The sequence below is a fragment of the Diadema setosum genome, chromosome 16 (genome assembly GCF_964275005.1).
Source record: "Diadema setosum chromosome 16, eeDiaSeto1, whole genome shotgun sequence".
NCBI classification, from domain to species: domain Eukaryota; kingdom Metazoa; phylum Echinodermata; class Echinoidea; order Diadematoida; family Diadematidae; genus Diadema; species Diadema setosum.
In genome coordinates, this window is record NC_092700.1 from 2,028,874 (window position 1) to 2,317,231 (window position 288,358).

Genomic DNA, 288,358 nt, shown 5'->3' on the forward strand with positions numbered 1-288,358 from the left:
ATTGATTGACAGGAGAAGCGGGAACGCTTTGAAAGTATGGTGGAGAGAGGGGGTGGGAAGCGTGAAGAAGCTCAAAGGAGTTTTGTTGATAAACCTGAAAAATGGTAATAATAACGATAATAATGACAATAACAATTATGATAATAATGTGAATTAAATCAATTCATCGTTTATTGTCCATATGGGAATTTGTTCTCTTTACATGTAACTCAATGGAAATTACATATTCAGAAGATACAGAGACATGTAGACATAAAAATAAAACATGCAAATATATGAAAGTGACATTAACAGGAAACAAGGAAAAGGAAATGTCAGATTTGATTATTTCATATCTATCTTAACTATTTCCGTCATTCTGTTTAGTATTATTATTATCATTATCATTATTATCATTATTATTATTATCATCATAATCATTTTTATTATAATTATTATTATTATTATCAATCATTATCGTTGTTATTATTGTATTGTATTGTGTTCGTAGTGATCTCATCTGAAATTTCATTAACTTTACTACTCTTTTTTCACGGTACAGAAGTGTGATTTCGTCACCAAAATTCACTATAAGCCTATAACATAATTCCATCACCTAAGCTATCAGCCGAATATGAGTCTGTTTGGGCACTTCGCTTGCCGTCCGTAACCATTCTGCGACAAGAAACTTTATTTTCTTTAAAATGTAGATTCGTCATCAAAATACAATAATTGATTTTTATTAAGTACATCTTCATGCCGCATCCGAGGATAGTTACCCAAATATTATGATATTCCGGCATCACGCTACTGGAAACCATCTTGTTCCTAGATTTTACGAGCGATAAAAAATTGGAATTTTGTATACTGAGAACAGGGGGGCATTTCATGAAGGAACTTGTCGGATAAAATATCTGACAAGTCAATTTTTATATCCGAACAAGTTTTGAGAAATTCTTAAGTCTGATTGGCTGATTTCTCTGAACTTGTCGGATATAATTGACTTGTCGGACATTTTATCCGACAAGTTCCTTCATGAAAGGCCCCCCCCCCAGGTTCTAGTGTATTGTTTCTCCATTCTCATGATGGTGTATATTTTATCGGCATCTTCCGTTCTCATAGTGGGTATGATAGGAATAGGCTATTGGTCACAGACCATTATCCACTCAAATTCATCTATTTTAGGTCAACCTCCGCCCGATTGCTTGCAGTCATATCATATATACTGTATATACTAAAATTCTTTATAAGTAAAAGAATAATATGACATTAGATGGAGACACAAGATACAAACCAATTCGCTTTTATAAGAATAGTAATTATTAATATAGGCCCTAACCTGCATTGCTTAAGATACTTAAAATGCCAGTGAGCGAAGGGAGCGAACGCTTCCGGGTATTTCTCTTCCACTTTCTTTTTGTTTGCTCTTCTTTCCTTTCTCTTTCATTTTCTTTTCCCTTCTTTTCCTTTCCTACTTTCGTAAATGTTTTGTTGGGTTTTTTGACCAGCCAATTTGAGGGGACATGTGACCCCCATGCACCTTCCCGTAGTGATGTCAATGCGACTCATGGGCAATATGAACTAAAAGGGCCGTCGAAGGCGGCAAACCCACGCCTCTACAGTACCAGAGCCCTGTTGTTATGAAGGAAATTTATCTTGATTCTTTTTCTTACGAGTTACATTGAATTTTGCTTTAACTTATAGGTGTAATGAAGTATCCCAGAAAGTCACTGGGTTAAACATGCAGAGGCGTCACCAGCTTTTTTCAAGGGGGTGCGTTTTGACAGTAAATGTAAACTGTGAGATTTTTTTTTTTTTTTAATTTGGTTTATTGGCTCCTGTGTCATCATGAACATTTACACAATCATGCTCTATTATTATGTACATATCATACATGTAATTGTATACGTATACACGAATCTTTCGCTATGAAGGACTATACGGGGATACATTATGTGACGGTGTGAGATCCTCGGCGATGATCCATTCCACTCCTTCAGTGCGGAGGGTGTGGGAGGGGGATACCCCCTCCCACGGTAGGAACTTTTTGTAAAGAAAAGAGTGTAAAAGTCGCGTTTATAATATAGAACATAGTGAAAATAAAAATACTATGAAGGACTATTACGGGGGTACATTATGTGGCGGTGTGAGATCCTCGGCGAGGGAACGAAGCAACCGAGCGGGAGAGGGTGTTTTAGGAGGGACTTTTTGTAAAAAGAAAAACAAGAAAAGAGAATTGCATAACAATATTACTCCGTTCCATACTGAATTCTAAAATCTCCATAGACTTAGTACACAGGTCGCCAGGTTCCCGTTATGGAATGGGTTAAATACGAGCGAGCGGAGCGAGCGAGCTTGAAAATTTTGATATTTTACAATCTCCAAAACTGCTGTTTGTAGCTATATTTTTTCGCTTTGGAAATGAAGGGGGCGCACCGGGCGCAACTGCTGGCAATTCCTGGCAGCAACCTGAGGATAATGGCATAACGATTAAATGCGAGCGAACGGAGCGAGCGAGCTTGAAAATTTTGACATTTTACAGTCCAATAACTGCCATTTTTAGCTCTATCTTTTCGCTTTGGAGATAAAAGAGGGGGGGGGGGGTGGCACACCGGGCACAACTGCTGGCAATTACTGGCAGCAATGTCAGGAGAATGGCACAACGATTAAATGCAAGCGAGCGCAGCGAGCGAGCTCGATATTTTTGGCATTTCACAGTTTTAAAAAATGCCGTTTTTAGCTACATCTTTTCGCTTTGAAAATTAAGGGGGAGTGGGCACCTGGCGCAACTGCTGGCAATTACTGGCAGTAACATCAGGAGAATGGCAAAGCGATGAAATGCGAGCGAGCTTGAAAATGTTGACATTTTACAGTCAAAAAATTACCGTTTGTAGCTATATTTTTTTCGATTTGGAAATTAAGCAGGGCGCACCGGGCGCAACTGCTGGCAATTACTGGCAACAACATCAGAAGAATGGGATAACAATTAAATGCGAGCGAGCGGAGCGAGCGAGGTTGAAAATTTGACATTTTACAATCCCAAACTGCGGTTTGTAGCTATATTTTTTCGCTTTGGAAATGAAGGGGGCGCATCGGGCGCAACTGCTGGCAATTCCTGGCAGCAACATTAGGATAATGGCATAACGATTAAATGCGAGCGACCGGAGCGAGCGAGCTTGAAAATTTTGACATTTTACAGTCCAACAACTGCCGTTTTTAGCTCTATCTTTTCGCTTTGGACGTTGGAGATAAAAGGGGGTTGGCGCATCGGGCGCAACTGCTGGCAATTACTGGCAGCAATGTCAGGAGAATGGCACAACGATTAAATACAAGCGAGCGAAGCGAGCGAGCTCGATAATTTTGGCATTTCACAGTTTAAAAAATGCCGTCTTTAGCTACATCTTTTCGCTTTGAAAATTAAGGGGGAGGGGGCACCGGGCGCAACTGCTGGCAATTACTGGCAGTAACATCAGGAGAATGGCAAAGCGATTAAATGCGAGCGAGCTTGAAAATGTTGACATTTTACAGTCAAACAATTACCGTTTGTAGCTATATTTTTTCGATTTGGAAATCAAGCAGGGCGCACCGGGCGCAACTGCTGGCAATTACTGGCAACAACATCAGGAGAACAATTGAATGCGAGCGAGCGGAGCGAGCGACCTTGAAATATTTGACATTTTACAGTCAAAAAAACTTCCGTTTGTAGCTATATTTCTTGCAGTAACATCAGGAGAATGGCATAACAATTAAATGCGAGCGAGCGGAACGAGTGAGCTTGAAAATTTTGACAGTCAAAAAACTGCCGTTTGTAGCTATATTGTTTCGTTTTCAAAATGAAGGGGGGGGGGGGCGCACCGAGCACAACTGCTGGCAATTACTGGCAGCAACATCAGGAGGATGGCATAACGATTATATCGTCTGTATCACTTCAGTCAATCAATACTCTTTACAACGTTTTTGTTACCCCAAGGTTCCACAATATGATTTCTCAATTTACTTTGTTTTGATTATGCAACCTTAGGCCTATTGTATGTTACCAAAGAAAGTGAAATGTTTGTGTCCTTTTCGAAAAATGAAATAAAGTTTGAATTGAATTGATTAAAATGCGAGCGAGCGGAGCGAGCGAGCTTGAAATTTTTGACATTACAGTCTAAAAACTGCCGTTTGTAGCTATCCTTTTCGCTTTGGAAATTAAGGAAGGGGGGCGCACCGGGTGCTACTGCTGGCAATTAAACTGGCAGCAACATCAGGAGAATGGCATAGCGATTAAATACGAACGAGCGGAGCGAGTGAGAGTGAAAATTTTGACGTTTTACAGTCCAAAAACTGCCGTTTGTATACCTATTTTTTTTTTTTTCGCTTAGGAAATTAAGGGGGGCGGTGCGCCACTGGTAGTCAAGGATGTCGGTTTATGTTCATGATTGGGGGAGGTATGACCAGCGTGGGGGAGTCGAAGTGACCAAGCGGGGGAAGGATGGGCAGAATCTCACTTTAGAGCATCTCCTAATTGTATATGTGTTTGTGTGTGTGTGTTCTATACATGGAAAAGTTAGGAAATAGCCCAGGTCAAGGCTTATTATTGGCAATGCAAGGCCTTTTAATAAGTATTACAGACTAGTATGTAAAGTAACACTCAGTGATCTATATAGCTTTGATATAACGAAGTGTAAGGTACAGAGGTGTACATTCTACATCACATTGCGCAACATTGCAGCGACTATTTGCCGTTCGGATGTTCTGAGTACACTGCTCCATCCTGATTATCATTCAGAATGCCAACCAGGAATCACGTTGAATCACAATCTTTTGTCGGCTCCGGGCTTTTTGAACAATGTTTCACACTATTGATGCCGCTTTAATTATGGTTAAAAGAAATCTTAGAGAAAAAAATAACTTCTTGCTCACCCTTTCATGTCAATTTCAAAAGCAGTTTACTAACCCTTGAATTACAATTTTGATATTTTTTTTTTTTACCAGCGAATGGGGGGGGGGGGGAAGTGGGCACCGCCCCCACCCCCCCCCCCTCCCAGTTACGCCACTGATTGGAGACCTATAACGGGGGAGAGTGTGGGCGGGGTATCTCCCTCCCATGCGACGGAGCTTTTGCATTTTCTGAATTGACAAATCGTTGCACAATGAATGATACCGTTATACCTAATATATTATATACAGTACGATCGATAGACTGGATGTATAGCATCAGTGCTGCCAGATCCGGGGTGCGATTGTTGTTGTTTTGTTTTGTTTTGTTTTGTTTTGTTTTTTTTTCCTGGTGCAAAATATAAAAAAGAAGAAGAAGAATTAAAAAAAAAGAACAATGATTTAATGATTTAAGGTTCAGAAGGGGGGTGCGTCCCCCCCCCCCCCCTCCCCCCTGGTGACGCCCATGATTGAGTAGCAAGTAACTTGCTACTCCCAGACTCATTACAAAACAATATGGATTAGCTTGTGCCTAACTGCTAGAGCAGCCGCTGCACGTTGTGCGGCGCGCGCGGTCCCCGGGCTCCCCTCCCCTATGCGAATTAAGTTGAAAACCATCGTATATAAACAAATTTGACCTCTAGTAAGTTAGCTTACCCTGAGATTCTGTGAAAACGGGAAAACGTGCTTGAGCTGCTTCCAGTAGGCTACTAAACTGACTGTACAACTATTGGTAGTTGATACTACTAACTTAGCATGCAATTGCATTGTGCCTACTGTATATCAGGCTGCAGCGCTGCATGCATTGCGTACAAACTTCATTATGCATCATACACAAATTACGGTACCGCGTACGGTATAACACTGGTAAACGGTGAACATTATGCGCAATGTATCTTCGCGATTCGGCCAGAAAGCAAAGCAGGGAAGAGAGAGAGAGAGGGAGAAAATGAACACTAAAGAAAGGAAAGGCGGCTTTCAAAACGGAAATAAAAGCGGTAAAGACAGCTTTTGTTTCATTTTTCAACATTTAAACATTGTTGAAGAGGGGTGTTGAACAGCTCAAACACCTCCCTTTTGCCCAAGGGAGGTGTTTGAACACCTCAAACACCCCCATTTTGGCAAAGGGGGGTGTTTGAACACCCAAAACACCCCCCCCCCCCTCGCTACGCCCTTGTTCGGGACAGCTGCTGTAAGTAGTTCAAGCGCCAGGTGGATGACATTCTTGCTACAAAAATGCGTGACCTTTTCTAAAAACAACATGTGAGGTAAGCTTTCACAACAGAGCGCTCAAACGCTCCAAAACTGGCACAGTTCGGTACGGTACGCTTTGGTTCACTTCGCTTTGGTTCGCTTTAGAGCGCTCGAACGCACCCAATATCTTTGCTCCGGTTGGATACCAACACATCACAATATTGCTTATTGGCGCGCTGTCAGCGGCCGCTGACAAAATAAATATGACATTTACAGCTTATCATCAAAATGGAGGGGATAATTGAAACAAATACCAGGGAAATGATTTATTAGCCATCAGCAATGTACGTGGCAAGATGGATGTTATCCCTTTGACTCTTTCGGTGACTGTTCTATTTACTACTCGTCATTATGTCTATACAGTCTTCCATGTGCAGTAATCTACTATTCCACTGATTTCTCATTTGTATTAAGCTGTAGTCATTGCAATAATGTTATTACAGCCATTCAAAAATGATGCAGCATTATCATCATTTCGTGTTCTTATTCACTATGATGACCAATATTACAATATAACGACTCCTGTCATTATCAGGCTTATTTAGATTGTCAGCATATAGTATTTCAGCTTATGTATTTACATGTTTACAACTGATTTCTTGTCTGTTTCCCATCTTTCATATTCCATACCCCAACATAACTTTACGTGCAAGCTACCTTGAATAAGAACAACAATAACTACAAAAAAGGGAAAACAAATAGGGATACAATTAGGCTGCATATGAACTTTGGATTCCTTTTAGAATTGTAGGCTTTTTCATATTTTAAAACAGGTTTGTCATTATCTCACATAAAAACTGGAAACCTTTGTTTGTTTGTTTGTTTCTTTGTTCATTTTCCATTTGAAGAGATGGCTGGATAGCCCATATTCAGCTATGTTAAGCTGGTCTTCCATGGGGTCCAGTTGGATTTGAGGTGGGACCACTTCACCGGGTTAAACACCCTGCTCTTTACGATGAATGAATGAAGCGGGATCTTTTACGTGCATGAGTTGTTACTCTCTCATACACCTGAAGCCACATCTCAATAATGAAAAAAAAAAAGAAATATATATATATATATATATATATATATATATATATATATATATAATATACCATTCCTTTAGTGTCTCGTGTTATGATTGATGTTTGTGTGTTTGAAGAGATAACATAATGTCAACAAGAGGTCAACTCACGGAACAAGATTAATTCTGTTCCAGGCCTATATTTCATTATCTTCTTTAGCTCATATTATATGCATAAAATGTATGTTTTGTGATGCGAAAGAGTGATGCACGAGTCTTTATATGCATGTCTGCTTATGTATACTCCCCTTTATAAGTTGATGGGTAGTATGTTGTTATGATGCACAAGCTATAATTATTTTAACATGCCTTTCCAGCGCAGCGCCGCCATGACACACATGATATGCCTCAAGGCTTGAGCATGTAGATCCGGACAGATGCTATCGCCAGAGCATAAGGTATAGACCGCAGCAAAGGCAAAGAAGTGTTGTAGGAAAATGGTTCTTCATCATTCATGCCTCGTGTAATTTCCTGCATTGAAATTGCATTACGCACAGAGTGGAAGATATAGGTGTTGAAAATAAATCGTATACTGCTATTACAGTGCACTCCCTTTATAACAGACACGATTATAATGAAATTCCGGTTTAATACAACGAAATTAAATTCAGGAGTCAAAATCAGCCGCTCCATATTCTTTTAGTGTTTATTAATTTTGTTCGGTTACAACGAAATGTCGATACAACGAAAGAAAAACCGCCGGTCCCGAGGACTTCGTTTCAACGGGAGTCCACCGTAATATTAACCCCCATTACTGCAATATTTGATAAACAACAACAACAGCAACAACAACAAAAGACAAAATGCTTGTTCTGTACTGATTATACCTCAGTAACTATTCCTCCATAGTGACGAAATCACCTCTTACTAAACTTTGATGGAAGGTGCCAGGGCCTACGATGGACTTACGTTATAACGAAGTCCTCGGGACCGGCAGTTTTTTTCCGTTGTATCGAAATTTCGTTATAACCAAACAAGATTGATAAACAATGCAAAACACAGAGCGGATAACTGCGGCCTGTTTGTTTGTTTTTTTTTTTACTTCGTTGTAACCAGAATTTCGTTAAAATCATATTTGTTATAACGGGAGTGCAAAGTAATTTTAAAACTGCGGTTCCACTCTGACTCAGACCGGTAAACCGATGACATCATCATCATCTTATGATGATGATGATTATGATTATGATGAAATCTGTATTGATTTCTCCTTTGTTAATAGATACAGTATGCCTTAATATGTTATTTTGATTCATAATTATGCCACTTCAGACTGAATGTTGTTACGCAAATGATTTTTCTTTGTATTGATTTGTATGTATCTGTATCATTTTGTTTTCATTTGCAATTGTATTCGGAGAAAGAAAATGCAGAAATAAACCAAACAAACAAACAAACAAACACAAATCTCATTTAATTTGCAAATCACGTGATTATGACTTCAGACATGTGCAACTTTAAAGTTTCACTGGAATGTTGTGTTGGATTTTGAGGAAACTTCTAGTGTTCTCTATGAGGTTCTGCTAAATCTTTCAACTAACCCGAAAGCATTCTTGTGAAATCAGAACACCAGTCATACTAACAACTACACTCTTATTTCTGCCGAGTCAAAATTTCAACTCTGAATCCGAGTCAAAAATTTTTAACTCCGATCCGTGTAAATTTAACACCAACCGTGTACTTCTGACTCATATCCGAGTTATGATTTTGGTTATCGGACTTTTTACACCTGCGCAGAGTAACATCAGAAATACCCAGCGCGGTGTACATGACATACGCGCGCTACAATTGGACAAAACATGTCATGTGTCCTATGTGACGTAGTACCCCCGCGAAAAAAAAAAAGCGTCACTTCTCGACGATCCGCCGTGGCCGCGAGATGTCTTGCAACTTTTTGTCTTCAAGATTTACAATTTCATGTGCACTTTTCTGGAGGAGTGCGGAATGGAGGAGTGCATGGGAGTTTTCATCGGTGAGTACCCACCTCATTCACAGCGCTCATGTTGATGATGGCCTGAAGCATGGTCTGGGCAGTCGGTTTTATTCCGGGCGAGGTTAACTTTCGACGCGGACACATTGACTGGTAGTGGCGTAGCCGTAGGAGGCCGTACCACGGTAGCTCGTACCTATTGTACGTAACCCTTGGCTATAATATTATGCTATACGTTAGAACCAATATACAATAGATGTGAACCTACCTAGCTACACCTCCACTGTACATGCATAAAATACACATACGATCTTGATTGCCAATTCGAGCTACCGTACGGCCGCCTACGGCTACGCCATTGCCGGTCCATGTGTCCGTGTCGAGGGTTCATTTTGCCCTTGATAGGGCTGACTGTTTGGACCCTGTTTCGGGCAATTATTTGTATGAGTGTTGTGATTGAGTTGCGAGCTAGTACTCACCGATGAAAACGCTTATGTGCTCCTCCATTCCGCATTCATCTGGAAAAGTGTACACCAAATCCGAGTCATTACTACACCAAAATGAGTTACTTACAATGCGGGAAACGACACCGTATCAGAGTGATTTTGTGATCTTTTGAATCAGAAATCCGTGTCATTTTGCTGGAATAGATTGCACCTAACTGACCCCATTTCCGAGTCAAATTTGACACTTTCCGAGTTAATTTGACGCCACAGAAATGACTCGGAAAATGACTCGGAATCAGAGTGAAATCATTTGACTCGAAAGTCCGAGTAGCTTTCACTCGGAAGGAGTTGACTCCCAGCTGGCGCCATTTCCGAGTCACATTTCACACTTTCCGAGTTATTTTTGACGCCGCAGAAATAAGAGTGTATACTGTCACTATAATCACTATTGATAGTACTTGAAATAAAAAAGAGCGAAAAAGAATTGAAAGAAAGAAGAAGAAGAAGCAGAGGCAGAAGAAGACGAAGAGGAACAAAAAGAGAAACAGACACTCCTTTGCCATGTCTAACCTCGTCTTAAATAGCTGACATATTCTCGACGTGCCTGTAGCAGAATCAATAAAATTAAAGTAACTCAGTGTTCATTTTTGGGAAGACAACACTGACATGGCAACAATCAAGTTTCCAAAACAAAAAAGTAGTATACTGACAAAGATGTACTGGTAATAAACTCAGAAAATGAGACTCTCTATATAACTTTTTTTTTTTTAATGATCAAAAGTGAGAATGTTTTAGTTTCAGAAACAACATTGGTCGAGTGTGAACAAAGTAATTCGATTCATCTACTGATTCATCTGCTAATGTTATGAGTTTCTTCTCCTTCCACGACAGAGTGCTGTCAGTAAGATCGCAAAGATGCGTCCACCTATCGACCAGGCAGCTTCCGTCTATATTGTTTATTGTTTTTGTTTAATAGATACTTTATTTTCTGCAAATCAACAAATCAATCAGCAAATCATTATACATAAGGCACATGATCATGAACATGTGGGAAATATACAAAATAAATTCAAAAACAGAGTCGTTTGACTTGCGTAAACAAAGATATAAAAGGTAATTAATGATACAATATACAGTATGCTTGTCTATGCAGCGGGGATTACAACAATTATAATTATGGAGCGATAATGCAGAGGGCCGCCATTGTAAGCATAGCTTGAAAAGATGGCCGGCCAGAGGAAAAGGTAGGGACGTATACTGGTTTCGTAATAATACAATACAATACAAATTCTGCTGCGAAGATAGCAGTGGAAAATAAACGTGATGGTGGTGGATGTGCGTGCAAGTGCTAGAAAGTGCAGAAGGGCAGATATGCTGGAATGTAGAAAAATCGAATTGGTTTGCTGGAAGAGGGAACGATATGCGATGTTGCTATTTGGGAGACCAACATTAATCATATGAATTATTTGTTTTTAATTTGTATTTGAAGTATACTGTAGTAAAATGTGCTTATTTAAGTTTGCTTTAAATGAAAACAAGGAGGCACACTGTTTCAACTCATCAGGAAGAGTGTTCCATGTATCCGGACCGTGATGTCTAATCGATTTTTGAGCAAGTAGAAGCTTTGGATTACTTAAATGAAAATCATGGGAACGACGGGTTGGGTATGAATGAATATGGTCATTAGTTACTAAGGCATTATGAAAAAATGGTAATAAATTTCCAGTGTGTTTATACATAAATATAGCAGTTAGATATATATGTATGTCATGGGCTTTTAAAGTTTTTAGGCGATGAAATATAGGATCGGTGTGAGCCAAGAAATTTGAGTGTGTGCATATACGAAGAGCCTTTTTCTGAAGAATAAAAATTGTATTTAATTTAGTTTTGCTACAGTTGCCCCATACAATATTGCAATACATTACATAATAATGGTAAAAATAAAGTCTTATATAACATTATTAAAGTTTGATCATTAATCAAATACTTTATTCTCCTTAAAACACCAGTTGTTTTAGATATTGCTGTAGTAATATTCTGCACATTAGTATTCCAAGTTAAATTGCTATCTAGGGTCACTCCTAGAAACTTGGTTGAATGTTTCTCAGCAATGTTTATACCATCAATATAAATACTTTTAGGACGGGTGGGTTGGGATTGAAGAGTATGGAAATGTATAAAACGTGTTTTATCAATATTCAATGAAAACTTGTTACTTCTAAACAATTTCGAAATATTACCTAATTCCATATTAAGTGTATCAATCAGTGATGCAATATCATTATGAGAGTAAAAAACGTTAGTGTCGTCTGCAAATAAGATGAAGTTCAAACGAGGGGAGCAATTGGTGATGTCATTAATGTAAATAAAAAACAAAGTAATGTAAATCCAAAAAAAAAAGAAAAGAAAAAAAAAGTATGAGTTGACAGTTCCTCGTAGCTCGCAGGAGTGTTGCTTTCTCGGCTGTCAGATCCTCTACTATCGACTTTCTTTGACTTGCAAGTTTCCTGCGATGGTTAAGGATCGATCAACTGGCTGTACCGCTATGACTTCGAACTTTGATATAATTGGACATGGTGGATGGTCTGACGACTTGTTAGATCTTGATGATTTCGTTTGGTGTGCCGGTTTGTTTTTCGGTCTGATGTGATGGCTGCGTTCGATGTCATCCTTGTAGATGGGAACATTCAGAACGACACTGGCTAGACGAAATATGGTGTCATCTGTATCCTTGGTGGGATCTTCATTCAGGGAAAAAATACGACGAAAGTACTGTTCTCGATTATTTGAGTGTCGCCTCAGCTTCTGGATCTAATCATTTTGCCAAGATTTTTGATACGTGAGCTTCTCAATTTCTTTATTTTTTGCTTTTGTCATTAGTGACCCCCAGATCGAATATTTTGCTTTCTTCCTTCTCTATTTCAGTATTTATTTCTTGCACTCGCTTGCAGACTTTTTGTTTGACCATGGCGAGGAATGATTTGTCACAAAGTATGTCTGATCACAGAAGACACGATGTTTTGATGTAAATGTCCATTGAACGCATTTTAAATGCAGGATCTGTTGTTTGTTATTGATGTTGTGTCGGGAAAATCATACCCTCTTCGCCCTGAAATTAAAAGGCGATTTACTTTCTAAAATTCTTTGCTTCTTAGACGATTAGTTTGTCTTCTTTCAAGGTCACTTCCGTGTAATTTTCACATGACAATGAAAACACTGTATATCATCATAACACATTTGTTACTGTAAGTTAAAATGGGTACTATGCATGTATGTATGCATTATTATGTCGTGTGCCGTATATGTGTTTATTCTTGACGAGTCCATCTGACAAGACTAGTACAGGAAAGTTTTGTTTGTTTGTTTGTTTCATTTCCTTCTTAGAAGATGGCTGGATAGCCCATATTCAGCTGCAGTAGCTGGTCTTCCATGAAGTCCAAGTGGACGAAAGGCGCGGTTACTATACCGGGTTAGATACTCTGCTCTTTGCGATGAATAAAGGAAGCGAGATCTTTTACGTGCAAGAGGTAAGATTTTCTCATACATGGGGCCTCCATTCTCGTCCTATCCGAGGGACAGAGTGTTTTGCCTCTTAATAGAGGAGACGGCTTGTTCCCTTGCACACAACATTGCTCAGTGGGCCCAGGGAATCGAACCGGGGTCCTTAGGATCGTGAGGCAGACGCGCAACCGACTGAGCTAATTAACCTCTACTCTCATCTCTCTTTCGATGTTTGTTTGTTTGTTTCTTTATTTGTTTGTTTCTTTCTTTCTTTCTCTCTTTCCTTCGTTTTTCCTGTCTTTGTTCTTTCGTTCTTTCTCTTTCTTTCTGTCCCTCTCACCCAGTAATTGATATTCTGGGGAATTTAACAGATTTACCATCCATGACAGAATCACGTACAATGCCCTTATTAAATGAAACATGTAGCTACATTTCTAGTACTGTATGCATGCACCAAGGTTGAATGAACAGCTTGAATTTGGCAAGCTCCAGACTGTCAAGATTTTACCCTCAAAACAGAAATATCTTGGGTCTCAACATGGCGTCCCATGAAAAAGGATACGTGATCATGTGTTATGTCTTCTTTTCAGTCCAGTACAGCTTTACTGGTAAGTAGAAATTATATGAAGTTATATACTGCCTTACTTTGGCAAAAGGAAGCAAATGACAAAAGTGACATTTCTCGTAAAAGAGCAAAATGTGTCTGTCATTTACACTGATGTCAATGGACTATCATGATGTCTTATGTAACACATCTCTTAGTAGGATGAGTGTTTCTGCATGAAATTTGGCCTTTAAGAAGAAGTCATTATGTGAATTATGAAAACATCAATAACTCAAATTCGGATGGTATGTCACTTGCTTCCTTTTGCCAAAGTAGGGCAGTATACCGACTGCACCTATCAGAGTGGTGAAGTCAGATCACCTACTGTTACTGACTTTAAAACCTGGCGCAGAGTCAATTCACATCGATGACTCGATCCTAGAAGGGAATTGTACCAGGTTGTATTTTTTGTGATATAAACTACATTTTTTTTTTTCGTAATGGATGTTATTTTGAATTGATTCAATAATCACAATAGTGCAAAGTAACACAAAATTACATAGGGATAATTTTGAACACTCGCACAATTACAGGGTTTGCATTTTCTTTTCCCCATCTCTGTCTTGATTGCCAATATTTTGTCCAGTCCTAAACTGATGATTTTAATGATTTTCTCTCTCTGATCAACATATATATATGTATATATATATATATATATGTACATATATCACAACACCTTCACCATCACAAAACCAACAAACAGTCGCAAGACACGGATTTTTTGTTAAAGAGCAGATTCTAAGCTTTACAATGATGTATAGCTCAATTGAAATTGACTCTCTTAACCTATCTAAATATTGGAAAGAAAACACACACACTGGAAAGTTGTGAACCGAGAAAAGGGGCTCTGACGTACAGGGTCTATCTGTCTATTCAAGAGTTTAATCTTTACCAAACCGTGCTGGCTATGTGGTGAATGGGACAAAAATCAGGATGTAAACCACTGGAGAAACAGCAATGAAGGCATTATCAAATTAAGTTGAAATTAAATATGCTCTATTAACACATTCTGTCCACAATTAATGCCAACTTTCAAAGTAGTAGCGTTATCCCTTCAAAAGTTATCAGACTTGAAAGTGAAGAGTGTGCAAAGGATTATGAAGGAATGAAAAAGGGCCTCTAAGATATACCTGATCTCACTATTCTACAAAAAAAGGGGTTCAAAAAAACTGCTGAAAATGCACTTTCACATCCCTTTTACTCTTGTGTGAAAACAAAAGACGAACCCCTCCCCCCCCCCAAAAAAAAAAAAAAAAAACCCAACAACGAAAAACAAAACAAAATAAAACCAAAAAGCAATTTAAGAGAAATATCAAAGAGGTAGGTGTCTTCAAGTGTTGGCATTCAAACTGTTTGCATCACACCTGTTTAAAACATAAACAAACTTTTTGTGATTTCGGTTGTACGTCAGTGTATTTTATTCAGAAGGTTCGTTAATCCGAAAATGAAATAAGGTTTCTCATTCCGATGGTTCATATATTTAAACTTAGATCAGGTTCGTAATTCCGAATTTTCATTAGTCCGAAAAAGAAAAACAGAAAGGTTCATGATTTTGAATGTTCGTTAATACTCACTGTTTAACGAATCTTATTTCATTTTTGGATTAACGAACCTTCGGAATCACTGACATCACTTGTAGTTGCTGTTTGCTCCTACTTAAAACAAAGAAATCATCAAGGAATCTTAGGAAATCTTGGAAGATAGGTTTTAACCCTTTATACATGACATGTGTTAATAAAACACTACAATAAGGATGAGACGAATGGTACCATTCATGGCTGCGTCATTCACATATTGGCATCTGCATAAGATGCAGATGTTATCATAAATTTTGGATAAGATAGTTAATCTTTCCGTCAGTTTTGCTAACATGTCATGTGGTGATTAAGGAGACTGTACAGCAATGGTTGAGGTGAGGATTCAGCTTATAACGTTTTGCGAGATATTAAGAAACAACTCTATGAAATGTTAAAGAGCATTCAATTCTAAGGGAATCAAAAGTTTATTTGATGAAAATCGGTTTTGAAATTCCTGAGACATCTAAAAACAAGGTAAAACAAAGAAATTATAATGAAAGTAGTGGCATGTCAATTTCATGAGGACCGCTTTTTTGAAATCTCAGCCACTTCTTGAAAGTAGATGCTTTTTCATATTTCATAAGAGGTTTCCATTATCTCACCAAAAAAGTTATAAACCTGAATCCTCACTTCAACCAGTACTGTACAGTCTATCTAAAGTACACCTCAGACTCACATTTTACCCCGGCAAGAGATATTATGAAAAAACAAGACCGCCTGTAAACAACTGAGTACCACATGTGTTTTGGAGTGTGCGTTATGAAGCGCCATACACTAGAAACTATTTGGTTTGCGAATATAGTTCATCACATAGTTTCGAGGCATCCACCCTTGTGCGTAAATAATACATTTTTTTGAAGAAATGAGTGGGTGCATTCTAAACAGTAGAGCTGTGACAACAACCCAAAAGAGTTTGATGGGCATTGACAATGTATCCAATATGCAAGAGACATTCCCCGATCATATTGGTAAGAGGGGAGGCGTGAAGATTGAAACAATCACACAAAGAATAGTTCCCTCATTGGAAGTTGTTTATGGGCGTCGACAAGTTGAGGTTCATTGCTCGCTTATTTCTTGTCTCGTATATTGAGAGAGAGAGAGAGAGAGAGAGACAGAGAGATGGAGGGGGGTGCAGAGCTAAACAAACATCATAGACAAATAATGTAATTCATTTCATTAAATTTGTTGACGCTGACGAAAGGGAACAAGGAAGTAGGAGAAATAAATCATAAACATATCTTTCTACGTCAACTGTTTATTCTGCAGATCGTGAAAATAACGAGTCATGTTAAAGCTTAATGAAACAAACCCTCGCAGTTAAAGGGACACACTATGTTTATTTCATCAAAGAAAGGACACATGAAGGCATCTCTACGTACGATATTTTGAAATCCATGTTGACTGTTAAACAATAACCGACAGGTTCATTTTATCAATTCGCTATATGGAATAACCTAAATTCTTAGCATGTGTCTTATAGTAAAAAAAGTAGGCCTATTTTTTCTCATATTTTCAAAGCCCTCTTCTTTTCGTGTTATCTGTCTCCAGGCATTTCTCACCTAACGACACAATACGAGGGAAAAAAGAAGTTACCCAATCATCAAATAGTTAGGAATTCATATAAAGCAAGCCAAACTTTCTCAAAGTCCAATGCCGGCATGGAGCTATCGAATCATATAGTACATTGACTTCGAAATGGAACCATGGTGTCGGAGCAGATGTAATGAAGATATAATGATTGGTGTCATGACTTCTGCTCCAGTGACAATTGCTCCCATGAAATATCTCTACACTTAGCCAAGAATAAACTCTACCCACAAAAAACCCTAATCCTGATCCTCGCATAAAACTAAATCTAAAACCCTATCACAAGCCAAAATGAGCGAAAATGGCAGATGAATGGGGGTGGTATTCTGAAATCCTTCCTGCGAAGAAATGTCTTCCTAAGTCAGGACTTTTTTCCTAAGTGGCATTCTGAATATCTTCCTAATTGTCTTTCTAAGATTCGAAAATATTATAAATCACAAAACTGGAATGGTAACTATATCGTCGTACGACTTTTCTCCCGGATCGCCCAGAGAGATTCCGAACCATCTCTCACGTACTGAAAGCGCATCAGTGCGTGAAATTACTGCACGAAATCACACATACAATGTCCATTCTTCCACTGGAAGGACGCCAGAAGTAGTCGCACGACGTAAGTCACCATTCCAGTTTGGTAATTTATAATGTTTTTGGAGTTTACACTTCGACTGCATGCATGCATCATAATCTTCATCAGTCCTTCTAAGTTTCTACCCAACCTTTTTACCCTAAACTAGGGATGATTATGCAAACGAGGATGAATCGTAGGAAGATATGCAAATTTCTGACTTAGGAAGAAGTTGGTATTCTAGAATGCACCTAGCAAAGAAAATTAATTTAGGAAGGTTATTAGGAGAGCCCCACCCCTGTCCTAAGGTACGCTGTTAAGCTACAGCAAGCTGCAAAGCATCGTATATGCATGTCATTCAGTGCGCGCAATATGTAATCTATCGATGCGCGAAATGGGCATGAAAAGTGGGACGTTGTGAGTGTGGGCATGCACAACACGTGTACTTTGTCATTGGTTGGTTCCTTATGATAAGACGTATCGCACTGGCTTAAGAAAAACGATGGGAGGGGATATGGCTTGGTTTAAGAAGTGCCTATGAGAAATTTTAGAATACCAATTCTGTCTTTCCTAGGCACTTTGTAACTTTCTGATTTAGGAAGAAACTTAGGAAGAACCTTGAGAGAGATTTTCAGAATAACACCGAAGGTGAAGAAGGGGGAGGGGGTCCCCCATATGAGAGGACCTTTAACATATTTATATTCACCGATTTCATGCACACTTTAAGAAGAATCTCTCTAAATTTATCCATTAAAGAAGTTAGAGGGGAAGAAATCCGGTCTAACTAAGAACATGACTTAATCTTGTAATTTTGCCATGATGTCCAATTTAGTATTAAAACTACTTTATAATTTAATATCTATTGACCACCAATGGGAGGGGGGGGGCTGGGATGTTGCAGGGTGTACCACTTCTCTCACGAGACCTGTCGTACATTAAAAATCAAAGTTTGAACAGCTATTAAAGTTTGAGTAGCTGTGAATGTGGTGGGTGAACTCTGGGAGCTAAACAATGGTACGTCTCATCTCTGTTACTCGTGTGCATCTTCAGTGCGTTCTTAGTTTTTATACTGCAGTGTGTACATGAAAAATCGCTCAGCTCATGATAATTTCATAATGTAGTCTCACACTACATAATGGCATGACAAGAAATGTAAATATTAATGAAAGGAATAAGCAAACCATGCATTCAATTCTTCAATCGTTGGGTGATTTTTTTTCATTCATTTGTCATATTGCTTGAAAATGTAACATCAAAATCTAAAGAAATAAAGGGCGGGGTGTGAAAATTTCACAGGGAGTGCAAATGCAATCAAGATGTTTACCAAAACGACAGATATTTTAAGATACAGTATTATTGCTACTGTGCATGATAAACCCATGTTTATTCATGGTCAACTGAATTATGGTACAGGAAATATACACAAAAACTGGGGTGCTTTTCCATAGAAAAGGCGATGTCATAAATTGCAATCAATCGTAGATCATATTATGGAACGCAACATCCCATCGCATGTAAGTTGAATGTGATATGCTATTGGTCCGAGTTATAAAATCAAATGAAACTTTACAAAGAGCACCGGTGGACCATAGCGTTAACCAACAGGCCACAGTCAGGTGGTAAATAAACCCTGTGTAATTCAACTTGGAGAAAAACCAGGAATTATCGCTTTCTTTTGCATAGATGGTTTAACAACAACACCCACTGTCCAGAACAACGTCCGCCTTGTTGGAGGAAACTCGATGTACGAGGGTCGGGTTGAGGTTTACTACGATGGTGTCTGGGGCACGGTGTGTGATGATGGCTGGGATGACTTAGATGCGCGGGTCGTCTGCAGACAACTCGGATATTCGGTCAACAATGCGAAGGCTATGGCTGGAGGAACTTATGGAGGAGGATCGGGACCGATTCTTCTTAACAACGTTAATTGTTTCGGCTGGGAGTCGAGTTTAGCTTCCTGTTCTCACAACGGGTGGTACAGCCACGACTGTACGCACTTCGAAGATGCAGGCGTCCGATGTGGTAAAACTATACGAGTTGTCAACACGCTTACCGTAATCCTAAAAATGAGCTGGCATTAACGAGGAGAAATTTGCATACATTTTGTGTTTTTGTTTGTTTGTTTGTTTTTATTATAAAACTCAAGATGGCAGATAACTTGATGATATGAATTCAATTTCAATTTCAAACGTGAGGCGTGTTATTATGATATTTTAAGTACATGTTGTTTACATTGAGTGAACTAGTCTATTGCAGGCCTGTCTTCATTCTAATCCAAAAGTTTCTAACCGGTTTTATTGGTGGCCAAGAAAAAAAATCAGACCTACAATCAGACTGAATGTTTTAATCAAAGATCAAATTAATATATATATATATATATATATATATATACATGTATATATATATATATAATTATATATATGTATATATAAATATATGTATATATATATACATGCATATAACTGTACATATATATGTATATATTAATACATATATAAAATATTATAATATATATATATATATATATATAATGTACATATGTATTATATATTATTCATTAAAATTGACAAGCATTTTTTACAACGGGTTCAGATGCCACGTACAGTAATTGGGTTCACTAGGGATGATAATCTAAAATATTTGACGTCAATTTGAAGTATTAACCTCATTTTTCCATGATTTCTGGAATTGTTATATTCAAAAAATTATATAACATAACTTCATGTGAGATAAGGTAAATAAAATTTTGGTCGCTGCAGTTCATTTTAAGTGCATGCTGTTTTGAAGTGCATAATAAATAATGGCTCACTGAGCCGTTTACTGCCTTATATTTTCTAAATTGGAAAAGCACACAGACACATTTTGAGTGTTATTTCTTTAAAAAAAGTGTATGATATATAAACATGTAGACATATATATATATATATATATATATATATATATATATTGTATTTATTCGATAACTTTGGAGGTGACAATATGGGGGAATATAATTATTTTACTCTAGTGCACAAAGCAATATTGACGAATCATTAATCAGATTACCTAGAAGGAATGCCTACATTTTCTGTTTGGCTATAAAGCCAAACTTAAACTTAATTAACTTACTTTTGATCTGTTAAATGATTAAATTTTCTGTTAAGGAGGTTAATGTAGATTAACCTCAGCCAATCCTTTTCGCTTCCGGTGGGTTTATGTCCGCTAAATTTATTTCGTGTGAATTGTCACACTACCTTTCCAGAAGTCAACATTCGCCTTGTCGGAGGAAGCTCGTTGTATGAGGGTCGGGTGGAGGTTTATCACAATGGAGCCTGGGGCACGGTGTGTGATGACAGCTGGGATGATAACGATGCTAAGGTCGTATGCAGAGAACTCGGATATCCCACCACCAATGCGGAAGCTATGTCTAGAGGAACCTATGGGCAGGGATTGGGACCCATTCTCCTTGACAACGTTGGCTGCATTGGTTGGGAACCAGGTCTTAGTAATTGTTCTTCCAACGGGTGGTACAACCATGATTGCCAGCATGACGAAGATGCTGGTGTGCGATGTGGTAAGACTTCGCTGTATATTATATACATTTGTTGTTGAAACTGCAGACAGTACAGGCTCGAACATTCAACGTAATCGTGTGCTGGTTCAGATTAAAAAGAATTAAAGACTGCCATTATACGAAACGGAAGTTTTCAAAATCCCTGAGCTTATCGTCGCTTTGTTTTTCCATTGGTATTAATTGATTTTGTTGGCGATGCGTGGTTTGAGTGAGCTAAAGTATTTGACAACAAGTGTTTTTGTTTATTGCTCTATGAAGTCGATTTCCCCCCAAAAGATTGTGCTCACGTGAAGATCTATTTTGAATAATCTTAACTGAAATACCTATGCTAGATTTTTTGAATCATCCCACTCCTCCCTTACCCATTATAGTATACCTCCGCCTTGTCGGTGGAAGCTCTTTATACGAGGGTCGGGTTGAGCTCTATTACGGTGGGGCGTGGGGCACGGTGTGCCACGACAGCTGGGATGAAAACGATGCGCAGGTCGTATGCAGACAACTGGGATTTTCCACCACCAACGCCGAGGCTTTAGGTAGTGCGACATACGGGGAAGGATCGGGATCAATCCTCCTTGACAACGTTGGCTGCTATGGCTGGGAGTCGAGCCTTGCGAACTGTTCTTCCATTGGATGGTACAACCATAATTGTGGACACGACAATGATGCCTCTGTTCGATGTGGTAAGACTATGCTGTTTATAGTAATTGTAAACCATTTGTCAGAGGGGTATCGTTTTAAGAATTTCGCGCCGATATACAGTGGAGCATGGATGACGGTGTTTGACTATGTTTTTTTCCCCTTTTTTCCTTTTTTTTTAAACATTTACGGCCCCTGTTAAGAACCGACAACCCCCTCCCCATCCATCAAAAGAGAATAAACATATCATTATATTCGGGATTCGAAAAAGAAAGAGAAATAGTCCCGTAAACCCCTGACCCGTACTCAAGAGCTTTTTCATCGCTTTTTTTTACATGATGAGACGTAAATTCTTAATCGATATCCGAATGCGGGTTTCTGCACGAAGATGGCGTGTACAGTAGTCGGGGTAAGTTGATACTACTTTGTTCACACGGTAAAGTTAGTCGAAAAATTTTCGAAATTCACGAACAATGAGAAAACGTATTCTTTTCTCGAACTTCCATAAAGCTTTCCTCTTTAAAAAACTGATGCTATTTATTCTTTTTTAATCCAATGAATTCACCCAAGCCTTATTCGTAACTTATCATTTCGTTTGAATCATGATACCACTCTCTTACCAGGAGTTAACATCCGTCTTGTCGGAGGAAGTTGGTTGTACGAGGGTCGGGTGGAGGTTTATTACGCTGGAGTCTGGGGCACGATATGCGACAATGGCTGGGATGAAAACGATGCGGCGATCGTCTGCAGGCAACTCGGATATCCTACCACCAGCGCCGAGGCTTTTGGTGGTGCGACATACGGAGAAGGATCTGGTTCCATTTTCCTTGAAAACCTTGGTTGTAATGGATGGGAGTCGAGCCTTACCCACTGTTCTTCCAACGGGTGGCAGAGCAGTAACTGTGGGCACCATGAAGATGCAGGTGTGCGATGTGGTAAGAATCCGCTGTTTATATTTGTTAAGCTTTACCACGCTCAATGAGATAGATAGTCACAGAGACTTCGTGCTCGATGTTTATAAACATATTCTTTTGAATGGAAAGAAAACACTTCGCGACGAGATCAAGCTACACCCAACTGCTGAGAAAAAAGATTGTAGATCCATTTTTTTATTTTCGAAATTTGAGTATATCTCGACAACTCTAGTTCCATCCCCTAGCATTTCTTCCTTTATTTGGAATAAGTCAAGAAATCATGATGAAATGCATAGGACTTTTCTTAAGTTAATGACAAGGTTAACAGGATTATCTTTATTTTACTTCGTGTGAATTGCACATTGCTCCCATACCAGAATCTAGCATTCGCCTTGCCGAGGGAAGCTCGTTGTATGAGGGTCGCGTTGAGGTTTATTACGATGGAGCCTGGGGCACGGTGTGTGATGACAACTGGGATAACAACGATGCACAGGTCGTATGCAGACAACTTGGACATCCCACCACCAACGCCGAGGCTTTTATTAGCGCAACATATGGTGAAGGATCGGGATCCATTCTCCTTGACAACGTTGCTTGCTATGGCTGGGAGTTGAACCTAACTAGCTGTTTTTCTAGTGGGTGGTACAACCACAATTGTGGTCATCATGAAGACGCAGGTGTTCGGTGTGGTAAGACCAAACGTTTTGCATTTATGATCTTCTGCTACGTTTCTGTGATAAAGTTGCAATGTTTTCAATCTCTAAATTCACAAAAATACAGGATTAGATTATGGAAATAAAGACTTACATCTACCAGGTCATTCTGTAACTAAGGTGTTGGAAAAGCTTCATGTTTTACCTAATGTAAAAATCTTTATTTCCCATTGATAAGGGATGACAGTACTCTGTGACGTCACTCTCACACATTAACTTTATCTTTTTTTGTCGCTTCTTTCAGGTGTGTTTGATGTCACCACTCCTTCATTAACAGTCAGCATCCGCCTTGTTGGAGGAAGTTCGTTGTACGAGGGACGGGTTGAGGTTTATTACGGTGGAGCCTGGGGCACGGTGTGCGACGATGGCTGGGATGACAACGATGCACAAGTCGTGTGTAGACAACTCGGATATCCCACCACCAACGCAAACGCTGTTGGTGAAGGGACATTCGGGGAAGGTTCGGGATTCATTCTCCTTGATGAAGTTGAATGCTACGGCCGAGAGTCGAGTCTTGGCAGTTGCCATTCAAAAGGGTGGTACAACAATGACTGTAAGCACAACGAAGATGCAGGAGTTCGATGTGGCAAGACTGCAATTACAATCAACTGTTAACAATATTGGCAATTCGATTATTTGCAGTAATTTAATTTTGCTATCATGTTTCGCATTATGAAGGCATATTTTTTTTTTTCCTTTTAAAGAACTAGTATTGAAAGCATCAATTCAGTATGAATGTTATTCTCCACTCTTTGGGTGGAACACAGGTTAAAATTACAAGCATTATGAGGTAACGCACATAGATAACACTGGAAAGATGACGAATATAATTATCATTAACCAGGGTTCTCACTTAGCCGAGCTGAATTTGCAAGTAATGGCGAGGTATGACGAGTTTCCTAGATAACGCACTCACGAACGTTCCCACTTCAAAGTTTTTCTTCCCACGCTTCCATGATCGAGGAAGGCGAGACAGCTTTCACCTCTTGGCAATGAAAGGTTCGCTCCCAGCAACCTCTGCAATGTTCATTCAAGCTTATAGCACCAGTAGTCCATGCACGACCAATCAGTAACAAGGATTCCACGCTCTGACCAATATGATCACTCCCTGGTTGCTAAGGTCGGAGTTCAGCTATGGCATTAAATCCAAATCTTCGGACACGCTGTTCCGACGAAAGTCAGAAAATGATAACCAAGAAAAACGCCAATTTCTTGCCTTTCATCTGATCGTTTAGCTTTGAAATTATGGCAAATGATAAGCAATAAATTAGACTACAAAATTATGCAAAAAACAACAATCCGGTGGTTTTGACCGATGTTGATGATTTGACTTTAAACTCGATTTTCTCGGCTAAGCCATCAGCGACTTTAGTATTTCTCTTTTCTTTTTCTTTTTCTTTTCCTGTCGCGGGTCACATTTAACAAATTTCAGCAAACAGCATAAAAGTATATACCAAGTTATATGTTTACATGCAGCCCCCGCCAAAAAAAGAAAGAAAAAGAAAAGGAAAAACCAGACAGACAAACAGAGTATGCAGAATGCAAAAAAAAAATAATAATAAAAGAGAGATTAAGAATTACAAAGGAGTCCTATGAACATCTTACTCGTAATCCAAGCAGACAGACAAACAGAGATTGCAGAATGAAAAAAAAGACATTTAGAATAAAAAAAAGGTTCTATGAACATTTTACTGGTAATCAAAACAAACTGAGAATGCAGAATGCCCAAAATATTAGTAACAACAAAAAAGGGGTTCTATGTACAATTTACTCGTAATTAGGACCTTTGTCAAAAAAGGGGGATGCCAACCCTAGTTTTTGCCCCCATGTAACAAGCTGCAATGGTCATGCAATGGTAACAACCAGGTACATAAAGATATATGCTTGAGTAAATGAGGACATTTATCGCAGCCGTATCGTCAATTGATCGTCGATCATGTAGTGAAGCGAAAGAATCGTGCTTGAATCTTTACCATTCACGCTCTAGTTAAGTGACCATTTAAAAAGGGCGCATAAACATGAGGGTGTTCTTTCATTCCAGAGACTACAAAGAAGTTTACTCTCATTCTCTTCAAACTGGAACATTACCTTTTAAATGAAACCATTTGCGAATGGTATGTATTTTCTGTCAGATCTGTGAATGACATTACTCTGTCACGTTATTGTCTGTTTTACCTTTCAAATAGACGTGTTTGATATCACCACTCCATCGTCGATAGTTAACATCCGCCTTGTAGGAGGAAGCTTGTTGTACGAGGGTCGGGTGGAGGTCTATTACAATGGAGCCTGGGGCACGGTGTGCGACAATGGTTGGGATGACTATGATGCCGAAGTCGTTTGCAGACAACTCGGATATCCTACCACCAATGCAGAGGCTGTTGGTGAAGGAACATACGGGGAAGGATCGGGACCAATTCTCCTTGACAACGTCGGTTGTCATGGCTGGGAATCCAGTCTTTCGAACTGTTCTTCTAACGGGTGGTACAACCATGACTGTGAACACTATGACGATGCCGGCGTTCGATGTGGTAAGAAAATATATTTTTACATTTTAGACTTTCGAAGTTCCGTAGGAAATGAGGGTTGGGTAAAGAAAGATAAAAAAAAAAAACGCACGTGGGAAGACATGTGGGAAGACAATGACTTTAAAAATTTTTTTTACAGAAGTAGACGTACACGCGTCATGCCTTACAAGATAAAGCGAAACAATTTTGCTAATTCCTTTATTGTTATCAGTTTTTTTTTTAATTTATGCTCATCTTTGTTAAAAACTTTTCTAATTTATGTAATTTTTCATTCATTTGAATTTCATTTTACCCTAATCGTACGTGCCTTGACATAAATTGAAGAGCTTGGCGCTAAATGGGCGCTAAATCCATCATTTTGTCAGTGGGTTTAGCGCCTTTTGGAAGCAAGCTCTTCAATTGTTATGTTATTGTCCGATCAAACACTCTTGTCAACACGCTGCAGATTCCATTTTGAGTCTTGCCATCAGGCTCTCCGAATTCACCATTAGCAATTCCACATTCTACTTCGTTTCCCTCTCTTCCTCCTTCCCTCTACCTCTCTCTCACTTTCTATCCAGAGCTTGACGGCAGGCACCAAATGGCTTAAAGGACAAGTTCACCTTCATAAACATAAGGATTGAGAAAATGCAGCAATATTAGTAGAACCATGGACCTAGCAAAAAATGCTAGGTCCATGGTAGAACACATCACTGAATGCTTGAGGAAAATTGGACAATCGATGCAAAAGTTATGAATTTTTTAAATCTTTGTGTCGGAACTGCTGGACGAGGAGACTACTACAGCTTGTGATGTCATATGAGTACAACAGTATAAAGAAAATGTAAAGAAAATTCAACATATTTTCATTTTTTTTCGCATGATAAAAGAGCATTTGACTTGCCTCTTTCTAAAGGTAGGGGGAATAATATTACCCATGACATATGTCGGTAACGAGTCAAGGGGATGTGTACTTTTTTCAAAAGATGACATTTTGTGGAATTCTCTTTATATTTTCCTTATATTGTTGTACGCATGTGACATCGTACACTGCAGTAGTCTTCTCATCCAGCGGTTACTGCACAAAAACTTAAAAAATTCATAACTTTTTAACGGATTGTCCGATTTTCCTCAAACTTTCAATGATGTGTTCTACTAATATTGCTATATTTTCTCAATCCTTATGTTTATGAAGGTGAACTTGTCCTTTAATAACTGTACATGTTACTTTTTGTATCTTACTGATCATATCCTTGCGATAGTTAATGCAACAGCAGTTTTTAGTGTATATACCAAAATAAGCTTTATATGCAAATCATGTTCTACTCCGGAAACCAATGATAGCTCGATCACAGTAATGGTTCACTTTTCAGTATATTTTTTTTTCTTCTTCTTATTCTTCTTTTTTTTAATCACATAGGCATACCCCGCTTTTCTCATTTGGCACCATTGAATCACCTGGTCTTATCTTCTATCCGTTCTCCGTTTCTTTTTCACAAACACTGTTTACTCGGTGCTTACAGCCAAACAAGCTAGCTTTCATGTAGGTCCCGTCATACTTCTCTTTGATCAACCCCATTTCGATTTTGACCAGTTATCATTACATGTAATTACTGTGTTATCACTATTTATATTATTTGTTTTCTGCACATTGTTTCCCAGGTAAAAGAACTTGTATTATTATTTCTGTTGTAATGTTCATAAATGAGAAGTATGAAAATAAATGAATTGAATTAATTTGAATTGAATCGTACGTTCTCCACAACCCCTAAATAATATAATCCTTTCCTTTGTCTTTTCACTTAAAAACTTCAAAATATCTGTGCATAATATATCTACAAAAAATAAGAAGAAAATGTTTACCATTCTAGATTATTGTTCAGAAGGGTGAAAACTAGAGCTAAACTTTTGCTTTTTGAAAAAATTGTATTCTGTGTTCGTACTGTGGTTCACAAAGTGAGCAATTTGAAGTGTGTATTTTCGAATCAATACCTCAATGTGAAGTGTTATTATGGAATCGTTCTAGTTTCCTGCTTATAATTATGTGCAAAACTAAATTCTTGGTATTGTTCGTTTCAGGGAAGGGGCAGACGATCTCCCTCGGGGTGATTGTCGGCGTGCCAATCACAACTATTGTTCTGGTCATCGTACTGGTCTGTGTTCTAGTATATCGACGACTTTCCCTCAACAAGCCAGACACCTCACACATCGAAATGTCGCGCTGCCCTCCGCAAAACCCAAACTATCCTGATCCTGAAATGCCGCGCTGCCCTCCGCAAAACCCAAACTATCCTGATCCTGAAATGCCGCGCTGCCCTCCGCAAAACCCAAACTATCCTGATCCTGAAATGCCGCGTTGCCCTCCGCAAAACCCAAACTATCCTGATCCTGAAATGCCGCGTTGCCCTCCGCAAAACCCAAACTATCCTGATCCTGAAATGCCGCGTTGCCCTCCGCAAAACCCAAACTATCCTGATCCTGAAATGCCGCGTTGCCCTCCGCAAAACCCAAACTATCCTGATCCTGAAATGCCGCGTTGCCCTCCGCAAAACCCAAACTATCCTGATCCTGAAATGCCGCGTTGCCCTCCGCAAAACCCAAACTATCCTGATCCTGAAATGCCGCGTTGCCCTCCGCAAAACCCAAACTATCCTGATCCTGAAATGCCGCGTTGCCCTCCGCAAAACCCAAACTATCCTGATCCTGAAATGCCGCGTTGCCCTCCGCAAAACCCAAACTATCCTGATCCTGAAATGCCGCGTTGCCCTCCGCAAAACCCAAACTATCCTGATCCTGAAATGCCGCGTTGCCCTCCGCAAAACCCAAACTATCCTGATCCTGAAATGCCGCGTTGCCCTCCGCAAAACCCAAACTATCCCGATCCTGAAATGTCGCGTTTCCCTCCGCAAAACCCAAACGATCCTGATCCTTGTTCCACCAACCCCACATCTCACAGTCCAGCTCAATCGACAAGGCTAACGCCGACTGCACCACTTGTCGGGACTTAATTCCTCGTAGTTGATCCCTAAGTGGTTTGATATTGCTGCAGATTTTATCTGAAAGACGTGCCTTAAAGAATAAATTCCAAACAAATATTACGCTGCATAAGTAAGAATTCATGGATTAAGCATAATATACGTATTATTCTTTCGCAGAATACAATTATTGGCTCTTTCATTCGCAATGGCTTTGTTTAAGACATTACAAAATCCTTGACAATACATATTAGAGGTTTAAACGCTTAATACGGTTTCTGTAGCAAGCATACATGGAATGTCATTTAAAGTGATGCCTGTTCACTTTCATTAGAATTTTTGGTAGGTTTAATAAAATTAGAATGCTGTTACGAGGATCGCATAATCAATGTAAATCCTGACAAATATTGATCTTAATTCAAAAGTCACCCATTAAAAGGAATTATTCCGATTCGGTTTTTCTTTTTTTAATCTTTAAGGATATTTAAATTGGTGGGGAAATATTTAACTAATAATGAGTTTTCCCGATTACACACATTAAATGCATTGAATACAGCAATACTAGTATACATCAGCGAAGTTTGAGGAAGATCAGACCATCCATAAGATAGCTATGAGGTATCTATATTTCTTTTCAAGGTCTTTAACACACACACACACATATACACACACAAACAAATCCCCATCTCCACTTTACGAATCTCTTTCGTGCGCATGGTTTCATTTTAGAGCAGCCACCGGCGGAAACAATGGATTTTGGAAATCAAAATTCAAGTTGAAAACGGGGTATAAAAATGATGTTTAGCTTAGATGTTTAGATGCAACGATAATCACATAGGGTGATTTCAAGTTCGGTGCTAGTGCTAGTGCTATCTCAGCACTAGCAACGGCGATAAAACCGAACTTGAAATCACGTTTGTGTTGGGAGTTGACCTCAAAACTATGACGTATTTCCGGTTGCTAGTGCTGGCCTCGGTGTTGAATGTCGTCTGCTGAACCGAGCTCCGCCGATTGTGTTAGCGATTTACGTGCTTTTTCGCCATTGACTAACATCTGCCCCTAGGGATTAACATTAACTTATTTTTTGTCATTGCACGATCGGTGCTGGTGTTAGCGTTGTCGTGCGAGACTTATATTCATGTCCATAATAGATGCACGTTTTACGTGCAAAGTCTATGCTAATGCAGTGGTCGCCCACGTAACGTAAATGAACACTCTCGACATGGCTTTATAAATCTAAGCCTTGGAGCAAAATTAAAATAGCTGTATTTTGGGGAGTAGATGAACTTTGTGGTATTTTAATCTGTCTTCCTCACTATGCCTCTAAAACTAAACAATTTTGGCTACATTTTTTTTTATAGATATTTGACTGTAATCACGCGCAATAACTTTTTTTCGTCGCTCAATTCCCACGGAGCTCGCGGTGCTGTGATTCCAACACTTAGTGCTGGTGATCGATAATTTTGATCGGTATCGCCTCGTTAATCTGACCATCAGTGATGGAGATCGATTTAACGCTGTTATTCAGGGGCTAGCACTAGCACTATCACCGAACTTGAAATCACCTAATGTAATCGTTCTTGCATGCTCATTATGAATGACACTATTACAACAAAATGCTCTTAAAAAAGAAGCAAAAAGAAAACGAAGATCTGATTTCAAGATTATTTTCTATTTCATCTCTTTATACATTTACTCTTCAGCTATAAGAAAATTTCGATATGATGAAAGAAAACTGCCAGTCCCAATATGTTCGTTTCAGCGGGAGTGGCCTGATGCAAGCAGCTTAATCTGCCATTTCTATTACCATCGTCACATATAATCCGAATCACCACGAATCAAGCAGAACTGACCCAACTAAAAGATATTCAAAATTTGCGGGAGGGAAATCGCCAAAAAATCCTACAGCTTTGTTGAGAATTCCGTTCAAATACTCCGGAATACGTACGTTTCGAACCCGTCTCGAATCATTTTCCCCACATTCTGTGCGTTTCAGCTCTCGAATGCTGCTTGAATGTAGTTCGAGGTGTCTCGGATGCAGTCACAAGGCTCCCGGAAGGGCTGTCATTGGTTTGAATGGTCAAAAGAATTCAAACAGAATGTAGCGCGAATACTTAGAATATACCTGAAATTTACTTAGAATGTATTAACACGAATATCTTGTGTGTATCAAGAATGCAACCGGAAAGGTCTCCGATAAGGTATTAAAATGCTGGTGAATTGAGCATATTAAATTTTGTCAGTCTCAACCCAACCATAACAGACAACGGATCCCATGGACAATGTTGCTTTGCCAAGGATTGTTGTCTTCCAGCACGACCAATCAACTTGAAAGAGATGTGTAGAAGGCCAGATGAAGAAACAGGTGAAGCCGATCCTGAAGATATCAGACACAGCAATGTCTGGCAAAGGAGACTGGTAAGAGTAGGAGGATGTATAGACTTTATTCCATGAGGAGGAGTTTAGATTTAGAGATCCTCAGTCCTTTTTAACTACATCAGGATTGAGCGTGATACTATGGGTGTTCCATGAGTGAGTCAGTCAAACTCATCACGCCTATGGTCTGCCAAGCCATATGGAGGAATATACAGGTATGAGGTCATCACCTGTCTTACCACTCAAAAGAAGGAACACCCGTTTGGGAGATCTTCAGAAACAGACTATGATATTCAAATTCATGAAATGCTTCCATAGAGATGCTTTCATTGAAGTGATTGACAAATTGCCCTGCGACGTCGATGCAGGGCAATTCGTGGGATCGACAATAGCTGTACAAGATATTTGCCGATGGTGGCGACATTTTCTTTTTTAGCCTTTTGGTTGTGATGCCTACTTCCGGTATTGGTGCGCGCGAGCGTACAGCTGTTTGTATAAGCTAGTTCGGAGTTGGCTCATGGGCGCATTGGTACGAATGACCTTTCTCTTTTCTCAGTCGGTTAGGGGCACTTAACTCGTTTTAGAGCGACATAATGCATAAGCTTTACGTAACGATTTATGGGATTCACAATCCTGTTCAAACAAAGAATAGAATTGCGTAGACCAGATGAGCAGAACGATCCGTCAATTTACACTTGGGAAAGCATCCATTTCATTATTTTGCATTGAATGTATTGGCAATCTCTTTCTATTGATATTGCCAAATACCACTTTTGCTGTCAGGTGGATGTGCTGGCAAGCAGCATTTATAAGTATCTCATGAATAATCATTACATTACAGATGCTTATCCCAGTGAATTTAAAAACCATTATGCCTGTTGGTCCGAATGACCTTGTTTCTGCTCATGCGCAAAGTGGAACTACGAACTGGCTTATTGTCTGCAGTGGTGATCACTATGTACTAGTGTTTATGTTGTGAGAAAGCGATATCATTGTGCAAACGGGTCACGCTGTTTAAAAGTAAGTAAAAATAGATTTCAAATTTGTTCATAAAAAAGTGGTTTTGTAGTACCAATTGTGTGACGATGGGCTTCCGTTGTGAAGCAGCGATGTGTTGGTCTATCCACGGCCTTACCGTCGAAGTCACGCTCGGAGCCATCCGCTGCGGTCACCCTACGATGCTTGCGCAGGAATTCTTCACGATCACAGGGCTGTATCACATCGTACGTGGACGATGCAAGACTGAGGAGCTCGTCTCTCCGTTTACCATTGCATGGTACGCCTCTGTCAGTCAAAAACTTACGAAGTTGGGGGACATTCCGACAGTTATCCTGTGCAAATATCTGTCCGCAGAACCGTCCATAATGATGGATGAAACGACAAAACAAACTGATAAAATTCGATGAATTATCCATGTAGCAATTCGCAAGCCGAGTATACTCGTATATACCGGAAGTACACAGCACAACCGGAAACTCGATCCGTGATATCCAGAACGCACGGCGACCAATCAAAAATGAGCATTTGATACAGCCCTGATAGCGGCTAAATACTTATATCCATTGTCGATCCAGCTAATTTGTCATTCAGTTGCAAAGATTATGATAATGTTCCTCTTACTTTGGGAGCTCTAAATGCAAGCATGTGGTTATCAAGAAACCTTCCAATAGCGGTCCTCTGTGCCGCAACTAGGACTTTTTATGATTCACAGTGCCCTTGTGGATGGAAAATGCAAGTTCCTGCGGGAGACCCTGGGCATCAGTGCACGTGAAAGTGGTCCGATGCTTTGATCTACAATGACTCGGGACTCAAGAACTTCCTTGAAGGATTATTATGTAGGCTTATATGTGTGGGTTTCTTCAGAAGAAACAGGTGCAATATTTTAAAGTCATGGATTTCAGTAGTGAGATAGATTCCAGCAGCTGTCATGAGATGTCTTCGAGATGTATTCCGGCTTATTTGAGGATCATTTGAAATATTCTGGCAGGATTTGAAGCAGCATGCCCTAGACCTCCAGTTTTCCTTCAAATGAGGTCAGACTGTTTCGAATGCTGTCGGAATGCAGCATGAATATTTAGAATGCAGTCAGAGTACAATTAGATTTCTCTTCAAATAGCGTTCGATATTTCTCCGCTTCGAAAGAAACGTCGAGATTTTTATTACGCATAAGCAAAACGTTCGGGCTGGCCACCAAAATGGCCCAAATGTTTGGACCGGAATAAGATTAAAGTCGGAATTTTCAGAAAGAACCTCGAATATCCAGGAATGCAGCAAGAAATTTAATTCATCCGGCATTCTGGATTATTCCGCCTCTGGTGCGATGGGTTTGTGGTTGATCATCTTGACGGAAAGCAGTAACCTTCAAGCAACACATAACAGTAGTAACATTGATTTATTATTTGAAGACCTGAATATAAGAACGACCCAAGTCCAATTTTTGGCCAAATTCAGTTTGACATGGGAATTTGTAGCTTATGCATGGACTCATCTTGTGTATAAATGATAAATCGTAATTACCCCCGGAAGTGCCTGAAATGAATGAGTTAAATCTTATATCAATGTTAGAATGAAGGACTTGGGTCATTCTTACATTCATATTATAGCGCCCTCTATCATCCTTCTCTTATCTCTATAGCAGAATATCATGTATATGAATCAAAGAACGACCCAAGTCCATATGATTCAAAGAACGACCCAAGTCCATCACACCAAATGGCCTCTCCACAATTAATGTAAATGTTAATTGTCATAATGTATGTTCTAATTTTTATATACAATGTTGCCTTCCCATCACAGTTAAATAGAACATTTTTGGAAAAATAAAAAAAAAATATGAAGTTTTTTTTAAGTTTACTCGAAATGGTCTCCCATGGACTTGGGTCGTTCTTATATTCAAATGCTCATTTGTCGGCAATAAACACAATGACATACACATACAGAGAAAAAAGATGCTTGATTAAAAGTAAATATCTGTAAGGATTATTGTTTATCGATTTTATCATATTAATCGAATGAGGTCAGTTGATATCCATTGACTGTAAGGTGGAGAAATTCATTGTGTTGTCTTCCTGTCATGTTAGTCTTGTCTAAATCTGTATGGCCTCTTCCTCTTACTTTATTACTTTCGTTGTTGTTTGTTTGTTTGTTTGGTTTATTTCTGCATTTTCTTTCTCCGAATACAATTGCAAATGAAAACAAAATGATACAGATACATACAAATCAATACAAAGAAAAATCATTTGCGTAACAACATTCAGTTTGAAGTGACATAATTATGAATCAAAATAACATATTAAGCATACTGTATCTATTTACAAAGGAGAAATCAATACAGGGGACCGTCATCATAAGCAGAGCTTGACGTGGATGAGGCCCTATCTGAATATGTGATACCTGTACAACACCAATTTATGTACTCATAAAACTCTTAATCTTAATACACGAAACACATTTTGCTACAGAAAAAAAGAAAGGTATCGTTTCATGTCCATTCGCTTGGATGTATGTCTGTCTGTCTGTTATCTTGTCTCTTCTTGTCTTGTCGTCTTCTAGACGCCTTTTTCCTACACAAAAAAAAAAAGGAAAAAAAATCCGGGTCACAACTGACCCGGAAATGGGTCCGTTGTGGTCACGCTGACACCGTTCCGGGTCAGAATTGACAAGGAATGGGGTCATATCTTCAGAGTCATGAATTGGGTCAAGGTGACCCCTTTCAGGGTCTTCATGACCAAATTCCAAGTCATTTTTGCCGCGGAGCGGTATGTGACCCCACGGACCCAGTTCCGGGTCACTTCTGACCCAGATTTTTTTAGAGTGTAGAACTTTATTTTTCTCTGTTTCTTTATTTCTATTGAGGTTCAATACGTAAGGGGCTATCATTTTACAAGTTGTGTCGTTTTAGTGGGTCCCCCTATTTTACCCCAAGTTTATATGTTGCTCTTTCATTTTCACCACTTCATTTTTATGACAATGTATGATTACTTTAACTTCCTAGTTATTGTATACTCCTCTCTGTTTCCTATGCTTGCTTACGAAACCTATTCTCTGTTATCCAAGAAAGTGAAATGCCTTTTGCTCTTGTCGAAAATTAAATAAATTCGAATTGAAATTAATTTGAATTGATTCAGAAGTTTTATTAACTCTTTTGGGTCTTTGGAGTGCTGATTAAGGTACAGAATTGAGAAGGAGAAGGGCGTTAAGTTGTCTCGAACAGTATGGGCTTATAGTGTCAATTTAATGCCTTTCTTATTTTCACTTGATTTGTACATTCTATATTGAAATAGGTCTTCGTTAAAATTCTAGGGAAAGTTGATCCAAGAAGGCAGTCAATGGAGTTTGAATTAGTGTTTTATCTTTTCCTTCTATTTTTGAAACTCTTCAAATTGATCTTAAAATAAAAAAATGCAAGTCGATATGTTTCGTAATGTGGTAAGTATGTGTATGTTATACATATCCTCTGATTTCACTACTTGTTAAAAGAAGGATACATTCAAAACTGTAATCATCAAAATGGCGTTAAACTCATCAAGTCAAACAATGTCAAGCCTGTCATACTGGCCACCAGTCTACAGCGGTCATGTGCCGCACATACTGGCACTTAAAGAAAAAAATCTTCGGAGAGAAAGACTCGTTAAAGACAACATCTACAGCAAACTCTTTCGATCAAAGCCATTTTTTACTGTCTTCTTTGGGTGGCTATTGTCTCTAAGAAATGATTAGTGCCGTATAACACTTTACTTCACTGAGGAAGTCTGAATTCACTGAGAACTGTTTTATTCCATTGTGATTTCCTTTGCTCTAGCTACATACCAACGCACACTCATCTACTTACTGTCATACTGTCACCGACCGCTGACCAAAATGCTATTAAACCAAAACATTTTACAGCTCATAGAATTTGAGGGCATACTTGAAACAAATACCAGGAAATCTAGTAGTAATCAACAATACAATGCACGTAGCAGTTGCATGTCAAGATTAATGCTATGTTTTTGTTTGTTTGTTTGTTTGTTTTTGTCTGGCGACTTCTGCATAGAAAAAAAAATCACTCCTGATTATGTTTACGGCTTTTCATCAGAACTAAGTTACTTTTCCAATGACTTCACACTTCGATGTTTAGTTGTATTCATCTTAAAATTAGTACAATTATTTCTATCATAATGATATCATTCTCATTCTTTGTGCTCGGATTGATCGTGACATAATCAGCACTAAAATGTAATAACACCGGTCATTATCTACTAAACTGTCATCATGCAATTTAGTCTAACATATGTAATCACATAATAAATTTTAATTGTCTGTTTTCCCTATTGATATTTCAAATCCCAAAGTGATTTTCAGTGCGGCCTAAACTTGAATAAGAGCAACGACCCGACCCGATATGAATAGCTAACACTAAAGGGTATATAATTGCCAATTTTAGTCTAATGATTACAAACATGCCAAATGAATTCAGAATCTTAAACGAAGGTTTGATCCAGGAAAATGATATATTATTGTGTCCTTCAGGTAATTTTGATGTTCAGCAGCTCGCATGGATTTTTTCTCTGGTCAATTTGCCACTCTAAGCTAAGAAATTTAGACTGATAATAAGTAATTACCATGTTCAACATTGTATTCACTGATGAGTGGAAAGTGCTATGATGGTTGTTTGTAAGATCATTTTAAAGATTGGTCACCTCTCAAAATACACATACACACACACACACTGTCACACGCCCATACACACACACACACATGCTAAAAAAAAGACCAAAAAATACTTTTGATAAATTTATTCAGTTTTTAACGCGTACTGGTAGTATGTCTTCCTGTGGCCCAAGGCAATTTCTTCAGTGTAGTTACAGACATTTCAGAGGCCCTGCCTTAATGTTTGTATTTTTTTTTTATCGTTTGATATCTTTCCACAAAAATATGTCAAAAAGAAAGAAACGAACACACAAAAGACATTGAAAGGAAGGACTGCTGTTTCAGCAGTTATTTCAGTTGTTTGTGTGTGCATGTGTGTAGCTCATGTGATAGGTATTTTTTTTTTTTTTTGTAGTACGCTAACATGCGATTTGAGTGTTTATGTGTTTGTGATTGCTTATCTCCCCCACCCCCTTTTTAGGAGAGTTTTACTGTACAGTACGCAGGTTCATTATTTTAACATGATTGTATTCCGTGCACAGCACCGCGATGACATACACAATCTTATGTGTCCAAGGCCTTAACTACTATAGATCCAAGCAGATATCGCCAGAACAAATTAATGATAGAACGAGTTTCCTTGGCCCCTATACTAGAAAACCGTAATCTGTGGTTGCTAATGTACAACATTGTTTAAACACACTATATTCATGATGAACCGCTTTTGTGATAATACAATGATCTTCTCCAACTTGACGAAAATGATGTAAATTTTCAAACGGCCAGCAACGAGTTGAGACATACAGGATGTGATGCTGCATGCACTCGTTCTGTTCAGAAGGAGCCCGCCTACGTTCCACCTTACCGCGGGCTGTCTACAATAGACAAGGAATATTTGTGTTTGTCAGCTATTATGAGAGGTGTGGTTGTGACATATCGTTTGGTGTCCATTAACTCTTTATGTGCCACGTTCGCACGTCCGACTCAGTCGACGGCGTGCCAACTTCGCATATTCTGCTCAACACATAAAGCCGCTTTTTAAAAACCGATCGATAAATCGCTAACCGTGCAGAAACAGTGGACTTCTCTTTTGTAGGTGCTTTAAAAAATGTTTGGATCAGATGTGTCGGACATCAAAATCATTGCAAGCTTCATGACTTGATGAGGCCACCCAGCTCTCCCTTCCCTTTTCTTTCAAGGGACCGGTGCTGTGGAAGGAGCTTTCTCACGATTAACATCAAAATGTCTGCATTTCGTCTTAAAAAAAAATTGAGGTATACATTCTTAAATAACAACCCCCTTTCCGAGAGTTAATGATCAAAATTGCCTTTTTACATCATTTCAGTTATGGCTTGCTATCACAAGGTCACTAGACATGTTAGCATTTATGAGAGTTATAAGGTTTTGTCCAAGATTGAAAAAAAAAAAAATCTTTGCCATGTGACATTCAGTCCAATTTAAATTCTTTACAGGCTCCAAGAGGAAGCGACCTCATTTTTGTGAAATCAATATTTTTCCATTCACTTAAAAATGACAACCAAGAGAGCTGGCTAAAATATGCTCTTTGAAAGAGATCAGGGACTGTTTTTTTTTTCTTCACCTGAAAGGAATACGACACCAAACACATCAGAAATACACGTGTAGAAAACTTTTGCTACCTAAAACATTCATAATTAAATTTTACCTGTAAGGGTGGGGTGGGTTTACTCTCTATGCGACCAGCTATTTCTAAACACACAGCGCGTTGACGTTGACACCACAAACATGAATCTTTTTTTTTTTCTGTCACAGTTCAAGGATCATGTTTCAAAGTATACCCAGGCTTTCAAAATTCAGAGAATTAAATTCACTGGAGCAATAATAAAGAAGGTTGAGCAGAGTGGTATTGATTGGTTATTTTTAAACTGTCTTGTGAAAGATCGTTCGATTTGAAATGCATTGATATAGGTTATTGTATGTGCCACCATAGTGAAATACGCCACGTAGGGAATAAGTAATTAAGATCCTGGTAACGCCAGAGAGTTCCGACGAATTTTGCAGGTGTGACACCATTCACGGAGTACTGATTGGATGCCCCATCGTACGCCAGTCAAGACGCCTTTTAGGATCTATCAACATTTCAAAGTGTTTGGACGATGATGGCGTATCACATTTGCCAAAGACTAAGTGAGAATCTCGTTGGTCGGAAGACTAGGTTACGACCAGGTGGTAATTCTAGTCTCTGCAACCATGGCAACGTCTCTACGCTACGATGCGTCGTCTCCTGAAGACAAGCAATATGGAGTGGAAGGAGAGTAGAACATTTTTTTTTTTTTTCAGAGACCATTTCCGGCTTCCAGCAGGTCTCGGAGATATCTCTGAGACGTCGCGACGGCTCCATCGCTGTGGCCATGCCGTGGGGACTAAAGTCCAGTTTAAACCGAATACGGTTCGGGCAACGAGCCGGGTTTTTGCTATGGTGCGCCAAAAGGAACCATATTTGGTTCTGTTACATTACCACTTCCCTGATAATAATTTTGAGTTTTCTGCTCTTGATTTTGACATGATAATAACATTTTTGGTGATTTTTTTACTGAATTGATTATTCTTTTTCAACAGACCAGACATGGCTGCTTTTTTTTTGCGCACCATAGCAAAATCTGGGGGATGTTTCATCAACGTTTGTCAGCGCTGATAATTTCAGCAAAATCCTTGGTTTTGATTGGCTGAGATGCTCTGGTAACTGACAGTTACTATGGTAATTGTCAGCGATGACAACTTGTCAGCGCTGGCAAACGTTGATGAAACACCCCCCCCCCCCCGGACTGTTGTACATGTGTCTGCAACGTCCGGCAACTTTGCCGAGTCCAATGACAACCTAATGGCGACGATATGAAGATGTCGCGGAGGGTTCCATGACATTTGCTCCGGCGACATATGCTCCGACGACAATTGCTCCGAAAAATGCGACAAATGCTCCGCGACATTTGCTCCGCGACAATTGCTCCGCCGAAATTTGCTCCGCCGACAAATGCTCCGGCGACATTTGCTCCGCCGACAAATGTTCCGGCGATATTTGCTCCAGCGACATTTGCTCCGACGACATCTGCTCCTACGACAAATGCTCCTAAGGTGCGACAATTGCTCCGGTGACATTTGCTCCGGCGATATTTGCTCCTACGACATTTGCTCCGACGTCATATGATGCAACGGTCTGAAAGTACACACAGGTACGACATTTGCTCTGGCGACAATTGCTCCGGTGACAATTGCTCCTACGACATTTGCTCCGACGTCGTATGATGCAAAGGTCTGAAGATACTCACAGGTACGACCTTTGCTCTTCCGACATTTGCTTCTACGACAAATGTTCCGGCGACATTTGCTCCAGCGACGTTTGCTCCGGCGACATATGTTCCGATGACAATTGCTCGAAGGACATTTGATGCAAAGAACTGAAGGTACAGACAGGTACGACATTTGCTCCTCCGACATTTGCTCCGTCAATATGAAAAAAACCCAGTGAATTTGCAGGCGGTATAAAATATGTTGACCGGGTTACTCTAAGAATTACCGTATGCTGACGTTTCTGTGCTAAAATAACCCAACCGCATGACATTGTATAACCAGACATTATTTCACACCAGCTATGTTTTAAAGGGGAAGGCTAGTAACTGATCAGTGGGAATCAGTGGAAATGCTGGGAGATGATTGTTCCAATCCTTATGGGATTCATTCAAGAGTTCATTGTATATCTATTGTTGTGTGAAAATGATTTGCTTCATAATGGTCTCATATTCAAGTAATGTGCAGTTTAATGCTTCCAGGTTAGCGTCCCTGGTCAGTGACGGAGCATTAATCTGCACATTACTTGAATATGAGACCGTTCTGAAGCAAATCATTTTCACACAACAATAGATATACAATGAACTCTTGAATGAATCCCATAAGGATTGGAACAATCATCTCCCAGCATTTCCACTGATTCCCACTGATCAGTTACTAGCCTTCCCCTTTAAACATTTTGTATTCATTATCAGTATTCAGCAGGAAATGATGTCGTATGCAAAAGTGCAATAGAAACGGAATTATAACATGACCCCTTAGAAAATATGTAAAAGATAATTCATAAGTGTCACAAGTTCTTTACCTCATCGTCAACAGTTTCGTATGAAGTTGTTGCAAACTTTCTAGCTACCTGTTCAAAAATGAATAAACAAGAAACTTGAGAAATTCATATTCACCCATACCAGAATGTCTTCAGTATGGGATAGAAATATTGGACCCAGAAACGCGTTGGATTTGTGATACATTATGGAATTTACTGGAAAAATATTCCAGTGATGATTTTGTAGAACTTGCAATCAATGACAACTCTATATCAATGACAAGAACAGTGAAATCTTGGTGTTTTGATTAGCTATGAAACATTTTCTCAACAAGAGTACCAAATACACGTATAACAAGTTTGACTGGCTATGAAACATTGTCTATATGGTTGTTATCTAAGGTTTTTGCAATGTATATGTTTTTTTGGAATTTTATTATATGGAGAACGACAATGTTTAATTCTAGGAGAAAAGTTTTGTCACAAATAACGGATTAAAAAAACAACAGCTATGTAAAAGGGATGATTTTCAAGGCTGCGTAGTTTCACAATTATCATTTCGATTCGAAACTGGAGTTTTGGTATAGTTAAGCAAAATGATACTTAATGGCGTACCATCTTTGATACAGAATCAATTTATTTCCTTATTTGTATATTATCATTTTTTTTTGTACCATCCGTTTGGTGTACTGAACAAAATAATATTCTAACTTTTATGGTTAGCATTGACATTTTTCCTTCTCATCAGAAGCTGTATTGATTAGGGTTAAGGAAAGTAACAAAAATCTTTGTTTTTTAACGGGTAATTTGAAATGTAATTGTTGAAGCTTTCTTTTGTAGTAGTTATTTGTTTCACAAACTCGCAAGGTTAACTTAAAGAAATGAAAGAACTTAAACTTGCTGGCATGCAAGAAACTTATGTTCAATGGAAAAACTCGTGTCAAAGCATTATTTTTGCCACTTTTTCCATTTTGTGCATTCTATTATAAGAGAAATGTCAACAAAATTTGTCAAGGTTTATTTGTATATGAGAAAGCGATAGAAAGAACAATATTTTAATTTGACTGTGTCGTTTCCCTACGGTCGATTGACGTGCTTTCTCTTTTCGGACACAAGATCAGACGGAAGAGATTGAGTGAAACTCTTTTTTATACGATATTTATACTATGTGGACCTTTGAAATTTCGGTATTCCATGCAGCTTAATGCCACGATGTTACGTTGTTACAAAAGACAATACTTTGGGGAGTGCCAACTTTTCTGATTCCTCGAGAGCTTGTATATTTTGTGCAAGTTTTGTAGAAAGTTTTGCAAAGATAGTTTGTTTGTTTGTTTTGAATCTTTTGCAAGATTCACCATTATTTTTTGTAAGAAGTGCACATACCATTCGACGTGGTTTAAAAAGTCTTCTGTTTCCTCTATTCGTATTATAGTTCTGTGTTACCCAAAAATGTTATCGCTTTGATTCTGTAATTGCTCTCCTGATTCTGATCAATAATAAAAAAAAATATATTTCATCACAACTTTTTACTCCGCTTCAGATTCGGAAGTATAAATCCAGCATGCTTTCTCTCTAGAAATCACTACAAAATAACTACAAAAGTGTACATACCTAACAGACTTGGGCCGTATGCAGTATTTTACCCTGGGTATGTGTTTTATCTATTTTATTCATCTATTTCACATCTTTAAAAAGGGTAGCCCGAGTCGGCATTAGCTGGTTTTCATCGGGGCCCTTTCTTCTTCTCTCGTGTCGCTACACTTTTCCCAGCCACTGCAGAACACAGGCTCTGGCACATGGGGTGTAATCGTGGAGATCATGTGATGTAACATGTGACCTTTCAGCTTTCTGTTTTTCTGTATTTTTATTTAGTGACATATATTTAATTGGATATTTTGTTTTGTTTGTTTTAATCGGTTTCCCCAGATATAGTTGGTCTTAAAAAACATCCGTACTTTAAACTTCCCCTAATCTGATTACTCACGGGACCTGCGGCTGTACAAGCTAATGCTTTTACACAGGCCCCATATTTTTTTTTTTTCGCATTATGACCACAGTGTAATTCGCATGCATACAGACCTCGTGTTTATACCAAATCAAACTTCTGTACATTCTGATGAAGTCTCATCTGAATTATGTTTTGTATGATTTTCGTATTTATATACTTTATTGTGATATATGTGAGAAATATGAAAATAAATTGAAATGAAATGAAATGAAATGTACAGGGTTGTGGTAGCAGGGTGCACTTTAGTAGGTGTTCCATTGTCTGGGGAGCCTCCCCGCAGTCGCATTCTGTGTATCCATCATGGTTGTATCCCCATTTCTGCATCAGGGCTTTGCATCTCCCAACTCCAGTTCTAAAGCGATTCAGGCAGCGCCAATTTTGCCATGGCTCACTGGCACCTGTTGGGAGGGATTCCTTTGGCTCAATTTAAGAGATGTTATGGGGTTTCTCCTGTAGATGTTTTGACCAGGCTTTAAAACACAATGCATAAAAACAGTGACATTTCAAAACATTTAATTACAAATCGAAGGAAAAAGCATGATGATACTAGTATGGTAGTTAAAAAAATGAAATACTAAAACGATTCCTAAGTTAAAAGAAGAGGAAAAAACATACATCAAAATTACATTTAAATTGGTACCCCGAATAAATTCAGTTGATACAATGAGAATAGTTTTTAAGAATTGAAAGACATATGCTTACAACAATCCAGTGTACAATGGTAATTTCAGATATTGCATATAAAATCACATATGATAATATACATACTCATATTTTATAATAAACCGTTTTATAAAAATGGCATAAGTACATGGGTTAAACAAATCATAATTGATAGAAACAGAATTGGATAAAATGGACTTTGCAACAGGTGACTTTGATGTCAATATAACAACTTCAAGTAGTATCATTGTTTTCTTGTAAAGGAAAAAAAGGAATTCTTGCATTTGGTCATGTATTACTGGGAAGATTTTTTTTTTAAAGTTGAATTGTGAAATTGATTGGGGAAAATGAACAATAACATTTATTACACAAATTAAACCTCTGGTATAATTTATCCTGTGTGGGTATTGACTATTGAGAAGGGATCCTCCTGGTATGAAAAACATATATGTATATCAAAATTTACTAAATTAGATGAACAGCGTGTCTCTATGGGCAGATTATTCTAATCGGATATTGCTGAGCGTATAAATGATCGCTTGTAAAATTCAGTATTACATCTAGGAGGCTCAAGTTTGAGTTGATGTGAATTACGTGTTATGCGTTGCGCTACGTCAATTCAATTCAATTCATGCTTTATTTCATTTTTTCGAAAAGAACATAAACATTTCACTTTCTTTGGTAACAGAGAATAAGGTTGCATAGTCAAAACAAAGTAAATTGAGAAAAATATAATCGAGGAACCTTGGAATAAGAAATACGTTGTAATGAAAATTGACTGAAGTGATAAAGACGATATAATACGTAAGACATCGAAAAATGGAGGGACCCACTAAAAAGACAATGCTTGTAGAATGTGGGCCCCTCAAGTACAGAATGTCAATAGAAATTGAACTGATGCAAAAAGGGAAGAAAGACTGGGAATAAAGTAAACAAGAAAAAAGTCTGGAAGCCCACTATTTACATAGGAAGATAGAGTATCAAACAGACATACATACTCAGGCGAGTAAACATAAAACGAAACTGGGACGACGAAACTAATAAAGGGGGACACATAGACAAGATAGAACGAGACAAGACTAATATAACAGGAAGACAATACAACGGACAGAAAGACAAAACAGATCCAGTGATCCTCGACAGAATTCATTGAAAAAAAAATGATGGGATGCGTGAAAAGGATACGATTATATAGAAAAGTATAAAGAAATAGATGCAGAAATAATATAAATTAAATCAAACCTACTCTGTAGGTGTCTCAGGACAAGAGAGACGAGAAAGTACGTGACAGTATATCACTTGTAAGCCAAGTTCTTCGAAAAGGAATTGAAATAAGCTAACAGGCTAATTCAATTCTGTGGGATCATAAGATTGCAATAAAGAAAACTTTAATCTTCTTTTGTATGAATATATAGAGGGGGCATTTTTTATATCATTATTCAGGGAATTCCAGTAAGTTGGGCCAGTGTAAATAAATGTGTTCTTAGCATCGTGCAAAACAAATTTGTTTTGTTTGTGTGTGTGTGTATGGGGGGGGGGGGTGCGGGTGTGTGGGGGTGTGGGTGTGTGTCAAGGAGGGGATCATCTGCAATAATTCGATATACGTGCGCTATATATCGTATAGTCTTTTCCAAACCGTTACGAATAATGTCCTGAAACAAAAGCTTGACAAGTACACAGTTTGAATATCCAACGACGAACAATAATGGGGGAAATGTGACAAGATTGAATTATCACGTTACGCAGCTTATAACAATGCAATATACATAATTATGAGTAAAGGATTATACAAAATACGAAGATTACATCCCTGCAATACCAATTATTAATTTCAAGAAAATACTATCTAACATTTTTCTTGAAATATTGACCTTCAATCTATTGTGTCACTTTCAGGAAAGTTCCAGAGACTTGGATCAGTATGTGAAAGCGTAATTTGAGTTAATGATATTGTGAGAAGAAGAAAATATGGGTTTCCTTGTTTAATTGTGTATTTTTGTTATTTCGTTTCATTCGTTCGTTATCTTTATTAAGGATTCTATATGTGATCTTTCAAAAGTAATTTAAAAAGAGCCAATATGCAATAACTATGAATAAAACAAACAAAGAAACAAAAACATGTATAATTCTTAGGAGAAGTCCAGGAAGATTTTTTTTCTTCCGCCGGAGAAATTGTGAGGAGGGCATTTTCACCCTTGAAATTGTCTTCTAAACAAATTCCGTCTGATATAATTTCTTCAGAACAATTATCGAACCTTTGGAACGAATTGCCGTCGGAGGACCGTCCGATCAAATGTCTCTGGAGCATTCGTCGCCGGAGCAAATGTCTTACCTTTGTATAGCAAAGGTGGTACAAGAAGTTTTCGTAGGAGCACTTGTCGCTGGAGTAAATGTCGCCAGAGCAAATGTCGTACCTGTCTTTACCTTCAGACTTTTGCATCATATGACGTCGGAGCAAATGTCGTAGGAGCAATTGTCGCCGGAGCAAATGTCGTACCTGTCTGAAGGTACAGACGTACCTTCAGACTTTTGCATTACACCTATATGACGTCGGAGCATTTGCGGTAGGAGCAATTGTCGCCGGAGTAAATGACCCCGGAGCAATTGTCGCAGGAGCAATTGTCACCGGAGCAAATGTCGTACCTGTCTGAAGGTACAGACGTACCTTCAGACTTTTGCATTAGGCCTATATGACGTCGGAGCATTTGCGGTAGAAGCAATTGTCGCCGAAGTAAATGTCCCCGGAGCAATTGTCGTAGGAGCAATTATCGCCGGAGCAAATGTCGCCGGAGCATTTGATGCCAGAGCAATTGTCGCCGGAGCAAATGTCCCCGGAGCAATTGTCGCACATTAGGAGCAACTGTCGTAGGAGCAATTATCGCAGGAGCAAATGTCGCCGGAGCATTTGACGCCAGAGTTATTGCCGTAGGAGCAATTGTCACAGGAGCAATTGTCGCCAGAGCAAATATCGCCGAAGCATTTGTCGGCGGAGCAAATGTCGCCGGAGCATTTGTCGCCGGAGCATTTGTCGCGGAGCAAATGTCGTGTCACCGTCGCGGAGATGTCTCCAAAACTGAGAAGGCGTTTCTGATATGTTCATGCGACTGCAACAGCCGCGCATACTCCACCCCAGTCCCCATGACTTCGAAGGAAATAATTTGTTCTTCTTTCTTGTTTTTTAGACGTCTCGGACGTCACTCTGGAATCACCTTCTTTGTAAGCATGCACGCAAGCCATTTTCTTTCTTTGAGAAAGAGTACACTCAAGGGACCAGTGGGCCAAATTTGGTGCAATTGAAGGAATCTAAACCAAATATCCCATTAATCATACGCTTTTAGGCCCTCTACGCCCTGAAAAGGCGAGCTACTTTATAAAATTCTATGCTTCTTAGATGGTTAAAGAGAAAATAAGTTTGTCTTCTTTCAATGTGACTTCAATATACCTTTCACATGAGAATGGAAAGACGGTACAATGATCATCATACATGTACTTTTACGTATATCCATTACTGTAAGCTTAAATAGGTTGTATGTATAGGCCTACATAATATGTCTGTATGTACTTACTATTACGTCATGTGTGTGTTTATGTTTGACGAGTCGTTCTGGCAAGACTTGGATCAGGAGGCATCTATCCCCCTCCCCCCCCCTTCTCCATCTCTCCCTATCACTCGAAAATAGATCTTTTCTTTTTTTTTTGGGGGGGGGGGGGATTTGACAGTCTCACCATCCGTGACAGTATGACTTTACATGCCCTTACAAAGTGATCTGTGCCCTGTGGTTGGATGGTTGAATGAACAGCGTAAATAAGGCAGGCTTTAGACTATGAATATTTTACTCGCAAAACAAAATTATCTTAGGTCCTAACATGGCGTCCCATGGAAAAGGATGCGTGTTCATATGCTGCTTCTTCTTTTCAGTCCAGTACAGCTTTTCTGGTAAGTAGAAAATACATGAAGTTATTCTCCGATTGCTATCAGAGTCATGAAATCAGATGAGATATCATTATTGGTTAAGCTGGTGCTGAGTTAATCCACATTGATGGAACATTGAAGGGAATATCGTAGTCAGTAACTGTTGTACATTGAGATGATATCAGCGACAATTTGCCTTCGTGAGATATGTTAAGTTGTACTGATTTGATGAATCACATAACACTCCAAAATAACACACACACACATTCACACACAAACATAATACAAGTATATATATATATATATATATATATATATATATATATATATATATATTGTATGTGTGTGTTTCCGCGTGTGCGTGTCATTTCCTAGAGTGGTCGGCCTATCCTTATTCAGAGCCATATCTTAGGTAAACAAAAAAGAAATACCCCCGAAAATATGAGAATGGGATTATGTCGAATTTTTTCTTTTCAAAGCCTTCAGAATGGCTTAGACAATAAAAATAATGAAAACTTTGGTTTACCTGGTACAAAATAACAAATAAATTTGAGGATTTCATTTATTCACATATTTTTATTTATTATGTATGTATCTTTTTTTCGGGGGGGGGGGAAAGCGGGGATGGTATTTTGCTTAAGGTCTACAAAATTGTGTAAGTAGTTCCTGATATGAAGACGACATATGAAAATACAAGGACAAAAAGGTAGACATTTTCAAATACGTAAAAGATGTACAACCAAAATAGTAACTAACAAAGTACTGACAAATACCAATGTTCGCCTTTAGGAAAAAGAGTGGTGAATTTTGGATGCTTCCTGATTGTTATTATTAAAGCCATCTGTCACTGTCTGTCTCGCTTTACCAGGGATGGTGTTTCAAATATGTGACCCTGCACCACAAAACAAACAAAAAGTCGCCAGATGCCAGACATGAATTATTAGTTAAGACCTTATTCTGAAAGAGCAGACTTTAAGCTTTAAAATGATGTATAACTCAAATCAAATGGACTCTCCTAACCTATCGAAAGATTTGAAAGAAAGCACAGACTCTGAGAAAAGAGGCTCTGAAGTACAGTGTCTATTCAAGCGCTTAATCTTTACCAAACCATGCTGGCTCTGTGATGAATGGGACAAAGAAAAAAAAAACAGGAAGTAAACCACCAGAGTAACAACAATGAAGGGATTATTAGATTAAACTGAAATGAAAAAGTGAAGATCGGCTAGGTTGGCCCATTTCACTTATTTTCAGTCCTCATGCAATATCAGTGTGTGCGACTTTATGTTCGTTTTGGGATGCACGGTCACATATACATGTAATGGTGGTGAAACGATTATACCATGATGGAATCAAAGAAAGAAAACTGATGACGTGATGAAGTGTATAAACAAATCAAAAGTAAAACAAACAAACAAACAAACAAACAAACAAAAAACAAATTAAACAAAAAAATCAAGGAGAAATATAAAAGAGGTGAGTGTCGCAAGCATTGACATTACACCTGTTTGCATTACACGTAGTATAGCACACTTTGCATAACCCCCCTTACAGTTTGTTATCCCGAAGATATTATATTCCGAAGGTTACTTGAGGCGAAAATAAAATAAGGTTCGTTATTTCGAGGGTTGATAATTATTTATCTGAAAAAAGGGGAAAAGATTCATTATTTTGAATGTTTCCTTTCTAGGCACCTTCTTTCAGTTTTCGATCCAAAGGACCCTGGTTCGATTCCCAAGTCCTACTGAGCAAAGTTACGTGTGATTGCTATACCGTCCCCTCTAGTAAAAGACAAACACACACACACACACACACACACACACACACACACACACACACTCAGTCCCTCGGATCGGATAGAACATAATAAAATGGAAGTCTCGAGGGTTTGTAAGAGAGTCACAACTCGTGCACGTAAAGACCAGTGTGTGTAACCCGGTGACATGGTCATGCCCAGCATCTAATTGGGCCCCATGGAAGACCAACTATTGCAGCTGAATATGGGCCATCTACCTCCTTTCTCAGATGAATCAATGAATCAAACAAGTTTGAGACGTGTATTACCAATCACCATTAAGTTATTAACATGTTTATAGCATCTGCATATGCTATGTTGTACATTTTGAATGATATAGGTTGTCTCTCCGTCAGCGTTGCTAACACGTTAAGCGCTGATATTGAACATGTAGAGTTATTTATATGTAGAGTTATTTACAATTAACCCCATCCTATAACTGTATGAAATGACAACACTGTCTGCAAACAACTGAATACCAAATGTGTTCTAATAACTATGTTTTTGTCATTCGACAGAAGGTTTCGAGATATCCACAGTTGTACGTGGAGCAATAGTATATTTAGAGAGATGAGAGGGTGTATTCTGAACATCAGGCCTAGAGCAGTGACGATCAACAATCGGATGGGGCTTGATGCGCATTGACAATGTACATGTATTCAATTTGCAAGAGACATTCCTCCAATCATAGTGATAAGAGGGGGACATAAAGTTGAAAGAACCAGGCCAAAAATAGATCCCTTTGACACTCAAAATTCGTGAGACGTGGATTGTTGTAGTGTACCAGTCGTTTCCACATTGTTGGCACTTAAATAATTGTGTCTATACAATTCACCCATAAGAGGGTTCATCGGTGCGGACAGGTTGCGGTTCATTGTTTTTTTCCGTCTCATTATATTCAGAGAGAGAGAGAGAGAGACAGACAGAGACAGACAGACAGACAGACAGTCAGTGGCAATAATGGCAATCCTCTCATTGAATTTGTTGACGTTGTCGGAAGGGAATAAGGAAGTAGAGGGAAATAAATAAAGTTTGTAACTGTTTGTTCTGTAGACCAATGACCCAAAAAGAAAAACCTGAGCTTATTGTGGTATTCATGACTAAGCCATAAGGCTTTGGATATTCATTTATTATAATCATCTCATTAATATGCATGTCTCAGATTCTATGTTATTTGTTGTAATATTATTCATTGAGTTATCCATATGCAATACCACTCTTTGTTCTCCATCACCATATCTGGTACCCTACCATCCCAATAAGCCCCCGTTCCACTATCACGATTTGGACCCCGATCTGTCCCGATCTAGCATATCGGGAGAGAGCGGCCAAAGCGTACGGGGATCGGAAGCATCGTAGCAGCAGCGTGTGGAAGTCGGGGTTGGAGCGGGCATTTTTTCAGATCGGGAAGAAATTTTGAACCGGTCCAAAATTTCTTCCCGATCTCCCCGATCAAAATTAACATATTTTTAACCGTACGGCAAGCGGGGAGAGCGCAGTGACAGCGTAAACACAGCGGGGAGAGCGTAGTGACGGCGTAAACGCAGCGGGATGAGCGTAACAAGGTCTTTCTGAGCGTAGTAACATCGGCAAAAGGACGGGAAGTAATTTTGGCTGTAATTTGCGAAGAAGAAGAAGAGATGAAGAAAAAGAAGAGAAGAAAGCAGCAAAGCAGCTACCCAAAAGGCGAAGAAAGAGAGACTGCACGTGATGCTGAAAGAGGAGGAAGAGGACATAGCAGAAATTTGAAGAACATGAAATCATCTACAACTGGAGGAAGACGGATTATAAAAGCAAGGACATCAAGAAAAAGCCTTGGAAAAATCAGCACGTCTTTGTTTATAACAATGCATTGCTGCAAAAGAACCGTGAGAAGAGGAGCCTCTTCGAGGTCTACAGTATATTTCTTCGTCGGTTCTGCATGCTAATAAGTAGACTGACTGCAGATCGACAGTCGAATCGGGGTACATCTGGGCACATCGGGCACTTTTCAGCTCTCTGAGCGGGGTGAAAGCGTGATAAGATCGTATAGATCTTTCAGAGCGTAGATACAGCTTGCAGCGATCAGATAACATCGGCAACATCGCATTGACAGCGTAGCTACATCGTTCTAAAGCGTAGCTGCAGCGGCAGAGATCGTAATGACTCATTCCCGATCATCGTAGTAAGAGCGTAGCAAGCACGTGATAGTCGTAACAGCAGCGTACTTAGAGCGTTCTAACATCGTACTGTGTCCAGATCGGCTCAGGTATTACCCGATCCTTCCCGACCTGAGAAAATTGTCAAATCGTAGCGAGAACGGCATAGTGGAACGGTGGCTATAGTGAAAGGTATCTTGGAAATGAGTGAGTACTTAGGAATGTCCACTGACCACAAAGCTTGCCCCGTGCAGGGTGAATAAACCTCACTTGAATTTTTGGCTTTCAACCTCTCAAGTCATGTGTGCTGTGTCTCCTTTCTTGTGAATGTGAGAGTGAGTGTAAAACTGGACCATGTGACTATTTGAAAGTTTCTCCAGTACATTAAAGGGACTGGATAGGAGTGTTTGAAACAGGCAAAAACAAGGACCAATGCCTATGAAAGGACTAGGCAATGAAAAGGAATTGATGAAAAAAAAAAAAACACGTCATTATGAAGATATCTATGATTTTGTTGAAGAGCGTTACTGTAACGCTTGTCGCGAAAAGCAAGCCCAAGATATCGCCGCGTTCGCGAGGCGAAACCCGGGTGCCTGTTCACTGGCTAGCGAGCGTTATCGGCGCATTTCCTGGGATCCGCCCGGCAGGTAGCTAGCACGGGTCCGCTCAAACTCTGCTGGCTACGTATAGGCCTACTTACCGTACCACTCCATCCACACAACAATGGAGCCGCAGGAGGAGAGCGAGAGATCTGTCTCCAAGAAGAGGAAGACCATGAAAACCAGTGACACAGTATGGAGATGGCGACAGAAAAATAAAATGAAGTCAGTCCCAATTCCCCTCAAGACACTAGAAGATATCAGGGGCTGAACGACAGAGATGTCATTTCACTTCTTCTGGATCGGTAATAAATTTGTGAAACTCGGAAGACTTCATTCAGTTCAGTGTGAGTAGGACCTACTGTACTGTTAGTGTAACATTGCTGATAGAGATGTCACTTAGAGGATCTACACACACTATACTATTATTAGTAGGCCTAGATTAGTACAGTTTTGTTAGGTGTCCTGTGCCACACCCTAACATTTTTCTATTAAACTAAAAGATATATCACAATTTGCCTGAGATTTTACTCACATGTGAAGAAAGGCTACATGCAGATTCACAAAGGTGTATTCAGAATGCGATTGAGGTATATATGGTAGGTATCCTAGACCCATAGTATGTTCTACCACTCCTAGGCCAGGGCCCTTTTTCTCTGCCAATATTGGATAACTTGAAAAATTTTTGCCTAATGACATCCCAAATTTGGCTCAACATTTCTCCTTTTTGAAATGTGCTTCTGCAATTGCACATAAATCGCCGTTCACATTAAGAAATGGCACGCTAAAGTGTTTTGCATGTAAATACGCGAATTCCTATTTTACCATTTTCTGGATTATGTTGCCCTATTCTGCCTTCATGTCAAATTATGGGTCTCAAAATGTCGAAATAAGAAAGTTACGACACTCATCAGAACTGACGTTTGCTATACAAATCGGCGATAGGCGAGAAATCCAATTTTACGAAACGACACTGAATGAGTGAAAGTATCAGCGAAGAGTGATCATCTGGTCACTCTCGGTTTTTACAAAGAGTTTGTGGAGAGTCAACCGTGTATAATATGTTATTATGTTGTCACCGCAGCTATGATCGGACCAAATACGTGAATTCACATGTTTGGTAAGGTATGGTCTCCGGTACACATGGCACTGCAATATTAAAATGTTGATTGAAGTTTATCTATTGTGCGTATACATACATAAGTGGCTAATGGCGTATGCATTGTAGCACAGTTCACTCAGTCCCGAGTGTAGTGATTAATGGTGTATGCTTTGTAGCACAGTAGGTGCTAGTTGTTGAGAAAGGTCTGTCAAATATTATTGTGGGTATCTTTTGTAGGGCAACAGCCAGCATCGCATTCAAGGATCATCCTCACTAGGCAGCTCAGTGAAGCCAGTGACATCCCCTCTCATCAATTGAGACCAGCCCTCCCAGCTAACCAGCTTGATGAAGCCAGTGAAATTCCCTCTCGTCAGTTTCGACCAGCTACCCCCAGCTTGATGTTGATGAAGCCAGTGATGTCCCCTCTCATCAGTCGAGACCAGCCCTCCCAGCTACCCAGCTTGATGAAGCCAGTGACATCCCCTCTTGCCCATTGAGACTAGCCCTTGCACTGGTACAAAAGATTTGTACAAACTACCGGTAACCTTAATCACCTGGTACCATATTTGTTTTAATACACCTAGATCCAACAACTGTTTTGAACCTGCAAATGAAAATTAATGTTGATATTTAGTAAACAAAACAACAATAAATTGTTCGATTTAACTCTGTGTTCTCAAACGACGCTGTTATTATTCCTTTTTTTTTTTAACCCATAGCTGTGGTAGTGGTTAATAAGATTATGGTTGTCTTGATCATTACTTTTAGGGTTACAAGTTACATAGTTTGTACATTGCAGCCACACATAGGCCTACTATATGATTGCATGGAATTACAGACCCCCAAATCCCATGCATGTGGCTGGATTTAGAGACATAGGCCCTATGTGAGGTTGTATACACAAATAAATAGGGCCTACTTTGTAGATGCACAATGAGAGGCTGAGGTCATCCCCACGTCGTGTGCAGTGTCAACTCATCAAAAATTTGGCTAGGGTCTGTAGGTCTTATTTTCCTTTTTGCTATTTAACTTCTACAGTAGACAGTCTATTTCTAACATATTTCATGGAGTTTTCTCTGTTGCATAGATGTGAGCACTACAAGATATAGCTACCTGGTAGACTCTACACTGAAATAAATGGGATAGCAAGTTCTGTGACTAAATTTACAGATTGGTGAAGAACTAATGGGACTATCCTAATTGTAAGTCAGTGTTAATGCCTTTCATTGTGTCTGATATACAGATGAACGCCAGTCCAGATGCCCCTGTGAAATGGAAAAAGGACAAGTTCGTGAATGCCGTTGCCTTCTCCAATTAGTTGTGGAGGAAAATGCTACTCAGAGGAAAGGACTTGGGTCAAATTGAAGTGGATCAAAACCTGGTGAGAGTGCTGACAGATATTGATTTTATCAGAGCCTGGGCAGATGTTAGAAGATAACAGGTTAGATGATGAAGACGTCCCTTTGGCATGCATATTTGGGAATTTTTATGTAAATATCATAAATAAAGTGGGCTATTTTCATTGGACTTTCAGCATCTAACATACTTACTTTCATCAGTACTAAACTTGTCATTGCTTGAATGATAGTCTTTAAAGAGAATATTTACTATGTGTAATACTGAATAGTTAATTTAGTCTATATGAGTAGTAAAATAATTTTTCATAGTAAATGTGTAGTAGTTACTATATTACCAACATCCAGTCATTAGATGAGAGATCAATATAATGTGCTTGTTGGCCTCTATTGCAGTGGAACAGCTAGCATCACATTAAAGTGCCATCCCAGATGTCCAGGTTGTTGAAGCCAGTGACAAATAAGACTGCCAAATAAGACTGCCTCTTCTAGGCTACGCAGCTCGGTGAGACCTGTGACATCCATCTCGCCAGTGGAGACCAGCCCTCTCTGCCACCAACCTCAGTGAATCCAGTGACATCCCCTCTCATCAATCAGAACCAGCCCTGCCAGCTACTTAGCTCCATGAAGCCAGTGACATCCCCTCTCATGGCAAATGTTTGAAAACTGAACTTGGATGACTTCAATATCATAATTATGTTGAGTGCATCCAAGTGATGGCAATGATAATAGCTCTGACACCAGCTCTTCCTGTAGGCCTACTGTCAATTTATGCCTTCATTGTGTATAATGGCAAAAGACATGTTAGTAATGAAAAAGCTGCACCTTTGTACCAGGATTGTTGGGGATTCTGATAAATGCACATTGAACATCAATAACGTCAATTCCAATCATAGACTACATTCATGTGATGGCAATGATGACTGATATGACACTACATTTATATCTCTGAACTGTCTATTTCTGTCTTTTCTGTGAGGTAACAACAAAAATGTTACTACTCAAATGTGTGAATCAGAATGAAACAGTGAATTTATTGCCTAGAAAATTTGTTCTTGCCCCGTGTGGCAAGTAGGGAATATAAATCCTGTAAACTCCTAAACTGCGTGTGCTTAAACTGTTACTGGAAACTGAAAGGGCTACAATATCCAGGCACAAAGTGTTTTGTCCTTTTTTTTTCATTTGGTCTTTTTCCCCCTGTGTTTCCCAGGTGTTTCAGTGGTGCAAAGCTACAATTACTCCGTTACGATAAAATATTGCATCAGTGTTTTAAAGTGAACTTAAGCAGGGCTGTCATGCACAGCAGTGTACATCACTGAAAGGGCTTTTCACACATTTCATTATTGCTCTAATTGTTATTATTGTTATTATTATTATCACTACTACTACTACTACTATTGTTGTTGCTAATGTTTTTATTGCTATCATCATCTTCATAATGATTATTATCCTCATCATCATTTATGTGATCACTGATATCATGCAATGTGTTACATTCAAGTGGCACAGCAGGTCCTATACAGTAGCATTGTCCATCAGCATTTTGGAAGACACTTTTTCAGCACATAATTTTGTGATAACTCTATCAAATCACATTATTATGAGGACAATATTTTTGTGGTAAATGGAGTTTGTGCCCTTGTAATATTCATTGCATCTATATTTTATAGCCAAAATTTGTTTTGATAAACAAATGTGTTGGAAGTACTTCAAACAAGATGTTCAGTTTTCATTCACATAGATATAAAAATACATTGTAAGATACATTTTGGTAGGTCCCTACATGATGTTCTGCTTATATAATTGTATACGCTAAAACCCTAAACCGAATGTGTTTTGACAATGTAATATGTAGAAGGTCTCCACACTGAAATAGTATATTGTTCTTTGTACTTGAAGTCATTAACTATGTGACATTGATTCTTGGACTTTCACTTCAATATTTTTTCCTTGCAAATGTGCAAGTTATTTGAAAGTGGTTGCATTTGTTAGGTTTTTTTTTTTCATTTACATGTCATAGTATTGTTATCATAATTGTTCATTATGATAGGAGTATAATGTGTAGATGCCAAAATTGACTAATGACAGAATGCTGAGCAGTTCCTTTCTTTCTTTCTTTTTCCAAATGATTACCTTACCTGTGTAAATTGGCAATCTTTGATATACAACTATTTCTATTATGACATTTCATATTTAAAAGATCTAGGCCTACATGCAAGTCGTCAGCACAGATTTGTTAACTCGACATTGTATATCACATCACATTACTGTGAGAGCAGTTTCTAAATACATGTAGCACATTTGCAATTAGAACCTGTGCTCATGATGCAACACAAAATGCAAATATACATGCAAACATAAAAGAAAATGTAAGGTCAATGTACCCTGGTACACACAACTTTTAATGTAGATCTCATGTACGCATGCAATCTATATGTACACATGAAATTTGTATGTAGACATGGTAGTATAACGTAAACGTAGGGATTTATTTTGAACCATTTATTATTTAAATGTATCCCCCTTCTGTTATAACAGGTACCACCCCTCTTCACATAAATACGTCAACCCACACATACAGTAGTATTCACATCCACATGCATCCACGCACCCCACCTATCACAGACACACCACATATCACATTACATTTTCCACTCTTTCACTTCTCACACATTGTTCCCTGTAATACTGAAATCATGCCTAAATCACCCAAGCCTACACATCATGTACGTATTATGAATATTAAGCATTTAGTTTTAACCTTTGTGTCCTTATTCGCATGTTTTATGTTGATTTTGTGTATGAATATTTATGTCACAACCCACATTTACATGTAAACCCATGCCAAATTATGTGAAGACTAAACTGGCTACAAGTTAGTTAGCCAGGGGACTCCTTCCAAGTAACACATGTGTGCTGCCCTAGTTTACTTTTAGTGTGATGAGTGCTAGAGAGCTAAGCGAACCCGAGCCCTACATAAGTAATGTGTTAGAATTTTATTCACTGAAATATCAGAACAAGATATTACCTGTGTAGGCCTAATTGTTAAGCATCAATTTCCCACTGAGAGAAAAATGTGTTCTGATGCTAAGAACCTAATCAGGGTTCTAATAACATATTATTATTTCTTGTGTCTTTTCTCCTTGTAGGTGAACAAGACATTGCATCATGCATGGTTGCATTGTATATGATAAATAAGAAAATGCATAAGATAGCCTCAGAAATTGTTGGATTAGTTATTAGACTATTACAGGGTCCCATTTCATAAAAAAGTTCATATGATAGCAACTCTTCCTCGAACGTCAATTGTCATAGCAACAAAAAGAATGCTGCTTTCTGATTGGGAAGTTGCCATTCCAGCAAGAGTTGACATCCTAACATCATTTATGAAACGGGGCCCTGGTGTCACATTATTCAGTCTAGAAGACTTAAAATGATCTGATTCCCAACATTTTTGTGTGTATCTGTGAAATAATTCCAATTAACCCGATTCATACAGAAAATAGGTAGGCCTAAGCCATACCAATGACCTAACTTTCTAACCTATTCAGTGCATGTGTCAGTTGTGAATAAAATCATCCACAATGAATGTTACAACTAAGTCACATTTGAAATTACAAATACATGACAAATTGTACCGGTAATAAAAATGAACTAGCGTCTATTGGTTAGATCCAATGCAAGTTTAGATATAACATGGTACTTCTCTATCGTTAGTCTACTTGTGTTTCAAATCTTTGAAGAACTGAAAAAAAATGGGTTTGCCATGAAAATTGCATTTCTTGACAATGTGCATGAAAAGTTAAGATATGTATTAAATTACATGTACATGTAATAACACAACCCGTTTGTGTTTCATGTAATTGTAATCAATAATTGAGATTTCGTTTATTTTATTTTTTTCTACGTAAGCCCGACCAGACGCCGTGCGAAGCACGGCAGCTACTGCGTACTGGGCTGTGTCCTTACCCGGAAAAGTTTCTACGTACACGCACAGCCCAGTCGCTGTATAAATAGCCCGGAGTCTGGTCGGGCTACGTATAGTAGTGTACTGCGTTCACCTATCCCGATTTCGGTACTTCTGAATGAAGAATCTTGTAATGGAGTTTAATGGCTTTTTAAATAGGATACGTAGCCTACCGAGTCTTCCGACGATAGAACTAGCTCTCATGGTATTTTGGAAGAAGGACATGTAAATCAGAATCGGAGGAGTCCTTTGATTTTAGGTTCGCGCTCTCATCCAATGAAAACACAACGGGTCAACGCGAACTCTATACACTAACGTGAGACTGTAGGTCCTATACATTTGTATATATACATAGTTACAGCATGCAAGATCGTACAGCTCGAGCTTAGAAGCACTGCACACTGTGTATGATGCGAGTTATGGCAAGTGAAGTGCGGCCAGCGCTCGGCGCGCCCATAAGCACAGCCAGCCGTAGAGCTAGCCTGCTCTACGTATAACTACTAGTAGTTCCGCAGCTCACTCGGCATGTTGGCTTGATTTCGCTGTAAGTTGGCTTGATGTTCGCAGTCAACAAGCAGTATTCCGCAATTCAAATACGTATCACCATCGTATTGAAGGATCTTTTTTCCGAAAAAGAATATTTTGTTTTTCGCTTTTCAAAATATTTGAGAAGATTCCGATTTCCAAGATATTTTGACACATGTTAAGTTACATATCTACCTTTCATTTTATACCCAAAACACCTTTCTCTTTCGCATGTTTTGCACAACCGAACACTCCTCATCAGTACCTTTAAATTGGCGACGAGGACTTAAAAGTTCCCACTAATCATGGCAGTCTACGGAAACATTGGCAGTTTTGATGAAACTGTGGAATTGTTTGAAGACTATGCGGATCGTTTGGATGCATTCATCACGGCGAACAATACCGGGTGTCCCCAAAAAAGCGGAACGGTGGATTTTCGGTATCTTGCGTTCTAAAAGTGATATATTTTTTGACATCATTAGAAAGAACATCTTCCGCAGAAGACCATGACACCAAAATCATTAAATTTGGATCAGTACTTTTTATTCTACGCCAATTTCTGTAAATGCAATCATTTTCAATTTTTTGCGACTTATGAGATAATAATTTGGATGCAACACGCGTTCCATACTGCGAATTGTGTAAGCTCGTTGATCCATGTCAACAAAAGATAACGCTTTCATATTGGGAGCGCGCACACACACACACTGTTTTTTCCTGGCCGTGCCCAATGTGAAAGCTGTATCTTTTGTTGACATGGATCACCGAGCTTACACAATATTTACCGTATGGATCGCGTGTCGCACTCAAATTATTATCTCATAAGTCGCAAAAATCCGGCGAAATTTGACAATGACTGCATTTTCAGAAATTGGCGTAGAATAAAAAGTACTAAACCAAATTTAATGATTTTGGTATCATAGTCTTCTGCGGAAGATGCTCTTTCTAATGATGTCAAAAGATATATAACCTTAAGACCGCAAGGTACTGAAAATCCACCGTTCCGCTTTTTTGGGGACACCCGGTATAAGTGCTGACAAACAAGCCAGTTTTTTTCTCGCCTGTGTTGTTCCAAGTGCCTACAAACTTCTGAAAAACTTGTGCAGTCCAGTGCAGCCACGTACAAAGAACTATGCTCAGTTGAAGCAACTTCTTGCTGAACACTATAAGCCTGCTCCTATCATCATTGCCGAGAGACATAAGTTTTGGACGGCGCAGCAAACTCAGCGTGAATCAGTGGCAGACTTCGTGGTGCGGGACTTCATCCAAAAATGTCCCGCATTCAGAGACAACTCCTCTCCATACGTGAACTGACATCGAGGATGCCAGGGCAAAATGCATCGCTGAGGAGATGGCCAGTGCTGCCAACAAACAGCACATGGAAGCAGACTGGATGCCCACCGAGTGGATCATCGTGCCAGACAGCACCGGAATAAGAAGCAGCATTACCATCGTGACCACGCCGGGAAATCATCGCCGGGAAAACCGTTCCTGACCAAGTGCAAGTGCTTTGGAGGAGATCATCCCAAAGAGGATTGTAAATTCAAGGACGCTACGTGCCATTTTTGTAAGAAGAAAGGTCATATCAAACCAGTGTGTAGATCGATGAAGCGATCAAATCAGCATTATGTTGACTCTGACAATGAAGACTCTCAGACCGTAGTGTCTAATGTTGTTGAGAATACCACCATGTACGAGGTAGTAGGTGCAGGTGAGTGCAACCATACTTCTACTCCTTACGTAGTTGAAGTTAAGGTAGGCAGTGCTCTAATTGATATGAAAATTGATACTGGTGCATCTAGGTCTACTGTATCTGAGAAGGTTTACTCTGTGAAGTTGGCTAGGTACCCCATTTCAGAAGCAAATGTTCTTCGCAGTTACTGTGGGGAGGAGGTGCCCGTTTTGGGAAGCGTGAAAGTACCCGTCAAAGTCGGGGAAGGACCCACATTCCACCTGGATCTTTTGGTGGTAAAGCGGAAGCGCCCATGTCTTCTTGGAAGAGATTGGCTTGGCAATATCAAACTAAATTGGGACACCATTTTGGCCGTCAGACATGCAAACAAAACAAAAACAGCACCTCACCATCCTAAATCCGACTTGAATTCCCTCCTCAAACAACATGAACGTCTGTTCACAAACACAGGGTCTGGTATCAAAGGGTTCAAAGCCTCTCTCAAACTAAAACAAGGTGCCACACAGACCTTTCAAAAGTCTCCACCCGTACCGTATGCCACGCTAGAAAAGATCGAGCAGGAGTATGAGCGGCTCGCGTTTTTTTTTTTCCGTAACTCTAATGCGTCGAAATTGCCGATTGTGTCACTTGAGCAAAAACTATCAGTGTACACGTTGGTTTTTGTACGCATGTGCGTGGACTCGACGTGCGTGGACTTCACGCATACTGCATAGACTTGGGCAGTTGTGAGGCATGAGCTATTACATTTAGATCTACTGCTGTATAATACACAGTACATTGGCAAGGTCGTCTGCTACCTACAGAATGTGAGAATGGCACGCGGCCTTTCAAACATAAACATAACGGGTTTATGTGTATGTGTCAAGGGCGTAAATCCCGGGGGGGGGGGGATTGGGTATATCCCCCCCCCGATCCCCCTGATGTGGAGGAGGGGGAGATGGCCTGTACAATCATCCCCCCCCCTGAATTTTGAAAAAAAAAATGGAGGAAGCAGAAATGTGATTGTATCAATTTTTGGCATATTGCATGACGTTTGTACGCCGGCCTTCAGACAGGTAACAGAGCTGAACAGTATTCTATCTTGTAGGAAAATGTATACATAATTTTCTCAAGTGCTCGCTCGCCTCGCTCGCTCGCGAAGAAAGTAACATCGACATACACTGTAAGGTATGGCTCAGACGTTGACAACGTCAAATAGTATAGGCCTACATGTAAACATGTTATGACGCGAGTAACTGGGGACCATCTGCAAAAGCCATGTACGAAAACAAACAAACAAACAAACAAACAGTAACAAAAACTATATCGCCATAATTGAACCCCATCCATTTTCTTAATCATTCCTGAGAAACGACAATGACTGATGACTCAATCAGGATACATCTATGGGCATACCCAGGGAGGATCAGTGGCGTCGAATCTATCTCGAGGGGGGGGGGGGGGGGCAAAAGGGCATTTGCCCCGCCCCTACGGAAGTGTTTAGGCAGACAAATCATTTATCCCCCAAGCAATTCCCGAGATGAGGAAAAATCTCGAAGTTTCTTAATGGAAAATTGTCCAAATACCCCAAGAACTATGCACCAGATCGTTGAATTGCAATCATAAACATGCAAAAGCTCCGCTATACTGGACCCCTTTCGATAGACTTTGTACACTTTTGAGATTGACGTATAATTATTTCCCTAATTTATCAAAGAGTGTGCAGCAGATCTTTCACTTAACAAAAGCTCCCTTATATGCAGAGGCGTCGATGGGGAGGGGGGGGGGGTGGTTCCCCCATAAAAGTGGGACAAACAAAAGCGAAAAATACAGCTACAATTTTTGGAGTGTAAAATGTCAAAATTTTAAAGCTCGCTCGCTCCGCTCGCTCGCATTTGTTAATCGCTATGCCATTCTCATGATGTTGCTGCCAGTGACTGACAGCAGTTGCGCCTGGTGCGCCCCCCTTAATTTCCAAAGCGAAAAATATAGCTACAAACGGCAGTTTTTGGACTGTAAAATGTCAAAATTTTGAAGCTCGCTCGCTTCGCTCGCTCGCATTTAATCGCTATGCCATTCTGATGTTGCTGCCAGTGACTGACAGCAGTTGCGCCCGGTGCGCTCCCTTAATTTCCAAAGCGAAAAATATAGCTACAAACGGCAGTTTTGGGACTGTAAAATGTCAAAATTTTGAAGCTCGCTCGCTTCGCTCGCTCGCATTTAATCGCTATGCCATTCTGATGTTGCTGCCAGTGACTGACAGCAGTTGCGCCCGGTGCGCTCCCTTAATTTCCAAAGCGAAAAATATAGCTACAAACGGCAGTTTTGGGACTGTAAAATGTCAACATTTTGAAGCTCGCTCGCTTCGCTCGCTCGCATTTAATCGCTATACCATTCTCCTGATGTTGCTGCCAGTGACTGACAGCAGTTGCTCCCGGTGCGCTCCCTTAATTTCCAAAGCGAAAAATATAGCTACAAACGGCAGTTTTTGGACTGTAAAATGTCAAAATTTTGAAGCTCGCTAGGCTCGATTCGCTCGCTCGCATTTAATCATGCCATTCTCCTGATGTTGCAGCCAGTATTATTGCCAGCAGTTTTCGCCCGATTCGTCCCCCTTAATTTCCAAAGCGAAAAAATACAGCCACAAACGACAGTTTTTGGGACTGTAAAATGTCAAAATTTTGAAGCTCGCTCGCTTCGCTCGCTCGCATTTAATTGTTATGCCATTCTTCTGATGCTGCTGCCAGTAATTGCCAGCAGTTGCACAGGGTGCGCCCCCCTTAATTTTCAAAGCGAAAAAAAAAAGCCACAAACGGCAGTTTTGGGACTGTAAAATGTCAAAATTTTCAAGCTCGCTCGCATTTAATCGCTATGCCATTCTCCTGATGTTGCTGCCAGTGATTGACAGCAGTTGCGCCCGGTGTGCCCCCTTCTTAATTTCCAAAGCGAAGAATATAGCTACAAACGGCATTTTTGGACTGTAAAATGTCAAAATTTTCAATGCAAAAAGATTTCACCGTGGGAGGGGGAAACCCCCCTACCATACCCCCCGCTTGCTTCGCTCTCTCACATAAACCGCTCCCCTTAAGATCAAATCCGGTCTACGCCGGTGATAGGCCCCACTATTTAGTAGGCCTTCACAGTGATGTCGCACAGGCGGAGCAAGAGCTGAAGTACCACGATTTAGTCATTCAATAATATATAGTGAATATTTCATTTCCTTATTGTTTTTTTTAAAGAAAAAAAAATTCACCAAAAGTGTGCACCAGATCGCTGAGATTCAGGTCTGAAAATGCAAAATCTTCCTCGTGTGGGAGAGGGATACCCCCCCTCCCATACACACCCTCCCCCCGTTCGGTCGCTCCGCTCCCTCTCACAGATATTTCAAAAACAAAAAAATGTCTTCATACTTTTAAGGTCTGATTTTCCCCCGAAAGTCATCTGATAAGCAAAAAAAAAAAAAAAAGCAACAAGAACAAAAAGTCTTCATATTTATGCTGCGACTTTCCTCCCACTTTATATTTCATGCAAAAGAGTGGGACATCCGATCCCTGAAAAGTGTGTGTGTGTGGGGGGGGGCACCAATCATTCCCCCCCCCCCCCCCCCCAAGGCTGCGCCGGTCCGGTTATGGGCTTGTAATCGTGGTGATGGTGACCATCCCCCCCCCCCCCCCCTCCTCAGTACAGATTTACGCCGTTGGTATGTGTATGTGTATGTGTATGCGTGTGTATGTGTGTGCGTGTGTGTGTGTGTTTGTGTGTGTGTGTGTGTGTGTGCGTGTTTCCACTTCACATAATAGGCCCTTAATCAGTGCCATCGGCATCGCGTTCGGCTTTGGGGTATTTCTGTGGTTTTCAAGATTCAAGATTCAAGATTCAAGATAATTTATTGTCATGTATAAAATATACATACAATTTGTTTTCGGACATACATAAAGATAAATATAAAGGTGCATAAATGAAGAATATAAATAATGGAAATAACTTAACATGAGTTTTATACCTTACATACATAAAATACATATATTTAATGCACAAAATTTAAAATATTGCATTGAAATTACAAAGAAGAGGGAAGAGAAAGGCGAGGAGGACAGGAGAAGAATAAGCGTATAAAGAGTATGCATTTTTTTTCTCCTTCTTCCCATCGCCCCACCCAGGCACTTCCATATGCCGGAGCACTCCTCCATTTGAGACTTTAACACATGTTCTACACACCACCACTACCCCCCCCCCCCCCACTCTCACAGAGTACACTTTCACACACACACACACACACACACACACACACGCACACACACATACCCCACACCCGCGAGTTACACCCATATAAACTTACACATACACACACACATACACCAAAAGTATCACCTAATCAACGTGAAAGAGCGCTCCAGCACACAAAAAGCCTGGGCAAGTATAGGAGACAGTTAATTATCTCAAAGAGAATTTGCTGCGCGACAAAGGCTTTAAAAAGACAGAGACATTCGTACAACATACTAAGATATAGCAGGCAGTGTAACATGTTACAAATGCTCAATAATGTTATCATATTTGCATTTTTTTAAAAAGTTCTCTTAATTCTTTTTTCTTCTTTCCTTTTCTGCATATGTTCCACTAACAAATACAATATATGATAAATGAAGAATATTTCATCACAAAATCTAAAACATTCAATTCAGTCATAAGTCATAGGGTTGGCAAGACATGCGGCTCAAAACTTCCCAGGTCTACTGTTATCTCATCCACAATTACACTGCTGCTGTTTACAAATTTATGTGCCATTACTTTGCAATGAGTCAAAAATATGCAACAATTCAACATAACTAACGAACAATACAATTATCATCAAGTGCACACATACTGGACTTTCACACCACAAATACATTGCACAAGGGGTAGTTAAGCTCAACACATACAGTACATGTAGGTAGGTCAAAGCCCTGCTTGGGCCGAGTCATCTGGCACTTGTCTTAACATACGACTCATGAATCATGATTCATTAAAACAGTTCACATGTTTTAAACATATACCATGTACTATAAATGAACAAAAAACATAACCTCATCTATTAAATCTGCTATTGAAAGCTTTACATGCTGCGATCAGAAATGACCGTCTGAACCTCTCCGTCTTTACTTTTGGAAGTCTAATTCTACCATATCTGTTTACAGTCACCTCATCATGAAGCGGATGTGATTCATCTTTCATTACAATATCAAGATTAGACAAAAAAAAAAAAAGAAGCTGATTGTACAATGTCCTCTAAATGTTGCACAGGCATTCCTATAATTTTACTGGCTCGTGATACAACCCTTATCAATTTTGTTCCGCCGTCTGCTGACACTTCTATGTCTCTCCTCAAGACTTGCGTTGCTATGATGCAACTCGACGTCTTCATCAATGTCTTGCAAAAAGGACATTGGAAAATTAATTGAAGCATGGAATAAATTATAATCAAAGTATTATTTAGGCCCACAGCTGCAGCCATTGCCATTGTTAACATTGATCATCCTTAAGCCCACAAAATCAGATTCGAAGTGGGCATTGGGTCTTGGATAACATGGATGTACTGCTGGGTTAATTTGGGTTTATCCTCCAACTTCACGATGATCGTGCTTAAAAAAAAATGATTCAAAAAGGCGTAGTACTAGGCTCCTCTTTAGTTCAGGCTTATGTATATCAAGATATATATGATTATATTCTCATGCAATAACATCAAAGATGAAGATGGGGGAGGGAAGAGAAACTGGGGGAGAGTAATAATCGATTCTTGATCGACAAAATCTCTTTATTGATAGTTTAGTTTAATCAGCTTTAAAAAGGCATTTGAATCGGCATTTGAAAAAAATAAAATCAAAAGATGTGCTACATGTATTTCCAATAAACAGCAATTCATTTTCCCAGTCCATGCATGTATGAAAATTGCTCTAGTTCACGGTTTGAATTGATCTATCAGTAGTTTTTTTTTATGTTCACTTTATCATTGCCAACCCTATAGTCCTCCTCATCACATATCATCGTCACGTCCACCACGACCATCATTGAAGGAAACCAAAACCCAAAGAGAAATGTGGATTGAGTGAAAGCAGCAACATTAGTAGAACACATCAGTGAACGTTTAAGGAAAATCGGTCAATCGATGCAAAAGTTATGAATTTTTAACATTTTGATGTTTTAATCTATTCATTTATTTTTTTTATTTATTGATTACTGTTGATTGCACACCACTGGCTAAAATACAGTTGACAATCAAATGGCCTGTATTTAAAACCAACACTATATACATTTGGCAATATGAAACGACTATTTTATATTCATTCTAAAAAGCAAATAAATAATAATAGGCCGTAAGTCTGCTAGATCGCCGTAAAGGGAGAGAAAGGTGGAGAATGATATGATTTTTATCGATAAAATCTCTATATTAAATTGATTTGATTAGCTTTATAAAGGCATTTTGAATCGGTAGAAAAAAAAATCAAATGATGTGCTATTTCAAACAAACGGAAATCCATTCTCCCAGTCAATGCATGTACAAAATTGCTTTAGTATTGTTTGAATTCACTTCTTTTTTTTTTTCAAACATGATGTTCACTTTATCATTGCCAGCCCATGTCTTCCTCATCACGAACCACCACCACCACACCACCACTACCACTGCCACTATAACATCTAATATCAACCACAATCATCACGACCCTCGTTACTTTTGTTAGATTACCACGCACAATCATAATTATACATCATTACTCTCATTTCAATTGTCATCTTATCATCATCATCATCGTAATTGTCATTCATATCATCATCTGATATCAAGACATCTGACAAATAATTGGGAACAAAAGGGGGAAAAGATAGAAAAAGAACAAAGAAAGAAGAAAAAAGGGGAAAAAACTACAGCACGTTCCATTGTGGACGCAAGCAAGCTGGATTCCATGATGATAATACAACCTACATTTAATATAATGCAAAATTTTAATACATAATTATATCGTTAAGAATGCAGGAGAAAGAGAGAATCAATGATCCTGTGATAGCAAACGACCACGCCAATTGCGACGATACATTGTACATTGAATTGTGTAGAGTGTAGAGTGTAGAGTGGAAACGCTTTCCATTCACATTCGAATCGATCCTGTGTCAGAAGTAGTTCCGTGGCATAGAGATGTATACGCGCTTAGTTATTATTATCTCTATGTTCGGTGGTACCATACCACCGGTAGAAAGAAGTCCTCGCGCATGCGTACAAAACCCATCTGGTACATTGATAGTCTTTGCTCAAGTGACACAATTGGCAATTTCGACGCATTAGGGTTACGGAAAAAAAAAAATCAGATAACACAATCCTTTTGCGCCGCCAGTATGACATTCACTAGATGAAGGAAAAAGTGAAAACCGTTGGCATCAAGTCGACTTTAAAACACATTAAACCTGAACATTGACGGTGGAAAATAATCACAAAAAGAAGGAATTTCCAAGAATTAAAGAAGTATATGCATATAACTCTTGATTGATAGCAATTCTTTCTTCTTTTTTTTTTTTTTTTTTTTTTTGGTGATTTTCCAACGTCATTCTTTGACTGCCAGCTCTCAAACAAGACGGAAGCATATAACTGCATCTGGCACACGAATACGAACTTTTCAAATGCCATAACTCGTCCGATCACGTCCGAGTTTGATGAAACTTCTACCAATGCGATCGATTCCTCTCAATTTGGCCAATTCAACCCAAACATCGAATTGGATCGCACTTGGAAACACTAGGTAATACTTTCTGCAGATTAGGAGGGAGTTATAGAAATTGGATGTTGTTTTTTTCCCCCTACCAACGTACAGGTAGCGGTTCGATAGTCAGCCCTGCGTTTAATTAAAATAATCATGGTAATGTTGACGAAAACGATGTTGCCATAAAGCTTTAATATTGATGACTATACATTAAACACACTTTTCACTCAAAAGGATACCTTGAGTTGTAAGCGTGAATTTCACTTGATATATTCTTGTGAATGGATCGTCATGCATAGATAGATGAATAAATTACCAGTTGTACATAATACGTATACATATCAACGTATTCATAAACATCAATTACATGTAAACCTTACCATTGACTTGATCGTTTTTCATTATATTCGTATGAACGAGACTCGCAATATATGAAAACCGTAGGACAATGTACTGAGATATATTATTATAAGATGGCTAAGTAATTTCCAGCTTGCTGATTGGTCAAAGCGTACCACGTGATCATTCGCGAAAAATGTCTATCCCTGCATGCCCGCGGGATTTTCGCGCACCCAAATTGTCTAATGCACGGTTATTAGTATTCAGCACAAGCTGGGATAATCTCGGAGAAAGCCTACTCTGGACCATTTTCCAACGGTAAGTACAATTTCAAAATCTTTGATATTTGATTTATTTCATTATTTCTTTCTCATACATGGTATATTCACCTCGCGTTTGAAATTACTTAGCCATCTTATAAAAGGAATAAAGCATTTTCCCGTCGTTGTTCAGCGATATGCAGTGCACTCGAGGTTTCTTCTTCGCATGCACACTCCACACTCGCCTCTGGCTCGTTTAGAGTGCGCATGCTCAGAAGAAACCTCTCGTGCACTGCATACTCGCTAAACAACTCCGCGGAATGCGTTATTCCTATATCATAAAATGGGTTCAAGAATGTAGCCAATTGGAAGCGCTGAAATGAGTCACGTGTGCGTGCATTATTTTTTTACGATCATGTACGGCCTGACGTTACAATGTTTACACGAGCAGTGCGCACTCAATCAGTTGTTGCAAGTGCGTCACGCGCTACTATACGAGCTGTCAATCCTGTAAACAACTTCTAGTTCGGGCTGCCAGCCGGCCTTTCTTTGTGCATAACATGTGGCGTACGTATACTCTTATATGTACAGTTCTTATGTGCGGGATTTCCGAGTGCGACGTGCGTAAATGTTTTGGACGAACATCTTCGGACATCTTGACTTTTGAGCGAGTGCTACATGTAGCTGACTGGTATTGACCCACAAAGGTACGTGAAAAATGCTGTTAGTTTTCGACCCATTAATTTTTATAAAACAAATGATGCACAGGATTATTTCGTGGCGTTAGTGAAGGTGCGGCGCACTCTCGAGTATTGACAATCGTGCAACATGCACTCGGCTGCACCTCGTGAATGTTGCACCATTGTCAATACTCTCGAGTGCGCCGCACCTTCACTAACGCACTCTATCCTGTGCATCATTTGTATACTAACACTGATAACGGCGAAGAAAACAAACAATAACACACAAAATGTAAATGCAAGTAAAAATGGAACATGACAACACAAAATATAAGAGCAGGTATGTTGTCCACGATTTTCATATAATATACGTACATATATTTCCAACTCTCTCCCCCTTCTCCCTCTTTCACTCTTATTTTCGCTTTCTTTCTATCTCCCGTCTCTCTCCTCCTCCCCGTCTCTCTTTATCTCTCGCATGTCGTCCAATGGCATTTCGCCCCTAAAACTGCAATTACTCTTGACCTAGATCTGTCCAGGCCCACTTTTTCTTGGGTTCATCTTACATCTTTATCTCAACTCGGAAAGTTTTAAGGTTACGATACTCGTATCTTTTACTTGTCCATCATCTCCTTACCGTCATTTAAATGCCATGCTCTGTGTTAAGTCTCCATCACTCTATTACTCTTTCTCTCTCTCTCTCTCTTTCCCTCTCTCTATGTCTCCCGCTTTCTTTCTTATTTCATGTAATTATACAATGATATTTTGTCCAAAATTTCTTGACATATATACCTAATATCAATATTGTTAATATATGCTGGAGAACAGTATTTCTGTCTGTTTAATACTGTTCTTGTTAGGTATTTTTTATTTATTCGTTTGTTTGTTTGTTTGTTTTTGGAAGAAAACATCTAAACAGAACAAATATCTAGATCTGGGGGGTGTTTCATCAACGTTTGTCGGCGCTGACAACTTGAATCACCATAGTAACAGTCAGTGACCAGAGCATCTCAGCCAATCAAAACCAAGGATTTTGCTGAAATTGGTCAGCGGCGACAGTTGTCGGCGCTGACAAGCGTTGATGAAACACCCCCTGGGCAAGAAATGATTGAATTGAATTCATACCATGCTAGGTATAGTCCAAGAGCATTAGGTCAAAAAAGGCTTAAACCTGGACATTTTTGGTAACAAGCTGATTTTTTCAGGATAGATCCAGAAAAATGTCTAGAATAACATACTAAAAGTCCTCATGAATCCTCTTTGAGCGTTTTCCGCAATCCAAGATGGCGTCCAAAATGGCCGCCATTTCCAGAAATTCTTATAACTTTTCAACCAGAGAACCAAAATACGAAATTTAAATGTCTAAATATATGTTTTGAAGCATGAAGAACTCAATAAAACACATACCAAGAGATTTTGATGCACGCAAGTACGGTAATCCAAAATGGCGTCCAAAATGGCCGCCATATTTTGAAATTCTTATAACTTTCCAGCCAGGTAACCTTAATACAAAATTTAAATGTGTAAATATATGTTTTGAAGGATGAAGAACTCAATAAAATACATATTAAGAGATGTTGACGGACATAAGTACTGTAATCCAAGATGGCATCCAAAATGGCCGCCATATTTTGAAATTCTGATAACTTTCCAGCCAGGTAACCCAATTACAAAATTTAAATGTCTAAATATATGTTTTGAAGGATGAAGAACTCAATAAGATATATATTAAGAGATGTTGACGGACATAAGTACCGTGATCCAAGATGGCATCCAAAATTGCCGCCATTTTCTGAAATATTTCAAATAGGCAACCAAATACAGAATTTAAGTGTTTATGTTTCGAAACATTTATAAAGAACTCAATGAAATACATATTAAGAGATGTTGACGCACGCATGTCCAGATTAAACCGCTCGAGCTCTTCCTAAAATGCAAAATGGTGTGCAAAATGGCTGGCAGTCACAATTTTATCTCACAATAACATGAATAAATGTCAGTATAGTATATAAAAAGCTTTTTATTTACAAATAGTTCTTTTGAGTAAAGTATACAAATAAAACATTTGGATGTTAAACTCAAGGAGTATGTCCTTGTTTCGATAGAAACATTCACCATCAGATATGTTGCTAAGCAGAGAGCCTACTAGATCTTTTTACCACATGCTCTATTTTCGTCACCTCAAGCACATGAAATGAAAATTTAGTGCTAGCCCTTTTTTATTACTAACGCATTTGGTGTTTACCATGAGGTGAGTTACATTTGAAACTGTCAGTTATCACTCAAGAAGTAAAAACAACTCTTTCTGATGTCTGTGCTACATAACTGTTGAAAATTAGTGTCTTCATGTGCGACAAAATAATGTGTAATTCATCAAATGACAGTGAATCTCTTTGCTGCAGTGTATTGCTCCACCTTGAAACAAAGTGTCTAAATTGTCTTAGGGTGGCCTATTCATTTCGTGCAGATTAGGTAAAATTATATTACAGATAGAAATCAGAGAATGTGGCACTCATAGTTATTGGTACATGGAGGAGGAATACTCCTCTCCCACACGAGGGATCTTCTTTTTTTTTTTTTACTCGAAAGTGAAACATATAGTGCAAACGTTTGGTAAGATATTGAATTGTTTCCATCAAAGAGTAGGAAATATATAAAGAAGTTTTCAGGGAAATGGGCAATATATGGGAGGGGGTGGAAGGGGATCCCCTCCCCCCAACATGAGGGAGATTTTGCATTTTCAGACTTGATATTCAGACATTGATGCACCATATTGGTGAAATATTAATTTTTTGTTTCCATAAAAAGGAACAAAAAGTTATGTAATCATGGAATTGCGCAGTCATAGGGATGCCCGCTTCCACACGAGGGCATAATTTCGTATTTTCAGATTTGAAATTTACAGATCTGTTGCACCTATTTGATGAAATATTTGATATTTGTTTTCTATTTAAAGCTGGAAAAACGAATTCAGGAAAGTGTCGGGGAGGGGGAAGTGTGTGGGGAGAATACTCCTTCCCATACGATGGAGATTTTGGCATTTTCCCATTTGAAATTCAGAGATTTAGCACACTCTTTTGGTGAAATATCTGAGATTTGTTTTTGTCCTAAAAGTAAGAAAATATATATTACTAATGGAAATATGCAGGGGAGGTGTATGGGGTGATGCACCCTCCCACAAAATGGAGTTTTTTTGTTTTTTTTTTTTCTTTCAAGATATATGGGTTTTATGATGCACAATGTTGATGATATACCAGATTGTTGTTTCTATTAAAAAATGTAAGTATAGAATAAAGAATAAAGACTAGTGTATCCAAGGCAATGAACTAGTAGAGGATGGGGGGGGGGGGGATCCCTTTCGACTGGAGGGAGTTTGGCATTTCTATGATCATTAACCGGCCTAGTGCACCTTTGGTGTTATATTGATTGTCCATCCTTAAAGAGTAGATAATTCATTGCCTCAGTATCCCCATCCCCTCCAACTCCAGGGAGCTATTACACTTGAATTGAAATGAAAATAATTATATCAGTTACATACATTCGATGCAATATTTGGGAATTGTTAATCAAAGGGGTATTTAATTTATATTGGGGAAGTGAGCGGTGGAAGGATTTTGTAGGAAGGGCAAATTACCCTTACTTTTGCATTTTGTAAGTGAAAGATCTAGTGCACACTTTTCGATGACAAATTCGGAAATTTGTTAATCTCAAAAGTGTACAAAGTCTATGGAAAGGGGCCGAGCGAGGGACGTTTGCATTTTTATGATTGCAATTCAATGACTTCAGGATGAATATTTGGAAAATAATGATTGTACAGGTCACACCTTTCCCCAAGGGGGGAGGGGGGATGCATCCAAGCGAACCTTTACCACCAGACCATCTGAGTTGTTGGATCTCGAACATTATGTTGAATATCTTTGTCTTGTGATAAACAAACGGCGGCCATTTTGGGCAACATTTGGTTTTCGCGAAGAACTCACGTGGTTTTATTTGTACTTACGTGCTTCAAGATCACTGAATAAGTACTTTGTTGGGTTCCTTATGTCTCAATAAGTGCGCATCGCGGTTACGTAGTTGCAGGGTTATGAGAAAAACAGGAAATGGCAGCCATTTTGGACACCATTTTGGATTTCTGAAGTGCTTAAATGCTTTGTGTTTCAAAATCTCCGAATAAGTATTATATTTGGTTCTCTGTGACTCAAAACGTATATTTCGACATTACAAGTGTGTACAGTTGAAATCTACTTGCAAAATTATGAGAAAAAAAAATCAGGAAATGGCGGTCATTTTGGATGCCATCTTGGATTACGGTACTTATGTCCGTCAACATCTCTTAATATGTATTTTATTGAGTTCTTCATCCTTCAAAACATATATTTAGACATTTAAATTTTGTATTTGGGTTACCTGGTTGAAAAGTTATAAGAATTTCAAAATATGGCGGCCATTTTGGACGCCACCTTGGATTACGGTTCTTGCGTGCATCAACATCTCTTAATATGTGTTTTATTGAGTTCTTCATGCTTCAAAACATATATTTAGGCATTTAGATTTTGTATTTGGGTTCTCTGGTTGAAAAGTTATAAGAATTTCTGGATATGGCTGCCATTTTGGACGCCATCTTGGATTGCGGAAAACGCTCAAAGAGGATTTACGAGGACTTTTAGTATGTTATTCTAGACATTTTTCTGGACCTATCCTGAAAAAATCAGCTTGTTACCGAAAATGTCCAGGTTAAAACTAATGCTCTTGGACTAGTAGACGAATAAAGAAGACTTTTGATTACATGGATCGCTATTGTGGAATAACATGCCAGATTTTGACAAAGTTGTCTATACAGATTCTCAATATTTAAAAGAAGCTAAAAAAAAAAAAATCTTTTTTTTAATATATCATAATTTTTTTTTAGCTTCATTCAGTGTGCAAGTTGCCCGCTTTGATGACTCTTACCTTCTTATATATATATATATATATATATATATATATATATATATATGTATTGTCGTTTGTGTAATATTTCATTTTTTATTGCGTTATTGTGACCACTTTTAGTTGTAAATCTTTGGATCGTCCCTAAAAAGACCAACGGTCTATGCTGATCCCAAACATAGTGAAATACCCGTTTTCATGATGTGTTTTGTCTCTTGTCAAAACTTTATAAAATGTAGTACTATTTTTCCTGTATTGTCCCTATGTTCTATGTATAATTCTTATATTTTGTGTGTATGCTGTTCATCAGATATGGAAAATTTTAAAAAATAAAATATATAAAACCTCTCACTCCCCCTCTCTCTATCTCATATCTTTTTAAGCCCTCTCTGTCTTTCACATTTTGTTGTGATGTGTTTAACTAAAACTCTTGTCACTCCAATTACTGGCGGCTTACGGCTTGGACAATGCCATAAAGATAATGATATCATGAGGACACTTTCCGACACACTAGATTTACAATATTGTCATTTAGTTTAGATACACAACCAACCAATATACATGGTAGTTGACAATGTTTTTTAACTTAAAGTTAGTTGACTGGTAGGTTCAACGAGTATAACAAGAGCAAAATGACAAATTTACATGTTACCTATACATGCCACATTTTTGTAACATTTTTCTAGCTGATGATAGTGTTATCCACCTTTCTCCCGGTATTACTCTTGATCGCTTTGCTTCCACAATAATGACGGCCTCATGTAAAGTCTTCGTCCCCCAAAGTTACTTCTTAACCGGCCTGTATGCCAGGTATAGTAATTTGTACGATGTGCAGGCTGAAAAGTGTTTTACTATTCATGCGAAGCTGAATGACTGTTTGCGCTTCTCGATTACTCCTTGCCTGATACGTAATGATTGATATTAAAAACATGATGAAAATGATACTGACATTGATAATACATGTAATATAACAAGTAATATAAAAACATGTCCATGTCATAGATCCAATCTCATCGAATTAACCTATGATAAAGATACAAACAACCAATAAAAAACATCCAGACACATGGTGATACTTTATCTTAATTGACTGGGCCACAAAAACACAGCAAACACTGCTAACAAAGCAGCCTTTATTCATGTTCGTTGTTACATTGGTAGATTTAATTAAGATAACAATAAATCTGAGTAGGGCGATAGCTTTCATGTTAGAAAAATGAAAATCATTATGAAAAACATTAACACAAACACATCACAGCACACCCCATCACACGCAAACATCACTACTTACAGTTATAACAGTATTCAAACATCATTATACCAACAAGATTGCTTTTAAGTAGGTTCCATCATACTTCTTTAGCATTTATTCTCAGATTCCAACTTTCGTTGATTGATCACTATGTTCTACATGTTTGCAATGTTTTATTATGCTTCATATATAGCTGGATATCATGTATTATTTAGTTTTGTTGTATGAGATGTATACTTTTCACCGAGAAATGTGACAATTATTGAAACTGACATAACGTTTATGTATGCTATTATTAGTCTGGTTGCTATACAGTGCGCCATAGCGAAACCATTGTCTCTGAATATCTAAACGAATGGCTTTTCTTGTGTTTGATCTCAAAAACTTATAGGAAGGCAAATCTCCCATTAGTGCAGAGATGCATATACATTTCCATATCTTAGCTAAGAAGTATATCCCTGAACTTTTCTCTATCGAAATTCACGTGTAATTGTTTTATAATGAATAATTTGAATTTAGACTTAGCGAAAATAGGTTTGAATTCTAAGATTGATTTATTTATGGATATTTCATTTTGAATTTGTCTCGAACATTTCATTAAACAGTCCCACTCGGATAACGGCAACCACTGCCCCCCCCCCCCCCCCAATTTTTTTGAACAAAAAATATATACATGCGCTCACTCAGGAATGATTAGTGACGTAAGTAATCTCCTGCCATTTTTTATGTATATCCTCATCCACTGCCATTGTAAAAGCAAGCCATCTCCAACTCCGTAAAGTGTAATATTATGCAATCAAATACAACTCTTTTCTCAGCATGTTGAATGAAAAAAAAATATATCGATAAAGAAAGTATTACTTTTAAATGCCAATCTTACCTGGAACGAACATGTAAACAATATAAGCAATATTACATCGAGAAATATACGTATATGGTTCAAACTGAAAAATCTTTTGATAGAATTGTTTTCAATTTTATATAATGTACTGATTTTGCCATACATCACATACAGCAATATGGTATGGGCATATTCTAACGAGAAAAAATTCAATCAATTTACGTTCTCCCAAAAAGAACACTTCGCATTTACACCAACTCACATTATCTTGAAAACTCTGGACAATTATTCTCTAAATTGAAAACTTTGAAAAAAACAAACAAACTCGATACTCATACATTACAATGCGAAATATTAATGTACAACACACATCCAACACCCTCCCTACCTTGTTCCACAACCTACTCACTGTGAACTCCAGCGTCCATGCTTACCCAAATCGACATTCCAAAGATTATCACCTTCACAATCCCAAGCTAAGTATGATAGCTCACAAATGAATTAGACACCATGGACCAGACGTTTGAAATAATCTCCCTGAGCAAATAGAGGCAACCACTATAAAATGACATTCTTTTAAGGCACTTAGGAAAAATATCTTTTATCGAAATATAATTATGTATGAGTGGTAAGAAATGTTGGAATTTTTATGTTAACTCATAACCAGCTTATACCGTTTATTAGGATTTTAATAATTTGCTGCATGAGTTGTCGTTGTTGTTTTTAGGATTATATTCATGATTATACCTGAATTAATATTGTAAACAGAAATATTATGTATTACAGATATACATATGACACATAAATACACTATAAACAAACCTGAACTAGAGAGGGGCCGTCAAAGGCGGCAGACCCACGCCTAAGTACAAAGTCGGGGTAAACATAATGTGCATTCGGTCATCTACCAGAATTCGGCCACTTAATTGCCAGTGTGCTTTATCACCAGCCAGTGAGTTCTACCAAAGATCGTACACTGAAGTGTACGATCTTTGGTTCTACAGTCACATCACACGCAAATCACATCATTACACATACGGTATTAACACTCATTCACGTACAGGAAAGTCCTTAAGTCTCCTCCAAAAATCCATCGAAAATCCCAAATTCCACCGTCAAAAGTGCAGAATCGGAACTTTTCCAAGCGCGCGCGAATTAAGTCCAGTTTATGAGTATTGTCTACGCGACGGGTCGCGGAAAAAGCGCTAAAAATCGAGAAATACGCCGTTTTCTTGCGGGATATTTTGATTATAGCAAGCCGAGAGTGTGATGATATCAAAGGTCGTATGAGTGTACGATCTTTGATTGTATCCACAAAAGCGCAAAAGAAAAACAAAATTTACGTACCCCCTAGGCAATTACCCCTATGATTAGTGTCTACGGGAATTATTCAATGCAAGGGTTGAATGCAAATGTCTACTGCACCAGTATTCGGCCACCAACGAGCGCCCCAACGTCCCCGGTGCAATTTTGCACCAACAGTGTAGAGCGCGATGCATTTTCAGCGGCCTTGCACACGCATTGACATTGAGCATGCATATTGTGCAGTGTGACTGCGACCGAGCAAAATGCTCCTCCAACGAAAAAAACAATCAATGTTAATTTGAAAAATCATCAAAATACGGGCCAGTTTGTGATGACGGAGAACGAACTTTCATAAATCCAGAAGGACATAGTCCCTCGAATAGGCCTAAACGTAAATTTCGGAATTCTTACGAACATTTGAGCAGCGAAGTCGGATCGTTGGGGAGTTTATGTTTTCGTATGGTAGCGGAAAATCGCAAAGTGAGAAACGGGAAATTTTCGGAATGGTCAATATACCATGGGGTCAAAACTTCAAGGTCACACAGAATTTGCAAGGGTCAACCGATTATCACCAAAATCTAATCGATTCTTTCCTGCCATTATCCAAACATCCCCATAACATTTCGTGCAAATCCGTTTACCCGTTGCAAGGGTTGAATGCAAGGGTTGAATGCAAATATCTACTGCACCAGTATTCGGTCACCAACGAGCGCCGCAACGTCCGCGATGCAATTTTGCGCCAACAGGGTAGAGCGCGATGCATTTTCACCGGCCTTGAACACGCATTGACAATGAGTGCGCATATCGTGCAGTGTGACTGGGACCGAGCAAAATTATTTCATGATTGAGGAATGCTCCTCCAACAAACAAAAAAAAAAAAAAAGAATCAATGAAAAATCACCAAATACGGGACAGTTTGTGACGACGGAGAGCGAACCCCGAACTTTCATAAATCAAGAAGGACATAGTTCCTCAAATAAACGTAAATTTCGAAATTCTTACGAATGGTGTTGAGCAGCGAAGTTGGATCGTCTTACGAACAGAGTTGCATGCAGCAAAGTGGGATCGTTTGGGAGATACGCTTTTGTATATGGCGCGCCGATCGACCAACAACACTGTTTATCGGCGATAAACACTGTTTATCGAGCGATAAACTCTGTTTATCGACCGATAAACTCTGTTTAAAAAATCAAGATGAAGCTCTGTTTATCACACCTTTATCAACTGATAAACAGAATTTTTCTCGATAAACACGTTTATCGGCAGTCGATAAACAGTGTTTATCACAAAAAAACTCTGTTTATCGGTCGATCGATGAACATAGTTTTTCCTCGATAAACACTGTTTATTACTTGGTCGATAAACATAGTTTTTCTCGATAAACACTGTTTATCACTTGATAAACAGTGTTTTTCGTTCGATAAACACTGTTTATCGCCGATAAACAGTGTTTTTTCAGTGTTTATCGCCGATAAACAGTGTTTTTCGGCGATGAACAGTTAATCGACATTATTGGTCAAATGGCGCGCCATATTTGTATGGTAGCGGAAAATCGCAAAGAAACGGAAAATGTTCGGAGTGGTCACTATACCATGGGGTCAAAACTTCAAGGTCACACAGAATTTGCAAGGGTCAACCGATTATCACCAAAATCTAATCGATTCTTTCCTGTCATTATCCAAACATTCCCTGAACATTTCGTGCAAATCCGTTTACCCGTTCTCTTGTTATCTTGTACACAAACAAACAAACAAACAAACAAACAAACATACAAACAAACAAACAAACAAACAAAAAAAAAACAAAAAAAACAAACAAACAAACATACGGAATCCTTTACATAACCCCCTGCCGATTACATCGGCGTGGGTAACAAACAAACAAACAAACATACGGAACCCTTTACATAACCCCCTGCCGATTACATCGGCGTGGGTAATAAGTATTACATGCCCAAAACGTCAAATTAAGAAAATTGTATTTCATGTCATGCACAGCACAGCACAGCACAGCACAGCAAAGCACAGCACAGGACAGCACATCACTCACCTCAGCACAGTCTTATAGTAAAGAATGCCTATTGAAAATTAATAAACGATAACTAGATTGAATTCCCCCTATTCTTTTTGACCTCACAAATTACCGCGATATTTTGGATTTGATTATTGATTCTAATTTGTAGACACGTCCGCCAGACAGTTATGTTGAACGATTTCAAGTCTCGAATTTTACCCCGAGGCCTTGATCCTTGTCAAGCTGCTGCTTATGATCGCGGTCTCCTGCTTTTCTGTTATTATAATGTCTAAGAATGCTCAATTGTAAAATCAATTCACTTTGGTCAACGTTAGTCTAGTAATATGGAAATTTTCATTTTTATCATTATTTTTATTTATTAATTTGGAATTTCTTTCAATGAATTGTTTTATTGTTATCATTTCTTCCAGCTCGAACTTTGCCAGGAGCATAAAAGGAAAGACTACGGGTTTTATAATTGAGAACTTTACCATTTTTTTTCAAAATCTTCGCTCGATGAGAAGCAGTTGCTCATAGTTTCCAGTTTAAGCTTCCATGTAAGGTCGTGCTGTCAAGGAATTCAGCTTATCCTCCCATCATTTTTTTTTTAAACTGCAGTTGATTGTCTTCTTTATCAACTTCCTCCCCCGAATCTCCATGATAAAGCTCAAAATGGTCCATTTCATTTAGACATGTGAGACTTGAATTGTTGCAGAGCCTTGAGTCTGAGGTTGGACAAAGGCCGTGTTGTCGATCCCGCGCTGGGGGGCCAGTGGTTGCTGCTGGACGCTGTTGTTGCCTCTTACAGCCCGACACGAGACGACAGCTATAGCAATCAACACGATAGATAGCGCAGCGGCCACGGCTGTCATGGTTCCAATTACTTTATTCACTAAAAACAAAGATACACACACAAAAAACCATAATAGAAAACAAACCAAAAAAAAAAAAAAAAACCCCGAAAACACACTGAAACTATTTTAGTTATTCTTTTCACATGATAGACAGAAATACAAGCAAAAGGTGAAATTGTAACGTGTTAATTCTTTTACATTGCTTAGACTACAGTTTTCTTTTGTTATATCGAAACTTTGTTATAGCCGAACTGATGTGTTAGGACCCCTTATAATAAAGATGTATGGGTAAGGAATTTTTGAACCTGAATTTTTACTTCGTTGTAATGCGATTTTGTTATTACCGTGTTCGTATAAGTCATTATGGCTCAGTTTAAGTCAGATGAATTCCAATGACTAATTATAATACGAACACCTACCGACATGTCGAAAACCATAACCGGGCCGGTCTGTGGCGAAGGAATAGTCATCTAAAAGAAAGAAGGAACAAAGGTAACGGGATAAGTTAAATTCATCCTTTGGACTGACAAAAAACTAGAAAACCAAAAGAATACGTAAATGGTCGAAAATAATTCGAGTGAATCAATCAAGAGGAGAATGGGACAAACTCGAGCGAGGAATATATTACATTTGTTTTGTTATGAAACCCTTCAAATTATACTCGGTAGCTTTAGAGTTTCAGAATCTAAGCAACATCCGCAATGCCTGTGGCCTTTTATGTTTTATGTGTGGCGGCTCAGGTTTCTTCTTGGTAAAGAAATGACAAATTATTCTTCCTTTCAGGAACAATAAAAGTAGCAGAACCCTTTTGCAAAATATCATGTTCGACATAGGTTCGACATCGAAATTCACTCCAATTTCACTCTAAATTCACTCTTTTTTGTATTCCGCCCTTCAAGAGTGAATATTTTCACTCGATTTTTTTAAAGAGAGTACATTTTTACTATATGTGTTTCCACCTGCATGTCTGTATAATTTGTTTTGTAGGTGTCCATAAATATTGTACTCATTGTATGTGGACCCCATGGAAGAACAGCGTTGCCATGTTGGCAACGCTGAATATGGGCAATCCACCCGTTTTTTATTTTTATACGAAAATAAATACCATACCATACCATACCATACCATCGTTCAAAAATCGGGGAAAGTGATATCACCCTTTTGCACACATAATGGCAGCAGCAGTCGATAAATGTATTCAATTCAATAAAACACTATGTGGAATTCTGTCTGTATTTCACTGACATCTCTCATTATATTTTTCAACTGTGTGATGCTACGAACTTGATAGCCTCCATATCCAGCGATGACGGCACATGGACTTAGCCACAACGCAACGTTGAAAATTGCTAACTTCTGAACGCGAAATTGATTATTGTCAATATTTCATTAGTTTGCACGGACGTGATTTGTTTGTTTGCTTTTTGCTTTACTACCACCATGGAAGTCATATAAAAGTTTGCAATAAATCACTTCCCCAAAGAAATGTAAAACAAACTGCCTTACCACAATTCACACCGGCACCGTAGTAGAAGTCACAATCATAGCTGCCGTACCAAGTGTATACTTCAAAAAAATCTACCGAAAAGAAAGAAAGAAAAGAAAAAACAAACAAACAAGGAAACATGTTAAAGTTAATACATTCAAAGACTCGACGACCCTTCCTCTTGTTCAGTGTACAGGGCGCGACCTGCAAGAATGGGACAAAAAAAAAAAATGATAAGGTCCAGCCACCAGATGACAAAGAAGGGTATCTTCTGATGGTCCGATTTGCCAGTTAAATTTTAAGATGAAATTCTATATTTCGTTTTATTTCGGGCCACCAAGTTGTAAATTTCAAAGATTTTAGTGGCCTGAACGGGCCACTAGAGACTGAACCTAGCAGCAGTATGTCACTTGTGGGTTGCAATGAGAAAGGAAATTAGACAAAATTTATTTCGGATTCACAAATTGATCTTAAGCTTGTAGTCTTAGGCCTACCACATCGCACACCGGCATCTTCATGGTGTCCACAATCATGGCTGTACCACCCGTTGTGAGAACAGTCAGCTAGATTCGACTCCCAGCCATAGCAAGTAACGTTGTCAAGGAGAATGGGCCCGGATCCTTCCCCGTATATTCCTCCAGACACAGCCTCTGCGAAGGATGTAGAATATCCAAGTTGTCTGCACACAACTCGAGCATCATCATCATCCCAGTTATCATGGCACACCGTGCCCCAAGTTCCATTGTGATTGATCTCCACTCGACCCTCGTACACTGAACTCCCTCCGACAAGACGGATGTTGGCTATTGTTCAAGGAAACGGTATGAAAATGCACGTGAAATTGAATGAAATGAAACGAAATGAAAGCACACATTTCAGGGAAGCCACTCTATTACCCTGGTTTAAATGACCTTTAAACGTCAACGTCAGGACAACGTCCGGGCAATAAACGCGTTTAGTCGGCGAAAAAAAAAAAGAATTGATAAAAAGGGTCCAGAACTAGACTACGGCTACTGGGACGTTGTTGACTCTAGTTTGAAAGGCTCTGTTAAAACGGGGCTGCAATATACTAATACTCGACTTAAGGTATAAAAAGACAATTCCACCTGTTAGTAGCCGAATGGTGGTATAGTTGGTAGTTTAAGGCAGAATAGACATTTATTTGAGAAGGCCGAAATCTTTAACTTTACTGTCTCAAAAATGACAGAGCACACAATAATATGTTTGTCGTCAGCATGTCACTGAACATCCCTAGTCTGTGGTAGTCGGACATAACGTGCGGGGTCGGATTATAGCAATACCCGATGAGATTATCTATTAAAACGGGCCAGCCAGATATGCATGCACGTTGCATTATCGCAAAACGATACTTACCTCCATTAATCAATAAAACTCCATTGATTATTCAAACTTTCACTAAGATGCACGCGTGATAGTGGGCCTGTTATTCACACACACACACACACACACACACACACATACAGAATCCTGACATTTCTTCAGTGAAAAAGAAAAATCATCCATACACATTATCTCACCCCCAGCATGCCCAGTCTATCTAGGCGTGAGGCGAAGGTGGTACAAATGAAACATTGGTTTAAACCATGGACAAAAACCATGTCGCATGGAATATTTCGTTTTGAAATCAGTCATTTCGCCGATGAAATGATTATTTTGTAACGAAATGACTACATTTTATAACTAAATAAACATTTCGTCCACACATTCATAATTTTGTTAACGAAACGGTCTTTTTGTCGACGAAATGACTGATTTCGTAACGAAATATTCCATGCGTCACTCGGCGGTCCATGATATTTGTCCATGGTTTAAACCATGGTTTCATTTCTGCCCCCCTCCCCCCAAGGAAAAACGCAGTATCTGACATTTTTGTCGATTTTCACTTTTTTGCATAAATATAGTCAGTGGGCAATCCTTGTTCATATGATATATTCAGATTTTTGAAAAAAATGTTTGGAAAGCTACTCTTCCGTAACTGCCAAACGCAGTATCTACACTTAACTTGCACTGTCCCCAAGGAAAAACGCAGTATCTACAAAGCTAGTCTTAATTACCAGACACTGTTATTTGTATATGTGAATACTTTGCCGGTTGTTCTGTAATGTGAACGTAAATTACTTTCTTTAGATATACTTGCTCAATAATAAAACATAATGTTCAAAATATCTTAGCGAAACAATAATGATTAGTAAATAGAGGATTATATCATTAATCAGTGCAACTGTCCTTCTCTTTCAACCTGCAGATACCGTGTTCACTGTTGGCTATAGCACCTGAAGGTACGCAGCTTTGAAACAAAGAGACAGAGTTCTTATTTATGAACACGGTATTGTGAACTTAATTCGATCAACTCGCCAACATGCCTGCGGTTAGCTGCCCCTTACCTAACTGTGACTACACCACACCAGACCTTGACGCCGCCATCGTAGCTGCCCTCCTCACCGCCCACACTGCCATTCACACCTCTGGACAAGTTGCCAAGGTAGAGAAGGTTAAGAGGCCAACGGTTGCTGCTGCTGGTTACAGCGAGGAATGGAACTACTTCACGTCACGGTGGTCCGACTATGTGGATGCCACAAAGATCACAGGGAAAGACAGGGTCGTACAGCTCCTTGAATGCTGCGATGAACCCTTCCAGAAGGACCTCACAAGAGCCGCTGGTGGCAGCCTCACCAACAAAACTGAGGACGAGGTGCTGGCAGCCATCAAGAAGCTTGCGGTTCGTGAGGAGAACACCATGGTCGCCCGTGTAACGCTCCACAACATGCGTCAAGATAGAGACGAGACAGTTCGCAGCTTCGGAGCTCGCCTACGAGGTCAAGCAGACATTTGCAAATTCATCATAGCCTGCCCCTCCTGTGGTGCAGGTGTTAATTACACTGCCGCAATTATGCGGGATGTGCTAACCAGGGGAATCACCGACTCTGAAATCCAACTCGATCTCCTAGGCGACAAAAAAACAAGATATGGGCCTAGAAGAAGTCTTCCAGTTCATTGAGGCGAAAGAGGCCGGTAAACGCTCTGCCTCCTCACTCCTTGACTCGCACACGGTGGAAGCAGCCAGCAGTTCCTATAGGAAAGCAAAGCAGGCACATCCCAAGGAACGGCAAGAACTATGCGCCTACTGTGGAAAGAAGGGGCACGGACGGAGCGCTCCCACTCGAGTCCGCAAGTCGCAGTGCCCAGCGTACAGACATAAATGCGGACACTGCGACAAGTTTAATCATGTTGAGGATGTCTGTCGCAGCAAAGGCAAGCCAAAGGTCCCACAGTCACCCCCACTGGGTGAGCAGGAAGGGGCCATCTTTGACGCCCTCTGCACCATTCGCGATGTTGGACACCCACCCGGCCTCCCCATTGACCACCATGTATATGATGACATTTCCAAAGCATGGCACAGGGAGAGATCGAAACCTCAACCTTACCTAAACGTGACCGTACAGGCTGTCCCAGGGGACTACCAAGCTCTCGGATTTAACCTCTCATCCCCCTCGCAAATCAGTCCATTCCCAGCCATGGCGGACACTGGGTGTCAGAGCTGCCTCGCCGGTCTGAAGGTCCTCCACCGCCTCGGGCTACGCCAGCAAGATCTCATCCCAGTTACCATGGAGATGCACACTGCAACTAATGGTGGCATTACGATCCTTGGTGCTGTTCCTCTACGCCTATCGGGCAGGAATCCCCTTGGCCATGTCGTCGAGTCTTGGCAACTGACTTACATCACAGACAGTTCTCATAAGCTCTTCCTCAGCAAAGAGGCATGCATTGATTTGGGGATCATCCCTGACAGCTTCCCCACTCTTGGCATGGCACCAGGTGCACCCCAATTGGACACGGCCGCCACCCTCAAGGAGGCCCCCGAACAGATCGCCTGTACCTGCCCTCGACGCCAGCTGCCCCCACCGCCTCCTACCGAACTGCCATTCCCTGCATTTACCAGTCCAGCACATTCAACACATGCGAGCATCAACCCCTGCCGCTCATGGACAGCCCCCCTATGAAATTGATGGTGGACCCAGATGCGGAGCCAGTCGCCCATCACACGCCTGTGCCAGTCCCGCTCCATTGGCGCGATGCCGTCAAGGCTGGCTTAGATCACGATGTACAGTTGGGTGTACTGGAACCCGTCCCCATTGGAGAGCCCATTACCTGGTGCCACAGGATGGTGGTGAGTGCTGAGAAGGATGGTAAACCACGTCGAACAGTTGACCTCCAGGCTCTCAACGCACACGCTACCCGTGAAACACATCACACACCATCGCCCTTCATCCAAGTACGATCCGTTCCTCACGGCAAGAAAAAGACCGTACTTGATGCATGGAACAGTTATCACAGCGTCCACTTATGTCCCGAGGACCGACACCTCACCATCTTCATTAATCCCTGGGGCTGGTACCGCTACAAGATAGCCCCTCAAGGGTATATTGCCTCTGGAGATGGATACACCAGGCGGTATGATGAGATTGTCTCCAGCATCTAAAACAGGACAAAATGTGTTGACGACGTCGTCCTGTGGGCTGACACGCTGCGGGACAGTTTTTTCCAGGCTGTCGAATGGCTGGATATCTGCGGCCGCAATGGGATCACCCTCAATCCCAAGAAGTTCACGTTTGGTGCAGATGTCGTGGAATTCGTTGGATTTGAGATTACTGCAGACAGTGTTCGCCCATGCCTTCAGTATGACTGAGAAGATGCTACCATTCCGTGAACTGTTGAAGCCTAAAACACCCTTCGTGTGGACTGCAGCCCTCTAGAGAGCATTTGACGAGTCCAAGGTTGCTATTGCCAGTGAGATTGAAGAAGGTGTGCGCATTTTTGACCCAAGCAAACCCACTTGTCTTGCCACGGACTGGTCCAAGGATGGCATCGACTTCTGGCTCCTGCAAAAACACTGCAGCTGCAACGACGTTGAACCCTTCTGCTGCAATTCGGGCTGGAAGATCACCCTCGTCGGCAGCAGGTTCACTCATGCCGCTGAGACACGCTATGCTCCAGTGGAAGGCGAAGCCCTTGCTGTCGCTGACGCCCTGGACAAGGCGAGATATTTTGTCTTGGGCTGTGAGGACCTCATCATAGCGGTTGATCATAAACCCCTCCTCAAGATCTTCGCAGACCGTGCCCTTCAGGACATCCCCAATCCCCGCCTGAGGAATTTGAAGGGGAAAAACCCTGCGGTACAGGTTCCACATGGTTCATATTCCCGGTGTCAGGCACCGTGCCACAGACTGTCTTTCTCGCCACCCAACTGGTAAACCTGAAAAACTGCACCTGCCTGATGACATTGCCGCGATCGCATTGACCCCCGCCACGTTCCTGCATTCCGCAACCCTCATGACGGGTCTCCGCACCATGACCCCCCACGACAACTCTGTCGAGGTTTGCATGCTCTCCTCTGTCACATGTGCCCTGGAATCCCTCCACTTGAAGTTAGTCACGTGGGACAGGGTCCCTACTGCTACAGCCAGTGATGACAACATGCAGGCGCTCCTCAATGCTATCGAAGCTGGCATGCCGGAATTTCATGAGCTTCCCACAACTATCTGGGATTACTTCCCATTCCATAATGCACTTTCTGCAGTGGATGGTATCATCCTCTACAAGGATCGCATTGTCATTCCACCATCTCTCCGGGAGGAAGTCCTGGCTCATCTGCATGCTGCACACCAAGGAGTCACCTCTATGACTGCCAGAGCGGAGTCCTCCGTCTTTTGGCCCGGGATCACTCCAGCCATCGCAGCCCTCCGTGCACAGTGTCACCAATGCAACAGGATTGCACCCTCCAACCCGAGCGCACCACCAACTCATCTGCTGTCTCCAGCCTACCCCTTCCAATGTGTTTGTGCAGATTACTTCCACTACAAAGGCTGCAACTACTTGGTCATTGTAGACCGCTACTCCAATTGGCCGATCGTTGAGTGATCCACTCAGGGAGCACCTGGACTCATTAGCTGCCTGCGACGGACATTCGCCACCTTTGGGATTCCAGACGAACTTGCATCAGATGGTGGACCTGAATTCACGGCAGTTACCACACGCTGCTTCCTCAAAGACAGGGGTGTTCATCACAGACTTTCTTCTGTCGCATATCCACATAGTAATGTCGGGCTGAGGTAGCCGTCAAATCTGTGAAGCGCCTTATCATGTCCAACACCAGCCCTACAGGTGCCCTGGACACTGACGCCTTCCAACGTGCCATGCTACAGTACCGAAACACCCCCGATAGGGACACCAAGCTGTCTCCGGCTATGTGTGTCTTTGGCCATGTCATCCAAGACTTCATCCCCGTTCCTCCTGGCAAATACTTACCGCACAAGGCATGGCGTGAAACCCTGGTAGCTCAGGAAGAGGCACTTCGCACCCGCCACATGAGAGATGCGGAACGTTGGGCTGAGCATACCAAACGACTCCTCCCCCTTGCTGTTGGAGACCATGTCCGGATTCAGAATCAGACAGGACCACATCCACTTAAGTGGGACAGGACCGGGACTGTAGTTGAAGTCCGGCAGTATGACCAATACGTCATTCGGGTTGACGGTTCTGGGAGGGTCACCCTCCGTGACAGAAAATTTCTTCGGAAGTATGTCCCTGTTCAACAGCGCCCACCCCCACTGACTATGGAGGTCGACATCTCTGCTCCTCGCCGGCCAGCACCCATACCAATCTCCAGCTCTGCGAGATGCGTACCACCCTCACCACACCCCACCGGTGCTGCTGATGTTCCCCACTGCAACCCTGAACCAGTTCCCAGTGCTCCTCCACCTCAGATGACGGCCAGTGATGCTTCTCCTAGACGGCGTCCTCTCCATACGGCCATCCCCCCTACTGCGGACTACCCAGGGACGCCACGCGAGACACCTCCAGCGCCTCCTGACCCGGTTCCAGCTCCTGCACTCGTCGCTTGCCCCTTGCCTGGCACCCCTGCTGCACCCCAACGCTCTGCCCGTCGCACCAGACAGCCTGCTTGGCACTCGGATTATTCCATGTGATATCAGCCATGCAGTTCCCTTGAAACTATTGTTGTGTTCCTGCGTTATAGTTGTGCTTACCTGCAGTTTTGGATTTTGAACATTGTTTTAACTTTGGTTTGTTTTCGCGTTCCTACGTTCAGCGTTGTTATCATGGATTTTACTCTTTTGCCTACGGAACCTTATGGACCTGTTCCCAGCGTTATTAATACCACACTGCTGTATTTTACTGGATCAGTCTTTGTCACGTTTTGGATTCTTGACACTTTCTTCGTGCCAAAGACTTTGGGGGAGATAGAGGATTATATTATTAATCAGTGCAACTGTCCTTTTCTTTCAACCTGCAGATGCCGTGTTCATTGTTGGCTATAGTACCTGAAGGTACGCAGCTTTGAAACAAAGAGACAGAGTTCTTATTTAGTAAATATCTTGATGAGATCGTGATCCTTATATAAAACACAGTGTGTGATTAAGACTAACCGAGTGCACATTAAAACAATACAGCACAGACAGCTTGTAGCTAGCTTTTAGCTGCACTGAGCATGCAGTCAGCACAGGGCCCAGCTAGTCAGCATACAGTGTGTACTTGGATTGAAACAAAATGTTGTCGCGGGGAAAATTACTCGTGAGCCTAGCCCTCAAGAAAAAATTATCTGCAGATAATGAGTAAGTTATTCAAAACTATTTCAATATTGAAAGAATAAAACTGATCGTTTGTCACACGAAGCGAGGTAAACACAAATGTGTTTGTCACACGAAGCAAGGTAAACACAAATGCATACATTTGTGTCTACCTCGTTTCGTGTGACAAACGATCAGCTTTATTCTTTCATATTTTACCACAATGGTGAACATCTTCCGTATTATTTCAATACTAACTTGTCGTGAAGTAACTTTGTTAGGTCTAGACCCTAGTCAAAATTTCTCAGGCTCCGAATCCTAAAGTTTCGGTGAAAGGCAATAGATCTATTTGTGTTGTCTTGGATAAACGTCAGGTTATGTAACATGTTAGACCATAGATCTAGAAGTCTAAGTCTAAGACTTGTCTAGACAGTAACTTTTGAGTCTTTTCTAACGTTAGACTTAACGTTAGTCAGAACTTTCAGGGTCCGTATTCCGAAAGTCTATAAAAAGATCTAGTGTAGGACTAGAATAGGCCTAATGATAGGGCAGGCCTGTTTATAAAACTAAGTAAGAAGTCTAAAACTAAAACTTAACCACTTAGAATCCCATTCCTAAGTCTAGTGAAGTGTCAATGTTCAATTAATTATCTACTCCATACCATACTGTCTTAAAATAAAATAGCTGACAATAGATTATGTGAAAAATAGGCAAATGGACAAAATAGAGACAGTTAAGAATAAGTTGTATTTTAATTCTTATCTAGATCCTAGTGAGACTGGGTTGCGTAAAATGCATGCATGATCCCATGCTGCATGCTACAACTTACAAGTAAAAAAAGTTACATTACAAATTTGCATGACATAAAAAACTTTGGTTCGATCCAGAAGGAATAGGCCTAGAGAGCGGATGTAACTTCGATCTAGACCTAGATCTATTTTTTTTCTAATTAAAGAGTCCTGTCTCGTGTAGGGCTTAGACTAAACCTTCTAGGCTATTTTTTTTTTTCTGTCAGTATCGTGCTTATATAGCCTGAGGCTGTAGACTAGTGTAGCATGCTACGTAGCCAGCCTAGAATAAACGATATATAAAAACTAGTCTAGATCGATCTAGGTCCAGACATCCGATTTAAATTTATTTTGGTCTAGATTGACTCTAGCCTAGACTGTACAGATCTAGATCTAGATGGTAGTTAGCGGCTTGGCCATGTAGCATCACATTACAGCCCTGGCAAGCTTCATATTAAACACGTAACGTTGCAGCTAGATCGGTCTGGGAATGTTTTACTTTTTAGGTTTGAGCTGCAATCTGAAAAAGCAAAATGTTCCAAGAACGATCTGTTATTTGCTAATGTTATGATTAACAAATGTAATCAGGGCATAAATGGGGGGATGGAGGATGCATCCCCAAGGGCCCAAAATTTAGGATGGTGCATCATGAATACTTTTACAATGATGTATACATGCATATATAATTATGGCAGAAGATTAACGGTTAATCTTAGTCATTCCGCTGTAGATACTGCGTTTTTCCTTGGGGAAATTCGTTCCATTCATGGGGTTCTCCCAAAGTATCTACATTTTCATCAATAATTTAAAAACAAAACAAAAACAAAAAATGATATTTTCCAGGAAAATTGGTAGCCAGATAGACTAAAATTTCACAATGAAGGAATTTTTCAAAAGAGTATATTTTCCAGGGGCTTTGGTAAAAATATGAAATGGTGAAAATCTCGGTTGTTGAGAAATAGAGCTGGATGTAGATACTGCGTTTTTCCTTGGGGGTGGGGGGGGGCAGATTTGTACCATCTTCGTGAATTCGGGAATGTCAAACTCGTGGTCTTACCACATCGTACACCGGCATCTTCATGGTGTCCACAATCATGGTTGTACCACCCTCCGTGCCAGCAACTAGTGAGTTTCGACTCCCAGCCATAGCAAGCAACGTTGTCAAGGAGAATTGATCCTGATCCTTCCCCGAATGTCGCTTCACGAACAGCCTCGGCGTTGGTGGTGGGATACCCTAGTTGTCTGCAGACAACCCGTGCATCGTACGTACCCCAGCCATCATCGCACACCGTGCCCCAGGCTCCATCGTGATAAACCTCAACCCGACCCTCGAACGGCGAATTACCGCCGACAAGGCGAATGCTGCTCGGAGCAATTGCTGCTGTTGTTGTTTGATAACCATCTGTGCACAAGTATGATTGCATAGCCGTGATGCGTGCTAATCTATAACTTTATTCAGATTATTGTCCAATTATCTAATTGACCATTACGTTGTCTGTTCGCCTATACTTTAATTGATAGGAGCTGAATACTTCTGGCACTACTAAAGATGGAGATGCAGATGCAAGAGGTGAAGTTACCAATAATCATATTGATGAGAGAAAAATCAATAACACGCTGAAATGAATATTAGACGGATTAGGAGAGATGCAGGAGAGTTGAGCCATAAGGAGAGTTGAACTACTCTCTAGAACTTGTATTTAGAGTTCACAGGTGCAAATATTTGGGCACCCTTTTGGTAGTGCTTAACATCACTGTCACTGTAGCACAAGCAAGCAGAAGTGGTACAGCATAACAAAGACACTACATTATCACACACACACACACACACACACACAAATCAAAAGACAGCAAAGTGATTTTCTGAGTTTCAGGTAATACCCTTTCTATTATTTACATGATAAGGGTTATATCTGTTAGTGAGTGATTTATGTGTAATCTAGTTCCCATTGTAGTCTTTGTTTTGGCAAATTTTGATCGATGTTTCATTTGCTGATTTTGATCCATATAGGGAAATTTGGAAATTTGGAAATTGCAACCTTAGGGAGAGTTGAGCCGTGCAGTCATGGGGAGTTGAGAGGCTAAACTAGCCTTCAACTGCACGACCCTAATTTCTTCGTCTGATGGTATTAAGATAACTTTGTGTGTGTGTGTGTGTGTGTGTGTGTGTGTGTGTGTACATGTATTGGTATTCTAACTGGTGACCTCTAACAAAGAGAAAAAACCGTCACCACTTGGAATTCAATAGGCCATCAGTTGTCAACAGTCGATGTGGTTTATTCAGTCAATGGAAGTTGTGAGGTAATTTAATAGATTTTTTTCCTGAGTCATCGGTTTGAATGCCAATAAAAGTTTGTGTGTGTGTGTGTGTGTGTGTGTGATTTTATACTTATTTCATTTCATAGCACCATGCAACAAAACTATGAACGAAAAACATAAAGACGAAGCCTAACGGATGTACTCCATGGTTTTGTTTGGAAGAAAAAGAAAAGAAATGAAAATAAAATCACATTTTTTTTTGTAAACTTCTATTTAACGTATTGGTAATTGTAATCTTCAGAGATTTCAAATTTTGGGTCATGTAGAGTTTGAGTTGCTCTACCCATGTGCCAAATATGACGGTGATGCATCATAATGATAGAGAAGTTACATAGGGGGGCACAGTGTGCCCCCCTCCCCCACGCCCTTAAAGGGTGAAAATAGCTTGGTTTTATAGGGTTAACAGGAAGGCAGGAAGAAAGAAATACCCAAACGTTGTCGCTATATTCTAGTTTGGAAGGCTCTGTTCAAACGGGGCTTATGGCTCGACTCACCGTATGAAAAGACAAATCCACCTGTCAGGTGTCAAATGGTGGTAGTGGTAGTTTAAGTTAAAGACATTTACTTGAGCAGGCCGAAATCTTTAATTTTACTATCTCAGAATTGACATAACACAGACAGAATATTAATCGTCACTGGAACAGCCCTAGTCTGTGGTGGTCGGACGTACGGTGCGGGGGTCGGATTATAGCAATACCCGATGATATGCATGTGTCTATTAAAACGGGCCAGCAAGGTATGTGTGGGCGTTGTATTATCGTAAAACAATACTTACCTTCACAAATTAAAAAAAAAACCCAATTAATTATTCAAACTTTGATCAATATGCACATGTGTTAGCAGGCCTATTACTTTGCAATATTTTGTGGTTAAAACATAAAACATAGGAAGTAAGAAAGTAGAACATGGGAATGGTATACAAAGAAAATGACTTTTGTGTATCAAGGACAGCTATTTCTGACATCCTAAACCAAATTCCAGGCCACTGATGGAAACGTCAAACAGGACACATTATGAGATATTGCAAAATAAGCCTTTTCAAGAAAATTCAATATTGCATAAGAAATTGACGATGAGAAGCCAATGAAATACACACACACACACACACACATCTACACATTTTACCCCCAGTCTATCTAGAGGTGAGTCCTGCGACTTTATGAGTCTGATGGTTTGTAATGTCAAACTCGTAGTCTTACCACATCGCACACCGGCATCTTTATGGTGTCCACAACTATGGTTGTACCACCCTGTGTGAGAGCAATTGGCAAGGTTCGACTCCCAGCCATAGCAAGCAACATTGTCAAGCAGAATGGATCCCGATCCTTCACCGTATGTCGCTCCACGAAAAGCCTCTGCGTTGGTGGTGGAATACTCTAGTTGTCTGCAGACGACCTGTGCATCATTGTCATCCCAGCCATCATCGCACACTGTGCCCCAGATTCCATCGTAATAAACCTCAACCCGACCCTCGTTCAATGAGCTTCCTCCGACAAGGCGGATGCTGCTCGGAGCAGTTGTTGTTGTTTGGTAACCATCTGTGTACAAGTGTGATTGCATAGCCGTGATTTTACGTGCCACTCTAACTTAATTCAGTTGATTGGCCAAGAAGCTAATTGACCATGGTGTTGTCTGTTCGCCTTAGGGGATGGCTAGTAACTGATCAGTGGGGATCAGTGGGAATGCTGGGGGGGGGGGGGTGATTGTTCCAATCCTTGTGCGATTCATTTAAGAGTACATTATATAGTACTCTATTGTTGTGTGAAAATTATTTACTTCAGATTGGTCTTATGTTCAAGTAATGTGCAGTTCAGTGTTTCCACGTTAGCATGACTGTACAGTGTTTGGGCGATCGTTAACAGCTCAACACTGTACAGTCATGCCAACCTGGAAACATTGAACTGCACATTACTTTTGAATATGAGACCAATCTGAAGCAAATAATTTTCACACAACAATAGATATATAATGTACTCTTAAATGAATCCCACAAGGATTGGAGCAATCATCCCCCAGCATTCCCACTGATTCCCACTGATCAGTTACTAGCCATCCACTTTGATAGGGGATGAATACTTCTGGTACTACTAGATACAGATGCTTACCAAGAGCTGAAAATAAATTACCAATAATCATATTGATGAGAGAAATATCAATGACACGGTGAAATGAATATTAGACGGATTAGGAGAGATGCAGGAGAGTTGAGCCATAAGGAGAGTTGAACTACTCTCTAGAACTTGTATTTAGAGTTCACAGGTGCAAATATTTGGGTCCCCTTTTGGTAGTGCTTTACATCACTGTCACTCCAAGGAGGATACCTCCTTGGTCACTCTAGCACAAGCAAGCAGAGGTGGTACAGAAAAAAGAAAGACACAGGTCACACAAAAAAATCACATCAAAAGACAGCAAAAGTGAATTTCTGAGTTTAAAGTATTACCCTTTCTATTACTCACATGACAGCAATTGGTTAGTCAGTAGTTTATGTGCAATCTATCTCCATTGCAGTCTTTTATTTTGATGGAACAAAATTTTGATGAGTGTATAGGGAATTTTAAAACTGGCCAACTTTTGGAGTTGAGCCATGGCTCAACTCTCCTTTCATTGCACGGATCTAATCTCTTGGTCTGTTGGCAATGATATTTAGGTAACTATTTTTGTGATTTTATACTTATTTCACTTCAGAGCACAATGTGATTTTCTGAGTTTCAGGTACAATGTATTACCCTTTCAATAAAAAAAAAATACCCGGACGCTACCTAAACGTTGACGCTATAATTCTAGTTTGAAAGGCTCTGTCCAAACGGGGCGTATAATTATACGACTCGACTCAACGTATAAAAAGACAATTTCACTTGTGAGTTGTCGAATGTTGGTAGTGGTAGTTTAAAGGAAGATAGAAATTTACTTGAGCAGTAGTTGGAGGCTGATCTTAACTTTACCAGGGAGGTGAGATCTGACTTTACTGTCTCAGAAATGACAAAACACACAACAGAATGTTTATCGTCACTGGAACAGCCCTTGTCTGTGGTGGTCGGACATACCCTACCGGGGTCGGATTATTGCGATACCCGATGATACAATGTATACCTATCAAAACGGGCCTGCAATTAGGTATGTGTGAGCGTTGCCTTATCGCATGACAATACTTACCGTCATAAACCACAAAAATCCATTGATTATCTAAACTTTCACCAAGATGCTCGCGTGATAATCATGGGGCCTATTACGTTGAAATATTTTGTAGTTAAAACATAAAACATAGGAAGTAAGAAAGTACTACATGAGAATAAATTGTAAGTAAAGAAAATGACTTTTATCTATTAATGACATCTTTTTTTTTGATATTCAAACCAAATTCCAAGCCACTAATGGAATGTCAAAAAGAGACACACAATGAGATATTTCAAAATGCGCCTTATCAAGAAAATTCAATATTTCGTAAGAAATTGATAATTAGAAGTCAATGAAATACCCCCCCCCCACACACACACACACGCACAGAATCCTGACATTTCTCCTGTAAAAAAAAAAAAAAAAAAATCATCCATATACATTATCTCACCCCCTGACTGCCAAGTCTATCTTGGGGTGAAGCCCCCGACTATGAGTCTGATGGTTGATAAAATAATGTCAAACTCGTGGTCTTACCACATCGCACACCGGCATCTTCATGGTGTCCACAACTATGGTTGTACCACCCTGTATGAGAGCAATTGGCAAGGTTCGACTCCCAGCCATAGCAAGCAACATTGTCAAGCAGAATGGATCCCGATCCTTCACCGTATGTCGCTCCACGAAAAGCCTCGGCGTTGGTGGTGGGATACTCTAGTTGTCTGCAGACGACCTGTGCATCTAAGTCATCCCAGCCATCATCGCACACTGTGCCCCAGATTCCATCGTAATAAACCTCCACCCGACCCTCGTACAGCAAGCTTCCTCCGACAAGGCGGATGCTGCTCGGAGCAGTTGTTGTTGTTTGGTAACCATCTGTGTACAAGTGTGATTGCATAGCCGTGACTTTACGTGCCACTCTAACTTAATTCAGTTGATTGGCCAAGTAGCTAATTGACCATGGTGTTGTCGTCTGTTCGCCTACCTTAATTATTGATAGGGGATGAATACTTCTGGTACTAATAGATGCAAATGCTAACCAAGAGCTAATGTTACCAGTAATCACATCAACAAGAGAAAAATCAAAGACACGGTGAAATTACTAATTAGAGGTATTAGGGGAAACGCAGGAGAGTTAAGCCGTAAGGAGAGTTGGGTCACTCCTCTCTTTGCTCAAACTTGTATTTAGAGCTTATAGGTGCGACCACTTATGCCCTCTGTTGATAGTGTTTACCATCACTGTAACATTAGCATGTTTGTACAAGCAACAGAGGTGGTAAAGCTCAACAGAGACACAGGTAAAAAACAAAACAAAACCAAACGACTGCGAAAGTGAATTTATATGAGTTTTAGGTATCAGTGGCTGATCCAGATGGGGCGCACCGAGCCCATGCCCCCTCTTTATTAATTTATTTTTTATCAAAACAAAAGAAACAAATGGGAGGGGGCGTGTGCCCCCTTTAATTGTGTGAAGATGCCTCCCCTTCTGTTTACGGAATTGTTGGATCAGTATTACCGTTTCTATTACTCACATGGCAGCAATTGCTTAGTCAGTGATATATGTGTAATCTAGTTCCCATTGTAGCCTTTCAGTATGGTAAATTTGATGGATGTTTGATTATGCTGATTTTTTTTCTTTATGTGTTTTATTGATTTTCAAAAACAAATCATACATAAAATTAAAACAAACAAAACATAACAAAACAAACAAAGCAGCCATACCAAGTATTTCACAGATAGGAGTTGTCATCCATTTTCACAAATCATCATCAAATCATCAAACAAAATAATGTAGGATTACGAGAGATGTCCCAAGCAAACCGCCGACAAACCCCCGAACAAGCCCGCCGGACCGCCGCTCTATCCACCAGCACCAATCCGGGCCTCTGGAAGACTCCATTCTATATTAGAGTGTTACATTTCAAATCATCCACTCTTTACTAAACCCTTCTTTCTTCATACACTTACGCAAACATGCACACACACACACACATACACACACACACACACATACACATACACACACACTCACACACACACACACAGTAATCAGTATACAAAATGGAATCTGCCCATACAGCCGATCGGGTTAGGCCGGAATAGAGAGAGCAGCAAACCCACCCAGCAGGCACACAAGGCCACCAACGGAAAGCCGCAATCATTCCCGAAACCTGCTGGCAGTAGTCTATAAACTGTATGTGACTCGCTGGAATGGATGGCAACCTACAAACAGTACATGTAAGCAAATTTTGCATAATACTCATTCAAAACCAAAATAAGTTCATGTATGCACTATTGTACATAACATTCTTTCAGGTTTAACAAATAGTAAAATATCTCAACATACATGTACCTATTTCATCCTGGTACAGTATAAGGGAAAAATTAAGGCAGTCCTTCTGTCTCATGAGAATTTGTACCCCATCCACATCAAGTGTCACTAACATGACACATACTGAACATGTACTAAGAATATGAAAAATTGTGTTACTTAAAAAAATATATATAGTTACTTATAAAGGATAAGGGATTTTTCAATTTATGAATAAAAATGCATAATACATGGATACATATATTTGACAATAACACTTTTAGGTTTCCTCTTTAACTAATCAGTACCATGTCCCATGAAATATCATCCACAGACCTGTATGGGCTATGTAGCCTTACAAACCAAAAAAGCTTTTGAATCACCCAATTCCACAGTACAGATAAAATAACAAACTTCTTGAATTATACATAATACAAAATTATGGCTGATTCTGCAGAAACATGTTAAATACATACGCATTGTATACCATCAAAACATATCAAGGTTAAAACTGCTCATACAGGCCCATGAGAGATGTCATCTGGAAAACTAAAAATACTATTTACAGTTCAAATCTCCATTTCCTGAAGTGAATCGAAAGTTTGTTATTTCTTTTAGCAATATTATACTCAAGATCCTTGTTGGCTATGACATACGATTTGTAACCTTTAAAACTTGGTGGTTTATTTTGAAATTTACAAATATAAACATAATATTTAAGTAAAAGAAAAAGATATGTCAAAAATTTATCAGAGTCAAAACCAAACATTTGTTCAAATAATGAAACATTTAATAGCTTATTGATTTTCTGAGAAATAGCTTTAAGAGTATCCTCCCAAATGGGCTGAACTGAAGGACATTGATCTAGAATGAAATTTCATAGATACAAGACAACTTTATAGTTATATTTCAAATTGGTAACAAACACTTATAAGCAAGCATTATAAGATATATTCCCAAAATAGAAAAGTGGCGAAACTTTCCCGCATCTCTCCTGAGTGGTACACTGTATGTACAGGTTCGTTTATTAATTCGCGATCGGGGTATGTTTTATTCTGCAATCAAATTAAAGGACAAGTTCACCTTCATAGACATATGGGTTGAGTGAATGCAGCAATATTAGTAGAACACATCAATGAGAGTTTGAGGAAAATCGGACAATCCGTTCAAAAGTTATGAATTTTTGAAGTTTCTGCTCAGTCACGGCTGGATGAGAAGACTACAATAGCTTTTGATGTCATATGAGTACAAAAGTCTAAAGAAAGTATAAAGAAAATTCAACATATTCTCACTTTTCTCACATAATAAAAGAATACTCGACTTCTCTCTTTCAGAAGTCAGGGGAAATAATATTACCCCAAATATATGTAGTAACACGTCGAAGAAATGAGCACTTTATTCAAAAAGTCAAGTTTTGTGAAATTCTGTTTTTATTTTCCTTATATCGTTGTACGCATGTTACATCATACACTGTAGTAGTCTTCTCCTCCAGCAGTGATTGCACAGATACTTTAAAATTCAAAACTTTTGAACGGATTGTCGGATTTTCCCGAAACTTTCACTGATTTGTTCTACTAATATTGTTGCCTTCACTCAATCCACATGTATATGAAGGTGAACTTGTCCTTTAAGTACCCATCTACGGACTTGCCTCCAAAGCAAAATTATTAGTGGCTTCCACTGTATATCAGTCATGTCAGTATCACATGGAATGCACCTTGCCTTAGACAATTACAAAAGTTCTGCCACTTACTTTGTGACTTAGGTACGTTATTGATTTATGTGTTTTGTATCTTTAATTTTCTTTGAATATTTTGCATCTACGTGTCACTGTAAAGAAGTCAAACAAAACGAAACCGAAATCTCCTGTATCGAATTCTCAATGATTTTCTCTTATAATCTTCATATTTCCAAAGATCACATTCTAAAGTATTCTTCAGGCTTTTTTTTTAAAGCAAGCACTTTCATATTCTTAAACTCTAACATGATATCCCATGGAACATTCAACAATCCTCGGACACATCAAAGTCAGAATCAAAATTAACCAACTATGTTGTTCCCCCATTGTATACCGCAACGTTTTCTTTCTTGTGCAAAGAGCAGTGGCGTATTGTCATAGGGTACATGATGAAGATAACATTTTTTTTTTTGGGGGGGGGGCGGAAACAAAACTTCAAGAACATTCCTTTCAACAGACCTATATACAATACCTCTCCTTTCATGTTTATCAACGAATACAAATTCTTTGAAGGAATAATGAGAACAAACATTTAGATATCATATGGGCATGATTCTTTTTTTTTTCCAATCATCAACATGCGTTCTCATGCTCTTTTTCATGTTAAGACTCCTACATATGTTCGATCCTCATTGGAGTTTGACGATTCCTAGTAAAACTCTAAAATTCAAACGTAAGAACGATGCAAACTTATGACAGATGATTTACAAATTATTATTTTTCTTTTTTTGAAGATGTCCTCCCACGCGTGTATTTTTGCGCTCCCAGTTCACCAGTCGCAGACATCACACTACATGCAAGACGACGCAAAGATAAGTGCAGAGGGACCTTACTCTCATGTTGTTCAGTAAGAATGAATTAAACTTTTAACAGGATTGAAAAATTCTTGAAACGAAAAAGAAAGAAACAAACAAAAAGAATGAATATGAAATTCGAAACCAAACTACCATATTGATACATTTTATTACTGCCGAGCTGGTTTGGTATACATGTATTTGACTTTTGGGTGCGGTATGGTTTTACGGTTCAGTTCTTTTCATTGCGATCATACAGATATCATCCTTTATTTTTAACACATGGGTCGTACGGGAAAACCCCTTCTCCTTGTTAGTGTCATGTTTCATTAATTTTGATCAGAAGAAAATCTAAGCAGAATGGCAGTAACTTCCTCCTGGAATGTCCTGACTTGTACTCGTTTTATAGAGTGAACATTTTACTACACGAGCAACTCATTGTCGCACTGCAAGTGTTGCTATGCAACTTACATGACTTAAAGAGAAAAATCAAAACAGAACTTCCATTTCCACAACGAACTTGACTCTTCTTTGTAGAACAAATGATTCTCCGCATCATAGAGTACTTTCAGAGGGTGCTGTTCGTTATTCCGAAAGTTCGCTATTCCGAAGGTTCGTTATTCCGAAGGGTCGTTAATCTGAAACACGCAAATTCTCTATACTTACAGATTCGTTAATCCGCAAATGACAAAGGGTTCGTTAATCCGAAAATTTGTGGCGTTATTCCGAAGGTTCGTTATTCCGAAGATTGGTTAATCCGAAATGAAATTCGGAACAATGAACCTTCGGAATAACGAATCTTAGGAATAAAGAGCCTTCGGAATAAAGAACCTTCGGAATAACGAGCTGTAACCCTTTCAGAAGAGCAATTTGTTTGGGAGTTTGCAGCAAGATTATTTTTTTTCCGGTAAAAACCTAGTCTGGCTAAACAGAATTTTGAAAAGCCCTCCTGGCTCAACTGCATCTTTACCATTATGACCTGCGTCTAGACTCTAAGGCTGATATACTTTCAATGTCATTGCAGTGCATAAATGATGTACTAAGTGTTACAGAAAACATTTCCTACTTTTGATCCTTAAGATGTTTCCAGGTTAGCATGCCTGTACAGTGTCGGGGCGATCGTTAATGGCCCGTTAACGATCGCCCCGACACTGTACAGGCATGCTAACCTGGAAACATTAAATTGCACATTACTTAGATATGAGACCATTCTGAAGCAAATGATTTTCACATAACAATAGATATATAATGTTCTCTTAAATGAATCCCGCAAGGATTGGAACAATCATTCCCAAGCATTCTCATTGATTCCCACTGATCAGTTCCTAGCCATCCCCTTTAACTTTGCACAGAAGTCATTTGGTGTGTATGGGAGTTTGTGGTTGATATCCAGACAATGATCCTGGACTATGACAAGGATTTTGATTTTCCAATTTTTATTCATAAGCGATTTCACTTTCACAGCTAGTCTTTATTCATTCTGAAATGTGGTGTATGCAAGCACATGGAAACATGTGCTTACTTTTTTTTTTTTTTCATATCCGTGCATTTCACCCATTGCAATGAATTCAGACTAGCAGTGCTCAGGGCAATCCACATGAATAACTAATAAACCATTCATGAGGCTTGGAGCAGAGCAATGAACAGGTGGTATTCATGTCCATTGTTCGGGGTTATTGTCAGTACACAATGACACACACACCACTGGTTATCAATTATAATTTATAAATTATTATTTATATTATATTTCATTGCCAGAAAGGTCTGCTTTACAAGGGAGCCCTGCTTTGATATACATTACATTACAAGCGCACAAAATAAAAAACGAGAACAAAACAAGCATACATATACTACAGCAGAAAAAAGAACAATCGGTTCGTAAGAGCATTAGACACACAAGAAACTAAGAATCTAAAACAAGCGGAGAAAATAGATATCTTAAAGGTATTAGCCCACATTTGCAAACCCACGAAAATCAAAACTGCATAAAACAGGTCCAATATGACTTCAAGTACAAGTTATAACAGTAACATACCTCACCTGTTGCTCTTTGTCTATACCATTCGATAAAAGAGAGAAAATCATCGTTTTAAAATCAATTTTCAAACCGGGTCAACCCGACCCCAAATCGAATTACGAGCGCGGGCTAGCTACGTACATGTAACTTACACATGTATCGCATGCATGTAGTACGTACGTGGACCGGAGCTAGCGAGCGTTATACGCATGCATACGGTGCATTTTCATTTATTATTATGAAAGTAATGGACTAATTGGAACGAAATTTTGCACAGGTGTTACTGCAATCATACCCAAACTCCATGCTAACTATGAGACCAATTGCTGCAGGTTTACAAATGTGGGCTAATACCTTTAATAATGTATAGCTAGTGCAAAAGGTTCATGTCAAATGAGATACTGATGTTGGTGTACACGATTCTTTAATGTTTGCAATGTAGAGGCTGTTTGAATAAAAATAGGTAATTCATTAAATGATTTGCTTGCAACACTTATGATATGTGTTAAGAATTTGAGGAGAAAGAGAAAAGCCTATAAAGTTTGTTATTTTCAAAATCAATAGTTCGGTAGACCCTACTACACAATAAACACGAATAGAGAGGAATGAGGAGGACGTGTGTAGAAGAAAACAACGTGCAAAAGTTATCTTTGCGCCATGAAGCAAATATGTTAAAACGTTACGAAGATTATTTAATGATACCTTGAACTATGTAATTTATCAGGTCAGTTGAAATGGAAGTCCATCAAAACATTACAATGATGTCTGCCATCAAAACTGCAACTTAGTACAGCTCTTCCTATAGGATCGATTTATCTTCGAGATATTATAACAAAAAAACATATTAAGTAATTAAAGTAAGTTCATATGATTTCATATCTTATTACAATCGATATACTATAATTGCGTATTCCCCACTTACCAGTAAAGCCGTACTGGATTAAAAGAAAGAAGCAGTACGTGAACACGCCTGTTATCCTGTGAGTCGCCATGTTAACACCCATGAATAATGTGTTTCTATGTATGAACCTGACGGTCTAAGGCTTTGTTATAATGCTTATTCAAGCTGTTTCTTCACCCATACCAACACTCATTATCATGGCAGAGCGACACCGTTGGATGCGGTGGTGGATGGAGAGGGGGGGGGGGGGGGGTGGTGGAGCACCGGACGCGCGCTCCCTTGATTTTTTAAACAAAAGAAATAAGGATAATTCATCTTTCTTAGCTGGTTGTAGTGGCACAAGAAAGCCTGAAGCCTTTTTCTTTGAACTTGTCAGCCGATAAAGATTTTTTTTTCTTTTTGGCCCCACCCCCTATACGGATTCCATGACCAGCCCCTGGGATGTACTTTATAATCCACGATTCGCCCCAGTCGAAGTGCATTCAACAAGATCTGAATAATAACCATTGATAGCAAAGAAGAAGAAGAAGCAGAAAAAAGAAAAGCTAATGGAATTTTATATAACGGGCATTCACACATACCGAGCTTAATTGATTTTGTAATGAAGCCAACGATAATCAATTTTCTAATTAAGCAAATTTGCCATGTGAATGGAAACTAGAATCTCATGTGGCGATTTGAAACTTGGGTCATAGTTACAAACAAGTTTCTAATTAAGTTTGTAATTGAGTAACGCGGTAAGTGTGAAAAAGGCCCCGAGTAATGCCAACAAACAAGATATGGCATTAACAAAATAATCATTGTTATCATATCATTCTGACCGTTGAAATGTCTCTATTGACTATATCTGCAAGAAAAACGCACGAGACCGATGCCCACGAATCGTACGGCCCACGAAACCGACATTGAAAGTAGGTCCATAAATCATACAGCCCACGAGTAATACACCCCTTAATTTCGACACTAACACAAAATTAAAGGCTCACGAGACCGGTACAATTATGTGTAATCAGCATGATAATGATATAGATAAAGAAGGACCACGAGACCGACAGGATGAACGGCGCCATCTACATGTCAACCACAACTATGTATCTATTCATGTTGTTTCATTGATGACATAGATTATCTTCTAACCTACACAGCTGCCTTTCAGTAGTCCCTGACACAAGTTTAACATTTGATTAAGCTTCAGACAACATAATGCATCCAAAGCAACTGAACATGATTGATTGGTTCAGTATGAAGGCCTCATTTTATTTTGTGACTTCATTAGATTTCGTGAGAGTTTGTCTGTTTGTTTGTTTGTTTTTGTCGTACGCAATCTGAATCGTCAAGCCAATGAAGAATGAGGATATCATAGCAGTATTTCGTAAAATGTCTAAATTAGCGAAGTAGATTAATCACTTATCTCTCCATTTGATCCACATTTGCGTATGGATTACAGTAAACGTACTACTTCTTAATTCGTTGACTGGTCTTCCTGAAACAATTACTATGAACACGCCATTTAACTTATCAGTGTTCCCTTTGACTCCAAAAATAACAAAAACATTGACAATAATCATGCTATTGTGCTGTATGCATGACAACTCATAATTTGCATATTTTGCTACTGATCTACATGATAATGTATTACTGGACTGTACAGTGCTGGTTGAGGTGAATATTCAACTCGTAACGTTTTGCAAGATATTTAGAAACCAGTCTATGGTTCCTAGGGGAATCAAGAGATTTTTTTTTTGATGAAAATCGGTCTTGAAATGACTGAGATATCTAAAAACGAGTAAAACAAAGAGATCCTAATAACAGTCGTGGCGTGTAAATATTATCATGATCGCTTTTTTCTTTTGGATATCTCAACCATTTTAAGGCCAATTTTCATCAAATGAATATTGAACCCTTCTTGAAATTGCATGCTCTTTCATTTTTCATGAGGGTTTCTCATTATCTCAACAACAACAACAAATGTGATAAACCTAAAACCTCATCTGAACCATTACTGTACTGTCCCTTTAAAGTTTTGTCTGCAGCCTTACCTTCTCATTATTGAAGCAACGTTAACTTGACACTTCTGTAGGACATTTCTGAGAAGTGTTAGCCTACAACAATAGTAATGATAATAGATAAGATAATGATATTTCTTTTTAATGCAAGTTAGGTGATGTTGCGCTACATGTATTTTGAATTTTTCTTGAATTTTTTTCTTCTTTAATCAACTCAGCACATTCTAATTATGCCAGTAGAAAAAGTGCGGTATCTAACTTCCACGCTTATCTTAAATTCCTTTATCAGTCACATTTTTTTTTTCTCGAAGATCCCACTAGACTATGATAACCATGGCTGCACGCAGATTCCCCCCTTTTTTTTTGGGGGGGGGGGGGCACGAATACCTATAACACGTACAGAGGTCGAGGAGTTACGCAAGCCAGGACGCTTTGGCCTTTTTGAAATTAAGTAAGTGGAAAGATCTGGTGTGCACTTTCAACAAATTTTATTACTTTTTGCACAAAAACACTGCACACACTTTAATACACACACACACACACGCACACACACACACACACACACACACACGCACACACACAAATAAATGTATTGGAAATTCCAGGAGTGAAGGCGGGTAACCCCCGCGATAGCACCCTAGCAACTCCCTTTCACATCATTCATTTCTTCTTTATGTCACTATTGGGGCACCTTATCAAATGATTACATGCTCTGAATATATTGGTTTCAATATAGAGAACGCTGTTAACCCTGTCTTTCTCATGGACCTTCTTTGCCCAGGATGGGTTTCGTGAGCCTGTCTTGTATAATGTCGTAAGGTCTCGTAGGCTTTGTTTAGTGTCGGTCTTGTGAGCCTTTTTTTTAAGTTGTGTCAAACTCATGGGCTGTATAACTCGTTCACCAACAGTACTTAACGTCGAACTATTGGGCTGTACAACTACTGAGCTGCATGACTCGTGAGCTGTATGAGGATGTCTGTCTTGTGGCATGCACACCTCTATGTAGGATTTTATAGGTAGAAAGTCATTTTTTAAGCCTCTTTGAGTAAAATTTTAAGATATTCGATATTCTCTTCTTTCATCAAAACCATTCATCTCCAGTTTATGATGGGCATGTGGATGAAGGAAGTGTGTCTTGACTGTCTTTTGCATTATGAGAGTATCACCGTCTGATGTTTGAATATTATCAAACTGTTTAGCTGGTTTGAATTCATGTGAAAGACGTTACAATGATGCGGCGTAATTATTGTACTTCAAGCAGACAGTGTAGGATGATTTCTTCATAGTTTTTCATAATCATTTCTATTCTTTTTTGTTAAACATTTCCTGCAGAGTAAATGTGACGTTAAAAGATCACTTCTGTGAATTTATTAATCAGTGAATTCAAACTGAAAACAAACGTGGGTCCATCGTTAAGGTATATCATCCTACAATGAATTGTTCTGATTCTACTTGTACATGACATAAAGGGGAACTGATTTGTGTGACACCCTCTACAACGTGACAGTGAACATTCATGAATAATCCTCTGATACACACCCGTATACAGCAATATTAACAATGTTTGTTCGTACTGTGTATGTGTGTGTGCGCGTATGCGTGTGGTGCAGTATTTGTGTGTAATACTTTAATTTCTATCACTCATTAAAATAATGATACAATCCAACCATACCTTAGTGGCCCCTGTCTATATCGGCCACCTGCCTTACTGCCGCTACCAAAAAATACAAAATAAAAGAGAGAAAAACCACATTAAACATGTTAAAGACCTCATATTCAGCGGCATCCTGTCCATCACTTCCACTATTTTTTTTCTTCCCCTTTGGCATGTTTGGGTGACCGGTTTGGCTGCATTATGTCCCAATCGTCGAGGACTCATGATTGTGTAAAAAGATGGCGATACTGTTGCCCGCATGAGGGCTCTGTCTCCTTAAAATGACTACATTGTTAATGACTGAGCGCCACTCTTGCAAGGCTGCAGTCGTGGTATGCGAACGTGTTTTGCTCCGACGTCTTGTTCTGGTTGAATACCAACTCATCACAGTGTTCCTTATTGGCGCGCTGTCATCAGCCGCTGACCAAATGAATTTGAAATTTACAGCCGATCATCAAACTGAAGGGGATAATTGATACAAACACCAAGAAAATGATTTAGTAGGAATCAGGAATACATGACAAGATGGATGTTATCCCTTTGACTCTTCCCGCGACTCTTCTTCTACTCCTTTTAATGATGTGCTTTTGAAGAGATAACATAATGTCAAAAAGAAATCAGCTCACGGAACAAGATTAATTATCTTCCAGCCCTTTAGCTCATAATCTTTTTTAGCTTATTTTGTATGAAATGTATATCTCAAATGCAAAAGAGTGATGACAGAGTATTCATAAATGCGTGTGTGCTTGTGAATACTTCCCTTTATTAGTTGATGGGGTAGTATTTTGCTATAATGCACAGGCTATCATTTTTTAAATGCTTTTCCAGCGCAGCACCGCGATGACATATATGATACCCTAAGGCTTGAACATGTAGATCCGGACGGTTGCTATCGCCAGAGCATACGATATAGACCGCAGCAAAGGCGAAGAAGTGTTGTAGGAAAATGGTTCTTCATCATTCATGCCTCATGTAATTTCCTGCATTAAAATATTGCATTACGCACAGAGTGGAAGATATTGAGAATAAATCGTATACTGTTATTACAGTGCATTCCCGTTATAACGATCACGGTTATAACGAAATTCCGGTTACAACGGAGTAAAAATTCAGGAGTGAAAATCATCCGCTCTATATTTTTTATTGTTTATTAATTTTGTTCGGTTACAACGAAATTTCAATGCAACGAAAGTAAACCGCCGGTCCCGAGGACTTCGTTATAGCGGGAGTCCACTGTAATATGAATCCCCTTTACTGCAACGTTTGATTATCAACAACAACAGCAGCAACAACAACAGCAGCAACAACAACAACAGACAAAATGCTTGTTCTGTACTGATTATACTCGTATTCCGCTATAGTGACGAAATCACCTCTTACTAAACTTTGATGGAAGGTACGTGCCAGGTCCTACAATGGACTAACGTTATAATGAAGTTCTCGGGACCGGCAGTTTTCTTTCGTTATATCGAGTTTTTGTTATAACAGAACAAAATTAATAAACAATGAAAAGCATAGAGCGGATAATTGCGGCATGAATTTTTACTTCGTTGCTGTAACCGGAATTTCGTTATAATCATGTTTGTAATAACGGGAGTGTAAAGTATTTTCAAAACTGCGGTTCCACTCTGACTCAGACTGGTTAACCGATGACATCATCATCATCTCATTTAATTTGCATATCTCGTGATAATGACTTCAACCATGTGCAACTTTACAGTTTCACTGAAATGTTGTGTTGGATTTGATGAAACTTCTAGTGTTCTCTATGAGGTTCTGCTAAACCTTTCAACTTACCCGAAAGCAGCAGAAGCAGAAGCAGAAGCAAAAGCAGAAGCAGAAGCAAAAGGAGAAGCATGCAGAAGCAGAAGCAGAAGAAGAAGAAGAAGAAGAAGAAAAGAAGGAGAAGAAGAAGAAAAAGAGAAACAGACACCCCTTTACCATGTCTAACCTGGCCTTAAATAGCTGACATATTCTCGACGTGCCAGAATCAAATAAATTGAGGTAACTCAATGCTCATTTGTGGGAAGACAACACTGACATGGCAACAATCAAGTACAAACAAAAAAGTGGTACTATCAAAGATTTACTGGTAATAAACTCAGAAAATGAGACTCTGTATATAACATTTGAAAATGATCAAAAGGGAGCATTTTTAGTTTCAGAAACAATGGTCGAGTGTGAACGAAGTAATTCGATTCATCTACTGATTCATCTACAGTTCGACCTCGATTATCCGGCCTCCTTTTATCCGGAAATCTCTATTATCCGGACGCGTTCACGCAGTGAAGGACTTTTTTTCATCCAAAAATTGAGAAAAAACAGTGACTTTTAACATTTTTTCATGGATCTATTTCACTTATTTCATAAGATGTGCATGATAGGTTTCTCAATATCTAATGAGGTAAAACGTGTATGATTTTCACATAAAGATATACTTTATTTTTGTGAAGAAGGGGCTACAATTTTGCGCAGGCTAGCATAGATTACACCGCCGTTGCGGGGTACACTACCTGCCTAGCTGCCAGTGCTGGGACGGCAGCTATATACTAGTACATGTACATTTACAATGTGTCTCCCATATCCGGCCAATTCGCTTATCCGGATCTGGATCTTGAAGAGATCGTTTGGTGTGCCGGTTTTTTTTTTTCGGTCTGATGTGATGGCTGCGTTCGATATCATCCTTGTAGATGGGAACATTCAGGACGACACTAGCTAGACGAACGATGGTGTCATTTGTATCCTCGTTGGGCTCTTCATTTAGGCCAGAAGCGTAGGACATTACGACGAGAGTACTGTTCCTGATGATTTGAGTGGCATTTCAGCTCCTGGATCTTATCATTTTGCTGGGAAATTGGTTCGTGAGCTTCTCAATTTCTTTCTTTTTTCTTCTGTCATTAGTGACTCCCGGATCCAATATTCTGCTTTCTTGCTTTGCTATTTCAGTATTCATTTTTTGCAGTCACTTGCAGACTTGTTGTTTGACCATGGCGAGGAAGGATTTGTGGCAAAGTATGTCTGATGACAGAAGACACGATGTTTTGATGTGAATGTCCATTGAACGCATTTTAAATGCAGGATCTGTTGTTTGTTATTGATGTTGTGTCGGGAAAATCATACCCTCTACGCCCTGAAATTAAAAGGTGATTTACTTTCTAAAATTCCTTGCTTCTTAGACGATTAGTTTGTCTTCTTTCAAGGTCACTTCCGTGTAAATTTCACATGACAATGAAAACACTGTATATCATCATAACATATTTGTTACTGTAAGTTAAAATGGATACTATGCATGTATGTATGCATTATTCGTGTACCGTATATGTGTTTATTCTTGACGAGTCGATCTAACAAGACTAGTACAGGGAAGTTTTGTTTGTTTGTTTTATTTCCTTCTGAGAAAATGGCTGGATAGCCCATATTCAGCTGCAGTAGCTGGTCTTCCATGAAGTCCAAGTGGACGAAAGGCGGGATCACTTCACCGGGTTAGATACTCTGCTCCTTGCGATGAATAAAAGAAGCGAGACCTTTTACGTGCATGAGGTGTGATTTTCTCATACATGGGGCCTCCATTCTCGTCTTATCCGAGGGAAAGAGTGTTTTGCCTCTTAATAGAGGAGACGGTTTGTTCCCTTGCACACAACATTGCTCAGTGGGCCCAGGGAATCGAACCGGGGTCCTTACGATCGTGAGGCAGACGCGCAACCGACTGAGCTAATTAACCCCTACTCTCATCTCTCTTTCGATGTTTGTCTGTTTGTTTGTTTGTTTCTTTCTTTCTTTCCTTCGTTTTTCCTATCTTTGTTCTTTCGTTCTTTCTCTTTCTTTCTGTCCCTCTCACTCAGTAATTGATATTCTGGGGAATTTCACAGATTTACCATCCATGACAGAATCACGTACAATGCCCTTATCAAATGAACCATGTATCTACATTTCCAGTACTGTATGCATGCACCAAGGTTGAATGGACAGCTTGAATTAGGCAAGCTCCAGACTGTCAACATTTTACCCGCAAAACAGAAATATCTTGGGTCTCAACATGGCGTCCCATGAAAAAGGATACGTGATCATGTATTGTGTCTTCTTTTCAGTCCAGTACAGCTTTACTGGTAAGTAGAAATTATATGAAGTTATATACCGACTGCAGCTATCAGAGTGGTGAAGTCAGATGACCTACTGTTACTGACTTTAAAAACTGGCGCAGAGTCAATTCACATTGATGATGCGATCCTGTTGCGACACGGATTGTCGCCCCTACACGGATTGTCGCCTCCTGCTCGGGGCGACAATCCGTGACGGGCGCTGGCGGCACGGATTGTCGCCCCCTACACCGATTGTCGCCTGGCGACAATCCGTGACGCTTGTGCAGTTCTCAGTTTTTGACCTCGAAGGCGACAATCCGTGTTGGCAAAACAATTGTTGCGACACAGATTGTCGCCCCGTCACAGATTGTCGCCCCGGGCTCGGGGTGGTTCCTCCGGTGTTAAGCTTTGGTGGGATGGGTATGACTGGTAAGTTACGCGTATGTGTGTGTGTGTGTGTGTGGGTGTGTGTGTGTGTGAGTGTGCGTGTGTGTGTGTGTGTGTGTGTGTATTGTGAGCTGCATGATATGTGATGTGTATGATTTGTTGTGTGTGTGTGTGGGTGTGTGTATGTGTGTGTGTTTTGAGTATAATAATACAATATGTAGAAACTGTGCATGTGTGGTGGTCATACTGGTCGTGGTTTGTTTGTCTGTGTGTATACGTGTGCCTGTATGCTTACGTGTGTATGTGGAATATAGCGGCGCTACTGTGGCAATACAAACGCCTTCAGAGTGTATGAGCACGTGTTAAAAAAATTCACACCAGCGTTGATCTAAAAATAGTATGGGTGTGTGAACCAATATCAGCGGTGAGGCAGGCTAGGCGAGAGAGAGACCGAGAGAAAATACATACGAGGGAGGTACCCTCCCCAAATGTTATTTGTCTTTGTTCATTTTTCACTGCAGTCATTTTCTTCCATCAGTCTTACAAACTAGAACGTCCATACCACTATTCTTTGTCCCAGAATAGGTTTGGCATGCTTTATGCATGAGCGAATAATTTCCACACGCCGTAAAAAAATTGTCAATCGTTAGTTGATTTTAGCACAAACGAACTGCCATTGCACACCGCTAATACATACGTAATACAAACAAACACCAACAAACACTCAAACAAATCCTCATAATGCAAATAAACCAACTCAACACTTTTTTCTAGATATTCATTGATTTCATTCAAATCATTCATAAATCGACTCATTCTGGGTGTAACATGAAAAAAAAAGTTACAAATGGCAATTCGAAACAGAAACAAATCCATTTGTCAATTTATACCACAAATAATCTCACTTCAACATAGATAACTCGATTATAGACCAACCCTACTAACAAACTGTTCTTCACGAGAAAGTTTTAACATGTAGGGCCCTACCAAACCTATATTCCTTGAATACATTGGTTTGGATCATGTAACACCTTCTTTCTTACAAGGGCATATACATTAAAAAAAACACACAAATACATTACACGAATCTAGAATGAAATCAGTCATAAAAAACCCGACCACCCCCTCCCCTCCCCATCCGAAACAAATCTAGGGCCTACATCTATCCTAAATATTAAATCCTACCAACATCTGTCATACCATTTATAACTATCCTTCTTCAAATCCAATCCCCAACCCACCAACCCCTGATTAAACAAAACCTAAATCATCCCACACCCACATTCACCAACCCAAATACATACACACACACACACACACACACACACACACACACACGAAGGTTCCGTTATTCCGAAGTTTCGTTTTTTTTCCGAGGCTTCATTTTAATATCCGAAACACACAATTCCCTATACCTAGAGGTTCGTTGATCCAAAAATGAAATTCGGAATAACGAACCTTCGGAATAATGAGCCTTCGGACGAATGAGCCTTCGGACGAATGAGCCTTCAGAGTAACAAACTTTTGCAATAACGAAATGTAACCCCCTTCCCACATACCGACGCACACCCGAACCGATACCACATTCCTTCCTGATGAAACGATTTCCCAATGTTAATAAATAAGACATAATGGACCGTATGCAGAAAAGCAGCATCTGCCCGCACGCAAGCTCCACTCCGAATTCATAATTATACAAATCTGCCAAACAAACTCATCAAATTCAAAGCTGCTGATAAAATCAATATCAACGTTTATGCCAGCAACAGCTTACTAGTTATCCCTCCCCACGCGCAGCTAAAAAAACACATACGCAAAAAAAAAAAAATGACATTATAAACACATTCTTCCATATCACACACACACAGACACACACACACACACACACACGCGCGCGCGCACAAACGGACACTAAATTATCATGTGCACGCGCACATACATGTACACACTTCCTTGAAACCTCACCATGACTTTTTACATGGCATGTTTGCATGGATGTAGCCATGTAAGTTATGTGTTAGTATTTCAATGATTATGTCCAGAACGATATTACCCAGCAAAATGTGCTTCGAGGGCGGGCGACAATCTGTGCCGCCAGCCCCCTACACGGATTGTCGCCAGGCGACAATCCGTGCCGCCAACGCCCGTCACGGATTATCGCCCTGAGCAGGAGGCGACAATCCGTGTAGGGGCGACAATCCGTGTCGCAACAGATCCTAGAATGGAATTGTACCAAGTTGTATTTTTTTTGTGATATAAACTACATTTTTTTTTCGTAATGGATGTTATTTTGAATTGATTCAATAATCACAATAGTGCAAAGTAACGCAAAATTACATAGGGATAATTTTGAACACTCGCACAATTACAGGGTTTGCATTTTCTTTTCCCCATCTTTGTCTTGATTGCCAATATTTTGTCCAGTCCTTAACTGATGATTTTAATGATTTCCTCTCTCTTATATATATATACGTAAGTAGAGTGTGAACTGCAATATGGCTGACAGTGCTCAACTTTATAGGAGCCCATGTAGTACAATATATAGTAGGATGGAAGGCGTTGCTTTATTAGTGACTGTCCAGCTAAGTCACTAATAAAGCAACGCCTTCCATCCTACTATATATTGTACTATATATATATATATATATGTATATATATATATATATATATATATATATATATATATATATATATGTACATATATCACAAGACCTTCACCATCACAAAACCAACAAACAGTCGCAAGACACGGATTTTTCGTTAAGGGCAGGTTCTGAAAGAGCAGATTCTAAGCTTTACTATGATGTATAGCTCAATTGAAATTGACTCTCTTAACCTATCTAAATATTGGAAAGAAAACACACACACTGGAAAGTTGTGAACCGAGAAAAGTGGCTCTGACGTACAGGGTCTATCTGTCTATTCAAGAGTTTAATCTTTACCAAACCGTGCTGGCTATGTGGTGAATGGGACAAAAATCAGGATGTAAACCACTGGAGAAACAGCAATGAAGGCATTATCAAATTAAGTTGAAATTGAATATGCTCTATTAACACATTCTGTCCACAATTAATGCCAACTTTCAAAGTAGTAGCGTTATCCCTTCAAAAGCTATCAGACTTGAAAGTGAAGAGTGTGCAAAGGATTATCACGGAATAAAAAAAGGGGCCTCTAAGATATACCTGATCTCACTATTCTACAAAAAAAAAAGGGTTCAAAAAAACTACTGAAAATGCACTTTCACATCCCTTTTACTCTTGTGTGAAAACAAAAGACGAACCCCCCCCCCCCCCCAAAAAAAAAAAAAAACAACAACAACAACAACAACAACAACAACAACGAAAAACAAAACAAAATAAAACCGAAAAGCAATTTAAGAGAAATATCAAAGAGGCAGGTGTCTTCAAGTGTTGGCATTAAAACTGTTTTCATCACACCTGTTTAAAATATAAACAAACTTTTTGTGATTCCGGTTGTACGTCAGTGTATTTTATTCAGAAGGTTCGTTAATCCGAAAATGAAATAAGGTTTCTCATTCCGATGGTTCATATATTTAAACTGAGATCAGGTTCGTAATTCCTAATTTTCATTAGTCCGAAAAAGAAAAACAGAAAGGTTCATGATTTTGAATGTTCGTTAATACTCACTGTTTAACGAATCTTATTTCATTTTTGGATTAACGAACCTTCGGAATCACTGACATCACTTGTAGTTGTTGTTTGCTCCTACTTAAAACAAAGAAATCATCAAGGAATCTTAGGAAATCTTGGAAGATAGGTTTTAACCCTTTATGCATGACATGTGTTAATAAAACACTACAATAAGGATGAGACGAATAGTACCATTCATGGCTGCGTCATTTACACATTGGCATCCGCATAAAAAGATGATATCATACATTTTGGATAAGATAGTTAATCTTTCCGTCAGTTTTGCTAACATGTCATGTGGTAATTAAGGAGACTGTACAGTAATGGTTGAGGCGAGGATTCAGCTTGTAACGTTTTGCGAGATATTAAGAAACAACGCTATGAAATGTTAAAGAGCATTCAATTCTAAGGGAATCCAAAGTTTATTTGATGAAAATCGGTTTTGAAATTCCTGAGACATCTAAAAACAACGTAAAACAAAGAAATTATAATAAAAGTAGTGACATGTCAATTTCATGAGGACCGCTTTTTTGAAATCTCAGCCACTTCTTCAAAGTAGATGCTTTTTCATATTTCATAAGAGGTTTCCATTATCTCACCAAAAAAGTTATAAACCTGAATCCTCACTTCAACCAGTACTGTACAGTCTATCTAAAGTACACCTCAGACTCACATTTTACCCCGGCAAGAGATATTATAAAAAAACAAGACCGCCTGTAAACAACTGAGTACCACATGTGTTTTGGAGTGTGCGTTATGAAGCGCCATATACTAGAAACTATTTGGTTTGCGAATATAGTTCATCACATAACGGTTTCGAGGCATCCACCCTTGTACGTAAATAATACATTTTTTTTTTTGAAGAAATGAGTGGGTGCATTCTAAACAGTAGAGCTGTGACAACAACCGAAAAGAGTTTGATGGGCATTGACAATGTATCCAATGTGCAAGAGACATTCCCCGATCATATTGGTAAGAGGGGAGGCGTCTACGGTGAAGATTGAAACAATCACACAAAGAATAGTTCCCTTATTGGAAGTTGTTTATGGGCGTCGACAAGTTGAGGTTCATTGCTCGCTTATTTCTTGTCTCGTATATTGAGATAGAGAGAGAGAGAGAGAGAGAGAGAGAGAGAGAGAGAGAGATGGAGGGGGGGGGGGTGCAGAGCTAAACAAACATCATAGACAAATAATGTAAATCCTTTCATTAAATTTGTTGACGCTGACGAAAGGGAATAAGGAAGTAAGAGGAACACATAATAAATATAGCTTTCAACGTCAACTGTTTATTCTGCAGACCGTGAAAATGTCGAGTCATGTTAAAGCTTAATGAAACAAACCCTCGCAGTTAAAGGGACACACTATGTTTATTCCATCAAAGAAAGGACACATGAAGGCGTCTCTATGTACGATATTTTGAAATCCATGTTGACTTTTAAACAATAACCGACAGGTTCATTTTATCAATTCGCTATATGGAATAATCTAGATTCTTAACATGTGTCTTATATTTAAAAAAGTAGGCCTGTTTTTGGCTCTTATTTTCAAAGCCCTCTTCATTTCGTGTTATCTGTCTCCAGGCATTTCTCACCTAACGACACAATACGAGGGAAAAAAGAAGTTACCCAATCATCAAATAGTTAGGGATTCATATAAAGCAAGCCAAACTTTCTCAAAGTCCAATGCCGGCATGGAGCTATCGAATCATATAGTACATTGACTTCGAAATGGAACCATGGTGTCGGAGCAGATATAATGAAGATATAATGATTGGTATCATGACTTCTGTTCCAGTGACAATTGCTCCCATGAAATATCTTTACACTTAGCCAAGAATAAACTCTACCCACAAAAAAACCCTAATCCTGATCCTCGCATAAAATTAAATCTAAAACCCTATCACAAGCCAAAATGAGCGAAAATGGCGGATGAATGGGGGTGGTATTGTGAAATTCTTCCTGCGAAGAAATGTCTTCCTAAGTCAGGACTTTTTTCCTAAGTGGCATTCTGAATATCTTCCTAATTGTCTTTCTAAGATTCGAAAATATTATAAATCACAAGACTGGAATGGTAACTATATCGTCGTACGACTTTTCTCACGGATCGCCCAGAGAGATTCCGAACCATCTCTCACGTACTGAAAGCGCATCAGTGCGTGAAATTACAGCACGAAATCACACATACAATGGCCATTCTTCCACTGGAAGGACGCCAGAAGTAGTCGCACGACGTAAGTCACCATTCCAGTTTGGTAATTTATAATGTTTTTGGAGTTTACACTTCGACTGCATGCATCATAATCTTCATCAGTCCTTCCAAGTTTCTACCCAACCTTTTTACCCTAAACTAGGGATGATATGCAAACGAGGATGAATCGTAGGAAGATATGCAAATTTCTGACTTAGGAAGAAGTTGGTATTCTAGAATGCACCTAGCAAAGAAAATTAATTTAGGAAGGTTATTAGGAGAGCCCCACCCCTGTCCTAAGGTACGCAGCGGCTGTTAAGCTATAGCAAGCTGCAAAGCATCGTTTATGCATGTCATTCAGTGCGCGCAATATGTAATCTATCGATGCGCGAAATGGGCATGAAAAGTGGGACATTGTGAGTGTGGGCATGCACAACACGTGTACATAACACTATGTCATAATAATGCGATTGTCATTGGTTGGTTCCTTATGATAACACGTATAGCATTGGCTTAAGAAAAAAACCGATGGGCGGGGATATGGATGACCAAATTTGCTTTAAGAAGTGCCTATACTGAGAAATTTAAGAATACCAATTCTGTCTTTCCTAGCACTTTGTAGCTTTCTGGCTTTGGAAGAAACTTAGGAAGAACCTTTAGAGAGATTTTCAGAATACCACCGAAAGTGAAAAAAAAAAAAGGGGGGGGGGGTCCCCCATATGAGAGGACCTTTACAATTCATATTCGCCGATTTCATGCACACTTTGAGAAGAATACTCTCTATAAAGTTTGTCGATTAAAGAAGTTAGAGGGGAAGAAATCCGGTCTAAGTAAGAACGTGACTTAATCTTGTAATTTTACCATGATGTCCAATTTAGTATTAAAACTACTTTATAATCTAATATCTATTAACCATCAATGGGGGGGGGGGGGGACTGGGATGTTGCAGGGTGTACCACTTCTCCCACGAGACCTGTCGAACGTTAAAAATCAAAGTTTGAATAGCTAAAGTTTGAGTAGCTATGAATGTGTTGGGTGAACGCTGGGAGCTAAACAATGGTACGTCTTATCTTTGTTACGCATGTGCATCCTCAGTGCGTTCTTAGTGTGTACATGAAAAATCGCTCAGCTCATGATACTGTAATTTCATAATGTGGTCTCACACTATATGTTACCGTGCACCACAAAAAAAAAAAAAAAAAAAATCGCACCCCTTGATTTTAAGTGAAGACTCAAATAAGGTGAAATGGTTCAACCAAGTCAATCTTGAGTTTTTCATATTTTCTGAAAGAGCTATCCTTCTTCTACATTATTCTTTCCCATTCATAAGGTGAATGGGAAAGTGTGTTTTTTAGCAGTTTTTCTACAACGCTTTTTTGGGGAAGAGTAGAATGATCAGGCTTGTCTTAGAAGCCGCTTTTCATGTCTTGAAATCCTTTGTACACTCTTCACTTTCAAGTCTAATAACTTTTAAAAGGATGACGCTACTGATTTGAAAGTTAGCATTAATCATGGACAGAATGTGTTAATAAAACATGTTCAATTTCAGCTTAATCTGATAATTTCTTCATTGTTATTTCTCCGGTGTTTCTGTAACGAGGTTTTCAACATTCTTGGATGTTGGCGTACCTTTCACGCATCATTCACCTGCACACACACACCGGCAGTCATTGAAAATCAAAGTCCCATTCCACACAAGTCGTATGTGAACCTTGGTGTCCGCTGGACTTTTATTCAGCCGAAAAATGATGTGTACAGTTGGAGTGAAATGATTCTTCACTCAATGAGCTACTTGAAGATGTCGAGTTGTAACTAACTATTTTGGGGTCTTGCACCCTGGTTTTGTTTCAGGCTCTCAAGCTTCATGCATATGATTATTTTACTGAGTCCGCCCCTCTTGGAAACCAAATTAAAATGTAACATCAAATATGGCACATAGATGTCCCTCCCCTTGCCGACACAATTAACCAATCATATAGATGACCATTGGTCATCTGATGAATGATTATGAAGTGGACACTCCACAAGGCACTGTCAGCAAAATAAAGACTAGTGTCAGCACAATAAAGACTAGTGTCAGCACCTAGGGACTAATGTCAGCACATTACCCCCTTGTCAACTTAAAGCTAGTACTCATGGGGCAGACAACTGTCACTTCTCATCTTGTTTTGACCAGTGTCAGACTTCCACCAGTTATACCTTTTCTTTACAACGGGTATTCCCTTGTCTCGATTCCAGGTGCCTACAGCTGACCATTAAAACAAGTGTGATCCCTCTCATCGAATTCAGGATACCTTATGTAACGTACAAAGAAGGGTCATATCAGCACTTTGAGACACTTTCTTATTCTGTACATTGTCTACCTGGAACACTTTGTTATTATGTACATTGTCTCCCAGAAAAAATTTGTTATTATATACATTGTCTCCCAAAATGAAGCTTCTCAGCAATTTCACTCCCAAAATGAAGCTTCTCAGCAATTTCAGCATTTCTCATTTTCGAGAAAGACACTCATCAGCAGTTTGGCTTCTCTTCTAATTTGGATGGTCTGCCTGGACCGATCTGCAGCTCGATGTCCAAGCACAATAATGTGCAATGAATATGTTATTAGTCATATTCATTATAGGCCCTATATTCCTTTAATATGCTTCGTCACAGACATCCCCCTTCCCAAGACAATGAAAAGGGGATGGAATGCTGTTGAAAGTTTTCACTTCATTAAGACCCTTTTCATATCCAAATTAGAATAGTTGGATGGATACTTGCGAGTCACTGTTCTGTATGAAATGAAACAATCATTATTAAATCATAAATCACGAAATCACATAAACATTATTGCTCATGCATTTGTACATAACACCAGAAGCATAATCGATCATATTTCTTGAGTCAGTGCATATTTTGGCACATTTAATGACGACACACTTCCAGTTTTCAAAGTGTCCATGCTAGTTCAATATGCATGTGTGTTCGGGTTCATTGCTGATTATTCGAATCTCTTGACTTCTAGTTACCCAGTCTCTTGATGCACGGTTTCCTTTGGATAGCAATGTTCAACATGTCATGTCTAGGGTACAATTGTGAGCTCTCTTTCACTATTGGCAAGGCAGAGTTGACACACATAATTATTTCATTCAAAAGGTAGGTATTGCATGCTTACCGGGTCTAGTCTGGCTTTATAACATGTATATATTTCCCATGATCGGTTGCTTTAGGAGTTGAAATTAGCCAGTTACACGAATACCTAACTTTGCCCTTTTTTTTTTTTTGTCAACATACAATTAGCATACATGAACACTTACAGTTATATCTTAACTGAAAATATGACATACAAGTACTACCTCATCCGCCATCTTAGTCATGTCATGCCATTTCAGATATATTACATTCTAGACAAACCGTCTGCATTCCAATTTTTGCTACCGCTCCTGCGCTCAAGTTTCATTGAGTGTGTCTGTAGTGCCAGACTCCATCTCATCAGTCTTGGGTTTTGATTTTTCATCGTGTGGAGGCATTTCAAAGGATTGTGGTCGGTCTGTACGAGGAACTGTCGTCCAAACAAGTATGGCTGGAATTTTTGGATGCTCCACACGATTGCCATACACTCTTTCTCGATAGTGGCATACTTATGCTCTCTTGGCAGTAACTTTCTGCTTATGTATGCCACTGGGTGATCATCACCTTCATCATCCCTTTGACTCAAAACTGCTCCAATTCCCCTTTCTGAGGCATCTACCTGTACGATGAATTCTTTGGAGAAGTCAGGATTTTTGAGCACAGGTGAGCACGCAAGGGACTTCTTCAGGGACTCAAATGCCTGGCCGCGTATTTTTTATTTACACGCAAGCCTGTGGCTTTTCGCAATCTAATTCAATGAAACCGCTCGAGAATGCGTCTATGCTTACTCCACTAGGGTTGTTGGTTGCGAAGAGTGAGCACCGAGCACTGAACCCTCCGCTCGCGATTCGTACACGTTCATCATGAGTGAGTGTGTGTACGCGCTGTGAAAGTTTTGCTCGCCGTGGTAGACCTGCATCCAAGTACATGTACGTATGTAAACGAGTGAGAGTGCGAAAAAGAAAACAGTACAAAACAAAAAATCTGACCAGGAGGAGAGGGGGAGAGAGAGAGAATCATAAGGAAAGAGATAAAAAAAGCAATGAATATTCTGTGATACAATGTATCTCATCAAATGAGGGTACATTCCATGGAAGACCAATTATTGGTGTATGATGGGGGTGTCAATGGGCTACACTGACCGAATATTATATATATATATATATGTATATATATATATATATATATATATATATATATATATATATACATATATATATACAGGTTGGAGTGATTTTTAAAGGGATGGTAGGGGCGCTGAGCATACTCCCAAAGAATTACATTTAGATGGTCATTTTTCGCCTTTGTAAATTGTAGGCCTATACACGTTTGCGTTTACTGATATGTGGGGGGGGGGGGGGACTGAAGGTGAAGCCAATCCACCCCCCCCCCCCCCCATATTGAAACGCATAACGACACAATAGGCCTACACATGACGAGTAATCTAACAGAATGTAAGTATATAATGTAACACTTTTCCATCTCCGTTGATTGATAATTTAGATATTGACAGGAAAGATTGAAGGGAAGAGGAGTGGAGAAGAAGAGCATGGATGGAAAGCTTGAAGGGAGAGTACTAGTAAGTTATGGAATAGGCTACAGCTGGTACATATGCATGTACATGTATCAGAGAGTTGTGAAATAACATGATCGCTTAAATCTAATGACACCTGAATGGAACAAACATCATACATTGGAAAATGTTTGCCTTTTTTCACATTTTACAATCAATACATTGTATCAAAAGTACTGTATTTGTCTTTCAGACCCTCCTCACTCTCTTCTTTCCAAAACGTCTCTCTTCTCCCGTCTCTCCATACATCATAGTATTTGTTCCAAATTCAAGCTCTCTCTATCTCTCTTGACTCCCTCTCATATCACATGATTTCTGTTTCTAAGACCCCCTCTATTTATACATTGTATGTACATGTACATTTGTATTAACTTTATTTCTCAGACCCCAACCCCCTGTTATATCTGTTGCTATTAAAGGCCCCCAAATCTATCTTCATACTGATGGTATATTATTTTGTTTCTCAAACCTGTCCCTCTTTCCTTCATACTAGTTTCAAAGACTCACTCTGCATATTCATTTTCCGACCTCTCTCGGACCCCCTCCTTTTTCAAATTCATGACTCGTGTATTCCTTCCTCGATCACTGCTTGAATTAGCATTATCATACAATTCATTTTTCATACTCTCTCTGTCTCTCCCATTCTCTCTTTCTGATTCTTAAACTTTACAATGTTTGTTTACAAGACCACTTATTACTCTCTACATTGATCAGTTTGTCTAGAAACATGTACAGTCACATGTTATCTAGGAAAATTACACCACTGTTGCATGAAGTCATTATACACTTTATTCACTTCTTATGTTCAAGCACTTTTTTTCATGAAGGTATACTACAGAATGTAATCGGATCCTCCAATATCCAAGAAGTATTGTGATACAAACTAGAACTATCACTCAATGTGATTAATATCCCCAAAACTAAACACTGAGGCATGCAGTTAGCGCAACACAGGCAATGATCACTTTGTATATATGCGTTTCTTAAAAAAGAAATACTATGACAGTGTATTGTTCAACATTGAATAAAATTAACAAAAATGCATTACTATGCTCACTGATAGTCACATGTTCCATATCTCAAGTCAAGTGCTCAAAACTTGAGTGAGTAAAGTCAGTAAATCAGCAATTTCTATGATTTTCATTAAGAATACTGTTACCATGTCAACACAATGTTTGACATTAAGAAAAAATGAAGTTTGCACAACTATATGTCATAGCTGTCACGTGGTCATGTGCCAAATTTCAAGTCAAATGCTCAAAATCCGAGGGAGTTAGGTGAATTCACAGTATCATTGCATAAAATTTTCATCCAAAATGTGCTGTCACCATGTGTAGAGCCCACTAATGTCAACAATAATCGACCAGTAGAGTCATAACAACCACTAATGTGACTGCCGCATCTTCAAGCTATATGCTTACTTGACGACAGTCTTCTGCATTTATACACTCCGTTAATTCAGTCAGTGATTTTCTTTATTCCGAGTGGTTCTCTATCGACGCGTTCTCTCATACTCTTTTCTTTAATCTGTCGATACACGTATATCTCAATTTTATATTCATTTCATTTCATTTTCATTTCATTTCATTTATTCAATTCCTTCTTTCTTTTTCGTCAAACATAACACGAAATGAATCAGAAGATATAACATAGGCATGTATTCGACTTTACATGGTAGATAATGGTTAACAAATAGGAAAGTATACATGCACACCGGCAGAATACAAAGTTATGTTTGAAGGGGAAAAAAAGAGAGAACTGAGAGGTTCACTGAAAAGCATGCTTGTAAATTATGAACCACTCAAAGGATTCTTGTGAATACATTAAACTTTTTTTTTTATTTTTTTTTTTTTTACAAAGACAGGAGAGAACAAGACAGGACAATAGACAAGACAATAGAAACACAACGACATTACATGACTTTACAGTAGGGTATACCATGACAGTGATAAAACACAAAAGAATAATGGAAAGGAAGGAGAGAAAGAAAAAGGAAATGAAAGGAAAAGCCAACACGCTAAACATCGGGATCCTAAGAGGGAATTGAGGTGTTTCAGCTCAGTCAGCCGAGCAAAGTGTATACAAATAAGATAATGTAAAAAATACACAATGATGAAATCAATGATTGACGATGAATCCTTAGGCTGTAAAGACCAGCTAAGTAATGAATCGTATATATTAAAAAAATATATATATATTTTAACTTACGCTGAAACGAATTCAAAGATAAAGAATTTTTTATATCACAACTTAAAGAATTCTAAAATCTAGGGCCAGTGTATATAAATGTATTTTGAGCCAATAATGTTCTCAGAAGGGGTAAATGAAACTCATTTGATCGCCTGGTGGGATAATTATGAAAATATTGATTTCGGGGAAACATTAAATCAAAAATGCTGGAAAGTGCATTTGTGTTATAATTAAAAGTAAACTGACCCAGCTGTAAGAAAAACAAATCTTTGATTTTTTAAATGTATCTAACAAATAATGGATCTGCATGGGAACGTGGAGAAACGCCACAAATAGTACGAAGTGCCTTTTTTTGTAATAACAATAATCTATCTAATAAAGTTTGATGGGCACTATACCCCATGCTAAGATTCCATAATTTAAATAAGGTAATATTAATGAAAAAGACAACGTCAGCAAAGAAGACAACGGGATATGAGATTTAAGTCTATTAATAATACCAATATTACGCGAAATTATTTTACTAATATTAGAGGCTTCCACGAAAGTTTATCGTCCACTGTAATACCGAGAAACTTTATATGAGATACACGCTCTAAGTGAACGTCATCAAAGATGATATCTGTTGGTAAAACTTCTATAGACTTACTGAATAACATATAGTTAGTTTTCTGAAGATTCAGTAATAATTTGTTGGCTCTTATCCATTGAGTCACTTTTTTTTTTAATTCGGAATTAACAGTAGAGTAATTGGATTTTAGTGGGAGAAGAAAATATTTGAATCATCGGCAAAACGTATAAAAGAAAGTATGTCGGATGATCTACAAAAATCATTTATGTAATATGATGAAAAGTAAAGGTCCTAATATACTACCCTGAGGGACGCCACATTTAATAACTTCAAGACTAGATTCGGATGTACACACTGCATGTTTCATTCTCTTGTAAACAAAAAGAAATGACTGTATTTCATTTTTGTAATATCATGATCGATGCAGAAAATTCTTAATAAATTCATTTGAATCTGGATCGTGTAATGTCATAACAACCACTATAATATCATCATGATACGTCGACGACAAATGTCATAATGGCCATAACACTAATGTCATAACACGTCGACGACAAAATTTAAAATCGAATTAATCACAAAATGTCATAACTCGTCGACCACAAATGTCAAATTTTTCAAATTTACTGCAAATGTCATAACGCGTCATAGGGGAGGATCCAGGAATTCCGTAAAGGCGGCGTGCCGCCTTTACAAAATCAAAGACTGGCGTGAACCCCCCCCCCCCCTTTTCTTTGTATTTCTGTTGTTTTAAGAAATATAGAGAGGGGGCACAAGAGAGGGAAGCGCCCCCTCTCGATCCGCGATTGCGTTAACCACAAATGTCAAAATCGGATTAACCACAATGTCATAACACCTCGACCAGAAATATCAAAATTTCCAAATTTACTGCAAATGTCATAACGTGTCACAGGGGAAGATCCAGGAATTCCATAAAGGGGAGGCGCCTTATACAAAATCAAAAGCTGGCGCAACCAGCTTCATTTTATTTCTTTTTGTTATAACAAAAATATAAGAGACGGAGGGGGGCGCCGCGCCGCCCCTCTACAAAAGTACAAGCTGGCGCACCCCCCCCCTCCCCCGCCCCCATTTTTTTTTTGTTTTTACTTCTGTTGTTTTAACAAGAATATAAGGGGCACCAGAGGGGGATGCGCTCCCTCTCGATTCGCGATTGCATCATCCACAATTGTCAAAACTCATTGCTTGCATTTCAGGGGCGGATTCAGGAATTCCGTAAAGGGGAGACACCTTTCAAAATAAAAGGCTGGCGCAACCCCATCCCCCTTTTTTTTCGTTTTATTTCTTTTGTTTAAAAGAAAAAAAGAGAAAGAAAATGAAGGAGGGGTTACTTTTGTAAAGGCGCCTCCCCTTTACGGAATTCCTGGATTCTCCCCTGCGTCACATTTGTGGTCGACGTGTTGTGACATTTGCAGCAAAAATGGGAATTTTGACATCAGTCGTCGACGTGTTATGACATTTGTTGTTAATCCGATTTTGACATTTGTCGTCGACATGTTATGACATTAGTGGTCATTACGACATTTTGTTGTCGACGTGTTATGACATTAGAGGTTGTTATGATATTGCACGATCCAAATTCAAATGAATTTATGAAGAATGTTCTGCATCGATCATGATATTATAAAAATGAAGTACAGTCATTTCTTTTTGTTTACGAGACAATGGAACATGCAGTGTGTACATCCGAATATAAAACTGAGATATACGTGTACAGATCAAAGAATAGGCTAAGAGAACACATCGATTGGGAACCACTCGGAATAAAGAAAATCAAATGATCTGACCGAATTATGGCACATGTATTGGGAGTGTAAATTCAGAAGACTGTCGTCAAATAAGCATAATATAGCTTGAAGATGCGACAACCACATTAGTGGTTGTTATGACATTAGCGGTCGATTATTGTTGACATTAGTGAGCTCTAACATGGTGACAGCATATTTTGAAAGAAAATCATATAATGATATTGTGAATTCACCTAACTCCCTCAGCTTTTGAGCATCTGACTTGAAATTTGGCACATGTGACAGCTATAGTTTTGCAAACTTCATTTTTTCTTAATGTCAAACATTGTGTTGCCATGGTAACATTATTTTCATGAAAATCATAGAAATTGCTGATTTATTTACTTTACTCACTCAGGTTTTGAGCACATGACTTGAGATATGGCACATTGTTGTGAGTGAGCAAAATAACACATTACTGTACTGTTAATTTTATTCAATAATACATTGTCATGGCATTTTTTTCCAGGAAAAGCATACAAAGTAATCATTGCTAGTTGAGCTAACTGCCTCAGTGTCTAGTTGGGGGTATATATTAATCACATTAGGTGATACTTCTAGTTTGTATTACAGTACTTCTTGGATATTGGAGGATCAGATTACATCTGTACCTTCATGAAAAAAAAGTGCTTGAATATAAAGAAGTGAATAAAGTGCATAATGACTTCATGCAATAGTGGTGTAATTTTCCTTCATGCATGTGACTGTACATGTTTCTAGACAAACTGATCAATGTATATAGAGAGTAGAAAGTGGTCTTGTAAACAAACATTGTAAAGTTTAAGAATCAGAAAGAGAGAAGGGGGAGGGACAGAGAGAGAGTATGAGAAACGAATAAATTGTATGATATATATAGGCTAATTCAAGCAGTGATCGAGCAAGAAATACACGAGTCATGAATTTGAAAAAGGAAGGGGTCGAGAGAGGTCGGAAAAATGAATATGCAGAGTGAGTCTTTGAAACTAGTATGAAGAAAAGAGCGGGGCAGGTTTGAGAAACAAAATAATATACCATCAGTATGAAGATAGATGTAGGGCCTTTATTATAGCAACAGATAAGGGTCTGAGAAATAACATACAATGTATATTTATATAATTATAGAAGGGGTCTTAGAAACAGAAATCATGTGATATGAGAGGGAGTCAGGAGAGATAGGAGAGAGCGTAAAAGTAATCTCATTCATCAACCCTTTGCAAGAACTCAAACTGCCCAAAATTCATTTGTATATGTTTGTATTAGAGAGTGGAATAATTTGCCATTGAGAATTAGGTCAGCCTCATCACTATCCAACTTTAAACGTACATGTCGCATCTATCTTGATAAGGGAAATTTGTAAAACAAGAATTGATTAGGGAAGCTGAATTTAAAAGTATAGTAAAATAGAAAGTATCTTTCTGCAATTTCATGTGAATTATATGTATGTGCATGAGCGTTTTTGTGACACGTGTTTGTGTGATTGAATGTGTGTGTGTGCGTGTGTGTGTGTGTGTGTGTGCTTGTGTTGCATCTGTCCTATGTAAATATGTTACTATAGTAGAGCAGGTAAGCCGAAGAATTGTGCAAAATTTGACTAAAGCATGAAACTTTCACCGTTGTTAGTACATGCTATAAGATTAATTTTAAGATCGGGAGGTAAGTCTGAATTGACCTCTGATGACCTCTACAGGTCAATGACCTCAAAATCTAAGAAAATTGGATATTTTGCGTCATTGGTTAATGATAAACACAGTAATGATGTACTAAAACTTAATATTTGTCACAGTGAAATTGTCTTTATGTTCCACAGAGCCCTGACAGGTTTCTACCTTTGACCTCTGATGACCTCCAGAGGTCAATGACCTCAAAATGTCAGAAAATTGATATTTTGCATCATTGGTTAATGATAAAACACAGTAATGATGTACTAAAACTTAATTTTTGTCACAGTGAAATTGTCTTTATATTGCACAGAGCCCTGACAGGTTTCTATCTTTGACCTCTGATGACCTTCAGAGGTCAATGACCTCAAAATGTCAGAAAATTGATATTTTCATGCGTCACTCATAACTGAAACACGATAATTATGTACTAAAAACTAATTTTTGTAAGAGGAATTGCCTCAATGTTCCATTGAGCCTTTCGAGTCAGATTTCTACCTTTGACCTCTGATGACCTCAGATGACCTATGATGAGGCCAATGACCTCAAAATGTCAGAACATTGATATTTGGTGCAATTGGTTGATGACAAACATGATTTAGATGTTACATTCATTTGTATTACAATTGAATTGTTTTCCTATTCCACAGAGCAAGAGAAATTACTCACGTGTCTCTACCTTTGACCTCTGGGGAAGGTGACAGGTCAATGACCTCAAAATATCAGAATATTGATATTCTATGTATAGTCAATGGTCAACTTTGTAATACCCGATGTACAATCATTTATGCTGTAATAGAAGAATCTTGTCATTCCATGGAACATTGGTCATTAACCTGTGCATTATATCCAACTTTGACCTCTCAGGACAATGAGAGGTCACTGAGGTGACATGTGTAAGCTTACCTGTATTGGTGTTTGGCTTCATTGGTGTAATCGTAAATGCTTAATCATGTACAAATCACGCACTGATGTTTTGATCAAAGTGTGTATGCATATTCCACAGAGCATTGGTTTATAGTAACAGGTCTCTGAAATATGAGAGGTCAATTACTTCAGAAATAAGCTTAAGTTTCTTGAGTGATGGCAGTGACCTCAAATACAACTGTTATGTTTGGGTTAGTTATGTAGACTAGCAAATATAGGCAAATATGGCCATTATCTCGACGCTCGATGAAAACAAGGCCCACGAGACTGATATACAGAGTGTTTAATCTATTCAGTGTAAGTCTCATAGATCTTTTCCCCCATTTGTCGGACTCATTATGGGACTGGTTTGCCTAAGTGTCAAGCTCATGGGCAATATTTGCATAGTTTCCAGCTGGTGGGCCTGTATTGGCCAGTGTAAAGCTGGTGGGTTGTTACAGTATGACTGCGATGAATGATTCATGGTCCTGGAGTATACAGTCCACACCTGCGACATCATGGACCATCTTGAAAACTTCGACATACTGTGAGGCCCAACATGCATTCCACATGAAGCAATCCTGTGTATTGCAACTAGCTATTGCCATCCGAGACCTACCCAGGGAATAGATAAGCATTCATGGCAAACCATAGAGAAAGCGGATTGTGCAAAATATTTTGGAGTTCCAATAGGAGGCTCAGCTGGAATCAAATCGCCACAGCAGCTTAAAAAGGTTATACTTCAACCAAAGACTCTCTCCAGACGAAGATACGAGTATCATAAAGTTCAGGTGTTTTGCTACTCCATGCCGCTCAGGACTGTCCTGGAATATGCAAAACAAAACAAAACAAAGCAAAACAAAACAAAACTACAATGGCAATCCCTGTAAGAAAGTACAGCTCAGGCAAATTCAGCGATGATGTTCTGCAATCAAGAACCCCACAATATTCACTCCGCAGGAAGTTGTGGCTCTATTGCTGCATTCTTCAAAAAGGGCAAATGACCAAAAATGTCAGGCACCATTTGCAAGAACACAAAGTAGGCCTACTCCCAAAAAAGGTGGCGGCTACTCTCGGCCACTGTCTCTTGTATCTCTTTGAAACACTTCAGGAGAGAGATACTCAATATTCAGCTCTGTTATTAAAGATACATATGTCTCTCTTTTTGTTTTTTGCATTTGTTTGTTGTTTTTTGCTTCATATAGCTCTTTGGATACCTTCTTTAACCAATTAAGAAAAGGCTCCATGGCAGAATATTACAAGATTACACAGTATAATGAAGAAGAAGAAGAAGAAGAAGAAGAAGAAGAAGAAGGAGAATAGGAAACGAGATCTGCTGTCAATGATGCAGAGCCAATACCAATCAGTTCCATGGCAGATCTTAGTCGGTACTGCAAAGGTTTGGATGTCTCTCTCTGTTGACAAAGGATATTCTAAAGCTCCAAGTAAGTCCATGGGGTGGTTCACATTGTCTGGGCATAGAGGGTTGGGTTGGGTATATGAGGATATGATGCTTTGTTATAACAATTAGGCCTGAGATATCTCAGGAATGATAATGTGTTAGACCCAGCCGCCACCGTGTTTTTTCAATAGATTTTGATATTACAGTGTAGTTGAGAAAAAAGTAACCGCTCATTGTCCTAGATGGAAGTCAAAATTGAACTGTGTGTGGAATACTCTGCATACAATTTTGGACATACACACACACACACACACACAAAATGCATTTTTTTAAATATAATTATTATTTCATAAGCAGCTGGCCATTACAAACCAATGAGATCAGACATCAATATTCTTACATTTTTGATGCATATCTTTCAATATACTCCAGGGGTCAGCGGACCATCGCTAATGTTCATGTGAAATGAGTACACGCCTTTTAAATGCTCACTTTTATTGCTATAGAAATACACAATATGTGCATCATGTCAATCATGAGATATTGTATCAGTTACATTTTCAGTCTTGGATTATTTTTTCTATGTACAAATAAAATCGTGGCAAAGTAAACAACTTTCACATCAAAATATAAACGAGAATACTAAAAAAGAAATAGATGCAATAACGTGCAAGGCAAATACCAGGCCTACATCATCTTAAGGTATACAGGTGAAGGAAATCACCTTATTGATAAACGATTAGCTTGACTGGGATAGCGACCACTGAACAATATTGTTTCTTAAAACTCTCTCTTCTTTTCAACAAGTGGAATAAAACACATGCACATACCGGGGCATCAGTTTGGAGGAGGGGTGGGGTGGTGTCAGGGATAGTTGACCCCCACCCCATTAAATTCTGAGGTGTGGACTATGTTTTGTTGTTGTTAGTTTTTGTGTTGTTGTTTTTTTTTTTGCTTTTTAGACAGAAAACTGCCCAAGTTTTTCACTTTAAGTGTGCATCGGATTGTTAAAATTTAATTCTGAAATGCAAAATCTCCCTTCTGTGAGAGGGGATATCTCCTTTCGATAGACTCCTTCCCCCTGCTTGGTTCCTTCCACAGATATAACATACTTTGGGGAATGATAATTTTGCTTATTCTATGAAAAATGTTTTTAAGAGATATTTTTATTTGAATTCCAAAGATGAAAAGGCTTTCCTATATATGCACGATTGTTCATTTTGGAGGGCAAGAGGCATTTGCCCCGTCTCCCGAGAAAATATGGGAGGGGGAATGGTGGGGACATAAAACTTTGCCTCCAAGTATTTCCTGAGATTGAGATTTTTTTTCTTCACATTTTTGACAGAAAATGAATTGTCACTGAACATTTCAGCTATAGTATGCACCAGATTAAAAGGCAGAATCTCCTTTGCATACCCCTCCCCCACACTATCTTTCGTTATGTCCCCTTCCATATACGCTCAGTGCTTTTGTCCCATTTTTTGTTCTATATCATCACAAAGTATGTACTAGATCTTTAATTTCAGTTCCGACATATTAAAGAAAATCCCTCTTGTTGGAGGGGGTAGTGTATCTTTCAATTAACAATCCCTCCTCGGTTTCTACCCTTAGATTTGGTACACTCCTTTTACTGATAATTTCCCAAATATTCCATCATAAATGTGTATACTTATAGATTTTTTTTTTTTTTTTACATTTCTATTCTTACTGCAAAGGCTCCCTCGCATGGGAAGGGTTGGGGGACAGCCCCTTTCATACCCTCCTCTCGCTGTATCAACCTCTCCTCCATGCATTGATTATGGCTACACATTTGGGTATGGACTTTTTTTTCAAAATGGTAGTTCAACCAAGAGTGGCACGAGATCATTGAATTGCAAACAAAAGAATGCAAAAGCTCCATAATGTGGGAGGGGGATACCTCCACCTACATCCTTCTGTCGATCGGTCTTCCTCCGTAGATGGCTGACTTACTACACCTTTTTGATACAATTTCGAGGTATTCCTTCAAAAGTGCCTGTGTGCCAGGTCGTTGAATCTCATTTCTCAAAATACAAGAGCTCTGTCGAATGGGAGTGGAATACCCTACCCTCGCCAACGCTGCGCTTGCTGGGTTCCCATCCATATAGACTTGGTACACCTTGGTGATCCATAATTTTCCAAATATTCCCCAAAACGTATGCATCAGATTCTTAAAAAAAAGAAAAACCTTCGTCTTTGGGAGGAGGGTAGGTGAGATGCGCCCACACCCCATCAACTTCCGTATAAGTGATGACGCACACATTAAACAAGAGCTACACTGAATCACTGATTTCAGGTCTAAACCTGCAAAAATCCAATCCCCCACCCACATCCTCCCCCTCCCCCTCCGCTTCATTCCTTTGCACCATGAACTTATGCTTTTACATATTTTCCAAGTTCCCCCTCCCACGTGAAAACAGATCGACACCCATTGCTCTGTGCACATACCCGACTTAGATAATTACATGTACCTGAAAAGTTCTGCGGAATGAGTAGCCACTTTTTTGGTAACAGAAGTGCATGGTTTGTAAGCCCTACATTATAAACAATTATTAAGTATTAACTATCGCAATATCAATATTAACATCCTCACATTTCATTCGAGGTATTTGACCTTGTGTGATTTTCATAGGTGAACGGTAATGGCTCGTTAATAAACAGGGCCTACGAGTGCTCTCTAAAACATCATCATGTTTACCATTGATGATGCCAAACTAATCTGATACTTTGAGGTCATTGACCTCTCGAGATCATCAGAGGTCAAAGGCAGAAACTCGTCTGTGTGCCTTGGAATATGAAGACGATGTCATTGTACACAGATATGCTTGTTTTGTACATCTTTACCATGTTTGACCTTTCACCAATGATGTCATACTTCAATATTCTGATATTCTGAGGTCATTGACCTCTCAAGGTCATCAGAGGTCAAAGGTAGAAACCTGTCTGCTCTTTAGAATATGAAGACAATTTCATTGTAAGACAGATATGCTTGTTTTGTACATCTTAACAATGGTTACCATTAACCAATGACATCACAGATCAATATAATATTTTGAGGTCATTGACCTCCAAAGGTCATCAGAGGTCAAAGGTTAAAACCTGTCAATGCTCTGTGGAATCAGAAAATGGTTTCCCTGAAGTATAGATGCCTGTTTAGTGAATCATAACCACATATATCATTCACAAATGTCTAAAAACATCGATATTTTGATATCTAAAGTTCATTGACCTCTGGAGGTCATCAGAGGTCAAAGGTAAAAACCTGTCAGTGCTCTGCTGAATCTGGAAATGATTTCTCTGTGGTATAAATGCATGTTTAGTGCAACATAACCACATAATCATTTCCAAATGTCTAAAAACATTGATTTTCTGATATCTAAAGTACATTGACCTCTGGAGGTCATCAGAGGTCAAATCAGACTTACCTCCCGATCTTAAAATAAATCTTATGGTATGTACTAACACTGGTGAAAGTTTCATGCTTTAGTCAAATTTTGCACAATTCACGTGATTTTGAGGGCTTATCTGCTCTACTACTATTATACTTCTTGTTAATATGTTTAAAACTTTAGTATGTTTTGCTTTAGTATGTTTTCCTATGTAAATATGTTACTATTATACTTCTTGTTAATATGTTTAAAACTTTAGTATGTTATGCTTTGTTTTATATGTTTATCCGGGACCCCTTTTTTACAAGCTTCTTTTGGGGTCCCAAACCATTCATTATTCTTATTGCTGTATCCTTTTGTAAAATGTCAAATGTTTAATGAATATTGGTTAAATAAACTTGAAACTTGAAACTTGAAGCTTGTATTTGGAACAAATACTATGATGTATGGAGAGACGGGAGAAGAGAGACGTTTTGGAAATAAGAGAGTGAGGGGGGTCTGAAAGACAAATACATTACTTTTGATACAATGTATTAATTTTTAAATGAGAAAAATGGCAAGCATGATTTTCCAATGTATTTCATTCCATTCAGGTGTCATTAGATTATGCGATCATGTTATTTCAGAACTCTCTGATACATGTACATGCACATGTACCAGCCTATTCCATAACTTTCAAATTTTTTGTTTTGTATTGTCTTGTTTTTCGCACTCTCACTCGTTTACATAGTACAATGTACGTACATGGACTTGATGGATGCAGGTCTACCACGGCAAGCAAAACTTTCATACACTCACTGATGCACGTGTACGAATCGAATCGGCGAGAGCGGAGGCACTGTACAAGTACTACTGAGTATTCAGTAACCCACAGAACTCTTCGCAACCTGAGCGGAGTAAGCATATAGACGCATCACAAGCGGTTTCATTGAATTAAATTGCGAAAAGCCACAGGCTTGCGTGTAAATAAAAAATACGCTGCCTGGCCACATTCGTTGTTCCACCTAACTAGTCTAGGTTCACTTTTACGAGTGAGGTCCGAGAGTGGGGCTGCCACTTTGCTATAGTTTGGAATGAACTTCCTGTAATAGCCTGTTAGGCCCAAGAAGGCTCTGACATCCGTCTTTGTTGCAGGCTGCGGGTAATTCATTACTGCCTCCACTTTAGCTGGTTCGGGTTTCACACAACCCCCTCCCAAAACAAACCCCAGATAGAGTACCTCCCTCCTGGCGACTTTACACTTACTGGGTTTTGCTGTTAGGCCTGCTGCTCTCAACCTTTCTAGCACTTCCCGGACATGGACCAGATGCTGCTCCCAAGATTCACTGTAGATGATAATGTCATCTATGTACGCAGTCGCAAACTTGCTTAATCCACGTAGCACCTGATCTACAAGCCGCTGAAAGGTGGCTGGCGCGCCCTGCATCCCAAAAGGCATCACATTGAATTGAAAGAGGCCAAAGGGTGTAATAAATGCAGACTTTCTCTTTGCATCGTCGGTTAGGGGAACTTGCCAGTACCCTTTTGTCAGGTCGATCGCGGTCATAAACTTGGCCTTTCCTAGCTCGTCTATGATGGCTTCTATATTGGGCATTGGGTATGCGTCAAATTCAGTCACTTGGTTAAGTTTGCGATAATCGACGCAAAGTCGAAGGGTGTCATCTTTCTTTCTAACAATCACAAGGGGGCTAGCATATGGGGAATCGGAAGGGGAGATGATTCCCGCATCCAACATCTCATCTAGTTCTTTCTTTACTGTATCTTTTAACGCATGTGGGAGTCGGTATGCCCTCTGTCTGATTGGACGGTCATTTGTAGTGATTAAGTCATGTCTCACTACATCCGTCCGTCCAGGTTTGTCACTAAGGATGTCGCTATACTCCCCCACTATGTCAGTCACTTGTTTCGTCTGTGCATCTGAGAGGTAGTCTGGTATCTTGATCTCAGATGGGGACGCTTCACAGGTCATTGACTCGATGTCCTCATCTAATTCCTCACACTCTGCACTTTCAACATCTATGTAAAATGTGCTCTCCCGCTCTCGCCACTCACGTAGCATGTTTGTATGAAACACGCGGTGTTTCTTTCTTTTGTCCCCCATCTCAATCACATAGTTAACGTCACTCAGCTTTTGTACCACTGGATAGGGGCCCTGCCATTTAGCCATTAGCTTATTAGTGCTGCATGGGAGTAGCACCAGCACTTTTTGGCCTACATTCAGGTCTTTTGCTCTGGCTTTCCTATCATACCACACTTGTTGTTTCTTCTGGGCCATGGCTAGGTTTGTCTGGGCTGCTTTCGTGATTGCGGCCAGATTTTCTCTGCTCCTTAGCACATACGTCACTATGCTCTCTTGTGAGGGAATTTCACCTGTCCAGGTCTCCCGAATGATATCTAGGGGTCCCCTTACTCTGTGCCCATACAAAAGTTCAAATGGGGAGAATCCCGTTGATTCTTGGGGAACATCTCGGTATGCAAACAACACATAGGGGATGAGTTCATCCCAGGTCACATCCCCTTCTGTAGTGTACGGTTTCAGCATCCCCTTCAAAGTCCCATTAAATCTCTCTACCAGTCCGTTGGCTTGGGGGTGATAAGGGCTGGTCCTTAGCTGCTTGATACCCAGACTACTACACAGCTGTTTCATTAGGAGGGACATAAAGTTTGACCCCTGATCTGTTAAGAGCTCGTCTGGAATCCCTACTCGGCTGAAGATCTTTATCAGTTCGTCTGCCACCTTTTCAGCCTCTACTGAGGGGAGGGGTACTGCCTCGGGATAACGTGTTGCGTAATCACAGAGGACAAGGATGTATTTATTGCCCTTTTTGCTTCTTGGTAAGGGGCCCACAATATCCATAGCAACCTTCCTGAATGGCCTGCCGATCACTGGGACTGACACTAGTTTTGCCTTCCCTCCCCGGTACTGACTTGCACACTTTTGGCATGGACCACATGTTTTGCAAAATTCTGCTACATCCCGGAATATCCCTGGCCAGTAGAAATTTTGCATCAGTCTCTGTTGTGTTTTACCAACCCCCAAATGCCCTGCCGTCAGATTGTCATGTGCAATATGTAGCAGCTTTCCTCTGTACTGCTTAGGGACTACTATTTGTCTGTATCCCTCCCCTTGGGCTTGATTTGCACCAGACCATTTACGCATGAGCACCCCCTTGTCCACATAAAAGTAGCATTTCGTGTTTCCATCCTCCTCCTCTACTTTCTCCCAAATTGACTTTAGGCCTATGTCCTCTTGCTGGGCTTGAATTAATTCTGTTACCCCTATGTCTAATTGGCTGTGCCCTCTACTTCTCGAGTCTAAGGATTCTTTCTTCCCCATCTGTTCTCCTGCTTTGTGGCTACTTTCTTCCCCCTCGTGAGATTCCCCATCCATGCGAGCTTTGTCAGCATCAACTACTTCATCATTTCCCTCATTCATGCTGAACAAGTCTCTCACACGAACTTGGGAGTTCTCCCTCTCTGTTCTCTCGTTTTCTACCTTTTCTTTCTCCACGCGAGCCTGGCTCCGTGTCACTACCAAGCCCTCTTCCTTTCCACTCACTACGGGCATTTTCAACTCGGGGTCTTCTTCATGGACAAGTTCATTGCCCAGTATCATGTCTACTTCAATATCATCGACCACTCCCACACGAATCCACTTCTGAATACCATAGGCATCACTCGTCAGATGTACTCTGGCCACTGGTAGCTCTTTCTTAATGAATAAACCCCTAACATGGATTGTCTCTCCTGGGATAATGAGGTCCGGGTCTACTACATCTACTCTAGCAAGGGAATGGGTGCAGCCTGAATCACGTAATAGGCTCACCTTTCTTCCTCCTAGCATAGCCTGGCTAGTGTATGCCTCTAAGAATTTGTGGGGTCTAGATCTACAGAAGTATGCAGGGTCTTGTTTTGCATCCCTTTCCTCCTTTGGGGTAGATTTTTGAGCGCTCTGACAGTTTACTGCTATGTGCCCTAGTTTGCCACACTTATAGCACTGTATCTTCCCCCGACTGCCTTTCTGTTCTTGGTTGTGTACCGGTTTCTGGGGTATGTTTTCCCCTTTCCCGCTCCCAAAACTGGGCTTTCCTCCAGATTTAGGGAATGATCTGAGGTCCTGTCTGCCTCCTGTGTAACCCTGGGGCTTTCCCATTTCTTTTCTACTCTGCACATATTGGTCTGCGAGCCTCGCCATGGCCTGAAGTGTTGGCGGCTCATGATCCCGGAGCCATACTCTTAAGTCATAGGGGACTTGCTTCAACATTTGCTCCATAAGGATTTGCTCCTTCAATTTGTCAACATCTGTGTCTGCTCCCGCCCCCTCTAGCCAAAGCCCTAACAGGTCGGAGAGCTTCACAGAGAATTCTGTGTACGTCTCTTCTTTGTCAACTCTCAACTCTCTAAACTTGACCCGGTACGCATCTGGGGTCAGGTCATATCTACGCAGTATGGCTGCTTTCACCGCGTCGTAGTCCCTACTACTCTCTAATGACAGTCTGGCATATGCTTCTCTGGCCTTTCCTGACAACAGTGGGGCCAGTTGTAGTGCCCATACATCCCTAGGCCAGTTATTCAAATGGGCCATCTTTTCAAAAGTACGCAGGAATACATCTACATCCTCCCCTTCTTTGTAAAAGGGAAGTTGCCGCCTAATACCTCCCTCCACCACGCTTGCATTTCCAGGTGCTGCGCCAGGCATGTTTTCACGCTTTTCTTTTTCTAGCTCTGCTAGCCGCACTTGCATTCTCAACTTTTGTAATTCAAAGCGCATGCGCGTTTCTTCTAAAGACTCTTTGCGTGCAGCAGCATTTTGGGCCTCATCCCCATCTGTGCTAACAACAGTCGCCTCTGGCTGAGATGAAACTTGCCCTTTATTTGCCTCTTCTATGCTCTGAACCAACTGATTTCTATTCAGTCCTTCATGTGGCAGCCCCAACTCTTCACACTTTTGCCTCAACTCTTGCATTCTTAACTGACTTAAGTTGCTTTCCCCCTCCATGTTAATACAGTCTTAACTAACAACCTGTCACAACACTTAACTTAAGATATAACAATTATTATTGTAGTACTGTTTACCCCCTCTGCCTTGCCGTGAAACTGACCAAGAGAAGCTCACTTACCCCCTATGACAAGACTTTTGCTCTCCCTGTCAATCGTCCCTGGCGATGTGTTGTGGTCACCCTGCTCAGCTGTCTGCTGCTCCGTGTAGTCTCGTCCCTCCTGGGTCCCAGACTCCGTCCTGACGGCACCGTCCACGTCCTCGTCTCAGCCCGTCCCTGGACCGGCGTCTGTCTGCAACCTGGTCAGCCCATGCAATGTCGGAAGCGTTGAAGACATCACAACTGCGTTGCAGACGACTGACTTCATGCAGCTCAGCTTAGCTTTTCAAATTGTTCTCTCAATGTTGGGGCTCGCCAAACTTCTGAGTCTCAAGACACTGTTCTATAACAGCAACATCACAACCAGCATGGTTGCTACTCGGCTACTCAGGTGATATTTCTGGATCACACAGAAACAGTCTCAACTGATGGTTGCTTGCTTGCAATTTCATGGGAGTTCATCCCACCGCTGCCACCAAGTGTAACGAGGTTTTCAACATTCATGGATGTTGGCGTACCTTTCACGCATCATTCACCTGCACACACACACCGGCAGTCATTGAAAATCAAAGTCCCATTCCACACAAGTCGTATGTGAACCTTGGTGTCCGCTGGACTTTTATTCAGCCGAAAAATGATGTGTACAGTTGGAGTGAAATGTGACCCTGCACCTCAAAACAAACAAAAAGTCGCCATACATGAATTTTTAGTTAAGACCATATTCTGAAAGAGCAGACTTTAAGCTTTAAAATTATGTATAACTCAAATCAAATGGACTCTCCTAACCTATCTAAATATTGGAAAGAAAGCACAAACTCAGGAAAAGTGTGAACTGAGAAAAGAGGCTCTGAAGTACAGCTTCTATTCAAGCGCTTAATCTTTACCAAACCGTGCTGGCTGTGCGATGAATGGGGCAAAAAAAAAAAAAACAGGAAGTAAACCACCAGAGTAACAACAATGAAGGGATTATCAGATTAAATTGAAATTAAGCATGCCTCATTAACACATTCTGTCCATAAGTAATGTCAACTTTCAAAGCAGTAGCATTATCCTTTCAAAAGTTATTAGAGTTGAAAGTGAAGAGTGTGGACAAGGTTTTTCAGAAATGAAAAAGGGATTCTACAGACACGCCTAATCACACTATTCTACCAAAAATGTTCGTGATAAATTGCTAAAAAACACACTTTCCTGCCCGTTTTATGACACCAAATTTTAGCATAATGTAAAAGAAGACCCGCTCTTTCAGAAAATATGAAAAAGTCAAGTTCGGCTAGGTTGACCCATTTCACTTATTTTCAGTCCCCACGCAAAATCAGTGTGTGCGACTTTATGTTCGTTTTGAGGTGCACGGTCACAAATGATTCTTCACTCAATGAGCTACTTAAAGATGTCGAGTTGTAACTAACTATTTTGGGGTCTTGCACCCTGGTTTTGTTTCAGGCTCTCAAGCTTCATGCATATGATTATTTTACTGAGTCCGCCCCTCTTGGAAACCAAATTAAAATGTAACATCAAATATGGCACATAGATGTCCCTCCCCTTGCCGACACAATTAACCAATCATATAGATGACCATTGGTCATCTGATGAATAATTATGAAGTGGACACTCCACAAGGCACTGTCAGCAAAATAAAGACTAGTGTCAGCACAATAAAGGCTAGTGTCAGCACAATAAAGACTAGTGTCAGCACCTAGGGACTAATGTCAGCACATTACCCCCTTGTCAACTTAAAGCTAGTACTCATGGGGCAGATAAAACTGTCACTCCTCATCTTGTTTTGACCAGTGTCAGACTTCCACCAGTTATACCTTTTCTTTACAACGGGTATTCCCTTGTCTCGATTCCAGGTGCCTACAGCTGACCATTAAAACAAGTGTGATCCCTCTCATCGAATTCAGGATACCTTATGTAACGTACAAAGAAGGGTCATATCAGCACTTTGAGACACTTTCTTATTCTGTACATTGTCTACCAGGCACACTTTGTTATTATGTACATTGTCTCCCAGAAAAAATTTGTTATTATATACATTGTCTCCCAAAATGAAGCTTCTCAGCAATTTCACTCCCAAAATGAAGCTTCTCAGCAATTTCAGCATTTCTCATTTTCGAGAAAGACACTCATCAGCAGTTTGGCTTCTCTTCTACTTTGGATGGTCTGCCTGGACCGATCTGCAGCTCGATGTCCAAGCACAATAATGTGCAATGAATATGTTATTAGTCATATTCATTATAGGCCCTATATTCCTTTAATATGCTTCGTCACAGTTTCTCCGGCGCTTGAATAGGTCGTGTACTTCAGGGCCTCTTTTCTCAGTTCACACGTTTCGAGAGTGTTTGCTTTCTTTCCAGTATTTAGGTAGGTTAGGTCAATTTGTATTGAGTTATACATCATTTAAAGCTTAGAGTCAGCTCTCTCAGAATCTGCCCTGAAAATCTATGTCTGGTGACTTTTTGTTGGTTTTGTGGTGCAGGGTCACATATGGCATGACGAGATATGTAAATATTAATGAAAGGAATAAACAAACCATGCACTAAATTCTTCAATCGCTGGGTTTTTTTTTTCATTTTTTTCATTTGTCATATTACTTGAAAATATAACATCAAAATTTAAAGAAATAAAAGGACGGGGTGTGAAAATTTCAAAGGGAGTGCAAATGCAATCAAGATGTTCACCAAAACGACAGATATTTTAAGATACAATAATATTGCTACTGTGCATGATAAAAAAAAAAAAAAATGTATATGCATGGTCAACAAAATTGTGGTACAGGAAATATACACAGAAACTGGGGTGCTTTTCCACAGAAAACGTGATATCATAAATTGCAATCAATCATAAATTATATTATTTAACGCAACATCCCATCGCATGTAAGTTGAATGTGATATGCTTTTGGTCCGAGTTACAAAATTAAATGAAACTTCACAAAGAGCACCGGTGGACCATGGCGTTAACCAACATATACAGGCCACAGTCAGGTGGTAAATAAACCGTGCAGTTTAACTTGGAGAAGAAAAAAAAAACAGGGATTGTCGCTTTCTTTTGCATAGATGGTTTAACAACAACACCCACTGTCCAGAAGAACATCCGCCTTGTCGGAGGAAACTCGATGTACGAGGGTCGGATCGAGGTTTACTACAATGGAGCCTGGGGCACAGTGTGCGATGATGGCTGGGATGACAACGATGCCGAGGTAGTCTGCAGACAACTCGAATATTCGGTCAACAATGCGAAGGCTATGACTGGAGGAACGTATGGAAGAGGATCGGGACCGATTCTTCTTAACAACGTTAATTGTTTCGGCTGGGAGTCGAGATTAGCGTCCTGTCCTCACAACGGGTGGTACAACCACGACTGTACGCATTTCGAAGATGCAGGCGTCCGATGTGGTAAAACTATACGAGTTGTCAACACGCATACCGTAATCCTAAAAATGAGCTGGCATTAACGAGGAGAAATTTGTATAAATATTGTGTGTGCGTTTTTTTTTATATATTTTGAAACTCAAGATGGCAGATAACTTCATGATATGAATTTAATTTCAATTTCAAACGTGAGGCGTGTTATGATATTTTGAGTACATGTAGTTAACATTGAGTGAACGCCTAATAGTCTATTGCAAGCCTGTCTTCATTTTAATCCAAACGTTTTTCACCGGTTTTACTGGAGGCCGGGAAAAAAAAAATGAGACCGACAATTATTATATTAAATGTTTAAATCAAGGATCAAATTCATATATATATATATATATATGAAGAGTTTGTTCGCAAAAACCGATAAGTCCATTTTTGAAGATTTTGAAGGACGATCTTTGTCATAAAGTACAAAATAATACCTTTTAATGATATATTGGTCACTACATATAAAGGTACATTTTTGAAGTTATGGTCAAAAGAAGCAAAAGTTTTCTTATTATTCTCTTTATTTTTCTTGACCTTTAATCGCAAATATCTCCATTTGTCAAATGTGGACTTATCGGTTTTTGCAAATAAACTCTTCATATATATATATATATATATATATATATATATATATAACATACATTCATTCATTCATTCATTCTTTATTGGTCTATGTCAGACATAGAAATTTGGCTCCATTGACATTACATTGTACCAAAATGATCATGACCATACACACACATTTTGCATCACAATTACATAATTACGTCTATGATATATATATATATATATATATATATATATATTCATTATGCATTGAAAATTGGCAGGTTTTTCTTAAAAGGTTTCAGATGTCACGTACAGTAATTGGGTTCACTTGAGATGATAAGTCAAAATATTTGACGTCGATTTGAGGTATTTACTTCGTTTCTCCATGATTTCTGGAATCGTTACATTAACAAAAAAAAAAAAAATACCTAGCATAACTTTATATGAAATAAGGTAGATAAAACTCTGGTCGCGGCAGTTCATTTTAAGTGCATGCAGCTTTGAAGTGCATATAAAAAAACGGCTCACTGAGCCGTCTACTGCTTTATCCTTTCTAAATTGGAAGAGCACACAGACACAATATTTTGAGTTTGTCTTTTCTTGAACAGTGTATGATTATTCGAGATCTCTTTCAGGTGGTGGTCTTAGACCATCAGGCTACCGTTTATGTGGAGCCTTGTCAATATAATGTATTGTATTTATTCGATAACTTTTGAGGTGATAATATGGAGGAATATAATCATTTAGCTCTAGTACACACAGGATTATTGACGAACCATTAATCAGATTACCTTGAAAAAATGCCCACATTTTCCGTTTGGCTTGAAATCCAAAATAAAACCTATCAAAACTTCAAGCCTGACTGATTTGTTTTAGCTCTCCTCACTGATTATATTTTTTGTTTATGAGGTTAATGTCGATTAACCTCAGTCAATCCTTTTACGTTTCCGGTGTGTTTATTTCCGCTTATTTCATTTTATGTGAATTGTCACACTACCTTTCCAGAAGTCAACATTCGCCTTGTCGGAGGAAGCTCGTTGTATGAGGGTCGGGTGGAGGTTTATCACAATGGAGCCTGGGGCACGGTGTGTGATGACAGTTGGGATGATAACGATGCTAAGGTCGTATGCAGAGAACTCGGATATCCCACCCCTAACGCGGAAGCTATGTCTAGAGGGACTTATGGGCAGGGATCGGGACCCATTCTTCTTGACAACGTTGGCTGCATTGGTTTGGAACCAAGTCTCAGTAATTGTTCTTCCAACGGGTGGTACAACCATGATTGCCAGCATGACGAAGATGCTGGTGTGCGATGTGGTAAGACTTCGCTGTATAGTATGCACATTTGTTGTTGAAACTGCAGATAGTTCAGGCTCTAACATTCAAAATATACGCTGGTTCAGATTAACAAGTGATAAAGACGTGGACATTTTATGAAACGGAAGCTTTCACAATTCCTGAGCTTATCATCGCTTTGTATTTCCATTGGTATTAGTTGATTTTGTTTGCGATGCGTGGTTTGAGTAAGCGAAAGTATTTGACAACAAGTGTCTTTGTTTATTCCTCTATGAAGTCGATTTCCCCCAAAGATTGTGAGTAAACATTATTTTGTTCCCCGTGCTCACGTAAAGATCAATTTTGATTAATCCTATCTTAAATACATGTGCTAGAGTTTGCTAACACGCGAAACATGTGTATGTTTATTTCATTTCGTGTGAATTGTCACACTCCTCCCTCACCCATAGTCTACATCCGCCTTGTTGGAGGAAGGTCTTTATACGAGGGTCGGGTTGAGGTCTATTACGGTGGGGCGTGGGGCACTGTGTGTGATGATGGCTGGGATGACAACGATGCGCAGGTCGTGTGCAGACAACTGGAATTTTCCACCATCAACGCCGAGGCTTTAGGTAGTGCGACATACGGGGAAGGATCGGGATCAATCCTCCTTGACAACGTTGGTTGCTATGGATGGGAGTCGAACCTTGCGAATTGTTCTTCCATCGGGTGGTACATCCATAATTGTGGACACGACGAAGATGCCTCTGTTCGATGTGGTAAGACAATGCTGTTTGAAACACCCCTTTCCCGCTGCCCCTCTTGCTGAACCACCGTTGGATTCCCCGGTGAATTCACTGGGGAACCTCTCGCTGAAATTTTCACTGCCGTCGTTTCACACCTACGACAATGCTCTCGGAGAATTTTGTTATGCAACTTTCCCCTGTATAGATGTGTTTTCTGCTCGCACCGCGGCCGATCCCAGCTGAAGTGTGTAATAATGGCGCGATTCGCGCGCTAATTTCAACATGGTCTGGTGGATACTGTACTACAGTGCGTAGTGGTTCGTACTCGTAACTTCTCATTATTGTATATAAAAAAAAATAAAGAAATAAAATGGAATTTGCTATCATTGTGTGACTGATGCTTCTGAATCAACTCGGGACTGTTCAGAAACCGAGTGATGTTGCAATCGCAGCAGTATAGTCGAGTACGAAGACGGATAAGACTCATCAGCGTACCAGATAGACTGGAAGATTAATCAACGAAGAAGAAGACACGGCAACTCGAGTACACTCTAACTAATCAGCTCAGTTTATTTGTATACGGCATGCGTAGACAATACAACACCAAGATGCAATACTGTACAACAATGCCGTCGCGGCTGTGAAAGTTACACGAACGACATACTACTATACTGTAGTAGGTAGTCGTGTGTGTATTTACATGGATATACACGAATTAACGTGTGGATTAATTTGGGAGAGCGCGGTAGCTAGCGAAAAACGTGTGCATGACCAGAAACAAAACATGACTTTGACATAATTTGCGTATTTTCCCCGATGTTTCACCGAGACAACCTTTCACGCTGGGCGTTCCTCGGTGAACCACCGCTGGTTTCCCCGTGAACTATCGGTGTTTAGGCCTACCCAGGACGCTTCTAGGGTAAAAATTGCCCAAACTTTAATCGGTGTTTCACCTAGGCTTCCCCTAGGTTTCAACCGAGCGTCCTTTCACACTGCGGGGTTTCCCGGGTGTTCCCGGGGAAGATTTTCTTCAGCGGGAAAGGGGTAGTGAGCCCTTTGTCAGAGGGATCTCGTTATCAGAATTTCTCGTTGGTGGACAGTCACCCACTGTGGAGCATCGGTGACGGTGTGTGACGATGCTCGTTTTTTTTTTTTTTTTTTTTTTTTTACATTTACAGCCCCCTCCGATTAATAAACGACAACCCCCTCCTCATCCATCAAGAGAGAATAAAAATATAATATTCGGGATTCGAAAGAGACATAATTCCGGGAACCCTTGACCCGTATTCAAGAGCTTTTTCATCGTTTTAGATTTGTTTAAATGGTGAGACGTAAAATCATAATGGATATCCAAATGCGGGATTTTTCACAAAGTTGGTATGTGCACTAGTCGGGGTCGGTTGAAATTACTTTGTTCAGACGGTACAATCAGTTTAATATTTTGCGAAGTTCACAAACAATGCGGAAAAAGAAATCTTCTCTTCTCGAACTTCCATGTAGCTTTCCTCTTTAAAGACTGAAGTTATTTTTTTTCATGCAAGTAATTCACCTAAGCCATATTCGTAACTTATATATCATTTCGTTGGAATCATGATACTGCTCTCTTACCAGGAGTCAATATCCGTCTTGTTGGAGGAAGTTGGTTGTACGAGGGTCGTGTGGAGGTTTATTACGGCGGAGCCTGGGGCACGATATGCGACAATGGCTGGGATGAAAACGATGCGCAAGTCGTCTGCAGACAACTAGGATATTCTACCACCAACGCCGAGGCTTTTCTTGGAGCGACATACGGAGAAGGATCTGGTTCCATTTCCCTTGAAAACCTTGGTTGTAATGGCTGGGAGTCGAGTCTTACCCACTGTACATCCAACGGTTGGCAGAGCAGTCCGAATTGTGGACACCATGAAAATGCCGGTGTGCGATGTGGTAAGACTACGCTGTTTATACAAATGTATTTGTGAGCCCTTTACTACGCTAAATGATATAGTCGCAGAGACTTCGTGCTCATTAAGTGAAAACATATTCTCTCTTGAATGAAAAGAAAGACTTCGCGACGAGTTCAGGCCGGAGACCTTTTTTTTTTAACTCCTAAGAAAAAGGATTGTAATTCCAATTTTTTCTTCAAAAGTTGAGTACATCTCGATAACTCTCGTTCCGTGTCCCTATCATGTCTTCTTTTATTTAGAATATGTCTAGAAATCATTTCAAAATTACCAGGACTTTAAAAGAATTGGGACAAAATTTTTAACCCTTAACCTGTAATCAGAAGCTTATTGTTTGCAGTTTTCCTCGTTCAGATGATGAAATGTATAAAATACTTTCCATAATTAAAACCCGGAAATCCTTACGTAGGACTTTTCTTACGTTAGTGCCAGGGTTAACATAATTTTTATTTCACTTCGTGTGAATTATACATTACTCCCATACCAGAAGCTAGCATTCGTCTTGCCGGAGGAAGCTCGTTGTACGAGGGTCGGGTGGAGGTTTATCACAATGGAGCCTGGGGTACGGTGTGTGACGACAACTGGGATAACAACGACGCGCAGGTCGTATGCAGACAACTTGGACATCCCACCACAAACGCCGAAGCTTTTATTAGAGCGACATATGGTGAAGGATCGGGATCCATTCTCCTTGACAACGTTGGTTGCTATGGCTGGGAGTCGAAGCTATCTAGCTGTTTTTCCAGCGGGTGGTACAACCATAATTGTGGACACCATGAAGACGCAGGTGTTCGGTGTGGTAAGACTAAGATGTTTGCATTTATTAGCCCCTGCTACGTTTCTGTGATAAAGTTGCAATGATTTCAGCCTCTAAAATAAAAAAAAATAAAAAATAAATTATGAAAATAAAGACTCCGACATTGATATCTACCAAGCCATTCTCAAACTAAGGTGTTGGAAAAACTAATGTCTAATGTCAAAATCTTTATTTCCCATTGAATAGGGGTGACACTACTCGATGACGTTATTCTCACCCATTCGCTATTTCTTTTTTGTCGCTTCTTTTAGATGTGTTTGATGTCACCACTCCTTCACTAACAGTCATCATCCGCCTTGTCGGAGGAACGTCGTTGTACGAGGGTCGGGTGGAGGTTTATTACGATGGAGCCTGGGGCACGGTGTGTGACGATGGCTGGGATGACAACGATGCCGAGGTAGTCTGCAGACAACTGGGATATCCCACCACCAGTGTGGAGGCTGTTGGTGGAGGAACATTCGGGGAAGGTTCGGGATTCATTCTCCTTGATGAAGTTGAATGCTACGGCTGGGAGACGAGTCTTGATAGTTGCCATTCCAAGGAGTGGCTCATCAATGACTGTAAGCACAACGAAGATGCGGGAGTGCGATGTGGTAAGACTGTAACCATTACAATCATCTGCTAACAATATTGACAATTTGATTGCTCTCTTCAATTTAGTTTTGCTGTAATGTTTCGCAATATGAAAGCACCTTTCTTCTTATGGAAGAGCAAGTATTTATAGCATCAATTCAATTTAATTGCTATTTTCCACTCTTCACCACGTAGATATAACACATGCATTTTTGCATACAGTATTAGATGATAGTACATTAAGACACTGGAAAGAAGACGCATATAATTACTACTAAGCAGGGTTCCCACTTAGCCGAGTTGAAGTGGAGAGTTATCAAAGGTTATGACGAGTTATGACGAGTTGCTTATGTCACAAATGTACACACTAGTAGTTATGTACATACATAATACTGTATGATGTACTGTATGCATGGCTGTTTTAATGTGTATGTACACAGGTTGACCAAATTAATGGAGAACATTCTATGTGGTATAGATATAGTACATACAGGCTGACCAGATCAGTGGAGAATTTTCTAGGTGGTATACAATGTAGCTATACAGTACATGCATGTAACAGCCCAGGTCGAAATTCCCATAGAAACCGGTAGAAACCAGTAGAGACCTTCTACTGGTTTTTAATGGTTTCCGAATTTGAGTGGTTTCTATGGGAATTTCCAGAGGGTTCCAGTAGGATTCCCATAGAGACCAATAGATTCAACTGGTCAAAAGACCAGAACAAACCAATAAAAACCAGTAGAGTCTACTGGTTTTCAAATGGAGTGTTAAATCTAAAGTTAGACCAGTAGAATCCAGAAGAAATCAGTACTGTTTAATGGTTTCAAGTGGAGAGGGAAACCTGTAGAGAACAGTACAAACCAGAAGAGTCGACTGGTTTCAAAACTGGGTTGAAAAAAGACAAGTCATACCAGTAGAAACCAATACAAACCAGCATTTTTTTTAATACATGTTAAGACATTACTTGTCAACCAGTAAAAACCAACAGGTACCCGTGCAGGCTACTGGTTTGAAGATGGCTTTAAAAGAAGGGAAAACCAGTATGAACCAGTACAAACCAGTCACTTTTCTGCATGTATAAACAAGAATTAAGTCAAACCAGTAGAAACCAACAGGTACCAGTAGTAATGGCTTGAAGAGGGTCATACAATTGTGATGAAGTAATGACCAGCATAAACCAATAGGAACCAGAATATTCTACTGGCTTAAAATGGGGGTGTCGAAATATCAAGTCAAACCAGCGGAAACCAGTACAAACCAGTCAATCTCCTATACATGTAGAAACAAATAAGTCAAACCAGTAGAAACCAACAGGTACCTGTAGAAGTCTACTGGTTTGAAGAGGGTTGTAGAAGTGTGAAGTTATACCAGTAGAAACCGGCAGAAACCAGCAGAATCCACTGGCTTTAAAATGGGGTGTCAAAATATAAAGTCAAACCAGCGGAAACCAGTACAAACCAGTCAATCTCCTATACATGTAAAACAAATAAGTCAAACCAGTAGAAACCAACAGGTACATGTAGATAGTCTACTGGTTTGAAGAGGGTTGTAGAAGTGTGAAGTTATACCAGTAGAAACCGACAGAAACCAGCAGAATCCACTGGCTTTAAAATGGGGTGTCAAAATATAAAGTCAAACCAGCGGAAACCAGTACAAACCAGTCAATCTCCTATACATGTAAAACAAATAAGTCAAACCAGTAGAAACCAACAGGTACCTGTAGATAGTCTACTGGTTTGAAGAGGGTTGTAGAAGTGTGAAGTTATACCAGTAGAAACCGACAGAAACCAGCAGAATCCACTGGCTTTAAAATGGGGTGTCAAAATATAAAGTCAAACCAGCGGAAACCAGTACAAACCAGTCAATCTCCTATACATGTAAAACAAATAAGTCAAACCAGTAGAAACCAACAGGTACCTGTAGATAGTCTACTGGTTTGAAGAGGGTTGTAGAAGTGTGAAGTTATACCAGTAGAAACCGACAGAAACCAGTAGATTCCACTGGCTTTAAAATGGGGTGTCAAAATATCAAGTCAAACCAGTGGTAACCAGTATAAACCAGTCAATCTCCTATACATGGAAAAACAAATAAGTCAAACCAGTAGAAACCAACAGGTACCTGTAGATAGTCTACTGGTTTGAAGAGGATTAGTAGAAGTGTGAAGTTATACCAGTAGAAACTGACAGAAACCAGTAGATTCCACTGGCTTGAAATGGGGTGTCGAAATATCATGTCAAACCAGTGGTAACCAGTACAAACCAGTCATCTCCTATACATGTAAAAACAAACAAGTCAAACCAGTAGAAACCAACAGGTACCTGTAGATAGTCTACTGGTTTGAAGAGAGTTGTAGAAGTGTGGAGTTATACCAGTAGAAACCGACAGAAACCAGTAGATTCCACTGGCTTGAAATGGGATGTAAAAATATCAAGTCAAACCAGCGGAAACCAACGAGTACCTGTAGAGTCTACTGGTTTGAAGAGGGCTGTAAAATTGTGAAGTAATACCATTAGAAACCGACAGAAATCAGTAGATTCTACTGGTTTAAAATGGGGTGTCAAAATACTTCTAACAAGTCAAACCAGTAGAAACCAACCGAGTGCCTGCAGAAACCAATAGAAACCGGTGGATTCTACTGGAAGTTGTCAAACAACAGAACGTCGTTACAATGAACAACTTTTACGGAAAATTTTGTTAAATTTGTTATCATGGGGATATTAACAATTGCAAAAAAAAAATAGAAATATAAGTCATATATTTTGAAATAAAATTATACTTATGTAATTGTTATAACCTAATTGTCTTTAAACTCGTTATGCTCATCAATGAATCCCTGGGACTCAAACGGCAACATGATGTCATATTCTACCGCGCAGCTAGCCGTTATGCAAACGAGCTACTTTTGGCGGGCAGCGCAATCCGCCGTCCGCTCCCCGGCCCTGCGCTGGCTGGCTGGCCGGCCGACCGCCACCGCATTCATATTTGAGCTGTACGTCGTACTGTGCTGTCGTACACACATCAACGCACCCATCGCAATCCGTTCAACTCTGTCATCCAGCAGCCAATTATACCGAGAAAACTCCACTTACGATTGCATTTGTGTTTCGGAATGAGAATCTTCAATGAGCTCAGGAAATCTAAGGTTTAGTTAGCGGTAAACATTGACGTTTTATTTCATTTGAGAGTGACTTTGATGTCGAGTTTGCTTCCAGGCCGTATTCAACCATAGCTGATCATACTAGATGACGATCGGAAGCGAAGCCGTGCGTTTGAACGCTGCGTTTTTTTCGGTGTACCAGTACGCCCTACGGTATGTTTCAGAAATGTCGTACACCATACTACATGTATGTTCAAACGATTTGAAATGTGCGAGCTAGTGACATCGTGAAAATTGACGAAACAATCCACTGTGAATCCAAACTGTATCTGGTACTACCGTTGTGGTGGTGGTACGTGTCGGAGACTGACAATGCCCGATAATGGACTGTGAGACACTGGAACAGCTACAGCCACCAGTACGCAGTAGGTTCACTGATATGCATAGCCATGCTGTACTCGTCTGCAGTGCAAGTGTATGAGGAACCCGACTGAGACAAACCGAGCACCAGTGTTGGCCAGTTAGAAGGTTAGTGTTTTGCCTTAGACCTCTTGTTAGCCTAGATTTAAAGTATTATTAACGCTAACTACAAAGTTGGATTTAAGTTAGCTCCGATCACTCAATATCAGTTTGTGTGCCATGATGGAAACATTCTGTTTGCCACATTAGACACCAACAAAGTAGTGATGATTTGAGAATACATGTACATTCAGTTTTTCTCATCTACATGTATTTAAAGGGGAAAAATACCAAGTGGAAAGGTGCATCAGGTTTATGTTGAATCGTATTTTGGACATGCAGTGAGCAAAGTTGTAGAAAAAAATGCCAATCTTTGCTTTCATGTGTGTGTGTAAATTGTATGACAAATCTGTGACCATTTAAGCGTACAAAAAGCCAGTATATAACAACAGTTCGTAGGGAACACCGCTTGCTAGTCAATCACCAAGTAAAATACAGGCTACACCGGTTACCCGGTACATTGTAAGTGAGAGAAATGGAATTGCCAGAAACACTGTCTACCCTGTGCTAGTGATTTATCGATCGGTGGGTGCGGGTTTGTGCATTGAGCAGAATATGTGAAGTTAACTATAACATGCCCTTGACAGAGTCAGGCGTGCAAACGTAACATATGTTGTACATATGTATAAAGAGTTCAAACTGAAACACTAGTTGACCTATGTAATGATACGATTGTTAAATGTTGATCTCCAATGAAGAAGAAAAATGTGCTGATTTTTTAAACAAATGTTCTCAATTTGGCAAGATTTACGTAGTACAATATATCACTTTAACATCAAACATTGAAAATTGATTGATTACTCGAAGTTCTCTTTCTGTTTGTTTTGTCTGTAAGTATTAGGAGACGATGAGGACTAGAAGAAGCCAGCTAAGGTCGACTTGCAGAGCTCCGCTATGCCACGTACCTGGTATTTTGACTGCCACGAGTGGGCCCTACATCTTCCCTTGCCTTAAAGGGGAAGGCTAGTAACTGATCAGTGGGAATCAGTGGAAATGCTGGGAGATAATTGTTTCAATCCTTATGGGATTCATTCAAGAGTTCATTGTATATCTATTGTTGTGTGAAAATGATTTGCTTCAAAACGGTCTCATATTCAAGTAATGTGCAGATTAATGCTCCGTCACTGACCAGGGACGCTAACCTGGAAGCATTAAACTGCACATTACTTGAATATGAGACCATTCTGAAGCAAATCATTTTCACACAACAATAGATATACAATGAACTCTTGAATGAATCCCATAAGGATTGAAACAATCATCTCCCAGCATTTCCACTGATTCCCACTGATCAGTTACTAGCCTTCCCCTTTAAGAGAATGATGACCTCACTGAGAGTTTGGGCCTTCAGCATTTTGAAATCGTCATACAAGCACCAGATGGGCCCAACCAGGGAGGCCTGGCCAAATATTTGCTGTTACAAAAAGTGTATGTTGTCAGCTTGTCACTTCAGGAAAATTTCAAGATATTTTCACATTAGTGAAAGAATTATGTGAGCGAAAGAAATGTAAAACTGAGAGAACCATCATATTCAGCCAGACTCATCATCATCAGTGCAGAGATTTGTTAGCGACAATGTACTTTAAAGATTGACTGGAGGAAAAGGAGTGTCACTATGTCCTGTGTTATTCCATCACTGGTGACAGCGTAAATGAGGAAATACTTGTACAGTACCGTAATGTACAATGTACAAGTTTAGTACATATGTCAAAACCAGATGACTGGGCTTGGGTGATCTTCTGTGCTACAGTGTATCTTTACATTCATGATGGGTACAAGTATAAACTGCAAGAAAGTCAGCATATACTTAGTTCATGTACAGTATTTTGATTTTGCACAAGAGAGTTGCTGTGCTGGTAGAGGAGGGAAAGATTCCTGCGCTGTACTGATGGCAAAGGTATAGCTGTACTTGCTATCGGATAAAAAGACTTATGGGTGTGAGCCTGAAGTGCAAAACCTTCCGCGTCCATGCTGTGTTGTTTGTGCTCAAAGTTGTGTAATTGAATCATGCAACGGTGTACACTGTATTTTTTTCTTTTTTATTTTAAATGGTCAAATGGGTAATGTTCAGTTTGATGCATTTTCTTTCTTTTAAAAAAAAAATGAAATTAGTGTAACCTTGCAACTTACAGACCTGCCAGTTTGCAAATGATAATGGATGATTTTATCGGGTCCCAGGTGAAGACTCTTGACTTATTGTGAAAAATCTATGACTACTATTAGACATTGATTAAACCTCACAGATTGTGCATACCACTTTCCAGCTGACAGAACAAGGACCTATTATAGAAAGAAACTAGCCCAACCAAATGCTGTGTGCAGCAAAGGGACAGGGCTGTGTATAAAATATAGTAAGAAAGGTGATATACACTCAAACAAGGTAATTACAGGTGAATCGTATTTAGGTCCTTGACATAATGAGGTTCTCTTATGTTTTTGAAAGGCTATTAACTAACATAAAATGAGCTGCCAAGCATGCGTGAGCATTTTGGTAATTGAAATCTATTCTGTAAACTTACATTCAGATGTGACTATGAATTTGTTTATTTGTTTATTTTCCTCTTCTTTTTTTTTTTTTTTTTTACTCATTGCCTCTTACCTACAATATCCAATCCCATTTTGGTGCCGCTTTTTTTAGCACTATCTATGATCGATGCTGTTAGTGTTATCTGTGTATGTACAGTAGATGTATGTACTTGGATGATGCCAGCAAGACAGCATGGTTTATTTTACATACATAATTATGAACATCTATTCTTTGCCAACCACCAATGCTGTATTTTGTTTTGTCAAGTGAAGGTTTGTTTGTCATGCCATCAGTTTAATATCTTTATTATTAAGTTTGTTTGTGTACGTATGAGTTTTGCATCCTTTCAGATGAACATTTTCTATGATTAGGGTAATCATCTTTATGTTATCGCTTTAACAAACAAATGGGGCATATGGAAAGTGCTCAATGACGGGAATGTAAACCTTGTATTTTTGATGTAATACAAATTTACATGTTTTTGGCTTTTTTTTATCAAATACCTGTCGAGGCCTTACTTGTCTTCAAAAAAAAAAAAAAAATCCTGTCACATAATCAGTTGAACGAAATTGTTAACTGAAATAAAAATTCTTTGGCTTGGCAAAACAACATGGTGAAAAAAAAAGTAATCTGAATAATGAATACAAATGTAATGTACTCATGTAATATGATTATCATCCGTTGACCTGTAATAAAATTTCCTCAACTTAAGACTGTATTTACTCCAGACTTACAGTGTGTGATAGAAGTCTCATGTTTTGATCAATGTATGCATACAAATGCAGTGTGAATTTGTGTGGCATGTGTTGTGTACATGTGTGCATTCTTAATTTTGAACATTCAGGTATGTCTCGTTCAGTCGAAAATTGGTTAGTACTGTACATTAGTTGATCATCTGGTGGCACCATTACAAATAGGTTTTTTGTTTGTTTGTTTGTTTGTTTGTTTGTTTTTTTTGCTGATTTGAAGAAGAATTTGTACTACTAGCGCACATCCATTATAATGGACATGGTTCTATGGAAACTTTTTTGCAATGTATCAAAAAAGTAAAAAATCAGGTCCTTAAATTATTATCTGTATTTACAACTGTACTACTAGTGTACATTTACAATGTTCTTTCTTGCATTGTTGAGCGGTAACAACATTTTAATGTAACAAAAAGAAAACTGTCGGTCCTGAAGATGTCGTTATAATGGGAGTCATTTGAAGTGCAAGTTCTTCTTCCAAATGCATTGGTACATGCTGTTACTGGTTCAGTAGGAATTTCTTCTGGTTTCTACTGGGGCCAGTACAACATCTACTGGTATTCTGTTGGTTTCTTCTGGTTTCAGTAGGGCATCTACTGGTATTCTTCTGGTTCCAGTAGAAATTCCTACTGGTTTCTACTGGTTCCAGTAAGAAATCCTGCTGGTTTCTACTGGTTCCAGTAAGAAATCCTGCTGGTTTTTACTGGTTCCAGTAAGAAATCCTGCTGGTTTCTACTGGTTCCAGAAGAAATCCTGCTGGTTTCTACTGGTTCCAGTAAGAAATCCTGCTGGTTTCTACTGGTTCCAGTAGGAAATCATGCTGGTTTCTACTGGTTCCAGTAAGAAATTCAGCTGGTTTCTACTGGTTCCAGAAAGAAATCCTGCTGGTTTCTACTGGTTCCAGTAAGAAATCCTGCTGGTTTCTACTGGTTCCAGTAAGAAATCCTGCTGGTTTCTACTGGTTTTCTACTGGTTTTGTTAAGATTTCTACTGGTTTTGTTAAGATTTCTACTGGTTTTGTTGAGATTTCTACTGGTTCCAGTAAGAAATCCTGCTGGTTTCTACTGGTTTTCTACTGGTTTGGTAAGATTTCTACTGGTTTTGTTGAGATTTCTACTGGTTTTGTTGAGATTTTTACTGGTTCCAGTAAAAAAAATCCTGCTGGTTTCTACTGGTTTTCTACTGGTTTTGTTAAGATTTCTACTGGTTTTGTTGAGATTTCTACTGGTTTCAATGAGAGTTTTCATTGGTCTCCACTGGATTCTATTGGTTTAAATCAAGCATTTCTACTGGTTTCTACTGGTTCCAATAAGAATTCTTACTGGTCTGCTACTGGTTCCAGTACAAATTTCCTACTGGTTTTCTACTGGTTTTATTTCACTTTCCATATTGAAACCAGTAGAAAATCGGTCTCCACTGAACCCGTACAAACCAATAGAATTCTACTGGTTTTAGCTCTACTGGTTTCTATGGGAATTTCGACCTGGGAGGAAATACATTATAGCTCACTCAATCTAGAATGATTTCACCCATTCCAGAATGTTCTAGGAAGTGCTTACATGTTTGGCTGAGGGAGGCACTGTCCCTGTAGCCCAATGTGATTGGTAGTTAATTTTGGCAACCATGTTATGCAGTGAGTCATCCAGGATTCCTGGAACTTGAACTTGCTAGTATGTTCAGGTGTGTGGTCCCAGGTTGGAGAGAGTTACAGAATGTGCTAGAAGGGGGTGAATGGATATAAAAGCCGGAGAAATTCTGCAGTAGGCAGAGTACCCAACATCTCTGCTCTGAGAGTTACGTCACTTCTGGCTCTGAAGCGACTTGTTATAGTCAGTCCTGTGTTACCTGCTGACCTGTTATTTTTGTGGAGATATTAAGGCCTGGGAGACATTTTGCCTGCAGATAATTAATTTGCCTACATTGGAGATGGACTCCATTTTTGTGTCAATGGACATTGCTATGGAAAAGCTGTGACGGGCTGGATTCCTAGCTGAATATTATTGAGCGAATCATTATTCAACGCATCGACTGGACGTGGTTGTCATAACGTTGGATTCTGCATGCTTCGCTGTAAACATATGCCCTGGATTTTACCTTGGATTAATACCGAGGATTATCGCAACCTGCGCCTCTGGATTTACGTCGGAGGTATTATTCATCGGTGCATCGCGGATCATTCATCTGTGCATCGAACATCGTATCTGGACTCTACCAGGGAACTGTAGGGACTTTGTGATTTAAGATTTGGATGCATGTAAGTGATTCCACTACCGATTTGTAATTGTTTCTATTGATCATTATTGTACTGATGTGAAACCGATTACCAGTCTGTACCCACAATATCACTGTTAATAAACAGCCTGAACATTAGTTGATGGTTTCTTTTGTGCGATCATTCTCAGAGTGATTTTGGTCGTAACAAAATTGGGGGCTTGTCCGGGAAGTGAATTAAAGCCAAAACTTAGAATTTGGAACGTTCCGGAATCCAGAATATTGGTACAGACATAATACCAGTTGAATTGGTTGTTAAATTGTATATTGTGTGTTACACATTGTCACAATGTCAATCAGTACAATGGATGTTCAGGCATTTGTTCAGAGGACAGATTTGTCCCTCAAAGATTTGCAAAGGTTACGCAAATGTGATTTGACTGCTATTGCACAGCATTTAAATGTTGATGTTCCACAAGGTGTAAGAAAGGCAGAAATTCTTGACTTAGTAGCTGGTCACATGGAGCTCAAAGAAGAAATTCACACTTCAGATCAAGCTCAAATTTTGGATCAAACACGGCTTGAGCTTGCTAAATTGGAAATGAAGGAGATAGAAAGAGCAAGGGAATTAGACCTGGAGAAAGAGAAGATGAGATTAGAAATGGAAATGAAGGAAAGGGAAAGGGCTAGAGAAATGGAAATGAGGAAATTCGAAATGGAGCAGCAAATGAAGTTGCGTGAGATGGAATTGACTCATGCACAGACTGTTGGAAATCGTGAAAGGGCTCCCTCTGAATTTGATTTGGCCAAGAACATTCGATTGGTGCCAAAGTTTGAAGAAAACAGAGTCGATGCATATTTTGTGTCATTTGAGAAGGTGGCTGACAGTTTGAACTGGCCACAGAAATTTTGGCCCATGCTCCTTCAAAGTGTGTTTGTTGGCAAAGCAGCCGATGTCTACTCATCTCTCTCAAAAGAACAATCACGTGACTATGCTACAGTCAAGAAGGCAGTGTTGAATGCATCGATATGAGTTGGTGCCAGAGGCGTACAGACATAAGTTCAGAAATTCGTACCGCAGACCAGGCCAGACACATGCTGAGTTCGCTCGTGAAAAAGAAGTGATGTTTGATAGGTGGTACAGATCCCTGAAAGTGGATCAGGACTTTGATAACCTACGTGAGGTTGTTCTCTTGGAAGAATTCAAAAAGAGCGTTGCTTTCAGTGTGAGGTCGCATTTGGATGATCACAAAGTGACAAATTTGCATAAAGCAGCCTAGATGGCTGATGAGTATGAGCTGACCCACAGAAATGACAACAGACCACCTTTCAGGAATTTCTCTGGAAACAAGAGAGACAGAAATCAGTCGAGCAATCCAAAGAATGCTGGTCCTGAAAAAGGCACGAATTCTGACACTTCATCGGCATCAAAGCCTCAATCTGACAAAGGGTCCAGTACAAGTGCAAATGTCATCAAATGTTTTCACTGTAACAAGACAGGGCATGTAAAGTCACAGTGTTGGAAGTTGCAAAACAAAACAAAGAAGGACATGGGATTTGTCATTTCAAAAAGTGTCTTACCCGAAAACAGTGTCCCGTTCAGTGAAACACAGGCCATTGAAAGTCAGTCTCCCAAATTCAAAGATAGGCTGAAGCAGGTGGATGAGAGCTATCGTAGCTTTTTGTTTGATGGTGAGGTGACCCCATGTACTTCTGGTGAGACAGGTAAGCCAGTGGTCATCCTGCGGGATACGGGGACCTCTCAGTCGTTGATGGTGGATGGTGGTATGACTTTTCCACCAGATAGTGCAGTGAATGCAAAAGTCTTGATTCAGACTGTTGATGGCAGTTATATGTCAGTGCCACTGTATAGAGTGGATTTGAAGTGTGACCTAGTTTCTGGTCCTGTTACTGTTGGAGTTGTTCCTGAGTTGCCCATGGCAGGCATTGACTTTTTGTTGGGGAATGACTTGGCTGGGGACAAGGTGGTTGTGTCTCCAGTTGTTTCGGATAAGCCAGTGGTGGTTGCTGAAACTGAGCAGTTGCAGGAGGAGTTTCCTGGGATTTTCCCAGATTGTGTTGTGACTAGGTCTCAGGCTCGTAGAGCTGTTCAGGATGATGCGGATTCTGTTGATGCGGAGGAAAATTCCGGTGTTTGGTTGGCAGAAACCTTTTTCAAGGATTTGAATGATGGGGTTGCTGTATTAGGCTCTGAGGCTAACAGTGATGGGCTGTTTAGCAAGTCTTCCTTGGTTGAAGCACAGCAGGCAGACTCTGAGTTGAAAGGCTTGTCTCCGACGGAGTGTTCTGAGGCTGAGGCTGAAAAGGTCTCTGAGTTCTATTATGTCAAAGATGGCATGTTGATGAGAAAGTGGAGACCTCCCCATAGGCCTGCTGATGAGGATTGTACGGTGGTCCGTGAAGTTGTTGTCCCTCCGACCCTGTTACCGCGGTGAGATCTTGAGGATTGCTCACGAGTTACCTGTTGGCGGCCATTTAGGCGTCAGAAAGACAAAGGATCGGATCATGAGGCATTTTTATTGGCCGAGGTTGAATGTGGATGTGGCTGAGTTTTGCAAGACTTGTCACACATGTCAGGTGGCTGGTAAACCACAGCATTCAGTGAAGCCGGCGCCATTGATTCCGATTCCTGCGTTTGAAGAACCATTCAGTCGGGTTTTAGTTGACTGTGTTGGACCTTTGCCTAGGACTAGGTCGGGTCACAAGTACCTCTGGACAATCATGGATATGTCTACACGGTTTCCAGAGGCTATCCCATTGCGAAATATCACTGCTAAGACTGTGGTAGATGCTCTAGTACAGTTTTTCACTAGGTATGGGTTGCCCAAGGAAGTGCAGTCTGACCAAGGGTCAAATTTCTTGTCAGGCATATTTCAAGAGGTGATGTATCGTTTGGGTGTGAAGCAGCTGAAGTCGTCAGCTTATCATCCCCAGTCCCAAGGTGCGTTGGAGCGCTACCACCAGACCCTAAAGACAATGATTAGGGCATTTTGTGAGGAGTATCCCGAGGATTGGGATAAGGGCATCCCTTTCCTACTGTTTGCAACGAGGGACTCCCCAAATGAGTCGACGGGTTTCAGCCCATTAGAGTTGGTGTACGGTCATGAAGTTAGGGGCCCACTGAAGCTCATCAAAGAGAAGTTCATGACTGAGAATGATGAGGTCCACCTACTTGACTATGTGTCAAAGTTTCGTGAAAGGCTTTCAAAGGCTTGTGAGGTAGCTAGGGAACACTTGAAAGTGTCACAAGACTCTATGAAGAGAAAGGTAGACAAAAAAATGCCAATTCCCGAACCTTCAAACCAGGTGACAAAGTTCTTGTACTGATGCCCATACAAGGTGAACCACTGAAAGCCAAGTTCAGTGGCCCATACTGTGTCAAAAAGAAACTCAATGATGTGAACTATGTGATCAGTACAGCAGACAGAGGCAAAGATTAGAGAATGTGTCATGTCAACATGCTGAAAGAGTGCTATGACAGAAAGTCAGTTGGTGTGACATAGGTAGTGGATAACATAATAGAATTTAAGGGTGAAAAATTTTCACCGCATGTCACTTACAGTATATGTGTTTAGCATATCCATTAATGTATGCGAAACAGTTTGACATGATAGTATATAAGCTCCAAGAATCCAGGCAATATCATTGTAAATGGTATCCATAAAAAGAGATCATGGAAGTAATGCAGCTATTCAAAAGGCATGTAATAATATGTGATTTTGTTGCTTGACTTGGATTTTACATTGTACCTCACATTTGTTGTAGATGATAATGAGAAATTGTGAAGGTAAAAGAAACCCTTGCTACGGCAAGGCTTTCTTTTTCCCATTGGGGATGGTGTCACAAATGTACACACTAGTAGTTATGTACATACATGTATGTAAGATGTACTGTATGCATGGCTGTTTTAATGTGTATGTACACAGGTTGACCAGATTAATGGAGAACATTCTATGTGGTATAGATATAGTACATACATGCTGACCAGATCAGCAGAGAATTTTCTAGGTGGTATACAATGTAGCTATACAGTACATGCATGTAACAGGAAATACATTATAGCTCACTCAATCTAGAATGATTTCACCCATTCCAGAATGTTCTAGGAAGTGCTTACATGTTTGGCTGAGGGAGGCACTGTCCCTGTAGCCCAATGTGATTGGTAGTTAATTTTGGCAATGATGTTATGCAGTGAGTCATCCAGGATTCCTGGAACTTGAACTTACTAGTATGTTCAGGTGTGTGGTCCCAGGTTGGAGAGAGTTACAGAATGTGCTAGAAGGGGGTGAATGGATATAAAAGCCGGAGAAATTCTGCAGTAGGCAGAGTACCCAACATCTCTGCTCTGAGAGTTACGTCACTTCTGGCAGCGACTTGTTATAGTCAGTCATGTGTTACCTGCTGACCTGTTATATTTGTGGAAATATTAAGGCCTGGAAAACATTTTGCCTGCAGATAATTAATTTGCCTACATTGGAGATAGACTCCATTTTTGTGTCAATGGACATTGCTATGGAAAAGCTGTAACGGGCTGGATTCCTAGCTGAATATTATTGAGCGAATCATTATTCAACGCATCGACTGGACGTGGTTGTCATAACGTTGGATTCTGCATGCTTCGCTGTAAACATATGCCCTGGATTTTACCTTGGATTAATACCGAGGATTATCGCTACCTGCGCCTCTGGATTTACGTCGGAGGTATTATTCATCGGTGCATCGCGGATCATTCATCTGTGCATCGAACATCGTATCTGGACTCTACCAGGGAACTGTAGGGACTTTGTGATTTAAGATTTGGATGCATGTAAGTGATTCCACTACCGATTTGTAATTGTTTCTATTGATCATTATTGTACTGATGTGAAACCGATTACCAATCTGTACCCACAATATCACTGTTAATAAACCGCCTGAACATTAGTTGATGGTTTCTTTTGTGCGATCATTCTCAGAGTGATTTTGGTCGTAACACTTAAATGACGCACTCGACGCACTCCTTTGATAATGATGTGATATATTTCCATTTTCGTGTCAGATCGAACAGCGGCTTTAGTCTATTCGGTTTTCTATTCTTTCCCCAGTTGATGTGTCTGAAGTCAACACAGCATTACCCGAAGTCAACACAGCTTTACCCATAGTCAGCATCCGCCTTGTCGGAGGGAGCTCGTTGTACGAGGGCCGGATTGAGGTTTATTATGCTGGAGCCTGGGGCACTGTGTGCGACGATGGCTGGGATGACAACGATGCACAGGTCGTGTGCAGACAACTCGGATATCCTACCAACAACGCAAAGGCTGTTGGTGGAGGAACATACGGGGAAGGGTCGGGATTCATTCTCCTTGATGACGTTGGATGCTATGGCTGGGAGTCGAGTCTTGTTAGTTGCCATTCCAAGGGGTGGTACAACAATGACTGTAAGCACTACGAAGATGCTGGAGTACGATGTGGTAAGATTACGACTTTCAAATTTGAAAACCCTTACTTTGTTTTCCCATGAAAGACCTCGACACTAAAGTCAAGACAGCTTATCCAATCAAAAGGTTTTCTTGCAAAAACCAACAAACAAGCCAAAAAACGAAACAAAACATGTATTTTAGTAATGTGTTTGGTAATATTGAGCTATTGTGCATTGTCTCACTTTTGGAAGCATCACCTCACGGAGTGTACAATAGACCTGCACACTGTATTTTTTTTTAACGCCTGTTCTTTTGTATGTCTTACTGTGTCAGCTTTCAAATCCCGCCGCCTCTTTTTTTTTTTTTCTGGAAGAAAATCGAAAAGATTATGGAAATATCTCTTAACTTTAGAGTTTGTTGATGTTTGATTTTGATTTTGATTTGATTTGTTTTATTTCTGCATTCAATCAAATACAATTCAAATACAAATTTCACAAAAGTACAAAGACAAAGAATAGCAAGTGCAGGTGTGAGTGCAACATGCAATTGAAGGAGGAAAATAGAGATTGTAAAAAAAATAATAGCAATGATTTATTATAAATATTATTAAAAATATTTACTAAAAATACAACTTGCAGGTCATTACAAAGAAATATACACATGATACATGTCAGGACTCCTAAGAAGCAATTATGTGCTTGTGGCTGGAGCCCTCAAACCAAAAAAGGTAAAATACATACAATCAACCAATATTTGTTGTGACACGGACCAAAACAAACAGAAGATTAGTCCTTTTTGAAATAACACGTACAATGTATGTTTACTTATTAAAATTATTTGTTAAAAAAAAAAAACATACCTTATCTTAATTTGTTGGCATACGCACACACACACACACACATTATCTGTTTAAAAAAAAACAACATACCTTATCTTAATTTGTTGGCACTCACACACACACACACACACACACATACACGTCCACCCTAAATGTACAGAGAAAAAGAGATGAACGAAAGAAAGGTAGAGGAAGAAAGGAAGTCTAGTCATGAATGAGGACATTTACCGCAGCGGTATCATCGATCATGTCGTGAAGCGAAAGAATCATGCTTAAACCAAGGAGGTTCAAGAGAGTGGAGTCACAACTGTCGTATTTCCTTTGAAGTCACGTTTGATGCCGCCACTCGAAAGTATTTGAAGCATGTGGCAAACTGGATCTGCCGCGTAGATAGGAAGACAATTGACTCATGTCTCATTGCATAATCATCAGCCACTTTCTAACGGAGATATGTCTTTGTGATGGTAATTACTTTTCACCATCCCTACTTATAAAAGATAGGTGGTATATAATGGTAAAGACACGGGGATGCGCGAATAGAAATTGCGCAAAAAAAATGATGAAATGAAAATGAAAATTACTCGACTGGCCGTGCCCGGCCACTATTATCTAATAATGTAGAATTATACTGGAAGATTATTCCATATCAGTTTTATTTGGAGGAATCAAGTGGAAAAGTGATAAAACCGGCTTTCCGGGAGGGTACAGTTTTAAACACTTTCACATGATACAGCTCTGAATTACACTTTTGCACATATTTCTTGAAGGGATTGGCCTTTGTTTACTGAGCTTTATCATTAAGTGAGATTTCGTTTCATTCAATAGATAAACAAGCAAAATATAGCCAACATTAAGTTAACATTCAAAATGAATCTTTAGATCGCTCAGCAAGACGGCGGCATCAAACCCCGTCACCAAAGGCACAGATGCACCTGTGGAATTCTTTTGTACATCAATAGAAAAGTGACAACTGTTTGAATGATTACAGCCAGTTGGAACTCCATCTCGTAAACCTCCTTGCTTAAACCTTTACCATCTAAACCCCGGCGACGTAGCCATTTATAGGGGCATCCCAGACGATTTTCATAATTTCGCATCTTGAAGTACATAAATGGACAACTCAATGTATAGATTTGTGGAATTAATTGTGGTCCTAAATCAGACAAACCAATACTCTAAAAACCCCGAAACAACTTAGATGAGGCGTTTTCACATCAGCCCGATAAAAATCCAAGCTCGAGATATTTTTCGCGATTGCGAATTAGAGCGCTATTTCATTTCTTATTCACATCAGCCCGAAGAGAATTAGCCCGCATTTTTTTTCGAGCTGATTCGACAGCTGAGTATGTGCAAACAGCATCAGTAATGTGTGTGCCCTCTCAAAAATTCCTCATGATTTGTGTGCAGTTTGCCTCGATCGATCGGGTCACACACGCTAGGCATGATGGGATGCATCGCGCTAATTTCTCGAGTCGTCTTCACATTATCAAATATAGCGCGCTACTATCCCGCTATTTCAGAAATTTCTCGAGTTGGACTCGAGAAATTTTCTCGATCAGAGCAATACAATTAGCGCGCTAATTTGTGTTCACATTATCAAATAGCGCGCTATTTCGTGATTGGGTTAATTTCTCAAGTCAGAAAATAGCGCGCTATTTCGAAACATCGGGCTGATGTGAAAACGCCTACTGAACAAAGATGATGACATAGAGGCTCACAAATTTAAGGAATGCAGCAATGTAATTCAACTACAACTTAGCGAGTTCACCTGTGTAGAATTTATGCATGCTTTCTACTTTTGTTCTGCTTCCTTGAGCCCCCACTCATGCATGCCTATGGTGAGGTTACCATGCCATGATACTTGTTCATTGTGATGTTATAGATCTTGAAAACATTCTTTATCCGAATCACTATAAAGTCTGTAACTCTGTGCCCAGTATAACTAATTTATAGTTATTCAAATTTAAAAATCTGAAAATCATCCAGAGGTGTCCTTCAAGAGGGGCGCATGAACATGAAGGTGTTCTTTCAGTTCCTGAGACTACAATGAAGTTTACTCTCATTGCCTTTAACTGGGACAGTGACATGTTAAATGAAACCATTTGCGAATGGTATATGTTTTCCATTAGATCAGGGAGGTGTTGCAGAGATGGAGTGGCAACTCTTCGTAATTCATGCAAACACATTGGGCCGGATGCATAAACGGTAGCAATTGCTTGTGCTAGCGTTTTACTCGAATCAGCATGCATAAAAACAAGCAATTGCTTGCGAGCAGAAGCTTTTGCTAGCAAGCACAAGCAATTGCTTGCTGTCCGCAAGCAATTGCTTAGAGGCCAAGCATTTGCTGAAAAACTTATGCATAAAACATACCTTTTGCTAGTTCTTGCTAGCAATTGCTTACGATTTTCCAAGCTCTGTAAAATGAGCTTGAGCTTTTGCTTAACTGGGACGTTCCCTTTAAGTATCATTTTCATATTCACGAAAGAAAAACCACACTTGTGAAGAAGTGGTATAAATGTACAAGAAATTACTCATAAGTAGAGTAAGAAACTTTTTCATTTTAACAACGGGAATGTCCAGTGGTTAGCACGCAAAATGTGATGAAAAACAAATAGGACGTCTCACTTCGGTGGAGAGCAAAGAGACCTCTCTCCACGTGCGATCTGGTAGATCCGGGCTACTGCAGAAGCGGATCTAGAGGGGGGGGGGGGGGGTTGCAACCCCCCCCCCCCCCCAAAAAAAAAAAAAAAAAAAAAAAAAAAATCCGGGAACCATTTTTAAAAATAATCTTATCTTTTTTTTAACTTGTAATTTTTTTTCCTATTTATGGCAATGACCTCAATAGTGGTGTTTTAGATGCAAGAAAACGCCATTTTCACACAATTTTCAAAAATTCTCCCTACTATGGGAGGGGAAACACCCCCCTCCCACACCCTCCCCCCCCCCCTCGCTCGCTCCGCTCGCTCGTGTTCGGTCGCTACGCTCCCTCGCATACTGCCCCAACCCCCCCCCCCCTTTATAAAAAGCTAGATCCGCCCCTGTACTGTAAGCAGTGGTTGAATCAGCCAGTTAATACACGTGTGTGTGTAGTTGTGTGTATGCGTCTGTGTGTGCATTTATGAGTGTCATTTCATAGCTCTTCTGCTATGTCAGGAAATGTTTCCGCACACACATGCCCCTTCAAATACATGCAGCCACACTCCTTTGTTCTTGTGTTCGCGCAGGCGTGACGTCCCTTTTGTTGAAAACGCAAGCAATTGCTTGTGCGGGACAAGCAAAAGGTTATGCATATGGATTTATGCTATTGCTTGAGCTAGACCTTTTGCTAGACGAGCTTGTGCTTTTGCTTAAAACAATTGCTTACAAGCAATTGCTTGTTTTATGCATTCGGCCCATTTTTGGGTTCAAGGCGTTACAATGGGATGTCTAGCATTCCACTACGCTTTGAAATCATGCTCGGCACCGCTCTAGTTGCAAAACGAAGTTTGGAGACGAAGAACGCATTTCACCTTTCGTAGAATTACAAGCTTTATTTCATCGTAAAAATTTAAATGAGATACTCGAATTGATTTTGAATAGTTTAGGAAAGAATTCAATAAACATGTATTTCTAGTTTCTTCATAATGCGCAAATCGAAAAGAAATGAAAATTAAGCCCTCGTAAAAACCTAATTTTTTTTTTCTATAATGCACACATTTCCGCATGTTAGTAATCTTATAATCTGGGTTAGTTTGATCTTTCAAATAAAGTACTCCGCTAAAGCGTGTTCCAGCGTGCTTTTAAACTATTTCCTGTTAAAATTGTAAATTTTACACTGCATTTTGATTCGCTGCTCCAATTGAAGGAACACAAATTCATTGTTGCCATCACATTGAAAGAGAGAGAGCGAATTGCAGTAGGAGCAAGCATTTCTTGATGTGAGAGCGCTAGTCCAGATTATTGATGCTCTCTTTTGTCAAAGCACATGGGTAACACCTGTAGTTGAACGCATATTAACTTCTCGGCGGTGCCGCGTATGACTTCAAAGGAGAGCAGTTGTCTCTCCTTCTCTAGTCTAGCGGGCGACGTATTTTTAGCCTAAATTAGTCCTTGATTGCCCAGTCAATAGAGGGCGCGAGGGTGTGGTAGTCGATCGACTAAAAATCGTCTAGTAAGAAACCTGCGAATAGAGGTGTGGAACCGGGCGTGGCAAGACAGTTGCCAATCTTCAATATCGAAGTTTCATTGGCTGAGCACCAATGTCAATCAAAACACATTGCAGAGCCCAACGGAATTCTAGTCTACTCCCCTAGGTATAGTACAGATTGTCTTTCAGTTAAAACAGAATTCCCCTGTCTCTTTCACATTATTATAGTATTTTGTCATTCTTTTCCATTCATTTTGAGGTGTATAACATCTTACCTTGCTTCAAATAAGAGAATGATAACAGTCAATGCAACTACATGCATTTGAAAATTCATGAGGAATTGCACATGGAAACTACTCCAAAATTACTGCCGAATGCAAACCTCTCACTGTTGTTGTAAAGTCTACGAGATATTTACTGTGATTGTCGGTTTTGAAAGTGTAATTTATGAATTTTTCCCATTGGTAATTTTTTTTTCACTTTGAAATACTCTATGATATTTATTCAAATATTAAATCTATCAAGAAATATGCTAAACATCAATAAAATCTGCCATCAAGATCTCTATTGCCAAGCCCCATTAACATTAAATAGGCATTTCATGGGTGATCACACTGTCATAGGAAAACCCGTCCGTGGTACATTTCCTGTGAATGGGGAAAGAGAGGATCTGCGACACAAAAGGATTCCTACAAAGCCAAAGTGTCAGGGGAATATGGTGCATTCCTTTCAATCATAAAATTCCCGCACAAAATCTATATGACCACGTCAAAAGCGCCAGAAAAGACCCACGTGGCTAAAATGAAGCGTCTGGTACCATTTTCACGAGAAACATCTCGTTGAGAGGAAAGCCATGAATTGTTTATTACGAATATGCAAAGTTGATTACATCTGTCAGAGATAAACACTGTCTGCCTTTTATGACAAGGTTTTATAAGAATTGTGTTCCTTCATGTCCTTTCCGAAGTTGTTCGAAGGATAGTTAATTCGAAGACGAAATAGGGTTCGCAATTTCGAAGATGAAGTAAACTAAACTGTCTTTAGTGACAAAATATGATGATGTTACAAAGAAATAGGATATTACGCAGTGAAAATTGAAAAAAAAAAGCACACACACACGGTCAAGTACCCCCCACACATATATATACACGCACACACACATACACACACGCACACGTATTTAAAAACACACAAACACTACCGATGCACACACTCACTGGCGAACCGGAATACAATCGTGTAGTTTGTAAATTGTAATATGAATAAAAAAAAAGGTATTTTTTTACCCCTCTCCTCTGTATACCCCCATACTCGTCTGCAACATCATCAGTGTCACAGGGCGCTGCCGCCGCACCGCCCCGTAACTGGATCAAAGGCTTTCTCTTCTGAGAGTCTACAAAGTAGGCGAAACAAATGCCTCTTCAGTTCAATAATTTTGAAACGTATTTACAACATTGGAATAAAAATGGTGATTAACAATCATTGACAGAACTGTTGCCAATTACGTGATACTTTCAGTTAATGTTATCGCTAAAGCCAGTTGGTTCTGGTTCTCGGGATGAGATCATCTGTCCTCGCCCATGGGTCCTACAGTAGTTTCATCAAACTTGAGTCCCCTCTAGACGGAGTCGCCTCGATCCCTCTCTAGTAGACTCTGCAGTCCAATACAGTTGGAGCTTACTCCAACCGAAAACTCCTTGCTCCGACATTAACCGCCCTGTCAATTACAATGAGTGACATACACTCATAAGTTCAGTAATCTTAAAAAAACACTATTATACAATTGCTCAATGAAATTGTTCCTTCATGAATGAAACACCTACATTTCATGGGTTTATGACAGGTTTCGGCTTGTATGTTTACATCAACAAATCTGTCAACGCTGGGTCAGCCAGCGAGGATTAACTGTCATGGAAGCTGTGTTCCCAGTTATGGCCCTAGGCCACTGCTGCAATAAATCTTTATGGTCTTTTAGCTCAGTATTCTGAAATGGCTTGTAGTAGTACTGGCTAAACTATTAAACATTTCCTCACTCCTAACTGATGCATGTAACAAAATACTGTGAGGCAATGACATAACAATATCATATCTTGACTCTCCTTCTCCTTATGAAGGATTAAATAATTACATGAAAATTACAATGAGAAAGATTGGTCAACTTACAACTTTCGTTGGCGTTTCTCCCCTTTCTGTGCAAGTTACTTTCTCCCTGGCCCCTGCCGCAACCTCCTTCGGGTTGATGAGAGATTTCTCTAGTGCTCAGACTCTCAAACGTACACTGAATGTGGCCTTTTGCCACCACAACCTCTTTCTCCTTGTTCCAAATTCATCTACCAAAGGGTAGACCAGTATGTCGGCGACACTGATGTACACCTAACCCTCCCAACGAACTGGATACAAACGTAGTGGTTTTGCAAACAACTTTGCGCTCTGGTCTGAAGAATTTGGGGTTCTCCAAAATTGCCTTCTTAACTACACTTGTCTATGTAGGACCAATCACTGTATATTAATTTATAAATCTTATTGGAGGAGGGGGTTAGATGGTTCAGAAAACTTTCTACCAATTGGTCAGCCTGGACACACCCCTATGAGTGACTTTTCCTTAATTTCAAAGAATTGTTTTTGAACATGATTTCCAAAGAAGGAGGATATTCCTCTGACGTTAGCTGACCACTGCAGCTGGGTGTGACTATCAATTTCTTAACCTATGCCTCTTCTGGGCTGTCCTCCCACTGGTGGACATTTGGCAGGTTTATGACCCTCGCTCCTGGTAGCGGTCTCCACTTGGTGTGAGTCATCCTCTCCCTCTATGTTACGCTTTATTCCCCTCGTGCCCCTGACGTAATGAAGGGCTGAGGGGTTACTACCCTATTGCTTCCTGTCCAGTGTAAACTCATTTTAATGGATGCCTTGCACATAAACATAAATTTGATGTAAAAGGGCTGATGAGATTATCAGTGAGACTTTCACATAGACAATGTAACCTACCATGTCGTGACAATCAGGATGAGCCAATATTGACCTAGAAACAATAATTATTGGACTAAGAGGCCGCCTAAAGGAAAAACAAAAAACAAAAACCAACAACACATAGAAATGCCGCTATGACGACTGGTATGTCTCCACCATAATGCATGGTTCTCCTTATAAGTTTATAGTAAAATGTCTTGACGTGTGGTGACAGTTTCACATAATACCTATCGGAAAAGATATTAAAATGACAGGTTTATCACAAATAATTATGTTGAATGTTCACTTTCGTTAAACTAGGTTTAATTGGATGAATGGCTATATTGTCCAAGAGTGCGGGTATTTGGGATTCGAGGATTTTTACTTAATTTTTGACCCTTTCATAAGTTCAAGGAAGAAGTGAAATTTAGCACTTTCACTTGACCTTTGACCTTTTGACCTTTGACCTTACGGTAAGGTACTTCCAAGAGAATCTCTTTGAGTAACACTTGCCAACACTAAGTTTCAAGAAAATCCTGAAATAAAAAGATGGCGGCGCACACTAATGCGTGAACACGTGTGGGTTTTCGTGCCCTGAATTTATTTCAATTTTAGTCTTAATACTGCTATTTTTTACATCGTATGGACAGTTGTGAACGCAAGAATGGACTCAACCTCCAGCCCGGCGAAGAAAAAGGTAAAAAACAGGCCCACTTTCCGATGTTTCTGTGATTTCAAACGAAAACTTGAGTGTACCTACAGCGATGCCGGACGATGAAGAACAAGCCCCGGCATGGGCCCGGGCGTTTGAAGCCCGTATGCACCTAGATTTGAGCAGCTGGCTGCGGATTGCCGAAACAGCCACGGCCTTCTCGAGCATGAGATTGGCGAGGTATCTGACAAAGTAAGCAAACTGGAAATTGCATTAGCTAAGGCAGAAGAAAAAATCGATGACCTAGAAAACCGCTCGCGGAGATCTAACATTATTATTTTCAACCTGCCAGAAACGGAAGGAGATGATGCACATGAGGTTAGCGCGAGTTTGAAATCAGTGAAGCTCCTACTTGCTGAGGCCAAGATCAACATAAACATTGAAGATGAGACCTCCAGAATCCATCGCACACCTACATACCGTAGAAACCAGAAGAACTCTCGCCCTCGCCCTATTCATATCGGGTTCAACAATTATCGTGTAAAAGAACGAGTCAAGAAGGAGCTGATAAAGTTTGTTTCACGCCCAGACCAGAGATGCAGAAAGATTTTTGTCAATGATGATATGTCTAAGCGGGTGTTGGACCAGAGAAAGGCTCAGCTGACCAAGTTCAAAGCTCTCAAGGAAAAAGGTTTCAAGCCTTTTTTTATCTATCCAGCCATTCTGAAGGCGAGAGATTCTTCGGGCAGGATCGTAACACCAACGGCAAATACCGACGTTCCCATCAGAGGAAGTTAAACAAGATGTCTTGTTTTATGCTTCAGGAGCACCAGATCGGATTTTTTTTTCATTTTCACTGTTGTATGCTTTTAAACTGTTTTTCGTGATTATAAAAGGCATCTCAGGATGGAAGTCCAGTTAGAGACATGTGGAAGATCTGGTACACTAGAAGAATATCAACATTAACTACTGATAACTGATATACTATTGCAGAATATACTTTCATTACTTTTCATAACTTGAACCAATGTTACTTCTTGAGAGAAAAAAAAAGGAGAGGAAGCCGATTTGAAAACTCCAAGACCTTATTTCATTTTCTGGTAATGTTGTCTGCACTTTGCTGTATTATTGTTTGCAAGCTTTTTATTTCATTCTGATCGAGTTCTAATTGATATCGTTGGTTTCACTGTATACGAAGTAGAATTAGTGGTACAGTAGTCAGTAACTTGTATAATGGGTGTGTTTTGTTGTTATTTTAGTTTAGTACTGGTTAAAGAGAAGAAGTGAATACAATTGATTATATATTACACTTATAATAGATTCTTATTTTTTTATGTTATTATCATTTTAATATTTTTTTTTTCAAATATTTGATCTTTAACTCTTTATGTGCCATGGTGGAAACCCCCTGTGTGCCACGTTATTCTGAGACACGAACGTAGTAATTCTCTGAGAGAGAATTCTGTTTTTCAAATTTGTATAACTTCTACAAATTTCTGTTAAGATGGATATAATAGTAAGCAAAGTTAAAGATGAATGACAAGCTTTGTTTCGATATAAATTGTATAACGAATCTATTTTAAATTTTTTCTTTTGAATGACCAATTGCTACATTAACTGTAAAGGCATTACTTTTTCACATAAAACCGTGACAGAAACTTAGAATGTACGAGCAAATCTAGTTGGGAACGCCACTTCATAGTCAATCACCACATAGAACGCAAGCCGTATATGAGAGGAACAAAAGCACGAGAAACGCTTCCATTGTGCAGCGGGCTTAGCAGTAATTAGCGATTTATCGATCGGTTTTGGCGGCTTTGTTTGTTGAGCAGAATATGCGAAGTTGGCACGCCGTCGACTGAGTCGGAAGTGCGAACGTGGCACATAAAGAGTTAAGAATAAGATCTTCACAATGCAAGTTTGTTGTAAAGGATTTTATTGGTGTATTTTAAAGTAAAATACCCCTTTTTTCTTCCGTTGATATCTTTACTGTGGAAAACTGAATAAGGTAAACTTATCTTTACTTTATTTGGAATAGTAATTACATTTAATTAATATAACTTATGTGGATTCCATTATATTGTTAGCGGGAAAAAAAAGGAAGAAAATATTTTTATTTATTCATTTTTTTTTCTTTGAGAGGGGACCTGAATGGTTGTAGTATTGACTGTTCATATGATATATTTTGTATTTCATTTTTATTTTTTACCAATTCATATGTAATACAATGTAGGAAGGGCACGATTATGATATGTGTTTACGCCCCCATGCGCCGGTGGCCATTGAGGCCACTCCAAAGTTGCACTTTTGGCCCGGGCCGTTTCACAATTTGAGACCCGGTGCCACCCTATCTTGTCCACCCATCCTTTTGTTTGTTTGTTTTTTTCCAATTGTTTTTCTTTTTTTATTCATACCAATTTTTTCTAATCTCACAGCTGCCGCAAGTGTCATTATACAGTATGTTTTTGTGTCTCATGATTTTATTTTGTTGGCAGTTATTTTGTCTCAGGTGCTCTTGCTCTCAAACTTATTGAAAGTCCTGTATAAAGGTAATAAGAAATGGACTGCCTTTCCCACATTACAAATATGGATTTAAAACTTACAACATTTAATTGCAGGGGAATTCAAGATCATGTAAAAAGACGCAAAATTTTTCATTATTTAAGATCCATTGAGAGTGATATAATTTTTCTTCAGGAAACCCACTCTTCAAAATCGGATGAACAATTTTGGATGCAACAATGGGGTGAAAAATCATGGTTTTCCAGCCATTCTTCAAACAGTAGAGGTGTAGCCATTCTAATTCGAAATAGGGTTTCATTGGTCCTTGACTCTTCTTATATTGACCCTAATGGAAGATACCTGATTATATCTGCTAGTATTAATGAAGTTCCTTTAGTTTTAGTTAATTTGTATGGTCCAAATAATGATGACCCCAATTTTTTTCTTGAAGTCTTTAACAAAGTAAACCAATTTAAATACGCTTCTGTTATATGTGCTGGGGATTTTAATGCTGCTTTGGGCCATCTGGACTATCAAGGGGGTAGGGACACCCACTCTAATGTCAAATCAAGTGAAATGTTAACAACACTTATGGAAGAATTTAATCTTTGTGATATTTGGCGTACTTTTAATCCAAACCGTAAACAATACACCAGACATAAAAAAAAATCCCAAAGTGTTATCCAGGATTGATTATATTCTTGTTTCTGATAACTTTGTTACTAATTGTTCGCAATCAAAAATAAGTCCAGGTATTCAATCTGACCATTCCCTCGTTACATTAGATTTTAAAGGTGCCCAACCACTAAGGGATCCAGGATTTTGGAAATTGAACTGTCAGTATTTACACAAAGATTCAGATTTTTGTACAATTGTAAGGGACAACATTGAAGAATTTAAATTTATTAATCTTAAAAGTAATTGCAATCCAAATATATTATGGGACACGCTTAAATGTACCATTACCGGTATTTGTATAGAATACTGTGCACGTAAAAAGAAAGAAAAGAATTTTGTAAAAAGAGAACTTCTGCGGGAAATAGAGGAGGTAGAAAAAAAAATGAGTGTTGATTTAAATGATGATGAGCTTCTTAATGAGAAGGATTTTTTAACCCAAGCCTTAAATGATATCTTGGACGAAGAAACAAAAGGTTTAATTATTCGCTCGCGCCTTCGTTGGATTGAAGAAGGGGAAAAAAGCTCAAAATATTTTTTTAATTTAGAAAAGAGGTCTGGAGAGAAGAAAAGTATTTTTAAGTTAAAGAATGATGATGATGAGATTATTGTTAAGCAAGACACTATATTGGAGGAAATTTATTCATTTTACCAACTCTTATACTCAAAACAATGTGATAACAATTTAGGTGATAAAAAAGATGTTTTTTTTAAATTCTATTGAAATTCCCCAATTAAATAAAGTTGATAAGGATTCTTGATAAACCACTTTCAAAGAAGGAATTAAATGATACAATTACCTCAATGAAACATAACAGGTCACCAGGTTTGGATGGGCTACCCACAGAATTTTATATCGTGTTTTGGAAAGACATTTCTGATTTACTTTTAGATTTGTTAATTTTTTTTTTTTTTTTGGTTATCGAGTCTATGGCTCTTGCTATTAGACAAAACCTAAATATTAAAGGTATCCCAGTGGGCGAAAATGATTTGAAAATTTCTTTGCTAGCAGATGACTCTACTTGTTTCATTGATGGTTCACAAAACTCGTTTAAATCACTTTTTGATACTATTGGTTCATTTTCTGAGAGTTCTGGCTGTAAGCTTAACATCTCTAAATCAGAAGCAATTCGGATTGGTTCTTTAAAGGGTTCTCAAAAATTTCCATTTTCGGAGAAAGGTCTTAAATGGAATAAGTCTACTTTTAAAACTCTGGGTATTCATTTTTCTTTGAACATAAGTAATCTTTATGATCTTAACCACAAGACAAAGCTTAAATCCATTGAAAATATTTTGAATTGTTGGCGTGTAAGAAATTTATCTCTGGTCGGGAAGATCTGTGTTATAAAGACCCTATTGCTTCCTCAACTTCTGTATTATTTTTCGGTATTATGTATAAAAATACCAAAGAAATTTTTTAGACAAATAAATACAATTCTATATAATTTTATATGGAGTGGTGGAAGTGATAGGGTCAAAAGACACCTCTTGTGTAATGATTACTCTCTGGGTGGTTTAAAAATGATTGATCCATACATGTTTTCTATTGCACAAAAAATGACATGGGTCAAAATGCTTCTTGATGATAACTATCAAAGTATGTGGAAATTTATTGAATTATGTACTTTAGATGATTTAAGTGGTAGAAAAGATATATTGTGGAAAGCACATCCCCCTGCATGTATTTTGAACAAATTAGGCTCAAGTCGATTAGCCGAATCTCTTCAAACATGGTACATTTTTAGAGAAAAAAATGTTAAAGATGAATTTAATACAGCTTTTTCTGCAATTGGTTCGTGTCAATGCATTTGGTTTAACAGAAGTATTCGTTCAAAATCCAAACAATACTTCTTGTATGAAGATTGGTTAGACAAAGGTATTGTCTTTATAAGTGATCTACTCAACCCTCCCCATCCAGGTTATAAATTATTTGAAGAACTGATTTTGGATTATGATATTAGCAAAAAGGACAGGCGGAAATAAAATTTTTTATCGAAAAAATAATCCAAAAGATTGGGTTTGTTTCCTCTGATTTAACTCCAGACAAAATATTTCAGGAAATTAAAGCAAAACTTTTAAAAGCTAAAAAAATCCAAAATTCGCTTACAGTATAATGCAAGAAACATGTTATCCAGAAAGACAGACTGTAGAGTGACCTCCAAGAGTCCGAAGAAATCAATTGGGAAAAGGTTCATGTGAACAACTTTCTATGTACCATAAATACACGTATTCGATCTTTTTATTTTAAGCTATTTCACAGAGCTATAGGTTTGAATAACTTTCTATATAAAATTAAAAGAAAAGATTCTCCCAATTGCTCATTTTGTAAGAATGCCCCTGAAACCTATATTCATATTTCTGTTCAATGTCCTTTAGTTTAACCCATATGGGAGGATACTCTTAAAGCTATCTCTCGGAAAATCAATAAGCCACTAAATGTTTCATTATTTGAACGAATGTTTGGTTTTGATTCTGATAAATTTTTGACATATCTTTTTCTTTTACTTAAATATTATATTTATATTTGTAAATTTCAAAATAAACCACCAAATTTTAAAGGTTATAAATCGTATGTCATAGCCAACAAGGAGCCCGAGAATGATATTGCTAAAAGAAATAACAAACTTTCGATTCATTTCAGGAAATGGAGATTTGATCTGTAAATAGTATTTTTAGCTTTCCAGACGACATCTCACATGGGTCTGTATGAGTAGTTTTAACCTTGGCATGTTTTGATGGTATACAATGTGTATGTACTTTACATGTTTCTGCAGAATCAGCCCTAATTTTGTATTATGTATAATTCAAGAAGTTTGTTACAACTGTATTTTATCTGTTCTGTGGAAATGGGTGATTCAAAAGCTTTTTTGGTTTTTAAGGCTACATAGCCCATACAGGTTTGTGGATGATGTTTTATGGGACTGATTAGTTAAAGAGGAAACTTTAACTGTTATTGTCAAATACATGTAGCCATGTATTATGCATCTTTATCTATAAATTGAAAAAACCCTCATTTTTAATAAATCATACAGTTTTTTTTTTATGTAACACAATTTTTCATATTCGTGTATGTTCTGTATGTGTCATGTTAGTGACACTTGATGTGGATGGGGTACAAATTCTCATGAGACAGAAGGACTGCCCTAATTTTCCCTTATACTGTACTAGGATTGAAATAGGTACACGAATGTTGAGATATTTTATTATTTGTTAAACTTGAAAGAATGTTATGTACAATGGTACATACACGTACTTATTTGGTTTCGTATGAGTATTATGCAAAATTTGTTTACATGTACTGTTTTTAGGTTGTCATCCATTCCAGCGAGTCACATACAATTTATACTGCCAGCAGGTTTCGGGAATGATTCCGACTTTCCTATTTGTGAAATACTTGGTATGGCTGGTTTTTTTTTTTTTTTTTTTTTTGCTTTGATTGTTTTACTTTTATGTATGATTTGTTTTTGAAAATCAATAAAACACAAAAAAGAAAAAAAAAAGAAAATCCTGGAAGCATCGCGTAGATGAGAGGAAAATAGTCAAATTTGGAGTTGACTTTGACCTTCGACCCATGACCCATGACCCCTACATCCATTACATAATCACTGCCAGTCAGTGCATGCATACGTACTAAGTTCCATTAAAGGTAGGGGATAGCTTTTACAGACCTCCCAAAATGCAGCAAAACATTAATATGAACCTCAGGGGACTTGTTTAGGCCATTGCTGAGAAATTTGGAAGTCAACAGTTATCTACAATTTGAATAATGCACAAAACTCAACTACTCAGTAGTTCTGTGTGTCAGCCACACTTAAGCCTTTTTGTTGCAGTCCTCTTTTTTTTATCTATAAACACAAATCTAAAAGTATAAGAGCTGATGTAATAACATATAGAGTGTGTGGCAAGAATATAGAAATGTTTGTAAGTTTTGATGAACTTTCTTCACAAAATATACATGATGGCCACACATGCAGTGCATGGGTCTGCAAAGGTAGCCTAGCAATGTACTGGAATTTACGGTGAGCCCCGAAAAAAATTCAATTCAAAATCTAACGGTCAATAAAAATGTACTAAATGTTACCTTCCACTTTAAATACTTTATGGAAGTTTTTAAAGTGATACTCTCTTCAACATACCACTGTATTTATACAACTCTTCATTTAAGGCATGCAAATGTGATTCCCTACCTTTAAGATATCTTGAACCATTTGTGAGATATGGAGAAAAAGGGAAATTTTAACATTTTCACTTGAACTTTGACCTTTGACCTCGCGACACAAAACTCTCTGGAGAATCTTCATTTTGTAGTTCATGTATACACAAAGTTTCAAAATACCTTCAGGCATTGCGTAGAAAAGGGAGAAATAGTGAAATTCTGTGCGTTTGATTATGACCTTTTGACCTTTGACCTTGAACATGTGTGCCCAAACGTTGATAGGCATAACTTCACCAACTCATACACTTGTACATCTACATGCCAAGTTTCATTAAGATAACTCAAACGGTTTTTTAGTTTCGCTGTTCACAAAATTGATTACGGACGGACGGACGGACAACCCGAAAACATAATGCTTTCGGCTACACTTCGTGGTGGAGGGATAAAAGAGAAATCACCATCACCGAGACACAACCCTTTTTGAACCCAATTCCATCACATAGCGAAGTCAGTTTCGTCAAGAGTACTGACACTTTTGTCAGAATTGCACCAATCTCAATATGCGATACATTGTGTTAAGAAACTCTACCATTTTGTTGTCTACATGACATGAGATATTTATGATTATTTGTTGAAGTTCTGAACATGCATTTCAAATGCAAAAAAGTTATAAACAAAATATTACAGTAACAAAACCATTTCAAACATAAATATGCATTGTGAATGAATTGCACTAATAGACATCATATAACGTGTCTCAATGTGCGATATCTGGAATTTCGTCAAAGAAATATTTAATGTAGTTGGGTTAGAAATTTTGATAGAAACTTTCCAACGAAATAAGTTTCCCAGAATATGGCGAAGTAAAATAGTAAATTGTCATAGCTCCAAAGATGTACGGTGTTGAATAGGAATTAACAAGAGATAATCTCCATTCGATAAATAATTTCATTAACGTGTCGAATTGTAATTTCCCAATGGATAGCACAAGGACAGCTTTAGACTTTCGAGAGCAGGCGGCAAGGATGACGAAAGCAGTTTCGCCCCTTGATCTTGGTACACTAGCATTTATATCAAATTTGCACTCTTTCTAATGGGCGATGGTAACAAAATTAACCTCCAATTAACATGAAATTTATGTTACGGTTCTGACGTCACCGTTTTCACCTTTTTCGTGTCTCATGTATTTATTCCTCCAACCCATAACACATGTCTCTTGGTGGAAACTTCTTAATATCACACATTGAGAAACTTGCAATAATTAACTGATATGACAAGTTATAGTACTTGAGCATATTCTGGACCAAATCAATTTCGTAATGGTTGTCACCTTTTATTCACCTTCTCATTTATTTTAGCCTTCTAATCCAACGCACATTTCTCCTAGATAAAACCTCTTGATATTGCACAATTCTAAGCTAAGTGACATAACGAGTTGATACATTACCTATATATAAGCGTATTCTTGGGGGAATTAATTTTGTCACCGTTTCCGTCCTTTTTGATGCCTTTATTTACAACTCTCTCACATACTTAAGCAGGCGCGGTGGAGCACCCCAATTTGCATCTCATTATCGCCCCGTTCTTTTTGAATTTCCAACGGGCATCCACGGCTGCCCGAAACGGTGTGCATGAAAAAGTCAAATCTTTACCTTCTCCTTGTGCCGCTATGCGTGCCGCTAGTAAACTCAAACTTCCCACACTATCTAAGTTTTTAAAAACCTTCCTTTTGATGAAAAAATTATGAAATTTCCTGCACTAGAACTTGAGATATCAAAGCGTTTTGAAAATCACCTCTCGCAAAACATGCTCTCTGTTTTTCTCCGACTGGACTATGGCCGGGCTCCAATGTGTCCGAATTTGGCAACATAAGTTCATCAGGCCTCAATCCACATATGTGAAAGTTTTCGCTTGGTTCCACCTGTACTTTTTGAGAAATCAACTTGTTTCTACAGGGTTTGGAATAGAAAATTGTAGTCAGCGAAACAATTGAAAATGACGTCATTTCTTTTCCCGTAATATTAGGCATGCGTGGTACATGAGATTCAGGATTTCGTGCTCATTGTTGGTTTGCATGTGACGCAGTCAATTTTGCTGAGTGTCGCACGGCGGTGACTGCTAAGCTGCTGCCGCGCACGCTGCATGCAGCAATGCGTTGTGTGTGCTGTGACATGCAACGCTACAGTGACGCGATTATATATACATGGGACCGACCTGTACGCTTTGCGTTCGTGTCATTTTTTACATCACCTTCTGTTTTTTTCCCGACACAACCATGGCCGGGAATAGTACGGTATGAAATTTAAATTGCAAGCAGATAAATAAATTTCGGTGTACTTTGTTCGAATGGCGCTTTGGTTCCGCAATCACACTTCGTGAATATTAGGATGATTTTCACGGCATATTTTTGGTAATTTTGCTCGCCAGGTTTTCGCTAAAATTTCACATTTTATCATTGTCAAATCCTTTAATATGTTATATGTGCATATTCGGACATGTTTTCAAGTTCAAACTAACTCAATTTTAATCCGAAAATAGGTTTCCTTAAATTGTTATTAGCTTGAGAAGTTGTTTACTTTTTCTCAACTACGCGAGTACATGTTGTTTACTTTATGCAAATGAGGCTCGGCTGCCGTTTGATTTCTGCGAGATAATTGGGGTGCTCCACCGCGCCTGTAAGGCCCTTAGACCGAAGGACATGTCTCATGGAGGAAACTGCTTGATATCGCACATTAACAAGCATGCAATTCTTAGCAAAGTGGCATGAGTTCTTGCATCTCCCAAACCCAATCATATCTAAAACCGGAATGATTTCGTCGCCGCTGTTATAATCTTTTTTTTTTTCACGTTTTATTTACAGCTGCCTCGTGTATTTGAGACCCTCGAATCGAAAACAAACAAACAAACAAACAAACAAACTACAACGGTGACGAAATCGATTCATCCCACAACATGCTTGGGTAATTCATCAAGTCGTAATACCACTTTACTTTATTTATCAAGAAGTTTAATCGACGCTTAATCGATTTTGTCACCGATGCCCTCTATTTTCGTCACCCTTAATTTACAACTGTGTCATTTGATGGCTCTTATCGAAAGCACCTGTCCCATGGAAGACTTCTTGATATAGCACACTGAGAAAAATATAATTCTAAGCACAAGGTGGTCTAACAATTTGATGTATCGCCTAGGCATATCCTGAGCGGAATGATTTCGCAGCCTTTTTTCGTCAACCATTATTTACAACTGCCATGACTGTATCATGTACCTAAAACGCACCTTCAGAACTCTAACATAAATTTCATATCATTCGGAAGTTATTTGTTATTATATAGCTCATATATCAATTCTTGTTCTCTGGTTTGACGAGGACATGCAAAGTGATAACCTATAATTCCATCATGAAAATCCTAGTCAAACTCTTTCCCTAGGGAAATAATCCATCTACATCATATTTGTCACAAGTCTGTATTTTGCTGTCAACAGTCAACCACCACTTCTACATTGTCGCCTGCTCTCCAGTGCTCTCGGAAGTTTGAAGTTGCAATTTCGTTGCCCATCTGAAATGCCTGTTCAGCACGTTAATCAAAGAATTTGTCAAATGGAGGTTATCTCTTGGTATTGCGAATAAAGAGTGGTACATGTATAACCATGAAGGTACAACAACATTTCAATGCCGCAGCTTCACCTTTGCTTCAGAACAGAAGCATAAATCTCATGCCAGTTGGAGATTATTTGTTACCATCGCACATTGCGATTGGTGCAATTCTGACAAAAGTGTATTATAGCAATATTCTGGATGAAACTGATTTCGTCACGCTTATGTGAAGGATTTGAGCTCAAACAGGGTTATGTGTTATACGCACATAACAAGATCTCAAAAGTAGACCCTTTCAATATTCCGAAAATGAAACAAGGCTCATAATTCCTAAAGTTTGTTGATGTAAAATGATACATGGGTTGTTATTCCGAAGGTGTGATGGCCTGAAAATGAAATTGCGTTCGTTTTCCCGAAGGTTCATTAATCCGAAAATGAAACAAGGTCCGGTTTTCAAGTGATTCATTAATCTAAAAATGTAATAAGGTTTATTAATCCCTGCATGAATTAAGCCTCGTCAACCCCACAATGAGGGTTCTTTAATCCGAACATAAATATATCCATTTGTGGAGAAGCCGGGGCTGTCGAGAAGGGGGGATCATAGTTTCTGTAGATTAGTCTTATGAGGGTGGGAAGGGGCTGATAATGATCAAGGGTGTACACAGTAGTCTTTCAGAGGATATCATCAGTACATGCGTGACTTTCTTCTTTTTTTTTTTCGGGGGGGGGGAGCCCTTAGGTGGCCTCTTGTGATAATTGTTTCTATTAATACGTCATGCACGGCTCATCATACTGATGTCATAGATGACTATGGGAGCATGCGGCGGAGAGGGACATTATTGCTTCTGTTTCCATTAACGATGCAATTTACAAATTGTACGATTGTATTCCAGTTGTATCGGGGTGTTTGTGTCTTTTCCACATCTCTGGTGTATAATTATGCATTTACTCGTTGAATTTTCACTGCGTAATATACCTTTTGTTATAATCAATTCAATTCAAATTTTATCTCATTTTTCGAAAAGATCATAAACATTTCACTTTCTTTCGTAACAGAGAATAAGGTTAGCATAATCAAAACAAAATAAATTGAGAAAAATATAATTGTGGAACCTTGGAGTAACAATGACAAGATATTACAGTCTTCGGTCTCTAAAACAAGTTCATTTTATTTTCGGAATTTGAACTTAAATTAACGATCCTTCGAATACCTTCGACAAAGAAAATGAAAGAACATCGTATTGATAAAATCCTGCCAAGACAAATGGGAAGAGTTTATTTCTTACAGATCTGAACAAATAAATAGGCCTATCTACTTAATCAACAATAGCTTTCTTCTAAACGAGATATTTCTGGTGGAAACGGTGCCAGACGCTTCAGTTGAGCCACACGGATCTTGACTGGTGCTTTGGACTCAGTCGTAGATTTTGCGTGTTGGGCCCCACTTGTCGTTTGTGTGTGTGTGTGTGTGTGTGTGTGTGTGTGCATCATCCACATACTTGTTGGTGTTATTCAATTGAAGACCTGAATATAAGAACGACCCAAGTCCAATTTTTGGCCAAATTCATTTTGACATGGGAAATTGTAGCTTATGCATGGAGTCATCTTGTGTATAAATGATAAATCCTAATTACCCCCGGAAGTGCGCTTGAAATGAATGAGTTAAATCTTATATCAATGTAAGAATGAAGGACTTAGGTCATTCTTATATTCATATTATAGCGCCCTCTATCATTCTCTCATCTCTATATTCCAAGAGCATTAGGTCAAAAAAGGCTTAAACCTGGACATTTTTGGTAACAAGCTGATTTTTTTCAGGATAGATCCAGAAAAATGTCTAGAATAACATACTAAAAGTCCTCATGAATCCTCTTTGAGCGTTTTCCGCAATCCAAGATGGCGTCCAAAATGGCCGCCATTTCCAGAAATTCTTATAACTTTTCAACCAGAGAACCAAAATACAAAATTTAAATGTCTAAATATATGTTTTGAAGCATGAAGAACTCAATAAAACACATATCAAGAGATTTTGATGCACGCAAGTACGGTAATCCAAGATGGCGTCCAAAATGGCCGCCATATTTTGAAATTCTTATAACTCTCCAGCCAGGTAACCTTAATACAAAATTTAAATGTGTAAATATATGTTTTGAAGGATGAAGAACTCAATAAAATACATATTAAGAGATGTTGACGGACATAAGTACCGTAATCGAAGATGGCATCCAAAATGGCCGCCATATTTTGAAATTCTGATAACTTTCCAGCCAGGTAACCCAATTACAAAATTTAAATGTCTAAATATATGTTTTGAAGGATGAAGAACTCAATAAAATATATATTAAAAGATGGTGACGGACATAAGTACCGTAATCCAAGATGGCATCCAAAATTGCCGCCATTTTCTGAAATATTTCAAATAGGCAACCAAATACAGAATTTAAGTGTTTATGTTTCGAAACATTTATAAAGAACTCAATGAAATACATATTAAGAGATGTTGACGCACGCATGTCCAGATTAAACCGCTCGAGCTCTTCCTAAAATGCAAAATGGCGTGCAAAATGGCTGGCAGTCACAATTTTATCTCACAATAATATAAATAAATGTCAGTATAGTATATAAGAAGCTTTTTATTTACAAATAGTTCTTATGAGCAAAGTATACAAATAAAACATTTGGCTGTTAAAATCAAGGAGTGTGTCCTTGTTTCGATAGAAACATTCACCATCAGATATGTTGCTAAGCAGAGAGCCTACTAGATCTTTTTACCACATGCTCTATTTTCGTCACCTCAAGCACATGAAATGAAAATTTAGTGCTAGCCTTTTTTTATTACCAACGCATTTGGTGTCTACCATGAGGTGAGTTACATTAAACTGTCAGTTATCACTCAAGAAGTAAAAACAATTCTTTCTGCTGTCTGTGCTACATAACTGTTGAAAATTAGTGTCTTCATGTGCGACAAAATAATGTGTAATTCATCAAATGACAGTGAATCTCTTTGCTGCAGTGTATTACTCCACCTTAAAACAAAGTGTCTAAATTATCTTAGTGTGGCCTATTCATTTCGTGTAGATTAGGTAAAATTATATTACAGATAGAAATCAGAGAATGTGGCACTCACAGTTATTGGTACATGGAGGAGGAATACTCCTCTCCCACACGAGGGATCTTCTTTTTTTTTTTTACTCGAAAGTGAAACATATAGTGCAAACGTTTGGTAAGATATTGAATTGTTTCCATCAAAGAGTAGGAAATATATAAAGAAGTTTTCAGGGAAATGGGCAATATATGGAAGGGGGTGGAAGGGGATCCCCTCCCCCCAACATGAGGGAGATTTTGCATTTTCAGACTTGATATTCAGACATTGATGCACCATATTGGTGAAATATTAATTTTTTGTTTCCATAAAAAGGAACAAAAAGTTATGTAATCATGGAAGTGCGCAGTCATAGGGATGCCCGCTTCCACACGAGGGCATAATTTCGTATTTTCAGATTTGAAATTTACAGATCTGTTGCACCTATTTGATGAAATATTTGATATTTGTTTTCTATTTAACGCTGGAAGAACGAATTCAGGAAAGTGTCGGGGAGGGGGAAGTGTGTGGGGAGAATACTCCTTCCCATACGATGGAGATTTCGGCATTTTCCCATTTGAAATTCAGAGATTTAGCACACTCTTTTGGTGAAATATCTGAGATTTGTTTTTGTCCTAAAAGTAAGAAAATATATATTACTAATGGAAATATGCAGGGGAGGTGTATAGGGAGATGCACCCTCCCACAAAATGGAGGTTTTTTTGTTTTTTCTTTCAAGATATATGGGTTTTATGGTGCACAATGTTGATGACATACCAGATTGTTGTTTCTATTAAAAAGTGTAAGTATAGAATAAAGAATAAAGACTAGTATATCCAAGGCAATGAGCTAGTAGAGGATGGGGGGGGGGGGGATCCCTTTCGACTGGAGGGAGTCTGGCATTTCTATGATCATTAACCGGCCTAGTGCACCTTTGATGTTATATTGATTGTCCATCCTTAAAGAGTAGATAATTCGTTGTCTCAGTATCCCCATCCCCTCCAACTCCAGGGAGCTAATACACTTGAATTGAAATGAAAATAATTATATCATTTACATACATTTGATGCAATATTTGGGAATTGTTAATCAAAGGGGTATTCAATTTATATTGGTGAAGTGAGCGGTGGAAGGATTTTGTAGGAAGGGCAAATTACCCTTACTTTTGCATTTTGTAAGTGAAAGATCTAGTGCACACTTTTTGATGACAAATTCGGAAATTTGTTAATCTCAAAAGTGTACAAAGTCTATGGAAAGGGGCCGAGCGAGGGACGTTTTGCATATTTATGATTGCAATTCAATGACTTCAGGATGAATATTTGGAAAATAATGATTGTACAGGTCACACCTTTCCCCAAGGGGGGGGGGGGGAATGCATCCAAGCGAACCTTTACCACCAGACCATCTGAGTTGTTGGATCTCGAACATTATGTTGAATATCTTTGTCTCGTGATAAACAAACGGCGGCCATTTTGGGCAACATTTGGTTTTTCGCGAAGAACTCACGTGGTTTTATTTTTACTTACGTGCTTCAAGATCACTGAATAAGTATTTTGTTGGGTTCCTTATGTCTCAATAAGTGCGCATCGCGGTTACGTAGTTGCAGGGTTATGAGAAAAACAGGAAATGGCAGCCATTTTGGACACCATTTTGGATTTCTGAAGTGCTTAAATGCTTTATTTGTGTTTCAAAATCTCCGAATAAGTATTATATTTGGTTCCCTGTGACTCAAAACGTATATTTCGACATTACAAGTGTGTACAGTTGAAATCTACTTGCAAAATTATGAGAAAAAAAATCAGGAAATGGCGGTCATTTTGGACGCCATCTTGGATTACGGTACTTATTGTCCGTCAACATCTCTTAATATGTATTTTATTGAGTTCTTCATCCTTCAAAACATATATTTAGACATTTAAATTTTGTATTTGGGTTACCTGGTTGAAAAGTTATAAGAATTTCAAAATATGGCGGCCATTTTGGACGCCATCTTGGATTACGGTTCTTGCGTGCATCAACATCTCTTAATATGTGTTTTATTGAGTTCTTCATGCTTCAAAACATATATTGAGGCATTTAGATTTTGTATTTGGGTTCTCTGGTTGAAAAGTTATAAGAATTTCTGGATATGGCGGCCATTTTGGACGCCATCTTGGATTGCGGAAAACGCTCAAAGAGGATTTATGAGGACTTTTAGTATGTTATTCTAGACATTTTTCTGGACCTATCCTGAAAAAATCAGCTTGTTACCAAAAATGTCCAGGTTAAAACTAATGCTCTTGGACTAATAGCAGAATATCATGTATATGAATCAAAGAACGACCCAAGTCCATCACACAAAATGGCCTCTCCACAATTAATGTGATGTTAATTGTCATAATAATATATGAAGAGTTTGATCGCAAAAACCGATAAGTCCATTTTTGAAGACTTTGAAGTACGGTCTCTGCCATAAAGTACAAAATAATGCCTTTTAAATGATATATTGGTCACTACATATAAAGGTACATTTTTGAAGTTATGGTCAAAAGAAGCAAAAATTTTCTTATTATTCTCTTTATTTTTCTTGACCTTTAATCGCAAATATCTCCATTTGGCTAATATGGACTTATCGGTTTTTGCAAACAAACTCTTAATATGTTCTAATTGTCAATGTTGCCTTCCCTTCACAGTTAAATAGAACATTATTGGGCAAATAAAAAAGATATGAAGTTTTTTTTTAAGTTTACTCGAAATGGTCTTCCATGGACTTGGGTCGTTCTTATATTCAGATACTCAATTTAACTTCACATTTTTCTGCATAGGCATGAATTCCGAATGGACAGAAGAGATATCCTCATCTACATAATTATTTGCGTAGAAAATGTTAATCAGCATCGACTTCCCTTCACTATAGTATTCATGTGCCGCCATCATAAAGCCTTCTGTAAGCATGGTAAGACTGGCGCGCCAGTCTTACGAAATTACGAAATCTTACGAAATTACGAGACGTCTTTCGTGATTGCAAAGAATGCACCATATTTTCCTTGGGCCTTTGGCTTTGCAGGAATCCTTTTGTGTCGCAGATCCTCTTTTCCCTTTCACAGGAAATGTACCACGGACGAGTTTTCCTATGACAGTGTGAACACCCAACTGAAAACGTCAGGAAGCAATATTTTTTTTTCCCCCCAGTATGGGAAAGTCACTGGTGTGTGTAAAGTCTACGGCAGTCTACTGACAAAAAAGGACTGAAACCTAAGACTATAGGGACTCTACCTAAGACAAATTGTGTTCGCAATGACCATCAATCTCGGCATCTCCTCGCTGTGGCACGGTGTGTTAGGGCTTGGACTGATAAACAGATGGTCGATGATTCGACTCCTATTCGGGGTCTTGCTCAACATCTTGTTTTCATTTTTGCTCTTAATTTCTTAAGTATATTAAGTTTGTAACGGTTTATTCCGTCAGGCTTAAGGCTAGAGAGAGTAATAAAGTCAAAGACTTGATAGTTATTCTCTATCCAAGTTACCAAGACAAATAAATGCCTTTCCCATTCTGGGAAAAAAAATATCGCCGTCAGGTAATTTTGGAGTAGTTTCCACGTGCAATCCCTCATGAATTTGCAAATGCATGTAGCTGCATTGACTGCTATCATTTTCTTATTCGAAGTAAGGTAGGATGTTATGCTCCTCAAAATGAGTGGGAAAGAATGACAAAATACTATAACAATGTGAAAGAGACAGGGAAATTCTATTTTCACTGAAAGACAATCTGTACTATACCTAGGAGAGTAGACCAGAATTCCGTTGGGCTCTGCAATGTGTTTTGATTGACATTGGTGCTCAGCCAATGAAACTTCGAGATTGAAGACTGACAACTGTCTTGCCATGCCCGGTTCCACGCCTCTATTCGGAGGTTTCTTACTAGACGTATTTTTAGTCGATCGACTACCACACCGTCGCGCCCTCTATTGACTGGCAATCAAGGACTGATTTAGGCTAAAAATACTACTCCTTCTCTAGCACCTCCCTGGTTAGATCTAAGAATGACATTACTCTGTCCCGTTTGGTCTCTCCCCCTTCAAACAGACGTGTTTGACGTTAGCACTCCCTCATCAATAGTCAACATCCGTCTTGTTGGAGGAAACTCGCTGTATGAGGGTCGGGTAGAGATTTACTACGATGGAGCCTGGGGCACGGTCTGCGACGATGGTTGGGATGACAATGACGCCCAAGTCGTTTGCAGACAACTCGGATATCCCACCACCAACTCGGAGGCGGTTGATGGAGGAACATACGGAGAAGGATCGGGATCAATTCTCCTTGACAACGTCGGTTGTTATGGCGGGGAATCCAGTCTGTCAAGCTGTTCTTCTAACGGGTGGTACAACCATGACTGTGAACACTTTGACGACGCCGGTGTTCGATGTGGTAAGGCAATAGATTTGATATTTGGTTGGGCAAAGAAAGATGAAAAAAAAAAACACACATCCGCACTCTGTGTTGAAAACATAATGCCTTAAGAAAATGCTTAAAGACCTAATAAAATGCTTGCAAAATGTTTTAATATGCAAAAGAAATGTAAAATATATGTCATGATTATCAATGTAAATATGTTGTCAGTGTCGTTCCGGTTTTTATCGCTTCTAGAAACTCCCCCAAATATCACATTTTTGGAGGACCCCGTTGCAGCTTTTGCGAAAAAGATAGTCACGTGACCAACACCCCTAAACCGATTGATGACGTATAAGCACGGAGTTGTGCTCAGTTAGCAGACGCCGCTCAGCACAAGCACTCAGATTACTAGCTTGGTACACGCGCGTACACGATAGCTAGCCCGGCCAGGCCCGGGCCCCGCGGGATGTGCGCTCCCGGTCGATCGACACACTGACTGTCGACATGTACGCATTACCACGTACATTATCACTAAGTTAGCTTGCACAGATACCTGGTACCTCGAGCATAATGTCTTCCCCTATATGGGTAAACTTCGACATTGATGATGATGATGAAGACTGCAGCTCTGACGATAGCGGAGAGGAAGAGGAGGCACATGAAGTTGTAGGGGAAGATGGGGAGGGAGAGGCAGCCGATGAACCAGAACGTTATCGTGGGGCTGCACCTTGCCGATATGAACCAGCTGCATCTCCCCCGCTGCCAGTGCAAGAGCGTATGAACATGGCACCAAGCCCGAGAATAGACCTCACGGAAACGATCGCCTGGGAAATACAGAGTGGTATGTCTGGTATGCCCCCATGTAGTTTAACGTTAGAAAGGATATACTGTATTCTACATGATTGACATTGTAAGTTGTAACTGTCTAGTAAGTAGATTAGAAGAACAGGTCCAGCTCGCTCACAAAGTGAGCGGCTACTCCGGCCGCAGCAAGCAAGCGGGAGCGTCCCGGCCGTGGCCTGGCCCGTCGGCCTGCGCTTACAAGTTAAACTACCAGTAGTAGTAAGTCTAGTAGTAGATCTAGTAGCAGTCTACTAGTAGTAGTAGTCTACTAGTACTACTACTAGTAGTAGTACTATTACCACTACGGCACTAGGTCTAGTAGACTAGTAAGTAGTAATAGCAGAATCTTTGGTATTGGAACAGAGGCTACACTCTAACGCCTAACGGTGTTAATAGGGGGATATGTTGTTACAGGGTGGGTCGTGGCTAAAAAAAAAAAATAAAAAAAAAAGGCCTAGCCTGTTTCCCATAGTCAGTTTTTGCAATATGATCAGTAATTTAGATTCGCCATTTTCTAAGAAAAACGGTACCAAGAATGATCGTCAATTTTGGTCGAGTAGTTTTTGTTTTATGCTAAAAATCATACTGTGGAAGGAAGCCCAAACGCCGTGCTTATCTACCGATGAATGCCACGGTGGGGCTGGATTCACGAGTAGGTCTAGGCCTATAAAGCCGGCGAGTCGCCGTAGTATTAGTACAGACACGCAGTGGTGGTGGGGCTATCGTGAAATAGGCCCCACCGCAGTGCGCGTGCACCGTACCCGTGCGTTTATAGCAAGCAAGGGTAGGTCCTCCTAGGGTTTAGGGTTAGGAAGGGTTGTATTTATGGTTAAATTGGCCGTTAAATTAGTCGAGCCGAGGGCCATATTATGAAGTCATTTTCGCCGCATTCACGAGTATTCACTGTGGAAGGCAGCCCCACCGCCGTGCTTACCTACCGAGATGAACGCCACACGGTGGGGCTGAAACAGGCGAGTCGCAGTAGTATTACAGACACGCAGTGGTGGGGCCTATTTCACGAGTTTGCCGAAAATAATGGATATCCAAGCGTACCACAGTTGTAATCTGTATTATTGGCAGTATTAAATCCGATACAGTTCATTAAATTTTCTTTTGTCTAAAGGCTTAGCCAATGACAATAGTGCAGCGCAGCACCTGCTATGCGCTCGCTAGCTCGCTCCCCCGCCAGCGCTAGCCAGTGCAGCCGCCGGCCGGCTGTCGCTGCGCTGCGCTAGCATAGCCTTGCCAGCTCGCTGGCTACGGCTAGACTGGTCGTGAACGCAACGCGACTCCGTTCTTAGACGTCATCACAATTTAGAAGTGATAGTGCGCCGCATGCGGTGAAAGTATAGCAAGTTTTCCAAAACCGAGGAAATTGCATCCATTATGTTAACAAATGTAGAACAAAATTCAGAACAGTAAAAAACCCCGCACAACCATAGAATTACTTAGAATTTAACATTTAATGTTATTACATCATTGAGAAAAAAATGTCCAAACCATTTTATTAGGTCTTTAAAGAAGTAGGCGTGCACGCGTCATGCCTTACAAGATAAAACGAAAAAAAAAATGCTCATTCCTTTATTGTTATGGGTTTCTTTATACAACTTTGTTTCTCATTTTCCTAGCTTATGTAATCATTTCATTAATTTGGATTTTATTTTACCCTTCTCGTACGTGCCCTGACATAAATTGTAAGTTTCCGCAATCCATAAATGTATAATCCTTTCGTTTGTCTTTTGAATGAAAAACCTCCAAATCTGTGCAATGGAGGGCATAATATTTGAGATATATTAAGAAAAAAAAATGTTTCATTTGTAATATGACTATTGAAGAGTGCAAAGTAATGCTAAACTTTCGTTTTCTGAAAAATTGTGTTCTACGACCCAATACCCTGTCGTTCAAAAAGTGGACGCGTTGAAGTGTTATTATGATACCGTTGCAGTTTCCTGCTTATAATTATGTGCAAAATTAAATCAAATTCGTTTGGTTTGGTTCGTTTCAGAGAAGGGGCAGGGGCAGACGATCACTCTCGGAGTAACTATCGGCATGCCAACCACAATTATTGTTCTGGTTTTTGTACTTATATGTAAACAATGCCGGAGGCGAGACACGCAGCCTAGCCCTCCAAACCCCAACTGTCCACAGTGTTCGTCCAGAACTACATCAGGGATTGTCGAAACGATCTTTTGCCACTCCGAGGCTAATACCGGCTGCATCGCGTGATCAACCCATGGTATCACTTGAGTGGTTTCATATTGCTGGAGATTGCCCCTGAAAAACGTGCGCTAAAGAGCATATTATTCCAAGCAAACATTACATTTTATACTTTATATAAATTGTATATATCCGGCATACGTGGATTATCGTTCAAAGTGATGCCTATATACTTTCATTTGCAGATTGTTATATGGCTGTGTTGTTATGATCATGAAGTACGCGTGATCCATCGAAAAATCTTGACAAATATCGACCGTCACTTGACAGCCATCCATGAAGATGAGATATTCAGATTTGGGTTGTTTATACTGTATTTTTATTTTGAAGGATATAAATTTGAAATGGCGGGGAATAGAGTTTTTCAATTATACTCGTTAAATTCATTTAATGCAGCAATACTTTATTGTAGAGCATATCAGTGAAGTTTGAGGAAGATCGGACCTTCCATTAGATAGCTATGAATTTTTAAAGCTTAAAAGGTGGGCTTTTTTGTCCGTTGTGTTGTCTTCCTTTTATGTTAGTTTTGTCTCATTCTCTCTTGTCTTTCACTGCCATCACTTCATTCTTTTTTCATGACAATGTGTGAAATTCCAAAATTATTGTATACTCCTTTCAGTTTCCTTTGTTTGCTCATGAAACTTTATTCTCTGTTACCAAGGAAGTGGAAAGCCTGGAATATGGTCTTCTCGAAAAATGAAATGAAATGAAATGAATTGAATTGAATTGAATTGAATTGAATTGAATTGAATTGAATTGAATTGCATCCGCAGTTTTATTAACTCTTCGGGTTCGTAGACTGCTGATCGCCACAGACAGCCCCATAACATTGTACACACTGTTCAAAGTACCTGCAAAATTGGGTTACGATCATTTACATGAGCAGTAATGAGACCATCGATAATCTGATTTAGAAAGAAAACATATACGACAGGCAAAATACTACACTATCTTTCCTGTTGTTGAAAGGAAATTACTTCGTTGAGCAACATGAGGGTATTGCCATCAGCCAGTAAACTCTTATGAGATGTTATAGGAAATTACGGTATGTAGGTCTTATCTGATCCTTAAATGATACTACGCTTTCGTTTTCAAATTCAAACTAGCAGTCAACCTCTTTACTGTCAGAAGATTGTCCAGACTTGCAATACAAAGATTTTTTTACTATATGCAATATTGAAATATTTAGAATTTTAGTGAAAGTTAATCCAAGAAAGCAGTCAGTGGAATTTGAATAAGTGTTGTTTCTCCTTTTTTGGAACTCTTCAAATTGATCTTAAAATAATAAAAATAATAAAAAGCCCGTACTTAATTAAGCAGGCCTATTTATTAATACATACAGTGAGAACCGAGAATATTGCTGTGTCGGTTTATGAACGAATTAACGGTTTTCTCACCGGGCTTGAAACTAGTTAGCAACGGCAGAATTTGCTAGTTGCAGAGATGTTTTCACTAGCCTCGACTCTGAGACGTCTATGAAATTACAGCGTCTCCGAGCAGTCGCAAGAAATCTAAAAGCACAATTCAACAATGTGACCGACCAATTTTAAAAATTCTCTCTCTGAGCTGTCTGACCTGTATAATTATGTTCAGATGAATGAAAACTACAAAGAAAAGCAAACATAATGAAGATCATAAATTACTTTAATCATAAGTCTACACAGAATATTCTCAGTTCTTACTCTATTTATCAATGTACACTTAATTAAAAGTACGGGCTTAATTCCTAAACCACTCACGAACTCACGTCACTGCCAGTCATGCTTTGAATAAACCTCGCTATTTTCAGCTAAATTTAGCATCTCAATGAGCCCAACAGGTCGTCTCATTCACAATGATAACAGACAGTGACAATCACACCGTCCACCCCACATTTCACACATTGTGAACGCTATTGGTTCTATGGCAAGCCGAATTCTCACTGGTTTCGGTATCTCTGAGAGTGCAAAATGATCACATTTTGAAAATTGTCAGGGTTTACAAAAATTGTCCTAAAATCATAACGCATTAACCAAAATTAAAGAACTTGCTGTAATTCTATTGAAAAAAGGGTCTTTCCAACAGTATGCAAAATGATGCTATATTTGCAACAATACTGCTGAAATTACGGATCTTAGGTGTTCCGTTCTTTCTGGTCCACCATGTATATACATATGAAGAGTTTGTTTGCAAAAACCGATAAGTCCATTTTTGAGGATTTCTAAGTACGGTTTCTGTCATAAAGTACAAAATAATACCTTTTCAATGATATATTGATCACTACATATAAAGGCACATTTTGAAGTTATGGTCAAAAGAAGCAAAAATTTTCTTATTATTCTCTTTATTTTTCTTGACCTTTAATCGCAAATATTTCCATTTGGCAAATATGGACTTATCGGTTTTTGCAAACAAACTCTCTCTCTCTCTCTCTACATATATATATATATATATATATATATACATGAAGAGTTTGTTTGCAAAAACCGATAAGTCCATATTTGTAAAATGGAGATATTTGCGATTAAAGGTCAAGAAAAACAAAGAATAATAAGAAAATTTTTGTTTCTTTTGACCATAACTTCAAAAATGTACCTTTATATGTGGTGACCAACATATCATTTAAAAGGTATTATTTTGTACTTTATGGCAAAGACCGTATTTCAAAATAAAATATTTATAAAGTATTTCAAAAATGGACTTATCGGTTTTTGCGAACGAACTCTTCGTGACCCGCTACAACAAAATGATCCTAAAGTCGGGTGAGGTCGATTATTTGAAAATTGCATGACAAAATTCCCTAATCTTTCTGCTTTAAATTGATATATAACACATCTTATGAAAATAATCGGCTGCGGAGATATCGATGTTTAAAAGAGAGCATGTCGAGACGTATGGGAAATCACTGTTTCGAGAAAAGCGCCCTAAAAGTTTTCCTTGCGACGCAATCGCGATCAAGGGACACGCAAGTCAGTTCTCACCTCCGGACAATAGAAGGTAAACCCTAGCAACCCCCGAAATGCTCATTCAAGCACAGCGTCGGCGGTCTCCTCACCGACCAATCAATGACCAGGATGCCAGGAGAAGCAGCTGGGCATAGCGCACCCCGCCCGCACGCACCAGTCGACTTGGCAGTGTGCGAGCTTCACGCTTCGGTTAGCGGCACGCAGCAAACTGACCAATGAGATCACTCCGGTCGTAGTTAGGGGCGGAGCCTATCTGTGGCGCTCAATCCAAATTTTCGAACCGGTTTCTGCTTGGTTGAAACGCCAAAAACATGGCCCAGAAAAACGCTATTTTTTGGTCTTTCCTTTCATCATTTTGCTTCAAAATTTCGACAGATGATAGAAGACATGTCAGACTCCAATAATATGTCAAAATCAGGAAATCGTAAGTTTTGAACAATTATGATGCTCTGACTTCAAACTCGATTTTCACGGCTTCGACCGTGCGCGACTTTAGGACCTTTTCGTTGTAGCGGGTCACATATATATAATATGACCCTGTATCACAAAACCAACAAAAAGTCGCCAGACATGGATTTTTAGTTAAGGGCAGATTCTCAAAGAGCAGAGTCTAAGCTTGAAAATGATGTATTACTCAATTCAAATGGACTCCCCTAACCTATCTAAATACTAGAAAGATAGCACACATTCTGGAAAAGTGTGAACTGAGAAAAGAGGCTCTGAAGTACAGGGTCTCTTCAAGCTGTTCTAGCTGTCCAGCGAAAGGGACAAAAACACAGAATGTAAACCATGGGAGCTACAGCAATGAAGGGATTATTAGATTAAGCTGGAATTGAGCATGTTCTATGAGCACATTCTGTCCATGATTAATGCCAACTTTCAAAGCAGTAGAATTATCCTCTCAAAAGTTATTAGATTTAAAAGCGATGAGTGTGTAAAGGATTTGAAGAAATGAAAAGGGGACAAGACATACCTGATCATTGTAATCTCCCCAAAACACACTTTCCCATTTATGTATGATCCCAAACTATAAAAAAAAACAAAAAAAAAATAATGTAGAAGAAGGATAGCTCTTTAAGAAAATATGAAAAACTCAAGATTGACTCAGTTGACCCATTTCACCTAGTGTGAGCTAGCCCTCACCTAAAAATCAAGGGGTATGACTTTTTGTTCGTTTTGTAATGCACGGTCACATATCTATATATATATATATAATTATATGCATATAAACATATATACATATATATATATATATAATTATATACATATATATATATATATATATATATATATATCCCCCACCTACCCATCTACAGCGACCTCCTTTCTATCAAGGTCATTATTTCGGTATAAAATGGCATCCAGATGCGCAACTGCAGCTGGCTTGCTACCCTTCCTTTTCTTCTGCACTTCTTCCTTACATGTCACCTGCATGTACCACCCCTTTCCCCTCCCTTCCCGCTTCCCCAGCTGTATGTACAGGCAGCAACCTCCATCAGTTTTCCTGTCCATAATCGCCTTCAGCTTGCAGCCCAACCCCTACCTCCCCGTGGTACCGACTGGATATCTCAGGCTTTGCAGCCAGAGTAACTAACAGGGGCTCTGGGTAGGGAAGGAAAACCTGAAATAAACCCCAAGGAGTAGGCTGGTGGCCTGCTTCTTGACAGTAACTAACATCTCACCCGTCTGGGAAGTCACTGACCGCGTGCCCAGTTGTACCCTAGGTAAAAACTCCTACAAGTACTTATCCATGAAAGCCAACTCCCTGAAAAGGCCCCGAGTCCCGGTGGCTGCTCACTGGCAACAGAGTGGCACGGGTGCTAAGAATGTGCCGGATGATCTGTTGCCAACTCCACAGGTACGCATCACAACACCGAGGAGGACGACAACGATGGAGGAAGCAGTAAAGACAACATCCAGGATCAACTCAAGCAGCCTCTCACCACTGAGTTGCAAGCAGAGGACATCAACAAGGAAGATACACATGGAGCGAGTAAACAATGTAAGTAGGACTACACCGATGATGACAAGTACTCAAAAAAGACATTTCACCAACCTGTGACGGATAGGAAGGAGCACGGCGTCCATACTGGGCTAAACATTGGGACATGGAATGTGAGAACCCTCCGAACAACAGGGAATTGGGATATACTCCTCAATGAAGCCAGAAGATTTAACTTGGATATCTTAGGATTATGTGAGACACACCTGGCTACTAATGAAACCTTGATGAATAAAGAAGAATATACAATTATATTGTCGAGCAGAAAGGATGGTCTGAATAGAGGAGTAGGCATACTGATGTCCCACCGAATTGCGCAGTGTTTGCAGAGCTTCGAAACAGTCTCCTCAAGAATGGTGACTGCTAAGTTCAAGATGAAAGAAAGCATCCTGAATATAATTCAAGGATATGCCCCAACATCAACATACAGTGAAGTAGACAGTGATGCCTTTAATGGATCACTTCAGCTACATATCCAGAAAGTTGCTAAGAAGGAAGCACTGATACAAAACGGGGGACTTCAATGCCAAAGTCGGCTCAGATAACAGTGATTGGGTCCCAACATTAGGCAACTTTCAAAGTTGCCTAATGTTGGGACACAATCACTTTTATCTGAGCTAACTTTTGGTCTAGGGAAAGCCAATGACAGAGGGGAGAAGCTTCTGGAATTTTGCGCACTACACAAGCTGGCTGTCTGTTCAACACATACTTTCAGCACAAAGAATGCAGACGAGCCATGTGGACATCTCCAAATGGAAATACAAAAACCAAATTGACTTCATTATCACCCAAGTGGAGAATTTGAGGACATTTCATGTCTGCAGATCGTACTGCTCAGCTGACATAGGTTCGGATCACAACCTAGTAGTCGCCTATGTCAAACTGTTCCCAGGTAGAGCACGACGACCCAAGTCTCTACCAAGAAATTATGACGTCAGCAGACTTGGCAATCCGGTTATTGCAGAAGAATTCTGTGCCAGAATAGGTGGGGCCTTTGAGCCACTCCTCCAACTGCCTGATTATGTGGACAGCCAGTGGACTAGTTTCAAAGACACTACCAACAAGATCACTGAAGATGTTATTGGCCATAAAAGAGCAAAACAAGTAAAAGGCCTACCTGAGGATGTCCGCACAGCCTGTGAGGAGAGAAGGAAAGCTCGTCTCCTTATGTTAAACAACCCTACATCCAGTAATAAGGCGAAATGTCGCAAGTTAAACAAAAATGTAAAAAAGAAATTACTTGACAGAGACGTGGAAGACATGGAGGCTACCTATGCCAGAAATGATAGCCACGAACTCTTCAAGAGGGTGAAGAAGCTTGCTGGTGACAGAGATAAAACACTTCCGGCAGTTAAAAACAGCGATGGCATACTTAAGACGTCCCCAGAAGGGGTAATGAAGTTTTGGGAGGAATACTTCTGCACTCATCTGAATACACAGTTTCCAAGGGATGAGAATGTGCTCCAATCCATCCCAGACCCCCCAAGCAAGGAGGACCATTGTGAACCATTTACATCAGCAGAAGTGGAAGGTGCAATTGAATCAATCCAGATTAATAAAGCATGTGGATGGGACAGAATAGCGGCGGAAACCCTGAAAACAGGAGGAGCTCCAATGAGGCAGATGCTACTCAAATTATCACTGTTGCAAGGGCAGAAGGAAAAACACCTAAAGACTGGAGCAAAGGCCTCATAACTCCAGTTTTCAAGAAGGGAGACAGACTCAAACCAAGTAATTATAGAGCCATCACCCTGTTTTCCATCCCAGGGAAAGTATTCTGCAGAATGATCCTCAGTAGAATTCAGGACACCATTGATAGCTACTTGACTGAAGAACAATGTGGCTTTCGGCAGTCACTTGGCACTACTGATGCATTTGTTGTGCGGCAAATCATTGAAAAGGCCAAAGAAAGGAATGTTGCACTTCACTGGAATTTCGTAGATTTTAACTCTTAATGTGCCAGGCCCAAAACCGCTAACGTACCAGAGGTTTTTACCTAACGCCAGAACGTTTCGAAACTGCACTGACAATGAAATTATTTAAAACCGCCATATCTCTGAAACGATTGACTGTTTTGAATTGAGTTCTACACAACAATTATCAAGAGATGTTTGTTCTTTCGTGTCATTTAGTCAGTTTGCCATAATATCTGTCTGAACCTGAAATATTGCAGAAATAATTGATACATCAGAAAAATTATTCGAAATTTTTGTGTAGTATGGAAAAAAAAGAGTCAGTCGTGTTTTTTTTTCTTCAATAGAACGCTCCCTTGACTCTGTGAGAAAGTTTTAGAGCAACATCTCCTCTTTCAAATGATAACAAAATTGCGTTCTAGAATTGTATGATTCCAAAGATACTAGCAGTTTATTTTGTCTTAGCAATTTCTCCTTCTGCCTCAGTAATTCATTCCCAAATCTGAGTCCTTTAGTCCCAGATCCTGTATTTGAAACTGAAGTGATTGTCCCGGGCCCTGGAAGAGTGTCTTTTGTCCACTTGAGAAGGAAGAGCCTACTAATCCTTCTTTTGTCTAAGCGGACCACGGGCGGGGGTACTCTATTGAAATCGGCAGGTCTTTGTCCGCGCGCAATTCCTATCAATTCCTATGCTAGCGTGGGGACGATTAGTGACGTTCACCAAAACAGAAGGATAAAAAAAACTTGACCGACGAACGAAAGCTGACCCTCTTTGAGGGAAAAAAAAAATCAAAAGAGCTTCCCGCAGGACAGCATCCAAGCGGAACAATGCGAGTGGAACCGCATAGACAATACACGCAGATTCAATAGCATACACACGTGTGGTTTACCAATGAGACTTTTGATCCATACACATCTCGCAGAGGGTGCGCTCGCTGCGGATTTTCCCAACGCGAAAAAAATACATCTAGCTGAAAAATCATGTAATTACTCAAAATTTTCTAATGTAAGCATGCTCACATTTTCAGTGGAAACGATGGCTATGCTAATCATCTACCACTACATATCATTGGCAGTTTCTTGGTGTAACACATTACGGTACCAGAAGAACTTAAATGTGTGGCGCTCCGTCGGAATGAGTCAAAAGTCGCAAAAAATGAAATCGTAGTTATGCCTATAAGTGAATTCTACAGACTCTAAGCTTTACACTGATATGTAATACAACTCATTTCGACATCCCTATAGATCATAAAAACGAATATTAACCACGTTTGTTATGTCAGTTGATTTTCTAAATAACGGAGAAAATCGCTCTCAAAGTTCAGGCTATGTTCATGCTCAAAACCTGTTTCTTTCACGGGACGAAACAATACAACTGTCCTGCTTAGCGACGGCGTTTACGCTCCATCGCACGCACTACCGTATAAGGCGATAGCTTGGGTATGAAAGATAATCAACCAATCGCAGGACAGGTCTATCATTAACGATTCTGACCAATACGGCAGCCCGAATGTAAACTTCGGCGCGTTTGTGTCCGTGCCGCTGCCGCGGCATGAATAGAGTCGGTACGCGTTGTGTGTCGGCTGCGTTGTGGTTTGCCGCAATTTTTAACTCATAAACAATAGGAAACAGTAGAAAGAAAAGAAGGCACGCAATGCGTCTTACGAGAAGCGTCTTTTAGCGAGGGCGTTGATCGCTTCCATTCTCCTCCCATGTTGTTGTCAATGGAAACTAAAGAGGATGCGTTTAGCAAGTACCAATACCTAAATAGAACCTGAGAACCTATTGTAGGCGGGCACGCAATGCGTCTTACGAGAAGCGTCTTTTAGCGAGGGCGTTCATCGCTTCCATTCTCCTCCCATGTTGTTGTCAATGGAAACTAAAGAGGATGCGTTTAGCAAGTACCAATACCTATTAAATAGAACCTGAGAACCTATTCTAGGCGGGGGTTCAAAAGACAGCATCGGCAGAAAAAGTCAATGAAGTTGATTAACGATAGTCGTCTTTTGAGACCGTGTTCTTTGCGTGTACTTAAAACCCTCAAATTACGCACATGGTCGTAATGTTGCAGAGCATCAAAAACTGCTTTCGCGTCTTTTCTGCTGCAGCTGTATACAGCCGTAACATTATGAATTCCCGCCATATTAAAGGCACATTTCCTTTATAGGCGTTGCGTGCACAGTAATTATCGCTTATCACGCTTGCCAATGCTGCACATATTATACATATCAGAAGCAAAGGTTGATGTAGGCTTGACAGCTTCACGTTGGGTTTACAATGATTCTCAGTCACTTTTCTAATAGCATAGCATATAAAAAACAATTAACTTGTAGCTTAAGCGGAATTATTTTTTTTTTACATCACATGTGCAGTTACAATCTTTCTGCGTTTGAGAAGTGGATCATAAATAATAATACTGAAAAATATTCGGAATTAATACTTAGGCCTTCTTCACTTCGTTTTGTATTCACAAACCTTATCAGAAAAAAAAAAATGATTGCTTGATTACTTTCGGGTAAAGGAACTACCGGAAAGGAACCGCATTTAATTTTCTTGTTAACGAACCTAAGCTAATAGCAAACCATATTTCATTGTGTGATTAACGAACCTTCAGAATAATCAATTGTATTACCCCCCTCCCCCAAGGAAAAAAAAAAGCATTTCAATGTCATGCGCTGCAATAGCGATAAAAGGCCCGTTTTATTTCGTAGTGTGTCTTAGTACTCCTGTGCTTATTTCTAAGGATGTGCCTCTCTTAATGATTGCGATTGATGTTCAACTATTTCTTTCACGCGAGCTTGAACAGGAAGAAGCTAAAATTCAGGCAAGGAGACGAGTTTTCTTCCATGAAATGCAATCATTAAGACACATCTATTCACGAAAGTTGTGTGATTGCTTATGTGCTAAAGAATTGTGTCCATTACATGAATCAGGCACTATACAAAACGGTTGAAATCTATTGAAAGTCGAACTTCGTTTTGTTTTTTGTTTTTTGTTCAATTTCATTTCAATTTTAAGCGGGGATAGACTAGAAATTAGTTTGTCTATACTGGCAGGAGACATTACAGTTTTCCAGTACATGCTCCGCATTTAAACAGTCGCCATATTTTCGTGGTCAATATCAGATAATGGACACGTGATATATTATAAAAATGAAAATAGAAAACAACGAACACGCCATATGTACAAACATTATGAACTTCAATGAATTAAACTTACCTGTGATATTCTGCATAAAAAACAAGCACGCCGATTAAATGATTTAATATAATTAATAGAGCACACAGCGATATCATGCATGGCAGATCAAATCAAGTTCAATTGGTGAGAAAGCTAAATGAAGTTAAAAAGTTGACTTCTCTTCGTTTCTCTTTCAATTCATGAAAACAGAATTACATTGTATATCTATTGAAGAGGATTGTCTCTGTTGCGAACGATCGCCATATATAGCACTGTTAGTCTCCTGCGCAAATCCGAATCTCTAAATACTTTAATTTTTGCTTGATGATGTAATAGCCCTGCTCATAATTTCATAAAGGACTCGCAAATTCAAAGTTTCAAACCGTATACTAAAACATTATATTGTATACGGTGTATTTCAAAAAAACATTTTGAATGCGTTGCGTGTTAGCATGTTAATAGCACCAATCTGCCTTTTATTTTCCGTATACGTAAAGCGCACAGAAACGTAACCAAATGTTACAAAATACAGTGAAATGCATTGTACGGCGTGGTACTATCATTAGAAGTATATCCCATTCCTTTTTACTTTTATTTGCTTGAACCAAACCATGTGTCATTTTCGTAGCGACATCACTAGGAATTAGAATGTATGAAGATAATCGTTACTCATTTTTTTTTGCGCTACTATTATAGCATTTACATTTTCCAACTTTTACTGACATGCAGTACTATGTTACTGTATTGTTACGATTACGAATGTTGGTTATGAATTCAAAAGACTGGTTTATTAATCGAACTACAAAGGTAATAGCTGTTTTGAAAGTAGTTCGATACAAGTTCAAAACGCGATCGAAGTCATTGTCATAGGGGGAACTGATAGCTCTAGAAAACTTGTTCAGGCTAGTAAAGATTGCCGTATAGGCAATCTTTGTAGAAAGTTTTGACTTAGGCCGTCTATTGAGTATTTTGAGAAATTTAATAAAGAATTATTTGTTTTGATTATGTCAAGAATTAGTTTGAACTATGAGAATAAAAAGGCGCGGTTACCCAAAAAATGTCGTAGTTCGATTAGACAGTCATGATGGGTAAAGTGAATTCATGACTTGACTAATCCTTACTGAATTGATGATCACTTCTGTAAACCATCAGTTATGTCTTGTAATCGTAGTCAAAACTCTTTTGAGCGATGAGACGAAAACCAACAAACAAAATGCCGTGTATCATCGCTCGAGATTCCAACATTTGGCGGCACCCGACCAACAATAAGTGACAAATCAAATGGAATATTATGTTGTGGGATAGCAGACTGTGTTACGATTTTTAAATGTTTCGAGCAATTGTTTAAAAAAAAGAGAGAAAATGAGGGCACAGTTCAAGAAATTAGTAAAAAGCACGTAAATGCAGGAGATCATGTTTGATAATCAAAGTAAGAGATTACAATCGGCCATGCGGATGTCTATGATTGCCTTATTTACATGTCTGATTTCTGTGTGATATTTAAATTTAAGTTTCCTTCCCTCCTTGATAGAAGTTTTGTTGGGTTTTCGCTAAAGGCATTTATTAGGAAACGCTGTAAAAACGGCAACAAATGCCTACTATACATCAAGATATGACCTATACATACATGAAACACAAAAAAATCTCTACGTTCTGATATAAATCAACTGCTTGTTTGTTTGTTTGTTTGTTTGTTTGTTTGTTCTGAATTACCATGGTCTTTGTCGGGGGAAAGATGAAGAAAAGTAGTAGAGTGTATCACTCTCAAATCCGGATGATTGCGATAAGTGTGTATCTTTCTATACGGGTAAACGATTTAAGCTTGGTATGCTATTATAAAAGCCTGCATGTGTCACGCGGAAGAACTGATTCCGTGATCACTTTTAGCCTTTCATAAAATTCACGTTTTAAGATGGTAACGATAGCTTGTAGGAGATAGAGTAAGTTAGCGTTACTGACTGTGGTTCTGAACACAAAAGGAGACTGAAAAATTCCTTTACAAATTAGCAGACATAATGCCGATCCTCCAACACTGTTGCTCCATTCCGTCATTGATTCTGCTATCAATGGCGAAGAAAGAATACTGGTTGCGTGATTATCCACCCCTTGATAGCAGGAAGTTTACCTTTCATTGTTTAAGGCTTCGTTGATGCGGGGTTTACTCGGATACAAGGCGTGAACATTGCCGTCCGAGTTCTTTCATTCGAAATTCCTCAGAATACGCAATTCAATGGGCAATTAGCGCTGCTACTTGGCAAAGTTGTTAGCCAACCAAATTCTTTGCAGACTTGACCTCTCACATGTCAGCTACACGCAATACACGGCAAACAGCTATCATTACAAACATTCTGATTAAAAAACAAAACAAAATGAAGAAGCACACTTTTGAGTAGCGACACAGCTTTCTGTCCCTTTCTCAAATAGGTCCTACTTCTAAAAAAATACACAGATGACTAGAGTCAGAATATCCTCCAAAGGGAACACGAGCTATCTGGGCATTAATAATGTTTGTCTTCCGATTTCTCTCCATGCCGTCACGGCCCAAACCATCATAAGTAATAAGGCAATAAGTTTCATTAACCAGGGAAATAATAGTACGCATTACATATTATCACAAAAATTGTCGACTTTATAAAAACGAGAATAATTGACAACTTAGGCCCTACTATATCTCCAGAGATGAACTTTAAACAGCAAGTCACATACCAGGGAACGAAAGTTATGATTATTTGAACAAATTCATAAATGAAGCCAATTAATAACCGTTGTAAAAGTACACACACGCATAAAAAAGGTTTCGAGTTCGATATGTGATCATTGTATTAGTTCATAGATAAAGTATCATAAATTTTGCGTGATCGTTCGTTGGAATTATTTTTTTCAGTGCGATTTGTGCGTCATGTCAATCACCATGTCATTGAAATGGAGTGCGTGTATCAAACGAAACTCGCTGGTCATGCAATCAATAGCCTTGGTCAGCTCACTATTATTGCGTAATTCTATAGCCCTCGCCGCTTGGCCGCCGACGCCGCCGCGCGCACCATGCTTTGTTTTGTCTTCAAAGGGGTCAAGAGCAATGCCTCATTAGCATACACCCTAGCAACGGAGGCGGAGTCTCGATCTGGCAAGAACAATAGGTGCGAAACGCAACGCAAAGGCGAGCGTTCGAAAAAAATGTAACCGAAAAAAATTGTCTCAGAAAAACGGTGATTTGGGACACTTGTACTCATTTTCACACGCTGAAATTTTCTGTACAAACAGATAAAACATAAAGGAATCAAAATCCGTCATAAAAAAATTTCGACCCGAGTAGTGCTTCCCCTTCATTTTCGGCTCATTACGGGAAAACTCCCCGTGCGACTTATGACTCATTTTGTCGGAGCGCCACACAAATGATCAATGCTTTTCTCGCTCTTCTTAGACGCCGATCGGCGACCATGGCACGTCAGGACTAAGGTCGCCGTTCGGCGACCATGGCACGTTAAGAGTTAAGGATGCATTTAACACAATCTGGAGAGAAGCCCTGTGGAAATGTCTGCGCTCTATTGGCGTAGACAAGGTAATGGTAGACCTGATTGAGAGCATGTACAATCAAACAGAATGCTTTGTCATTGTCAACGGAAAGATTGAAAGAATAGTTTCAAGTAGTGACAGGAGTTAGACAAGGGTGTCTCCTTTCCCCCAGCCTCTTCAACTTGTTCCTTGAATTTGTAATGAAAGACGTCCAAAATTTAGACAGTGGAATCCGGATGGGCGACATGTGCATTAACAACATCCGATATGCAGACGACACCACACTGATGGATCTTGTATTTGAGAAACTACAAGTCTCAACAAACGAACTGGAAAAGGCCTGCACCAGATGGGGTATGAAAATCAACCCCAGCAAATGCAAAGTCATATCACAAGACAGACGTCACATATCCTTGAATGGAGTAGACATCGACAAAGTTGATGATTTTGTATTCTTGGGTAGCAACATTCCTACAGTGGTAAATGATGTGAATCGTCGTACCAGATTAGCGGCCTGGGCATTTGGCAAACTGAAAAGCACCATATGGACGAACCAGATTATCACCAGATCACTTAAAGTAAGAATTTATCAAGCACTCATCCTCCCTATTGCCATCCACTGTGTTGAGTCGTGGACACTACGTCAAGCCGACCAGCGTCGATTAGACACCTTTGAAATGAGATGCCTACGAGTAATCCTTGGTGTGAGGCTCATTGACAAGATAAGGAATGAGGAAATTAGACAGAGGCTTCGTCTCACCAACACCATCTGTGATGAAGTAACCAAAACGAGATTGAAGTGGTTTGGGCATGTTATTCGTATGCCGTCACATAGGATCCCATTCCAAGTCTTCAGGAATAACTTTCTCGGGAAAAGACCATCAGGACGCCCTCCTGCCCGCTGGAGAGACCAAATTGAAAGATACTTGGGCATTCCCCTGAAAGAGGCTGAACATCAAGCCCAGGGAAGACCAAACTGGAGAAGGATCACTCGTAGGAGAGCAAAGGGACACACTGTCCTGTGCAATTAAGTCAAGTAAGTAAGTAAGTAAGTCAAGTCATTTCTGTGTCCTTTGGGTGGCTGCTGTCACTACGAAATGATCAGTGCCGTAAAACACTTTATTTCACCGAGGATGATTGCAATGAGAACTGTTCTGCTTCAGCGTGATTTCCCTTGCTCTATAAGCAAATACCAACGCACGCTTATCTGTGTACTGGGGCGCTGTAATGCACCAACCGCTGACCAAATGAGTTTGACATTTTACAGTTTATCATCAAATTGGAGGGGAAAATTGAAACAAATACCAGGAAATCTAGTAGTAATCAGCAATACGTGGAAATTGCATGGCAAGATGGATGTTTTGTTTTGTTTTGTTTTTTGTTTTGTTTTGTTTTTTTTTTTTGGGTCCGGCAACTTGTACATGGAAAAAAAAAAATCACCCCTGATTATGTTTACGGCTTTTCATGTGAAATAAGTTACTTTTAAAGTGACTTCACATTTGTATTTTAGTTGTATACTGCTATTACTATCATAATGATAGTGATATCATTATCATTCTTTGTGTTCGGATGATCGTGATACTGATCAGCACTAAAATGTAACAACACCCGTCATTATCAACTAAACTGTCGGCAGGCAATTTAAGCTTACGTGTGTATTCATATAATAAATTCTTATTGTCTGTTTTTCCTATGGATATTTCAAATCCCAAGCTGACTTTCAATGCGGCCTAAACTTGAATAAAAGTAACAACTTGAACGGATATGAAAAGCTAAGACTAGGCTGTATAGTTGCCAGTTTTAGTTTGACTAATGATTACAAACATGGCAAATGAATTCAGGGATCGTAATGAAGGTGTGATCAAGGAAAGTGTTATACTATGTCCAGGAAAATGTGATGTTTTTTGCAGCGCGCATACGTTTTTGTTTTTGTTTTTGTTTCTTGGTCGTTTTGCCACTCTAAGCTAAGAAAAGGAAACTAATAATAAGTTATTACCATGATATGGAATATGTTAAATATTATTCAACATTGTACTCAATGTTGAGTGCAGAGTGCTGTGATGATTGGTTCACAGATTATATAAAAAAAAAATGCTCACAGAGAGTCCCTCACAGAAAAGACAAAACACACCCACACAGTCACACGCACACACACACACACACACACACTATTGATAAACCTCACTCCGTTATTTCATCACGTACTGGTATATGTCTTCTTGGCCCAAGACAATTTCTTCAGTGTATAGAAAAAAAAAATGAACACACTGAAAGGAAGGACTGCTGTTCCAGCAGTTATTTCAGTTGTTAGTGTGTGCGTGTGTGTATCTCATGTGAAATTAATTTTTTGTTGTATGCCAACGTGCGGTTTATGTGTTTGTGTTTATGCTTGCTTATCTCCCTCCTTTTTCAGGGGAGTGGTTCTGTTTTCTATAGTGCACAGTTTCTATTTCAACATGATTGTATTTCCTGCCCGAAACCGCGATGGCATGCAAAATGTGCCCAAGGCTTGAACTACTATGGATCCAAACAGATATCACCTGAAAATATACGATAGGACGAGTTTCCTTGTTCCGTACTAGAAAACGGTAATCCGCGTCTTGGTACAACATTTTTTAAACACAGTATGTACGTGTAATGAGTCCCTTTCGTGATAATACAATGATCTTCTCCAATTTGATGATATGCTGTAAATGTCCAAACCGCTAGCAATGAATTCAGACATATAGGCCATGCAGCATGAATTCATTCTGTGCAGACGTCACCCGCGTACGTTCAACCAAGGAGGTTTTATACATGGAGTTCCAACTGGCTGTAATCATTCAAACAGTTGTCAGATTTCTATTGATGTACAAAAGAATTCCACAGGTGCACTTGTGCCTTTGATGATCGATGTTCCAAGCCGCCGTCTTGCTGAGCAATCTGAAGGTTTATTTTGAATGTTATCATAATATTGGCCATATTTTGCTTATTCATTCATTAAATGAAATGAAATTTTACTTAATAGAGCATGTAAAACAAAAGTCAATTCCGTTTAGAAATTTGCGCACAAGTGTAAATCAGAGCTGCATTATGTGAAAATGTTTAAAACTGCAACATCCTGTAAAGCTGGTTTTATCACTTTTCCACTTAATTTTCCCCAAATGAAACTAACATGTAATAATCTTCAAGTATAATTCTTTATTGATAGATATATCAGATTAGTGCCCGCGTAATTTTCATCTTCATTTCAGCATTGTTCCCTCTATTTCTGTTCGCGCATCCTCGTGTCTGTACCACCTACCTTTTATAAGAAGGGATAGCGAAAAGTAATTACCATCACAAAGACATATCTTCCTTTGAAAGTGGCTGGTGATTATGCAATGAGACACGAGTCAATTGTCTTCGTATCGGCGCGGCAGATCCTGTTTGGCACATGCTTCAAATATATTATTTTTTGAGCGGCGGCTTCGAACATAGATCAAAGCGAATAACTCTGTTGTTACTCCATCTCTTCAACCTCCTTGGTTCAACTTTACCGCGAGCTGTCTACAATAGAGAGGGAATATTTGGGTTTGTCAGTTATTATGAGAGATGTGGTTGTGACATATCGTTTGGTGCCCATAAATGGCATCAAGTTTTGAATGTGAAGCCAGTCTTGTATACAATAAAGTGTTGTCAACGAACTTGTAATTCATTTACCCCGTTTTTCTCACTATTACTTTGTTGGGGAAAATCAGTAATGTACTATGAATTAATGTTCGGGGAATATTCAATTTGGCTTACATTGTTTATAAGTACACTATAAACTCATCATATGCAAGATTTTCAAGATAACGCATGATAAAGTTTATGATGAGATTTGCTTCAAAAATTGTGACAAAAAAGTGACTTCAAAGCTGTCAGAAAATTCTGCCTATTTCAGAAAATTATCATTGTCGAACTCGACCGACCCGTCATTATTACCACGTACTGATTCCAAGTGAAATGCCCCGTAACGAAGTACAATCTGTTAAACATCAAATTGTCTTCTGAAGATGACAATATTACTTGAAATCACAGCAACATGCCTATCATACTGTCTTGTTCACTCGTTGGATTTTCCACTAGTGAGGGGATGAGGAGCCTCTAGAAGCACAACAGGCAATGAGTGTACATCCATAATCCCCTGTTTGTGCGGCCATGAACATCCATGATAACTGGCCTGCAATTTTCATGAAGTTTTGTAATGGCCAATACAACAAGGTTTGAAGTATGAATGTACCCACACGTATTCAAGGAATGGGAATGAGTGCATTAACTGTGGATGAGGGAACAAGAGGCATCAGGTATCTTCCCCCATACATCCCCGTACACATTCTGAATAGTTCCTTCAATGGTTCCCTGCATAAAAGCTATATAAAAAGCTGCATCCAAAATATGGAGGGCACGAGGGACTTTGGTTCAAATTTTTCCAAAAGTACCAAATTTGGCACACTGGTAGCCCAAACCATATTATTTCGATTTTTGATGGGGACCAAGAAGGGCGACCTCTCGGGCGTCCAGTTTGACAAAATCCGATATGGGACTGTCGGCTAGTGCCAGTGTTGCCATCCGTTCATTGGTCCGTTAAAGACGTGCGCAGCACGTGTGCGCGGTAGACTGAGCGGTAGTAGAGCTGTAGCAATCACTTCGTCTAACTAACGCAACGTCATTGGGGTCAACTTGATATGAAAACGATTATAAAATTCTAAATATCACTGTATCATTAGGTATAAAGGTCACTTGAAGTTAAAAAGGTAAAAGTGTAACAATCATTAGTTTTACAAAGTCAGTTTTAGAAGTGTTCTGGCTCAAGGAATTCGATTCTGAAGTCAGTGATGTTTTTATGGTCTGAAGTCAAATTTCCTTACTAGGTCACCCTAAAGGTCATTTGGGGTTCAAGCCATTACACCCTTAACAGGTAATTTAAAAATGGCTTGCCTATGGTCACTACAGCGGGAACGCGAACCGTGATCATTGTAATTGAAGTTGTTGAGGGATGAAAAATGTATATTTTTGGTAAGCACACACACACATTTTAATTACTTTTCTGCAATAGATATGTTTTTCAATAAAAATTGGGAAGAACAGGATTTTCCACAAAAACGTCAGTAACAGTGGTCTTCTCTGTTACAGGTGTTTTAAAAATGTTTAGATCAGATATATCTGTCAGCACGCAATTATTACAAAGCTTCATGACTTGATGAGAGTACCCTCCTCTCCCCTCCCCTTCAAGGAGAGGGAGGAAGGAGCTTTCTCACGAGTAACATCAAAATATCTGCTTTTCGTATACAAAGGAAACAGAGGTATACATTCATGAATAAAAACTCCTTTCCGAGAGTGATACGGTTCAGGGGTTTATATCTAGATTCTTATTTCACAGATTTAAAGTCTCGGTCACCCTCCAAGGTTTATACTCTATAATGATTTACTTATGGTCAAAATTGTGTTTTTACATATCATTTTAATTATGGCTTATAATAGATATTATTAGATAGATAGATAAATTATATTATGGCTAGATAATAGTATGTTGATGAGAGACATTAATGAGAGTTATAAGGTTTTGTTAAAAATTATGAAATATCTTGGCCATGTGACAATCAGTCCCAGTTTAAAGTCTTTACAGACTCCAAGAAGAAGCGACCCCACCTACTAGTCATATTTGTGAAAATTGATATGTTGCCATTTACTTAAAAATGACAACCCAAGAGAGGTAACTGATATATGGGTTATGCTCTTTGACAGAGATCAGAGACTGTTTTTTTTTTTTTTTAATCTTCACCTGCAAGGAATACGACAGCACTGAAACGCATCCGTATTAGAAATACACGTGTACAAAATTATTGCTACCCAATACATTCATAATTTACCTGTAAGGGTGGGGTGGGGGTACTCTTTATGTGACCAGCCATTTCTAAACACACAGCGCCGTTGACGTTGCCACTAGAAAGAGGAATGTTTTTCCTTTTTTTTTTATTGTCACAGATCAGGGATCCTGTTTCAAAGAATACCTAGGCTTTCAAAATTTTGAGAAGTAAATTGAGTGGAACAATAATTACGAAGATCACTCCTAAATATTCTGGACTAAATATGATTAATTCTAGCATGTTTAACAGAGTTTTTTTGTTGAGCAGGGTGGCATTGATTTGTTATTGTAAAACTGACTTGTGTAAGATCGTTGGATTTGAAATGCATTATAGGGTATTGCATTTGCCACCATAGTCATGATAGTGAAATACACCATGTAAGGAATATGGTCCTGATGACTCCATCCAGGGTACCGACGTATTTTACAGGTGTGACACCATTAACGGGATATATATTAGATGTCCCATAGTACGTCATTCATGACGTCATCTAGGGTCTATTAACGTATCAAAGTGTTTGGACGCGGATGGCTTATCAGATTACTTTGCCAAAGACTAAGTGGGAATCTCGTTTGTCTGGGGACTAGGTTGCGACCAGGTCTCCTGGAGACGAGACATGGGGAGTGGAAAGAGAATCGAACATTTTCATTTTTTTTTTTCAGAGACCATTTCCGGCTTCAAGCAGGTCTCGGAGACGTCTCCGCTACGTCTCCATCACTTGTGGTCTTGTCGTGGGGACTAAAGTCCCGTTTACACCGAGTACGGTACGGGCAATGTGCCGGGTTTTTGCTGTGGTGCTTGCGACAAAAGGAACCATGTCTGGTTCTGTTACAATATCACTTTCTCGCAGGCTAATAATTTTGTTTCAAAATTAATCTTCTTTTTTTTTTTTTTTTTTGCTCTTGATTTTGGCATGAGAATATCATTTTGGTGAGTTTTTTTTTTTTTTTTTTTACCGAATTACTGATTCTTTTCCAACAGAACTATTTATAGGCATGGTTCCTTTTGGCGCACCATAGCAAAAACGCGGACCGTTGCGCCTACTGTGCCATAAGTGTGTCTGCAACGTCCTATAACCTTGTCGAGTTCCATGACAACCTAATGATGACGATATGGAGAAGTCGCAGTGATATTTCTTCAAATGAGAAGACGTCTCTGAAAAGCCGTACCGAGACCCCCGTGAAACCTCCAAGCAAATAAGTTTTCCATCCGTTTTGAGACGTCTCGGACGTCGCTTTGGAATGACCTTCTTTGTAAGAGCGCGAACCATTTTTCTTTCTCTGAGAAGCTGCAATCGCCACAACGTCTCCTCCAGCGAGATAGGCCCGTACCCCCTCCTTCGCTTTAATTTTGCTGCAATATCAAGCTATACTGATCATGCTGATCATGGTGCGTCCGAAACCTGCACTATTGTACGTGCATTTGCAGCTCTTTCTGTGTTGTTATTACACAAGTATACAGACCATTATTATTGAGAAAAAAAAAGGAATCATTTGTCATTTGATACGAAAAATGAAGGGGTTGAAATGCTTTCTCTATTTTTCTTCCGAAAATACTCTTCCCATGTCTTGTACATGCGTTCATGAAAAATACAGACACTGCAGAAGGGGAAAGAGAATACATGGATAGCGTGGATTTGGTTTTCAATGTTTCGTTTGTCGCGTCTTTGAAAAGCGACAGGTCAAGAAATAGATCCTCGTTGTATCCAATCAAATGACTTGTTTTTCTCTATCATGATACACCGAAAAATGCCCTTGTGATAACCAATACGTTCTGCCTCACGTTCACACGTAAAGAAAAATGGGACCGACGCGATCACCTCGTCAAAAACGGTACCTCGGTATATGCGAACTCGGTATAACGGGATTTCAGTACTATTATGTGACCGTGCATCACTAAACAAACACAAAGTGGCACCCCGTGATGTTCAAAGTGAGGACTCAAGAAAGGAGAAATGGGTGAACCGAATCAATTTTGATTTTCCATATTTTTTTTGGAAGAGCTAATATTCTTCTACATTATTCTTGAGTTTGGGATCATAAATTGAATGGGAAAGTTGGTTTTCAGCAGTTTTTTTTTAAACTCCCTTTTTTTATTGTGATAAGGTTTTTCTTAGAGGTCCCTTTCATTTCTTGAAAATCCTTTGCAACCTCTTCACTTTCAACTGAAGGGGTCGGTGCAATATAGTGCTAACCCACACAATAGTCATTTTGAGATAATTGCTGTTGAATATTTGGAAAGTACATACATTGTACGTTAATAAAACGTGAATGCATGCATTTTTTACCATCTTATTGGTTGAATTCAAATATGATATTGTCACAGAGGTTAGAATGAAGAGTAAGGATTATGAAAATGCATGTAACTCAATTTTGACAAAAGTGTGGGTTAGCACTATATTGCACCGACCCCTTCAACTCTAATAACTTTTGAAAGGATGATGCTACTGCTCTGACATGTTTATCAATTCAGAATGTCGCTATACACCATGCTCAATTTCAGCTTAATCTGATAATCCCTTAATTGTTGGTGCTGCAGTGGCATCATTTTTTTGTTCCATTCATGGCACAGGTAGCACGGCTTTAGTAAAGATTAAGCACTTGAATAGACCCTGTACTTTAAAGCCTCTCTTCTCATTTCACATTTTCCAGAGTGTGTACATGCTTTCTTTCCAGTATTCATATAGGTTAGGAGAATCAATTTGAATGTGGTTATACATCATTTTAAAGCTTGGCGTCTGCTCTTTCAGAATCTGCTCTTAATTAAAAATCCATGTCTGGCGACTTTTTGTTGGTTTTGTGATGTCGGGTCACACACACACACACACACACACACACACATATATATATACATATAATCATCATTAAAGAACATGTACACCTTCGTAAACATAAGGATTGAGAGAATGCAGCAATATTAGAAGAACACATCATTGAAAGTATGAGGGAAATCGGACAATCGATGCAAAAGTTATGAATGTTTTAAATTTTGGTGTTGGAACCGCTGGAATAGGAGACTACTACAGCTTGTGATGTCATACGCGTACAACAGTATAAAGAAAATATAAAGAAAAGTCAACATATTTTCACTTTTTTCGCATAATAAAAGAGCACTTGACTATTACCTCTTGCTAAAGGCAGGGGGAATAATATTACCCATAACATATGTCAGTAACGAGTCAAGAGAATGTGTATTTTTTTTTTCAAAAGATGACAGTTTGTGAAATTCTCTTTATATTTTCCTTATATTGTTCTACGCATGTGACATTATACACCGTAGCAGTCTTCTCATCCAGCGGTGACTGCACAAAAACTTCAAAAATTCATAACTTTTTAACGGATTGTCTGATTTTCCTCAAACTTTCACTGATGTGTTCTACTCATGTTGCTACATTCTCTCAATCCTTATGTTTATGAAGGTGAACTTGTCCTTTAATAATTCTATATTGGGGCGTGGCACTGCTCAAAGCCCCAATTGATCATTCAAGTAGTGTGGAAAAGTTGACATATGGGGCAAAATAGGAGTACCAGTGAATTGCAGCAGAATGCGTACAGACGTCATTTCGACAAGTGACCAAAATGCCCACTTTGACCCTAATTTGACGTTGATAGTGACCTTGAACGGTGATATTGACCATTAATTATACAAATGATAATAACTAATATTAAAATCACATTCTCTATCCCCTAAAACCCTTCTGCAGCGGAATAATCACTATGATAAGCCATTTCAGTTTTCAAAGTGCAGTGACCTTTATCATCGATGGCAGCCATATTGGATTTCACCAATATTGGTGACTCATTTTTTTCTTTTAAGTCTTGGCGCCCATCAGAAATCGACAGAGTATGGTACAAGGGACCAGTGGGCCAAATTTGGTGCTGCTGGAAGGATGTCGGTAGCACCACGGGACTATCATTAGTTTGGTAATGGCCCATGTCTTATGTTTTGTCAATTGTGTTAGAATATTGTTATATATTGCTGAGATGTGCTGTAGATTTGTTGGGAGAGCAACACTTTGTGCCATAGCGACACTTTGAGTTTGTTTACATTTGTATGTGTGTGTTTTTTTTTTCTGATGTATATTTGAAGAGTTTGTTTGCAAAAACCGATAAGTCCATATTTGCGTAATGGAGATATTTGCGATTAAAGGTCAAGAGAAATAAAGAGAATAATAAGAAAATTGTTGCTTCTTTTGATCATAACTTCAAAAATATGCCTTTATATGTAGTGACCAATATATCATTTAAAAGGTATTATTTTGTACTTTATGACAGAGGCCGTACTTCAAAATCTTCAAAAATGGACTTATCGGTTTTTGCAAACAAACTCTTCATTTATAATTGAATTTGATTATCTTATTGTTTAGAAATGTAATTATTCCGTGATTAGCTCAGTTACTCAATATTTTTTAGTATCTGTAAAGCACTATTGATAATCTTAATACATGCATTTTTATTGAGGGTTAAGAGGTCAATGGTTGTAACTAATGAAACAAAAAATATATATATATATTTTTATGCATGTACTTTTTGTCGATGATTTTCTTGGTAATCTTTGGGTCTGGGGTCCAAGGTCAAGGATTTGAGACAGGGTTGAAACATTAAGGTTTCATCTGTTTGTACAGACCCTGAACAGTGTTTCCGTTATATTCATATAGTATTCATTTTGATACCCAATTTCAACTACATTTGTATATATATATATATATATATATATATATATATATTTTTTTTTTTTTTTACAATGTCGTATATGTGTTTTCATTGTAAAATGAACAATTTCAGCTATTGAGCTGCATGTTCTTTTTATTGTCAATAAACCTATATTGAAATTCCATACTATGCCGTATACTGCGTTCCTCTCTACTATGATTCACTTTATCTCTGTCGTTTATCATTTTATGTTGTGTCGGGAAACGCATGCTCGTCTAGGCCCTGAAAAGGTAATTTACTTTATAAAACTCCATGGTCCTTACATGATTTGTTTGTCTTCTTTCAATGTGACTTTGATATAATTTTCACAAGACAATAAAAACTTTGTATATCATCATACTTTATAGTAGAGCAGATAAGCCAGAAAATTGTGCAAAATTTGACTAAAGCATGAAACTTTCACCAGTGTTAGTACATGTTATAAGATTCATTTTAAGATCGGGAGGTAAGTCTGAATTGACCTCTGATGACCTCCAAAATTTGATAAAAATTGATATTTTGCGTCATTGATTAATGTTAAATATGGTAATGATGTACTAAAAACTAATTTTTGTTACAGTGGAATTGTCTTCATGTTCCATAGAACCCTGACAGGTTTGACCTCTGATGACCTCCAGAGGTCAATGACCTCAAAATTTGATAAAAATTGATATTTTGCGTCATTGATTAATGTTAAATAATATGGTAATGTTGTAAAAACTCATTTTTGTTACAGCGGAATTGTCTTCATGTTCCATAGATCCTTGACAGGTTTCTACCTTTGACCTCTAATGACCTCCAGAGGTCAATTATTGACCTCAAATTATCAGAATGTTGATATTTGCTGCAATTGGTTGATGATAAACATAACGATGTCCTAAAAATTCATTTGTGTTTCAACTGAATCGTTTTCCTATTCCTCAGATCAAGGGAAATTATTTACATGTCTCTGCCTTTGACCTCTGAGGACTGTGGCAAGTCAATGACCTCAAAATATCAAAATTTCGATATTTGATGTATATTCAATGGTTAACTGTATACCTGGTGTGCAATCATGCATTATGCTATTAGCATTTATACTACATTGTACAAGAAGTGTCTTCTCATTCCACAGAACATTGGTCATTACCCTGTGTATATCCAACCTTGACCTCTAAGGACAATGTGAGGTCAGACTTTTAGAATATCACTAAAAATTTGTGTAGGATTGCAAATATTGATGTTTGGCTTCATTGGTTTAATCCTAAATGTTTAATCATGTACAAATCACGCCTTGACGTTATAATCAAAGTATGTATGCACATTCCACAAAGCATTGGTTCATAGTAACAGGTCTCAGGAATGTGAGCGGTCAATTACTTCAGAAATGAAGCTTACGTGTCTTCAGTGATGGCAGTGACCTCAAATATAATATCTATGTTTGGGTTAGTTATGCAGACTAGCTTGCATGAAATTATGTGCAACATTATCCAATTTGCACAGGACAAATTTTGTACGCTTAAACATGGAAGGAGGGGAGTGGAGTACCATATTTTGGATTGATGCTTAATAGTTTGTGAACAGGCATATGGCAAAGTCCCTTGAACTGGATGAAAGGGAGACAGATGCTAACCAGAAAACAACAGGCCCACCTCATCAGATGTACGTCACGAGTCAAACAACCCGAGTCGTAGGGACCTATAGCCCATGAGTTACGCAGCCAACGAGTCATACATCCCGTGACCTAAATACTATACTAGTAGATGAACAAGGTCAATGAGCTCGACATCAAATATAATAGGCCCACAAGCTGTAAGGTCCGCGAGCTTGACACTCGAGGAAAACACGGCCCACGAGATTAATATATGTAATTACATCAGAAAGCTTAATCTATTCAGTAAAGGTCTTGTGGACCTCCCCCTCCCCCCATGTGTAGGAGTCTTATGGGCCTGGTTTGCCTAAGTGTGAAGCTCATGGGCAATGCTACCTAGTTTCGAGCTGGCGGGCCTGTGTTGGTCAGTGTCAAGCTCGTGGGCTGTATGGTTCCGGTGAATGACTCATGGTCCTGGAGCATACAGTGACGTCATGGACCATCTGGAAAGCGACATACTGTGAGGCATAACATGCATTCCACATGAAGCAACACTGTGTCTTACAACTTGCTATTGTCATCCAATTAAGTTTGGGTCATTACGTCAGGAAATTTTGGGCATTTTTTCAATGACCTGTTTAGGAACCTCAATTCCAAATAGGAGTTGAACTACTATTTACTCTAAGTGTCTTCTTTATGTTCGATACTCCTCAACACTTGGGCCTGGCCAAGAGTTGTGCCCCCATGCCCAAATATCGGTTGTTTCCAATATGCCGCCATCCGGTTTGCATCCAATGTGTGAATCAGGGTACGCTGGCAGCGGGTAATATCACCTACATGATCCGGTTAAGACTCTCTGCCAGCAAGTGATGATTCAGTGTAACCTGCTGAAATTGGTCTAGATCTATACCCTCGATCTCTTTCAAGACAGGGCAGCATCTGCGTCTTCAGTGAAGCACGCGATCGGCACACATATCCCCACGACTAAACTGGATAGACATCCTGAGGTCAGACCAGCGTTCTTATAGGTGCACAGCCACTGTATGCGATCATCAGAGTCTTCCCATGGCAATATCTAAACAGTTTGGGTGAAGGCAAGCTTGTCTCTATGATGAGTGCATTGCACATAGAGTACAGGATGCACGAGATGATAAGAAAGCTTCTTTTTGACTCGCGGGATAGGCTACAAGCCTTTCTCAGGCAAAGGTTCTGAATTATCGGGTCGTGCTCAGTCTGCACACAGTGAGCTGAACACCATATCAAGTATACGTGTGTAATGATATGGGGAAAATGAATGGAAAAATCAAAATACATGTTTATGTATTTTACGTGGAATCAGTTCCTGTCTGTTGTCTTGGAAGAAATGCATCAATCTTGCAATGTTGTTGTTTACTATTTTCCCTCTCCTTCACGAGTATATATGTGACCCTGCACCACAAAACAAAACAAAAATTCGCCAGACAAGGATTTTTAGTTAAGGACAGATTCTGAAAGAGCAGACTTTAAGCTTTAAAATGATGTATAAGTCAATTCAAATGGATTCCTCTAACCTATATAAATATTGGAAAGAAAGCCCATACTCTAGAAAAGTTGGAACTGAGAAAAGAGGCTCTGAAGTACAGGGTCTATTCAAGGGCTTAATCTTTACCAAGCCGTGCTACCAGTGCCATGAATGGGACCAAAAAAAAAATGATGTAAACCACCGGAGCGACAACAATGAAAGGATTATTGGATTAAGCTGAAATTGAGCATGTTCTATCAACACATTCTGTCTATGATTAATGCCAACTTTCAAAGCAGTAGCATCATCCTTTCAAAAGTTATTAGAGTTGAAAGTGAAGAGTTTGCAGAGGATTTTCAAGAAATGAAAAGTAGCCTGTAAGAAAAACCTGATCACACTTCTCCAGCAAAAAGGGGATTGTAGAAAAATTGCTGAAAACCCACGTTCCGATTCAATTTATGATCCCGAACTCAAGAATTTTGTAGAAGAAGAATAGCTCTTTCAGAAAATATGAAAAACTCGAAATTGACTTGGTTGACCCATTTCACCTTTCTTGAGTCCTTACGTAAAATCAAGGGGTGCGACTTTTTGTTTGTTTTGTGATGCACGGTCACATATGGAACGTGTTGATCAAAGTGTTTGTGATGTCGGAAAATGCGAGGCTGTATTGCAGGTGGCCTATTGAAGGTGGCCTTCAATTTGTTTTTCACAGTATATTGGCATGTTTAACAGACTAACTCACCAAGATACCTCTTGAAATGTTTTGAAAAACTTCTGCTTGATTTTACATGAGTGGATGATTATCAGTTGTCTTTTTGCTTTTTCATCTTGTGTGAAACAGAGTATTGTTTCTCTTCAAAAGATAGCGTGCCAATTAATCTGCACTTACTGTTGGTGCTCTATCGGCCCTATAAGACATTCAAACCCACCTTCAGCCTAGACATCCGTAGGCGTTGTGGTGTCGAGCGGGATCTGAACATCTCTCATGAAGCGAGACTTCTCTTTTCTTTTTTTTTTTTCTCCACTAACAATGTGAAACAAAGATATCCGTAGGCGTTATGGTATGAAAATGTGGTAGAGCGAGGCGAGACTTCTCTTCTTTTTTCTTTTCCCCACTAACAGACAAGTTTAGCAGGAAACATAAAAGCATTCGCATGTACTGTTTACATTTCCCATCACATGCTTTTAACATCGGATTTTGTAACATCGGAATGTACACATTTTGCCTGGAAAAGAATTACCAAGAACTTTTCAACACAATACATGTTCAAAAGAAGCCATTTGGTTCATATATGATTTACTCAACAGAGTGATTTATAGGGGCCCACTTATAACTGCCACGTACTCGAACAGTTTTCGCTAAAGATACAGGTATGTTTACAAGACTGCAAACAGTAGAATGATTTGCCCCTTAACATATCAGACTACTACATCTCTTGAAATGTCTTCAAACGCAAATGAAAGTCATTCCTCTTAAATGATTACTCTCGGTCGACGAATGAGGTCCTCGTCTGCATGTCATTGTCGATCTCGTCAGTGTGACTGCATGGGCCGTCCGTTGAGCGGTCTGCCGTCACGCTCTCAGTAGGCCTATTCTCTTCGTCACCATCACTCTCAACTTTGTATCAGTCTGACAGGGTGCTTCAACATCTCCATCTCCGATGACACCAGTTGACTATTTGGAGTTTGTAATTGCCCTCCAAATTCCTACTGTCCTGCTGCTGGCCGGTTCAGTCATGACAGTCAGATCCTTCACATTCACAGCGTAGGTCGATGGTGCATTCAGCGTCGATAAAGATTAGTTGGTTGACTTGGAGGGGGGGGGGGCATGATGTACCAAGAAAGGGGAACTCCTGACTTTATCTCTGTGGTCTCCAACTATTCTCAAAGTTCCTCAAAATTCTCTCAAAATCCTCAAAACTCTGCAGCCTTTGCTTCACTACATAGCGTGAAGCCGCTCCCACTGTGCTTGCCACTCTAACTGATTTCTCGGCTGAGGCATGTTTTTTTTTATAACTAATTTACTAACAAACTTCCTTTCCCTAAAGCATTTCATTGGCTCAATCTTATATTGGGGTGTGGCGTTCACTAAAAATTAATTACTTACTGGTCAAATGTTCAATTTGCTCCTCCTATTCGTTTCTGTGAAAACTCAATTTTCTATGATTCATCTCATTTTCTGATTAACTCGCCCACTGTCTTTTAGTTTCTTCATTCACTTGTTCTCTGTAACCACTGGTAAAGACTTTATTGTTTCTTGGATATCAAACTGATAAACCAAATGAATATTAGTGTCCTTATGGCAACCAGCGTCATCGTTGTTCTGGGTCATTATCCCTGAATTTGTCTTTGGAGTTCCTGTTTGACCCACTCCACTAAAAAGTAAAAGCTAAAATAGAGGGATAAATTCTGATAGGAGGGCCACCTTCCAGCTCAGCGGGTCATTTATGTTTGGGGATCAGAGGGCAAAAACACGTCATCACGTCATTCTCCGTAATTTGGCGCGGGGCTTTGGGGATGGAGAGTGCTGACCACTAGCGGGGAAAGTAGCCAACATCAAACTTTCTTGGAAGAGGTGGTTTTGACCCAAAAAAAAAAAGAAAAGAAAAAGAAAGGAAATAGCTGGAAGGAAGATAAACGGTTTCATAAACTCCAAGAAGGGGAAAAGACTGAGCAGATATTGACCTCACAGGGTGTCTAGGAAAACGACTGCAGTGTTCTGTTGTTTCTTTACTCTCTATCCTATTCTATTCTATTCTATTCTTTATCATAAACATGTGCTAGTAGCCATCTGGGCTACAATTGTGTTTGTTTTGTACATCCTCTAAAGGTCACCAGAGGTCAAAGGTAGAGCCCTATCTGTGCTCTTTGGAATATGAAGACAATTTCTTGTAAAACAGGTATGCTTGTTTTGCACATCTTAACCATGTTTATCATTAACTAATGACACTACAGATCAATATTATGATATTTTGAGGTCATTGACCTCTAAATGGTCACCAGAGGTCAGAGTTAGAAACCTGTCTTTGCTCTTTGGAATATGAAGACAGTTTCATTGAAAAAACAGATATGCTTGTTTTGCACATCTTAACCATATTTATCATTAACTGATAACATCATAGATCAATATTATGGTATTTTGAGGTCATTGACCTCTGAAGGTCATCAGAGGTCAAAGGTAGAAACCTGTCGATGCCCTGTGGAATCAGAAGATTTGTAGTACACATGCATATTTAGTGCAGCGTAACCAAGATCTAAGCCTATCATTCACAAATGCCTCCAAACATCAATATTCTGATATTTAAAGTTCATTGACCTCTGGAGGTCATCAGAGGTCAAATCAGACTTACCCGATCTTAAAATGAATCTTATGGTATGTAGTAACACTGGTGAAAGTTTCATACTATAGTCATATTTTGCACAATTCTCATGATTTTGAGGGCTTAACCGCTCTACTATTAGGTGATTTCATTACTGTAATCTATGGGTAGTAATATGTATGCGTGTATTTTGTGTTTATGTTTGATGAGTCGATCTGGCAAGACTAGTATAGTGAGGATTCTTATCACCCTCTCTCTCTCTCTCTCTCCCTCTCACCCTGGAATTCTGGGGAATTCGACAGTTTCACCATCCGGGACAGTATGAAGTACAGGGCCCTTAACAAAGTGAAACATCCAGCTACGTTTCCGGCACTTGTGTGTACTGTGATTGCATTGTTGAATGGTTGAATGGTTGAATGAACAGCTTGGCTTTGGCAGGCTTTAGACGACGAATATTCCACCTACAAAACACAATTATCTTAGGTCTCAACATGGCTTCCCATGGAATAGGATGCGTATGCGTATGCATATGCTGCTTCTTCTTTTCAGTCCAGTACAGCTTTTCTGGTAAGTATATAGAAAATAAATGAAGTTATATACCTATTGCTCTCAGGGTGGTGAAATCATATGAACTACAGCTTACTTTTAGAGCTGGCATTGAGTCAATCCACTGCGATTGATCGATTGTAAAGGGGAATTGTTCTCAGTTGTATCTTGAGATGATATCAGCGACAATTTGTTTTCGTGAGATATGTTAATTTGGACTGATTTAATGAATCACATAACACTCTAAAATAACACGACATGACATAGGCAGTAATTTTGCACATTCCCACAATTCCAGGTTTTGCATTTTTCCTCATTCCATCTTTGTCTTGACTGTCAATTTTTGTCCAGTGCTGAACTGATGATATGGATGATTCTTTTTTAAAGACAGCTCCTCTCTCTCTCTCTCTTTCCCTGTCTGTCTCTGTCTGTTTGTTTCTCTCTCTCTCTCTCTATATATATATATATAATATATATATATATATATATATATATATATATGACCGTGCATCACAAAACGAACAAAAAGTCGCACGCACTGATTTTGTGTGAGGACTGAAAAAAGGTGAAATGGGTCAACCTAGCCAATCTTCACTTTTTCATATTTTCTAAAAGAGTAAGTATTCTTCTACATTATGCTGAAAATTTGGGATCATTAACTATTTATGTGCCACGTTCGCACGTCCGACTCAGTCGACGGCGTGCCAACTTCGCATATTCTGCTCAACAAACAAAGCCGCCAAAACCGATCGATAAATCGCTAATCCCGCGGTGCAATCAAAGCGTTTCTCGCGCTTTTGTTCCTGTCACATACGGCTTGCATTCTATGTGGTGATTGACTATCAAGCGGTGTTCCAAACTAAATTTACGTGTACATTCTAAGTTTCTGTCACTATTTTATTTGCAATAGTCATGCCTTTACAGTAATGTAGCAATTGGTAATTAAAAAGAAAAATTGAAAATAGAATTGTCATACATTGTATATGGAAGCAAAGTTTGGCATTCCTCTGTAACTTTGCTCACTATTATGTCCAGCTTAACAGAAATTTGAAGAAGTTATACAAATTGAAAAAACAGATTTCTTTCTCAAAGCATGACTACCTTCGTGTCTCAGAATAACGTGGCACACAGGGGGTTTCCACCATGGCACATAAAGAGTTAAACGAACATGAAAGTGTATTCTTTAGCAGTTTATCTGCTTTTTTTTTTTTTTAGAATGGTGCGATTAACTTAGGTTTATCTAAGTTTCAGACATTGAATACTGCTCAGAATTTATTAGACACTATGATGTCCTCACCTTTTTTACCCCTTATAACAAAGCCAACTCGAGTAATGGCGTAGATTGGTCTGAGGTTTATGATGCTGAGGACCCAAATTATGGTTATGACTTATCCATGAGAAAATTGAATTCACTTTTAGATGAGTATGTTCCTTTAGTTAAGAAAAATAATAGTAATTATAAAAGATTCCCTAGACATCCGTGGGTATCGAAGTCTTTATTGCGATCAATTAACCGAAAAAATAATTTGTATTATGCTGATAAAATTGAACGTACTGAGGAATCTCTTCAAAAATATATTTCATATAAGAATGCTCTTACTAAAATTTTGCGTTGTGCCAAGAGAAAATATTTCAGTGATCAGATATATTGCTTTAAACATGATATCCAAAATACTTGGAAAGTTATTGATTCGGCCATACATAAACACAAAGAAACATCCCGTTTTACTACAATCAAACATAATGATCTTACAATTGCTGATCCTAGGTCTATAGCCGATGTTTTTCATCAATATTTTTCACAAATAGGAAATAATCTTGCTAAAAAGATTCCTAAGTCCCAAAAGTTGTTTGTTCATTTTTTACAAAGGCCTAATTTCATCTCCTGTTTTTTTTTTTTTTTTTTTTTTGCTCCCACTCACCGGAACGAACTAATTGATATAGTTCGGACCTTAAAGAGTAAAAAAAGTGCTGGTTATGATAATATTGATAATGTTCTTTAAAAAATATATATATATTTATATAAATGAAATTGTTGATCCTTTGGTTAATGTGATTAATTTGTCTTTAAGTAATGGTACTGTCCCCGAGGCTATGAAAGTATCTAAAGTTATTCCAATTTTTAAGAAAGGGGATAGGGAAGACGTCAGTAATTATAGACCAATACCTTTGTTATCCACTATCTCTAAATTACTGTAAAAAGTTTTTTATTTTAGACTTTTGGATTTTCTTAATAAGCATAACATCATTTATAACAATCATTTTGGTTTAGGCAAGAACACAACACATCTCATGTAGTCCTGTCTTTCCTAGATAAAGTCTCCAAAGCCGTTGATAAATTTCATCATACTATAGGTGTGTTCCTGGACTTCTCCAAGGCCTTCGATACCATTGACCACAAAATACTCCTTTACAAATTATCCCATTGTGGTATTCGAGGCATGGCCTTTGAGTGGTTCAGGAATTACCTTACTAATCGCAAACAATTTGTTTATGTTAATGGTCATAAATCTGTTATGCATGATATCACTTGTGGTGTACCGCAGGGAAGTTTACTTGGTCCACTGACATCAATGATATTGAAAATTCATCAAGTATTCTTTCCTTTTTATCATTTGCTGATGACTCAAATGTGTTCTTTTCTAGTTCCGATCCTGTGTTTTTGATTGATACTATGATTATCGAGTTAAAAAAGTTACTTCACTGGACTAGAGCCAACAAATTGTGAATTAATCTTCAAAAACTAAATGTATGCTTTTCAGTAATTCTTTGGAAAAATTATCTCAGAACATTTTTTTGGATAATATAGCCGTAGAAGAAGTTTCCTCAATTAGATTTTTAGATTTGATTCTTGATAATAAGGTCACCTGGGATTTGCATATTGATTCAATTTGCCGTACAATTTCTAGAAATATCGGCGTAATCAATAAAGTTAAATTTCATTTTCCCAAAAATGTTTTATTAATGTTATATTCATCTTTAATTTTACCCTATGGCATTCCTGCCCCCCCCCCCCCCACGGAAGAAAGCAGTAACTGCATAGCTGCTGAGCTGAGATAAATGCGATTTTGTGTTTTTTGCAGATTCTTTAAAAACACAGAAACATTCAAAAATAATTTTGTGGTATGATTATGCACCATACCTAGTTGTCTAACAATACCTAGGAAAAAATTATGTTTCGGTTATTTTTTAAATGTTATTTAGGAAAATGCAGTTACTGCGGTGGCTCACCCTTGATTCTGGGTAGTTTCCCCACGGAAAAAAGCAGTAACTGCAGACGGCCAGGAGTCTGCTGTTTTCCCCATGGAAAAAAGCAGTAACTGCACATGTCACATGACCATAGGAGGAGAATTGTTACCACCACCAGGTTATAAAGTTCTTCTACTTTCTGGTTAGTCTAGATCTATAAGATCTAGGACCTATCGCTAGACCTAGACTAGGTCTTGTCGATTGAATGGCATTCTGTGTAAAAATAAGGTAGACACCTATGTACCCTAGGCCTAATTGAACTTTGGAGTGCCCGGCCTGGCCCCTGACACATGACCCTGGACTAGACAATAAAGTCAAGTCTCTTCGTCTTTAGCAGATCCTAGTCGAACTCTGACGTTACACTTAAGCTAGACTACAGATCTATGCCCAATGTTAGTGCTAGACCTAGATCTATTACGTTAGATTAGGCCTACTGACATTTTGTCTAACACTAAACAGTTAACAATAGATTAGAATCTAACCATTAGATCTACTCTGTAACGTTAGATCTGGTAGACCTATTTTAAACTTTAGGGCCTACATCTAACCTTAGACTAACGTTAGTGCATTAATACTAGTGCTCATCTCCCTTCAATATATTTTCAGCTCACCTAGATTTTCTGGTTCTGGCCAAAGCCATGGCTACCATGACTTTTCCTCTGCAATTCATGATAGATTTACAGGCATGCCTGGACGGCAGAAACTGTGTGACAGCATGGTTAGCACTGGCATGATCAGTCAGACTGTACCAGACCTGCAATACTGTGCATGCAAGTGATGACTGTGATGTGATGCAATGTATAGCTAGTTACTGTATGCTGCAGAATTTATGCGCATGCAGCTGCTGCACGCGTATTCTGCACTCTGAGCGCGCTGAGTCTGCCAGGTTTGCTAGTCTCCAGAAAGAAGCTTTTTCTACAACTTGTCATATGATTCCCTGCGGGCAGAGTCAAGTTACTGGTGAAACAATCTTTTTATATCTACTCTCCTAAATTATGGGAGAAACTGCTGTTTACATTGTTAAAAAAAAAAATTAGTAGAAAAAATAAATGGTATTAGGGAAAAAAATATACAGGAAGGACTATACAGAGTCTGAATGATAAAGACTAAATTGTTAGTTACTGCTTTCTTCCGTGGGCTTTGTTAGTTACTGCTTTTTTCCGTGGGGAAACTTGCAAAGTTGAATCAACTGGATGCAGTTACTGCTTTTTGCAAAAGTGAAAAATTGTATTTTTGGTCACTTTCATTTTTCTTTTTGCAAAACTGACCTATTAACATTGGAGAGCATTGGGTAAACTATTCATTTTTGCAAAAAAGTAAACATTCATAAAAATGTCAGTTACTGCTTTTTTCCGTGGGGGGGCAGACTCGCCTGGGGCAACACTTACTCCTCATATCTAGAAAGAATATTATTATTGTAGAAAAAAGTTCTTTGTATTATTTGTAGAGAATTTCAATTCAATTTTTCAATTCAAACTTTATTTCATTTTTCGAAAAGAACATAAACATTTCACTTTCATTGGTAACAGAGAATAAGGTTACATAATCAAAACAAAGTAAAATTGAAAAGAGAACATAATTGTGGAACATTGGGGTAACAAATAATGTTGTAATGAAAATTGACTGAAGTGATATAGACGATATAACATTACACAAAATATCGACAAATGGAGGGACCCACTAAAAAGGCAATGCTTGTAGAATGTGGGCCCCTCAGGTACAGAATGTCAATAGAAAATGAACTGATGCAAAAAGGGGAAAAAAGATCGGGAATAAAGTCAGATTAAAAAAAAAAAGGTCTGGAAGCCAAATAAGAAGACAGAGTAACGGACAGACACACATACACAGGCGAATGAACATTAAACGAGACTGAGACGACAAAACTTATGAAAGGGGACTTCAATAGAAGACAGAACGAGACAAGGTTGACATAATAGGAAGACAATACAGCGGACAGAAAGGAAAAACAGATCCAGCGATCCTCGACAGAACTATGTCGAAAAAATATTGGGATACGAGGAAGGGATACATAAATATGGAAAAATAGAGAGAAATAGATGCGGAGGTACTACAAGTAGAATTGAATCTACTCAGTAAGAGTCTCAGGACAACAGGGACGAGAAAATATGTGAGAGTATATTATTGTTAATCAAAATTCTTCGGAAAAAATTAAAATGAGCCATCAGGCTGATTCACTTCTGTAGGAACATAACATTGCAATAGAAACGACTATAATCTCCTTTTAAATGAAAATATAGAAGGTGAATTTCTTATGTCATTATTCAGAAAATTCCAATACGTTGGGCCAGTATAAATAAGTGTGTTCTTAGCTAGAATCGTTCGTAAGAGAGGTAAGTGAAATTCATTGGAACGTCGAGTGGGATAGTCATGGAATGATTGATTTCTTTGAAACATAGAATCAAAAATGGAGGGGAGTGAGTTGTTGCTGTACGTATACATAAATTGCCCCAAATTAAATAAATACAAATCTTTAATTTTTAGCAGCTTATTTGCGGCAAATAACATATTTGAGTGGGAGGGTATGAAAGGATAACTGATGACACGGAGAGCCTTCTTTTGTAGAAGGAACACTCTATCCAGTGTGTTCTGGTGAGTGTTGCCCCAAACTAAAACACCATAATTAAGATATGGCAATATCAGTGACGAATATAACATAAGTAATGATTTTTGTGAGACATACAATTTCATTCTATTTATAACACCTATATTACGTGAGATTATGTTGGATATATAATCAATATGTAACTTCCAGGAAAGTTTGTCGTCAACAATAATTCCAAGGAATTTAAAATGTGAAACTTGTTCTAAATGAAAATCATTCAAAACTGTAGCTGTACTCAAAATGTCAACAGTATTACTAAAAATCATATATTTCGTTTTTTGGGTATTCAATGATAATTTATTGGCTCTTACCCAATTATTCACTTTTTGTAATTCAGTATTGCCTTTTTGAACAAGAAAATTAATATCATTGTGGGCAAAAAATACACTGGTATCGTCTGCAAAATGGATGAAGGATAGTACATCGGATGCCTGGCAAAAATCATTGATATAAACAATAAATAATAGTGGCCCTAATAAACTTCCTTGTGGAACGCCAAAATTCACTTCTCTTATTACTGAAAGATTGTCTTTAATTGTAACAAATTGTCTTCTATTTCCTAAATAACTCCTGAACCACTCCAAGGCTTTCCCACGTATTCCGTAATGTGATAACTTGTGGAGTAGAATATCATGATCAACTGTGTCGAAGGCCTTGGAGAAGTCCAAGAAAATAGTAATTAAATGAGAGTGATTATCAATTGCATGAGCCACTTGATCAACAAAGTATAAAAGAGCATGAGTTGTATTATGTTTCTCTCGAAAACCAAATTGAGAATTAGTCAAAATATTATGCAACTTCAAAAAATTAATAGTTCTCTTATAAATGAGTTTCTCTAAAACTTTGGACAACGATGATAATAGTGAAATTGGACGATAATTACTGACTTCATATTTGTCACCCTTCTTAAATAATGGAATTACTTTTGCCAGTTTCATCTTAACAGGAAAAAAAAAACCCATTAGAAATTGATAAATTGAAAATATGAACAAGTGGATCAGCAACTGAAGATATAACACCTTTAAGAATACAATTATCTATATTATCATAACCAGAACTCCTCTTGTTCTTAAAGGAAGATACAATATCCATAATCTCATGCCTATTGGTTGGAATGAAATAAACAGAATTGGGATTGCACTGATCTAGGTATTCAGTAAAGTGATGCTCTGACGTAGGGATATTTTGGGCGTAATTTTCACCTATCTTTGAAAAATAAGAATTGAAAACATTTGCAACGTGAACAGGGTCACTGATGATTTCATCATTCAACTTAATATTATCAATAGCTGAATGTTTACTCGAAACATTCATAGCTTGCTTTAAAACATTCCAAGTGTTTTTCATATCAAACTTATATCTTTGCAGTTGCTTAAAATAATATTTTTTCTTTTCGGAACGTAAAATCATAGTTAGGGTATTTTTATATGAAGTGTATTTATGTTTTGATCGCTCAGTTTTTTTCCAATTTGTATCTATAATATAATCGATTTTCCTGTTAATCGACCGAAGAATTGATTTTGAAATCCACGGTAACCTAGGAGTCTTTTTATAGTCTGGTTTCTTTTTTTTTTTTTTGCTTTGGAATTACATTATCCAAATGAAAATTGAATATTTCCATGAAATAATCAAAAGACAAATTGATGTCATCACTTTCAAATACTCTAGACCAGTCAGAATTTTCGAGAACCGCATCAAGACTAGCTAATTTTTCAGACGAAACTCTACGACTTAATAAAGGAGATCTAAAAAAATTAGCATTATTAACAGAGGTTTTAGGAGCAAAATGAGTCATAATTGGATGATGATCAGTCATATCTGAAAGAATTATATAAGAATCAGTAAGGGGTAGGGTGTTACTAAACAGATTATCAATAAGGGTAGCAGAGTGATCTGTGACACGCGTGGGTTTCGAAATAAGCGGAAGAAAATAGGAGGACAAAAATGTCTGAAGAAACTCGTTTGCGACAGTATCATTTCCCGACTTAAGTAAGTCAATATTAAAATCGCCGAGGAAGAAACAATCTTTGTTTTTAAAAACTGGGGATTTTTCCAAATCAGAAAGGTAAGTTAAAAAATCCTTGATATTAGAGTTGGGAGGTCTGTACATAATGCCTACCACAATATTTCTAATTCCTGGTACACACATTTCTAAAAAAAAAGGATTCAACAATATTATCCATTCTCGAAATATCATCATGAACAATACATTCAAAAGTATGCGATATATAAAGTGCAGCACCTCCACCACTCTTATCGGGTCTATTATTGACAAACATTTTATAGCCGTCAATCGAAAAAAAAAAAAAAAAAAAAAACTTTCAGAGTTAGAATTTAACCAGGTTTCACTTAAACCAATAACAGAGAATGACTGATCAGCATCAGTCTCTAAAAATAATTTGAACTCATCAAAATGTTTGTTCAAACTCCGAATATTTAAATGCAACAAAGAAAATATATCATTAGAAAAACTATTACACATATCTTTACATTGATTCACCGTAATATAATTACATGGCATATTGTCATTTAACTCTTCACTGAAATCAGAGGGCAATTCATTTACGGAAGAGTTTAAATTGTCAGCGACAGAACTGTCATAAAACATTGATCGTGAATTAGATGCTCCACCAACTGAATCTGAGTCTAACCTTATTTGCCTGAAAAGCTAAAAAAAAGTCATCATTTGATAGAGAACTAAACGGAGCATTCGGGAAATTAGCCATTGTAAATGTGGGACATATCTGTGAGAGTTTGTGTTGTCAGACAATCCACAATTACAGGAACGAGTGAGCATTGCAAGAAAATAATCAACCAACAGAGTGAGGTAGGACACTGGAGAAGCCAAAGAACATGAATTTTGTCAAAATCATGATGGACAGAGGATCGCTGTGAAGAAGACGAACAGGGAGGAAAAGAGAGCAGTACAAGGTAGACGAGAAAGTTCAGTGACAACGAAGAGAAACATGGAACACACATAACATGTAAATGAGGACAAATTGGTTGTCTCTGAGGGCTTCCGAGACGATGACAATAGAGAATGTATAACACAGAAATCCGAGCGGACATTGGGAACGACATGCATAGTTTTTGACTGGCTCCCGTTATGTAAAGCTAGTGCGCTTTGAGCGTGCGAAAAGGTCCGGTAGTGATGTAGTGAATGGATAAAAAAAGAGAAAAGAATTACTATGTTGAAAAGAAAGACAGGATAGAAAAAGAAAATACCTGTTTGAAAGACAAAACTATCGAGTTTAGCGTCCTGCTATTAGAAATAAGACTCGTGTGACACACTTTACGCCTCTCAAACAAGGGCACTCACCCATATAACCTATTCTATGCAATTAAGATGTGACATTGCGGGTACACACGCATGGGAGTTCCTAACATGTCCCGCCAACTCATTGACAGTATCACAAACCAAGGCCGAGTAAAAATTACCATTAAACGCATATGGAAAGCTGTGAGTGGTGCGAGGTATTAACCAATCGGGTTTAAAAGACTCCCATTATGCTGTAAGCGGTGCGATGTTTTAGCCAATCGGGTTGTAGAGACTCATCGTTATGTGTAATCAATATACAAGGAAAACATGGGGAAGGATTTATAAACATCATAGGTTTCGGTGACTGAATAATCCAACTTTAAGTCGTTGATGTCATTCGACGTGGGCTCACTAGAATAGAACAACAGGTGGCAGGACAAAAACAAACAAAACACGGGCGTGTTCGAGAAGGCTAAAAGAAGGCTAATGCACCTGAGGTATTCAAAAGTTTGTTAGACTGAAGAACACATGAATTTACATAGTGATAACACGGAATTATCGACAACGGATGTGTAACAAGACTAATCAGTTGTGGGTGCTAAGTACGTAATACGTTACAATAAAGGTTATGCATGACTCAGAGGAGAAGGAATCTCGAGCAGGGTTGACGACCACAAAAAACTGTACACTATAATGTAGGTAGAGAATGATATAAAAGCATTGATAGATCGGATTGCCAGTGTAAAAAAAAAAAAAAAAAAATGTGGACTTAAAGTAGGCTGGAGCACCTGAAGTATCAAACAGTTTTTTTAACTAAAGAGAACATGAATGCGCATAGCAATAACACACATTATAGGCAACTGACATGATTGTATCGAGAATAATCAGCTGTGGGTGCTAAGTTCGTAATTTGACTATAAGAGAGACTGTGCATGACCATAAGGTGGAGGAATCTGGAGCAGGGTTGACGACCACCAAAACTGTACAATATCATGCAGGCAGAGAGTAATATAAAAGCACTAAAGAATCGGTTAGCCTGTGTGAATGAACTTCATGGAAGGTTGAAAGAAAATTACACAGGAATCATGGAACAGAGGAATCTGATTTATATACTAGATTGTTGTTATGCCTGAAAATCATCGGACACCTATCCGGCAGTTGGGAGTAACAGTCATCTCGCGAATATGTATGTACGGCCTGAACATACAAACACCCCGATTCAACAAACAAATTGGAAAGTATAAGCAGAATACACGGGGAAAATGTTCACATGGCAGGTGGCTGCTAGCAACAAACTAACAAAGGATGCGTTCATCGAGGTTACTCAAGCTATGTCAGTATACGTAAGGCACATTAAACAACAGCAGAAATGCATTGAGCACCCGAAACGCAGAACAATTATATGATAAGACCTGCTCTTAAAGGGACGGCGCAGCATCAGCCAAGATTCAGCCTTTAACTTATTCCAGGATACCCAGAAACCACCCTATGAAAAACCAAAAAGCATCTCATAAAAAAAACTTTCCATCATCATTTAATTTTACGAGAAAGAGAGAGAAAAGGAATAGAAAAGGATAAGTCCCAACCGAAACTGTACCATCCCTTCAAGGAGACGCTCGAGCAATGCAGACAAAATACCGACAGTTACCATATTCAAACATGTGAAAAATTACCTGCATTCATACTCTGCATGTAGTTTTAAATGAAAGTACATTGTATACATTGCTTGTTGTGTCTTGAAAGTCAGGGAAATCCATCAAGGAAAAAAAAAAAACCCAGAGTTCAAACATGTGCAAAATTACATTCTCAACATGGATATAGACATACACGCACCCAATAAAATGTAACAAGCAGGTTTGTTTGAGAATGTGAAAAAATGGTGCATGATACTTGCTCCAATCTAACTTTAAATACACTTATTGAGGTCACTCAGCTTACGGTATGGCTACATCAAATAACAGTATGAATGCATGGAGCAGCCGAAACACGAAACAAACAGGGCTGACTCTTAAAGGGACACTCTGGGCCATGCGGCAATATGATATGCATCTCTATATAGGACAAACTTTCGTTAAAAGGTCACAGAATCTGAACCCATACCAGAGACACTAAGAGGTCTAAAAACAGTATGAATGAGAATTATCTAGCTACATGACACAACGAGACCAGTCATTTGAATAAAGAAATGAAGAAAAGGAAAAAGAAAACCGCAACCCAGAGCAGAATATATATATATATATATATATATATATATATATATATATATATGTTGCAAATTGTAGAAAAAAAGACAAACAACTGGAGGGTATTAACACAAAATCAAAGTAATCAGTTATAATCAGATATGATCGTGGAGATGTCATACTAATAACTTGTTTTATCAAAATAATATTTTACAAATTCAGCATTTGTATTGTTTAAATTTAGGACAGTTTATGTACAAATTAATAAATCCTTCCCTTCCTTTTACGTTTGACTCCATGTTTATTCAAAATAAAACTATACATTCATACCCCACTAGACAAACCAATGAATTCCATTTAGAATTGTTTAGGACGATTTTTGCAAAGTCTATATTCTCCTTCGCTGGACCTAAATTCTGGAATTCCCTTGACAATAGCATAAAGGAATCTTTAAGTTTCAACACTTTTACCTTGAAATTAAAGAATTTTTTTATTAGTTCTTATATTAATGGGGATTTGTATTTTTGAAAGCTGCTAACTGATTTCTTTGCTGTTAACGTCTTTACATTGTTTAGTTTGTTTCATAACCGTCACAATATATTATTCATATAGTCCACTTTTCGGTAAGACCAAAGTCTCATGTGCCCTGGCATCGACCCTTGAACTTTTCTTCCTGTGCCCTTTCCTCTGTCTTCCTGTCCCTTTCTGGCCTTTGACCTCCTGTTTATTCTTTCCACGCGTAAGTAAGAGAGCTGCTTTATTTCTGTCTGTGTGTGCGTTTATGTGCGTACTCGTTTTATGTTCTGCTTCCCAAAAAATATGTATAATTGTCTCGTTGCATTAGTACTATAATTTTCACTACTCACGAGGGGACTGCATTCTACAAGCTTGGCTTTTTAGCAGTCCCCTCCATTTCCGACCTTTTCTTTGTTATGATTCAATCACATTTTGTCCATGTATCTCTTTAACTAAAGCACGTTTATTGTTTCATGTAAACAAATGACGTGTATTTAAATTTCATTTGGACATGCACAAGTTACATCGTACTTAATTTGTTTACATGTAATTGTCATAATGCTTTGGCCGGAAATGAAATAAAATGAAATGAAATGAAATGAAATGAAAAAATTAAGTGTGTCTTTAGGGTCCCCTTTTCATTTCTTTAAAAAAAAAAAAAAAAAAAAAAAAAAAAAAACCTGTACACACTCTTCACTTTCAACTCTTATAACTTTACAACGGATAATGCTACTGTTTTGAAAGTTGTCATTAATCATGGACAGAATGTGTTAATAACACATGCTCAATTTCAGCTTAATCTGGTAATCCCGTCATCATTGCGACTCCGGTGGTTTACATCCTGTTTTTTGTCCCATTCATCGCACAGCTAGCATGGCCTGGTAAAGATTAAGCGCTTGAATAGACCCTGTGCTTCAGAGCCTCTTTTCTCAGTTCACACTTTTTCTGAGTGTTGTTTTCTTTCCAATTGAAGACCTGTATATAAGAACGACCCAAGTCCAATTTTTGGCCAAATTCAGTTTGACATGAGAAATTGTAGCTTATGCATGGACTCATCTTGTGTATAAATGATGAATCCTAATTACCCCGGAAGTGCCTGAAATGAATGAGTTAAATCTTATATGAATGTAGGAATGAAGGACTTGGGTCATTCTTACATTCATATTATGGCGTCCTCTCTCATCCTTCTCTCATCTCTATAGCAGAATATCATGTATATGAATCAAAGAACGACCCAAGTCCATCACACAAAATGACCTCTCCACAATTAATGTAAATGTTAATTGTCATAATAATATATGTTCTAATTTCTATATACAATGTTGCCCTCACATCACAGTTGAATAGATTATTATTGGAAAAAATATAAAGTTTTTTAAAGTTTACTCGAAATGGTGTTCCATGGACTTGGGTCGTTCTTATATTCAGATACTCAATTTTCTAGATAGGTTAAGAGAGTCCATTTGATTTGAGTTATACATCATCTTAAAGCTTAAAGTTTACTCTTTCAGAATCTGCTCTAAACTAAAAATCCACGTCTGGCGACTTTTTGTTGGTTTTGTGATGCAGGGCCATATGTGACCGTGCATCAAAAAAACGAACAAAAAGTCGCACCCCTTGATTTTACGCGAGGATTAAAAAAAGGTGATATGGGTTAACCTAGTCAATCTTGAGTTTTTCATATTTTCTGAAAGAGCTATCCTTCTACGTTATTCTCAAGTTTGGGATCAGAACAAGATTCGACAGTTTCACCATCCGGGACAGTACAGGGCCCTTAACAAAGTGAAACATCCAGCTACGTTTCCGGCACTTGTGTGTACTGTGGTTGAATTGTTGAATGGTTGAATGGTTGAATGAACAGCTTGGCTTTGGCAGGCTTTAGACGACGAATATTCCACCTACAAAACATAATTATCTTAGGTCTCAATATGGCGTCCCATGAAATAGGATGCGTATGCATATGCTGTTTCTTCTTTTCAGTCCAGTACAGCTTTTCTGGTAGTAGAAAATAAATGAAGTTATATACTTATTGCTATCAGAGTGGTGAAATCAGATGAACTACAGCTTACTTTTAGAGCTGGCGTTGAGTCAATCCACTGCGATTGATCGATTGTAAAGGGGAATTGTTCTCAGTTGTATTTTGAGATGATATCAGCTACAATTTGTTTTCGTGAGATTCCTTGGACTGATTTAATGAATCACATAACACTACAAAATAACACGACATGATATAAGGCAGTAATTTTGCGCACTCGCACAATTCAAAGTTTTGCATTTTTCCTCATTCCAACTTTGTCTAGACTGTCAATATTTGTCCAGTGCTGACCTGATGATTTGGATGATTCCTATTAAAGATAATAAAAAGTTTTGGTACCTCAAAAGCTTCCCTGAATTTCCTTGTCTTGGTTTGTGTTTCAGGTTAAAGTACGTTGTCTGTGAGAATTACTCGCCCCAAAGTGCTCTCATGTCTTAGTAATCATGCAATAATGGTTTCGTACCAGAGCCGACGCTGTCCAGCGTCAATAAATATTGTACGAAACCACTGACTGCGACCAGCAGCGTGCAGCCCATTGTACGCATAGCTAACTGCGACCAGCAGCCCCATACGCATAGCGTAATGGGGCTTCGCATTGTAGCATTCAGGATCATGACAGAATTAGTATCGCGGGTAAATGTCAACTTAAAATCCAAAAATTTCTTCGATTTGAAGACTTACCAATTAAGTTGAAGTATTGAAAACAGGCTTCGAACAACGTTTGGTTCTGCCAATAGTCCCTTTCTGTTCGAATTGATGACTGAATGTGACTCGGTCGAGAGGACCTTGGGAGAGCTACATACACTGGATACCATGGCCAGCGCATGCGCACACAAACATCTTATCCGTTCATGGATTTGAAATTTGTGTGCGTGTGATGTGTTCGCATGCACTGGCTGTAGTATTCAGTGTACTGTATGTAGCTCTCCTAAGGTCCTGTCGACCGAGTCACATTCAGTCATCAATTCGAAAAGAAAGGGACAATAGGCAGAACCAAACGTTGCCCGAAGCCTGTTTCCAATACTTCAAGTTAATTGGTAAGTCTTCAAATTGAAGAATTTATGGGATTTTAAGTTGACATTTACCCTGCGATACTAAATCTGTCATGATCCTGAATGCTGCAATGCGAAGCCCGATTACGCTATGCGTATGGGACTGCTGGTCGCTATGCGTATGGGGCTGCTGATCGCAGTTAATTGCATGATTATTAAGACATGAGAGCACTTTGGGGCGAGTAAGTCTCACAGTGTTAGTTATATGAAAGGTACTTTAACCTGAAACACAAACTAAGACAAGGAAATTCAAGGACACTTTTGAGGTACCAAAACTTTTTATTATCTTTAAAGACAGCTCCTCTCTCTCTCTCTCTCCGACTCTGTCTGTTTGTTTCTCTCTCTCTCTCTCTCTCTCTCTCCCTCTCTCTCTCTCTCTCTCTATATATATATATATATATGTGACCCTGCACCTCAAAACAAACAAAAAGTCGCCAGACATGAATTTTTAGTTAAGACCATATTCTGAAAGAGCAGACTTTAAGCTTTAAAATGATGTATAACTCAAATCAAATGGACTCTCCTAACCTATCTAAATATTGGAAAGAAAGCACAAACTCAGGAAAAGTGTGAACTGAGAAAAGAGGCTCTGAAGTACAGTGTCTATTCAAGCGCTTAATCTTTACCAAACCGTGCTGGCTGTGCGATGAATGGGACAAAAAACAGGAAGTAAACCACAAGAGTAACAACAATGAAGGGATTATCAGATTAAACTGAAATTAAGCATGCCTCATTAACACATTCTGTACATAATTAATGCCAACTTTCAAAGCAGTAGCACTATCTTTTCAAAAGTTATTAGAGTTGAAAGTGAAGAGTGTGGACAAGGTTTTTCAGAAATGAAAAAGGGATTCTAAAGACACACCTAATCGCACTATTCTACCAAAAATGTTCGAGATAAACTGCTAAAAAAACACACTTTCCTGCCCGTTTTATGATACCAAATTTAAGCATAATGTAAAAGAAGACTCGCTCTTTCAGAAAATATGAAAAAGTCAAGTTCGGCTAGGTTGACCCATTTTACTTATTTTCGGTCCTCACGCAAAATCAGTGTGTGCGACTTTATGTTCGTTTTGAGGTGCACGGTCACATATATATATATATGTATATATATATATATGACCGTGCATCACAAAACAACAAAAATAGTCGCACGCACTGATTTTGTGTGAGGACTGAAAATAGGTGAAATGGGTCAACCTAGCCAATCTTCACTTTTTAATATGTTCTAAACGAGTAAGTATTCTTCTACATTATGGTAAAATTTGGGATCATTAAACGAACATGAAAGTGTATTTTTTAGTAGTTTATCTCGAACACTTTTTTTTTTTTTAGAATAGTGCGATTAAGTGTGTCTTTATGGTCCCCTTTTCATTTCTTAAAAAAACCTGTACACACTCTTCACTTTCAACTCTAATAACTTTAAAATGGATGATGCTACTGTTTTGAAAGTTGTCATTAATCATGGACAGAATGTGTTAATAAAACATGCTCAAAATATTTCAGCTTAATCTGGTAATCCCGTCATCGTTGTTACTCCGGTGGTTTACATCCTGTTTTTTGTCCCATTCATCGCACAGCTAGCATGGCTTGGTAAAGATTAAGCTCTTGAATAAACCATGTGTTTTAGAGCCTCTTTTCTCAGTTCACACTTTTTCTGAGTGTTGTTTTCTTTCCAATTTTCTAGATAGGTTAGGAGAGTCCATTTGATTTGAGTTATACATCATCTTAAAGCTTAAAGTCTACTCTTTCAGAATAATGCTCTTAACTAAAAATCCACGTCTGGCGACTTTTTGTTGGTTTTGTGATGCAGGGCCATATATATATATATATATATATATATATATATATAATACAAATAGTGAATGCTCTATGATGCACTATACTGGATTAGAGAACCACAAATACTAAATTATCCCAAGTGCTGTTTTGTGTCACCGAGGCCGCAGGCCGAGGTGAATAGAACTGCACGAGAGATAATTTAGTATTTGGAGTTCTATAGTCCAGTAATAGTGCATCAATAGAACATGCACTAATTGTTATAGTAAACAGGTCCCCCGATCTACATATATTTTCCGTAGGTCTAGGCAAAATTTAGATTTAACAAGACTCACCGTATTACCGGCACTGCACTTGCTTGTTGCGCGCAGAGTTAACCGCAACCTATTGACCGATTCGGGTTCGTTGAGGGCAGCAGACATTTTGTGGCACTGGGCGCAGGCATTAGCTCAAATTGCGGTGTAAAATGTCAAAATTTTAAAGCTCGCTCGCTCCGCTCGCTCGCTTCTCAGAACATGTTTTTTTTTTTTTCTTTTGAACGTCCGCGCGTCGAAAATCTAAAGCTCCCTAATACTGTAGTTTACGTACACAGCGCGCGTCGCTAGTACAGCTGCTATGCGTATTGCACATCACAGAGCAGACTCGCGTATAAACTCCTACATTCTGCGTCCAGCGCTCTACGCGCGCATACGTTGAAATGCTTGGCCTTGTCCTACTACGTCTCTCCCTAGGCCCTGCAAGAATCTCTGCGTACATAAAGCATAGGCACGCGCTGTAGGTGGCACGGTCGTGCCACAATACTGGAATGTTTGCACAATCACGTGATACTATCCAACCAACCACAAAGCAAATTTCACTGTACCTATTTATTATATATATATATATATATATATATATATATATATGTGTGTGTGTGTGTGTGTGTGTGTGTGCGTGTGCTTGTCAATGCGTATGTCATTTTCTAGAGTAGTGGGCCTATTCTCATTCAAAGCCATATCTCGTGTAAACAAAATTTATCACCCCCCCCCCCAAAAAAAAAACTACAGCAACAATTAAGAAACAAGGACAGAATTGAAGGCTTTTATACTTAATTTACTTAAGGTCCATAAAAAGTGTGTAAAGTTAATAGTTCCTATAGTATGCGGAATGAAAAATAAGGACAAAAGGTAGACATTTTTAAATACGCAAAAGATGAATGCAAGCGAAATATACTGGACAGTACTGATAAACAGGCTAGCACACTAATGCTCGACCTTATGGAAAGAATGGTGAATTTTCGGATGTTTCCCGATTGTGATGATCAAGACCATCTGTCTCGATTTATCAGGGATAGTGTTTCAAATAAGTTTTGTGGTGAAACGATTTTCGATTTTGCAGTTTTTTTTTTCAAGTTTGATCTCGAAATTATTATACAATGTACCATGATGGGATTGAAGAGAAAACTGAAGACATGATGAGAGGTATAAACAAAACCAAAAGAAAAACAAACAAACAAACAACCCCCCCCCCAAAAAAAAAAAAATAATACTAATTAGGGAGAAATATCATAGAGGTGAGTGTTGCAAGTGTTGTCATTACACCTGTTTGCATTACACCTGGTATAGCAAACTTTGCCTAATCCCCGTTACAGTTCCTTATCCCTACACTGTAAAAAAATTTGTTTAGTTTCTAAACACCTAACTAAACACTTTTCTGTGACAGTTTAAAAACACTGCGACGCGTTTATATATTGAACATGTTTAGGAGCTAAACACATGCTGTGTTTATTTTCAGCACACCCTAGGTGTTTATCACACACACATGTTTATGTTTGAAACGGTTCTGATGTTTAAAAACTAAACACCTGCTGTGTTTATAGCCTAAACACCAAACGTTTACACCATAATCACTCACAGTGTTTAAATACTAAACACCGCACAGTCACATAATCACCCACAATGTTTAAGATCTAAACACTGAACAAAAAAAAAATAAACATGACGCACTGTTTACGATGTAAACACTGCGACATGTTTATTCGCTGTGACAGATTAAAAACACTGCGACATGTTTATTTGCCATTTTAGTGTTTATTCTCAGAACACATGTCTGATTTTTAGATCGATCACAAAAATGCATACACTAAACATGCGACATGTTTACATATTAAACATCGCAATTTCTCAGTGTTTATATGATACATGTTTACACCAGGCTTAAACATGCTAAGTGTTTATATGAGACATGTTTACACCTTCTACATGCTAAGTGTTTAAATGAGACATGTTTACACATCATGCTAATTTCCACGTGTTTATATGATACATGTTTACACATCATACATTAATACATGCTAATTTCTACGTGTTTACATGAGACATATTACTCATCATACATGTTAATTCCCATGTATTTATTAATGCAGGGCTCGACACATTTTTTGAAAAGTATGTCAATAAATTCGTAACTTTTTGCGCCGGAAATTAGCAGTTAAATTTGTTCAAAGAATGGATGAAAAGGACTGAATGAATGCCTGAGAGTGAGTGTTGCAAGTTTGTTGAAGTTTAATTATGAGTAGATATGTCCAACTTGTAATTCTTACTATCATAAATCTTAAATATTTGACTCATTTAAAAAAAGGACTTTTAATGTTTTTTATTGTTGCTGTTTTCTCGGGACACCAAATTTTTCTCTTGGGCCACCAAAAATTTGAAATTTAGGATTTTGGTGGCCCCATCGGGCCACCAAACAAAAAAGTTAGTGTCGAGCCATGATTAATGTAAAGTGGATTGTTTCCATTTTTGCATGGAATGAGATAAACGCATAACATTACTTGTATATAGAATTTACCCAGTATGTACCAAATCATCAGCACACTTACATCGCATAATAACAGGGAAGACCTGGGTTAGCTTTCACAAACATTTTGGCTACAAGAGTCACAGGCAATTCTCTGAATGCAAGTTATCAAAACAGCAGTCAAAGCTTGGGCAACATCTGATGAATAATATGTTAAAATCCTTTAAATATTACCACGTTCTGCTATATGACACCATACTGAGTTAAATGCAAGAGACCTGGGGGTCACAGGCCTGTACACGAAGATATAAATAACATTCTCTCCTATACACACAGTAAAGTTTGTATATGCAGGAAGTTGCACACAACTCACTTTTGGGGAACAAAAAATACTACATTTAAAAATTACTTTTCAGTCACATGTAATTCTTGGCCTACTTTCAAAAATTGCCTTCTTTCTACTGTTTTCAGAAATAATTTTTAGTATTGTACAACAAACTAATAGACTTGTTGATTGTGGATTGCAACTCAATGCTTCGGAACAGGAACATAACTGCAGTCTGTGAACAAATCCATGCAGACCTTGAAGATTGCATCAATTATTGGTAAAGTGCTTTGGGATATCCGAACCAGATTAGGCTCACGGCAAATTATACAATGCACAACATATGGGCGTAGTGGTACTAATTAGGGAGTGTAGATGATGCACTCCACCATAAACAAAAAGAAAAAAAAAATGTTTTCACAGCATTTAGCCTGTGCTGAACATCTGCGCTCCCTGCATGTGCTGATCAGTACCAATAATGGAACTTAAATACATGATATTGTTCTTTTCACTGCGACGATCACTGAAAGTACATGTAGGCTAACAGTACTGTATGGATTTTTCACTTTTGCTATTTTGAGAGATGTTAGTGGACTTCAAGGGGGTGAGCGAGAAAAAAACTTCTGCCTTGCTAGAACCTGGGAGAAAGAAGTTAAACTCAATGGGTATACATGAATACTAGTAGTCTATGAGAGTCTAATCAGTGTAATCATACTCCACATAATCATGGTATGGAGGGCTAATTTTGATCTCGACACAGCTAGAATTTTTAGTAAAAACAAGAGGATATGAACAAAGAAAAAATAATTCATTGCAACTGGAGGCGGGAGGGTATGCAAAGCTGTCATGAATACACGATGTGATCAGAAGGACTCTTCCCTTGTCAATTTGTCAGTCAGTTGCAAGACTCCTCCCTATTCTCCATACATGTTGTACTACATTTCTAATACATTGTACCTCTCTCCATGTGACCTATTTCAAGAATGTCTCAGAAAGAAAATAACTACTGAATACTGCATTTCCTATCATGTCTACAAGAAAATTGCAAAGAATTCCAAACAAATACAATTACTGGCCTCTTATGTGCGTCCAATATCTGCTGATTGTATAGGAAGCACCTGAGAAAAAAAAAATGAAATGGCTGACATTTTGAATTGATTTGCTTTGATTTCTACATTTCTTTTTGTACAAGAATATAACAGAAAGTCAATCGAACAATGTTCTTGAGTAATATCTTAACAGTGAATTACAAGGACATTGGTTGATGAATAAAATGAAGTGAATAAAACTGTTTTTCTTAAAGATTGCAAAACGATTTCGAGCAAGTGTCTTTACATATTAGATGAAATTACAATTTTACATATCAACTGTCCAAAAAAGACAATTAAACAAATCTATGAGCAATAAGCATGCAAGTGACAATTATCGTAAGCACAGAGGACAATGGCCTGGCGTATGTAAAATAAAGCAATCTTAAAAAAAGGTGGGTCACAACTTATTAGAATCGCTTTGTTTTGGATATCCCTGCCATTTCAAAACCGATTTTCATCAAATAAACATTGAATTCCTTTTTCGAATTATACAGTGCGTATCGGAAAAAACGTTACACTTTTAGAAAAATTGTCTAAATTCCATTTCAAAATATTTCCTTTTCGAATTATACAGTGCGTATCGGAAAAAACGTTACACTTTTAGAAAAATTGTCTAAATTCCATTTCAAAATATTTGAAGATTTGTTCATATTTATGGATGCCCAGTAGTGTCATCTATCAAGTGCAGTCAACAAAACAAATTTTTGTTCTCGCTTGGCTGAACACTGACGCTCTTTGTCCAGAGTGTGAAAAATGACTTGCGCCAAATTGAAAGAAGATGGAAAATTCAGCCAGCAGTACAAATGAATGTCACAATTCAAACAAATTGCTCTTTTGCTCACAGTTTTGATTATGTTATGATAGTTTAGGAATTTTCTTGCGAATTTCTGTCACGTTTTAAATGATTCCATTGTGTTGTAAAAGGTTGATTAACAACATCAAGATCTTTTAAGCAGTTATCACAAATCATGCACAGACATATCAAAACCACATGCCACTCACTCAATCAAGAAGAAAAGTACAAAATTAATGCATCCTCAGATCATTCAATCAATACAATCAATCCAGCAAGCAATCAAGCAATCAATCAATCAACCAATCATTCACTCATTCATCTAATCAAATCAATTAATCAGTCAGTCATAATTGTATGCATGTTTAAAGTGGCAGATCGACATAGGATATCACTTTCCCGGTCCCCCCCCCCCCCCCCCGGGGTGGGGGGGGGGGACGTGATTGATTGATTTGATTGATTGATTGATTAATTGAATCGATTGTATTGATTGAATGATCTGAGAATGCATTAATTTTGTACTTTTCTTCTTGACTGAATGACTGGCATGTGGTTTTGATATGTTTGTGCATGATTTGTGATAACTGTGCCTAAAAGATCTTGATGTTGTTTATTAACCTTCCAAAACACAATGGAATCATTTAAAACGTGACAGAAAATCGCCAGAAAATTCCTAAGTTGTTAGCTATTATAACATAATCAAAATTGTGAGCAAAAGAGCAATTTGTTTGAATGAGAACACTTTTGTTGTACTGTTGGCTGAATTTTCCATTTTCTTTCAATTTGGCACAAATCATTTTTCACACTCTGGACAAAGAGCGTCAGTGTTCATCCAAGCATGAACAGAAAATTGTTTTGTTGATTGCACTTGATAGATTAGACTATTGAACATCCATAGATATGAAAAAAAAAATCTTCGAAATATTTTGAAATGCAATTTAGACAATTTTTCTAAAAGTGTAACGTTTTTTTATTTTTTATACGCCCTGTATAGGCCCCCTACCTTCATACACACAAACCGAGAAATGAAGCCCCATCGCATACAAAACTCTATCACCCCTAACATGATTACTTTATTCTAGTGTACAGGTTTAGGGTTTAGATGCACACTCTTGGTCAAGAAAAAAAAAATATAGAAAGGTTGCTCTAACAGCTTGGATGCCTCCTAATAGGTCTATAGTGCATCATGACGATGTGAGACAACATGCACATGGTTAGCGGGAAAAAGATTATTAGCATTCCAAACCCATGGTTATTACCCATGGTTCATTTCCTTCATATGGCATGTAGGCCTATAGAAATGCATCAGTACTAGCATCATACTCTTTCGACGTCCTTGTAATCCTCAGATGTTTGCACTTTTAGACGGGTTGTATAGAAGTAAGCGCATGCATCTTTCATTCTAATCCAGACAGGTTTGGCGTGATTCCTGATCAATTCTTCCATGACGTACTGGTGCTGGTAAAAAGAAATGATTGCACAAGGAAAACAAATCAGTTGGCTTTGCAATACAATGAACTTGACTGCTCCCATAGATTCCGAAAATAAATGAATAGCAAAGAAGATGACTGAATCCATAGCAAGTTGAAATTATAAGGGTAGAACAGAATCCCTTTTTCACATGAGCACTTAGTGTCTTGCCGCATCAGTTTTTACTTACTTTGCTGAATTTTCTGAAAATAATTCAGGTCTTTTTTTTTTTTTGGTTGTTGCTTCTTTCTTATTCATCATCATTATCAAGCAGAGTTACGACCATTACTGTATCCTTTGTCTCTTGGGTGTAGATATTCACATCTGTAATTTATACTTTCAACAGTATTTGCAATAAATCAATTTTCCATATTTTTTTCTCTTTTTTTTAATGGATTGGATTCGGTTGTTGGGAGTAGGTCCTCTCCCCCTCCCCCCTATAAAACAAACAAACAGAAGAACTTAAAGCATTTAAAATCTGCATTTTATAGAAAATCATTTAAATGCCCTTTAAGTACATAATATTCATTGATTTGGCTCTGCAATTTTGAGTACTAACTTGATTTCCACTTTCCACATGGGTAGTAGACAGTGATGTATCACCAGTCGATTTGATCTGCTGACTGCACCATGCCTCGTTCTCTGCCAGCAGAGGTAATGTCTTACTCTGGATTTATACAGTCGTCAGGACATCATCGTCATCCACTCTGGTGTCATCGCTTTTCAAGACATCCTAATGGGCTTTACATTCAACTTTCACCACCTGTTGAGTTATGAAGAATTTACAGGGAATAAAACTGAATTTTCACAAAAATATATTCACTAACCCATCGTCATTCACATGAAAGATACTTCATAACTTCGTAAAATTAAAGATACAGTGAAATCAGAGTTTTCTTGTGATTATATAAGCTTTGCTTCTTTCTACACAGAGGAATAAAATCAATGTGTTGTAATGTATCATTCCCAGTCTAATCAAGTAAATGCACTACCTAAATTTTGTAAGGAGAAAAAAAAATAACATGAGCTGTCTACCTGGGTTTTTTTTTCTTTTTTTTCCCTGTAAACTCTCACTCTCTCTCTCTCTCTCTCTCTCTCTCTCTAAATTTAGTGGAGGTTGTCTACCTGGGTTTTTTTTCTTTTTTTCCCTGTAAACTCTCTCTCTCTCTCTCTCTCTCTCTCTAAATTTAGTGGAGGTTCTGAGGTTCCAATGGGATGAGAAAATTAGACCAAAATAGGCCCTATTGTACCACAACCTCAAAAAAAAAAAAAAAATGCCATGAGGTGGATTTGCCATGAGCAAACTGAAATCAAAATCACCAATCTACCTGCTCATTATAATTTAGAACACTAATTAAAATAGCTTATCACTTAAATTTAAGATTTATGAGAGGTTTTAAAAAGAAGCATGATTTGGAAGATTCTGTCTCACCCCCACCCCCCCACCCCCATTGTGTCCTTGTTTTGCTGTAGGCCTATCATGTGCACTCACACCAAAAGTAAATCCTTCCTTAATAACATGAAAGTGTTACTGTCTACTATATATCTTACTCCAAAACATGTACAAACACATTGTATAAGATTATTTGCAAATAAAATTTGGTGAGATATCTCATATGGTTTAAGACCTATTGTTAGTACATAAATCAACGATTAACATAAAGTGTTTCTAAACAGGAGACTTGTTACCTGTGTGGTGTCTCTCGATCTGCTTGCCCCAAATAACTCAACCCAACTGTATCTCGGATGACGATTGGTGATAATGATGATGATGACGGTCTAGACCCTAATCAACATTGTTGCTCTCCTGTTTATTGAATAATCAGGGAAATAAAACTTACTGGAAGGCATCAAAAATAAGGACGATGGTCTAGAAGAACCTAACAGTAGACACTAACGTTACACGGATAGGCCTGATACACTTTGACTGATGATGTTGAATTCAGGTAGAGTGATCTCAGACTTTCACTGTTTTATAGTTACTGAATAACCCCATGAAAACACTAAAGTTACAATCAACAAAGTCACATTGATTTAGGAAGTACAATCTGTAATACCAAAGGGACTTAGAAATTTATTGACGCAACCGCCAACATATCAAACGAAAGGTCCAGCCAATTAACGTTACATTACAAAATACCAGCTTTCAATGAAGACTTAACATGTTACCTCTTTAACAGATTCTTGGGAAATGATATTTTCTCCTAAGGTGAGACGAAATTGAGGTAAATCTGTTAAATATTTTTGGTGAAATAATGGTTACAAAAAAAGGCGGTCGATGAGTAGTACAGACACTAGACAGTACGTCAGTACATAATGTAGGTCCAACCATACGTAGTACATTAGGCCCTAACGTAGAACCATGTAACGTTGGGTCGTTAGGCCAAATCTGTAACGTTAGAGCGTTCCCCGATGATACTAACGTTAAATCTAATTGTTAGAAATAGAAAACTAAAACAAATAAAAATCTTCAAGGGCGTAGCCTATTTCTACGCCCACAGTTTTACATTAAACGAGGGCAATTTTGCAATAAATCTTGGTATTTACAGAGACAAAGAGCAGCAGACTCACCGCTTTCATGCAGGCCGGCCAGGCTAGAACTCTATCGCTTCGACGCCATTAAGAATAATACACAGTGCTCACAGATGCAGTCGAGTACCGGTGGACACGTACAGGCAGGCCTCTAGGCGCAGGCATCACTAGCCAGCCAATCAGACAGATCCATCCGTACAGGACTTACGCACAAATCTCCTTTCCCGCCAATTGTGCTTGCATTATGGTCATATGCATAGAACGAGTGTGCGCTAGAAGCACACGCACAAGACACCACTGCGTGCGTTGTGGCCGCGGCCGTCACATGCGCTGCTGACTTGTAAAGTACGAGTATTACAGTGTTTATATTAAACATGTGCGGTGTGTAGAACGTGTTTATGAGGCGTTCTAAAAGTAAACGCGTCTGTTTACCCTGACAGTAGAAGTGTTTAGGCCTAACCAACAAACAATTGGGTATTGCCCTAAACCATGAACGAAATCATTAACAAAGACAAATCCCATTTTTTTTCTAGCAGTTAAAATATAGGACTCTACATGCGAAACCAAAATATAAATTCATCACAGTTGCATTACATATTTTTAGGTTATCCTTTTTCTTTATTGATTATAGGCATATAGTATATCCATGAAAGGCCTAAAACATGAATTATTTCATAATGCATCTTGATGTCGTAACAGTTTCCACTTTCTCGTGATAAAAGGGAACTAGAAATTACAATTTACACACCATTTCCAACACTTCTCCTTATATATGTGGACATATTGAGATTAACATAGCGTGACCAGAATAAACACTCCAACTAAACACTCCAAGCTAAACACTTTAACTCTCAATACTTTACACGTGCTATACACACCGGGTGTTTAGATGTTAAACAAAGTGTTTAGATTTTCAACACTGTGTTTAGTTCATAAACATGTCGCATGTCGCATTTTTTACAGTGAAGGTATGCCAGTATATCTTATTCCGAACGTTAGTTGATCCGAAAATGAAATAAGGTCCGTTATTCCGAAAGTTCGTTAATCCGAAAATAAGAAAAGAAAAATCATGATTTTGAATGTCCGTTAATACCAACTTAATTTTATTTTTTCTGATTAACAAACCTTTAATTTTCCGTCAGTGTTGCTAACACATCACGTGCTGATATTGAACATGAAGAGTCGAAACTTACCCCATTCTATAATGTATGAAATGACAATACCGTCTGTTAACAACTCAATACCAAATGTGTTATAATCTCTATATTTGTGACATTCAACAGAAGGTTTCGAGACATCTACACTTGTACATGGAGCAATGAATACATTTAGAGAGACGAGTGGGTGTATTCTGAATATTAGAGCAGTGCCGATCAACAATGGAATAGAATTGGATGAGCATTACCAATGTATTCAATGTGCAAGAGACATTTCCCGAATCTTATTGGTAAGAGGAGGAAGTAATGCTAAAGAAAATTCATGAGACGTGGATTATTGTATAGTAAAACAGTCGTTCCCACATTGTTGGCACTTGGATAATATGTCCATACGATCCACCTATTGGCGGGTGCTTAGGCAGGTTGTTTATAGGTGTAGACAGGTTGCGGTTCATTGCTTGCTGTTATTTTGTCTCATTTATACACGGGGGGGGGGGGGCAGAGACAGACAGACAGACAGACAGTCAGAGACAAATAATGCTAATCCATCCACTTAATTTGCTGACGTTGACGGGAGGGAATAAGGAAGTAGGGGGAAATAAATATAGTTTTTAATTGTTTATTCTGCAGACCGTGGAAATGTTTTTCTCGTCGTGTCAAGCTGTTAAAACAAACATGCCGTGAAAGGGACAACTTGATTATTCCTTCTGAAAAAAAAAAGAATTATGAGGCCATCTTTTATAACGATGTTTTGAAATTTTCTAGACGTTTTTAACAGAGACTAACAGGTTCATTCTATCAATCGTCTGTTGGTAATGATACAAATTCTGAGCATGTGTATTATAGGCACAAAAGCTACCTTGTCTTAGGAAACATTGACGAAGCCTTTGCGTTAGCATTTTCCCCAGATTTTTAAGACCCTCTTATTTTCGTGTGATCTGCCATCGGGCAATCTTTACCCCACGCAGACAATACGAAAGAAAGCTGCCCGATTATCAAAGCAGTTAATAAAGCAACACGATCTTTTCCAAAGTCCAATGCCAGCGTGTAGGCCTATCTATCATGTTATGTAATACGATGACTTCGAATGGAACCACGGTTTCGGAGCAGATGTGTGAAATTGTAATAGTTCCATGACTATTGCTTCTTTGGCAATAATCAATAGCTCTCATGAAATATCTCTACGCTAAACCAAACATAAATTCTACCCCAAACATTACCCTAACGATATCTGTAATCCTAATCCTCATACCAAACGATACCTAAACCCCTATCCTAGCCAGCACAATGCTTTTATTAAACATGGATAAAGGTTGAATAATCATTTCATACTTTCATATTATTTACCGAGTGATCAACGTCTACAAGCTCAACTTGTTCGTGGATCACTCTTTTCCATCTTTTTTTTTTTATCTGTTACTTCTTAATGTCATTTCTTTTCATTTCAAAATATAGACATTTTGTCTCATACTAAATACATTTTCGTCCATTAATTAATAGCTTGCACTTTTTTAGTTCTTTGCTTGTATATTTTGTATTATGTATCGCATTTTGCTCGATGGAAATAAATTAATTGGATTTAAAGGCAGTTGAATTTTGGTACAGCTCAAGCGGTTTGCATAAGACAGTCCTGGTAACGTGGGCATTAAAAACGCCGAACAAATGAGCATCTCTTGCAGTAAGCCCTGAACAACTCTGCATAGCAGAGTTTGGATCGAATGAGCTGAAGTTATTTCTGGAAAACAAACATGAAGTACATTGATATAAATGTACGATCGATCGTAATATAAAATGTACTACAATCTTCAAATAATTCTAAATGTTGCTAAACACAAAACACAACACAATACAAAATACAACATAGACTCACAGTTGACTGTAATAAATAGTCACAGCATGGACTTGATAGACACATTACAAAGCATTTCTATTTCTGTTCTAAGGATGATATACAAGAGGCTACAGATTTTATCGATAAGATTTTGAGAGTAAGGAACCTCAGAAAGAAAAGAAAATAGTGTGTGATGAATGAATCCTGAAATAAAGTAATAATCTTCTGAACATGATTTATACAAGAATGTTGAGTTTTTAGAATAATATCTAGATAATATAACTGCAAAATCAATGATCTGGCTTTGACATAACAAAGCGTAAGGTATACTAAAGTGTATATTCTACATCACATTGCGCAACATTGCAGCGACTCGTTTTGCCGTTCGGATGTTCTGAGTACACTGCTTATATTGAGAATGCCGACCAGGAATCACGCTGAATCACAATCTTTTGTCGGCTCCGGGCTTTTTGAACAATATTTCACACTATATACCTCTTTAATTATGGTTAAAGGAAATCTTAGAAAAAATATCTTATTTCTTGATCACCCTTTCATGTAGATTTCAAAAGCAGTTTACTAACCCTTGAATTACCATTTTCGATTTATTTTTTACCAGCGAATGGGGGGGGGGGGGGAACGTGCACCGTAGTACCCCCCCCCCCCCCCGTTGTTACGCCACGGTTAATCCGATACTTCGGGCCGTACTTTTACCGTCTTCCAAAATTCAACTCTCGTCCTCGAAGTGGGAGATTGAAACAATTTGGTTGGCCAAAGGAGCTCTGGCAAAACTTCGACAAGTCTACGCAAGCCGGAAGTGGATAAAACCTGGTCGTGTTATGTAGTAGGAGAAACAGATCAACGGATGGATCTTGAAGGAAACTGGACTGCAACACAACTCAAGTCAGCTAAATACACTACCAGACGTGGAACAAGTGGTCTGAAGTGGGTAGCTGGTGGGGGCTTCTTCTCAGATAAACCTTATGTCACTGAGAGGGATATACCACAGTATTGGATTCCTTAAGCTGGACACAGATCAGCACCCCGGCGATAGCGACAGCTGAGGTCTGAAAAACAGAGAACACGATATAAAACAACAAAGAGCCATCATGGGTTTTAAACAGCTCAATCTAAGAAACTGCAAAAGATAGATGTTGAAACAGAAAGCCTTTTATACAATCATAACAACAACCTCACACATGTTCAGCAGAAACCAGGAATGTTTTCAAAGAAGCAGTTACAGAAGTGCCTATAAAGCACTCAGAATTAACTGAAAACGGGGAAAAATCAATCGAAAGAGATTGCCTGGTCTGCTGGCAGGATGAGACTGTGAAAACTCCTATTAAGAAGTATAAGAGCGCATTTAATAATTGATGAAGTAAAATAAAAATGAAGCTTACGTTAAATAATACAGAAAGAACTAGAATCCATAATAAAGGAGGCAACGCCAATCACGAAAGATGTACGGAGAAAACCTACATGAATTACCCAAACACTCATCAAGGAAGCTGAACCGGCAAAAGTGTTGAAACTACGAGAATGAGGAAGAATGAGAACGGCATTATCCTACTACCCCACCACAAACGAACAAACTGGCAACCTCTTACAGTAGACGATTACCCTCGGAACAGATGGGCAGAGAAGTTTAGGTCATAACGGCCAGATGAAGGGAAGCCAACCACATTAGAATCTGAGTTTCGCCAGAAACTAAAACCAGCCCTAGACATACAGTAAACCTTATGCAGCTGATGGTACTACAACCGAAGGCATCCTTCTTTTTTCGAAACAGCTTATCTTGATTCACAAAGTACTTTAGGAGGCATCTAAGGAAAGGAAGGTACATCAGATTGGCAACATGGACAACTAGACCGATATGGAGAAAGGAGGCAGAAAAAGGGACTGTTATGCATAATTTGAAATATCTCTGTACTATGCAGGGAAACGTGGGCCCTATGCAAAAATGTTGGAGAAGCGCTTGATACCTATTATGATGGAATCATTCTACAGTGAGACATTTATGAATTTAAGGAAAGGAAGAGAATGTGTAAATGTTATCTTTATTCTGATACAGCTTTGTGAAAAGGGAAATACCACCTGAAGGAGAAAGAGACCAGGAAAATGATTTTGACAAGGTCAAAGAAGAAGAAGAAGAAGAAGAAGAAGAAGAAGAAGAAGAGAAAGAAGAAGCGCGGAAAAAATCTAGGTGTTCAAGGACAGTAGGCCAGCTCCTGGACAAAATCAGGATTGTGTATGTCATCTGTACAAATGCTGTCTTCACGCCAAAGAGAATCTCCAAATGGTTTGAAGTCCAGTCAGAAATTTGACAACGTTGGACATCACCCCTCTTCTTGTGTACTGCCTTCATAGACAGAATTAAACAAAAAAGGCAAAGTCTGATCTACAGAAGTTATGACGGAATCGTCATTTGGTGATGACCAATATGTATTCCATAATATCATGCCATATATATACTGCATTACTCTTTAATACGTTGATTCATTATATCATTGTCGTTTATCGTTTATGCTGTGCCGAGCAACCCATTATCCTCTACAACCTGAAAAGACGATTCTGTACATGCTCTATATAAGATATCGCGCTCGAGTAGGTACGTCCATGATTGTATTTTTTTTTTTATCATGGCTACTACTAAAACGCTGATCAATTCAGTGCTTATTTAGGTCGATGCAGGGCAATTTGTCAATCAGTTACAATGAAAGCATCTCGACGGAAAAATGTCATGAATTAGAATATATACAATTCTATGCTTCTTAGATAATGTGTTTATTTTCTTCAACTTTTTGTTTGTTTCAACATGACTTCAATCTTACGTGACTCTCACATGACACCCCCCACTGTAATATCATCCTACTATACAGGCCATATTGATACGTAATTTCATCACTGTAAGCTATCAGTAGCATGTATATATGTAGGAATGTATTATTATTTCTGTATGTTTGACGAGTCAATCTGGCGAGACAACTACCTATCGGGAGGTTTCTATCAATAACCCTACCATTCTCTCTTTCTCTCTCTCTCTCTCTCTTTCTTACCTGTCTTAGGAAGGGATTTTCCCGGGAATTTGTTAGTTTTACCATGACGTATACAGGCCCCTCACAAAATGAAACATACGCATGCATTTACGTTTCCAGTACAACTGTGTGCTCTGTGGTCGAATGGTTGAATGAACAGTTTGTATTTTGCAGGCTTTAGTTGATGAATTTGTTAGTTTCACCATGACGTACAGGCCCTTAAAAATAAAACATACAAATGCATTTACGTTTCCAGTACAATTGTGTGCACTGTGGTTGAATGGTTGAATGAACAGCTTGTATTTTGCAGGCTTTAGATGATGAATGTTACACCCGAAAAACACAATTATCTTAGGTCTCAACATGGCGTCCCATGGAATAGGGTGCGTGTTTATATGCTGCCTCTTCTTTTCAGTCCAGCACAGCTTTTCTGGTAAGTAGAAAAAACATGAATTTATTTACCGATTGCTATCAAAGTCCTGTGAAATCAGATGAGATACCATTACTGACTTAAAAAAAAAAAAAAAAAAAAAAAAAAACACTGGCGCTGAGTCAATCCACGGAAATAGATCGATCGAAGACGTTAATTTGTACTTATTTGAATTTTGAGGTGATATCAACGACAATTTGCTTTCGCAATAGATGTTAATTTGGATTGTTTCGATAACTCACATAGCACTCCACAGTAACACAACATTATAAAGGGGGTAATTTTGCACACTCGCACAATTACACGTTTAGCATTTTTCCTCATCCCATCTCTGTCTTGATTGCTTAACTGATGATGATTTTAATGATTTTTTTTTTCAAAGACACCTCCTCTCTGTCCGTCAGTCTGTCTCTCTCTGTTTGTATATATATATATTTATATATATAATATATATTCATATTTGCCAAATGATGATATTTGCGATTAAAGTTTATGAAAATGTTTGCTTCTTTTGATCATAACTTTAACCCGTTTAGGACGTGTCCCGAGTATACTCGGGCTGACGTTTTCCAGGCTGTGGACTGGTCCCGAGTATACTCGGGCTGAGAGAGTGAAATGAACACGCATTTTTAAACTTAGAATTTCACCAACAATACGATGCCTATGTTGAAAATGATTTATATTTTGTGGGACTACATACATCGAAGTTGCCATCTGTGAACATTTTGTGATGATTGGTCATATCTTATGTCTATAAACAAGCAAAATATTGACAAACATGAGTGCAATTTTCACGACATTCAGACCTTCGCAACGGTCGGGAAACTGACCAATGACGAGAGACCAGCCGCACGCTCTGGCGATCTCATTTGCATCGGTATGCAAATTGTCACACTCAAGTGAAAAGCGTGCGTGCGGCGGTCAAGACCGTTGCGTGCACGCACCTACCTTATTAGCACACATTTACATGATAAAGTATTGTAGCATACTACTTCGTGTTATATCAGGAATGCAATGTAGTACTTATGGATCTTCTATGAAAGCCACCTCGGCATGACAACCTGCTTACCATTATTGGCATGAAATGTTGGCCTTCTTCTTCCGCAGCCGAGTCCTGGGATTTGCCAAAACTCGGCGAATTGAATAAATTTAAAAGTAAATCTTTTGCGTGTCCCTGCATGCATGTGATGTGTGTGAATGTTTTTGTGTCTGTTTGTTATCATGACAGCGATGTTACTTGTAGTTGTTTGAAGAGTTTCACCGTCATGAATAATATTCTGATTATGTTATAAAATCGTTTAAAAAAAAAAGAAACCACTTGGCCAAGAACAAACCGAGTAGGGGATGTACTGCATACAAACAACGCAGTCGATTGTGCTACTTCATCGAAGTCGTAAATTCATATAAATTGAATAGACCAGGTGGCCAGAGTATCAGGTTACATTGTACCTCCTTGAATAGACAGGATGTTGATACAAAAACATTCCTAAGACGCACTCGTAGACGCCATCTGAAAAGTCGGGGATTATGAGCATAATAGAGAAGTTCAAAGGCCGATTACAGACAGTCTCTTTTTTTTTTTCTGCACCGGTCCATAGAATGCATTATAGTGATGTGCTTCGCATGTATTACGTAACCACTTTTACGGACCCCAATGATTTTATGGTTGTTGGGAAGCGAATGTGCAAGTTCTCATGTGGTTGTAACCAACATATATGTATAGAATTTAAACTTCGACAACGAAATACGCTGCAATAAAGCGAGTAAACAAGACATATGGCTTTTTTTTTTCTCTCATACGCTTAGCATTCGCCAAAAAATTGTAGATTATAATTATGATGTTCGGTATTTGATGTTTGCAGCATTTCAAAGAAGTAGTCAAACTAAAATGATATCCCATATTTCGATGATACCGACGATGGTGATGTCGACTGTTTAGTCTTTTTTGTTCTAGTTCTGTATGAATTCCTCATAATATGCTAATATTCGGCTATAGTCGCTCTGTCAATATACATTTAGAAGTCTGAGGTGTTTTCAGTCCACTTCTTTCGTAAGTTCACGAGTCATTTTTTTTCGATCATTGAGTTCAATCCAGTTATAATCAGTCAAATATGACAACTTGTACCGAAAAAAAAAACGACTTTTTTTTTTCTTTGTAGAAAGCGCTCCAAATTTGCGAAGTGGTGATTCAATTTTGCGAGAGACAGAGATGTGATAACCACATCGCTTCAATTGAACACTTTGTTTAGGAGCAAGGTATTTCGGGCAATAAAAACATGAAATTAATGTTCTTGTCTTATCTCATGTTTATCGATGTAATCATTTTTTTTTTCATGTTGCTATTGAAGTAATTTATGCACTTATCGTGCCTGTGTATTTTTTTATGTCTACGTATATCTCTGCATTTAGGTATGCCTACATTCATTCATTCCATTACACTTCGTGAAATCGCATTGAAGCATTTTCATATTCATAAACGATTGCAGCAAATGCTCGTTTCCTTTATACATTATGCTTATTGAATGAGATTGTTAGTACTTCATTTTTGCTTTTGTCTTTTATCGGGGGATGACTGGTATACACAATAAAAAGATATTGATTTACACTCATGACATAAGAGAAGATCATTTCAGCAAAATTAACCGTCTGTTATGAGATATCAAAGAATGCCGGGAGAAATGTCGTTTATTTCAACAAAAATATCGTCTTTTCCTTATTTTCTGAAGTGATGTAATAATTGTAGGTCTTCAAGCCTGTGTGGCTTGTACTTGCCATACTTCCATGATCATGTCGGCTTCTTCTACAGCTGCCGGATGGCCAACCTTTTTTTGTTGCTAAATTGAATGAATTTCTCCGTCGAACTCGGGAATGCTCACCTGCGACCCTGTTTGAAAAGACGCTCTCTCATATTGAGACGAATTTGAATTCTCAATGGACATTCTAATTTGAATTGTGTTAAGGCTACGTAATTTGAAGTGATAGGATATAGTGAAAGGAAACTGAGATTGAATGAACATCTTCATTGCGCGATCTTTTTTTTAGGCGATTTTGAATTACCTAACTGTGAAATTAGAAGACAAACGTACATACGCACACACACACACACACACACAAATGACTGCAAAATCTTTGCATAATGTTGAACCATTTTGAACACTCGAATATGCCGTTTTGCTCTTTCTTTGTAATACATTTGCCTCGATTAGTGCTGCTTCGATTTATCTCATTGCATCTCATTACTTTCCTTTCCAGCTATCCACTTCTTCATTCCCATCATCTACAATTAATCGTTTAGATTGAATATCCCCATTGATGGTGGCGATCACCTTTCCAAGATACTTTGCCCGTATTATTATATATACTCTCATAAGATATCACCATAACACAGATCATAGGCAAACCTAGGCGTGTGTAATATTTCATTTCGTTTGCAAAAGTGTGTTCAGATTACCGTCCATGGAACTGAATTTAGAAGACCAGCCTATTTTTTATCTCTTTATCTCTCAATCTTTCTTCTTATCGCATAGACTCCGATGTTTCGTTTGCAGACCGGAAGAGCTCATAAATGCTCCATCAACTGACTTGAATAGGTGTTATATATATATATATATATATATATATATATATATATATATATATACAATAATCTATCCCGTTTGCTGATGATTATCATATCACTGTGTGACATTTAATTGTGCAGTGAACAATACCTTCCCGCCATTACGGTAGAGTTGTAAGGGAATCATGATTGCACATAAAATTTGCAACATACAACCCGACAGTAAACTTACAAATGTGCTCGTTGATCTCCTTCATTCATCTCATGGAAACCTAAGTCATATAATTATGGTCGAAATCTGGAGGCAGTCATGATGGATAATTTCACAAAGCAAACGTCTTTATACAAAAATGCATGGAGTTCGCAGGTTTAGTCACCATTAGCTGTCAAAGATTGCAAGAAAGATGCAACGATTTATCTGAATATTGAACATCCCATCAGGCTCTTGTCAACATTATGAAAATTGTTGAAACAAAACCAAGAAACAAACTCAAATGGAAGATTGGTTTGAGAAACTCAACTTCGATGTTGCTTGAAGCTTCTTTTTTTTTCGCTCTCTCATACTTATGAATGACAGCGTGATTATGTTATAAGATCGTTCAAAAAATCTACTCGGCCACGAACCAAATAGAGGATATACTGTATAATAGTCATCATTTTCATACAATGCAAGAGCCGATATTGCCACTATGGGGTCTTACAATTATATTCATCATGGTGAAACACAGCGTAACGTGTGCGCGTGTAATAGGCAGGAACACTTTGAATAGACCAGGTGGCCAGAGTATCAGGTTACATTGAACCTCCTTGAATAGACAGGATGTTGATACAAAAACATTCCTGAGATGCACTCGTAGACGCCATCCGAAAAGTCGGGGATTATGAGCATAATAGAGAAGTTCAAAGGCCGATTACAAACAGTCTCTTTATTCTGCACCGGTCCATAGAATGCATTATAGTGATGTGCTTCGTATGTATTACGTAACCGCTTTTACGGACCCCAATGATTTTATGGTTGTTGAAAATCCAATGTGCAAGTTCTCATGTACTTGATACGAACATGTATTACAGAATTTAAACTTCGACAATGACATACGCTGCAATAAAGCGAGAAACAAGACATACGGCAGAAGTTGTCTTTTTTTTTCTCTCTCTCTCATACGCTTAGAATTCACAAATAAAAACTATGATGTTCAGTATTAATATGTTTGCAGCATTTCAAAGAGGCAGTCAAAATAAAATTACATCCCATATTACGACGATACCGACAATGGTGATGCTGACTGTTTAGTCTTTTTTGGTTCTAGTTTTGCATGAATTCTTCATAATATGCTAATTTTCGGCTATAGTCGCTCTGTCAATTATTTATACGTTTAGAAGTCTGGGTTTTTCAGTCCATCTCTTTCGGAAGTTCACAAGTCAAATGATTTCGCGATCATTGAGTTATAATGGTTTTAGCAACACACTACCGTTTTGTAGCTCAATCGATTTATAATCAGTAGAATATGGTAACTCATGCCTAAAAAAAAAATGAAAAAAAAGATATGTAAATTTGTAGAAAGCACTCCAAATTTGCGAAGTGATGATTCAGTTTTGCGAGAGACGGAGATGTGATAACCCGTCGCTTCAATTGAACACTCTACTTTGTTTAGGAGCAAGGAATTTCGAGCAATAAAAGCATGAGATGTTCTTGTCCATCTCATATATTGATGTGATCAAATGTTTTCATGCTGCTATTGAAGTGGTTTATGCACTTATCGTGGCTGCATATTTTTTATAATAAATGCATTATACATCTCTGTATTTACGTAGACCTACTTGCATTCATTTAGACTTCGTGAAATCGCATTGAAGCATTTTCATATTCATAAACGATTGCAGCAAATGCTCGTTTCCTTTATACATTATGCTTATTGAATGAGAATAGTACTTCATTTTCTGTCTTTTACCGGGCGATGACTGGTATACACAATAAAACAAAATAATATTGATTTACACTCATGACATAAGAGAAGATCATTTCAGCAAAATTAACCGTCTGTTATGAGAGATCGAAGAATGTCGGGAGAAATGTCGTTTTTTTCAACAAACATATCATCTTTTCGTTATTTTCTGAAGTGATGTAATGATTTTAGACCTTCAAGCTTGTGTGACATGTGCTCGCCGTTCTCACATGGTCATGTCGTCTTCTTCTATCAGCTGGCGGGTGGTCAACCTTTTTGTTTCTAATATGAATGAACTTCTCCGACGAACTCGGAAATGCTCACCTGCTCTCTTACATTGATGCGAATCTGAATTCTCGATGGGAATTCTAATTTGAATTGTGCTAATGCTACATTTTTTGAAGTGATAGGACATAGTGAAAGGCAAACGAGGTTGAATGAACAACTTCATGTCGCTATTTTTTTTCTTTTTTTTGTTGGCTATTTTGAATTACGTAACTACGAAATTGGAAGGCAAACGTACACAAAAAATGACTGCAAAATCTTTGCATAATGTTGTACCCTTTTGCCCTTTTTTGCCGTTTTGCTCTTCCTTTGTAATACATTTGTTTCAACTAGTGTTCCTTCATTTTATCTCATTACATCTCATCACTTTCCTTTCCAGCTATCCCCTTCTTCATTCCCATATATACAAACGTGTAGATTGAATATTATCATTGATGGTGATGATCGCTTCTCCAAGATACTCTGCCCATAAAATTCATGTATATATATATATATATATATATATATATATATATATATATACATTACATATGTATCATATAAAACGTAGAAAGATATTACCAAAACACAGGTTGTAGGCAAACCTCATCTTGTATAATTTTACATTACGTTTGAAAAATCTTTTCAGATTATCTACCGTCAATCAAACAAAATTTAGATGACCAGTCTATTTTTCTCTCCTTTTTCTCTTCTCATCGTATAGACTCCCCTGTTTCATCTGAAGAGCTCATACATGTTCTGTCAACTGGCTTAAACAGGACCGGTGTTTTATTCTTAGTTTTTTTTTTCTATGTAAGAAATAACGATACTCATTTAGGTTGGTGATTACTTTTTATAATAATTAAATATATGTCTTGTATCACTGTGTGAAATCTCATTTCACTTGATACATAGTGAATAATCATTATCTTCCCGACATTACGTCGAAGTTGTAAAGGAATTGTAAGATCGCACAGAAAAATAGCAGCATCAAACCCCGATAATAAACTCACAAATCCACCCGGTGATATCTTGTATGCATCCAATGAAAACCTATCATAAGTCGCATGATCGAAATTTGTAGGTAGTCACGATTGATAATTTCAGGAAGCAAACTTCTTTATATAGACTTCTTCAGGGGATGGCAGGTATCGCGCAAGCGTGGATTATGCATTTTTATTCGTCTCAAAGAAAGTTAGAAAGATGCAAAGATTTGTTTGAATATTGAACATATTCCAGGCTCTGTCAATTTTATGGGAATTACTGAAACAGAACCAAGAAATAAACTCAAGTGGACGTTATTCTATTACGAAATTCGACTTTGATAAATCAGTATCACCAATTCTACTTGTAATATTACATCGTTGATGGTTTGCCTAGTGTTGAAAAAAAGCCACGTGCTTCTGTTACAGACACGCGAGCTTTGTATTTGGATACAAGTAGCGGGGACAAACAAGGTGTAACAGATTTTCAAATGTTGTATACAATGAATAAACTTCCTTCTGTTTCCAAAATTCATTGACTAGCTATGGTAAGGAATTTTGTGAACAACAGGAAGTCAAGAGTGGGTTCGTGTGCCTTTGATATCGCCACAATACGAGATTTACTTGGCGAGTCTTACAGTCGTGTAAATGGAAATACGCAAGCCTGTACACAATCCTCCGATCGATCGCTTTTCATTGAAAGACTTTGAAGGCTTGTGATCAACGGATTACAGTTTCCATAAAAGATTGCCTCCATGAATCAGTAAATTCAAGACAATTATGTAGTAGAAATTTGCGACACCCTTGACATAGCCTGGTGCCCAATAATAAAAGACGCTATTCATTTGAGTTGACGAGGGAACGTAAATTGACGATCGTACAGTACGTGAAGTTCAAACCGCGCGCGCGAACCCAGATAGACATTATTATTCATGAGCGGTCGTTATTCATCCAATCAGAAAGCGGATTCCTACACCGCATACACGGCAATTTGATGATTGGGTAAAGCGGGACCGCAAGTCACACCCCCTTAGTAACCCTCGGTTCGGGCTCGATTTTGGAAAACCTGTCCGTCTGTGGGGGTGTTCGCTCGCCAAAGCAAACCGTCCTAAACGGGTTAAGAATGTACCTTTATATGTAGCGACCAATATATTTCTTCTGAAAGAGAAAAAACCATCTTTTATAACGACGTTGTGAAATTCTCTAGACGTTTTTAACAGAGACAAACAGGTTCATTCCATTAATCATCTGTTGGTAATAATACAAATGCTGAACAGGTTGACGTTGTCTAATTTGAAAACATTGAGGAAGCCTTTGCATTAGCATTTTCCACAGATTTTTAAAACCCTCTTCATTTCATGTGATCCATTAGGCATTCTTCACCTCACGAAGACAATACGAAAGAAAGAAGGAGCTGCCCGATTATCAAAGGAGTTTCATAAAGCAACACGATCGTTTCCTAAGTCCAATGGCGGCGTGTATCTATCATGTCATGTAATACGATGACTTCGAATGGAACCAAGGTTTTGGAGCAGATGCGTGAATGTGTAATGGTTCCGTTACATTTGCTTCTGACAATAATAAATAGCTCTCATGAAATATCTCTACGCTGAACCAAACATAAATTCTACCCCAAAACATTACCCTAATCATATCTCTTATCCTAATCCTCATATCAAACTATACCTAAACCCCTATCCTAACCAGCACATAATTTAAATGCCTTTACTAAACATGGATAAATGTTGAATAAATATTAAATAAATACTTTCATATTGTTTACCGAGTGATCAACGTCTACAAGCTCTGCTTGTTCTAGGATTCCTCTGTTCCATCTTTTTTATTTTTAATCTCTTACTTCTTAATATCTTTTCTTTTCATTTCAAAATATGGAAATTTTGTCTCATACTAAATACATTTTCGTCCATTAATTCATACCTTGCACTTTTTTATTTCTTTGCTTGTATATCTTGTATTATGTATCGCATTTTGCTCGATGGAAATAAATTAATTGGATTGAAAGGCAGCTGAATGTTGGTATAGCTAAAGCATTTTGCATAAGTCCGGGTAACGTGGGCATTAACCCTATTAAGCCCAAGCTATTTTGACCCCTCGCAGGACCAAGGGGGGGGGGGCACATTGCCCCCTATATAATTTCTTTTTATTATTTGATGTATCATCGTTATATTTGGCACATGGGTAGAGTAACTCATACTCTACACGACCGTACATTTGAATTTTCTCAAGGTCACCCATGGAGGGAGCTATTTACGAAAATATAAAGAAATACATAGGAAATATGCTAAAAACATGATTTTTAGGTATAATTTCTTTATCCTCATTATATATGTCTTATCATAGACTAATCATCTTTATATTTGTCACCAATGTTAAGCAAATGGAATCTTATTTGTTGTTATGGCTGAAATTTCTCAAGGTCACCTCATGGGGCGCTATTCATGTTAACAAAATAATACAGTATGAGACCTCAGATGAAATGTTTGGGATGGGTACATGTATAGTTATGACATGTTATATTTGCATAACAGTGGAATTTTGAGATTGCAAATTGATCATGTGATAAACTAATGACATTAGAGCCATAACTTTGGTTGAGGAATTGAAATAACACAAAATAGACGGGCAATCTTTAGAAAATATAATTGTTTTCAATTATCTCTATTATATTTATTGTTTTATGCCTTTGTCCCATAAAAACAAAAGAAATAACAGGAAAAACTTTCCAGGACCATAATACCTTCAAATTTTGCTCCTTCAACAAATTTCAGCCGAGAAACACCCATTTCATACACTGTAATGCTGTTAAATGAAATGGGAACAGAAAAAAGATGCAAAATTTGACTGACATGGTTGTCAGTTTATGGCTGCCATGGCAACCAGCAACATCAAATAGAGTATAGCTAAATAATATATCAAAATGTTTTCAATAATATTTCAGGAAAAGTCACCAAATTTTGTATGATCGGATTAAGGGCAAAGGAGGAGTGGCAAATGAAAATCTGGAAGGGGGGGGGGACAATGTGCCCCCCCCCCCTTTGGCTTGATAGGGTTAAAAAGGCCGAACATAATTATGATCATCTCTTGCACTAAGTCCTGAACAGCAGCTCTGCATAGCAGAGTTTGGATCGAATGAGTTGAATTTATTCCTGCAAAACAAACATGAAATGCATTGACATAAATGTACTATAGATCGTTATATAAAGTATACTACAATCTTTGAATAATTTTAAATGTTGCTAAATCACAAAATACAACACAATACAAAATACAACACAGACTCACTGTAATTAATATTTACTGCATGAACTTGGTAAACACATTACAATGTATTTCTAATTCTGTTCTAAGGACGACATACATGAGGCTACAGATGTTATCGATAAGATTTTGAGAGTAAGGAACCTCAGAAAGAAAAGAAAAATAGTGTGTAATGAATGAGTCATAAAATAAAGTCATTATCTTCCGAAGATGATATATACAAGAATGTTGAGTTTTTAGAATAATATCTTTACACTACTGAAAGGAAAGTTCAATTCTGTGCAGGGTAAACCGATGTTTTTTTTGTTTTTTTTTTACTATATTCGATAGGAGTGAAACCTTCCCTAATCCAATTTTCATATTTTACCCTAACTATATACTGATGTAAAGTTCCAGGGGTATTTCAAATGAGTCCCTGAGCCACCTTAAGCCTTAGTGTTACCGGGCCGAAATTCGCCTTTCAGCCGGGATGTGAGGGTTAAACATGTGGCAGATATATTGCCACACGCAGGAATTTTCTTTTCGTTTGTGTTTGTATGTATATATGTGTGTGTTTCTTGTATTGTCTTTTTTTCTTTTGTTGTGTGCAGGGTTTTTTTTTTTTGGGGGGGGGGGTGGGAGGTGGGGGTGGGAGGTGGGGGTGGGTGACATCTACAATATTCTGGGGGATACCCAAGCGAGAGAGCGCGGTGACTCGGACTTGTTACGCGTGTGCATCTTCATTGTTTTCTAAGTTTTTATGCTGTAGTGTGTACATGGTAAATCGCTCACCTCATGCAGCTAATGTCATGTGTATTCCCACATAGGAATGGAATGACAAGAAATGTACCCTGTAATTACTTTTAGAGTACAGTGAATAAACAAAACAAATCGTATTCTTTATTGTTTCGTGATTTGCTAATTTACTGATGTTGGAAAATTTGATATCAAAAAAAAAAAAAAAAAAAAAAAAAACAGGAGGGATTTCGAAACCGTAAGCGTGCATCTGCTACATTCCAGATGTTCACTAGATTGATACTGGCAGATATTTTCAGATACTGTAACATTCCTACTATTCATGATAAACACATGCATGATATGTTATGGTCAACGAAAGTATGCTATACAAATGTATGTGCTTTTCCAAATAAGAACGGTAATATGGCAAGTAGCGATCAATCGTAAACTGCATGATGCAAAACAAATTTCCATTACTTGCAACTTTGCAAGGTGAATGAAATAAGCTTTACGTCTGATTTAAAATCATAAGAACTTTACAAAGAGCATAATGTAAACCTATAAATCCAGGCCATATTCAGGCGGCAAATGAACCGAGTACAGTTCAACTTTGAGATAATATAAGGAATTAACGCTTATTTGTGAACAGATGGTTATACAACAACATCGCCCTTCGCTCAGAACGGCATTCGTCTTGTTGGAGGAAGCTCATTGCAAGAGGGTCGGGTTGAGATTTCTTACAAAGACGGCTGGGCCACGGTGTGTGATCATGGCTGGGATGACTTAGACGCACAGGTTGTCTGCAGGCATATCGGACATTCGTTCTTCAATGCGGAGGCTGTGATTGGAGGAACTTATGGCGAAGCATCTCTATATATTGCCTATACTAACGTTGAATGCCAAGGCTGGGAATCGAATTTGCCTTCCTGTTCTCACAACGTAACTTATTCTAGCAACGAATGTACGCATGCAGGCGTCCGATGTGGTAAGACTATATTCGAGTTGTCAACACGCTAACCTAGCAAAGATCTGGCATTACAGACCAAGACATATGTATACATTTCTGTTTAAACTAGGTTGTATAGGAGATTGCACCATTATTTTGACATTCATTTTAATTTAATAAACTCTTTATTTGCCACGTTCGCACGCCCGACTCAGTTGAAGGCGTACCAACTTCGCATAATTTGGTCAAACGCACAAGTCTTCCCAAGACCGATCAATAAATCGCCAAGTGGTGTCCCCTTCTGGATTTGCGTGTAAATTTGCGTGTAACGTTTCTGTTAGCATGTTGTGTGCAAAAATTATTTCTTTGCAGACACTGCAATGTACTGGTCATTTGAAAGAAAAACAGTAGTAGATTTGACAAACAATTTCCATGAAATCCAAAATTGGCATGTTCTCTACAACATTGCTAACTACATGTCGAGCTTAACAGAAATCTATAAAAGTCACATAGATTTGCAAAACAGAATGCTTTTTCAGAGTTAGACTACGTTATTGAATAATAATAATGTGGGACAAAATGAAGGGGGTTTATACCATGGCACATACAGAGTTAAAACGTGAGACACTAGTTCATTTAAAGTGCTTGAATGCCTAACCTCCTGCACGTTTTTCTTCATTTATTTCGAAACTGTCGCCCCCATTATCTAATATATATATGTGACCCTGCACCTAAAAACAAACAAAAAGTCGCCACAGACATGAATTTTTAGTTAAGAGCATATTCTGAAAGAGCACACTTCAAGCTTTCAATTGATGTATAACTCATATCAAATGAACTCTCCTAACCTGTCTAAATATTGGAAAGAAAGCACGCACTCCAGAAAAGTTTAAACTGAGAAAAGAGGCTCTCAAGTACAGTGTCTATTCAAGCGCTTAACCCGTTCCATACTGAATTCTGAAATGCCCACAGACTTAATATGCAGGCCACCAGGTTCACGTACAGAACGGGTTAATCTTTACCAAACCGTGATTGGCTGTGCGATGAATGGGACAAAAAACAGGAAGTAAACCACCAGAGTAACAACAATGAAGGGATTATCAGATTAAACTGAAATTAGGCATGCCTCATTAACACATTCTGTCCATAATTAATGCCAACTTTCAAAGCAGCAGCACTATCCTTTTAAAGGTTATTAGAGTTGAAAGTGAAGAGTGTGGACAAGGTTTTTCAGAAATGAAAAAGGGATTCTAAAGACACACCTAATCACACTATTCTACCAAAAATGTTCGAGATAAACTGCTAAAAAAAACACACTTTCCTGCCCGTTTTATGACACCAAGTTTTAGCATAATGTCAAAGAAGACCCGCTCTTTCAGAAAATATGAAAAAAAAAAATCAAGTTCGGCTACGTTGACCCATTTCACTTATTTTCAGTCCTCACGCAAAATCAGTGTGTGCGACGTTATGTTCGTTTTGAGGTGCACGGTCACATATGTTACACATGTAGGCTTAGAAATAAGCGGAAGAAAAGAAGAAGACAAAATTGTGTGAAGAAACTCGTGATTTTCATTCTCAGGATTAAGTAAGCCAACAGTCGCCAAGGAAGAAACAATCCTAGTTTCTGAAAACTGGGGATTTTACCATGCGATAGATTAAGACATCTTTGATATTGTGTTTGGAAGTCTATACAAAACGCCGATCACAATATTCCTGGTTCCTGGGATATAGGCCTACATTTCTTTAAAAGAAATAGCTGATATTCAACAATGTTATCCATTCTCGAAATATCATCATGGACAATACATTCAAATCAACGCGATATGTACAGTGCAACACCCCCACCACTCTTATTGGGCCCGGACCCCGTTTTATCAAAAGATGAAATCGACTATAAATTTCTTTAACACACAGGCTGCCATAGACTTATTATAGAAATCAACCATGTAATTAATTATAACTCTTCGTAAAACATTCAGAAAATTCCGGACATTTGAAAGGAGGAAAAAGTCCTGACCACGACGAAATTGACAACCACTTGATAAAAAAACATAATTCCCCAAATAGTGGATCCCCTAGTACACATTATCAACTCATCGCTTATGTGCCAAATAGCATGAAAATTGCGAAAGTAATTCCTATTTATAAGAAAGGGGAGAAGGATAATGTCAATAACTATAGACCTATATCTTTATTATCTTCTATTTCTAAGATTCTCGAAAGAATAGTTTACATCGGGACAGTACGTTTTCTTAAATCCTGCGACATATTTTCAAACTTTCGATTTGGATTCAGGGAAAATCACAGCACAACACACGCACTACTCGCCCTCATCGACAAAGTCACACACGCACTCGACACATTTTCACACACAATAGGTATCTTCTTGGACTTCTCCAAGGCCTTTGACACGATTAACCACGGAATACTTCTCGCCAAATTATCCCATTGTGGAATACGTGGAAAGGCCTTGGAGTGGTTGACGAGTTACCTATCAATAAGATCCCAATTTGTACATGTCAACGGCTTTGACTCTCAAAAGAAAACAATTGCATGTGGTGTTCCACAAGGGAGTATACTAGGCCCATTGTTATTCATTATTCATATCAATGATTTTCATAGATCCTCGGAGAAACTATTATTCATATTATTCGTGGATGACTTTAACCATTTCCTTTCCCGCCCTGACCCAAATATCTTAACAAGAATAGTAAATGAAGAATTGAAAAAGGTCATACAATGGATATACGCAAATAAATTGTCATTAAATATTAAAAAAACAAAATTCATGTTTTTTAGTAACTCTTTAGATAGCCTCCCGTCCAATATAACATTTGATACTACTCCCCTAGAAGAAGTTTCTTCCTTTAAATTTCTTGGTGTTTGCGTTGATAACAAGCTTTCATGGAGGGATCATTATTGGTAACATATGTAAAATTATTTCACGTAACATTGGCGAAATGAACATATCAAAATATCATCTTCCTTCATCTGCATTATTAACTCTTTATTCCAGCTTGATATTACCTTATTTAAATTACGGGATCTTTGCTTGGGGTAATACATATCAGATATTACTTGATAAACTTTTTTTTCATTGCAAAATAAAGCGCTCAGAATTGTTTTTTAATTAACATACCCGAGAACATACAGATGCCTTGTTTTTTACCATAAAATACTAAAAATAAAATATTTGTATGTGTTTCAACTTGGCCAGTTCATGTTTAACTATAACAGCAACTTTTTACCTAAAATATTTCACGATTCAATTCATCGAAACAGTCATGTACATAACTATCCCACGCGACGATCCGACGAATTCCATCTTCCATTAATGAGAACCGCACATGCCCAAAATGCATTTCTTTATACCGGACCCAGACTTTGGAATAGTCTAGATAATAGTTTAAACGATTCCCCTAAATTCGTAACATTTAAATACAAATTCAGAAAACACTTCCTCTCTACTTATAATTCTAGGCATAATTCAAATTGCTTTAATTCATGCTTGAGCTATCACCTGTCCTGATGTCGCAGCCCTTGGCGTGTTCTGTATGCGGACCTCTCTTCTTTCATCTCTCGTCTTCTTTTCCTGTCTTTTGTTCTTCGACTCTGATTGTTACCGTCTTCTCTCCTCTCGGTACTGTCTCGCGTCTTACAGTGTATATGCGTGTGGGTAATTGAATGTGTGTACGAGTGTGTTGTCCTTGACATAATTTCCCGGTACATGTGGTTCACTGAACAGTGTCCGAGCATTAGTATTGATATTCTATTTTTATTTGTTATTTTTCCGACCTGCGTATCTCAAAATAACTACATGTATATCTCTATAAAATATGTATATTTTGACAATAAATACAATAGCTATAAAAAAAGTCGAATAATATACCATTGATTCATTATTCATCTAGCTATCCACGTCCCACAAGTTTGCTTTTTAGTGGATCACTATTTTGCAAATCGAATTTATTTTCCGCACTCCCATGAAGTATATATGCATTTTTCCTCCTAATCCTATATATATATATATATATATATATATATATATATATATATATATATATATATGTAATTATGTTGTTCTATAATTTATCTCGTATACTACATGAATCTTTTGCAAACGTTTGGACAATGTTATTTCATGACATGTATACTTTGTAATATGATTTTGATTTTCGTTGATTGGAAATAAGCTATTATTGAATAGATTGAATTGAATTGATGGTCCTATTACTAAAAAACATAATTACTGTAACCGTCGATGACAAGAAAAAGTAAATCCAAATTAGAAATTAAGAAGGTTTCACTTAATCCTGTCACCGACATTGACTGATTTGAATTACAGTAGTCTCTAAAAATAATTCTAATTCCTCAAAATGGTTATTCAAACTCCTAATATTTGAATGCAACGAAGAAAATATATCTTTAGAAGAACTGTTGTACATTATTTTCTTTGCATTGATTCACAGTAATGTAATTGCAGGACATATTTTGATTTAACTCACTAATAAAGTGGTGGGGCAATTAATTTGCAGATGAATATAAGTTGTCAGCAACAAGATTATTAAAAAAAAAAAAACTGCTCTTGTATAAAGTCCACTTAGTGGGTCTGATTTTAATCATATATGACGGAGCAACTGCAAAAAAGAGAGAGAGAAAAAAAAAAGGTCATCGTTCGATAGCGAATGGAAACCGTGCATTCAGGAAATCAGCCATTGAATATTGTTTTGTGTTACTATACATGCCAAGCATGCCGTAATGACAGGTATGAGCGCATATTGCGACAAAATTAGGTAAGATAGTGGAGAAGTCGAAGAAAATGGACTCCGTCCAAATCATGATGAGCAGATCGAGGATCGAGAAAGTTCAGTAACAACGCATAAAACCATGGAACACACGAAACATGTATATGAGGTCACATCGGGTATCTCGGTGAGCTTCCCGGACGATAACAATGGATATGTAAACAGAAATCCGAGCGGACAAAAGGAACAACATTTTAAATACGCAATCAGTGTATATACATTCTTTCATGTTATACTTTACGCACCTTAATTTCTGTTATCAAAAAAGAGATGTTCATATCTTTTTTGTCGAAAAATGAAATAAAACATTGAATTGAATTGAATTGAATGGTTTTTGACTGGCTCCCGCAGGGTATACAAAGTGCGCTTTGAGCGCGCGAGCAAGTCCAGTAATGTAGTGAATAGAGGTGAAAAAAGCATTACTATGGGAAAACAGGATAGAAATTTAAATATTACCTATTTGAATGACAGACTGTTGAGTTCAGCATCCTGCTATCACAAATAATGGTCCGTGCGCCAATCAAGCAAGGGCACTCATCGTAATATTTACGTGTACATGATGTATTTAGACGTGACGTTGCGGGGTACATGGAGTTCCCGGGCGTGGTAGCCGACTCAAAATCACAAACCCTGGCCGTGTACCGATAACCTGTTGAACGTATATGGAAAGCTGTGAATGGTACGAGGTTTAGCCAATCGGGTTGCAGAGACTCTCCTTACGCATAACCAATATACAAAGATCGCATAGGGAAGGGATTATAATATAAGAATCGGGTTAGCAAAGTAAAGCGAAGATGGTTGTCAAACGATGTTCAAGAAATGAAAAGAAGCCTCTAAGACATTACCGGCCACACTATACTCTCCCATAAAAAGGGTTGTTGAAAAAATGCTTAAGGCGCGCTTTCACATTCATGTAATCATGATCATGATCATGATCATGATCTAAAAACTTAGAACAATAAGACTAGGGATAGCTCTTTCAGAAAATATTATGAAAAACTAAAGATTGACCTGTTTCACCCTCTTTTTTTTTATAGTCCTGATGTAATATCAAGGGGTGGGACTCTTTGGGGGGTTTTGTGATGCACGGTCATAATAATAATATACAATTTGTATATATGTATACAATAGATACAATAAATTATTGTGCCAACTTTTAAACATGCACTGTACAGGCGTAAGATCGTGGTATTCCACTGGTCCTGTGATGATACATTATGTGACCGTGCACCTCGAAACGAACATAAAGTCGCACACACTGATTTTGCGTGAGGACTGAAAATAAGTGAAATGGGTCAACCTAGCCGAACTTGACTTTTTCATATTTTCTGAAAGAGCGGGTCTTCTTTTACATCGTGCTAAAATTTGGTATTATAAAACGGGTAGGAAATTGTGTTTTTTTAGCAGTTTATCTCGAACATTTTTGGTAGAATAGTGTGATTAGGTGTGTCTTTAGAATCCTTTTTTTTTATTTCTGAGAAACCTTGTCCACACTCTTCACTTTCAACTCTAATAACTTTTGAAAGGATAGTGCTGCTGCTTTGAAAGTTGGCATTAATTATGGACAGAATGCGTTAATGAGGCATGCTCAATTTCAGTTTAATCTAATAATCCCTTCATTGTTGTTACTCTGGTGGTTTACTTCCTGTTTTTTTTTTTGTCCCATTCATCGCACAGCCAGCACGGTTTGGTAAAGATTAAGCGCTTGAATAGACACTGTACTTCAGAGCCTTTTTTCTCAGTTCACACTTTTCCTGAGTTTGTGCTTACTTTCCAATATTTAGATAGGATAAGAGAGTCCATTTGATTTGAGTTATACATCATTTTAAAGCTTAAAGTCTGCTCTTTCAGAATAAGGTCTTTACTAAAAATTCATGTCTGGCGACTTTTTGTTTGTTTTGAGGTACAGGGTCACATATATATATATATATATATATATATATATATATATATTATTATTATATGTATTATATCAAGGCACGACACTCACTCTTTTTGTAACAGTAGCCCCCCCCCCCCAAGAAAAAAATTGACAGGTAAAGATAAACGAGCTTCAAACGCCATTCACATTAACTGAGTTCACTAGGCATGTTAAGTCAAAATATTTAACAATCGATCGAGACATAAACGTAATTTTCCGTGACACCATGTATCACTCCTAAATGTAATATCAACGCTAAATGTAATGTCGACCCTAAATGTAATACACCTTAACCCTAAATGTAATAACAACCCTAAATGTAATACATTTTAATGCTAAATGTAATAGGCAAGTCAACCCTAAATGTAATACATTTTAACCCTAAATGTAATAACCGGAGACAACCCTAAATGTAAGACATGTCAACCCTAAATGTAATATCGACCCTAAATGTAATACTTTTTAACCCTAAATGTGACCCGCTACAACAAAAGGATCCTAAAGTCGCTGACGGGTGAGCCGAGATAATCGAGTTTGAAGTCAGATCACCAAAATCTGTCAAAACGTTGGGATTTCTGTTTTTAACATAATTTTGTAGTCTTAAATGTATCTTCTATCATCTGCCGAAATTTCGAAGCTAAATAATCAAAGGAAAGGCCTGAAAAAAGCATTTTTCTGGGCCATGATTGGCTCGCCCGTAGCGACTTTAGGATCTTTTGTTGTAGCAGGTCACAAATGTAATATCGACCCTAAATGTAGTATCGACCCTAAATGTAATACACCTTAACCCTAAATGTAATAACAACCCTAAATGTAATACATTTCGACCCTAAATGTAATATCGACCCTAAATGTAATATCGACCATAAATGTAATTCATCTTAACGCTAAATGTAATAACAACCCTAAATGTAATACATTTAAACGCTAAATGTAATAACAATCCTAAATGTAATTCATGTCAACTCTTAATGTGATACATCTTGACGCTTAATTTAATTACCACCCTAAATGTAAAAACCTCATTATAGAGAGTGTAACCAACGCAGAATATCGGGCAAAAGGTCAGGGGGTATATGAAAGGGATATGACGCAACTTTTTATAGCATTCTTGAAAGAGCTGCAATAGCTGCTTAGATTTGTTTTTGTTGTTTACTCAGGTAAAGATCACACAGTGTTATTAATACTTTGTTTGCTGCAACGTTAATTAAGTACATTCGACATAGTTTTTCTTTTTAATCTATACCTCTATCATAAAATCACATAAACATTTTGTATTCCAATCTTCATTCAGTGTTCATGTTTGTTTAAAGTTTTGATGAAACAGAAAAAAAAAATGGGCAAAAATTCTTTGCAAGGAAATTCTGAATATGAATAATATTGCAAGAAAAAAAAAACATATACCTACTGATGAAACTGGATGATAAAGCGAGTAGATTGAGAAAATTAGAAATTAGAAAGATTTAGAAAGATTTCGCATTTTTTTTTTTACGAACCATCATTATCTATGTAATGTTTACAATGACGAAATATCTGTCACACATTGACATGGCAGCAAATCACTGTCCGAAATATTAGCCTCATGACATTGTTCACAACTCGTGGTAATCACGACTATACTTGCACGAAACTGGGACAGTAATTGGTCTTGGGGAGGGTACACGAAATAAATTTAAAAATGCCAGTAAAGCAAAAAGAAATAGATGTCTTTTTTTATCATCTTTGAGTCACCATTTATATATTGACTTTCCTATGATATATGAATGTATGAGTAAGGCAAACTGACTTAACTTTTGCCCATTTTTTTTTTTCTTTTTCAACAAAACTCTAAGCAATAATGAACACTGAATATGTTTATGTGATAGCATGATAAAGCTAATAGATTTAAGAATTATGTCACATGGACCTAATTAACTTTGCAGCAAACGATAGATTTAATAAAACTGTGTGATTTTTACCTGGGTAAACAACAGAAACAAGTCTAACAAACTATTATCGTTCTTTCAAGAGTGCGAGAGAAAGTTGCGTCATATCTCTTTCGTATTGGTCTAGGAACACTACCCCCTGGAAAACCACCCTCCGGATAACTACCACCCGGATAATTACCCCCCAGGAAAATTCCCCCCTAGGGCAACTACCCCCCGGACAACTACCCTCCAAGGGCAATTACCCTCCAGGGTAATTACCCCCCGGACAACTACCCTCCTAGGGCAATCACCCCCCAGGGCAATTCCCCCTTAGGAAAACTACCCCCTGGATAACTACCCCTCGGATAACTACCCCTGGATAACTACCCCCTCGGATAACTACCCCCTGGATAACTACCCCCGGAGAACTACCACCTGGGTAACTTACTCCCGGAGAACTACCCTCTGGATAACTACCCCCCGGAGTACTACCCAGTGGGTAACTACCCCCCGGAGAACTACCCCCTGGGTAACTACCCCCCGATAACTCCCGGATAACTACCCCCCCCCCCAGATAATTACCCCCCGGATAATTATCCCCAGGTTAACCCCCAGGAAAATTCCCCCCTAGGGCAACTACCCCCGGACAACTACCTTCCAAGGGCAATTACCCTCCAGGGTAATTACCCCCTAGGACAACTACCCCCCCCCCGGACAACTACCCTCCTAGGGCAATCACCCCCAGGGCAATTCCCCCTTAGGAAAACTACCCCCTGGATAACTACCCCCTGGATAACTACCCCCCCCCCCCCGGAGAACTACCCCCTGGGTAACTACCCCCCGGAGAACTACCCTCTGGATAACTAGCCCCCGGAGTACTACCCCCTGGGTAACTACCCCCAGGAGAACTACCCCCTGGGTAACTACCCCCCGGATAACTACCCCCGGATAACTACCCCCCCCCCCCCGATAATTACCCCCCGGATAATTACCCTCCGGATAACTACCCCCCCCCCCCAGATAATTACCACCAGGATAATTATCCCCAGGTTAACTACCCCCTCCTCCGATAACTAGACCCCAGATAACTTCCACCCGATAACCACCCCCTCCGATAACTTCCCACGGATGATTACCCCGGATAAGTAGACCTACAACTCCCCCTCCCCTATCAAAAGGAAAATTACCCCCAGGACAGTGCACCACGTCAATTACCCCCTGGATAACTACCTCCCGGGTCATTGCCCCCCCCCCCCCAATTCTTACTTTTAATAAAAAGAATAATTATTATTACAACAGGAAACGAAGTTCTTTGTATCATTTACCAGGAATCACGGAGATGCCATAGTGATACTTCATCTTATGAAAACAACATCTTTAAGGATGTACGATTTGTATCGTTTGCATTTAGGACGATTTATGTACAAGCTTAATTTCTCCCTTCTGTATTTTGACTCTATGTTCATCAAAGACGAAACTGTCCCTGCATATCCTACCCGGTAATCCAGTAAATGTCAATGCCTTTAACCAAAACTATTTTCGCTAAATTTGTATTTTCTTTGACTGTTCCGAAATTTCGGATTTCTCTTGATAATAGTTTTAAGAGAAGTTTTAAGTTTGAATGCCTTTACCATTGAACTAAAAGACATTTTGAAGAAATGTTACACTTCACTTTTTGCAATATTTTTTTTAAAACCACAATCGTCTATCGTTTACCACAACTCCATGTAACACTTCTTTATTTTAAGGAGCTTATATCTCATGCCTCACGTGCCCTGATTTTGACCCATCATCTTCCTCTTCCCTCTCTCTTTTCTCTGTCCATGTACCGTGAAGGTAGTCTATTCCTGTCATTCATTACTCACCTTTCCTCTTTCTCTCATTACAAGGGATTTATCTCGTGTGTGTTCATGTGCAGTGCACTCCCGTTAGGACGAAATGCCCAGGACTGGCAGTTGTTTGTTTGTTTTGTTTTACCGAAATTTCGTTATAACCGAACAAATACAATATGCAATGTATAACGAAAAGAAGGAAACCACGCATAGAAATACATTTCTGTTGAATCCTCATCATACGCTGGAAAGCTGTGTGAAATGGGAGAGTACCTTTTTAATTTCGTTTAGATATTACATTTTAAAAATAGCATAAAGTTGTTTGTGTTGTCACACATGTGTAGAAAATGACGGTGTAGGATTTGGTTACAGTTCGCTATTCCAAAGGTTCTTTTCTTACTTAACTACGTTACTCCGAAGGCTCCTTATTCCGAAGTTTCGCCATTCCCGGGATTCCGATGGTTTGTTTATCTGAAGGTTTGCATTTCCGAAGAATCATTATTCCGAAAGTTCATAATTTAAATTGAAATGATGTATTGTTCATTTTCCGAAGGTTCGTTGATCTGAAAATGAAATGAGGTTCGTCATTCTGAAGTTTATTATAAATCAATAAAATGAGAAAGGTTCACTATTCAGAATGTCCGTTGTTCCGAAGGCTTTTTCATCCGAAAATGAAATAAGGTTCGTTATTCCGAAGAAAGTTTGTTAATGAAAAAAAAAATGAAACAGGTTAGTTATTTTGAAGATTTATTTATCTTAAGACGATTATAAGGATTGCAATTCTTAAGTTTTGTTAGTGTACTCACCTTTTTCCACCATGGATTAACGATTCCTTTTGTAATGTTCCGATTAACGAACGTTTTGAATTCCTATCATTTTCGGACTAACGAACCGTATAAGATTAAGAATAAGAACCCTATTTTATCATCGGATTAACGAACCTTTGGAATAACGCCAAAATGTGCTTAATATTTCATTTCCGAACTATTACGGACATTTAGTTGTATCAGAATCTGTGTGTTTTGTATAAAAGGACTTCGGAACAATGAAACAAACCTTATCTGAATTCAGATTATTGTATTACAATAACACAAGTTCCCCTCGGAAAATGTGCGTGATACACGGTGTGAACATACAATGATGTGAAGCGTTCGCTCATGGATGCAGAGACGCTATAAAAATGCTTGTTCCGCTACGCATTTTCGAATGCAATCCGCATTTCGTTGTAACGGAGCACATTTCTTTTGTTTTTCTTTGTCAGTGGCGCTCAGAAAAGACTTCGTGGTAACGAAAATTTTATTATAACCGTCTTCGTTATAAGCGAATTTTGTACCATAGACTTTAATGGCGATAATTTTGGGCCAGAAGTTTTACTTCGTTATAACGAAATTTCGTTATAACCGTGTTCGTTGTAACGGGAGTACACTGTATCTTTATTTGTGTACTTCGTCTCTGTCTTAATTTGCTTTTTTTGCATTGTTTCATCAATTTTGTAACTGCTTAACTATTATACCGTTAACGCTCATTTCAGAATTGCCCTACTGCATCATTGGGCATTAACAACTAGTATATAAAGGATGCGGGAAGAGATTGTCACATCCTTGGTATGGTCACCGCAGAGCATTACCTCCCTTGACAATTACTCCTTATTAAAATTAGGCTCCAAGCAATCACCCCTCTTGCAATAACTCCCCCCCCCCCCCCGAAAATTACGTCTCTCATTGTCATTTTCGAACAACGTTTGCTATTTGAATTGAAAAAAAAAAAAAAAAAAAACATTTTTTCATATCGTCTGGTTTTGGTCGAGAACTAACTTCAGGTTTTTAACATCTTTTGGGTGAGATAATTAGAAACCCCTTACGAAATATTAAAGAGCATGTTATTCCAAAAAGGATTCAAGTTTTTGTGAAAAAAAAATAGTCTTAAAGTGGCCGGGATAAAACAGAGCAGCCCTAATGTAAAAAGGATTCTGTGAACTACAACTCTCTAGATCTATTCAAAAAGAGGGTGCAAGACAAATACTTCGTTAACAACTAGGGGTGTTTTGTAAAAAAAAAAAAAAAAAAAGAAAAGAAAAGAAATACCGTTAAACTCGTGATATTTTACTCTTTCTAATCAGACTAGCTTATATTTGAACTGGATTTCCCCTTAAAGCGTCGACAACATTTAATTTGAAAACTAGCACAATTCTACTTGTATGTAAAATAAGCTGTAATTTAGAATATTCAAATGACAGATTAGGGCACCGTTTGATAAAAGTTGCCAGTTATGACATCTTGTTAGTCTCTAATAATTTCAATAAAAACATGGGTTCTGCTTGATTGATAAGTTCGAATCACTGACTTGTTACCATGGACCTGCTTTGATCGACCTACAAAGATTGGTAATCGTGTGGAACCGGCAGCTTGTCAGGACTGATAACTTTCATAAAACCGTGCCCGGATCCTAGCAGAAACTATGGCTTTATATCGAAGGGTCCCTCGCTAATGTTAATGGAATATGAATTGCAGTGAAATCAACTCTCCTCTTCTTATCTTTATCGTCTAATGTGTTATAATGGTATGAACATGACAAGACAAAAGAGTAAATGATGACATAGACCGGGGGCCCAGGACGTTTATTCAACCGAAAAGCGGACAAGCAACTGACCTCATAGGAAGTTCGCATGGACCCTGGGCATCACAAAAATGCATTGCTGCCGGGTCTCATCGTTGGCCTTCCCGCCAAAATCACCCAATGTATGGCGTCACTTCCGGTTGGCCCTTTTCTCAAATTTTGAGACAGTTTGCGTTGAAGCATCATTATTAAGATGTCAGTTTCATCATCTTAGAGTGTCCTAGAAATATTGAATTTAGTATCTAACTAGTTTGGAGTATTCACAACCATCTAATTGCTCATTTTCTATGTGATGATCCTGCTGAGGGCGAATATAATCATGGCAATATGTGGCGACGTCGCTGTCTTTAGAGAAAATGGCACCTAGATTTTGGTCGCTTTATAGCAGATAATTGTTAATCCTCTTTACAAATATCTTCATCTTGTCTAATGGTTGTAAATATTTATATCAAGTCCTTCTTGTGATATGGGATAAGTCTATTCTGTTCATGTCAAACACTAAACAGCATTACCCTTCCACCATTTAGGGTAGCGCCCTCTGTGATCTGAACCGCTGTAACATAAAAGCTAAACTTTGGAACAAAGCATTAATGGACACATGTTGGAGATTAGTGTCCGTAATGCGCACGAAAAATTGTATATCTCGTTAGAGCATTACAATACCCTTAACCTAAAGCTTCTAGATAACTTATGGAAGAGAGTCAAGAAACTAGGCAATATCCACGTTTGGTACATGGGCAAACAGTATTTGCATCATTATGATCAAGAGTCAAACTAAATACGCAATATTACGTGACATAGCCTTTAGATGTCTTCGTCATCACTGACGCTTCCATCACTCTCATCGCTTTCCTCACTCCATGTCCCTTCGGATTCCTCATCGTCTCGGTTTGCATTATCTGAAGGGTTGAACGATGAACCTTCGAGAGATGCGGGGACTGCACTTCCTTGGTACCAGTCTGGCTCAAAGTGGTTCTGCGTAGATTTCCACCCATAGTCTACAGGACTCGCACCACCAGTCGGATCTGCCGTGCTGGCTCTCTTCCACATTCTGGCGACGTACTGAGCTCTTCGGATGTGATTTTCAAGTGTTGTGGCACAGGGAGGGAGAGAAGAACAGTTGATTTTCTTCAGTCTTGCAAGGGGACCTTTGTCACCTCCACTGCTCATTCGCTTGAAGGCATTGTATCTGGCATCATTTATGTCCGATGTTGCAAAGCCATACAGTGAGCAGATGAAGAACGTGACAGCTGGAATATCTACTTCCTCGTTTGAGAGAGACTGCAATGCTTTGATGTGTGTTGCACTATTTGCCATCTTTTGATAGGGCTTCACTTTTCCTTTCCTGGAGAAACACGAAGTGAAATCGCAACCCGTCAGGGCGTGGAGACCAATAAGTGCTTCGGTAATGCCAGGTTGCTTTTCTTCGAGCACTGCTGCAATTTTTGAGACATCAATGTACCTTCTGTTATTGTCCGAACCAAAGTCCATGATTATTTTTCCTTCGTACGACCTGGCACAGTACAGGAAAATGATGAAGACATCTGTATCACTGGACCTCACCAAGATATCGCCCTTTGAAATCGCATTCGTGTGGAAGGCAATGAGAGTATCAGCTTCTTCATGATGGCCTTGCAAGTGACTCGGTATATCTGCTTGCAGTTGGTTGTTGTCATTTCTCAGTTCTACACAGCTTCCGCCATGAGAAATATACAACCTTTTCTGGCCAATAACCTGTCCATACTGGGGCTTCCTCCATTCCTGCATGATAAATCTTGCGAACTGTTCCTTGAATGAAGAACTCTTGAGTAAATCCTTGCCTCTCTGGCGCTGAAGCTGATCTGGCCCAGTAATGAAGAATTCATGTGAAGTAGAACATCGCAGGTTTCGCTCAGGATCTTTGATGGAGGGGGATTGGTATTTGTCTAGTACCAAGTGAATTTCCTCTCCGCGACATGAGCAAACTCTCTTCAAGAGATCCTTGGCCATAGATCCATATGTTGAACTGCTGTGTTGTAGAATGGTCTCATGAATGATGATACCTCCATCAATCACACTTGCTGAGATCACAGGAAAATTTGTTTCTGCCAGAGTTTCTTCACTCTGCCGTTCAAGCAGCCTTGTCAAAGCTGCCTTCTCAGTCTTCAGGGGTGTGCCATCACTATGGGCCAGCGAAAGGGGTACTTCAGTGAGAGGGTAGCTAAGAATGTGCTTAAGATCGATTGTATCACTTGAATCAGCTGCAACAGCTAGCATACGTCCGAAAACGTCTCTGGCTCCCTCAGCTGCGTGTACTCTGTGTACTGCTGTCTTAGATCTCTTTGCGTTTTCTGAGGCAAAGTTTAACATTTTGATTCTGGAAACTGGCTTCAGAAATCTGGAACTGTCAGCTGCACATTCATCTTGAAACCGAGTCCTACATTTCTGCCCTCGTTCAAGTGTTGTTAGGAGAAATTGGCTCGTTGTCTCACTTGCCACCTTTCCCGATGAGATATTGATGAGCTCAGAAGGAGTATCATTGGCGAAGGGGTTGCATGTGTTGTCCAGTGTGTTCGAGATTGCTGCAATGTCGGCATTGTCCCTTTCAATTCTTGTTTTCCTGAGTTGATTGATGGATGCCTCTCCAGCTTGAAGATTAACCATTTCTCGCAGCTCCGTGACAGCCATACTTCGTTTTGTAAGAGTGATAGCCCATCTCCTGAAAGCACTGTGGGAATTAGTAAACGATGAAATTCCCCTTGTTGGAGAAGCTGCGTCCCTGTTCACAGTTTGCTCCAAGGTCAGGTCAACAGGCATCCTTGAATATGATTTCTGCGTACGCCGGATTGACATTGCTCCAGCCTCAAGAATTTCACGCTTTTCAGGATCCATATTTCTAAGTCTGTCGAGGAAGAGGGATCCCCACCGCGCATAATTGGGACGATTCAGTGCGAAGAAGACATCAATCACATGTGGCAGGATCTCAATGTATCCTTGTACATTGTTTGTTCTCACCGTTCGCAGTAACTCCCGATACACTCTGTTGACGAGATAGACGTAGTTGGCCCAGTATGCTGCCGTACGTCCGTGTTTGTCCTCCAAGACGTCTTGGAAGAAGTTCTCGTATTTCTCACAAAGTTCGCCCAGTGCAGCATCTTCCTCTACGTCTTGAGACTGTTCGTTGCTGTTTTCACAGGCAGACATCACATCTTTTGCAACACTTTGAACCGCCTCATCTGATGATTCAAGAAATCTAGAGAGCAATGCCTTTTCCATCGCGGCAGCCAGAATTTGATGGACCCTCGTACATCTGTTGTAGAACTTTCCCTTCATGAAGCCAGGAAGAGATCCTTCAGCTAGGACACCAGACTCAATTAATAGGTGTTCAACGCCTGATTCATTGAGAAAGGTTCCTAAGGCTCCAAAAAATGCCAGCTCAAGATGAAAGTTTCCCAACATCACTAGAACTCTATCGAAAGAGGGAGCTTGTAAGGCTTGGATGGCATAAGCCTTGATTTCTACAGCAAGATCATATGTGACGACCACAAATTTCTGCTTTGTCTCCTCAGCAACTTTCACGGACCGAACCAGAGTTTCCCTCACCACGTCATTTCTTGTCGGGGGCTGAGACATGGGATCCATATAAGCAATTGCTGTTTGGGGAAGGATGTCTGTAACAAACTTTGAGAAGTATCCAGCATGAAGTGATAACTTCTTTGTTGACGACTGGAGAAGCCAAAAGAAATCCACCTTCTCCTGCTGAACCCGTCTCATCTCTCTCTGCCCAACCTCGGTGGCCATGGCTGATGTATCAAGCTTGAATTTTGGTTGCTTTAGGGACATGAAGAATGGCGGAACATTCTTCTCCGTTCCTTGAAAGCTCTTCCTTTTCCGCCCACAGAGTTTTGCCACTGGCGTAGAACCCAACGTATCTTGGGCAGTCTCTGAAGGCAGCTCATTCTGGTAGCATATGCCTACTGTTGCATGAAGAGTTTCCTTGCCATCCAGAGTCTCCATGTTGACATCGAAATTATCCCACGCTAGGCCTGAAATATATTAGAAAATAAAAGATTATAAAAAGTTATCTGTAGTGATGAAGATGGAGCGACCATGTGGTAGAGGATGTAATGGCAGTGGTAACGATGATGCTGATGATAGTTATGATGATCATATTGATGATGCTTTGGTAACAATATAAATTATGCGCACAAAGCATAAATAAATACTGCATTTGCTAAAATATTTGTTTTCCATATGATTATATTAGTTAATTCCGTCTACGAAAAAGTCCATGTTTCACTTGTCCTTGAGATTTTGTAGTGTGTCCACAGAACTTTTCCATTTCTTTCCTTTTTCCTTTTTCCCCTATTCTTTCCTTCTCCTCTTTCCTCGTTGTCCAGTAATTGTGTGTGTGCATTTTTCTTCATTTCTGCTATTTCTGTGTTTTGTGTTGTTATTCATGTTGTTGTCGTTATTGTTTTGTGTGGCCGCGTATATCTTCATTTTTGGACAATTTTCCTGGTATACACGGCCAACCAGTGTCTGTGCCATAAATGTACTATGTTATATAGTTTGTTTGCATTCTAAAATTATAGTAAGTATTGTTTATAGTATCAGCATATATCAATTTAATATAAATATTTTTATTGGTATTACAAATTGGTGCTGTCGTTATGTTTCCAGTGTTTCACGTCTTACAAGCTTGACTTTTTCGTGGAACACTGTTTTCCATCGTTATGATTATTTACTTTTTTGTTGTTGCTATGACAAAGTGCATTGTTTCTTTTTTTATGACATCATTCCTGCATATACTTTACATTGCATTCGAAAAAGAAATGTTCTTATCACAGGAATGAAAGACAAATCGACAACTTGTACTGCTTTGAATAATGTTCTCTTTTACTTGTTTGATGATGAAAATAAATAAACTATTGAATTGAAAAAAAAAATGTTCTTTCTCAACCAACCCGTCAACCCCCCCCCCTTCACCCTGCTTCTTTCTTCTTGTTTTCCTTGTTTATTTCTGATAATACATTATCACTTTTGTTATGACCATCATATTTAGTATTAGAAACTATCGTCAATCTTACCTGTTCCTAATCCATCGGAGAGTTGAAGACCATCTGGAGTTTCTCTGGCGCTGGCAGAACATGTGTATGCAACTTCGGTTTCGAGCCTCTTTATCTCATCATAGTTGATGCAATGCCCAAGCCGATTTAGAATTGTCACCAGTGTTTTTGATCCTGTAAGGGACCCTACTCCTAGACCAAGGGACTGATGTTTCCATGGAGTGACTTTTCCCCTACTGCAACTGAAAATGGCATCAGATGATAGAGACATTGTTTTCAGTTCAACTGATTCTCGACCTTCTGCTTGCAAGCCACCAATGAGGGTGCGGAAAAACAGGAGGACCAGACTAGGTATGCTAGGTGCATTTTCCTTCAGAGTGTGAACAGAGGTCGGTGATGGAGTTTTCGTTGGGGACATTGCGAGAATTTCTGTGCGTAGTGACATGGCAGCTTACCTGATTGTTTCTGCCTTTTCACTGACTTCCATCAATCTTGCAAATGCTTCTGTTGACGACATGGAGGAATGAAAGATGATGTTGCCGTGTTTCTTGGCCTGTTTATCAACAGAAATTTCTTGAAAGTGTTCTTTCACTTTATCTACCAGTTTCTGGGAGGTGTACCTCTCAATTTCCTCTTGATTTCCACCAAGACACAAAAACTCTTCCTTGTACAAGTTGAAAAGCACTGAGGCAAACATAGGATGTTTCTTTGATATGACCTCATCCTTAATGAATTCGGACAATCTCTTGAATGCCTCTGTGTGCATCTTGCGTGTCGAAGTTTCCTGTTCATCAGTTTCGTCTATCCTAACATAGTCACGGCGACATGACCGATGGTATTTTGCCTAGTTTGCAACCAAATCTTCTCCAAGTGAAATAATTCTTGCATCGCCCTTTCTCTTTGCAGCAAGAATGATTGTCTTACTTCCATCGGTGGTTATACATTGGCTGAGGGGCTCGGTTTTGTGAAGTTTTCTTTTCCTTTTCTCGCCACAGAAAATGCATTCTTCACCAAGCACACCTCTTGTGCTACTTGATGGATACTTGGATACGGAACGAGTTACTTTGCAGGGTGGCTGGAATGATTCACTGGATGGAAATGCCCTTTTCTTTACAGCACAAAAGCTACTTAGGCACTTTGAGTGGTAATGTTTGCCATCTGCCCCTTCAGCGTCGAGAATATCTTTGGACTGACTAAAGAAAGTGTCACTTTGGAGAAGCAATCGACGATTAGCCGCGTTTTTTTGCTGTCTGCCACGTATTTGCCTCAAAGAGCTTAAGGCCAGGAGCCTTAGCTTCCGTCTCCTTGCAAAAAATACACAAGCTTGTTATGCTTGTGTCACTTGCCATGATCTGTGAATGAAAATACGCGCATTTGGTCTTCAAAGGGGAAAATGTGCATGATAACCTATGATAATTCTTTTGAAGGTAACCACATCTGAAACAAATCACACTTCATCTCATGACCAATTCAGATTCTTCCTGAAACATAACATGCCTTGGAAAAATAATTCTGAGAGGAATGTTAACTTTGAAGTCAACTTTTTTTTTTTTTTTTTTTTGGGGGGGGGACACTCGGTTATTATGCAAAGAACATACGAGACCTAAGAAACAGTGTAAAGGTTTTATGATTTTTTATTTTCGAGTGCCCCATCTCCATGGGAGATGAATTTGGATTAAAGTTTTATAGCTTTTACAAGCGTAAACAATTTCAGCGCAACTTTGCATTTATCTAGCAACATCACATGGACAATGTCCATGAATTTTAGGATCACAGATTCTATAGCTCCTGTTTAAAGAATTCAAATCTATCTTAACTTTCTGGGGATTTTTAATTTCCATTTTTAATCACGCGAATGTTTTCATACCGATTACTTCAATTACTTGCCTTTTCACATAATTTCGAAATTTTAAAAAGGGATGAAGCACTTTCAAGAGTGCTCTGTTTGCAAATAAATACCATGTTTATCTCTTTTGACAATTAATATGCATGAAACACATCTTATATACATCTTA

At 38.8% G+C, this 288,358-nt stretch overlaps 1 protein-coding gene across 1 annotated transcript; it reads left to right on the top strand.

Moving 5' to 3' along the window:
• The first annotated feature begins 13,631 nt into the window (after positions 1-13,631).
• LOC140240197 (scavenger receptor cysteine-rich domain-containing protein DMBT1-like) lies at positions 13,632-169,676 on the top strand. Its single transcript, XM_072319994.1, has 17 exons — positions 13,632-13,701; positions 19,110-19,448; positions 20,668-20,979; positions 21,312-21,659; positions 22,239-22,550; positions 22,907-23,215; positions 23,487-23,795; positions 25,429-25,770; positions 60,796-60,800; positions 142,582-142,888; positions 144,455-144,784; positions 145,195-145,503; positions 147,082-147,396; positions 147,901-148,212; positions 148,515-148,823; positions 163,009-163,374; positions 169,618-169,676. Exons 1-17 carry the CDS (start codon positions 13,632-13,634, stop codon positions 169,674-169,676), a joined length of 4,653 nt encoding a protein of 1,550 aa, XP_072176095.1.
• The last annotated feature ends 118,682 nt before the right edge of the window (positions 169,677-288,358 follow it).

Excerpts from the sequence above, each read along its gene's own strand:
- LOC140240197 (XM_072319994.1), top strand. The coding sequence starts at position 13,632 with ATGGCGTCCCATGAAAAAGGATACGTGATCATGTGTTATGTCTTCTTT. Across the intron at positions 13,702-19,109 it reads AGTCCAGTACAGCTTTACTG|ATGGTTTAACAACAACACCC; the intron begins GTAAGTAGAAAT and ends TCTTTTGCATAG. Across the intron at positions 22,551-22,906 it reads AGATGCAGGTGTGCGATGTG|AATCTAGCATTCGCCTTGCC; the intron begins GTAAGAATCCGC and ends CTCCCATACCAG.